This window comes from Pseudonaja textilis, chromosome 5 (genome assembly GCF_049901715.1).
Source record: "Pseudonaja textilis isolate UNSWEBS1 chromosome 5, rPseTex1.2, whole genome shotgun sequence".
In the NCBI taxonomy this organism is placed as follows: Eukaryota; Metazoa; Chordata; class Lepidosauria; order Squamata; family Elapidae; genus Pseudonaja; species Pseudonaja textilis.
The window spans coordinates 19,077,594-19,331,215 of NC_141994.1; the positions used below are offsets into that span (position 1 = coordinate 19,077,594).

General features: G+C 43.8%; 7 protein-coding genes across 21 annotated transcripts; 3 read left to right on the forward strand and 4 right to left on the reverse strand.

Moving 5' to 3' along the window:
• Positions 1-11,892: 11,892 nt before the first annotated feature.
• MANSC1 (MANSC domain containing 1) lies at positions 11,893-27,325 on the reverse strand. The gene is made up of 4 exons (XM_087934227.1): positions 26,972-27,325; positions 21,831-22,149; positions 18,444-18,584; positions 11,893-16,315 (listed from the first exon to the last, which is right to left on the reverse strand). The coding sequence occupies exons 2-4, from the start codon at positions 22,048-22,050 to the stop codon at positions 15,534-15,536; spliced, it is 1,143 nt and encodes a 380-aa protein (XP_087790353.1). The 5' UTR covers positions 22,051-22,149; positions 26,972-27,325; the 3' UTR covers positions 11,893-15,533.
• Positions 27,326-27,363: 38 nt separating this feature from the next.
• On the forward strand, positions 27,364-106,162 carry BORCS5 (BLOC-1 related complex subunit 5). Of its 10 annotated transcripts, none has more exons than XR_015743783.1 (5): positions 27,364-27,496; positions 28,905-29,048; positions 51,643-51,800; positions 61,726-62,020; positions 104,705-105,964. XR_015743783.1 is itself a non-coding variant. In XM_087934228.1 (4 exons), exons 1-4 carry the CDS (start codon positions 27,442-27,444, stop codon positions 61,954-61,956), a joined length of 588 nt encoding a protein of 195 aa, XP_087790354.1. In that variant the 5' UTR covers positions 27,365-27,441; the 3' UTR covers positions 61,957-66,451. The 10 variants fall into 10 exon arrangements, 2 of the variants coding, with proteins under 2 accessions (XP_087790354.1, XP_087790355.1); XR_015743784.1 differs by lacking the exon at positions 104,705-105,964 and adding an exon at positions 101,460-102,677; XR_015743782.1 differs by lacking the exon at positions 104,705-105,964 and adding an exon at positions 98,146-98,601.
• DUSP16 (dual specificity phosphatase 16) lies at positions 68,927-121,795 on the reverse strand. Its single transcript, XM_026702200.2, has 7 exons — positions 121,608-121,795; positions 95,412-96,012; positions 91,740-91,878; positions 74,757-74,920; positions 73,450-73,609; positions 71,305-71,428; positions 68,927-70,402 (listed from the first exon to the last, which is right to left on the reverse strand). Exons 2-7 carry the CDS (start codon positions 95,640-95,642, stop codon positions 69,238-69,240), a joined length of 1,983 nt encoding a protein of 660 aa, XP_026557985.1. The 5' UTR covers positions 95,643-96,012; positions 121,608-121,795; the 3' UTR covers positions 68,927-69,237.
• A 7,865-nt stretch (positions 121,796-129,660) lies between these two features.
• Positions 129,661-135,550, forward strand: CREBL2 (cAMP responsive element binding protein like 2). Its single transcript, XM_026702183.2, has 4 exons — positions 129,661-129,869; positions 131,124-131,321; positions 132,582-132,729; positions 133,592-135,550. Exons 1-4 carry the CDS (start codon positions 129,693-129,695, stop codon positions 133,594-133,596), a joined length of 528 nt encoding a protein of 175 aa, XP_026557968.2. The 5' UTR covers positions 129,661-129,692; the 3' UTR covers positions 133,597-135,550.
• A 3,632-nt stretch (positions 135,551-139,182) lies between these two features.
• On the reverse strand, positions 139,183-145,130 carry GPR19 (G protein-coupled receptor 19). Its single transcript, XM_026705530.2, has 2 exons — positions 144,848-145,130; positions 139,183-140,682 (listed from the first exon to the last, which is right to left on the reverse strand). The coding sequence occupies exons 1-2, from the start codon at positions 144,886-144,888 to the stop codon at positions 139,413-139,415; spliced, it is 1,311 nt and encodes a 436-aa protein (XP_026561315.2). The 5' UTR covers positions 144,889-145,130; the 3' UTR covers positions 139,183-139,412.
• Positions 145,131-162,662: 17,532 nt separating this feature from the next.
• LOC113437248 (cyclin-dependent kinase inhibitor 1-like) lies at positions 162,663-173,282 on the reverse strand. Of its 6 annotated transcripts, none has more exons than XM_087934231.1 (3): positions 172,861-173,282; positions 164,649-165,071; positions 162,663-162,936 (listed from the first exon to the last, which is right to left on the reverse strand). In XM_087934231.1, exons 2-3 carry the CDS (start codon positions 165,019-165,021, stop codon positions 162,869-162,871), a joined length of 441 nt encoding a protein of 146 aa, XP_087790357.1. In that variant the 5' UTR covers positions 165,022-165,071; positions 172,861-173,282; the 3' UTR covers positions 162,663-162,868. The 6 variants fall into 6 exon arrangements, with proteins under 6 accessions (XP_087790357.1, XP_087790359.1, XP_087790360.1 ...); XM_087934233.1 differs by lacking the exon at positions 172,861-173,282 and adding an exon at positions 166,323-166,574; XM_087934234.1 differs by lacking the exon at positions 172,861-173,282 and adding an exon at positions 166,279-166,535.
• A 52,559-nt stretch (positions 173,283-225,841) lies between these two features.
• On the forward strand, positions 225,842-231,332 carry CDKN1B (cyclin dependent kinase inhibitor 1B). Its single transcript, XM_026702158.2, has 3 exons — positions 225,842-226,881; positions 227,778-227,930; positions 229,978-231,332. The coding sequence occupies exons 1-2, from the start codon at positions 226,242-226,244 to the stop codon at positions 227,912-227,914; spliced, it is 777 nt and encodes a 258-aa protein (XP_026557943.1). The 5' UTR covers positions 225,842-226,241; the 3' UTR covers positions 227,915-227,930; positions 229,978-231,332.
• Positions 231,333-253,622: the final 22,290 nt, after the last annotated feature.

Sequence of the window (253,622 nt, forward strand, 5' to 3'; positions counted from 1 at the left end):
GGTTCCCCGCCTAAGCAGGGGGTTAGACTAGAAGACCTCCAAGGTCCCTTCCAACTCTGTTATTCTGTTGTGCTATTCTGCTAGCTCTTATGTCCTTTCCTTAATTAACAGCCTTGGATCAACTATGACTAACATGGACACTTCTGTTATTCCAGACTTCTTTTCTTAACATTTTATGACAAGGTGACCCACAAGGTATCCTTGTATCAAACGCCTGGCCTTTCTTGGGTGAAAATGTACTGGGGTTTACGAATGGGTTAAGTTCTCCAGACCCCGTCATGGGAAACCATCAGCTTCCTAAAAAACAATTGTGATATAATAGGAATGACATCCTGTCCAACCCATTCTGCATACAGTGCAATTTCCAAGCGTTTTTCTCAAGGCAGATTCCTCCAGAGAACTTTGGAATACCTCCCATTCATACAACAACCCAGAATTGCAACAGGCACACCTTAGAATCTACAGAATTGTTGGAGGGCAACTAGACTAAACTCCTTCCTTTTGCAAACAGCCCACAGCCTGGGGCATCTACATGAAGGGATGTCCCAAATTCAAGTGATGGTCAAACATTCCTCTATCTCCACTCCTCTACTCGTTGCAAAATATCTTATGCCACCAGACTTGAAATTCTAGACTTAGAAAACCTAGAACTACGCTGCCTGCGGTCTGATCTAAGTATAGTATATAAAATTATACATTGCAATGTCCTACCTGTCAATGAATACTTCAGCTTCAACCATAACAACACAAGAGCACACAATAGATACAAACTCAAGGTTAATCGCACCAAACTTGATTGCAGGAAATATGACTTCAGCAACAGTGGTCAATGTCTGAAATGCTCTACCTGACTCTGTGTTTTCTTCCCCAAACCCCAAAAACTTTAATCTTAGACTTTCTACTATTGACCTCACCCCTTTCCTAAGAGGCTTGTAGCAGACGTGCATAAGCGCACCAACGGGCCTACCGTTCCTGTCCTATTGATTCTTTTTATTTTTCTTATATGTATCCATTTCATGTATTCAAAACTATGTTTATAATTATACCTATTATCTTGTAAGCGATTGACAAATCAAATCAAATAAATAAACTGTCAGTCTACCAGACGGAAGCACAACCCAGACGGACTAATTCTACAGTATTGCAAAGATCTATTAACAGAAACTTGCAAGTCTGCAAGTATACTTGTCTTTCCTCCCCTGTCACCTTTACAACCCAGGAAACCAGCTGTTCCCTATACTGTTAACAACCATGCACACTCACGAGGGGCAGGATTTCGATTGCACAGTTGAGGATACCCTCTTGACTTTTTTTGACTGCTTTGCCTGCAAAGAGCCCCTACTATAAAATCCCAAACACAGCATAGGTCACCTTGTAAGGGAGATGGGATGAATGGATGGATGGGTGAGTGGGTAGGTAGATAGTTAAGTAGAGAGTGAGGGAGGCACCGGTAGATAGGAATGAATGGTGGGAGAATATACATCAATGGCTGGAAACGATAACTGAACAAAATATTGAGTTTAAATCAGAAACGTGCATTTTAGGTATACTATCAGAGGATTTTGACAAAGCGATTACATATTTAGTGTTACACATATTGACGGCAGCAAGGATTACATATGCTAAATACTGGAAAAACATGAATGTTCCACCAGATGAGGTTATAATTAGGAAAATTTGGGACTGTGCTGAAATGGATAGATTAACTTTATAGGTGATTCAGAATACTTTCGGACATGGAATAAATGCTATGAATGGATAGAGAAAAGAGGTACAAATTAGAAAAAGTAAGACTATGAAGGTTAATATTATATATGTATTGAAAGTAAAGAGGTAGATAAATATAAATGTAGTAATTGATAAAAATGTCATTAAGCTAACGTAAGAAGAAACCTAGATCAACTCTTTTGGTTATACTACTAGTACTGCTGTTATACCATTACTATTGTGGTTAGTTTGTGTGTTGAGATTTATTACAACGTATGTTGGTTGTGTTTTATTTGTGAATAATGCTCTGCCAACGCACTGTTATTCAAAAATGTTTATGAATGAATATTTATAAAAATAAAAATAATAAAAAAGATATGGATGGATAGATGGAGATAGGTTGGTAGGTAGGTATGTGGATGGATGGATGGATAGAGAGGTAGGTAGGTAGAGATAGGTAGGCAGATGGATAGATGATAGGTAGGTAGGTGGATAGATGGATGTTGCTGGCTAGTTAGGTAGGTAGGTAGAGATAGAGATAGATATAGAAAGATGGGGGGTGGGGGAGAAAGAAAGGGATGCCATTTCTGTTTGAAGAGCTTCACTAAGAGGACATTTGGTTATCTTTTCAAAATGCTGTAACCCTTAAGCATTTTTTCCTGGAAGGATCAGGCCTTTCTCAGACCTCCAAGACAACAAATGATGAAACCTGGGTACATTATCTGGTAAACTTGTTTCTAGGGCTCTCTGTTTGTTTTGCTCCTTAGAACATTTGTAAAAAAAAAAAAAGTTGGAATGCCTTTAAAATCTCAAAGAAGTTTGCAGAGCACAAACAAGTTTTGAAACTTGCAGAGCACAAACATGAAAGAGCCTTGAAGGGGGGGGGCAGGCCTCTGAAATCCCTTCCCACCCTATGCTTTTACGAAATTCCCAATTTAATCTCGATTTATTGGAAGATTTTTTTTTCCTTTTCAAACAATGCATCGCTACTCTCTTTTCCAATGCAAATCTCTCAAATAAAGCACTTGTGATTTTAAGTGCTTGGAAGAAACAGGGGAAACATTAACTGTTAATTAGCAATTTGTAATATCCTGTAGTGAAAATTCTTTCTGTCTTTCTAGAAACCAGAAGCACACAAGGATATTTTTTTAAAAAAACAAACAAAAACCTGGAAGGTCTCGTCAGCAGTCACTCAAATTCCTGCCCCATTTTTATGTGCACTTCAAAATGAGCATTGTCTCTGGCAATCAACATGAGTTTGATTCTGTGTGGTTTTGTGTTTTATCTGTTTTTAATGGATTTTCTTTGTACGCCATTGAAATTGGAAGCAGGCTACGACTCTCCCAGAAGACACAATTATTAACAAGATATATCAATGCGCAGAGATGGATAGATAAACAACATTATTGAAGGATAAAGAAGGAGAATACTATAAAACATGGGATGTTTGGTACGAATGGATAAGAATAAGGTGCAAAGGCGTCAAATGATCTATATAATACTATAAAACTATAAAACACTAAGGTTTTCGTGCAAATAAGTGTAAATAAAAATGTACATATGTATAAAATGCCTAGAATGACGAAGAATCAAATACAGAAATGTATAACACGTTAATAGAAGATATTTACAATGTAAACACTGCTATGGTAACATTGTAAAGTGTGGAAATTTGTTTTTAAATGTTAAAACATTGAATAAATAAATTTATTTTTTTAAAAAAGTCCATGGGAGTTGGGCAGCTAAAACATCATTTAAATAAATAATTTATAATCCACTGCAGGAGATGCCTGGAGGATGTTCTTTGGAAAGGCACATGTATACCACCGTATGCGCATTCACAGACACGCATACAAACACACCTTGTGCTGGGGAGGAAGGGGGGGCAAAAAAGAAAGGAGAAATTGTGGGAATGAGCCATCGTGAACTTTCACAAGATACAGTAGATACGATCCTGGCTTTCTTGCATTAATGAACCGGTTAACATCCACAGTGCAATAAACCTCTTTGGTCTCAGCTTTAGTCCTCAACTTACGACAGTTCCCTTTAGTGACCATTCAAAGTTACAACAGCACTGAAAAAAGTGACATGGCCGTTTTTCTCACTTAATCTCCACGGTCTTGTGATCAAAATTCAGATGTTTGGCAACTGACTCATACTTATAACGGTTGCAATATCCCGGGGGGTAGTGTGATCCCTTTTTACAACCTTATAAGAAACAAAGTCAAAAGGGAAGCCAGATATGCTTAACAACCATGTTATTAACAACCACAGAGGTTCACCTAACAATTGTGGCAAGAAAGGTCATAAAATGGGACAAAACTCACTTAACTGCCTCGCTTAGAAATTTTGGGCTCAATGCCGTCGTAAGTTGAGGATTACCTATATGGGTAGATGTGGCCTTTCATAAGTAACCTATAAACTGGAGTTTCCCAAAGGCCTTCAAGTCTTCAATCCCCTTGCTTACTTTTTCTATCGCAATACCAATCTTCCTGTGTCTGGCAACAACGCAGTTTTTATCTCTGTTCTTTCACCATAGGCCTTAGGAAATGCACACATCCCAAGGCCCCTTGTCCCTCTCCCCCTCCTCCCAGAGATGTTGCAAATGTAGGGGAACTCTCACACCCTCCAGGTTTTGTGTGTGTGTGTGTGTGTGTGTGTGTGTGTGTGTGTTCCCCGATGCCTGGCAGGTCTTGGCCAATTCTCCATTATGCAGAGCTCGAAGTGGTTTGGCTTAATGCAATCCGGCATTCTAAGTATTTGCAGCAAAATCTTTTATTTCCATCTGACCAATCAATAGGACAGTTTTTGCCGCCGCTGCCGCCGTTTTGGAGTTATGGTGGCGCTGTGGTTGGAATGCGCTATGGCAGGCTAATACTGCCCACTGCTGACAGTTCGATCCTGACCGGCTCAAGGTCGACTCAGCCTTCCATCCTTCCGAGGTGGGTAAAATGAGGCTCCCAGATTTTGGGGGGGTGCAATAGGCTGACTTTTTAAACCGCTTAGAGAGGGCTATCAAGCCCTGTGAAGTGGTATATAAGTCTTAAGCGTGATTGCTGTCCTGCCACAAGTGCCACCTACATGGTGTACCTTAAAAAGGGGAGGAGCTTCAGTTGCACCTTGAATTTTGTTTAGTGACTGTTGTAAGTTACAACGGCACTGAAAAAAAGTGACTTATGACTCTTTTACACACTTAAACAACTGTTGCAGCATCCTCATGGTCACGTGATCAAAATTCAGGTGTTTGGCAACTGACTCATATTTATGACGGTGGCAGGGGCCCTGGGTTTTGTGATTCCCCCTTTGGCGACCTTCTGAAAAGCAAAGTCAAGTTTCACTGAACAACGGTGTTGGTAACAACTGCAGTGGTTTACTTAACCAGCTGTGACAAGGGAAGTCATAAAATGGAGCAAAACTCAATGAACAATTGTTGGGCTCCCTTGTGGTCCTGCCTCAAGAACTACTTGTACATCCGGCCAGGGTTATCAGCTCAATTGCTTGGTTACAACTTCCCACCCACCCAGAGGTGGTCTTCAGCAGGTTCTGGCCAGTTCTGGAGAACCAGTAGTGGAAATTTTGAATAGTTCAGAGAACTGGCAAATACCACCCCTGACTGGCTCTGCCCAAATCTATTCTCTGCCTCCCATTGAGTCCCAGCTGGGTCTTCTTTGGTTGCCCTGCACAGGAGAATGGAGCTGGAAAGCAGGTTAGTGGGGTGGGGAGGGAATGGGGATTTTACATAATCCTTCCCCTGGAGTGGGGAGGGAAGGGAGATTTTGCAGTATCCTTCCCCTGCCACGCCCACCAAGCCACACCACGCCCACCAAGCCACGCCCACAGAACCAGTCTTAAAAATTTTGAATCCCACCACTGATGGATAGATAGATGGATGGATGGATGGATGGATGGATGGATATTAGAGATAGACAGAGATAGAGATAGAGAGATCACTAGATAGACTAGAGATAGATAGAGATAGATAGTTAGATAGATTAGAGAGAGGAGGTGGATGGATGGATGGATGAATGGATAGATGGACTTGCAAGCAGCAAGCGTATGGGGCCCGTGCACACTGCCAATTCAGTAAAGTTTGAGGTTGACTCAACACAGCTGCCATTTTTGATGGCTACAAACTAGATAGCAACCCAGGCTTATTGTAAGCTACAATTTCTGGTTGGTGAAAGTCATAAATAGCAGCTGCTTAATATTCAGACCACACAGATGGCTCCATCACACCTCTTACAAGTATTTGAGGAAAGGGAAAGAGGGTGAAAGTGTGAGCACCTTCTTTTGTCATTGAACCTTTGGGTGTAACATGTCATGTGAACCAAGGCCCAACTCAATGAATCCAAGAAGAGAAACAAGCATATAGCATTGAGGAGCCATTGGTGCCCTCTATATAAGCACTCCTTTCAAGCTAATCAGGAACCAAGAATTGTGTTTTGTGACATCCTCATAATGTCATAGGAGTTAATGAACAACTAAATGTTGCAGCTTTGCAAAAAGATGTAACATTTAGAAGGCTTTTAGTGGAAAGGCAGGATATCTACGATTTAAATCAGGGGTCCTCCAACCTTAGCAACTTTAAGCCTGGAGCTTTGCTGGCTGGGGAATTCTGGGAATTAGTCCTCCAGCCTTAAAGTTGCCAAGGTTGGAGACCACCTGATTTAAATTACTAGAAAAATGCAATTATTCATTCTTGGAGGTCCTTGTAATGCAGATAAGCATGTACAACAAAAACAGACATACTGATGGGATTACAAGTTATTGTTGTCCTAAGCGTAACAGAGAAAAAGCCCTTCTCTTATCTATTGATTGATTGATTAGATTTTCGATCCCACTTTTATTACTCCATAGTTAGCTCAAAGCGACAAACGTACCTAATTCTCCTTCCTCCTATTTTCCCTACATCCCTGTAAGGTGGGTTGGGCTGAGAGAGAGAGTGGCTGGCCCGAAGTCACCCAGGTGGCTTTCATGACAGGACTAGAAATCACAGCCTCCTGATCAGTGGTGGGATTCAAAATTTTTTTACTACCAGTTCTGTAGGTGTGGCTTGGTGGGCATGGGGTGGATCCCTACTAAATCAGTCACACTTAAATCCCTTTCAGATCAGTGAACTTAGCATTCATTGTGACTAGATGTCCCATGGAATTCAATTTAGCTGCGTTACAGTGAGAAATGGCCTTCCATTTTCTACCCTCTAACTACGGTAGAAGAAAGCTTGAATTCTTAGTACAGAAAAGCAAATGTAACTTAACAAATGTAACTTAACCTGGCCTGTACAGATAAACTCCTCAACTTACAGCCACAAACGGAGTCCAGAAATTCTGTGATTAAGCAAATCGATTGTTAAATGAGTTGCACATGACTTCACGACCATTTTTGACATGGTTGTTAAGTGAATTGCTGCAGTTGTTAAGTGAATCCGGCTTCTCACGTGCAAGCTTTCAAGAAGACGCTGGACTGCCATCTGTCAGAAATGGTATAGGCAGGGTATCCTTGCTTGGGCGGGGGGATTGGACTAGATGACCTACGAGGTCCCTTCCAAGCCTGTTAATCTGTTCTCCCATTGATTGCTGGGAAGGCTGCAAATGGTGGACCCCCATGACTCTGAGACATTGCAAACATCATAAATGATTGCCAAGTGCCCCAATTTTTATCACATGACTGTTCGGATGCTGCAACATTTATAAATGTGATGGCTGGTTGTAAGTTACTTTTTTCAGTGCTGTTGTAACAATACCAACAATAGGTCAACAATACCAGTAATAGGAAGATAGCAATATGCTCTATTGAAAGGAGCAAGACTAGAAAGTGTTCCGTATCTTAAAATTATCTAGTCCTGCTCAGAAATCCAAACCCAATTTGGGATTGCAAAAGAAAACATCTGAATTCATGGAAATGTGGGGATTAAAAGCAGTATTATTGTTTGTGTTTGGTATCACCCTCCCAGCCACAGAGAACATGCCTTCCAAAAGCAGAAAGTTTTTCTTTTAGAAACACAAAACTCTCATGTTGAGGAATTTTGCCAAGCATGGACCTTCCAGGAAATTCCTAGGTTCTGCTGTTCACAACTTTCTCCTTTATGAAGGTGCCGGAAGCTCAGCCGTCCTTGACTTGATAAAACCCTTGGGACATTTAATTCAGGAAGTTGAAATAGCAGGAATGTGGAGAGCAACAGATGTGTAATCTTAGCACTCTTAGTTTTCAGGAAAACTGAAACCGAGCTATCATTCACCGATTTTGAAAGAAAAGGAATAGAATTCTTTATTGGCCAAGTGTGATTGGACACACAAGGAATTTGTCTTTGGTGCATAGGCTCTCAGTGTACATAAAGAAAAACTAAAATACATTCATCAAGAATCATAAGATACAACAGTGATAATAAGCTAACTAATAACCAATAAGATAAGCAATCAAATCATACTAGGAAACAAATAAAACAATATAAATTCTAAAGATACAAGCAGCACAATTATAGTCCTAAGTGGGAAGAGATAGGTAATACGAAGGATGAGATGAAGAATAGTAATACAGTCTTACTAAGTAATTTGACAGTGTTTGTGGGAATTAGTTGTTTAGCAGAGTGATGGCATTTGGGAAAAACTGTCCTCGTGTGTAGTTGTTCTGGTGTGCAGTGCCCTATAGCATTGTCATTTTGAGGGTAGAAGTTGCAAAGGTGAATTTTAATAAAAACAACCAAGAGCAATTGCTAAGTGTCCAAAAAATAAAGACAAAGACATCTGTTGAGTGTAAATAGGATAGATAGATTAGATAGATAGATAGATAGATAGATAGATAGATAGAAGAGAGGTGTGTAGACTTCAACTCTCGGCAAACTGGCTGGGGAATTCTGGGAATTGAAGTCCATTTCTTTTAAAAGTTGTCAAGGTTGAGAGACATGGCTCTAGAAAATAGCCACCATTTCATGTCAAGCTATAAAGTTTTTCCCAACTTCACTATGTTCTTCTAAATATTATAACTGGCAGCCTTCTATTTTGCTTGAGTGAATAGTTCTCAGCCCAGTTTATTTCCACATTAAAATCTCCCAGGTTACTGGCTTAATTAACGTTGTTTTTTAACGGTTTCCAGCACTTCTGTTGCAAACTACATTATGAAGGCAGAATGCATCAGCGAGTGGCCAAGATTAGTTGTTGGTTAAAGACTGCTTGTCAAGAACTAACTGGATATTCCAGGCTGTGGAACAGCTGCAAAAATACAGATGGGCACCTCTGTTTTTGTTTTGTTTTTTACTGCTGCTGAGTCTCCCTGGGAAAAGAACCATGGGAAGGGATAAAGGAAGCCATCATAATGCCCTCAGTTTGAAGTTTAGAATAGCAGCATCTTTTCAATCTTTGCTGCCCTCTAATGATCATTTTATCTTACTTATTTAGTAAAAAAAATAATAATATCGCTGCCCAGTTTAAGACACTGAAACTCCTGGTTCTTACCTTACTACATTAAAAATTCAGTATAAAAGTAAAACCCCTCCATTGTTCTTAGCCTGATGAATTTTCCAACTGCCATCCAGAAATATCTTTGAATGGAATCAAATGCTGAAAAGTTGCTCTTTTCTATGTTGGATGGTGCTTTCCTTTAAATATTCCTACTGGTGATTTTTCCCCCATTCCTGAAACAGCATTCCTATTTTCTCCTCTCCCCCCACCATTTACTGGTACTTCTCAAAGGTGTTAAATTAAGCAGCACATTCGTGGCATTGTAGCAAATTCAATTGACTGCAAAAAATTCTGCATAAACATGTTTTGTTTTTGTTTTTCTAATGAATGGGCCCTGGCTTTTCCTGCCAGATTCCTTAAAATCCTAATCACCAGTAATGCTGCCATTAAAAAGAAAAAAAAACCCTTCCTTGTTGCAGACCAAGGAAAAAGTACACAAGCTTGAAGGCCTAGTTTAATCTCAAAGTCATAGTTAGGAGTTTGAAAACTTCTGTCTCTTGAAGTCCCTTTAAGGAAAGGGACTAGAAGACCTGAGGAATTCTGGGAGTTGAAGTCCACAAATCTTCAAGTTGCTAAGGTTGGATACCCTTGTTCCAGAGTGACCTTAATAGCAATTTGCACTTCAGCCATTAGTGGTTGATCCATTTCTATGCATTGGGACAACCTATTTGTACAAATTAAGCTGTTACCAAACAATCCCTGGGCTATTTTTATTTCAGTTGGTAAGGAGATCGAGGGGAAGGAAAAAAAAAACATTTGTCAATGCAAAGCTGCCACGAGCCCTCTCTTCATCCTCTCAATTAGAGAACATCTTAACATACTGCACCTCTGTATGGTTTGCCAATTGCACAGGGGCAGATAGGACAGCACTCCAGAGGGTTAACGTTTTTTATTGCCCAGAAGATCATGGGTTGCCCTCTCCCCTCTTTGGAAGAGCTTTATAGCTCCCGCTGCCTTAAGAAAGTTCAAAACATTCTCAAAGATCCATCTCATCCAGGGGGACCCCCCCGCTTTTTTTGAACTATTACCATCTGGCAGATGGAGGGTACAGGATAATAAAAACAAGGACAAATAGGCTAAAAACAGCTTCTATCCCAGAGCAGTAACTCTATTGAATTCTACTGTATAGTGCAGTGTCAGGGGTTTCGGTTCAATGTGTGAAGGGTGAAGGATGTGTGTTTGTGTTTATTTTCATGGTCATGATGTGCACTGAAGATGGTGCTTGATTTCCTTGTACAAGGTGCAATGACAATAAAGTAAACTAACCAATTATAGAGTCATAAATTAGCCTGATGTAAGTACAAGCCTTTGCGCATGGGGGGAAAACTTTGACTGGGCACTTCTGCAAGGGAAGATTAACCAAATGCTTGCAAAGCAGTTTCTTGATTCTGTAGGTGAATTAATCTATCACCATCAAAACATCCATTCTCCAGAAATGGACCAGTGAAGGGAGTATAAAGAAATTTGGACAAGGCCTGGAATCAAAGTTTTTCTTTTTTTAATGTACAATATAACGGTAACAGTATAGGGGTAACACTAGAGGGATGTGGTGGCTCAGTGGCTAAGACACTGAGCTTGTTGATCAGAAAGGTCAGCAGTTTGGCGGTTCGAATCCCTAGCGCCGCATAATGGAGTGAGCTCCTGTTACTTGTCCCAGCTTCTGCCAACCTAGCAGTTCGAAAGCACGTAAAAAATGCAAGTAGAAATGTTACCTTTGTTGGGAAGGTAACAGCGTTCTGTGTGCCTTCGGCGTTTAGTCATGCTGGCCACATGACCACGGAGACGTCTTTGGACAGCGCTGGCTCTTTGGCTTTGTACCGGATGTGCGAGGGGAACCTTTACCTATAGGGATAAGGCCACTACCTGGAATTACTTTGCCTCTCTTTCTTCCATCTAGTCACAGAATACATACACAAATTAAAACAGTAATACTGCAGAAAACAGGCTGGTGGTTAAAAGCAAGAAAAGGTAGTTTCCCCTGTCCAGTCAGGGTCCGACTCTAGAGCTTGGTACTCATCTGTTTCTTGGCCGAAAGAGCCAGTGTTGCCCATATAATTACCATGGTCATGTGGCCAGCATAGCTCTATGCCAAAAGCATGCAAAATGCTTATTTTCCCGCCAAAGTGGTACCTATTTATCTATTTGCATTTACATGCTTTTGAACTGCTAGGTGGGCAGGAATTAGGGCAAGTAACGGGAACTCACTCTGTCACGTGGCACTCGGGTCTCAAACCTGGGCTATCAGCTTTCCGGTTGACAAGCTCAACTGCCATCATGCCCCCTTTAGAATAAAAGCAGCAGGCTGGAAATCCAAGTTATCATGAGTTCTAGTCCCACTTTAGGCACAAAAGAATCAGAAGATGCTTTGTAGCCTTTTCCAAATGGCATAATTCATATCTACAAGAGAGGTGAGGTGCCCTAGAGGTGGAGCTCTCGCCTCACAATCAGGAGGCTGTGAGTTTAATCCTAGGTAGAGGCAGATATCTCTCATTGAGCACAATGAGAATATATGAAAACACACTCCACATTGGTAACAGGAAGGGCATCTGGCCAGCAAGCACTCAGCTCCACCCCGATGCAAGGGATTATGGGGTCATGAAGATACTTCATACCTAAAACCTCCTGGAAAGCAACGCTCTGAAAGATGAAAAGATGCCTTTCAAACCGATCACGAAATAACAGCCCAACATTTTTAAAAAAGGAAATAACTGTCCAAACACTGCTTGGATTTATTTTAAACCCTTTAAATCAGCTCAAACTTTATTATTGCTTAAATAATCGGCAGTAGAAATCATTTCCAAGAGAGAGAAAAATAATTAAAAAAAATCTATTACACCTGAGCTACAAGAATTTGTGTAAACGCTAGAGGGCAGCAAGGAGACAGAAATCTTCTTTTGTCACCATCTGGTGGCTATTCCTGATTTTTGTAGCTGCATGCAGTCCTTGACTTACGACCACAACTGGGACCAGAATGTCCACGGCTAAGCAAGGCCGTTGTTAAGTGGATCACAGCCATTTTTTTATTTTTTTGCCAGTGGCGAAACAAATCACATGATTAAGTGAATCCAGCTTCCCCCACGGATTTTTGCTTGTTGGAAGCGGAATGGGAAAGTTGGGAAAAGCGATCACGTGACCCAGAGCATGGCAATCCCCATATAGACTGGTTGCCAAGTAACCCATCTTTTGATCATATGACTCTGGTGATGCTACTGCTGTGGTTCGCCGGCAGCAGTTGGACAGTGGGGAAGAACGGGGACCAGCCCAGGAGCCTGGAGAGGACTCGGACGAAGGTCCTGCATCCAATGCAGAGATGGGGCCAGGACCATCTGGGAGTTGTGTGCTGACTCTGGAGCCTTCGGAGTCTGAAAGCAGCGAGGCAGAGGACCCAGGGGAGCCTGTTCCCAGTGCACGTGTGTGCAGAGCTGCTAGAAGGCAAGAGCAGCTGAGATAAAAGGGGCAACTCGGGAGTAAGACTGGGAGGCGATTGGCCCTCCCGTAAGACATAAAGGACCGGCAAAGGTGAAGAAACCTTTGCAGGAAGCAAAGTCATTCATTCTGTTCATATTAATCATTGAAGCTTTGTGTGGATTTTATACTTTGGTTGTTTTTTTATAATTCATTTGGCACTCTAGTTGTTGGCAGCAATTCAAAGGAAAGAAAGGTAGCTTATCTTGAGGGACTGTTTGGGATTCATTACTGGCTGGGAATGAAAATAATTCTCAGTGCTGAAATAAACCAAGAGTTGTTTTAACTAAGCATGTGCTTAATTATGGTCTTGGGAAGCCTTGGTCAGAACAGCTACAACAGTTGTGTAAAGACCAGCCATGTCACTTTTTTCAGTGCCATTGCAAGTTTGATGGGTTGCTAAGCAAGGGTTGTAAGTTGTACTGTTAGCGCCAATACAAAACAATTCCTTTTTCCATATAATGGAAAATGTGATTGTTAAAAACTGACAGCCTCACATTGGCAGCTTTGTAGGCTGGCCCGATAAAAAGGGAGGAAAAAAGACTGGCCAATTTCATGCCGATTCCCTGGGCCTGGACCCCTTCCACACCAGAAACTGCACACAAAAGCTCCCGTTCCACCCCAGCTGTGTTTTTAAATGGAACCCAGTGTGGTGTGCGTGCATCTGCTCAGCTCAATGCAAAACCATTCCAGCAATTACCCTGCGGGGCAGGTGGGTGGGTGAGCAATGCTGGCTCAGGAATTCTGGGAATTGAAGTCCGCAGGTTGTAAAGAGGCGATCGTAGGCCACCCATGTTGAAGGGGGAAGAGATGCAGCTCCCCAACATGGTCCCTCTTTTAAGGACCTGAAGACAAGAAGGCATCTCCAGTTGAAGTGCTGAAGCCAGGAGATATCGGTGCGGAATCCCTCCTGATCAAAGAGAAGCTTCCGTATTATGATCTGATTTTTGTCGTTGAACGCTACAGCTGAGCTTAAAATGTAAAAAAATTTAAAAAAATTAAAATTAAAACCGGCTCAGCTGCTGAACACAGAAATCAGCTCAGAAGACACAGCCAATTTTGGAGCAAAAAGCTGTGCTTTTTTTTCCCAGGTCCAAATTTTGCACTTACTAGCTTTGTTAGGTAGTGTTAACAACCTATATATTATATATAGGCGGCCTGGAGGAAGGTCTGTGTAAGCCATCAAGGAAACCCCAGTTTAGATCAGAAAATCAGAACAAGTTAAGAATCTGAACATTCCTCCATCTTAATTCTCTTGGGTATAAGCACCAAGGAGAGAGAGAGAGAGAGACTCTTGTCAAGCTATCAAATTCTGTTACTATATGCTTTAAGGTAGTGATTGTTGTGGTATATTTCCTAATAGCAATAGCACTTAGGCTTATATACCGCTTTACAGTCCTTTCTAAATGGATTGCAGAATCAGCCTATTGCTCCCACCTCAGAAGGATGGAAGGCTGAGTCGACCTTGAGCCTGGTGAGATTCGAACTGCCAAATTGCAGTCAGCAGAAGTAGCCCTGCAGTACTGAACTCTAACCGCTGCGCCACTATGGCTCATCTGGCCAATCTGAAGGGCTGGCACCAATGAACACTGTTGCCATGTGTTGTTTGGTCTAAATCAGGGGTGTCCAACCTTGGCAACTTTAAGACTTGTGGACTTCAACTCCCAGAATTCCTCAGCCAGCTTTCCACAAGTCTTAAAGTTGCCAAGGTTGGACACCCCTGGTCTAAATGATTTTTGCACACAGTGTGGCACTCTGCACTCCAGGAACTAAATACCCTATAGGCAGATCAACTCCACATTTTGCCTTTTAAAACTAAAATAAACCTCTTCTTTCTTGGAAGATTTTTTTTTTCATGCCAGGGTTATAACGGACAAAAGAATGAAAGAAACTTGATCGACTCTAGAAGGGCGTGGTAGCCAAAGTGCTCTGATGGACACTCATTTTTCCCATAGTGCCCCAAAGTGAATTAAGGATGAACTCGTCAAATGAATAGGCTTGGGCCCCTATACTTTCTCAGGTGGGAAGGAACAATGGGCTATCCCTATGTGAGACGTATGTATCATCTATGTATCCCTAGGTATCATCAACGAGGAAGGGGATCGTAAGGGAAAGCAAAATATTATGAAACCAGTGGGACATTGTGACCTGGGTGGGTAGAACTGCATTAGACCAAATTCAATCCATCTTTTTTTTTTCCCCTGAAGGCCACAGCCAGCCAAACTCTTCCACGCTCACCACGGAGGTGCCCCCAAGTCCCTCTCATATTGTTACGCCCCCGACAGAGTCTGAATCCAAGGAAGATGAACAGCTGACAGGAAGTGGGAGTGTGGCTCCGTTGCCTGTGGAGGAAACTGGGGAAGGGCAAAAGCTGGCTGGGCAGAGCAGGGGAGAGGTAGAGCAAAGGAGAGGGAGTTCAGAGGAAGACCCAGGCCAACTGCCTCTTCATCCTAGGGCACGCAAGGAAGAACAGAGAAGAGAGCAACGTGGGTTGCATGGCTTACGGGGGGAGGAAACGGCCCTGATTCCCTTCACTAGGCACACCTGTGAATGAGAGTTTAAAGGAGAGGCAGCTGAGAGCTGCATTAGCCGGGACAAACGTGAGTTTATCTTGTGTTGACTGTTATCTGCATTCCTGGCATCCTCCCAACTGGGTTGATTTACTGTCATGCTATTTCCCTTCTGCAACTCCTCATCTTGCTCTGTCGGATTAATTACCTCATCTTGCCTCAATTGGACTTATAAAATTTTCTGTTGACAACTTTTTGAACTTGAATCTCTGCAGCCAAAGGCTGTTCCTGGGAGAGTTTTTCTCTATGCCAGAAGGTAACCAGGACTTTGGAAGCTAATAAAGGGATTCTCGCTATGTTGACTTTGCGCCACGCCCCCGGTCATCACACACCTTCACATATTGGCGTACATGTCATTGATCAAGTAATCCAGCCTGGTGTAGCGCTGTGGCTGGCGTGAGCAGCAGATTTTGCCCCCTATCAGCACCACTGCCAAGAAGAAAAACAGCACCCCGAAAAACAAGGCAGCGAGGAGGATGCTTTGGTCAGTCAGCAGGGAGAAATCGTTCCCGGCTGGGTTGTCGTCAGGGGTGAAGCCTTCCAAACTAAGCCGTCCATCGCTAAGGTGGGAGCCCCGAAGAGAAGCAGTTGGAGTAGACGGGGCGGATGACAATGAACTGAAACCGCGAGGATCGGTTTCGGAAGGAAGCAATGGTTTGGAAACAGGGCCCTCGCTTGGCTGGAGAGTGGCCGCCTCTGTCTTTCCGGCATAAGGTGAAGCAGTAGTGGTGTGGCTTGGAGGATTATGAATGGCTGCAGCATCACCAACAGTCCTGCTGGTCAAAGAGTCAAGGGTGGCAAGGGATAGTTTAACAGGAGTGGATTGTTGGATGGTGCTAGCAGCACTGTTGCTTTCATGCCCGATCGAAGAACCCAAAGTCTCCACTCCATTTGTCCTTCCAGCCTTGGGATGCTGGGGGGATCCATCCACTTCCTCAAAGGAATGGTCTGAAGGGCCAAAGATTTCCTCTTTCGTAGAGGTCTTGGCCAAAGAATCCGGTCCGCCCAGGGGCCTTGCAAGGCCAAACTCAGCTGCTTGTGGGGATGCCAGACTTCCGTTCACTATAGAATGAGGGACTTTGTTTAAGGAAGGAGCTGGTTTGAATAGCTCTTTGCCTAAAGAAGAAAAGAAAAGGTAGACAGATTATTCTCTACACCTCAGCAAAATAAAAATAAAAAAACAATCTCAAGACACATCAAGAAGTCATCATGAATGGGCCTTAAACCATTACAAGATTACTCCCATGAATTTCTTAGGAGTAGGAAATGCGCAGCCTCACTGTTTCTTCATATGAAAGTAAAGCCATTGTCAACCCTGAAATAAACCTGGCCGAGACTATCTTGGAAGGCTTCAGGGTTGCCACACAGCAGTGGGATGGGGGGAAATAGTTAGATGGGGTTTTGTAGCCAAAACACTAAAGTTTTCCTATGGGAACCAAGGACATTCCCACAGGTGGCTGGCCAGAGGAGGAGCAAGTAACCTGGAAACCAGCCAGCATCTGGATTGGACAGCGCGACCGGTGATTTGGAGGGGAAGGGGAACACTTTTACTTTTAATTAGGTGAAAGCCACAGGAAACCCCAGAGTCGACTTTCACCAATTTGTGCCAATATGATGTACCCAATAAACTATTCTTTGAGGACCTCAAGTGCCTCAGAGTTTGTTTTCTATGGGTGGCATTACTTGGAATGCTGACAGCCGTACTGTTGTGGTTAGTCAGCAGCAGGTGCGGACGGCTGAGAAGGGCGAGGACTCAGATGAGGGGCCAGGACCATTAGGGAGTGGACTGCTAGCTTCAGAGATTGGGGGGGCAGGCAGCAGAGATGAGGTGGTTCCCAAGGAGCCTGTGCCAAGTGTGCGTGCACGCAGGATTGCTCTCAGGAAAGAGCAGCTACAACAGCACGGGCGACTCAGGAGTAAGGCTGCAAGGTAATGGCCCCTCCTTCAAGAAGATAAAAGGCAGCTGTGCAGCGAACGTTCTTTGCAGAAAGCAAAGACGTTTTGAAACTCAGCCTCGTGGACATTACAGTTGGTATTTGAAGACTCTTGTGTTGTAAACTATTTCTTATCTGTTGTTTTTTGGCAGCCTTGAAAAAATTTGGCAAGGCTCTTTCTTGTTGGAGCTAATTAGTTGGAAGCAGCCTTTTATCTGTGAATAAACAGAATTCATAGATGAAATATTAAAAGGGAGGGCTGCTGCCTTTGTCTTGTGTTTGCTCTCTTGGAAACAGGTTTGGAAACAGGCTAGGTATGAACACATACCTAGCTCAAAAAATGAATCTGAAAGTGGTTTATCTTGACAGCCATTTTCTCAGAAATCTGAAGGCTGTAGATTTTTGGCAGGTGAGTAGGAAATGCCTGAAACCACAAAATCTCTTAAGAATATTTATTGCTCTTTGCAGAATGCTCCTGCTGGTTGGTTCGTGAATCAAGGATTACAATTGGGAGTCACACAATTTGCTGAAACGTGCTGTTGTAATCATAAAGATTCAGGTAGTTAAGGTAGAAACCTGGCACATTGGTCTTGGGGAGAGAAAGCCCTCCACCCAAATTCAATTTTAGCACTAACGGGTGCTTGACAATCATCAATCAATTTAAGAAGGAATTGTGATAAAGATGAGATCATTTACAATTATGTTTATGGTTTATATTCTATTAAAAGAATCCATCCAGAGACTCTTCGATAACAGATCCCACATTGTGCCTTGAAGTATATGGCTTGCTTTGCAAAAAAAAAAAAAAACCAACAGATCTGGGGATAAAAACTAAATATCCCCATTGAGTAAGAATGGTACCGGCTTATTAAAATAGTCACTTATTCATTACATTGTGTGATGGAATGTAATCTGGAGTCTCAGGAGAGGGGCCCCTTCCTCCTGAGATTTCGGATTACATTCCAACACACACACACACACACACACACACACACACACACAATTAGCAAATGAATAGAATAACAGCTCTGGGAAAAAAACATGATTATTTTCCCATGATATCACCACAGGCTCGATTTTGGGAAAAAACTTATTTTTCTGGAGCGTGAGAAAGAAAAAGATTCAGTTTCTTTATAATAACATTTGCTACTTTCCACTTTTTGAAGGAAGGTCGGCAAAGTTTGACTTACGAAATCCTTTAAAGCTGGTTATACTGCTTGGAGAGTCTAATGGAGCTATTTCAAGTATTTCATGTTACAGTTTCCAGCAAATGACTAATTGAACTGGCTGATCAGTAGATTTCCATTTACCTTCTATTATTCTGTACGTGATCAGTCCTAATGCTGGTTTTACGGGACAGGTTTCTTGGGCAGGGAAATAAAAGTGATAGCAATTTGGAGAACTGCCCTTCATTTTGGTGTTAAAGATGGCATAGTTGCACCTCTTATCACCTAGAAAACAGAGAAACAGAGAGAATGTATTTTAACAGCAAGTTTTGTGTTTGTCGTATGAACATCTAGTTAGTACAAGGGTCTTCAAACTCAGCAAGTTTAAGACTTGTGGACTTCAACTCCCAGAATTCCTGAGCTAACATGACCAGAGGAGGAATTCTGGGAGTTGAAGTCCACAAATCTTAAAGCTGTCAAGTTTGAAGACCCCAGATCTAGTAATTCCATGCAAGGGAAGAGAAGGGAGTTCTCAAAAATAACGTCATCCATAAGATGGCCCCACCGCCATCTCAAAAGCCCCAGATATATTCAACCTGTGCATGATTGTCAGAATTGTCCTTGTGTTTATCAGCAAGTTTGTTGGATGTTCACTCCTGCTTGCCTATACAAGAAGTCCTTGTTTAGTGACTGCCTTATACTGTGACTGTTTGCAGTTACGAGGTGACAAAAAAAGCCAACTTTACCACCAATCTTGGCATTTACATCCTCACCTCCAGAGGTCTATAAAGCAAAGCTGAAGGAAGATTGTAAAAGCACAGGTGGAGTCTCATTTAATGACCGCTTTGCTTTATGTCCGAGTTGTTGGTCCCCACTGTGGTCACTGATTGAGGACTACTTGCAATTCCAACTGTTATACTTATAGGGATGCCAGGAAATAGTCTTTCTTCTTACTGATTTTTTGTTTTGTTTAAAAATAAACATGTTCCCCATCATTATCCCAAGGAGTGCTGAACAGTCTACCTGACCTCTTTTTATTCTCCCAATAATCCTGTGACTTGGCTTCCTCAGAACCCATTTCCAGTGGAGAAATTTACACTGAATAACGAAGAATTTATCCTGGATTCCAAGGGAGCTGCATGAATGAGAAAATTTATGAACCTGTATACTGCATGTCAAAAAGAGGCCTGTGAAATTATCTACAGAACCCTCACATCCCGGACACAAACTGTTTCAACTTCTACTCTCAAAACGACGCTATAGAGCCCTGCACACCAGAACAACTAGACACAAGGACAGTTTTTCCCCCAACGCCATCACTTTGCTAAACAAATAATTCCCTCAACACTGTCCTACTATTTACTAAGTCTGCACTACTATTACTATTAATCTTCTCACCTCTCCTTATCACCAATCCCCTCCCATTTGTGACTGCATGACTGTAACTTTGTCGCTTGTATACTTATGATTTATATTGACTGTTTCCTAGTATGATTTGATTGCTTATTGTACCCTGTGACTATTAAGTGTTGTACCTGATGATTCTTGACGAATGTATCTTTTCTTTTTATGTACACTGAGAGCATATGCACCAAGACAAATTCCTTGTGTGTCTAATCACACTTGACCAATAAATAATTTTCTCTCTCTCTCTCTTTTTCTTTCTTTCTTTCTTTCTTTCTTTCTTTCTTTCTTTCTTTCTTTCTTTCTTTCTTTCTTTCTCTTTCTTTCTTTCTTTTTCTTTCTTTCTTTCTCTCTCTCTCTCTCTCTCTCTCTCTCTCTATCTATCTATCTATCTATCTATCTATCTATCTATCTATCTATCTATCTATCTATCTATCTACCTACCTACCTACCTACCTACCTATTTAAAATGAAATCCAGGAGGTTGACCTCAAGTGTCCGAAGATGAGACCTTGCATTTCTACAAAGGGGGGGGGGGGAATTGAGGCAGAGTGGAGGAGGATGGAAACAACCTGTGCTGAAAGCCTCAGAGAGAGAGAGAGAGAGAGAGAGAGAAGTGGTCAGCCTGGGTCAGTGGCAAAAATCCAGCAGTACAAGAGGCCTAGAATAATGCAAATGACCAGCTGTCCACAAGGAGTATAAATCCTTCCATTCCCCCATCATCCAGTTAGAGCTGAAGAAGCTTCTTGGATGAGAAGTGAAACGTCTTCAAGGAAAAACAAAGAAAGTCTAATTACCTCATGAAAAAGCAACTTTGGGACAACCATGACCTGGACGACTGAGAATCTCCATAGACTTTTAGCTATTCACTTTGGGACGATCCCCCTTTGAATGGTGTGGGAGTATGAACAGATTTCCAGAAAAGTTGCAGAGTACAGGAACCATTTACACTTTAGTTTGACATGCAGACAACACAGACTCATCCCCAACAGCCTGCCCGTCTTCAACTAGTGAAGGGACAATGCTGTGTTTTAACCGTCTCTCTTATATACTATTCTCCCCAGCTGCAACCAATGAAGGGGATCATGGCTGCTTCTTCTCTCGTAAGCCAAGTTGTTTCCTTCTCCGTTCCTCCCTGCATGTCCTAGGATGATGAGGGGATGGGCCTGGTTCTTCCTCTGACTGCCCAGCCAGCCTCTGCCCTTCCTCAGCCTCCTCCACAACCTCTGGAGTCACACCTCCGCTCACTTTCAACTGTTCCTCCTCCCCCTCAGAGTCTGACTCTACCAAGGGCATGACACCCCACCATCCAGTCAGAGCTGAAGAATGGATGAGAAGCGAAACGTCTTCAAAGAAAAAACAAACGACAGTCTAATTGCTTCTTGAAAAAAAAAACACCTTTGGGACAACCATGACCTGGATGACTGAGCATCCCCATAGACAGTACAAGATACATTGACAGTCTTTGTTCTGGGATCACCATTTAGAGCTTTCTTCTTGAATACCTGCAGGGTCTATAAGGGAAGCCACTGAGCCTGGTCTGCATACACCTGTCAATTCATACAACGTTCCTATGCCTGTTTGAGTAGTTGCCATAAAAAAAGGGGAGGGGGAGGAAGGAAATATGGAAGAGCAGTGCAGCAGTTTGAAATCGAAAGTATATTCCAACTCTTCTCTTTAAAAGATTGTAACTAAAATACCAGAGCTTTTGCCCACGAATATATTTAATTGGAGAACGTGATGACACCCAGCCCATGAACGTGCTCAATTGGAGAATCTGATTTATGACCCACCCGGGGGGAAACAGGTGACTGTAAATTATATGTGCCAGAGTTGGCTTCATACAGGACAGTGCCAGTATGTTGCCTTTAATAAATCCTTTGAAGTTTTTTGAAGTTTGGCTCAAGAATCATGATTTAATTAGAGCGATTGCTGGAATCCAGACAACAACAGCAAGATCTCCGTGCAACTCACTATGCAAAACCAAGGCAAACACCATTATTGCAATGTGTGGGCTAGGCCGGTTATCTGGAAATAGACCCGGTGGTACACAATGGTCCATAAAACATCCAGGAGACTCTCTTCCGAGCCTAGCACCTTACTTGGCCTCAAATATGTGGCTGTTACCTGCTATTCTTTCCGAGCAGCAATTCTCCACACAGGCGTTCCAAGATGGTGTATAGATCGGATCCGTCCCCCTGATGCCTTTGGAAAAGGCTGCTGGGATATCGATCGTAGTGTCGTCCACCTCCTCGAAGGAACACCTTTGGGTCTGGGATGGCTTTGCCACGACCAAAACCAGTGCTACTGATACCCAGGCCAAGCGCCGTGTGGTCTGGACAGCCATTTCTTCCTCTCAGGGTAATGGGCTCCAGAAGGATCTTTAGAACTGTTCAAGCTCAGGGTATGGGTTTCCAAGATGGCCACATTCCTTGAAACCCTTCAGCTAAGAAAAAGGAGATTATAACAGGGTTAAAAGCACCGTAGAAGAAATCCCCCCTGGTAAAATAGTCATGTTTTCAAACCATGAGTCAAAAGACCAATTACCTGTCACAAAAATGGTTCAACCAGATATGACTAATTGGGATGTAAAGGAACTTTTAGGTTGATAAGAAATAGCTTTAGGTGGGGAAAGGAAAGCAAGATGACTTCATGAATGTTGTAACAACATACCAAAGAAGTGAGGCAAGTTACGCTTTTCTCAGAGCCCTGGGATATCAAGAGGCTTGCCCTGATCCCAAATCTGAAGAAAGATAAAGCATCGTGGGGATAACAATGGGAAGGCCAAGGGTTATCTCCCAACTTTAAGGCAAAATGTTCTCAAAACTTTGAAGAGAAAACGATTCCCGTGGCTGATAGGAGGAGATATCCTGATAGCAAGGAAAAAAAGGTAGAGAATGCTTGGAGTGAAAAAGGACATTTGATGAACAAAAACAGATTTTCTAACATAAAGCAAGAATTACATACATAGGTTGGTCAATTATGCACATCAACAAAAGGAGGAATAGAGAAACTAAAGGAGTGCCGTATGCCACTCAGAATCACTTTCATGTGGGAGGCTACACCAATATGATAAATACCTAAATTAAAGACATATTTTAAGTAGATCAAAGAACCTCCATAAAAAAGTCCAGCTCTGAAGGAACAAGCAGGAATAACCATTAAAGACACCTGGTTGAGCTTGAGATAAAAGAAACAACAAACTACCCCGAAGCTTTTAATAAACACAATTATTAAAAGTGTAAAAATAAAAATATTTGTGCAAACACGAACATTTGCAAAAAAAACAAACAAAAAACCCTCAATTAGTAAATGAGGCATGGCAGGCAATAAACCAGTTGGTCAATGAGAGAGCTTCAATCCCAAATGAAATAACCATTGTTTAAAACTGCAGGAGAAAGGGCAGTGAAAGCTCTAACAGCAATACCCATGTTTCCCCAAAAATAAGACCCTGTCCTGTATTTTTTTTTTTTGCTACCAAAAAACCCATCAGGTCTTATTTTCGGGGGATGCCATCCACTTACTAACCTCACTTGTATGTGTTGCCTCTAACCTCCTTTTCACTGTCAGAGGCCTTCAGTAACTTGTTTTTCTGTGGCCAGAATGGCTTTCCTGAAGGCCTCAGCAGCTGATAACAGAGCTCTGGATTGATCCAGAGCTTTGTTATCAGCTAGAGGCCTTCCGGAAAGTCTTGCCAGCCTTGCCAGCTGCAGAAGAAATGGGCCAGGAAGGCAGGTGTCGGGGTGTGCGAGGCCTGGCTACAACTATCCAAAGGTAAGTAGTAGGGCAGCTCCACCTCCCATCACTACCCTAGCTTAATTTTTACCAGTGCACTTTGGAGTGGGCAGGATCTTAATTAGGGTTTATTTTGGGGGTAGAGCTTATATTGGGTGCACATGTAAAAAAATCAAGCTAGGACTTACTTTCAGGGTAGGTCCTATTTTCGGGAAAACGATAGATCAACCAATTTGGATAAGTCTGTATGCTCAGAGATTGGAAAATATCTAACAACTAAAATGTGTAAATGTTGAATCACTTGCACAAGTTTATCACACAAATATTTGCTTTAAAACATTACAGGAAAAATGTCAAATGAGCAGGCAGGCAAAAGGCTGAAGGGCAGTTCAGATAACTAGCACAAAATGGTTAACGGAGAGAAGAACATTTGAGGGCGGCTTATCTTTGCTTTGTTGAATACAGCAAAATCACAAAAGGATATGGACCATCCTGTCAGTGTCAAGCAACTGGCTTAGTAAATTCACAATGGGGAGTGTAAATGACTCATACTTTGCGTCTCTGAGGCTCCAACTTAATAAAAGAGAGCCAGGATGTTGTAAAAGTAAACAGGAGACTAAAGAAGAAGGCAATGATAACTTAAACAAAATATAAAGGATAAGAACAAAGACCAGAATATTTAGAGCACTGTTCTTTTTACAGGTGATATACAATTGTGAAGGTTTGACAATGAGAAAGACGACTGACGTATTAAGTCATCTGGAGACTATCATGAAGTACAACAAAGACCCATCAATCAGTTCTGGACCAAATAAAGACTGCTGCTTAGCTGACGTTAACAATCAGTCAACAAAAGATCAAGAAACAAGAACTCACATATTTTGGGCATGTGAGGCAAGTGGACAACAGAGTAGAAAAAAAAAACCCAGGAGGGATTAAAGTTATGGTGAATGGGTGCGATCCAAGAGATTACAGGATTGTTCTTGGAAGAGTTACACATTTTTGCTGCAGGCAAGTCACAGCGAAAAGCTTTTGCCCCGTAACAATCACTAGGAGTCAACTCAACGATGCGTAACTAAGTTGAGGCAGATCACTCTAATGCATAAACAAGGACGCATTTCCTCCTCACTGAAAGACCCACCGGCCTCCAGCTTTGTAATTTATACAGCCTGCCATGCAAAAAGGACTTCTGAAAAAGAAAGGACAAATAGCAGGATGTGCAAAAAAGCTCCGAAGCATTTAGAATCTGTTATATGTTCATTAGATGCAAAAGTGTTTATGCAATGTTTTCTTCTCCAACTATTACAACAAATATATATTATACATAACAGAGGAGCCTCTGTGGCACAGTGGTTAGAGTTCAGTACTGCAGGCTACTTCTGCTGCAGCAGCTGCCTACAATTTGGCAGTTCAAATCCCACCAGGCTCAAGGTTGACTCAGCCTTCCATCCTTCCAAGGTGGGTAAAATGAGGACCCAGATTGTTGGGAGCAATAGGCTGACTCTGTAAACCACTTAGAGAGGACTGTAAAGTATTGTGAAGTGGTATAGAAGTCTAAGTCTGTCAGTCAGTCAGTCCGTCCTTCCTTCCTCCCTCCCTCCGTTTCTCATTCTTCCTGGTGATGCAGTGGTTAGATCCAGCCACCGGCCTTGAGTCTGACACCCCTGCCCTACAGCTTACTCCATGGAAAAACTGGACTGAGAAAGAGGGACAAGCCCAAAGTGATCAACACGGATTCCATTGTTGAGGCTGGACTTAAACCATGATCCACCAGAATCACATCCCATTGATGCCAGTTTGACCCTAAAAGCTTGCACAGTTAAGAGGCAGGGCCTCCTACCATCCGAAGGGAGGCTGAGAAGCAAATCAAAGCCAAAAGACATTCAGACCTTACAATGGGCAGTAGCAACAACCTGGAAGAACAGGAGGAAGAGCTATAACCAAGACAAGGGTCAGATAAAAGAAAGTTGAGTCCAAAGCAGGAATGTTATTTGATAAAAGCGGCTTAGACCTGACATTCCTTAGCTCTCTTGTGGATAGAGAGAGCATACCCCCTTGCACGGTTCTGTAACTAACCATATAAATAAAAGTAATATTAGTTTACGTGTCTTTTGTTTCCTAGTTTGATCTATTTTTGGAGGGCCGACAAGCCTTCCTATGGATGGAGTTTCTCCTCTTGAACCCTCTCCACCATTCCTGGAGTTAGCAAAAAGCAACCTGTCCTCACAGCCAATCTCCTAATTTTCCCCAAGGCCAATCTTAGAGAACAGGCCCACTTTGAGACTCATCTTGGAGGCCCCTTGTAATCAAAGGACGTGATCGAGTGGATGAGGGAAGAATCTCCTTAAGACAAAGGTGGCAAAGAAGGCTGGCCAGAACAACTTATGATGGATGGACTCCCAACTCCCAGAAAATTTCAGCTACTGGCTGTGGAATTCTGGGACCCGAGTCCATCCATGCTAGTTGCCAAGGCTGAAAAACATGGCCATGGTCTGCATTAAAAGGCTACAATGCAGCACACAGCAACAATAATATACTCTCCATTGTCCCCAATCTCAGTCGTTTGCTGATGTTTGGACTTCAACTCTCTGAATTCTCATCTAAGGGCCATGCTGGCTGGGGAATTCTGCGAACTGACTCAACCACCTTAAAGTTGCCAAGGTTGAAAAACACCTGCTCTACCCACTTTTGCCATGCGCACAGACGGATTCTGGAGAGAGCCACAACCCACTTATATCAGGAGTGGTGCAGTGGTTAGAACGCAATACTACAGGTTAATTCTGCTGACTGCTGGCTGCCTGCAGTTCGATTCTCATCAGACTCCAGGTTGACTCAGACTGCCATCCTTCTGAGGTGGGTAAAATGAAGACCCAGATTGCTAGGGGCAGTAGGCTGACTCTCTAAACCGCTTAGGGGTGTAAAGCACTGTGAAGTAGTATATAAGTCTAAGTGCTAGTGTTATTGCTATAGCCCTTCCTTCCTTCCTATTCTCCTTCCGGGTGGCACAGTGGTTAGAATGTAGTATTGCAAGCTGACTCTGCTCACTGCCAAGAGTTCGATCCTGACCGGCTCAAGATTCACTCAGCCTTCCATCTTCAAGGTTGGTAAAATGAGAACCCAGATTTTTTTTGCGGGGGGTGGGTGCAATATGGTGACTCTGTAAAACTGCTCAGAGAGGGCTCTAAAGCATTGTGAAGTGGTATAGAAGTCTAAGGGCTATTGCTATTATGGGCCACTGGCTTTGTGGTGAAGAACACCAACCGGAGCCACCAAGAGAAAATTCCCAATCCGTTGCAAGTGGAGACTCTGTTTGGACAAGTGTGCCTGGTATGACTCACCACCAAGGTAGAGGGGTTGGAGAGGGCAGCAGGGGGGGGCTGCAAAAGGCACCCTTTTGTTGCTGGGGAGAGCCCCCTCCCCATGGCCCAATGACCCCGTTGCCCCCCCGCTTCTCTTGCTCCCCTCTGACCCCTCCCCGCTTCTAATGCTCCCCCCGCCCCCCCCATCTTCCTATCCTTGTGCCCCAGGCTCACCCCAGTGATGGTATCACGGCTCCTTCCTCCGGCCGGGACGGGAACGGGCTGAGGCACACATCCTCTGGCCGGAGGGAAGAGCCCCGTGCACAAGACCGGTGGGTGGATGGGGGGTTTCCCCGGAACGAGCCGTCCAGAACCGGCAGCAGGATGAGATTCAGGGAGGCTGCTTTCCCAGAAAAGCACGCCCGTTTCCCGAACGGAGCCCAAACCGCTACGGAGAGTCGACTCAGCCCCACCCCCCGCCGCCGCCGCCGCCGCCGCCGCCTTCCCCAGCCACGTAACGGGAGCGAACGCTGCCTGCTTCCCTGAAGAAGCGGCCGCTTCCCGATAGGAAGCGGAAGCGCCTGGTGTGAGGGAGGGGGCGTGGTTAGAACTCTCAGGGAAGAACTCTTTCCGGCCGGCCCCGCGCGCGCAGATGCCTTGGTGTCGCGGGGGGATGACGTAGCGGCCCCCGCCGTTGCCTGGTGATGGGGTCCGAGCAGAGCGCCGAGGCTGAGGGCCGCCCTCACGACCCTGCGACAGGTGGGCGCTCCTGAGAGGGACGGATGAGCCCTCCGAAGCCTGGATATCGAGTGGGGAGGGGTGGGGGGGGGGGAGCGCGGGCGAGCGGCGGCATCCGCGTAGCTTCGCCTCCCTGCTTTTCCCCTCGTTGTAGTCCGAAGCGCTCCCTGCCCGCGACGGGGCGTTCCCGGCTGCTCACCAGCGGCCCCAAACCCTCGTTGTGCTGAAGAGCTGCGGGTAGAGAGGGGCTGGATGCCAATCGTCCCTTGGAAGCTAGAAAGCGGGGTAGACTGCAGCTGGGTTGTTCAGTCTCGGCAGCTTTCCGAGGTATGTCCCAAAGGTACTTTTTTTTTTCTTCAAGAGGCAACTGGACTTTCTGGGGTTTTTTGTTTTTTTGAAGACGTTTCGCTTCTCACCCAAGAAGCTTCTTCAGTTCTGACTGGATGGTGGAGGAAGGATTTATACTCCTTGCAGACAGCTGGTCATTTGCATCCTTTTAGAGAGTCACTTGGAGGTTTATCCGTATCCTCAGGGTCACCTGAGTGGTGCAAATGGGTGGAGAGCCTTCTTGAAACTGTTGAAAGGACCATCATCTCTCTCCACTCTACAACCCAGTCCTTTCAACAGTTCCAAGAAGGCTCTCCACACCCATTTGCACCACTCAGGTGACCCTGAGGACACAGATAACCTCCAGGTGGCCTCAAGGATTCTCTAAAAAGAATGCAAATGACCAGCTGCCTCTGCAAGGAGTATAAATCCTTCCATTTCCCCACCATCCAGTCAGAGCTGAAGAAGCTTCTTGGATGAGAAGCGAAATGTCTTTAAAGAAAAACAAAACCCCAGAAAGTCCAGTTGCTTCTTTGGGGGGGGGAAAAAGGCACTTTTGGGACAACCATGAACTGAATGATTGAGAATTTCCATAGACTTTCAGAGGTGTGGACTTCAACTCCCAGAATTCCCTAGCCAGCCATACTAGGAAATTCTAGAATTGAAATGAGAAATGTGTATTACCAGTGAATTATTTTATGCACAGGCATCATTTTGACCCATGGCTGTTTATGCTTTGCCATAGATAGACAGATAGTTAGTTAGATAGATAGATAGATAGATAGATAGATAGATGATAGATAGATAGATAGATAGATAGATAGATAGATAGATAGATAGATAGATAGATAGATAGATAGATAGATAGATAGATGAGATAAAAAGAAAAAGAAAGAAAGAAAGATCTACTTTAGGTTTGGAAGCTAGTGAGAAATAATTCATGCTTTCTCAGCCCCAGGAAGGGCAAACCAATTCTGAAAAACCTTCCCATGAAAACTGCAAATATTAATCCAGGTACTTGCCAAGAGTCAACATTGACTCAGACATCAAAAAGAGATGAGAAGCAATGATGACGGTTTTGGTTTTGTGTCCTTTTTTTCAGCATCTCCTTCACCAGCCAAGCAACGAGCTAAAATGGATGATATTGTGGTGGTGGCCCAAGGGACTCAGGCATCACGGAATGTCAGCAGTGACCCAGATGTCATAAAACTACAAGAAATCCCCACTTTCCAACCTCTGTTGAAAGGTAAAAATATCCAAAGTCCACATAAGTTGGATAATGGTTTCCCCTTCCCCCAACACTGTTGATTCCTTGTGTTTCATAACATTCCTATTTTTCCTCTTATTTAGTCTCCTTTGTTTTGGGCTGTTAAGTTTTGAAAGCACTAAAAAGGAAATGAGCAAAATCAGTAATGGCTTCTCCTCTTCCTGTTCCTCATACAGTCCTTCAACTATTTTGTAATTGAAGTTATAATATTGTTGGCTTTAAGACTTTTGTTCACCAGAACAAAAAATATGTTTGAAAAATTGCCATCAAATTTTATGTTTGTGTAGACTTGAATGTGGGGCAGTCCTTTCTGTGTAGCCCTCTGCCACTTTTTCCATGTAATGTGATGCTGGGGGAAGTATTGCCTAAGGCTACTAAAGTTCTCTCTCCTCCCCAAGTGGGATGTGGTGGCTCAGTGCTTAAATTGCTGACTCTTAGACAGCTTGGCAGTTCTAGACCTGAATGCCACATGACAGAGTTACTGTCACTTGGCCCAGCTCCTCTCTGCCAACCTAGTAGTTCGAAAGCATGCAAAGGCAAGTATAGAAGCATGCCAGAAGGTAACTGCTCTGTGCTTTGCTGTAGGCTCTGTGCTGCAGCATGATGTCATGCTGGTCACATGACCACGGTAATGTCTCAATGCTGTCTTTGTCTTAAGAAACAGAGATGAACGCTGCCCCCTAAAGTGGGTCACAATTAGCAAGGTAAAACCTGTGGGGATGCTTTTGCCTTATGTTCTTCCCAACATCATTAATAACTTTAAATGTTACTCTTGTGACAGATGGCGTGAAGAAACTAGTTACAGTACTGAAAGGTATTCTGGTTTTGCAGTCTTTTTTTGTAGTGTGTGGCTACCTTGTTATAGTTCAAGGTAAAGTTTTTTACACGACAGGAAAACTATCTTTCCATCAAAATTGCCCAGAGTTGATGTATCAGTGAGATGTGCAGCACAGACATTTAATACATAAATAAATAAAGGTACTTCTAGGGGGAAGGCTGCCTAAAACAGTTTTTCCAGGTGCCTTGTTAACATGTATTGTCTTAAGCTCATTGCCAGCTTTATTTTTCATGCTGCTACTATTACAAATAAAGTTAACATTTGAATCCAGTGTGGTCCTGTTTATACTTTAAAGTTTTGAATAAAGACAATTGCTTGACAACCTGATATAGAAAAGTTTGAATAAATATTTTTTGGGACTTAAGTCTTTGGCAGTGATTGGTTGAACTGCCTAAAGGTGGAAAGTGGGGGCAGGGAACAGTTCTCAGTAGCTGTTTTTGGTTGAGCTGTTTTTTAAGTACATGATGCTTTATATGTAGCACCCAGTGCCACCCTTTGAAACAAATGCTACTTTTTCTGAGAATATGTTACAGCTGCAGAATACCAGGAATGGTTGCAAGTTTCTTAAAGGATTGAAGTCTGATGCTGTGTGAGGGATCCCTCATTTATACCCAAAAGGTCAGGTTTCCCATTGTTATGCTGGTGAGGTAGAGCCAGGAGTTGAGGTTCACACGCTATGAAACAGAGCTTCTCTGACCAGACATGATCTGCACTAAATAGGAGCCTCCTAACTTCTAGACTGAAAAGGGGATAGCTAAATTTTGGTCAACTTGAAAAAGCAGCAGGAAAAGATCTAAAATTAAAATAGAAATAGCACTTAGACCTCACAGCCCTCTCTAAAAAGTTGACAGAGTCAGCCTATTGCCCCCAACAATCTGGGTCCTCATTTTACCCACCTTGGAAGGAGGGAAGGCTGAATCAACCTTGAGCCTGGCGAGATTTGAACTACCAAATTGCAGGCAGCCGGCAGGCAGCAGATGTAGCCTGCAGTACTACATTCTAAACACTGCACCACCACGGTTCAGATGAGAGAGCAAGATTTTCATTTGAGTTCTGTGTTCAGCCGTAGGTGCGTGTGTGACTGCTATCTCTTGTCTGCAGTGAAGTATCTGCCCTAGCTGAGCCGTGTCAGTGAACTTCTGTTACAAGCATATACGAATTTGACTATCGGTGAATTAGACATTTAATGATGTCCCTGCTGGTAAGGAAAGGACTATTAAATGCCCAAGTAATGAAATATGAAACTTGAACATTGACTCGAAACAAGAAGCCAGGCATTTAATACAGAGTCAGTATTCATATATCTGTCAAATTTATATGGCTTTATCAACATCCTGACATCAATATCAAGGAACGTGTTTCTGGAAGTTGGGTGAAATCCTTTTACTATTCAAGATTGATCCACGCATGGTGAATTCTGTTCTTCATTCAATGCTGTTGTTAAGCATCTGGGTACCTTTGTTTGATTGTAAAAAGTGAAATGTATCGGAGGCAAATATCCAGTGTTTTTTTTAAGAGCCAACTCTTTGTTGATCATAGTTAAGGTCAGTTGCAACTGAGTGAGGCATCTCAACATCATCTATCCACCCATTCACATGAGCCTTTGGTCAAGTAGTACTGTAGGCAAAACTGAAGTAGCCTAAACTGCACCAATGCCTGCTTTTGTTGTATGCCTATCCTGAGGAAGCCCTGTGACTCTTTCCTGTAGCAAATGATGAAGGGAAGATTAGCTTTTCATCCCCCAGGCCAGGTGTGTCAAACTCACGATCCGTGGGCCAGATGTGTCATGCGCTGGCCACACCCATCCCAGGTTTAGCAAAGGAGAGCAAAGTTGTGATATGTCATGTGACAACAATGTGTTGTGGTGAGTTTGACACCCCTGCCCTAGGCACCGGTTTCATCTTCCAAAGCTGCTGTTGGTTTTAGTGTTTCTCAAATGTTTCCATTACTGTTGGCAGAAGTCTCCCTCAAGAAGCTGATTTGAAGCAAATAATGACTTAACATTACCTTTACCTTGTGGGGTTCCACCCACCCTGATTATTATTTGGGTCACAGAAAACTTCATTTTGAGATATGGTCCCAAAGCAACATTTTAGTACTGTGAGTGGAAGAAGTAATTGGAGGTTCCAAATACTTATTAATATCTTTAAGGGGATGTGTTGCCTTCTGGGGTACCATTCTTATATTACTGATTTTTTTAAAAAAAATAAACAAATAGCTGTTTGCCAACTTTGGTAAAATACTTTTGACAAATATTGTAAAATATTTTGTACATAAAAATTCTAAATCCAACAGGTGGCACTGTTTCCCACCTCTCTGATGCATAGCAGTTCTGTTGGAGAACTTCAAAAATAAAAAACAACCCTACTATTTAAAGTGATCAGAAGTATTTGCTTAAGGCCTGGAAAAGATCCTCAGAGCCCACAGATGAATGGGAAGGAGCCAGATTTGTAACATGGAGGGTACATTCCCTTTTGTCCAAGTTAAAAATTGGCCTCATGGTCCTTTTAATGATGAGTGGAAATGAGGAAGCCATCATGGACTGGATTATTATATTCTGAAGTTCGAAAATATGTCAGAATGGTAAATGCTGTTTAACATTAGGTATGTTGGCACACACAAAAAATCCAAACTTCACATTATACTGTATATTAATGGGTTGAGAACAATCAAGGCCCGATTAGGAAAAGAATATTATCATCCTAGTGATGAGTCGATGAAATTATCAATCTAGCTAACATATTGGAAAAAAAACCCCATCCTGTAATCATCATTTATATGTTTGATTATTTTTTTAAAAAAACTTTTTTGCATTTTTCTAAGTAAAGGAGATTAATGGGCCCCTTTTAACCTCCATTTTACCACCTGTTCCAAAGATTGAAATTATATTTGCTGTTTTATAGACTTTAGGAATAAACCTTGATGTTAAATTACAATCTGGACTCAAGGTTTATTTTTTATTAACCACGTATGTTTACAGTTTTGTCTCTGTCCATCTCATTCTTGTCCTTTAAAAGCCAGCTCCAGCATCATGATCTGTTTTACATCCCCAGTAATGTAAAGAATGAAGTTCTGCTCTTTTTTTCAGGCTAGACAAGGCAACTCAAATTACTCAAGTCATGCAAGGTTGGGAGATAGTTTGATAGGAGGAAAGTGGAATTTTGGCACAGGGACCCCACTGGAGAGAGCGCAAGTATAAATTCGGAGCAGAACAGTCACAAGAATCCTGAGTGCTGTTTAAGGCAGTGTTTTTCAACCATGGCAACATTAAAATGTGTGGACTTCAGTGGAATTCTGGGAGCTGAAGTCTTCACATCTTAAAGTTGCCAAGATTGAGAAACCTTGGTTTAAGAAAACAGGATACCAGAATAGCAAGAGGTCTTTAGGGCAAGCTACATGCCCAGATTCAAGGGCAGTTCCACTCAAGGAGTTCATAAGAACGCTTTGGTTTTGAGACCTGAAGTCAGGATGAATTGCAATAGTGTTTCCCAACCTGGGTATAAGGTATGTGGACTTCACTTCCCATAATTCCACAACCAGCTTGAACATTGCTAAATTTTCTGGGAAGTGAATCCCATGCCTTTCCAAGTTTTTCAGGTTGAGAGACATCGAGCTACAAGAAAGGAATCCGGTTGCTCGTGGAGAATCAATCAAGATATAAGAAAGACTCTTTGTTACTAATTGATTAATGCTACTTATTGATGTAAAATCTATGCTTTTAGGGAGAAAATGCTGACAATAGGCATCACAGGGGATGTTCTGCAGGTACTCAGGTGATTGATAGGAGGGGAATTTTTTGAGATTGGATGGCTAAGGTGCCAACCTGAGGATCAAGTAGGGGTTTCCATGGCACCACTGATCCCCCACCCCTGAAAACCACTTCCTGTGGAGTGTTATGCTTTTATGTTCCAATAAATTGAGGTTGTGTTTGCTTCAATTGGATTATTGCCTCCACTGCTTTCCCCACAACTATATTCCTGCTTACAGTATTGGAGAGTGGTACAGTTTAACTTGGGACATAGTCAATTTTGAGAAAAAGTGGCCTTCAACAAGTTAGTGTGCTGAGGCTCTTGTTGGTTCATTGATTTGCTGTGATCGTTTCTCTCCCTTGGTTGTCATTGTCCCAGTTTAAAAAACTCTGGATAATCATTTAAATTGGGTCATATATTTTGGGTTTTGCTTTTTTGGCCTTGCTATTTTTTGCATCCATCATTGGGAAAAAGAGATCTCAGTATTCAGCTTGCACAGTATTTTGGGCTTTCTATTTTTACTTCAGATTATTATTTAATCATATTGTTACTCAGATTATTGGTGTGGTTGTCATAAAGGGAGTCTTTTAAAACCTTTTATAACAATCTGGATTTTTTTTTTTTTTGGTCTATAGCCATCAAAGATCACAAGAAAACAAGCAACTAGTGCAAACAGCAAAAGGCCGCCAATAACCTTGGGGCTTTGAAACTTTGCAAGTGTTTGTTAGAGTGAAATTCTCCTGTGTATCACCAAATAAGAATGAGCTGAGGTCACTCTTGGCAAGAGCAGGCCTGTTTTTTTCCACACAAACAACACAATATAAGAAGTGGCGTCAAGTAGGAGTAAGGAAGAAGTAAAAGGAAACTCGGGTTGAGTGAAGAGCAGTTTATAAATATATTTTACTTGTGTATGAATGTGTGTATATTATTGTGCGTGCATGTGTATGGCTGTGTGTGTGTGTGTGTGTGTGTGTGTATGTAGCCTTTTTTTTCTTTACAAACTTAGAGGAACGTAGTATAAAGATGCTTTTGATAGTCTCCGACATTTGCAGCAATGCTTGTCCTAGAGTTCCCTGTTTAAGGTTTCATAATTCTTTTTGGAAAGACTATGTCTCCTTGAGCAAGCCATAGTTTAAGCCTCCAGATTTCTGGCCGCTTTGCATTTGGTTTTGCAACCAACAATGATCCTTTTAAAGGTTAGGTGGCTGGCAGATAGATGGAATCCAATCCACAGTAGCTCTGGTCTGCCATAAGTATAGCCACAATTGTCTTTCTTCAGATTATCCATCACAGTTGTTTTCCTCTGCTCCAAATTGGACAAACACTATCCATGGAAACCGGGGTTTCTAGGTCTACCCATCACAAGAGTTATTTGCTTTGCTGGGAGTTTTGTTTGTTGTGATTATTTGATTGATAAAAGGCACTGCTGCAGTGTGTTTTTACTGTAGCACAGCAATGGCCCACCAGTGCTCTATTGGCATAGTTGAGGGACCTTAACGTACCATGATGTTTTCACACAGCCGTTCCCGTTTGTGGCTTGGCTTTACATATGTGTTTTTAGATAGCCGTTCTTTGTGTGAAGCTGAAGATGTTAAAAAAATATAGGTTGAAGTCCCAGAAATACACAGCTAATTTCATGCATGCTAAAGTGATTTGGAATTTCCATTCCTTCTACAGCATACTCATTAACCTCAAAAAAAACTGCATGTTTTTTTAAAGTTTCCATTAGCAATTTTTAATGGTGTACTGCAAAAAAGACTAATCAGTAATATCGTAAGCTTAGACAATTCTAAGATTATGTCTGGAGTAGCTCTCTGAATCCCTGCTGAGAATTACTAACGATTTTGCTTCTTTAAAAAGTATCTGCATTGAAGAGGTACCCCCACTAATGAATTGGGGTGGAATTTAAATCCTTAATGAGTTTTCATTTGATATCAAATCCAGATATATTGCTGTGAAGTATAGAAAGTAGCCTTATGCTGAATAGGTGCAGTGTTTCTCAACCTGGAGAACTTTCAGATGTGTGGATTTCAACTCCCAAAATTCTGGTATCAAATTATCAAACCACTGTTTGTAGAGCTGTCTGAATTGACCAGTATCTTCTACTTCACATTAAAACTTGAATAAAGCTTTCCCCACAAAAACTTGAATAAAAGGACATTTTAGAATAGACTAGACCATCAGTGCCCTGTTGACTCATCGTTTCAGACATACAGTAGTCCTTGACTTATGACCACAATTGAGCCCCAAAATTTCTGTTGCTAAGAGAGACATTTGTTAAATGAATTTTTCTCCATTTTATGACATTTCTTCTCTTAGTGGTTAAGTGAATCACAGCAGTTGATAAGATATAATCCAGTTGTAAAGTGAATCTGGCTTCCCTCCTGACCTGAAGGTTGCAAAAGGTCATTACATGACCCTGGGACACAGCAACCGTCATAAATACATGCCAGTTGCCAAGCATTTGAACTTTGATCATGTGACCATGGGGAATGCTGCATGGTCATAGATGTGAAAAATAGTAATAACTTTTTTCAGTGCCGTTGTAACTCTGAATGGTTAGTAAATGAACTGTTGTAAGTTGAGGACTTACCTGTATTCCCCTATCTAAATAGAGAAGCAGAATGGCCAAGGGCAGGCAAAAAAACAACAACAGTGGGAACAGGAACAACTTCTGACTTCTGTCCAGCTTCCGTTGAGTTTCCTTGTTCCTTTCCTCCCTATCTGGTAGGGAGCATTAGGGTAAGTTGCTACTTCTGGGTTGGAAAGAGCAAGAGATTGTGAGACTGGCTGGGAAACTGTCACGGAATGTTGAAAAAGAAGACCTGAGTGCCAGCAGTTCAACAGCAGCCAGTAAGCACTGAAGCAGCCATAGCTTCCCCAAATGGCATTCCTTCTGGAGTCATGGGTCCCTGGTTTTGGGACACATTCTGTAAGTTAGCCCATTTGAGGTGCCCTGGTTGAAAAATCCATTGCCCTGTGATGCCCTGATTCTTCTAGTCATGACAATGAGAGTTTTAGCAGTATAGAGATTATCAGGTGCCACAGCTCTTGCGTTAAGTTTAAGTTTCTGGGTAGCTGTGCCTTAATCTAAATCAGACTTTGGGGAAGCCGTGGTCCTCCAGATGTTATTAATATGTAATACCCAGTAGGGTGTGAAAATGTTTCCTTTGAACTACTTCAAGCATAAACCTTCTTTAAACTACAAAAATCCCAATTTCAAATACTAAACGGATTATTTGAGTGTGAAACAGATTGTTCTGATTATTTTAGAAATGATTTAAAGCAGCCGTGCAAGCTTAAAACACCCTGGTTAAAGTTCGAAAGAGTCAAAATACTCAAAGTTAGCCATTTTATGCAAGAAACGGGGAGTTTTGTTATATTTCCTGCTTGAAGTGGTTCAACACCAAATAGTTTACACTTAGCACCAAGCATCCATATCTCAATGTTCTTTTGCTATTTCAGCTCTTGGGATTTGAAGTTCAGAAAAATCTACAAAGCTGTAAGACTTGATTTCTCATTATTCCCTGATAGATCTCAAAATGACTCGTTCCAGCCAGTAAATCTGAATCCAAAATAAAGATACATTTTGCATGCATGTATTATTGTTTCTGATGTTCTTTCAAACCCCCAAAGGGATATATCCAAACAAAATATTAGGGATTAGGATAGAAACAGTGGATGAAAAAAGATTTCCTCTAAGCACAAACCAGAAAGAGATAAAAAGTTCTAAATAATATCCGAGAATGAACAGTTTCTTGGGCTGCTTAAGAGAAGGATTTAAATGAGAAACTGTCACAATGAATAATACTCTGGAAAGAACTGAAGAAGCTTCTTGGATGAGAAGCGAAATGTGTTTAAGGAAAAACAAAAGAAGTCCAGTTGCTTTTTGAAAAAATACCTTTGAGACAACCATGACTTGGATGACTGAGAATTTCCACAGACAATATTCTGGAAAAGTTGATCTGCATTCATTGTACAGACAATTTTAAAGAAATTGAAGCCAGAACCTTTTTTATGATTAATGGATAAATAGCTGGAAAAAAAAGCCATGGAAGATTATTTAAATCTAAATAAAAAGCTACATTTATTGTATGCATAGAAATGGAAATGTTTGACACTACATATGGTACTATGGAAGAATGGTTGGTAAAGTTGAAGTTAACCAATTTTGAGGACATGAATAATTTTCTCTTTGATTAGAGAAAAGACATTATCTACATTCATTACTGACTAGAAGCCTCTTATGGATGTTTTGCATAAAAATGAAAAAAAAAATGAACTTGTGACATGTGGTTTTCATTATTAGACAGGACAGATTATAGAAAGAAGAGTAATATATAACTTTAGAGAGGTCAAATATATTTGTCTATTGTGAAGAGTATCACAGTATAAAGAAGCCACTTTATAGTTTTTTCTTTCCTTTTTTTCTATTTTTCTTTTACTTTTTTTTCTCACACTTTTTCTTTTTTATATATATGTATATATTTCTTTTTACTTTTCCTTCCTTACTGTCTGTAATATTCATTTGTGTAACCTTTTACCTTTTTGTTTAAAATTTTTAATAAAAGTTATATGGGGAAAAAGTGTTTTAGCATTTAGATAATGATATGTTTATGTTGTTTTGGCTAACTTACCAAATTCACATTATATCATCTTTGACCCTGTGATCATCTTGAAATTTTATTTATTTACATTTACAATATTTATAACCCACTCCAAACAGACCCAAACAGATAATTAACTCTTGTATCTGTTGTTCCACAATTCCTTCTGAGTGCCTATTCCTCAGTCATACCAAATACCTACAGATATGAATGATTTCATCCCTTTGTTACTTTTAGAGAGGCCTGCATTTTCTTTTATTGTATGTCATCCATACAAATGTTTATTTTCATATGCTTCTGACTCATTCCAAATAGTACATGTTCATCTCCTTTAAATGTAATCAAAAAACCCTTTTCTGTTAAATACCTCACTGACAAAAAATTCTCTTTCTAAATATGGAATATTGCCCAGTGTGTTTTGAATGCCCCAGTTTTTATTACTGCATTTAAAATTACTTTGTCCATTTTATTTTAGCTTTAATATTGCTGATAATGTGATATTAAACACCATGCAATTGGAAGAAATAACAAAGGCTAAATTTACCCTTTCCCCTTCATCAAACGGTGTTTTAACCCCACCAAATTCACAAAGGTGGCGTAGACACTCTAGAACACTACCCCAAGAAACTCTGGCTGCATGTGCCTTTATGTGAAAGTCAGCTGTAAGGACAAGCAGAAACTGCTTATGGTGAACAGCCTCTGATAGCTCCTGAAGACCAATGTTGACATTCTTGAGGCTTTTGATCTTGGATAATTTCAATTCACATACCCCAAGGGACATCCAGATTACCTTGTGGGTTCACAGCCTCTATGTTAAGCCTGGAGTTATGGCAAAAAAACCACAGTCCCAGAACAGGTGGTCCTCAACTTATGATCACAGTTGAGCCCAAAATTTCAGTTGGAAAGTGGAGGCATTCGTTAAGTGAGTTTTGATCAGTTTTATGACCTTTCTTGCCACAGTTGTTAAGTGAATTACTGCAGCTGTTAGTAGCAAGACACTTTTTTTCAGAACCATTGTACCTTTGAATGGTCACTAAATGAACTATTGTAAGTAGAGGACTACCAGACTCTTCATTTGTGTTGGGATTTGGCCTTTATTTTGGAGTGGATGAGATGCTGTATGAATATGGAGGACATCCTTTGCCTAGCCAGATCACTTTGTTGCTAAGATGCTTATAACAGATGTTCCAAAACTCTCTATGGGAGGTTGGACTCATAGGTTGGTCCATCTCAGAGAACTTAGGGGAGATAAGGCTTCTAACAATATATGGCCTTGCATTTCCTAAGAAGTGACTCACTGCAGCTAAGTGTATACTGGGAAAATGTATTTTGAAATAATGAAGTAGCTTTGTTTTGAGCCAAACTGCTTAGGTTGGTCACAGTTTTGCAAGGTGTAACTGATGTAATTGTTTGCATGTACCATAAACTTGGCTGTGTAGCAAAATTGTTTTTCTATTTTAAATATTATCAGCTTCCTTCCAAAGAACCTGTCCCCCAAAAGTAATATGATCATTTAGTTATACTATCACTCTTGTCAAATTGTGTAAAGAATGAAGGTCTTCATTTTAATCAGTATTTATGAAAGCCTTGAACGTCAGTGGCATTGGTTATTTTTTAAAGCTCTTCTGATTTGCTTTGATTTCAAAAGGAAAAAAATAGAAAACGAAGGAAGCATTCCGAATCCCTCCTTCCTGGTTTATTCTTTCATTTATCAGTGAGCAAGGGTTGCTCATTGGGTACCATTCACAAAGTGAGATGATATTTCCTTGTCAGGCTGGTCTTTCTGGTTTGCTGTGTCACCAGGATTAAATCAAAGTGACTGCCTGAGACTAATCACACCAGTATTTGACCGCCTTGAACACAATTCTGGCTGCCATTTTCCAACCTGACTCGAAAATGTTCTTTAAAAAAGACAGGGCTATTTAAACATTATTTTGACTGAATAATTTTCACTACCTCCTTACAAAGTTTGGAAAAGATGATGCAGCTTAGTTTTTAACATTATGTACAAATAAATACGTAGAACATTGGAGCACCTGGATGTAAGAATTGCAGAGAGAACCCATGGCAACTTCTAAGATGGGTGGGCTTCGATTCCCCGAATGCTGGCTGCGGAATTCTGGGAGTTGAAGTTCACCCATTTTAAAATTGCTAAAGTTGAGAACGACTGGCCCAGGATATTGTATGAAGTGAGGGATGTGTGTTTTACATTAAAAAAAAAACAACCCTTTACAGTACTGTTATTCATTGAAGACCTGGCCATTCGACTTAATTGTCACACAGGGAGCAAGTCTTTAATTTATGACAATCTTATTTTTTGTCTGGGTTGTTTACAGAGGGACTGGTTCACCCAGATATCTGGAACATCCTCACAGTATCATCATTGTACTTGCACATTTTAATTTGGAAGGCATTTGGCTACCCTTCCTCCACCCATCCCCCCACTAGTTTGGAGGTAGAGGAAGTAAATGTTACAGGGAAGTTTCAGGGACATTTCAGATTCAAGTTTGAAGCTGCTGATAAGGCAGCCTATAGTTAGAGGCATAAACAGCCAAGCGAAGGAAGTAGCCTGAGATAATTGGGTGTTCCTGCTCTGTCCCACTTAAGCACATCAATAATATTACTTTTATGCTTGGTTAACGTAGATGAGAAGAATATGAAAAGCCGTTCAACTCCAGTCGTGTCTTGACAGGAAATAATGAACGGATATGGCAGCTAAGAATGCAAGAGATTTTCTGCTCATCCAAATAAATGGTATTTTAATCAGAACTGAAGTCTGAATCCACTCTGGTGTCCTTGATCTTGGAGATCACTCCTAAGTTCCTAACATACCCACCTGTGTGAGCAGAATTAAATAGCTGTTTTGCCTGAATGAGCAATGGTTATGAAGTTAAATTGCCCTTGTACAGATTTGCAGTAATTTAATTGGTTTAATTTTTATAGCTGCCTTTGTCAAGCAAATGACTCTGGGCAACGAGGTATTGTAGTCCACTCTATGACCAGAGTGGATTTTTCAAAATACTGGTAAGTCTTGACTTAATGACTGAAATTGAGCCCCCAATTTTGTTGTTAAGTGAGACATTTGTAAAGTGAGTTAAAGGAGTTTTATTACTTTTTTGCCACAGTTGTTAAGTGAATCACTGCAATTGATAAGTTATTAACATGGTTGTTAAATGAATCTGGTTTTCTCATTGATTTTGCTTGTCAGAAGGTTGCAAAAGGTGACTTTTAGACACTGCAGTGGTCATAAGTATGAGTCAGTTGCCAAGCGTCTGAATTTTGATCACATGACCTTGGGGATGAAGCAATAGTTGTAAGTGTGAGAACAGGTCATAAGTCCTTTTTTTCAGTGCCGTTGTAACTTTGAATGGTCACTAAATGAACCGTTGCAACTCAAGCTCTACTAGTACATCGGCAGGACTAAATTACGGTGGGGGGTTTTTTTGGCCACTTTTTTTCAAATTTCTATGCTGCCAGAATCCATATAGACTCTCAGCAGTATCTTTCGCATTTTGGCATTAACATTCCAGAAATGGATTGCTCATTTATTCAGAAGATGGATGGAACGACTTTTCAGTCCGTTGTGAGATCCTAAGAATGAAAGTTGCTGGAGCTTCAATCAACCAGAACCAAGCTAAGTGAGAGGACAGCAAGCACATGTGCAACTGGTGCCAATTTCCACTGAATATAAAGTGGGAAGAAAAATGTAAAGGCAGCTTGGGTAGGCAGGAGCTGCCCTTTAAAAGACTCTTGCTAAATTGAATTCTTTATGGTCATTGTATATACACAGTATACATACAACGAAATTCACATAACACCCAGAGACCAGGCTCAACATGCACACACACACACACACAGGACAACCCCCAAACACCTCCCCACCTGCCAAAATTCCCTGCCCCCTAAAAACACACAAGCACCCACCACAACAGACCAAGTAATATTGTCCAACAGCTCACTGATGGTGATCCTTAAGTTCACTGTTAAGTGCAATTATAGCTCCGGGATAAAAACTGTTCAGAAAACGCGAGGTCTGAGTTTTAACTGTTCTGTATTTTCTCCCAGAAGGCAACAGTTCACAAAGATTGTAAGCAGGATGGGAAGAGTCTCTGAGAATGTTGTGAAACTGCCTCAAACAGCGAGTTGCGAAGATGCCATCCAGGGCTGCTAGCTGGAGCCCAATTGTCGGGCTTTGAGTTCACTCGGAGCCCGTCAACTCCGAATATGACTCGCAGCAAATCAGCTGGCCATGTCACCTTATCTCTGCTGCTGCCGGATCTGTATTTCTGCTTGTGTGCTGGCCGATGGCTTTGGAATGACTCAGCAGAGCTGAGGATGGATTCTGCAACAACTGCGGGGATGGAGGATGGATTCTGAAGCAACTGCAGGGCTGCTGGATAGATTCTGAAACAACTGCGGGGCTGCTGGAAATGGCTCTTTTCATGTTTTGATGTGGTGCGTATTGTTAAAGGGGGGTGGGGCACATATAGGTGGGAATTAAGCCTTAGGTTAAAACATGGTGAAGGTGGCACCAGGTGGGGATCAGTTAGTGAGGGTCAGAATAGGGTAGGGATGTAGACATAGGGGATAATTTATTTAGGGGTAATGGGCTAGGCACGGCCAGAATTAGAACTGCGTGTAGGCCTGGGTGTGGTGGAGTGTTGTGGCTCCGGGCTTGGATTCAGCTCCTGTGACTGATATGAGTTCAAGTGAGGAGGACATGGCAGAAAAATATGAGCCGGCATGGCTCAGTGATTGGACTAGTAACCAGGATGAGGAGATGGACGTGACAAAGGAAGACAGACCTGATGTATTAGAATTGTCCGGACCTTTGACCTCCTCTGGTTCCTTATCTGATCAACAGCCGGGAATGGCTGACAGGGAAGTTTTGAGAGAGTCTTTTAGTGGAGATGAGAACTTGGAAAATTTGTGGTTAAATGTAAGGAACAGAAGATGTTTGAGAAGGCAAACTCAGCTGGAACGAAGGAGGAGGGCGAGTCAGTAAATTAGCACGTTGCCTCAATGAGTATAAAAGGACACAGCTGGGCTGGTAAAATTTGCCAGGAACAAAATGACTATTTGAGTGAGGACGTTACAGCAAGAAGCTCTGAGGCTGAGGATTTATTGCCAGGACTGGTTTGCCGGACAGAGTAAAGATTTATGCTGTGGTTTCTGCCAGCCGTTATCTTGTAAGACTTCTTTCTGTTTGATTTAATTTTGAAATGGCTGCTTTCTGTTTTGTCCGTTTGAATTTTGAAGGGGAGTCATAACAGTGGAGCGTGTCTCATGATAATGGTAATAAAAGGAAAGGGAGCAAACTCAAACCCAACTCTAACCTTGCCTGGCTTTTAGCCTTTCTTGTCAGAGAAGGGTGTTTGTTGTTGGCTGAGCTAATGAATAAACCACCATTGCACTACAAAGGAGCTGGAGTTTGTATCCATTTCAGGACAAATCTTCGATACTCGAGGACTGGCTGAGACCAATGATATTCTGGGCAGTTTTAATGCTAAAGAGTGAATGGGATCCAACAGATCCCAGCTGTCATCTTGCATAGCTGAGCTCTTCTTAAATCAGGGCCAAGAAAGATCTTCGCCTGTGTTCCCTGGAGCTCCCAACATACAACTTGGTCTTCCCCAGCTTATTCTTTCAACAGTTTATTAGAATGCACATATAGTACTTACAGCCATTCAAAGTTACAAAGGCACTGAAAAAAAAGTGAATTAGCGCCATTTCTTCCACCGTTGCAGCATCCCCACAGTCACATGATCAAAATCCAGATGCTTGGCAACTGACTCATACTTACGACAGTTTCAGTGTCATCTTTGGTGATCTTCTGACAAGCAAAGTCAACACGAGGAGGCCAGGTTCACTTAAAAACCGTGTCACTAACTTAACCAAAACGTCTCACTGAGCAGTATACATTTTGGGCTCAATTGTGGCCGTAACTCGGGGACCTCCTGTCTACTGTTTGAAGTAGCCCCCTAATTCTAAGAATGTAGGGGTGAGGTTTGGGGTTTTTTTGTTTTTGAAAAATAGGAAAGCACTGTGCCGTATTCTGATGTTCTCGAAATAAGTTGTATTGAAGGTGGCACCTCTCTGCTTGCTTGCTTTAATCTAGCCTAAATAACAGATAATCAGAGTTGGAAGGGACCTTGTAGGTCATCTAGTCCAACCCCTCTGCCCAAGCGGGAGACCCTACACCATTTCAGGACAAATAGCAGTCTAATCTCTTCTTGAAAGTCTCAAGTGATGGTGCTCCCACAACTTCCGAGGGCAACTTCTGTTCCATTGGCTGGTGGTTCTCACTGTCAGAAAGTTTCTCCTTATTTCCAGGTTAAATCTCTCCTCGATCAGTTTCCATCCAAATATACCGCAAGGAATAATGATTCCTTGTCATGTTTATTGCTTGTCCAATCACCGTGAGGCCTGATCGTTCCATTCTTGTTTTTATCTTTTGGAGTAAGAGCCCGATAGTGTAGAATCAAGTTTTAATGGAATCTGTATTATGTATTCTGTATGCATTTGGTAATGGTTTAATGTGGAAGAAGACAGAAATAGCTTTCCATCTTGGCTGCTCCTGTTCTTGTTGCTTGTTTTGTGCTGCCCAGGATGCTACTTATTCTACATTTTTTTTCAATGATTTTTGTTCATTTGAAGTGACTTATTTTTTCCCCCAAAGCTGCTTTGAGGCTTGGCTTTTGGGTAGAAAAACAGGCTATATATTTTCACATAATCAGACAAGTCTGACAACGTCCTGTCAGCGGAGGCGAGTGGAAAACGTGATAGAGTAGTCTTTGTCTGCTATTGTCTGTAAGTCTTATGACCAGGTAATTGCTCAGAGCAGATGCTAGACATGCCAGTTTTTCTTCTCAGCAGAAGCTACTGATAGTGCCACATTGTAAAAAGTAGTATTTGTTATTGAAGGGCTTCTCTGCATTTTATAGCTTTTAATTTCCTGATACATTTGCAGGGGAATAAAACAGTAGCTCCATGTCTGCACAGGGTAGCATCAAAGCATTCTGAAGATTTAGATCAGGGGTCGCCAACCTTTTGGACCTCAGGGACCACCACACTCATAATTTTGGGACCAGAGCCCCTGGGAAAATCCTCCCAAAAGGCTGAAGGAAAATTCTCCACCTCGTTTTCCTACTGATCGATCATTCTTTATTTGGGATTGCAGGATACCATCTCCAGCTCTGTTCTCAGAGGCAGGGAGGGAGGGAGACTGACTGACTGACTGACTTACTTACTTTTGGCTTCATGCAAGGAAAGCAGCAGAAGTCTTTCTTCCTCTCCCCCAAATTCCACCAGAAATGCTAGACTTGTTGCACTGGCACAGCGTCTTGGAGCAGGTTGCCTTACCATTTATTTCCCAAAGACTCATTTCTGGAGGAGTTTGGGGGAAAGAAAGAAAGACTTTTGCTGTTTTCCTTGCATGCAGCCAAAAGCAGAAGAAGAAAGAAGCCGAAAGAAGCAGCCCGGTGGCCAGACAAGGCATATGGGGGGTGAGTGGGGCAAGTTCTCCCCCTCGGCCCTCTCCCCCCTCCCCTCACTACCTCATGCTGTTTGCGACGCAAGCCTTGTGTTCCCGCGCAGCCTGGATTAATTGCTTTGGGGGTGACATTTCTCTGTGGACCACCAATATTTTCTCATGGACCACCAGTGGTCCCTGGCCTACTAGTTGGCAACCACTGATTTAGATCAGCTGAATTCTGCTATGTAATAGGCAATATTGGCCTCTTGATGGGCTAATCTGGTCAAACCTTCAAAAAAAAAAGACATTGGAACCTAGTTAGGAAGGTGGCGTCTTTCTTACCACCTGAACACCTGTTAATGGAGGTGAACTTTATATAGCACAGAGCTGTATATAGCACAGACCACTCTGTGGTCACATACCCTGACCGGGGGTTTTATTTCTACAGGCGGATGTGAAATACAAAGAGCGCAGGTGTCGCAAATCCTTTGCTGAAAGCAAATCACAGGGAAACCAAGCGATCCTGGCTGAGTAATTTCTGGGAAATTTCAGACTTGACCCACTCTGTAAGGCAACAGTGAAAAACAGAAAACAAATGAGAAGATTAGTTTGTCCTGTTGCTTTTTAAACCAGCTTGGAATGGAATCTGAGATTGAGACCAACTTGAGCAGAGCAGGTATGAATGGGTGGGTTAAAATTGGCAAGCTCCAAAGCCTTATCTGTCAATCCCTCCCTAAAACTGTTTCTTGTAACCTTTCACTGGGCAAAATGGTGCGCCATAGGACAGAATGTTTTGAACGAAGTTGCTTCAAATGGTCCAACTTACAGATTGCATCCAAAATCCAGGACTCATGACTCCCGTGGAATTGAAATTTTTGCAAATTTTAGAAAGGATTTTAATTAATGGCATAAAAATGATCCTGAAACAGTTTACGACACAATACAAAATGTCGTAAAACATTTCCCCTGCTGAAGTTTGACTGTACCGTACAGTTCAACACGGGCTATTTTCAGGGCAGGTCCATCTCTGAATCTATCCCATTTTTTCTAGTATGTTAGAAGTTCTTAATTTTTAAGAACTTTTCAAGTACATCAGAAGCTATGCCATTGTTGAAGTACTGAGAAATATGATAAGAAAATACCTCTGAAACAGGTTATGGGTGTCTTATTAAGAATTAAAACTTAATAAGCCACCTGTTAAGAGGACATTTTAAAAAAGGAAGAATTAAAAAAAACCTGCCCTTTGTTCCGTCTGTTCTCCAAACCGAAGAGCACGGAAAGACATAAGCACAGCTTCAGTTGAAGGGGATGTGGAACTTGTAGGGAGTATCAAGTTTTTCAACTTTCGATTTCCAAACATTAGGGTTGCTCAAAAGTTGTGACATGCCTTGGAGATTGTAAAGATATCTTGGTTACTTTAATATAACATAGATATGCTTGGTAAATAGAACTTTTTAACATTTTGTTTGCATAGTAACAACTAAGAAAAGGAATTACTGGGAAAATAAGCTACCCAAGCGTCACAAAAAACATTGATTGACCTTGGATGTGATAAGGTAGACATCACTGATGAAATAATAAGAACATACTGTACTTGGTTTATAAAATAGCTGAAGTTTCCTAATATTCTTCAATGATATCTCAGGTGGAGCCATCTCCCTTGGAATCAGTCATGAATGATTGTTAGTTGTGGGTACATTATTCATTTTCTTCATTCTGTTATTGTTCTTTTAAAGTTCGTTGGTCATTGACCGAAGAAATACTATAGATTGATTGATCTGAGTGATTGAGGTGAATCAAGATGTCTTGTGCTATGACAGAGTTATTAAAGAATTATATGCGGTTAAAATATTTAAAATTCCTGGAGAGAAAAGCATGGTCAGAGTAGCCTAGAGGTGCAGCTCTCACCTCACAATCAGGAGGCTGTGGGTTTGATCCTAGGTAGAGGCAGATATTTCTCTCTCTGAGTACACTGAGAATATACCTGCTGAAAAAAAAATCTCCGCATTGGTGATAGGAAGGGCATCCGGCCAATAAACATTCAGCTCTGTTCAGTTGCCTAGACTCCACCTCAGCAGGGATTATAGGGTCGTTAAAAGAGGATGATTGATTCACTTAACAACAGTGGCAAGCAAGAACAGTCATAAAATGGGGCAAAACTCACTTAACAAGTTTCTCACTTAGCAACATAAATTTTGGGCTCAGCTGTGGTCATACATGTACAATAGTCATGTTATTTATTGTTGTTCTCTATAGAAAAAGATTTATGAATGGTCCCAGGCTTCATGGAACCAATGTACTTCAGCTGTGTGTTTTCGAAAGGCTTTTTTACAGATCAGTTTGGTTTGGAATATGGTCTCCTGGGGCTTCTCTCGGTTTTCAGAACATTGAAATAGGATCTTTTCAGAGTGTTGATGAATTTGGGGGCTATTCCTTGATTTTCGACCAGAAAGATGAACTCGGAAAAAATTATTTCACTGTAATGCTGTTTCCACTCCATCAGTAAATATCAGAAATGTAAATAAATAAATAGGCACAGAACTGCAAGGGGGGAATGGAAGCAGTCTGTCTGTTAATAGGAATAAAATCTGATGTGGTTTGAATTGATTTTTTTCCCCTTCAGGAGCTTTTATATCTTCAATATGCTGCATAAAGAAACATTGCTACAGCAGTTTTATTTAAGCTTCTGGTACAAATATGCCAGAAACTCTTTGGAGCATCTGTCTTCCTTAACCCCCAGCCCCCAGCCCAGCTCCAAATCTGTATTGCTAAAATGTGCCAAAACAGCTGCTTTGAGGGAGTACTTTTCTCCTCCCCGCAATTAAGGGTGTAAATAAGGATGGGAGGCTTCTGGAGAACATAATTATTCAATTTCTGCCTTTAAACACCTCCAAAAATTTGGGAAAATGTCCTGGAATTGTGACACCAAAATCTATCCATTTTGATACTAAAAGTTATCCTGAGCTGTTTTTCACATGTTGGTGATAGTGATGATTGGTTTAGAGTGGGTCTGGAAACCTGAAACCTCTTGCTCTCATTTTCACCCTCTTATTTTTTTATTTTGTTAAATAATTAACACCCCAAATCCTGACCTTCCATACATATCATAGCTTTCTATAGCTCCCTGGGACTGGGACTGAGGCAGAAGAGGGGCTATCATTCTCTTTACTTTACTTTATTGTCATTGCACCTCATACAACGAAATCAAACACCATCTTCAATGCCTATCATGACCATGACCATGAAAATAAACACACACATCCTTCACCCTCCACACGTTGAATCTAAAAACCCTGACACCGCACCAACACTACGGTGTATAGCAGAATTCAACAGAGCTACTGCCCTGGGACAGAAACTGTTTTTCAGCCTATTTGTCCTTGTTTTTATTATTCTGTACCGTCTGCCAGATGGTAACAGTTCAAAAAAAAGATGCCCAGGATGAGATGGATCTTTGAGAATGTTCTGAACTTTCTTAAGGCAGCGGGAGCTATAAAGCTCTTCCAAAGAGGGGAGAGGGCAACCCATGAACTTCTGGGCAATAAAAACGTTAACCCTCTGGAGTGCTGTCCTATCTGCCCCTGTGCAATTGACAAACCATACAGAGGTGCAGTAAGTTAAGATACTCTCTATGGTGCAGCGGTAGAAGGTCACCAGCAGTTTCTCATTCACTTGTTGTTTTCTGAGAAGCCTCAGGTTGTATAATCTCTGCTGGGCCCTTTTGACCAGGGCTGCAATCTGAGCACCCCAGGTCAGGTCCTCTTTTAGGGTAACACCCAGAAACTTAAAAGTGACCTCTTGCTCCACTCAGTCTCCATGGATAAGCAAGGGTTGGATGTCAGATCTGTTCTTTCCATAGTCCATTATAAGCTCCTTGGTCTTATTGGTGTTGAGGACCAAGTTATTGTCTCCACAGCACGAAAGCAACAGGTCCACCTCATCTCGGTAGGCAGATTCATCCCTCCCCAGAGATGAGTCCCACCACTGTTGTATTATCCCCCTTTTTTCCAGTGCGTTTTCCCCTGTATGTGGCCTATGCAAGAGGTTGCATCCCACTGAATGACCCATTGAGCTCCCTGAACTGTTGATTAAGCACCATGAGTATATAATAACATATGAGCAATGTGGTGGCCTAGTGGTGAAGACGCTCTCCTCCCACTCAGAAGGTTGAGAGTTCACATCTAGGCAGCGGCAGATGCTCTCTTAGGGCGCAAAAGAAAAACAAAATACCTGCTGCAAACTCCACATAGGCATCAGGCAGGGCATCCAGCCAGTGAATAATCGGCTCCATCGAGTTGCCCTGACTCCATCCCAAATTAAAGGATTACAGAGTCATAAAAACAAAAGTGTAGAAAACTAAACAGGTCTGTGACTTACCATCCTTTGTTTTTAGTGACAATTCAAAGTTACAACATGGAAAAAGTGACTCTATGGCCATTTTTTACTCAGGACCCTTGCAAGCATCCTCCTGGGGGTCACATGATCAAAATTCAGATGCTTGGCAACTGACCCATATTTATGACGGTTGCAGTGTGCCGGGGTCATGTGATCAACTTGTACGACCTTCAGACAAGCAAAGTCAATGGGGAAGCCCGATTAGCTCTGTTACTAACTTAACAACTGCACTGATTCACTTAACAACCATGGCAAGAAAGATCGTACAATGGGGGTAAAATTCATTTAACAACTATCTCACTTAGCCACAGAAATTTGGGGCTGAACTGTGGGCTACCTGCATTTGTCTTCCTTTCATTACGAGTGGAAGTGAAGATCCAGAATGCCTTAAAAATTATCAATGCTACTATCCATAAAAGAAGCTCTCGGTCAGCTTTGGAAGCCATATTGAGATTGAGACACGCTGCCAGAAACCTGAGAAAGTGGGAGGGTTGAGTAGCTCTAAGTAGACAAAATAAAATTCTTTTGTTAGTTCAAGGTCACTGAGTATGGCGCAGGATGAAATGAGGACCTTGCTTTAGGACGGATCGTGATTGGGCCATGTGATGTGATGACGGCCAAACAGGGGATGGATTTGTAGTTTTAAATATTGCAAGGAAGCCCAAAAACTTTCAGATTGGTGATTCCACAGATGTGCCGGTTTACTATCCCATTAAAGGTACCTTTGAGATATGTCTGTCTCAGAGTTATTGATTGGAATGGAGGTTGCTGGAACGCCGACACTCACTCACTCTCTCTCTCTCTCTCTCTCTCTCTCTCTCTCTCTCTCTCTCTTTTGCTAAAAATTCAGCTCTTATCTGGCTTACCCTAGCAATGTTTTTAAGTTAACATATCTCAACCTTGGCAGCTTGGAAGACGTGAGATTTCAATGCCTAAAATTCTGAGAGTTGAAATCCACACATCTTAAGGTTGCCAAGGTTGAGAAACACTGTTTTCAGTGACCTTACCCTGTAGGCCTGGGGTGACAAATTAAAGGCCCGGGGGCCAGATCTGACCCACAAGGTACTTAGATCCGGCCCAGGGGGCTGCACTGGAAACTGCGAAGGATAAGACCGCCATGCTTCTGCCAGCGAAAATGGAGCTCCCAGGGTCCGTTTTCAGCTGCCAGAACCATCCCAAGCTCCATTTTCCCTGGCAAAGAGGGTTGCCGTGGCAGGCAAAAACGGAGCCTGGGAGCCCATTTTCACTGGCAGAGCGCTTAGGCCACCACAGGCGCCCTGACACAAATGACATCAAACTGGCCACACCTACCCTAGCCACACCCACTCTAGCCACGCCCCCCTGAGGTCAAACACAACCCTGATGCGGCCCTCAGTGAAATCGAGTTTGACATCCATGATGTAGGCAGATAATATTTGGACATTTTGTGGGTTTTTTTTTTTTTTTTTTGGTCTTTCTAGTTCTTGGCAATGTCTTTAATTACCCTCTCTTTCTCTCCTCCCCTTTCTAGGACTTCTTAGTGGGCAGATGTCTCCTACCAACATTAAACTAGAAAAACTTGATTCTCAGCAAGTACTACAGCTGTGTCTCCGGTACCAGGACCACCTCCACCAGTGTGCAGAAGCTGTGGCCTTTGACCAGAATGCTTTAGTCAAGCGGATCAAAGAGGTGCGACCATGTTGGGTCTGGAAAAGGGGATCTCCAGTAGATGGGGCTATGAAGGACGGAACGATTCGCACACGAACCATTGCATGCACCGAACTGGCTTGCACGCTTCGTGTGTTGTTCGAAATACAAAATGAAAGCATTCGGGGCAGGAGTGCTAGTACTGGGTGGTGGTGGGAATGGAAGGGGGGAAAATCTACGGACAGCAGCAGCAGTAACTCAGGAGAACGAGGACAAGATGGATACTTGAGGACTATCTGCTCCCCTGAAAAATTACTTTAATTAAACGTTTAATGAAAAGAAGGACTAGGGGTGACGCGATAGCAGCGTTCCAGTGTCTCAGGGGCTGCCACAAAGAAGAGAGAGTCAAGTTATTTTCCAAAGCACCTGAGGGTAAAACAAGAAACCACGGATAGAAACTAACTGAGGAGAGAAGCAACTTAGAATTAAGGAGAAATTTCCTAACGGTTGGAACAACAACAACAATAACAATCAGTGGAACAACTTCCCTCCAGAAGTTGTGGTTGCTCCAACACTGAAAGTTTTGAAGAAGAGATTGGATAACCCTTTGTCTGAAATGGTGTAGGGCAGGGGTCTCCAACCTTGGCAACTTTAAGACTTGTGGACTTCAACTCCCAGAATTCCTCAGCCAGCTTTGCTGGCTGAGGAATTCTGGGAGTTGAAGTCCACAAGTCTTAAAGTTGCCAAGGTTGGAGACCCTGGTGTAGGGTTTCCTGCCTAAGCAGGGGGTTGGACTAGAAGACCTCCAAGGTCCCTTCCAACTCTGTTACTCTATTCTATTCTACTCCGAAGCGCCTGGCGGGTCTCAACATGTTCTGGGTTTTGCTTCTCCTGAATCATTTCACAAACTTTCAGAGAGTGATGGATTTGTTTAAGGGCTCCTCGAGGCAGAAAGGAGTCGCTTTTTATGTTTCGGTAACACGAGTAGAAGAAAGGGTATTCACATAAGATCATTGACAGTGAGCTTGGCCACTGAGCATATGCAGAACGCACGTCCCATGGTTGGTGTTTATGCTGAGATGACGTGTTTTCCCTCCAACATGTTGGGCTACAGTTTTATCTTAGCCATGATGATTTTGGGGCACCAGGTGGAGGAAAGCTGACTTTGGCTATCAAACCATTGAGTGAATTACAGGAAGTCCTCGACTTACAACAGATCATTTAGTGATAATTCAAAATTACAACGGCCCTGGAAAAAGTGACTTATGATCATTTTTCACATTTATGACCGTTGAAGCATCCCCATGGCCCACATGATTTACATTCAGTTGCTTGACAACTGATTCACATTTATGACAGTTGGAGTGTGTCCTCTGTGTGTGTGCGTGTGTGTGTGTGTGTGTGATGTGATGTGATTCTCTTTTGCGACCTAACGAGGAAAGTCCATGGAGAAACTGGATTCATTGAACAACCGTATTACTAATTTAACAACTGCAGTGACTCACTTAACAAAGGTAGGAGGAAAAATCGTAAAATGGGGCAAAACTCACATAACAAATTTCTCACTTAGCAACATAAAATTTGGACTCAAGTTGAGAACTATATCTACTGGAAAACGCACATTACTAGAAAGTTGAAATCATAGACATAAACTGAACACCAGTTTAAAAGGCATGTGTTTCCTTTAAAAAGAAGGTGTGAACATTTAAATGCTAATTCCTGCGTCTGATTGCTTAAGCTTTTTGTACTTTTCCACGGGGAACAACTTTAAGTCATTTCTTGTGTCACTGCCTAAACAGTAGGAGTGCCTGTGAGACAGCCATAAGCTATTTTACGGCACAAGTCTAACTGAGAAGAGGCGAACGCTTGCTTTTAGAAAATCCTTAAAAAAATAAAATCAACAGAAAGTGAAACAGCTAATTGTACCTTAGATGCTGGTGATTCAGAGTAGTTGCATCATACTGTCACAACATGCATGGCATTATTGCGGCTTGTAAAAATGTCCACAAAACTCTACAGAACTTCCAGGAGGAACTGGGATCTATACATAGCTTGGAAAAAGTTGCAGTCTTTCTCTATTTTTTCCTTGATGATGAAATCCCAGAATGGCTGCCCCAATCTATTGCTTTACTCATAAAATAATATGCACTGTGTATGTTTGAGTATATTTGGTGGAAGTGGGGAGGGAAGGGGAAAGAATCTGGAAGAGGGAAGAGTTTAAGTCAGTCAGTCCTTCCTTCCTTCCTTCCTTCCTTCCTTCTTCCTTCCTTCCTTCCTTCCTTCCTTCCTTCCTTCCTTCCTTCCTTCCTTCCTTCTTCCTTCCTTCCTTCCTTCCTTCCTTCGTGGGTAAACGTGATTAATGTAAATAAACAAAAAGCCCAAGTCTGCAAAAATAAACAATAAATGCAGTTTATACAAACTTTCTAAGTTTGAAACAAAAGTAATTCACGTCAAGTTAACTTGTATCAATTAAGGTTGATTTCTAAAATACGTCAAGACTCAAGAAGGTACACTGTATGGAAAAAAAAAACAAGAGTAAGAAGAGAAGGAAGACAGTTCTTGATGAATTGCGTACTTGGGAGCAAAACAAGGATTAGTCATCCTGATGTGCTGGAATAAGCCCAGCATTCGCTTTTATGATAAATGATCACTATATATAACAGCTTTCCAGCTGTGTCTGCATCTAGGATTTCTGAGGATGACTAATGTGCTGTTATTATCGGAAGCTGAGGAGCTGGAAAATTATAGGCTTATAATACTAGGGTATAGAAAGTATATAATGTCTCTCTATACTCTATCCAATTTTCTCTTGGAAAATTGCTTCCTATTTTTTTCTCCTAGAGAACGCAGCTCTTCCAGAGTTCATGAAAAGCAACATGTCAGGCTAGACCAGTGGTGGCTAACCTTTTGGGGCTCCTGTGCCAAAAATTGTGCGTGTGCTTGCACGCTCATGTGTCAGCACCCAGAAGGCAATGTGCCCCCCCCCCCACACCCCCTGTGCATATGCACCCAATCCCTCCCTGGCCACCCCCTTACCTGCACTACATTTGAGGCCTTTTTCGGCCTCCCGGAGGCTTGAGGAAAACTTCTGCAGGATTTGCAGGCTGAAAAATGGGCCCGTTTCATCCCTTCCGGTATTTCCGGGAATACAGGAAGTGATGAAATGGGCCTATTTTTCAGCCTGCGAAGGCTTTCCTCAAGACTCTGGGAGGCCGAAAAAGGCCTCAAACAGGCCGAAAATCAGCTGAGAAGCACGCACATGCGCAGTAAGGTAAGTTTGCCTGTGTTTCGCATGCCAGCACAAATGGTTCTGCGTGCCACCTGTGTCATGCATGCCATAGGTTCGCCATCACGGGGCTAGACTGAGTGGGGAGGTTTATCTTTTGGAAGGGGGTTGAGACCGGATTTCGATGTAGCTGCAGACGAAGGGAAACAAATGCATATTTAACGGACCCTAGAGAGATCCTGCATAAAAATCCAGTGAGAACATTGATGGGAAAGATGCAGGGGGAAAAAGGGATTTAAAATAAAAAAGAAAAGGTGAGCAAACACCATTGGGTTGACTTGATTCCAGGGGCAGAGAAGTGGAGTGCATCTCTTTTTTAAAATGGATTTTGGAGGAGGAATTCAGAGTTGAGATGGCGTTAAAATAATGGCCAATGCAGTCTCAGGGCTGTAGCCCAGCCGGAATATGGTCCAGATCATCCCCTAAAAAGTGATGGCGCAATGGTTAGAACGCAGTATTGCGGGCTAACTCTGCCGACTGCCGGCAGTTCGACCCCGACAGGCTGAAGGTTGACTCAGCCTTCCAAAGTTGGTAAAATGAGGACTCAGATTGTTGGGGGCAATGTGCTGAATCTGTCAGCCACTTGGAGAGGGCTGTAAAGCACCGTGAAGCAACACAGAAGTCTTAAGTGCTATTGCTAAAAAGGGGAAGTTGCAGAAAGTTATTCATCGCTGACTAGCGCTGATGATCTTATGTACTTTGGGTACAACCATGCACCAAGAGTCCCTTTTTTCAACTGTGAGCTATAAAAATTCTCCTAAATCACTTACTTAACACTTATGGGTCTAAGGATGGCCTTTTGAGAAAGGGGTGTAACCACCCCTCTTTCAAGACAGGCACCACCATCCTGCAGAGAGGCATTATTTGTGTGAAGAAGACATAACACCTTTTTTGTTTAATAAGTGAACATTTCGTTCGGTTCCACAGTATTTCATTACAGTAATTTTGCTTCACTTCGCATCAAGTGATAAGAAATCGATCGTATCTCCTGTGTGCGTTAGTTTATGAAGGAACTCATGAACCTCTGAGTGTTGTTACCTGTGAAATACACATTCACTCTTTGTTGTTGGACGTCTCCTGGCATGGATATTTGCATTGCAGTGATCCAGGAGACACACCTCGCAGGGAAGATGCATCATAAGACGAGTTCATTTGATTCCTGGGGTTGAAAAAGTGCTTATTGTGAGTTATGCAGAATTTTGTTTGTGAAAGAAGTCGCGAACCGTTCCATGGGTAAGGAACCATGTACAGCACAATGCAAAATCACGCTCACTGTACTGTATCAGGCTTTCTTTATAGAGTTGCTAAATAGTATATAGGGCATCGGGTAGAAGAAATATGATCAAACTTCGCATAGGAGACAGATGGTTTTGCTTGCGATCATAAGCCCTCTGCTCATTGGAGGCTGGGTTGATGGTACATGAACAGCAAGGTATGACTTCATCAGGTTTGGTGGTGAGATTGATTGCTGACTGCCACAATTTTAAATGGGAGGAGGAGGAGGAATTGGGTCTGCTGTGAGTTTGTTATAAGTGTCAAACAGCTGAACCTCTGGATTGGATTTGTATTTTTGAAAGGGCTTCAAGATATACGTTGAGAGACAATAAATCACCAGCTTTTTCTGTTTCCATCTCTTCTGGGAGAATTTGCTTGGGAAATGCTAATGCGGATTAGATCGGATTGTATGTATGTTGAGGACATCGTGAAATTAATTATCGTTAATACTCAGTTTTTTTAAAATAATCCAGGTACGTTAAGATTGTCCTCAAAGGTGCTTTTTCAAGAGGCAACTGGACTTCCTTGTTTTTTCTTTGAAGACATTTCTCTTCTCATCCAAGAAGCTTCTTCAGCTCTGATTGGATGGTGGGGAATAGAAGGAATTTTGCTCCTTGCAGACAGCTGGTCATTTGCATCCTTTTAGAGGGTCGTTGAAGCCACTTGGAGGTTTATCTGCGTCCTCAGGGTCACTTGAGTGGTGCAGATGGGTGTGGAGAGCCTTCTTGGAACTGTTGAAAGGACCGGATTGTAGATTGGAGATAGATGGTGTCATATCCCTCCTGCTCTGTTGAGAGAAGTGTTCAGTTTTGACCTAGATGGCCGCTCTGACTGCTCTTTCAAACCAGAGGCCTTCTCTGTCCAAAATGTGGACTTTGCTGTCTTCAAAAGAGTGGCCTTTGTCTTGTAAATGCAGATGGACTGCTGAATCTTGTCCTGATGGGTTTGTTCTCCTATGTTGTGCCATGTGTTTATGAAGTGGTTGTTTTGTTTTCCCAATGTACAGATCTGCACATGGCTCACTGCATTGTACTGCATATACCACACTACTTAGTTTGTGTTTGAGTGTTTTATTCTTGGGGTGGACAAGTTTCTGCTTTATTCTTGGGTTTAAAATGTGTGTGTTGTGTTGGCTGAAGATCCTCATAAGCTACATTAAGACTGTTGTGAATATTTTTGCCGGCAGGGCATTTACTGAAATATAAAGCAAGTTTATTGAAGAGTTGCAAAGGGAATAATTCCGAAGAATTCAGACCCCAAGGTGGATTTCTTTGTATTGGTTTGCAGTATCATTAATTTTAAGTAGTGTTGAAAAAATAACAAGCAACCCTTTTCCCAAGAGAACACGATGGATATAGCTGGCCACACTGTGAGGTTTGCTAATAAAAAAATAATAAAAATTTGATCACTAATAAATAAGTTACTTAGAGTACTAATGGCAATAGCTAAATACTGGGAAAAATCAAGGTAGGAATATTTATTTATTTATTTACTTACGAGAGTTATCAGCACCCGTAGCACATAACTCTAGGTAGCATGCAAAAAAATAATACAGCCAAGAAAACCAGCCCCCGGACCCACATTCACCAATGTATCATACAATCTAAACTCCCCCTGACGCAGCACTTGGGGGGAATCAACCTTTTATGACTTTCTGTCTGAGGCTAAGGAGTTTGGAGGAAAATATTCTTGTAAAATTAGAATTGATTGCAAGTTGGAAGTGTGGGCTGAGGAAGATTAAACAGGATAGTTGTTCAGAAAACAGTATTTTTTTTATAGCAACGGCTAGAAAATTCTGCTAGTGAAAGGAAGCTTTGATTAATTGGTGGATCATGTGCTATCAAGTCATTTTACACTCATCTATATATGTAAAAACAAAATACCACTCATACATCATCACAAAATCTCCAGAACTGTAAAGCCTACCAACTTGAAATTTGGCACATATGTTCCTCTTGGCTTCTGGGGGCTCACTAAGAAAGGATTTTTCGAAATGACCATCAGAGCATTAATATTTTGTATATTATTATTATTAACATGCTCTGATGCTAAGGAGTTCTACTCCCCCTCCCCACCTGAAAAGAAGACTCTTCCAAGTGCAAAACACAAGCAGAGGAGAGGAGTTTCAGTTTCACAGCACCAAGCAGCTTTAGTACAGAACAGTTGAGCTAAGCCACGCCCAGGCTCCTTGCTGTCTCCTTGCTCACACAGTAACTACTCTTTCAGTTTCCAAACAGCCCTCAACTCTTTCACACACTGACAGGATGCTAGCCAGATGAATACCGATGGAGGATGGTAGGCACAGGCAGAATCCCCCCCCCGCATTTTCCTCCCCCAAAACTAAGCCCAGCCACATAGTTTCGTAGTGAAGCACAGATATCAAGCTAGTATAGATATAGAAAGGAAAGTTAACCACCTTTTATTGAGTAAATTGATGACCTTGGTTCTTCGTTACTCATGCAGTGACATATCCTCTTATTCCTAATTAAAAATAAAGCCCATAATTTTGGTTTGTAATTTTCAAACTCCAAGCAGCGAAGGTTAGAAGATCAGAGGATCTCGGCTCATCTCCGTTCACTGGAAAGATTGGATCTAGTCTTATTTTTATGCTCAAATAAGCCTCTGCAGGGCAGTTGGGCTCTTTGCCTAATGAGGACACATTCAAGTATTTTTGTTGTCAAGAGTTACCTATTTCCGGGAGAGGCTGCCAGTTTCACCTCCCTGGGTTGAGTCCTGCTTTCCAGATAGCTTTACATGGAACGGTTGCAGGGGTGGGATTCAAAATTTTTTACAACTGGTTTTGTGGGTGTGGCTTAGGTGGTAGGCGTGGCTTGGTGGTCATGTGACTGCGTGGACATAGCTTGGTGGTCATGTTATTGGCTGGGTCTGGCCAACTCAATATCACTCACATCGCGGCACGCATCTCCTCGCCTGGCCTCTCATGACTGTGGGGATGCTGCAACAGTCGTAAGTGTGAAAAAGGGTCATAAGTCACTTTTTTCAGTGCCATTGTAACTTTGAATGGTCACTCCACACAAGCAAAGTACCAGCAAAGGGGGAGGGGAAACTCCAGAGATGTTCCTGAGACAGGAAGCTAGTCCTGCCAAGAAGGTAATAAGGGTTAATGGAGAGGCAGTTTCTGTAGGCAACACCAGAATGTTTCCTTCCTGCCTTTCTTACAGGATTAGGCCAGTAATTTCTTCTAACAACAGGTTCTCTGAACTGCTTAGAATGTTAACAACCGGTTCTAGCGAATAGGTGCAAACTGGTAGAATCCCACCCCTGAACTGTTGTATTTTGGCATGCCCCCAAACAATGACTGCTATTGGAATTTCATGCTCTTAAAGCCGTATTTCTGAAGCTTGACACTTTGATGGGTGGACTCCAACTCCCCAAATACCCCTAAAGTCAAACTCGTGGCCTGTGGCCTGGATGCATCACGCAGTGGCCACGCCCACCCCCATTTTAGTGAAGTGGGAAAAAGTCTCGATACGTCACGTGATGATGCAAGTTTGACACCCTTGCCCTAAAGGAATTTGCTCTAGGGGGGCGGTCCCTAAAGAGGATAATTTTGAGGTAGGCCTTTATGGCTCCAATCATAATGTAGTCTCTGGATTCCCAGGATTTCCAGAATATAGGCCTGTATGTATAATAAGGTTACTTGTTACTTAAACCGTCTTTGGAAGCGGGGCTGTTTATTTGGATTTTAGGACAAAATTGTTCTGTCTTGCAGCTGCTTCATAGAAATCCAACTCAACACAATAAGTATTTAAATGCATATTGTTTAAATTCATACAATATGTAATTAAAATACATTCTAGGATCAAGTGAAAGTAAGAAATGGTTTCTTGTGAAGAAAAGACTTTATTTCCCACTTTTAAAAGATTAGGATATAATATTTTTGCCTTTTGTGTTTCATCTTTTTTTTAATAAAAGAAGCATTAAATTATATTTTAAGGCACAAAGGTGAGCAAAACATTTTTTAGGTTGCCTTCTCCTCCATTCTTAAACAACTGAAAAGATCTCTGTTCCAAAGAACTTACCAATGAGAGAAAGGAAGGGGAAAGGTAACAAATTGAGAGCAAATTTATACACATTGATAATCATCCTAATCCAGTGATGCCTAACCTTTTCGGCACCGAGTGTGCACGCATCCCCAAAATGCAATGCGCATGCATCCCCGTGCATGCGCCCTGCCCCCCATGCATGCCCCCCCACCCCTGTGCATGCGTGCATGCCTCCTGCACCATGTGCGTGCATCATCTGTGCATGCGCCCCCCTGTTCATGTGCTCCTTGCATGCTCAGCAGAGAACCAAAGACCAGCTGGCCAGTGGGAAGCACGCATGCGGGACGGACCTGAACTGGGGTGATGGCTCGCGTACCCACAAAGAGGGCTCTGCGTGCCATAGGTTTGCCATCCCCGTCCCCATCCTTATCTGAGTGGGCTTTTTAAAAAGTTACTATTCTTGGATAGCGCATAGACATTCAGCAAGGGAATACACTTGTTTGTTTGTTTAAATGACAAGCATAGCTGCCCCATCTTATGCACTGTAGCCCAGGCTGCTTCAGTCATAAAACAATAAAAAACAAATTATAAACTCTCTACTTCTCCAAACACCTCTCACCTTCAACAAGAGCGTACGGGTCTGCTGGTTCTCAGGGGAGAAGAGTATTTTACAAAGGACCACTGCTGAGAAGGCACACACTGCCTAAGTCCCACAGGATGGCAGCGTTTAAGGGAAGGGACCTGGAGTGTGCCCAGCCTATCTGACCTGGTGGAACAGGCAAATCTCAGGGAGAGGCCACCCCACAGGTAAATTGTCTCCTGCCATTCAGGGCTTTAAAGACGACAGTACCTTGAATTGCACCAGGATTGTAAATAGAAGCCAGTGGAATTCGTGCAGCAGTGATGCTAACCTGGGCAAACACTGCGTGCTTTCAGGACTGGCGGTAATTTCTGGATAGACTTTGTGGCCATCCCCATGTAGACAATTGCAGGGATAGGATCTGTTCATGATGATGGTGATTGCCAACAAGGCCTCCCACAATCCTCCCAGAGTCATGTTGTCAGAGTTAAGAGTTAGGGTTGCCATACAAGTTGTAGGAAGAAAGAAACTCTTTTTCATACCGGGAAGGGAACATTAATAATCCATGTCTGGCCGTGGTGGCGCAGTGGTTAGAGTATAGTAATGCAGGCTAATTCTGCCCACTGCCAGGAGTTCGATCCTGACCGGCTCAGGGTTGACTCAGCCTTCCCTCCTTCCGAGGTCGGCAAAATGGAGGACTCAGATTGTTGGGGGCAAAGAGGCTGACTCTGTAAATCGCTTAGTGAGGGCTGTCAAGCACCGTGAAGCGGTATATATGTCAAAGTTATTAAGTCCCATTTCTGTTGTTTATTTTTACAGATGGATCTTTCAGTAGAAACGCTGTACACTTTAATGCAAGAGCGCCAGAAAAGGTACGCCAAGTACGCCGAGCAGATCCAGAAAGTCAACGAGATGTCCGCCATTCTCCGCCGCGTCCAGATGGGCATTGACCTAACGGTCCCACTGATGGAGAGGCTGAACAGCCTGCTGCCCGAGAACGAGCGGCTGGAACCCTTTTGTATGAAACCGGACAGGGAGCTCAAGTTATAGCTTCCATCCAGCCCTCTCTTCTCAGGCTTGACTGCAGGACCTTGCTTGAAGCTTCAGGCTCAGGGTGAGTAGAAGACCCTCCAGGGACGGACAGAGAGTGCAGCTGCTTAGAAGGACATGCATATTTGGCTACTTTCACAGTTTTTGCCCGCTTGCTTATCGCTGCTGTCCACCGAGCAGAGTGTTTTTAATCAAGCCAAGATCCTCTGCCTTCCTTCCATCTACAGTGGTTTTTAACTTTTTATTTCTAGGGTACCTTATGACCTCCAGGAACAAGCTTAAAACCATTGTTGGGGGCATCTGGTTAGTTCATACAAAATCTGGAGCGAACCAGGGGTGGTCCGACCACCGGTTCGCACCGCTTTGAGCGAACTGGATGTTAATTTTGCATCCGGTTCGTTGAACCGGTAGTTGCAACAACTGGCTGGCCCCATCCTTCCCGCACCTCCCAGGAGTCTCCACATGGCCCATTTTGGATCCCAGATAAGTGCAGGGCCCGCGCGGAGGCCCAGGGGGGGCCAGGGAGCCTCTGGAGCCCGGGGGGCGGAAAAACGCCCCCCCCGCTGTGGTGCAGGAGGCCAACTAGGCCACGCCCACCATGGCCACGCCCACCCAGCAGCCGGGGCAGAGAACCCCTTCCTCAGTTTTTTTGAAGGCCACCCCTGGGGCTTCAAACCTCTTCATTGTCACTGCGGCCTGCCTTGTCAGGGTTCGCCTCCCCAGCATTCCCTGGTCTTTCAAGCCAAGATTGCAGGTTGTGGACAAATGGACTTTCAGGAGTCCTTGTTCATCAGCTGCCGTCCCATCTTGTTGAGTAATTCCTAATAATAAAGATCCATTTTTTAAAAAACCCCACTGGTTTCCCATATGACACTTTGAAAACCCGTTTTCCTTTTTTTAAAAAAAAAATTGGGTTGAAGAGTCTAATTAAACCCATGGGAGGACTTTTAAGAAAAGTAAAAAAAAAAGCCCAATTTGTCTACCAAGGTTTTAGGTTCCTTGTAATGATGCAGTTTATAGTGAAATGTCCAAAGCCCGAAGGAGTCTTTGCTCACCTCACTTGCATAACACAATGCAGCTTGTGTGGGATGAATATCCTTTTTGAGGCCTAGTGGATTTCCCTCCCTGTGCAATTCGGTCGTGTGCTTAAATTACTTCTTAGTTTATAGGGCTGTTAAACGCGTGACTGCTTGAGTTATGGAAATGTCACGGCTAGGCTATGCCATTCAGGCCTCCCCTGCCAGGTCAGGTTGCCTTGTCTTTTGCTCCCGTTTCCTCCAGGAAACTTTCTGAATCCATGTGGTCTCCTCGAGTTGCCAAGATTGCTAATAAAAAAACGGTTTTATAAGAAGCAGGAGCTATGTTAAATTCGTGGCCAAAGGAAGTTGAAAAAGTGCTAAGCCAGGGAATCCTTACTTTATTGACATGATTCTTAATGGCAATTGGAAGGGGTCTCCCCCACCTTCCAAGATAATTCATAGGCAGGAGCCCGCCCGGGGTATCCAATTTCTCTTTCTCCCTCTGCACTTTTATCTGCGTTGCTGACATTTTTTCCAACATTAAAGCTAAAACGGCACGTGCGTGGCAACTTGTGTCAGAATAGCCTATGTCAGGGCCCCCCCAAACTTGGCAACTTTAAGACTTGTGGACTTCAACTCCCAGAATTTGGGAGTTGAAGTCCACAAGTCTTAAAGTTGCCAAGTTTGGAGACCTCTGGCCTCTATTCCAAATCGCCATGTTTTAATCCTACCCGGGTGTCTCTGTCACAAAAGGAGGAGTAGATTCCCCCCATTTTTATATTTGCTGTAACCTGCCCTTCTCAGATATTCATTCCGATCGATGTCCTGCCCTGGCTTGAAAAACGCCGTGCCTGAATCCCCCTCTTATCATCAGTTGGAGGAAGGCTGTCTTCTGTTTCTGTGCTTCGCTTCCTCTGTCGCAAAGATGATGAGGTTTCAGTACTGGCCAAGGAGAACAGCCTCACCTCCCAGTCTCCAGACAAAGATGTAGAATCTCTTTTGCATTTTGTCTGAGGAAAGAAAATTGAATAGTGCGTGTATGTGGCGGTGGGGAACAGTCCTTAGACAAGAGATTAAATCATTGGCAGATTCTATGGAAATTCTCAGTCATCCAGATCAGGGTTATCCCAGCGGTGCTTTTTCAGAAGGCAATTGGACTTCCTTGGTTTTTTTTTCTTCTGAAGAGGTTTCGCTTCTTATCCAAAAAGCCGAGAGCTGGAGAAGCTTCTTGGATACGAAGGGAAACCTCTTCAAAGAAAAACCGGAAAGTCCAGTTGCCTCTCTTTGGGATAACAAGCCCAGGCCATCGAGCGTGTTTCCTGTGCACCCTTTAGTGCAACGATTACTTCAAGAAGATTTTGATACCCAGGTTCTTACGCTCAAAGGATGAAAGTGCCCCTTCTGCGCAGGCGAATGAAACATGCAATCATCGACTCCCTTCATGATTTAATGTGCCCCATTCCCTGCCCAGACTTCCTTCCACTCGGCAACGTGAAAACCCATCACCAGGACGATGCGCCCGAGCCCAGGTCAGGTTTGGCCTGATTCGATGCTGCCTAGAATTCCTGGAGGTTGCCCTGGTTGGGAACCAGATTGGGGGAGGTCAGACCTGGCCACCCATAGCCCTTCGTGGAAAAGACACCGTTCCTTCCACAGGTAGAAACCTTAAGTGCCCTTGACAATAACATGGAGAAGGGAATGCATGGAAATTAAAAATAAAAAAAAAAGGCACAGAACGCCCTCTCAAGGGATTGAATCCAGTGTAAACATTGCTGTTTTCTTCCAAGGTGATTAAAAGAATTACGGTGATTTCCTGCCCAACACAATTCCATATGCAGACTGGAAACTGGTTGGAGGATATCGCCGTGGGGGTCTCGTCTAATTGCTGTCATCCATCTTTGAGCTGATTACCAAGCTTTTCCTTCCACAAGTTTTTGGGGCTGACATTGTTGGACATTTGATAGTGTGCCACTTTCTCCCCCCACTTCTTTTTTGTTTTATGTATATTTAAAAAAACCCGTTTGCTATTCTAGCATGGTGCATTTTTTTTTTCATTTGAAATCGTTTTGATAACTTGTTGTATTGTTATTGGGAACTCCTATGAGTGCCCTGTTTGAAATAGTAGCAGATGCATATTTAATAAACATTACACAACGTTGCTTACAGAAGAGGCATTTCAATTTTTTACTTGGAAAGTCTGTTCTAATCACCAGGAAAAGATTTAGCTGTAATTCCGAAAGTCCCTAACTTTTGGTTGCTCTTCTCTGCGAAATGTTCTATTTCGATGGATTTATTTCCAGAAACTAAACCATCGTTTAAGAAAGGAATACATATTAAATGCAATAAAACTGCATTCATATTTTATTGTATAACAACTCTAGTCAAGAATTAACAGCCAAGGGCATACCTCAAGTTGATTTGCTGGGCTTTAACATGCCAAAGATATATTTAGAAAACCATACTTGTTAGAAGTTCTAACAAAAATGTGTATCACCTAAATTGGTTATATATCTTTTGGCAGCAATATAATAAACAGCTAGTTTTCTTCTAGCAGAACATTGTTACACCCGTTTTCTTATTTTGTAAATTCTGCCTCATTTGTGCAATACAAACTCATTCCATAGTTCTTGTTAATAAAATCCACCATAGCCTTTTTAAAAAATAAAAACAAATTTTTAAATGTTACATTTCCTATTGCAAGCCAAATTTTCACAAAGCTGCAACGTATCTGATTTATGCTAAGATGATGGCTCTTAACTGGGCTTGCTACAGATAAATTTGGGACTGCAAAAGTTTTGGAAAGGCCAATTCAACCCCCTGGAATAATCCTCACGCACAAATGACTCTTTAGGTGCTCAGTGGGTCATCAACCTTGAAATACCGAAACTGTTGGATGTGGCTGAAGCTTTCATTGCTGATTTCCTTTGGCACGTGAGTCAATCCTGAGCCAGAGAGAGAAAGCAACGATGTGCGAACTTCTAGGCAGGAAGAGAAATCCCATATGGTCTTGTGTGCCACTTCCACTTAGTGCAATATGCATCCTCTACCACTGAATCAGTCCGGTATGTTCTCCATCCTGATTAATTATAGCAGCCCTATCTGGATAGAAGCACATCCTGGGTTCCTGAAAGCCTATCTTGCTTTATTCCAAAATGGGCATAAAAAAACGAACCGCTAGATGGATTGGGGTTTTTTTTCCCCCCTCCTGGGGTTCCTTAGGAATATTTTAAGTGCACCGAAAGGGGGTTTATTTGAGGTCTTAAATACAGAATAGGGAAGGTAGGATGGTACTTAAGGAGTTTCTTGAAAACTCTGCAGATGATATTCTGGGTACGATTATGTATTTTCCTTCGTTGAAAATTCAGTGTTTTCGTCGTTTGTTTGTTTTTGCCTTGCACTGAATTTCCTTCTCTGAACGATGTATGATCATGACTTGACATATTTATTAATAAACCTGCAAAATATGGATAACCTGATATAGCACCTGCCTTTTTTCTTCCGGGTGGCCACTGCTTTCGTGCTGCAGGAGAATGGCTTTGCCGAGATGGTCCAGGGCTTGGGAGTCTTCCAGCCTCACTTTCCCACCCCCACCCCCTGCACACACACACACACACAACTTTTCACTCACAAACTAGTGTTCCTCCAGAGCCTCCTATGTCCTCTCTAGAGATGCTATTCCTACTGTTGAGTGATCCTTTATGTATGATAAATGAAGCAAGCACAGATGATTCACCTGTGAAATCATGCTGACAGTTGATACTACAAATGGGAATATTAACAGGGAAAAATAGCCTGAACTGAGAGAAGAGAATCTAACCAACAAATACGTGTAATAGAGAAATCATGGAATGGTAAGCTAAAGAGATAAAAGTTTGCAATTGACCTGTGTCGCTGTTGAGAGAGTAGCTTTTCTTGCATAACATAACGATTTCCTGATTAGGGGAGTAAGCTTGGATTTAAATATTTCCCTGGTCATTGATCACGCCAGTTCTCAAGTTGTCTCCCTGCATCAGCCAACAGAACCAGCAAAGGGTTGGGCTGCGTTGTTGATACGGCTTTTCCTTATGCAGAACACCTTGTTCTCTACGGTTCATTTTAGAGACGAATCCAGCGCCGGTGTCATTAGATACAGGCTACGTTCTCCAGGAAGCTGAATGGTGATTCAGGGAGAATTGCAATATGGAATTGAGAAGGAAGTACGCCTCCACCCCAGAACGGGTAGTCCTCAATTTATGACTGCAGTTGAGCCCAACATTTCCATGGCTAAGCAAGGCAGCTGTTGAAGTGAGTTTTGCCCCATTTTTATGACCTTCCTTGCCACAGTTGCCAAGGGAATCACTGCAGCTGTTAAAGGTGGTCGCGCTTAAGTGAATTTTGATCCTGTGACCAAAAACAGCCATGAGTCGCTTCTTTCTCCCAGTGCCTTTATAACTCCAAACGGCCACTAAATGAACATCGATGACTATCTGTAATGGCATTTCCCCCTCTAGATTTTGGTTATACAAAGTGAAACATTGCAGCAGTACTGGAGTCCCCTAATTTCAGCTCACAACAGCTTGTGTACCATTTGGGATTCTGAGAGGGGGAAAAAAACTTTATACAGTTTCTACATCGGTAGAAAAAAATGGATGCTTAAAATAGGGTGGAGCATAAAAAAATGAGGGCCCTGCTATTGCAGTCCTTTGACGGTATCCTCTTCACCGCTGCGTGTCTGTTTTATTATTTTATTATTGTATTTAAATTCTGCCCTATCCTATTCTCTGTTCCTCTATAAATGTGTCACAGGCCCTCCTGCGTGGATTTTTGGAGGAATAAGCAGTTATCTCCAAGAACAAAAGCCACAAGAGAAACTCTGCATTAGGGTGTTTCATCTGGTTGTGTGTTGTGTGTGTGTGTGTGAAGAACAGCAGAGAACCACTGACAGTATTCCTACTACATTTTGAGTGGCATGTTTTGAAGCTCAAGGTGATAAATGGTAACACCTTTTCGATACAACTTAGTCCTGTTGCTTGTGCTTTACATTCCACCTGTACTGATTGGAAGTATGGAATGGAATCTCTCTGATGCACCCCTAACACACACACACACACACACACACACACACACACCCAAGAGTATCAAAAATGTCCTTTCCTTTTTGCATTCCTGCTTGACCTGTGAGTGCCTGGGGCCTAGATACGGGATCATGCTTTTGTGAGCTTGGATCATGGAAATTGTCGGGCGCTTCCTGGGTAAATGTCCTTGGTAGGTGGGTGCAGAGGATGTCAGTTTCCTTTAGACACAGTTCTGGCATTTGTATAACAGCACATGCAGGGTCTCAATTGCAAGGCGTATTTGTGTACCTTGAATATTAAAGACACAAATTAAGACATAAAACATGAAAATATGCACGTGGGACAACTTGCCGTCTGCAGGGTAATAATCCTCATCAAGAGTTAGCAACACATCCAGAACCTGAAAAAGTCTGCTTGCGTGTCTCATTTTGAGAGGCTGACTAGGCCATTTAATGAAGATTGTCTAAGGTGGCATTCATACAACGGTTGTGCAAATAGCGTGTGTCTTAAAGTCTCTCTCAGCTCCCATTGAGACATGTTTCTTGGGGGGGAACCCAACTTCTTTCTCTTTTGGGGTTTGAAACATTTCGCGGCTTACCCAAGTCGCTTCCGAACTGCGAAACGTTTCATACCAAAAAGAAAAACAAGCCCAGTGCCCACGATTCAATTTCCAGACAGCTCCACCTGGATGACTGAGAATCTTGTTAAGACGTATTTCTCGGGAAATATACAGCAGCAGAGAGCACAAACTTTCAGTCACCTTTCAATCAAAACTTTAGTAGAAACAAACCTCACGTCTGCTTAACAAAGGCCGATTCGTTAAAGACAACAAGGATGCGCAACTTGGCCTGTCACGCCTTCATTTGTTAAGGGAAACTTAGGAAAATAGCTGCATTATTTATTTATTTTTTGCCTTAAGGTGATGAGAACGTGCAAGGCAAGAAAAGAGCTGATTGTCTATATTGCAAAAATTAAATTTTACCATTTAATCCCTCTTGAATACACTCACGAGGCCTCTGTGCGTGCATGCACACACACAAAAAAGCCACACACGCAGGCACGCACACACAATCAGTTTGTGTTAAATTTCGTCCATACCGGAGCTGAACAGTATTCTGAAATTTCAGATTTACAGGGAATTGTTTTATAGAAAATTGGGACAGAAGGAATGGGGGGGGCGGGGGGGGGCAGGAAATCAACGAAGAGAGTCAAGAAACTTCAATAATCTCCATGCTGCCTGAAAAGCTGGATTGGCTTCCCATTTTCCCAAGTTCTTCTCGGGACCTGTTCTCGGACATGATACTTTCCCCAAATTCCATCTGGCAACTCCTCCGCTTGAACTGCTTCTCAAAAGAGCTCTCCTCGTGCCAGCTCCGCCGGGAGTCGCCTCGCTCCCCGTGTTTTTCTCTCCTGCGCACCCCATACGTTTGCTCGCACCCCGTGGGTAGCTGGCTGCAACTGAAGGCCGAATAGGTGGCGCTCCTCCCGTATATGGCTGAAGCGGAATAAATATGGGAAGGATCGGCGGTGAAATACCAGCTGCCGGTCAGGGAAGCCGCAGAGGTCTGAGGAGATAAGATGTCCGAATGCCAGCCTTTGAGGCCCAGCCCAGCTGCAGACTTGGCCAGATGTTGCTGGCTGGCCGAAAGGCCGAAGAGGAAGTTGGTTCTGTAATTATCTTCCATGCTCCCGCTTCGATGCAACGGGTACAAGGATGACCTCTGAGCAGAACAATTGGTCCTTCCCGAATGCTGGCGCTTGCTCTGGCTGTCGGGCTGCCAACCCTGGTGGGACTTCTCCGGCAGCTTGGTGTGTTCCTTATCGGGGCTGCCCTCGGGGGTCTGTTCTGAAACCTCCTGGACTGGAGAGAACTGGCACAATTTGCCGCCCGCTTCCAAAGTAGCCGAATGCTTGTAGAACTCCAACGTGTCTTCCAAGGAAGGATAGCCTGGTCCTGAAGCCGTAAGGCAAGCGTTGCCGGCGGCGCACGAGACGGACTTGATATCCAAGGAAAATGACCGCTTCAATCTGTTGCTGTCTTCAACTTTATCGGAGGGGACGTTTAACCCAGTTCGGCCTTGCACCAAGGAGCCGCCCTCTGCAGACGGTGGGAGAGTCGGAGCTGATGGCTTTCCTGGCTCCGGGGCTTTCGGCTCCACCTTCTCTGAGGTAGAGGAAGCCCAGAGCTGAGAAGAGGCCCGTAGGGTTCCACCCCCTGCTCCGTGGTTGCTGCCGTTTTCCAAATGCAGAAGCTTGAGTTTGCTAACAAGCCCGCCGGTGCCTCCCTGGTTCTTGATCTTCTTTTCAAAGTCCAGAAGCTGGCCGAGAAAGTTGAAGTTAGGAGAAATAGTCGGCCTCTTCTCTTTCACAAACCTAAAATAGGAATTTCAAAATGGAAAAAGGGGAATTCAGCCAATTGACCTTGAACTCAAGGCTTGAATTGTGCGTACACAAGATTCACTGAGGTTGGCTAGGCTGTAAAAGCATTACTTTCCAAGGTAAGTTGAGGTCACCCATTGTGCAAAGTACACACCCTTGGATTAAAGCAAAGTCACCTTTGACCAGCCACGTATGTTCTGCTCCCTTAAAGAATGATCTGGCAGTGCCATGCGTGGCTCTTTATTCTGTTCTCCTTGCAATCCTTTTCTGAAATCGCTCTTTCATGAATCATTTAGCATATACCCAAATCAATCATCTATCTACTATCATCTGTATCTATCCATCAATCTCGATTGTCTGTATCAGGGGTCCCCCAACTTGGCAACTTTCAAACCTGTGGACCTCAACTCCCAGAATTCCTCAGCCAGTGATACTGGCTGAGGAATTCCGGGAGTTGAAGTCCACAAGTCTTAAACTTGCCAAGTTTGGAGACCTCTGGTCTATATCTCTAATCTCTATGAATCTAGATTGTCTATCCCTTCCTCGCTTTTCTTCCCCACTTCCCCTTTCATTCTCCTCTTATTTCCTTTTGTGTGTTGTATTTTGCAATACTTTATAACTTATTAAAAATGAAATTGGAAAAAAAACCCCAATAAATAGTGACTCAGTAGGATAGATTACAAATCTGAGCTGCAACCCACCAGAGGCTCTTTGGAAAGCCAAGATAACGCCACTCTTAATGAATGAGAAACAGGGACCCTTTCTGCCCTCTCCAGTGAAGGACCTCGGCAACTGACCGCACGGAAGCCATTTTTCCAACCATGACTCTGGAAATAGCTAAGTCCCAACCTCCCCGGTTGAGTTTCTTCAGGATGACAAGAGCTCTTCCCCCTTACCTGTAGGCCTCATCTAAGGACATGTCCATCCTTTTCATTATATAGGCAATGGCAATTGTGGCTGAGCGGGATATTCCGGCTAAACAGTGGACTAAGACGCAACCGTTTGAAGCTTTGGCTTTTTCTGCGGCAAGCAAAGAGAAACAAAAATCAGGATACTCTAAAAAGCAGGAAAATCAGAAACCGCCCTGCACCCAAGATAATCAGATAATCATCCTTGTCAGTGGGGGAAGTCGAGAGGCGGACTATTTTATCAATTGAAACCCTGCACTTAAAACAACTGTATTTTAATTGTCAACGGTTAGGGGCAGTTGCATCTCTCATGAAATCGCAGGGTTGTTCTTTTTTTACAGATGTGTTTCAAATGTCTATATTGTTATGAATTATCATCCACTGGGCCGCATAGGCACCCTTGGGCTCCAGATCCAATTTGCAAGATCCAATTTAAGTGCAGAAGGTGTTGTTTTTTTTTCCAGAGCTTTCAGTAAGGAGCAAAACTGGGGAGGTGAAAACGAAGGGGGAAATTAACATAGCAGTGATTAAAGATTATATACAATACCTGTACAGAAAGCTAATCCAGGCCCTTGGGAGTAATGAAAGGTTGGCTAGCCCTTATTCACCCATGTTTCTTCTGTAGCTAATAGCTTTGTAAAACAGAATACAAAGCAACAGAGTCGGAAGGGACTTTGGAGGTTTTCTAGTCCAACCCCCTGGTCAAGCAGAAGACAAATGGCTGTCCAATCCTTAAAAGCCTCCAGCGATGGAGCACCCACAGCTCCTGAAGGCAAGCTATTCATTCCATTGATTGATTGTTCTCCCTCTGAGGAAATCTGTCCTTAGTTCTAAATGGGATCTCTCTTTAATTAACTTTTTGCTTCTTATCGGGTGGGATTCTAGGAGAACTGGCAAATTGTGCCCCTGGCTGGCCCCTCCCCGCCCAGTCACTCTTTATGGTATTTCTTTTTTCCTCCCGACGATCAGCTGTTCCGACAATCAGCTGTGCCTCCAGAATCTCCCTTGCTGCTTCACCCAGGAGGCTTCCCTGAGGCCCAGGAGGCAAAAAAAAACCAAAGCGCAGGGTGTGTGTCTGGGGTGCTGCGAAAAAGCCATGCCCACCCAGTCACGTGGCCATGCCCACCTAGCCATGCCCACAGAAACGGTAGTAAAAATATTTGCAACCCCTGCTTCTTGTCCTGTGCTTTGGAGAATAGGTTGATCCCCTCTTCTCCGTGGAGCCCCTCAAATATTGGAAGACTGCTGTGTCACCCCAGACCTTCTCTTTGTTAAACTAGACGTACCCGATTCCTGCAATCATTTACAAATGACTTGTTTATGTAGATATGGCTACCTGCATACTTTGACTGTGGAGGTTATATAAGGCAACGTACTCATCATTTCAGACAGAAAAGTCATCAAGGACATAGCAGACCGGATGTATTCTTTGTGCTTCACCCCAAATTTAACTGCCTCAAGGCCTCCGCAAGCCTTCCTCCAGGAGGAGGATGGGAACACAGTCTAGACCAGATCTCCTGTTTATCCAGGAATATTTGCAGGATGTGGTCAAAAAAAAAAAAAATCAAGATGGTTGACAGCCCTAGGCTTGCTCTTCTACAACATTTTAACAAATCGGCTATTAAAAAAAACATCCCTGAGGAAAAAAAAATAGCTGAAATTGGAGAAGAAGAAGGAACTTCTCGTGTTCAAAAAGTAATCCGTGGCACTCCTAAAAACCAAGCATGTTTTCCCTATGGTTGCATGTCAACTCAGCATTTATGGAAACCAGGCACATGGGAAAGACACCACGCATTTAAGGAATTGGCAACTAGGTGCCACTCCGCACTCCTGTGTCCTCCAATTTCTAATACTTGTGACACGCTTGCCTTCTCTGCTACACCAGAGGCATCTGCAGGAGGGAATCAGGAAGTCAAGATGGCAGCTACAACTGCCCAATTCGCACACCTTTTGAAAATGAGTTGTGGCTTTGGTTATGCAGTTGCAGTCCTTGACTTCTGACGCTCCCTGAATGTTTCTGTTGCTGCTCGGGTGGGAGCCTTTCTCAATAACCTAGAATCCTACCCGAAAACAAGTGGATGGAAATACATTCCTGGAGTTGTAAAGAGACCCCTGGTTAACTCAAACCTTTACCTATGAAGTCCACGGACTTGTCCAGCCAGGGGAAGATTTTCTCGCAGAAGCTGTCGTTCACCGGCACCCTTAAGAAGTGGGACTCTGGGATGAAGTCAGGTTTGGGACATGTATTGCTGGCGTTTAACACATAGCCGATCTCATTCTGTTGCATGAGCTCCTGTGAAAAGAAGCCGTATTTATCAATGACTTTAATTTTCACGGGGCTCACATCCCTAGTCTCCCGAGATGGGGAATTCCGCATCCAAGCCATAGTGCTTGGAGAAGCTGCCCCCTTCTTAAAGCCTTCCAAAGAGATCACTGAATTGGGGCCAAATGGACCTGGGAAGAGCGGGGGTAGATAACTCCAAAGGGCAGGCACCGCTAAGGATTAGCAGATCCCACCAGATTACACTGTTACAGAGAAAGGATCCAAAGTTTGTCCACCTTCCTCGAGTGAGTGGGACAATCCACCTTACATGGCCCAGTGCTGTATCTTCTTTGAGCTTATCTATAGCAGGTGTGTCAAACTAAAGGCCTGTGGGCTGGATCCAGCCCTTGGGGTACTTAGATCTGGCCCACGGGCAGGGGTGGGATCTGATGGGGTTAACTACCAGTTGGGGATTTATGAGCTTCCCTGCACGCTGTGAGCCGCGCGCCTGTAAAGTGTCATCAGGATGCTGCGGGCAGAGAAGCAGCCTTTGAAAAAGCACTTTTTTCCTGCTTTTTTAACTGCAGCTGTGCCTCGCACAGCAGCTGCAGTTGAAAAACCAGGAAATAAAGGTCAAGTAACAGCCCAGGCGGGCGAGTGCGCACAAACATTAGCAGACATAGGACCGGTTCTATGTCTGCTGCTCTTCAGAGCTACCGGTTCTACAGAGCCGGACAGAACCAGTAGAAACCCACCCCTGCGCACGTGGCCGGCCTGGAAACAGTGAAGGACTGGTCCGCGGTGCCTCTGCCAGTGAAAACAGAGCTTGCAAGGGCTGTGCACGGCCCTCCTGAGTTCAGTTTTCGCAGGCAGAGGGTTGCAGGAGGCCATCACAGCCAAAAACGGAGCTCGGGAGCTTGTTTTCACTGGCAGAGCACTTGGGCCACCACAGGCACCACCACCCCCGACACGAGTGACGTACTGGTCACGCCTCCCCGAGGTCAAACATAACCCTGATGCGGCCCTCAATGAAATGGAATTTGATACCCCTGATCTAGAATCAAAGATGGCCTCAATTTACACAGCGTTTCAAGCGCTTAGGAAACCTTGCCCTGCCCTGCTTGCGATGGGGCTCAAGCGCACCCATGATCTCCCCTCCCTCTCATTTCTAGCCTACCTTGTTGAGGACGTCTCTTTGGCATCCCAGGTACAGGTGGGGGAGAATCCGGGTGGGTCCCGTGTTGGAAACCGGTAAGCAAGGTTGAGAAATGCAGGAAGGCACCAGGATAGATTTTCCTTCGCAAAGGCCAGGGAAGCAATTGGAAAATTCAGCAAATCCACCTGAAAGAAAGAAAAGGCGCAGTCTTCCAATTTTCATTTAAAATAATAACAGCAACACCCACCTCAAATCGTTTCCCTAATTTGCTAATTTGAAGTTCAGGGTGGCTTCAAGTGTTCTCCCAACACATATTTTTTTTGGCTTTTAATCTTCAGCGTAGCTGAAAAAGCGAAACAAACTGTGTTCCCCAGAGAATCACTTCCACATTGAGAAAGCAAAAATTTTCCCAAACACAAATCGAAACCCTTGCTACTTCAACAAGAACTTCTTGAAAAGTCCCTCTAACTACAAAATCCACTTCTTCACACAATTCAAAGAGACTTTGGTTCTCTCCTCCTTTTGACAGTTTTTGTCTCAACAACCAGCTTCACAAATTCTTTACAACTGAGCAACATGTTTTTGGTATGCAATGATGTATATGCACATTGCAAGTTCCATTCATCTACAAGAGAACTAGTGTTCAGTACTGTCAATTCTATTATGATGTCATCAGGCATATGACACACATCATGTACATTTTTGGTGCCCACAATGTTATTATGGCTCATTCCCTGCATCTATGGTATGCATGAATATGTAGCGTTATTTCTGTGTGTCTTAATTTTCGTACATTTAGAAGTCTATTGGTAACCAGCTTAGATTTATATGCAAATATTTATAATATTTATGACCCAGCAGTGTGCAGCAGCAGCCAAAAAAGCTAATACAATCCTAAATTGCATTAACAGAGGGATACAATCAAGATCAAGTGAGGTACTAATACCACTCTATAAAGCATTAGTAAGACCACACCTAGAGTACTGCATCCAGTTTTGGTCACCACACTATAAAAAAGATGCTGAGGCTCTAGAAAAAGTACAGAGAAGAGCAATCGGGATGATGAGGGGACTGGAGGCTAAAATATACGATGAACGGTTGCAGGAACTGGGCCTGGCTAGTCTAGGGAAGAGAAGGACCAGGGGAGACATGATAGCAGTCTTCCAATATTTGAGGGGCTGCCACAGAGAGGAAGAAGGGGTCAAGCTATTGTCTAAAGCACCCAAAGGCCAGACAAGGAATAATGGATGGAAATTGAACAAAGAGAGATTTAACCTGGGAATAAGGAGAAATTTTCTGACAGTGAGAACAATCAACCAATGGAACAGCTTGCCCCTCGGAAGTTGTGGGAGCGCCATCAGTTGCGACTTTCAAGAACAGATTGGACTTCCATATGTCATAAATGGTGTAAGGTCTGCTGCTTGGGCAGGGGGTTGGGCTAGATGACTTACAAGGTCCCTTCCAACTCTGATTATCTGTTATCTGTTATAAAACAAGTATGAGACTGACAGCCTTGAACTGCTATTCAAATGTATGATGTAGAAAATAAAGGAAGAATGATTGAAACGACGGCTTCTTTCTAATATAACAGAATGATCCCTCCTCTTCTTCCCCCTTCCCCCCTCTCAAATCATATTTTAAAATTCACATTCGGTCACTTGTTGGCTGAAATATTATACAAGCATGAATGTAAGAAGCTCGTTATTTCATAGAAATTGTAGGTGCTCTTCGATAGCATCCTCCATACACACGCAGAGAACAAACAGAAAGAAGAAATAAGAGAAGTCTATGCATGCCCAGGGGTTTATCGATGAGGCCCAACCCAACGGCAAAAGATTACTTGATTTTCTTTTCTCTTTGCAAATTTCCGCTCTTGGTGAAGGAAAATCAATGACTCTATCAAACAATTCAAAACCCTCTTCTCAAGGAGAAGCAGGGATCACTCAAACATGGTTTGTTTGCTTAAGGCCTCTGCTCTTACATCCAACGTATTCGTGCTTGAAGCCAGGGTGACAGGAAAAGCCGGTGTCTATCACAGAAGTCTTTGCTCTTAGAGGATTAGATTAGATTTTGTAACAGCCTTGTTCCTTATGCCCTCCATCTTGTAAATTCACAGAATTCTTTTTTCCCTCCCTCCCGCCATGCAAATGTATATACTACCTCGATACCCCTGCTTTGCTACGAAACTATGTGGTCGGCTTAGTTTTGGGGGAGGAAAATAAGGGGGGAAAATTTTGCCTCTGCCTACCAGCATCCATCGCTATTCCTCTGGGTAGCGTCCCGTCAGTGTGTGAGAGAGTTTAGGGCTGCTTGGAAACTGAAAGAGTATTTGATGTGTGAGCAAGAAGGAGACAGCAAGGAGCCTGGGCGTGGCTTAGCTCAACAGTTCTGAACTAAAGCTTCTTGGAGCTCTCAAAGTGAAACTGAAACTCCTCTCTTCTGCTTGTGTTTTGCATTTGGAAGATATTTCTTTTCAGGTGGGGAAGGGGAGTAGAACTCCTTAGCATCAGAGTGTGTTAATAATAATATACAAAATACTAACGCACTGATGGTCATTTAGAAAAATCCTTTCTTAGTGAGCACCTAGAAGCCAAGAGTGCCAAATTTCAAGTCTGTAGGCTTTACGGTTCTGGAGATTTTGTGATGATGTGTGAGTAGCATTTCACTTTTATATAGAGAGAGATTCAAACTACACTGTGATGTTTCATTGTGTCATGTGTGTGTCTATGTGGGTATATGCATAATGGTTATCTTTTAAGAGCTGAATGCAACGATATTTCATTTTAATGTATGCTGATTAGTGTACATTTAAAGTAACAATAATTATTCTATTCTCTATTCTATTCTCTATTCCCTTCCCTTCCATTTTATTCTGAAACAGTGATGTAGGGTGTGATAAGGAGCAATACATACTTATGGGCCAAGCTTGGCTAATATTGCAAAATAGTGAAAAGATGCGACGATGCCCAAGAAATTTGATCTTATGAGAAGCAAAGATTTTTGTTACAAAATGTCTGCTTGCTGCTCTGTGACTTTGACCATAAGGAAAAGAGCTCAAAAATGAGGCTATGGGGAGGAGTAAGGCAGCCATAAAAGGGAAAGGAAACATAGATAGATAGATAGATAGATAGATAGATAGATAGATAGATAGATAGATAGATAGAGATATAGAGATATAGAGATATACAAAAGGACAAAGGCATAGAGATTATTATAGTAAAATAATTTTGTAGATACCTTAAGAACTGGGGAGGAATTTTGTTTATGCACCTTTTTAAAAAGAAACAACTTCACTCCATACAATGTCACTGTGGGAAATGGACAAGTTCACTACACTGTTACTTTAAGAGTCCAGTCTGAGTCCAGCATTGTCATCTACGACACTTATCTAGCCTCGGAGTAAAGCCTCATGTAAGCAATCCCTATGAAACGTCTTATAGTGAATGCAGACTTCTGCTATTACTATTTATGCTTCCAACTTAGACAAAGATCTGATTGATAAAATTGGCCCTCTGAGTCCATGGAAGTAGAATGGAATAGGCCTCCCACTACAACTTCTGAGATACGATGCCACTGGGGTATTTCAAACTTGGCCACTTTAAGGTGTGTAGACATCAACTTCTAGAATTCCTTATTTATGTTAACAGAAAAAAGAAACATTAAAAGAGAGCATACCATCAATCTAAGAGTCAAATGTTGTAATTTTGGGGTGAGGGCAGTGAATAGTTTTAAGGATGCAGCTTAAAAGAAATGATGCTAATGTCTGACCAAATAAACCTCATTCCCTCCCCCGCACACACAAACACACACTATTGTGGTACCTGCTCTGCAAGGCAGAGTAACACAACCTAATTGGCCATGTTATTTCAGGCACTTTAGATTATTTATGAACTCTATCATATCCACCCTCTGTGTTAACATGAGAAGTCAAGTCCAGTCGTAACAACCACTGGATTTGCAAATCACTAAAAACACGTAATTGCATTACAAAAACACCGAGGGTAAAATCAAATGTACCTACATGCATGTATGCAGGGGTGGGCTTCAAAAATTTCAGCAACGGGTTCTCTGCCCGGTTGCAGGGTGGGCGTGGCCATGGTGGGTGTGGCCTAGCTGGCTTCCTGCACCATGGCGGGGAGCCCGTTTTCGCCTTTCCCAGGCTCCGGAGGCTTTCCTCGAGCCTATGGGAGCATCCCGGGGCTCTGGAGGCCAGAAATGGCCCCAATTTCTGGACTTCTGGACTTCCAGAAGGCCTGTTTTTCCCCCTCCCCGAGGCTCGGTGCGGGCCCTGTACTTACTTGGCATCCAAAACAGGCCGTGTGGAGACTCCTGGGAGGAGCGGGAGGGGCCAGCCAGGGATTTGGCAGTTTGCCGAACCAGTCATAACATTAGCTACGGATCTGCCCAACCCAGGCGAGCCTGTAGTAGCCCACCCCTTCACGTATGTGAATGAATGAGTGAGAAAGAGAGAAAGACAGAAAGAGAGAGAAAGTTGGCATTGGGCAGAAAGTTCAAATGATTGTTGAGTTGTATTAACTTCTCTGTCCTTGATCAAAGGTTTATAAGAATAGTAAGAAAGAGATTCACAGCCCATTTAAGCCTCGCACCCTAACCTCAGACTCTTACATCACAACCGAAGAGCCAAGTTGGAACTCATAACTGTAGCCACTGCCTGGCCACACATGCTCTACTCCCTCTCATCTCTTCATAATTGCAGAAATTACTCTGCCTATACCTTATTAAATGACCACAGATGGGAAGGAGTGGCCCAGCACTGTACACTGTGTTCTGCATCGTGAGACATGTTGGACTAGAAGAAAGAAGAATTGAAATTCAAAACGTTGCAAGATATTGTTAACCATCCCAGTGATGCAGAGGAGAGCTCTTTGATGGTTGGAATTGAGGAATCTCTTGTTGACGGTGTGCAGAAACTGGTCTGCTGCTTAACCTTTATCCAAAACAAACTTAAGATTGTATCCATGGTCAATGTCAATCCACAGCAAATAGAGAGGAAGAGTAGAGGCAGCAAACTTTAGCCCAAAATGAAAAGATGTTTTCTCTTTAAGACAAAGACTTTGGCGGATCCAGACAAAATATTGAAGTGCAAAAAACAGCACACTGATAAGCAAAGATCCATCTTATCAAGGTCTTGGTCCTCTCGGCGATAGTGTATGGCCATGAGAAATGAACCATCGGAAGGGCTGAGTGAAGAACAAATGATTGTTAATGGTGATGCTGGAGAACACACATTAGACTGAACAAGGACAAATAACAGATAAAATTAAAACAAAACTCTAAAACAAAACGCAAGCTTAACTATGTTGAACATATGAAGCCAAGGCAAGAGACCTACTCAGTTGGAAAAATCGAAAACAATCTGGGAATGTACTATCGCTGTTGAAACGAACATGACCTTACAAGAACTTAAGTAACACACATTCCTGATGAAATGATGTACGCCAGGTGAAGAAGGGTGGAACAACTGAACAACATTTCCCCCCTTTCAGTTTAGTGATATGGTAGGCATGGATAGATACTACCATCTATCATGGCGTGCTACAAATCCAGGTTCTTGTGGTTTGCCTAATCAAAGCTCTCTGCAAACTCAAGAGTGTGCTCATCACAGCAAACAAAAAGGAAAAAACTGGAAGATGACAGACCATGGATAGTCACTGAAGAAACATCACTCTAAATGCGCCTGACGTTATGACCCACATTTCAAAATATTTTAGCTGGGTTTGCTTACGATGGAAAATCATAGTACTCTAGTTGGCTAGGAGCTATTCCTATCCTCCTCACTAAGTCTACAGAAGGAACTCTGATGATCACAGAAGCCATTCAGATATCCAATGGACACTGGTGGTTTCTGCAACTTCCCCTAATTACTGGATTCATCGTTGGCATAAGAAGCATGTAAGGTAAAGGTAAAGGTTCCCCTCGCACATACGTGCTAGTCGTTTCTGGCTCTAGGGGGTGCTGCTCATCTCCATTACAAAGCTGAAGAGCCAGCGCTGTCCGAAAACGTCTCCGTGGTCATGTGGCCGGCAAGACTAAACGCCGAAGGCGCACGAAACGCTGTTACCTTCCCACCATTTCATTTTTTACATGCTTTCGAACTGCTAGGTTGGCAGAAGCTGGGACAAGTAACGGGAGCTCACTCCGTATGTGGTGCTAGGGATTCGAACCGCTGTACTGCCGACCTTTCTGATTGACAAGCTCAGAATTTTAGCCACTGAGCCAGCTCATCCCTTATAAGAAGCATAGGAATGTCTTAAACAAATAAACCATGTTCAGAATTACAGGCTTAGCATTTGAGATATCACTCATTCACCCATACTTCTACTTTTTCAGAAATCTACCTTGTTTATTGCCTCTCGTCTACCAATTAACCTAGTAATTAAAGTGGGCACCATCGATATTTTTATTTTATTTTAATTGTTACCATATATGGTGAGCATTTGTTGTTTTCTTGCCTTTTTCATATTTTATCCTACAGAAATCGTTAGCAGGCATAGAATAGTAACCAATAGTATGGTCCCATTAGTTCCTGTAGTGATAAGTTTTTTATATAGAAATTAATATTTACTAAACTACGACACAACGAACCATGCAGTTATGATCGTGAAGTTTCAGGATTTGAATTTGACTTATAGGACAGTTGAAATCTGCAGAAGGAAATGCCAAGATTTAAATCTCAGCGGATGTCCTGGCCAGTTGCACTTTATTGCAGATATTTGATTTTCCATCGACATTAGGTTAACAAACATTACCTGCACAGCTGAAAATGTCCATTTTGTCGAACTATTTCCTAGCGTTTTGTTTAGGAGAAGACACCTAAACTTGGGAGGTTCAGGAATATCCTCAGTTCTCGTTATCAGTTTGTAAAAACAGAGATTTTGTTTCTTTCCCCTAATCCGTGGGTCTTTCGTCTGTCACTTCCAGCTGTTTTATTTAGTTGGTGGTTTCTGAATATTTCCCCGTGTTAATACAGCGTTTCCAGGGCTGGCTTTTCTAGTTTATTACTTGTGGCTGCAATTCTCGGAGGGGTGTTTTATGAAACCAACTCAAGGCGCCAAAAGCCATTTGTGGGGAAGAAAACTCCAATGGTTTTTCACAATCTAGGCTTGCGGGCTTTCCAAGTATTTAATGATCTGGCTGTTGAGAATGGGGAGAAAAACAGGGGGGGAGGGTTTCAAAAAAGCCTTTCTCTGATTAACGCCCAAGATTTTTCTCTGACTAGGGGAAGTTGTTCAAGATCCATTGGTTTTCCTTCAAGGAATTCTCAACAGTGCAGAACTGGCAAGAGTTTATTCCCTTAGGAATAGCACGGGGGAATTTTAAAAAAGCGTTCATATTTGCATCCGTTTTCACCTTTTTCTCCTTTTCTGCCCCCTAAACCGCTCACTGAAACCATTACTTAAAGAAAAGGGTTGTTTTTTCCAACCCAACCACAGATAAACACCCAGACCTTCTTCCAGACCTTGATTGTGTAACTATCCCCCATTTGGGGATAAAGGAACAACTCCGCCGAAAATCTTGGCATCCGTTGAGATGTTCTTGGTCCATTCCTCCAACTTGAGGAACTCAGCCAAGCTAAGATCCTGGGATTCTACATCAACGTTTCTCAATCTTGGCAAATTTAGTTCTGGGAGTTGTGTTCCACACAGCTTAAAATTGTCGAGGTTGAGAAACGGAGATCTATATCACGGTTGTGGCTCACCATACCCTTAAGAGATCTGAAATCTAGGTTAGTTGCGTATTCAGCTAAAATAATAATCTCTGGGATTATTCTAGTTCCAGTGATAGGAGCTGTGAATATGGAACAGAAGCTCTATCTTGATGTCATTGAGGGTCGCATCAGGATTGTATTTGACCTCTCGGGGGGAGTGGGTGGCCAGTTCGATGTCACTCGCTTGGGGGGGCGCCTGTGGTGGCCCAAGCGATCTGTCAGCGAAACAGGCTGCCGAGCTCCGTTTTCCGCTGCGATGGCCTCCTGCAACCCTCTACCAGTGAAAACGCAGCTCGGGAGGGGCACGTGCAGCCTTTGCGAGCTCTGTTTTTGCTGGCAGAGGCACCGCAGGCTGTTCCTTCACTGTTTCCATGGTGGCCCCATGGACCAGATCCCATGGGCTGCCTCTGGCCCAGCTCCCGGGCCTTGAGTTTCACACCCCTGCTCTATCCCCTTTCTAATGTGCATTGCATGCATGGTGCACATAATAAAGGGATACGGCTTGTGGTCTCCCTCTTGACTTTTTTGACCTCCCGGCCACGGATGCTCCTGATGTAGCTAAAAATTAAGTTATTATATCCACCAAGAATGTTGACATTTGCAACTTTCCCAGCTGGCTCCCAATGAGCAAAGTCAATGGAGGAGAAATCAGATTCGCTTAACGACCTTATGATTTGCTTAACAACTGCAGTGAGTTGCTTAATATCTGTGGCAGAAAAGGTGATAAAATCGGCATGACTCACTAAGCAACCGTCTTGCTTAGCAACGTAAATTCTGGTCTGAATTATAGTCATAAATCTAGGACTATCTCTACTGAACTAGAGAGAGTCAATTAACCCCAAGTGTGCATTAAAAATGGTTGGAGCTTCAATTCTTATTTATTTAGTTATATTTTTATGACTATACCCCGCGGAGTCTCTCAATGCAAAGTGAGGTCCTTCTAAGAAGATGCTGTTTAGAAAAAAGAAATAAATATACATCCAATAAATGTGCTTCAGAATGAATTTAGGGCAATGCACACACACCTACCCAGGCAGGCACATACATCATATCAGCAGGAAGAATTTATATTTGCACTAACAAATTAAAACCAATCCTTACGTTATTTCTACAGTCACCAACTGGCCAATTTTAAAATAGGCTTTAATTATACTTTCAGATGAATAAGCATTCGAAAATTTGTGGAAACTGGTGTTGGCATGAAATACTCAGCCCAACTATATATTTTTTAAATAAATTTTATTGATTTTACAATTAAAACAAACCAACAACACATACATAAATGAAAGAGAGAAAAAGAAGAAAGGAAGAAAAAAATAGAAAGAAAGGTGGCACCTTCCTCCTTTGAGATTAGTGAAGATGCACCCCAATGTGAGTCCGAATTGCTGGAAATGCAAAAAAAAGAGAGAACTTTTTTCCATATGTGGTGGTCCTGTACAGAAGCTCAAAAATTTTGGCAGAAAATTAGAAATTGGCTGGAAGAAATGACAAGAGAACAGATCGAATTCAAACCAGAGTCCTTTCTGTTAGGGGTCTTTGATAAACAAATATCAAAAAAAGTGAAATATATAATAATACACATTTTGACAGCGGCCAGATTGGCTTTTGCACAATGTTGGAAGCAGCCTCATGTTCCATCAGAGGAGATGATTATTCAAAAAATTTCAAGTTGTGCAGAAATGGACAAATTAACCCTGGCATTAAAAGATAAAGACACTTCAATATACTACAACAGCTGGAACTGCTGGTACAAATGGATAGACCAAAGAAAGACTTCACACTAAAAGGCAAAAGAGGATAGGATAGATCCATAGTAGTGATACACAGATATATGTAAGGATTAGGTGTGTGTATATGGCATAAAATAAGGACAAAAAAGAGGTCTTACAAACTGTTGAAGATGAGAATGTTTTTAATTGTTTTCTACTCAGCCCAACTATTAAGAGTTCATTTCGAAAGTGGATAACTTGATTATTACCCATGAAAGGAATAAACACGTCACAGAGAAATAGATTGAAAGCGTTCAGTGGTAAAGAATAAATAAACCACCGTCTCTTGCTCTGGCTACTATGCCCAGATGTTTTGAATTTTTAGAAGCAATCCCAGTCATGTCCCACCCCAATCAAAACAAAGAATTGTCTCCCTAGATGGAAAACACTGCAATACATCTTGGAGCATTCCATTTCAACTGTCTTTTATTTTTGCAAAACTCATCCAAATTACGCCACAGTCAGATCAAGGATGCCATTCACATAGTTTCCAGATCTTGCTGTCCACGTTTGGTGTGGATCAAAGTGTTTCAAATGGATAACAAAACTAAAAAGAAAGAAGCTCATAGAAGCTGAAATATTTAGGCAGGAGAAGCTCAGGTAACGTGGCTTCCAAAGGCTCCGAACAAGGAGATTATCAATAATCCGAATCTAATCTAATCCTAATCTAATTATTTAGAAGTGAAGGTAGACCAGGCCTTGTTTGAGAGAGAGAGAGAGCCCTGAGCTTTTCCTAAGGAATATTTCTGCTCCTGTAGATTTATTTTTTTAAATTTTGTTACCCCCTCCCCCGCAAGCCTGACTTAGATTGAATGGCGAAATATTTCCCTCTTCTTGCCCAGATTATGGTCTCAATGTATAACCAACCCTTGGCTACTAGTGTACCATAATGGATTGGCTTAAATCTTAAACTGAGATCTCAAGACAGAACAGGGGTTTAGAAACTGTTAAGAGACACAAGTAAAATAGGACCCAATAGGGATAAATTCCTTTGAACTTGGAAGGAATGGAAAGTAACTCAGAGCAAGCCAAGAAGAATTCATATGAAAAGGATATTGAGAATCGCATTTGAAACCATTGCATTCTCCTCAGCCAAGGCAAGTCCCCTGGTGTCAGGCTTAATGCCCAACAGAAGAACCAAAACAGTCATCTTGAAAATAGCAGTGAATAGTATCAACAAAGGGAAATGACATTATAAACAGTAATTAAACCTCGGTTCCCAAGAATGCCAAATTCTATTTGATAGGCTGGAAGAAATCATATGGATGTCCAGATGCAATGAACATAAGAGAATGCTGGCATTTTTCAATCAATGTTTACTCCACATATGATTTTTCAGACGAAGAGTGTTTTTTTGGGGGGGGGATAAACAACTTAAGAAAGGGACATGGTGGCTCAGTGGCTAAGATGCTGAGCTTCGATCAGAAAGGCCGGCAGCTCGGGGGTTCGAATCCCTAACACGGCGTAACAGGGTGAGCTCCTGTTACTTGTCCCAGCTTCTGCAGTTCAAAAGCGCGTAAAAAATGCAAGTAGAAAAATAGGGACCACTTTGGGTGGGAAGGTAAAAGCGTTCTGTGCGCCTTCGGCATTTAGTCATGCCGGCCCCATGACCACGGAGACGTCTTCGGACAGCGCTGGCTCTTTGGCTTTGTAATGGGGATGAGCACCGCCCCCTAGAGCCAGAAACGACTAGCATGTATGTGCGAGGGGAACCTCAACCTTTAAACAACTTATCTCAATGAGCAAGAGCACCAACCGTGTAGTTTCTCAAGACAAGGCAAGACAAACAGATGGAGACACTGTTTCTGAATCAGGCTGAGTTAAGGTTCTTTTCCTAAGGGACAGGAGGGAAATCTGTGCTCATAAAGATTCAGAAGAGAAAAAGATTGAATGTATTAAAAATGTAACAGATGGTATAGAAGGAGATAAACTCAATCCCCTGAAAACTTGGTGTCCCCTCTACCCTACAACAGAAAGTCTTATCACAGAAGGGAAGGAAGTGCTACCAGACAAGAACCTCAAATCTTCTGCCAAGGTCAGGTTTGAGTCTGCAGGCAGAAGTTGACTGAAACACTCAAGACAAACCACAAATGATCAGAGCCACCTAAATGAAAAGAAATGACTTTGAGCGGACAGGTAATTTAGCTGAGGTCCACCTCAACCTGTTCTGATAAAAGACTCTTTGGAGAAAACCCATCAGCTGAGGTGGACAAAAAGCAAGAATGGACATCTGGAAGATCTTCCCCAAGACATATTTTCCATTTGCAATTCCACCTTTGCTCTCTCTTGCCACATACTCCTGAAAGTGAAACAACTACCTCTAACCAACTTGATGGATCTTCAGGGTCATGACTTTTTTTTGTATCTGGTGGGATATTTATTGGTTAAGAACATTGATCTTTCTTTCACAAAACATTTCTCCAAACTTGATGCTTGGTTTATGCTGAACTAATGTGGGAAAATTGGCCGGGACTGGACTTGGGGAACTGGTGATATTCCAGCTATTAGAAGCAATCTAGAACTAAGGAGGAATTTCCTGACAGTTAGAACAATTAATCAGTGGAACGGCGTGTCTTCAGAAGTTGTGGGTTCTCCATTAATGGAGGTTTTTAAGAAGAGACTGGACAGTAATTTGTCCAGAATGATATAGGTTCTCCTGCTTCAACAGGGAGTTGAACTAGATCTAGAAGACCTTCCAACTCTGTTCTGTCCTGTCCTTTCATGTCCACTAGATACTGACAATTCTTCTGAAAGTTAAATCCAACTTTTATTTACAATGACCTCCCCAACCATCACAAATCAAATATTCAGAGAGTGAATTCAACACTGCTAACCATTATACAGGTAATCCTCAATTTACAAGCACAATTAAGGCCAACATTTCTATTGCTAAGTGAGACATGTTAACTGAAGTTTCTCATTTTACGACCTTTCTTGCCCCATATGTTAAGTGAATCACTAGCTGAGGATGCTGGCTGAGGAATTCTGGAAGTTGAAGTCCACAAGTCTTACAGTTGCCAACTTTGAAGGGCCCCTGAGCTACAAGATATGGAAACAAAACCCCCATATATCTCTTTTGAAGGACAAAACAGGCTATTATCCAGAACTTATGGAAGTCATTAGGGGTTTTTTTTGTGGACTGCAGGGATACTGACATGTTTTGGCAATCTAGCTTAGGTCATCTTAGCCCAGTTATACTTCATTTAGCCTGCTAGATCCCTCTCTCAGGAAACGGACAAAGCTTGTTTTGAATCATTCCGGCACAAGCATTACATCTGAGGTTACTCCTGAGTTTCTGAAATAAAAACACAATTCAACCTTGGGATGGTCCTAGCAGAGCTTTTTTAAAAAATCTCAAACGTTAATGCTGATTTGAGAGGACAGCGGCTGAATGCGATGTGCTTTTGAAATATTTTTTGATAAAATTGCCTACTTCTCCAGGGGACTGAGACATGGCTGTTCTTCCTATTCCATATTTTATAAAGCCACAGGGTTTGACCCTGCTAACTCTACGCCTCTTAGTCTCCAGAATATAATTGGCAAGTTATACGCTAGTCAGATCTGGTGGGGGACTTTGGGATTATCTGTCTCAGGAAAAAATATGTCAGGAAAAGAATAAGGTAGACTTTGAATCAATCTCCCCAACTAAACGCCAAGAATTTCTATGATAGCATCTGGTCAAAATATATGTCATACAGCCCAAAACATCAGTTCACTCTGGCTTTGTTGAAAATCAGACCTGATTTTAGTTTGATCTCATGGAGAGAAAAAACCCTAGCAGTCCACCAATTAGCATAAAATTCCAAGGCTTCAATGTCTACATATTCTCATTAGTTAGGGAATTGAAATAGATGCTTTTAATTAGCCAAGAAACACATGCCAATCTCCAATCGCTCTGGATCACGATTCCTCTATTACTCATCTCTCAATCTTTTAATGGCCAAATTCTTGGAATTTAACTGGAATCATGCTAGTTTTGTTTTTTTCTATTGACCCACCAGAGTTTCATTTGGTTTAAACAAATGGCGGATTTTGCACAGACTACACAACTGATTCTTCCTCTTCGAAGGCATCACATTTTCCTGTTACTTTAGATGTTTCATTCCAGCACAGAGATATAATCTGATTCCTTCTGGACTAACTGTTCCATCCTGACCCTTCAAAAGATTTTATTTAAGTTGTGACTGTTGAAGTAATAATAATAATAATAAAAAAGTAAAAATCGGTCAAGATTTTTCTATCAGAAGTCATAAGGGGTGGTGGTGAAATATAACAACTCTCTAATTTTTTTCAAGGTGTTAATATATCACAGAGAAGTTCTGAATTATTAGATTCTCTTTGGTGCTGGTGGTTTAGATGTTGGACTTGATTACAGATGATGCCCAAGTACAAACTAAACATAAATTATGGACAAATAAAATTTAGTATATCATGGGAAAAATCGATTCATCTACATCAGATTTTATACACCATAGCTAGCACATAGCTTCTAACTTCTGAAAGGAATCTGATAAAACAGGCATAAACAGTGGTGGGATTCAAAAAATTTTACTACTGGTTCTGTGGGTATGGCTTGGGCATGGCTTGGTGGGCGTGGCAGGGGAAGAATACTGCAACATCTCCATTCCCTCCCCACCCACTAACCTGCTTTCCAGCTCTGTTCTCCTGTGCAGGGCAACTAAAGAAGACCCAGCCAATCAGCTGGGACTCAGGAGGCGGAGAATAGATGGGGGTGGGGCCAGTCAGAGGTGGTATTGGCTGGTTCTTCGAACTACTCAAAACTTCCGGCACCGATTCTCCAGAACTTGTCAGAACTTGCTGAAGACCACTTCTGGGCATAAGCTCACCAAAAATATGTTTTTTTTTTAATAAACTGGGATAATCAGAAAAGGTGATTCTGGATCCTTCTGATGTTTTGCCATTATAGGCTAACTCAAGTCTTCTGCTACAAAGCTCCCAACTTTGTAATTCAATCTTTCTAACACCGTCAACAACTTCACTATCAAATCTGATGAAATTCAGTCTATATTACCACTCTTATTCCAAGGCCAGACAAACCCATTATCTCCATGCTTCTTTGTTGGAGAAAATCTAGACTAAACAGCAGCCCAGACCAAGCAAACATAAATATTAGGGAAGAGTCATTTAATGAACCCAAAGGTGCTTTTTCAAGAGGCAACTGGACTTTCTGGTTTTTCTTTGAAAGCGTTTCTCTTCTCATCCAAGAAGCTTCTTCAGCTCTGGAGAGCTGAAGAAGCTTCTTGGATGAGAAGCGAAACATCTTCAAAGAAAAAACAGGAAGTCCAGTTGCCTTGCTGAGGTACTGAAGATTTAATAGCTGACCAGCTATAAATGCTGATGCAATGAGAAGGAGTCAGCAGGGTATTGCCATTTTAAGACTCAGGTTGGGACAGCAGGGTATTGCCACTTTAAGAAGTTGTCTATATAAGAGAGACCATGAGAGGGTGTATGTCTCTCTCCTTGTGTTCTAACTCCACTGTAGTTCTTCCTGCAGAGTAATGAAGATAGATTTCTTGCCCGCTATGTGCCTACTACATATATGTATGTATATAGCAGTCTTGTATATAAACCACTGTTAAAAGACAAAGCCTCTGTCTGCTTTGTTGTGCTCCTGGGTTATCTCAAAATAGCAGTCATGCTGCAATCACTCTTGACATGCCTCTTGAAAAAGCACCTTTGGGACAAGCCTGACCTGGATGACTGAGAATCTCCACAGACATTTAATAAACGAGGCTGTTTTCTTGCCTTCCCTGTTTCTTTGTCCTCTGTGCCCCTAAAATACTTCGCCCTGTGTTTTCAACAGCTCAGCCTGGAGAACCCATTGCACCTCCTCTACTCTTTGCCTTTTGTACGGCTCGGTGACCCTTGAACTCAAACATTTAAAGAGTTTGTCATCAACTTGCTGAGATAAGGCTATTCAGGACCTCCAGAGATAAGAGCCAAAGAAAGACTGTACACACGGGACAGGCCACGTGATTGTGTTAATCTGGGCCTTAAAAGCTCTTTAAGGGAAGACTAGAGAGCTGCCATGACGGAACAGGCTTCTGCGTTCAGGGCATTCCAAGGAGGAAATGAAATGTTACTGTGGTTTAATTTCCTCCAGCCTTGTAATCTATACAGTGTTTGGGTAATAGCTGACCCTTTTACATACCAACCTTGGACTGAAAAGATAACAGTTGTTGACACTGCAGTTTGTTTTCTTCTTTTTTCTCATTAATTTAAAAACAGAGGCACTACACCCAACATTTAAAAACAACAGTTTAGCAGTTAGCACAATCTCAAGAGAGGCAAGGAGAGTGTTTCTCCTTTCTTAATCGTTCTCCCAAGAATGTTTTAAAAATTGCTCTTCTCAAATGTGGCTGAAGGTTACATTTTTCCCATCTCTCCCACCATCACATTTTTTCCCCTAGGTCTGTTTTGACAACTTTATACAGAGACCCCAACTTTATTTGGTTCCTAAAGAATGACTCAGGTGTAAGAGGCTGTGGCATATTATACCAAAATGTAAATGGGGTGGGAGAAATAATTTAAAGCCAGGCAAATATGCCAACTGTAAGAGACCAAAGCAGATTTACCAAAGGTAAGAAGAAAGCATGTCTGATGAGCCATTTTCCTGGATTCCACCCTCCCCACCCAAAAATATTTGACAAGTTCAAATTGGATTTGGTGTTTTTCATTTAGGGCAGTATACGGGCTCTTGAGATTGATGTCAGCCCTTTGAGATAGGACAAGTCAAGAAGCAGATGTGACAGGGATTCCAGAAAATGCCGTTTCATTCTTGTAGGCAGGGGTGGGATTCAGCCGGTTCGGGCCGGTTTGAGAGAACCGGATGTTAAATTTTGCTGAACTGTTTTTTGCTGAAGCGACCGGCTGGCCCTGCCCACCCCACCCCAACCTGCCCCTGCCAGGAGTCTCTGTGTGGCCCATTTTGGATGCAGGTCCGTGAGGAGGGTCTGGGAGGGTGAAAAACGGCCCTCCCAGAAGTTCCAGATGTCTGGAAATGGGCCTGTTTCTGGCTTCCGGAAGGCCTCTGGAGCCCAGGGGAGGCAGTTTTCACCCTCCCAGAGGCCCAAGAGAAGCCTCCGGACTCTGAGGAAGGTGAAAAACAGCCCTCCTGGAATTTCAGTAGGCCACGCCCACCATGGCCACACCCACCCAGCAACCGGGCAGAGAACCAGCTGTTGAGATTTTCAAATCCCACCCCTGCTTGTAGGTTAGAATAACAGAATATGAAAAGCCTATCCCTAGTTTTTTATCTGCTGCACCTAATGCCAAGCAGGAGAAAGCCAGATCCATTCCATGTTCTTTCTGAACCGCCATAACAGCCCACTTGGCTAAGATGAGCATTTTCTTCAATTGAAAAGAGAAAGGAAGGACACAGCTCGGCAAAACAAGTTCAGCGCCAGAAGTTACGCGCGCTTATTCTTTGGAGTGACTGGTGCAGTCCCTTGTGTCCTTGCTCAGGTGTTCAGCCGCGAATCCTACCTGCAAGCAGGTGAACAGAGCTGAAGCTTTTCTCCAATTTTCTCAGCAGGAGACTCAAGAAGGAATCGGGAGGGACAGCAGCCAGATCTGTTGAGTTTTGGTCATACACCACGACTTCCTGTTTGCCATCGATTTCAACCTAAGGCAAGCCAGGGAGAAGAGACAAGAAATAGTTTTCAATGTAGTCCAAATTTTACCTTTCTGCTATGGTTTTTCTGGATGACTCTATTACTGTACACATTTCCTGTCTCAAACAGGAATGATTTCAAGCAACAGTAATAGCACTTAGACTTATATATCGCTTCACAGTGCTTTACAGCCTCCTCTAAGCAGTTTACAGAGTCAGCCTATTGCCCCCAACAATCTGGGTCCTCATTTTACCGACCTCGGAAGGATGGAAGGCTGAGTCAAGCTTGAGTCAGTGGGCAGAGTTAGCCTGCAATACTGCATTCCACCCGCTGTACCACCATGGCTCTTAATCCCTCTTGTTTCCCAACTTCTGGCTTCTTTCTCAACACAGAAAAATATGCTAAGGCTGGAATATTAGAAAAAGACCCCAGCATTTTGCCTGGGGCTGTAGCACCAAGAACGATGTATCAAAGATATATGGGCCCCGAACTTTCATTATCTTGCAGAGATTCAACTGGAAAACTGGCCAGTTCTTATCCTTTTGCTTTTGACAGTTGGATTATATAATACCTGAAGCATATAATCATTGCTGGCATCAGCACAAAATTGTTTCATGTTTCCAGGCATTTAAAAGGAAAAAAAACCAACAATATTTCTTATCAACAATGTTTTATTGCTACCTAATGTTGGCAATTTCGTGCTGCACTGATTGTTACTATGAAACCAAGCTGTCTTCAGGGTAAGCTCATAAAACAATGTGATTTATTTGCCTTCTGGTGAAAAGTGGCCAAGGCCACCAGAGCCACTGTTTTGTGAGAGGGCCCAATGATACGTTCCTACAAGTGCAAAAGGGGATACGGATCCTGGATTTACTTCAATGGGCAAATTTAGTCATTGAATTCCTTGGGGAGCAGTAAAAGTGTGGGAGAAGGAAAGGCGGAGGGTGGAATCAAGAGAGGAATTAGCCTGGAATGTTTATGTTGCTACCAACAGTTCAAGTCCAGCCCCTCTTGAATTCTGTTGACTCTTATCTAGCACAATTTATTGCTGGCTTTTATTAGACTGGATTCTTGTATACAGGATTGAACAATAAATCAGTCTGACTGGAATGTAACATGGAGTCCTGATTCTTAACACCTGACAAATGCTTTCTGTATACAGGTAGCCCTTTCTCAATGAAGACTCATTCAGAAACCATTCAAACTAAGATGGTGCTAAACAAGTGGTACTTAGGACCAGTCCTTGTATTACATATGAGCCGTGGTGGCGCAGTGGTTAGAATGCACTACTGCAGGCTACTTCTGCTGACTGCCAGCTGACTGCAATTTGGCAGTTCAAATCTCACCAGGCTCAAGGTTGACTCAACCTTTCATCCTTCTGAGGTGGGTAAAATGAGGACCCAGATTATTGGGGGGCAATAGGCTGACTCTGTAAACCGCCTTGAGAGGGCTGCAAAGTACTGTGAAGTGGTATATAAGTGCTATTGCTCTCCCTTCCTTCCTCCCTCCCTCCTTCCCTTTCTCATTCTCCTTCCTGGTGGCGCAATGGTTAGAATGCAATATTGCAGGCTGACTCTGCCAACTGCCATCAGTTCGACTCTCACTGGCTAGCCTTCCATCCTTCTGAGTTCACTTAAATGAAGACCCAGATTGTTGGGGACAATATGCTGACTTTGTAAACCACTTAGAGAGGGCTGTGAAGCGGTATAGAAGTGTAAATGTTATTGGTATTGCTAGTGCTGTGTTGATCCTCAGTGTCCTGCAGTCATGTGATCACAATTTGCAGCCTTCTTGGTTGGCTTCTTACACGTAAAATCAATGAGAGCACTGGGAGGAGACGACAAGGGGACATTGTGCTTAACAACGGCAATCAGAAATGCTGTAGTTTCTATCACGCAGTTATGTGATGTTGCACTTTATTCGTGCATCATTTAATGATGGAAATTCTAAACTCAATTACCGTTCTTAAGCTATAATTCCAAGAAATATACATTACTCCAATGAGCTTTGGGAACATGTAACAGCATTCAAACAGAAAGCAAGATTATTTAGGAGAATAACGTCTTTCAGAATGAATATTTGGAGACCATAATTTGATCATTCTGAAACACTAAAAACGAAGCAGAATCTTATTTACTGTTTGGCAAATACCGAACAGTGCAGGGATGCAGGATGATTGGGGTTGGCGTTGGTTTTAATATATGCCTTTTATTGTTTTCCTACTGTTTTAAATTTTGCCTTCTACCAAAAGTTAGCTATTTCTAGCGCACAATCCGACAGAGGAATGGGGGATGCAAGTGTAATGAATTAATTAAGTGAAATATAGCCCTGATTTTCACACTGGGCTAAAATCTGCCAATTGTTAAGCTTTGGCTCGGCTGGACGTGTAAACCAAATCGCTGTGGTTGCGCTAGCTGACAGCAAAGCAATGTTATGATCTCACTGCAAATTATGACTCATTCAGACGATCGTGGCCAAAACAAAAACCGGGTTAAAATAAAGCACATTCGTCTTTGAAGGCCTAATATGCTAAGTCTGCCAGAGAGCCTGGAATGGGGATTTCATGCACTCCGAGACAAATTTCTCTGACTCTGTGGAGGACTGGCGTCCACAAGCATCCTCGGGGGAGTGAGGGGGTCAAGTGAGATCAAATGCGTCATCTGTGGCTTCTCTACCGGATGGACGCTCGTGTTTGTATCGGCAGGACCACAAGTTGCGATCCGCTTAACCTGAGGTGAACTGTTTTTTTTTTGTTTTTTTGTTTTACGTGACAAAAGAAAAGGCTAAACCTTACGGCTATTTCAGTTCATAAAACATCAAACTCTTCCTCCCAAGAGTGTTTATTTTACCTTTCCATTGTAGCCACATTTTTTCAGGATTGAGAGCAAATTGTTGTTAGCAATGCTCAGGATAAGGCCGGTATCAAGAAAACTCTTGATTCTACTTAAGAATCATTTGTGCCATCATCGGACAGCATTGCAAAAAAAAAAAAAAAGTTGTTGAGACTTTGGAAAAAGGGCAGAGAAGAGCAACTAAGACGTTTAAAGGCCCGGACACGAAAATGTATGAAGAAGGATGGCAGGAATTGGGTAGGGCCAGTCTAGAGGAAAAAAAGACTGGGGCTGACATGATAACAGTATTCCAGTGTTTGAGGGGCTACCATAAAGAGAAGGGGATCAACTTATTTAAAAAAAACAACAACAGAAGGAAAGACAAGAAAGAATGGATGGAAACTAATCAAGGAGAGAAGCAACCTGGAATTAAGAAGAAACTTCCTAACGGTGAGGACAATTAACCAGTGGAACAAAGTTGTGAGTGCTTCATCAATGGAGGTTTTTAAGAAAAGACTGGACGGCCCACCTGTCTGAAATCGTATAAGTGCTTGGGCTTGGCGTTGGACTAGAAGAGCTCAAAGGTTTCTTCCAGCTCTGTTCCGGTTGGCTGATCTCTTGCCAATTCCCAATTCTGTCCTTCATCTATAAATGTATTTCCCCACCGCCCCTCAAAAAGGAAAACCCCCACTGCCTGCTTCCCAGCGCCTCACCTTCTGTTTTGCCGAATGCTGAATAAGTTCGGTGATCAGCACCTTATCCTGCTGCAACCTGCGCTTCATGAGCTTCGAGCAATGGATGTTGATGGCCTCCAAGATATGGGACATGTTGTATTCCACAAAGGGGCGGCTGTCAATCAGGAGCAATTTCTCCATGCTGCTTTCCAGCCAAGTCACCAGCCTCTCTCCGGGGATGAGCTGAGCACCATTCATTTCATCCGCCATGACAACCACAGGCGCTTGAACTGGAGCAAGGCTTTGCTTTTTAATCTGCGGCCCCCACGAAGACGATGAGGTAATGGCTATGAACTTAAAGGCCCAGACTCTCCATTGTCCTCCAAAGGAATGAGGTCATCTTGGTGGAGACTGGCAAGAGGAAAGGGAGATCCATTTTCTCTTTCGGAGGGTCCTCTAGAGAGAAATGCCCCGTCCAGCCGTGCCATACAAAGACGCCCCTCAGAAGCCATTCATCTTGGGCTACGGAGTCGCCATTTCGCTCTCTCACAAAAGATCCTTCTCAGATGCTCCTGCCATTACCTCATTCTCTATCTTTGTTCCCCCATCGTTGGTTGTCTTCTCCGAGCAGCCTAGGAGCCTGTACAGAAACGAGGCAAACAGAAAGGAAACAAAAACCAACAAGGAGGGAGATGAGACTCTCTAAATCCCAGCCCTGCCTCCCCTTCGTTTGCTCCCACTCTGGTTGTAACAGCAGGGGCCTCGTTCTCTGGCAACCCCCAAAGGTGTGTGCATATGTGTGTGTGCGTGTGTGTGTGTGCGCACGGTGGCACCGCAGCCAAGCCTGGTTAACACTTGCCATGTGTTCCTCAGGGAGGAAAGGTAGAAAGCAAAAAAGGCAACGTCTGGGATGCTTGCTGTATGGAGGAATCTGGTAGCCCCTTTTCAGACTAATCAAAAGAACCACAAGGAAACCAAATCCTAAGTATAACTAAGCAAAATGGAGTAAGAAAGGGGATCTTCTCAATGAGTATAAATGGATTAAATTCCCCTTCTAAACGAAGATATATATATATTTTTACAATTATGAAAATTGGACACAGAAGTAATTGGTTTACAAGAAACACACGTAAAGAAACAGCTATAAATTTTTAGAATACCCCCAAATTGGGGAAACTATATTTTACATCTGTACAGCAAAAGAGAGAGTGAGTAGTAGTCTGATATATAAAAGAATCATTGGATTCTAAACAGATATATTCAGATGAAGAAGGAAGAATTTTGATGGTGGAAATAATAACTAAACAAAAAAAGATTTTGATAATCTATATATATAAAAGCGAAATACCACTCATGCATCATCATAAAATCTCCAGAACCGTAAAGCCTACAAACTTGAAATTTGGCACATATGTCCCTCTTGGCTTCTAGGTGCTCACTAAGAAAGGACTTTTAGAAATGACCATTAAAGCATTAGTATTTCCTATATTATTATTAACACGCTCTGATGCTAAGGAGTTCTACTGCCCCTCCCCACCTGAAAAGAAATCTCTTCCAAATGCCAAACACAAGCAGAGGAGAGGAGTTTCAGTTTTAGTTTCACAGAATAGTTGAGCTAAGTCACGCCCAGGCTCCTTGCTGTCTCCTTGCTCACACAGCAAATATTGTTTCAGTTCCAAACAGCCCTCAACTCTCACACACTGACAGGACGCTAGCCAGATGAATATTGATTTTTTCCCCCTTATTTTCCTCCCCAAAAACTAAGCCCGGCCACATAGTTTTGTAGTGAAGCACAGGTATCAAACTAATAGCAATATATGCACCAAATGATAAACAAGGAAATTTTAACCCAAAATTACATAAGAAAATATTAGGAATGGAATATCAGACTAACCAAGTTTTATTGAAAGGACAGAAGCTTTCGGGAGATCTGGGCACCAGTCTAGCCCCTCCACGGATCTGAAGAATAGACCTGCATTTCACAAAACCTTCAGCCTTTTCATAAAATTGATGAAAATTAATGCTGGATTCGTTCTTCGTCCTGGGCACTGTTGAATAATGCAGCTCTCATCTTACACTGCTGTAAAAGCAAAACCTGATCTTCACCCCTAACGTCCAGAGGGATAATCTCCAGGGACAAAAAATAGCTATCCTAGATATTGATTCTCTAGGAAGAGGATAAATAAGGCCACCGAAAGCTTCCACATACAAGAACAGGCATTTCACCCATTCATGAAACTTGGAGCAGTACTGCAACTTCATTCAGCTGGAACCTCTAAAATTAGCAGAATGGACCGGGGCTTCCCTGAAATGAAGTATTGATTTAATGCAGAGCTCTCCAAACTTGGCAACTTTAAGATTTGTGGACTTCAACTCCTAGAATATCTGTCTTAACAAGTCTTAAAGTTGCCGAGTTTGGGGACTCCTGATTTAAAGGGTTTCTTTCCATACACACTGAAGCATCTGCAGCAAGCGGTTAAAAAGGCACTACGGCGGTCACAACCACGTATCTTAAACCCCACTCCTCTTTACACAATTTTTTAAAACCCTCCACCCCAAAAGCTCCCAGCGTGTAAACGAACAGGGACGAACACAATCTTTTCCTGTGCATTTTAAATAAGAGATTAGAAAGGAACACTTAGGTCGTAAAAGCCAACTCATTTTTCAAACAGACGCAGTTTTAAGAATTAAACTGGACAGTCTCTAAAATGATCGTGTGAAATGTTCCTAATAGATGAGGCTTGACTATCATGGGTGTTTATTTCTTCCCCAGGCACAGCTGGAGGAAGACTAGCTGTCTTCTGTCATTCCTGGCTTCTTTCCAACAATGATGTCGGCGAGAACAGGCCTGAAGCCCCACAAGATTCTTGGCCAATGTCCAGGATTTCATCATTTGGTTGGTTGTTGCAAAAAGGGTGACTTCAGCACAGAATGGTTGAAAAGCACTGATTTAATCACTAACGAGAGCCAGGCTGGGAAGCCAGCTGCCCACCAACCAAAATCCATGCCAGGCATCGTACAAATGACCATCTCTGGCACCTGATTTGGCACCCTTTAAGCATAATGCTGCCATCATATTTATCTCTCTTTAAGCAAAAGGAAAAAAAAAAAATCTCAAAATGCCCCCTTAGAACCTGCGCTATTGATCTGAATCCGTCCCCAAACTGGAAATCCAATGAGGGCCGGGGCCTCAAAAACATTGCCCTGAAGGTGTCCTGTAAAAGTATAGAATTTGCTCCAAATAAATAACCTTTGACTTTATGTTCTGGAATGTGTTGAAACAGCTCGCGAAACTTTCCAACGTTATTTTGAAAGATGTCAAATTGTCATTGTTTGGGGTTTGGGTTTTTTTTTTTTTTTGGCTTTTTTGCAACTGTAGAAAGTTACCACCCATCCCACTCCTAGAAGAATGAAATATTTTGAGAAATATTAAAGAGGCAGAATATTATCTTTCCCTGAATGAAAAATGGAGAAAATTGCTCTTGGAGAGCAGCCCCAACCTTCCTTAATATCCCTCAGCAGATGTCAGCACTTAAGAGATAGCTAGCTCTATTCATAAGCAAATATCCTTACCCGAGATCCAACAACTTTGGAAATGGAAAGAGACAATTTTCAATCTTTATAGCACCAAAGTATCTTCAGAAACACCTTCACTAGGTGAGAACTCTCCTGCACTCTTTATCCCACGGCAGAGGTGGGATTCAGCAGGTTCTGGCCAGTTCTGGAGAACCGGTAGTGGAAATTTTGAGTAGTTCAGAGAACCGGCAAATCCCACCCCTGACTGGCCCCGCCCCCATCTATTCTCCGCCTCCCATTGAGTCCCAGCTGATTGGCTGGGTCTTCTTTGGTTGCTCTGCACAGGTGAACAGAGCTGGAAAGCAGCTTAGTGGGGTGGGCAGGGAATGGGGATTTTTCAGTATCCTTTCCCTGCCATGCCCACCAAGCCACATCTACAGAACCAGTAGTAAAAAAATTTGAATCCCACCATTGTTCCACACGGTACAAAGCATGGGATACCTCACTACCAAGAAATCGAAACCTTAACACGTTTCAGTCTTAGCAGCGAGGATTATTTTTGCACAATGTTGGAAAAATGAAGAAGCACCGCAAGATGGAAGGATAATTAAGAAGATATTAAGGTTGTGCAGAAATGGACAGGCTTACATTGAAAACAAAACAGAAAGAAGACACAGAATATTACCAAATAATGGAAAATGTTTTTCCAGCAGATGGAAAAAAGGGGGTGGAAAGCAATAAGAAGGGAATTTGTATTGTTAAGCAATTTAAATACCCAGACAACACGGTGTTGATCAAGCACTAAGAAATATAATAAATAGAAAATTAATAACATTTATTAAAAACAAGAAATTGAAACCTATTGGGGATCCTGAGGATCTGACAGTATAGGTAGTCCTTGGCTTACAACAATTCATATAGCGACCATTCAAAGTTACAAGTTATGACCCTTTTTCACACTGACAGCCATTGCAGCATCCCCATGGCCTTGTGATCAAAATTCAGACCCTTGGCAGCTGACTCATATTGATGATGGTTGCAGTGTCCTAGGGGTCATGGGATCATACTTCTGACCAGCAGAGTAAATCAGGAAGCCAGATTCACTTAACAACGGGGTTACTAACTTAACCACTGCAGTGATTCAGTTAAACAAGTGTGGCAAGAAAAGTTGCAAAATGGGGAAAATTCACTCATCGACTGTCTTGCTTAGCAACAGAAACATTGGGACTCAATTGTGGCTGTAAGTCGAGGACTACCTGTTTAACTGTTGCTAAAATTGTTGAGAAATGCCTTTAAAAGAAATCATTTGCAACCTAAAGATTCATTCGTTGTCACAACTAATTGTGCATATATGGTAAGGATGGGAGCTACAACATTGTGTTTTTTTTTTACTGTATTCTTTTTTGGTTTGTTAATTTTATGACTGAAAACTGCTGAGAATCAGGTGAAGCAAATTTATTCAACAAATAAATATTTTCTGGTCCAAAAAGGATTAGACATTGTCCTTGGGGGAAAGAAGTTGATATGGGGCTAAAAAATGATTTAACACCAGATTAAACCCAGATTGTTGGGGGCAATAGGCTGACTCTGAAAACTGCTTAGAGAGGGCTGTAAAGCACTATAAAGCAGTATGTAAGTCTAAGTGCTATTGGTATTGCTATCAGTTTGATCAATTTCTAATAGTAACCTCATTTTAAAAGTATCTCTTGCTGCGTGGATGAGGAATAGAACAGAATAGAGTAACAGAGTTGGAAGGGACCTTGGAGGTCTTCTAGTCCAACCCCCTGCCTAGGCAGGAAACCCTACACCACTTCAGACAAAAGGTTGTCCAATCTCTTCTTTAAAACCTCCAGTGTTGGAGCATTTACAACTTCTGGAGGCAAGTTGTTCCACTGGTTAATTGTTCTCACTCTCAGGAAATTCCTCCTTAGTTCTAGGTTGCTTCTCTCCTTAATTAGTTTCCATCCATTGCTTCTTGTCCTGCCTTTAGGTGTTTTGGACAATAGCTTGACTCCCTCTTCTATCTTGTCCTTGTTCTCCTGAGTTACTGCTACTGATGTCCTTAGAGTCCCCCCCATTCCATTCCCACCCACCCACCCAATACCAGTGCTCCTGCCCTGAATGTTTTCGTTTTGTATTTGGAACAATACACGAGAAGTAAAGGTGGACTGGGAAGAATAGAAAGAGATGCATTATAAGAATCCAGGAAAGGCTGGATTCAAAAGAGTTCCTAGTGTATACAATAAATGAAGAAAAACATCCATTTAAAAAAAAAACCCAGTGTATTACCAAAGACACATCGTATCTCGTTTGATGAATAACTTTCCTTCCAAAAGTGAACAAAGAACTATTACAAAGTCTGCGTTACTATCACTATTAATCTTCTCATCACTCCTGATCACCCATCTCCTCCCACTTGTGACTGGATGACTGTAACCTTGTAACTTGTATCATTACGATTTTTATTAACTGTTTCCTAGTATGATTTGATTGCTTATTGTACCCTATGACTATTATTAAATGTTGTACCTTATAATTCTTGACTCTTGAGGAATGTATCTTTTCTTTTAGGTACACTGAGAGCATTTGCACCGAGACAAATTCCTTGTGTGTCCAACTACACCTGGCCAATAAAGAATTATATTCTATTTTGTCAGAAAATGTTGATCCTTAACTGTCAAAAGGATTTGCCAAACTTTTCTCTAAATATCTCTCTGCTGAATGCAACCATTATCTTGCTAAAATCCAAATTCAGCCACACAAATCCTCAAGGCTGAGAAGTTGCTGAAAAGAGGTAGAACAACTTCTTACATTCCAAGTCAACAAGGTCACCAGGGATGGGTCAACAGATACTGATCTCTACCTACCCACCATCCTCTGGTCAACTGAGGCTTTCAACACTACGTTTTCTAATAAAAGAAAGAGAGGGTAAATTCAGGACAGTCATCAAGTGAATCCATCGTCACTAATCAATCTTAATCAAAACTTTGCCACAGGCAGAGTATCTGTCACTATCCTTGGCCCATTTTGGTCAGTACATCCTAAGTACAGGTAGACCTCAACTTACAACTGGACACTTAGCAACTATTCAAAGTTACGAAGGGCCCTCAAAAGGTACTTACATCCTAGTTTTGAGGTTCCAGTGCCACCTCCTGAATTTTTACAGCTCTTTACAATGTCTTGTAGCCCTGGGATTGCAATTTCCATTTTTGCCCAACCCCCCTGGTTTTTAGCAAAAAAATTATGGCTTAATGAGCACCTCAAATAAAGGTAGTAAAATCGGATTGGTCACATAATTGTAGTAGCTACTGAGATCCTGTAGATGGCGCTAGCAGCAAACTGCAGTGTTCAACCTATAGGGGCCACTTTGGTATTGCATGATCTCGTTCTCTATCTTGGGTTGGAAAGTCTGAGACTTTCCGGACTTATAGGTGACCTCATTTTACTAACATCACCACTATTCTTAAGGATTGGTTGGAAGGTTGTACCAATGTGGTTGGGAGGTTTCACCCATGTGGTATCTATTCTCCAATCCAAATGCTGTATCTGTGCTACTCTTCCTTGCTTGTAAAAATGGTATAAAAGAATAAATGCTGCCCAGGCAGTCAGACATCTTGGCACCCTGCACAATGACTGATTTTTGAAATCCATCATATAATGACCTGCTTTATGATCACTGCGACTTACAACTGTGATAGGTTGAGGTACCTTTTCCCCCGAAACCCAATTATGTAACATAGTCAGAGGTGGTATTCAGCAGGTTTTGACCAGTTCTGGAGAACCGGTAGTAGAAATTTTGAGTAGTTCGGAGAACCAGCAAATCCCACCTCTGACTGGCCCCGCCCCCTATCTATTCTCTGCCTCCCATTGAGTCTCAGCTGATTGGCTGGGTTTTCTTTGGTTGCCCTGCACAGGAGAACGGAGCTGGCAAGCAGGTTGGTGGGGTGGGGAGGGAATGGGGATTTACAATATCCTTCCCCTGTCATGCCCACCAAGCCACACCCACAGAACCAGTAGTAAAAAAAAATGAATCCCATCACTGCATATAGCTCTGTCCTGTCTTTCTAGGGATGAAAAAGTATAACAACTAATGAAGAGTGCACCCGCTGGTCTTCTTGTGTTTTGGAGGGTGGGGCCTTATCTAGAGGGATTCAGCCCTTCTTTGCTTTCCTGTGAGAAATCACTCGATCTCACGTGAAATAAATGAAATCAAATGTCGTATAAAAAGGATGGAACAAGACTGGTAAACATTCTTTTCAATACTCAAAAATGGCAACATTCAGTGATAAAGCAGACAGACTGCAAGGTTTTTCAGCAGATTAAAAGAAAACACAGAAAGAAATGCAGATCCAGAAATGGCTCAGCCTTTGCCTCCAAAGCCTCTATAAGAAGAAACCGGTTAGATGTTTCGAATAATTTAATATTGTGGAATACAGGAAAATTCTAGAGAAAGTTCGGTGTGTTCAGGCCCTGAGCCCTATTGATGGATTGAAGGCTGAAGTTTAAAGGCTCAGCTCTGTAAGTTATATAAAGAGGCACAGACAGAGGCAATTAGATTTGACTTGCATAAAGCAAATAAAAATAAATTAAAACATTCATGCAATATCCGGCTGAAATGGTTTACTTATTTCTCCAGAAAAAGGACTCTACGAACAGCATCTGTTCCTCTGCTTTAGTTCTGCTGGGCTTTCAGATTCTTGGGGATTCTCAACTTTAATCAGAGGCTGGTGGGAATATTAAAGCCCCCATGATTTCCCCAGCCTTATGTCACTGATTTCTCTATTCTGCCCTTTGGTCAAGATGACTCAACTAATGAGGGAGGGGCTGGGAAAAGCTAATTTGGACGTGACCTGAAGCATTCATCTCTCCCCCTGAAGGAATGTGGGTTGACTTCTAGTCTTAGAAGCCACACTAACAATAGCCTGTATCAGAATAATAGTGGAAGGAAAACAAGGATTTAAAAATTGGCCACCATCCAGGGAAAGCTAATTTCACTTTCTGAACCGAGCTTAATTTTCTCCCATTACAATAAAGAACTCTGGCTGAACTATATCCATGCTATGCTCGCAAGTTATTATTATTTTTAAATAATACTAGAGCAGAAGAGATTTGTTTCACGTCTAGTTGAGAACTCGTTGTTCTTTCAACGTTGTGTGACGAGGCTCATGTTGAAACGTGTCTCATCTAAAAGGGCTTCATTGCTTGAGAAAGAGAATTTGCCTTGTTGTTTCCTTGTACACTTAACATAGCAGCTTCAAGGAAATGACACCCGTTTCACTTCAAAATTAATTCAGGAGTTGCTCATTGCTTTATGGAATCTAGATTTAAAATCTAGAACTTCATGTAGGCCGAATAATGTACAACAATGTGTAGCTTTAGTTAACTTTGGGTCCGTCAGTAATTAAAATCTGGTGATGGGCCAGTTTGATTCAAGCATCAGTTGGAAAGTAGAATTTTTATTTCTACTTTACTTTTATAAAAAAAATAGAAATTTTATTTCTACCATAGCCAAAAAAGAGATAATTTTGGTGTGAGTTTCTCCCCCTCTCTTCACACACACACACACACACACATATACCACACACTCCATACACCACACACTCCAAAATTAATTCCTTCCTAAACTAAGCTTACTTTTTGCTTGATTTCACGCATAGCTGACTGCACAATTCTGAAAGTTCAAGTCCACACATCTTAGAAGTAGCCAAGGTTGAGGAACACTGTTTACCTGAAATTTACTAATTGAAATACCATGTTTGTTTCCTGTGGAGATCTCCATTGCATTCAACTGAATTTCAATTATATTTCTTCTTCAGCTACACAGTTGGACATGATGACCCAATGAACCTTTCCAGCTCTTATTTTCTTCTTTTACTAGACTTGGAAGTGTAATTAAAAACTGCTATCCTTTGAAATCACAACTCGGGGAGAGGCAAGATTGAAATATCCTTAACCAACATTGAAAGCGAAGTTCTATCAGTCTCACTGAAGACCTATGGATCTGACTTGACTTGTCCTGACCTGTTGCCTTAAGGACATTTGGCTTATCTCCCTACAGGTGAGCTATGACTCAAAAAAAAAAAAACCCTGGGAAATTTCACAACAGCCTTTAAAAAAAAAATCTTTCACTTTCTGTTTATGGATTTGGGAGAAACAAGGAAGAATTACTGACAGTGAAAACGATTCATCAGTGGAACAGGAATGGTGGGTTGCTCCATCACTGGAGGTTTTCAAGAAAAGATTGGACAACCATTTATTTGCCCAGGATAGTGTGAGGACTTGAAGGATCAGATGATGGAATGTATGTAAATAGTTGGCCCTGGGGATCAGATGAAGGGTCATGTGTGGAGATAGGATCCAGGTATGGATGGAATGGACACGAGAAAAAGGAATATGAATTCTGATACATTTTCTATTGTCTTCATATTTCCTATTGTCTTAAGCAGCCTTGCTCCTTCCTGTCCCTCTCTACAGGAGGAGGGTCACGGGGGAGTGGGGGGTGCTTCTCTCAGATAAAGATTTAAAACTGCTTTTACTTTTCGCTGCGAAAGAAGCGGGGTCGCGGGGAGTTACCTTGAGCTGCTCTGCAATAGGAAAGGGGTTGGAACCGCACATTCTTAGCGAGGCAGAAGTTAGCACCTTAAACCACTAGCCAGGATATTAGGCCCAAGAATAGCTTGCTTATATGAAAAACCCCAAAAACCACGTAGATGGCACATGAAACCAGGACACTTTGCAAGATACCCGTGACCTGGGGTGAAAAAAAGATGACGTGACATTTAGCTCTGTAAGGGGCTGAGATCCAAATAACCAGTCAATTTTATCTGTTATGCATGTATTGTTAGGGGAAGGGCAAAGGGCCGAATGAGACCACCCCTTGACTATAAAAATTGCTGTAAAATTCTCATTGAGGCCTTTGGTTATCTTTCGAACCAGGGTCCTTATATCTTGGTACCAAAATAAAAGCATATTGTATCACACTTTGCGTCCGGTGACTTATCAGCTTCGACACCAAGCAAGAGCCCAATTTTGAGGACAACAGACTCATATCTTGGCGCAAATCCTTTCCAGCCCTACGATTCTATTCTATTTCTGACCTGGTTAAAAATAAAAAACCCATTCCTTTAAAGAGCAGATGCAGAAAGGAATTATGCAAGAATCTTAGCGGATTTGAAAAAGGAAGCCGTAGCTGGTGAATGAACATAATTAGAATCGGGAGTGCTAATGCTAGGATTTTCCCCTTTTGCATACAATAAGAAACAGCAGGAATAGGGTGTGGAAAGCCATTGCAAACTGTCTTGGGAATTTTCATTACCATTTACATAGTAATAAATAAAGGCGATGACAGAAGAAACACATGGGATATTTTAGCCCCAATGACAAGACGGAATTAATCACTGCATTACTTCACCTCTTATTTCTAAATCATGTCACAATCGTGTCATTAAATGTGCCATTAGGTCTGATTTCGATCTTTACATGCAATTCCCAGAATTATTACAGAAATCAGAAAGATTACAAAAGAGAAGGCTGATTCATCGGTATCTAGTGAACAGAGATCAAAGATTTAAGACATGTCACAAAATTCCTAATAAAGGAAAACACAAACCTCTAATCCATTAAAAGGAGGCTAAATATTTTAGAAAATTATTTTATTGACTTCCCGCTATTACAGTTTACATAAGAGAACGGGCTGTTCAGGAGAGTCCCTGGGAAATTCCTTCCACGGAATAATAATAATTTACAGGATATCTGCCACATACAATTATATATTTGTCCTTTTCCGTGTAATGTTAGTCATAATTGGCTAATTTTTCCAAGGACCACTGATTCCCCACTGTTCAGTCAGAACTGAAGAAGCCTCCTTGGGTGAGAAGTGAAACATCTTCAAGGGGGAAAAGAACAAAGAAAGTCCAACTGCCTTTTGAAAAGCACCTTTGGGATGACCACTGATTTTGTTGAATTGGTTGTGATCTAGCAACACAAACATAGAAATGGAAGTGGAGAATATTATATTTCAGATAAAAGCTGGGAATATAGCCCTTTGACACATACAAAGGGAATCACCTGTCTTATTTTTGTTTAATGGCTGATTTAAACAACGATTTCCTTAAGATTTTAAGAGGTAAACCCCAACGCTCTTCTACCATGAAAGGTTTAGCACATCCCAGGCGCAAACCACAGATATAGAGTAGAATCTTGTAGGGTTTTTGCAAATCAGCTGCAAATCACTATGAATGCAGACATGTTGAGCACCAGAAGTTCAGTCATATGACTGTAGCCATCGGAAATCTACAACCAGATTGTAAGTCCCCTTTCTTGGGTCGGTCATAACTCTGAATGATTGCTGAACAACCGGTTGTAACTCAAGGACCACTTGTGTGTGGAGAGGATATGATGAGACAACTTCTGAATTGCTATCAAGAAGTTACCTTGGTCTTGATAGGAATGCATCAACACAACTACCTTCTGATTCTTACCAGCAACTATTTTTTGTAAACCACTTCGGTGAGATAGACAGTGTAGAAAATGAATAAAATAAATAGTCTTTGTCACTGAAGCACGTCTTGACTTTGCTAACCATTTTATTCTGTTTACTAACCATGTATCTATTTCATGGGTACCCAGGAAATATTTTAACTATCTTATGATATTTCCCTGATCCCTCACTGAAGAAGAGTTGTAAACATCACTATATCCTAACTTTTTGGAGTAAACAAAGCCCCCTGCCTTTGGGAAATCCTAAAATGGCACAGTACGGGGCTAGTAACATCAGTCTTTTGAAAGCTGCCAATTACGTTAACAACACAATGGCTTCATAACCCATTGCATGCTGTTCGTGAACTGTTAACGTAACTCTGATGTAAGCACTAAGTCCAGGCTTCCTTTAAATAATAATTTAATTACTCATAATAGAACAGATGAAAGAGTCATACAGCATTTCCTCATGCCTAGATCTGACATAGACACATTCTACTGGGGAAAAAAAAAATCCCACCACACCAATACAAATAGGATTATATTTTAAGTATAGCTGGAGGAGGAGGAGATGCTGGGTCAGGGAGGAAGATTATGCTCACGTAATCTGTTTCTGAGGTGACTGTGACGAAGCCCACATTACAAAGCGCATGAGGCAGCACACCGTGTGACGAGTCGCAAAGGCAGGGCCATAAGCATATATATTGCCTGGGATGACTAAGAGTTGAATACGTAAACTGACTCGATGGGGAGGATCCACACCCTACCCACACAATAGGGATGTTAGCTGCATCTTGACAAAGAAGACACTTAATCTGCTGACCTGAACAAATTGGTTAGCTGGCATGCACCTTCTGTCCAAGGTGATCAAAGAAGTGGTAGGACAACCAGGATAGGTGGGATCAAAAAGGGTTAGTAGACAATCTCCACTCTGACATCAAAACACAGATAGGAATGGGCTAAGGATCTGAACTGACTCATAGGTACTTCAAAAGCAGGGGTTCTCGAACCCTCCTTTCCTAAAACTCTCTTTTCCAACAACAAATGTTTCACCAGAATTTTTCTTCACTATGGAGATCCACTAATATTAATCTGGAGAGTGAACCATGCAATGAGCAGAGAAGGAAACTGGGTATGTCTAAGTCTATCAGAGAGAAGGCTAGGGGTGACTACTGGAGGGGTTCTCACAGAGAAGAGGGGGCTGTCTTCATCTCCAAAGCACCTGGGGGCAGGACAAGAAGAAACGGGTGAAAGCTCACCAAAGAGAGAGATCCTACTTGAAATGAAGGAGAAACTTCCTGACAGTGAGAACTAATGAGTGTCTTGGCTTGTCTACAGAACTTGTGGGTACTCCATCACTGGAGGTTTTAAGGAAAAAACAATAAGAAAACCATTTGATTGGGATGGTATAAAGCAGAGGTCCCCAAACTTGGCAACTTTAAGACTTGTGGACTTCCACTCCCAGAAATTCTCCAGCCAGAGAATTTCTGGGAATGGAAGTCCACAAGTCTTAAAGTTGCCAAGTTTGGGGACCTCCAGTATAAGGTCTCCTGCCTTGGCTAGCGGGCAATGAAGATCTCTGAGGTTCCTTTCAGCTCTATGATTCTATGAGATCAAAATGTAATTGTAAAGTATAAATTAAATCACAAACAAAATAAGAAATGTCAGAGACACATGTTGGAAGGCCTTAAACTTTAATCCTCTCTTTCCATCTGAAAAAGGGGAGCAGTGGCTCAGTGGCTAAGATCAGAAAGGTCAGAAGTTCGGTGGTTCGAATCCCTAGCGCCGCATAATGGAGTGAGCTCCCCTTACCTGTCCCAGCTTCTGCCAACCTAGCAGTTCAAAAGCACGTAAAAATGCAAATAGAAAAATACGGACCCCTTTGGTGGGAAGGTAACAGCGTTCCGTGCGCCTTCGGCGTTTAGTCATGCCGGCCACATGACCACAGAGACGTCTTCGGACAGCGCTGGCTCTTCAGCTTTGTAACGGAGATTAACACCGCCCCCTCGAGCCGGAAACGACTAGCATGTAAGTGCGAGGGGAACCTTATCTTTACTTTACTTTCCATCTGAAGTCAGCAGAAGGGCACTAGAGCGGCCCTTCAGCTACACTAGCAATCAGTTTGGCTTGCATTTAATTAGTCCAACTGCCAAGTGGAAAACAATGAACCAGGCCTTTCTCAGTTTTTTTTCCTGGGAGCGATAAATGGTAGGTTAAACACGTGTGTTTGTCTGTGACACACATTGGGGAAAAGTGAGGTGGCCACCAAGTATTTCTCACTGATTATTTGGTTTTTTTAAAAAAATTGAAAATACAGTCTTCTTTAAAATTTTGTTGGCAGGCACTAAGGAAATATTAAAACTTTACAGCATGCCTTCAGAGACACGGATCTTCTATAATTCAGTTTTCATGATAGAAATAACAAGCAAAAGCACCGACCTGTTTTGTTGTATCATTTTCCAAGTTGGTTAAATAGTGTTATTTATATTATGAATTTTTGAATAAAAGTTGTTTGTCAAAGGCAGTTTCTTGTAATATTATTCTTTTTCTTCTAAAATTCTTTCGTTCAAATGCTGGGTATGGGGAATGGAAAACAACACTTGAGCAGGAATTGTGCTTCAGAACCAATGCCCATTTGTAACTGATGTTTTAAAACATGCTTTGGATAGTACTCATGATATATAATTTATGTTCTAAATGCATAGAATTGATGAGGCCTGGTGGCCTGGGCACAAAAGCTAAACCGAGTTTGATCTGGTTAGTACTTGGATGGAGTCCATCCGGAAATCCCAGATTCTAGGTTAGAAAAAGAAGTAAAACAAAAATTCCAAGCCGCTTTGGTAGTCCTTGCCAAGAAATCTCCATGGGCACATCTATGACGTCACCAGGAGTTGAGCTGTGTGAAAGAAACTTTCCCCTTTATAAATCTTCGCTATTGATCGAGGTGGAAAAAAGGACTAAGAATTTAGTTACAGAGATGTTCAGCTGACAGAAGAATTAAATCACTACGGCAAACTCTTTGAAGGAGAAAATTGTTTCATTGAAAATCACTCCATTTTCATCTAGGCGGGGTGTGGGGTGGGGGATAGTAGATTGATAAAACCTGACAGATCAGACACTTTGGGTTGTGTGCAAACTCACAGGTCTGTGACAAGGGGAAGACAAATAGGAAATGCTACAATTAGGTCAATCTGTACACCAAGAAGGGCCACTTAATAACAGGAAAGGAACTTTGCTTCTGACTGTATTTTAACTTAGCTCTTAAATGTTTGCTGGTTGACCTGTCTGGGACTATAGTGTATATGAGGCAGTATACCAACACATCAATAGCACAACATTTTAGGTTATATCAGGGGTGTTAAACTTGATTTCACTGAGGGCCACATCAGGGTTGTGTTTGACCTCGGGGGGTTGTGGTGGGTGTGGCCACCACAGGCACCCCTGACACAAGTGATGTCAAGCTGGGTGGGCGTGGCCAGCTCGACATCATTCGTGTTGAGGGTGCCTATGGCAGCCCAAGCGCTCTGCCAGCGAAAATGGGATCCCGTGCTCCGTTTCTGGCTGCGATGGTCTCCTGCAACCCTCTGCTACTGAAAATGGGATTCTGTCAGGGGTGGGATTCAATTTTTTTAACAACCAAGGTGTGGCTTAGTTGGTGGGCATGGCTTGGTAGTCATGTGACAGGCTGGGCGTGGCCAACTCAATATCACTCACATCGAGGCGCGCATCTCCTCCCCTGGCCTCTTGTGACTGTGGGGGTGTTGCAACAGTCGTAAGTGTGAAAAACGGTCATAAGTCACTTTTTTCAGTGCCATTGTAACTTTGAATGGTCACTCCACACAAACAAAGTACCAGCAAAGGAGGGGGAAAAAACTCCAGAGATATTCCTGAGACAGGAAGCCTAATCCTGCCAAGAATATAATAAGGGTTAACAGAGGCAGTTTCTGTAAGCAACACCAGAATGTTTCCTTCCTGCCTTCCTTACAGGATTAGGCCAGTAATTTCTTCTAACAACCGGTTCTCCAAACTGCTTAGAATGTTAACAACCGGTTCTAGCGAATAGGTGCGAACCTATAGAATCCGACCCCTGGATCCCATGCTCCGTTTCCAGCTGCGATGGCCTCCTGCAACCCTCTGCCAGCAAAAATGGAGCTCGGGAGAGCTGCCCTCATGAGCTCAGTTTTCTCTGGCAGAGGCACCATGGGCTGGTTCCAGGGTTGGCTCCGTGGGCCAGATCTAAGCACTCCATGCGGAAGATCTGGCCTGAGGGCCTTGAGTTTGACATCCCTGGGTTATATTGTAGTAGTTTACTCAGAAATGCTTCAGCTTGCCAAGTATAATATTAGCAAAAATTTACACAGGTACTTCTTGACTTACAACAGTTCATTTAGTGACCCTTCAAAATAACAATGGCACTGAAAAAAATGACTTATGACCACTTTTCACATTTATGGCCATTGCAGCATCCCCGTGCTCACGTGATTTACATTCAGGTGCTTGGCAACTGGCTCACATTTAGGACACATTGCGACCTTCTGACAAGCAAAGTCAACGGAAAAAGCCAGGTTCACTTAACGACAGCCTTTACTAATTTAAGAACTGAGGCGATTCACTTAACAAACGGGGTGAGAAAAGCCGTCGAACTCACTTAACACGTCTCGCTTATCCGCATGGTAAATTGTGGTTGTAAGTTGAGGACTACCTGTATAAAGACGATCTGATCTTTTTTCACCCTGGGGTAGCTCCTTTCAAATGTGCCCTCCTAGTTGGCTTTTTTTGGATAAATCCATAGGACAAGAATCTTGACCGAAGCAATTTGGTTCTTTTTTAATGACTGTGATCGACAGCCCTGTCTTGCCATAAGGAGGAAACAGTGAGGGATAGGAGCATGTCATGCTCACCTCACTTTCTTAATTAACTGCAATTTTCATTCCTCTCCTGCGTTCTCCGCTCCTTCACCTACCACGAAAGAGCCTTTCGCAGAGACTCAAAGTGGACAGCTGCCAGCTCTACCAGAGCCAAATCAGAGTAGGTCACCCTTGGCAAGGCAACAAACCACAAATGGAGCACAAGGAAAACACAGGCTGCCCTCTCCCTCTCCCTCTCCTTCCCTCCCTCCCCCCCCCTCTCTCTCTCTCACACACACACACATACACACACGGCCATTAGCTCCCTTCCTGCTTTCTGCCTCAGATGAGAAACCTGTTACAACCATTCAGGGGAAAAATATATGAAATGCTTTCCCCAAAAAGCCACCGTAAAGGGAGTACGCACAGCTAGCTAGAACAACTAGACACAAGGACAGTTTTCCCCCGAATGCCATCACTCTGCTAAACAAATAATTCCCTCAACACTGTCCAACTATTTACAAAGTCTGCACTACTATTACTGTTAATCTTCTCATCACCCCTCCCACTTGTGACTGTATGACTGTGACTTTGTCGCTTGTATCCTAATGATTTATATTGACTGTTTCCTAGTATGATTTGATTGCTTATTGTACCCTATGACTATCATCAACTGTTGTACTGATGATTCTTGACTCTTGACGAATGTATCTTTTCTTTTATGTACACTGAGAGCATTTGCACCAAGACAAATTCCTTGTGTGTCCAATCACACTTGGCCAATAAAGAATTCTATTCTATTCCTATTCCTATTCCTATTCCTATTCCTGTTCCTATTCTATTCCATTCCATTCCATTCCATTCCATTCCATTCATTTATTCATTCATATCTTTGGAAGAGAAATCAGGAGAAGAGAGTAAAAAGGTGAGATTGTGATAGACGTGGGGCATAAAAGTCAAGAATGAGTCTACAAGCATGAGAAATGCTCTGATCTCCCTTACATGCATCCTGTGTGTGATATGTGAGAAAAAGTATGAACAGAACCTCGTTCCTCTGTGATCAAGGATTAGGGAAATTTGCATACTTTCCTACTCAATCTCTTTTTAAAAATAAACAATAAAGTAAAACAGACTTTTGAATTTAGTCTGGTTGGGATGTGGAAAGGAAAAGCTAAAACATATGATGATGCAGGAACTGGGCCTGGCTAGCCTAGTGAAGAGAAGGACCAGGGGAGACATGATAGCAGTCTTCCAATATTTGAGGGGCTGCCACAGAGAGGAAGAAGGGGTCAAGTTATTTTCTAAGGCACCCAAAGGCAAGGAATAATGGATGGAAACTGATTAAGGAGAGGTTCAACCTGGAAATAAGGAGAAACTTTCTGACAGTGAGAACAGTCAACTAACAGAACAGAAGTTGCCCTTGGAAGTTGTGGGAGCACCATCACTTGAGACTTTCAAGAAGAGATTGGACTCCCATCAGTCAGAAATAGTGTATGGTCTCCTGCTTGGGTGGGGGGTTGGACTAGACCTGTAAGATCCAGTGGTGGGATTCAATTTTTTTTACCACCGGGTCTGTGGGCGTGGCTTGGTGGGTGTGGCAGGGGAAGGATACTGTAACATCTCCAGTCAGAGGTGGGATTTGCCAGTTTTACTGAACTACTCAAAAGTTCCGCTACCGGTTTTCCAGAACTGGTCAGAACCTGCTGAATACGGTAAGACCCCTTCCAACTCTGTTAATCTGTTAACAATATAAGATTGCAATCTAGGTTTGGGAATCTTAGTCATTGTGGACTTTGGCCAGTGAATTAAACTGTGGACAAAAATCTCCGTAACACTTTGAAAAAAGCCAATTCAGTCCAATGTGACAATTCATGCCCTACACAGCAACACTCAGATTTACGGCTGTGGTTTTCTTCCATTTCATCGGGTTATTTCTTGTATCATTTGGAAGAGGGCCCTTCCAGCCTCAAAAGCCCTGCTGGTGCTTGTGAATGGAATACTTCGAACGCTTGAAATATTTTGTTGGAAGGGCCAAGCAATAGCTGACTTGTTGTAACTGTTTGCCTGGCAAAGGGAGGTCTGAGTGCCAGACTTTGGGTCTGTTTGTGGATGTGAGGATCAATGATTTACAGTGATAAGAAGATGGACAACAAACACTGACGGAGAAAGGAATCACCTTGTAGAAATTTGTAGGTTATCAGGGTTGGGCTGCTGGAAGTTCGTAGGGGTCCGGGAGAGCCCCTAGCTAAGAATCTGTGCAGTTTGGAGGACCCCCAAATCCCACTCCTGGCTGGCCCCGCCCACCCCTCTCCCAGGAGTCTCCACGCGGCCCGTTTTGTATGCAGGTAAGTGCAGGGCATGTGCAGAGGCTCAGGGATGGCAAAAAACGGGCCTCCTGGGAGTTTGGGAAGGCCGGAAATGGGCCCAGCTTCCAAAGAGCCTCTGGAGCCCTGGGGAGGCCATCTTTGCCTTCCCGGAGGCTCGAGGAAAGCCTCCGGAACCCGTGGAGAGCAAAAACGCACACACACCCAGCCGTGATGCAGGAGGCTGACGAGGCCACACCCACCATGGCCACGCCCACCCTGCAACCAGGCAGAGAACCAGTCGCTAAAATTTTTGCAGCCCACCCCTGTAGGTCATGCATGTCTGAGCGTAAGCCCAAACAGCCATGACTCCAGATATTATAGGGAGTCCTCAACTTATGACCAGTTGGGACTAGAATTTCCATTTCTAAGAATGGCAAATGATGCACCCTGAATTTGCAACCTTTCGTGTTGTAACTAACCGAGAAAAATTAAGGAAATCACTATAGTTTTTAAGCAAACCGTGAGGTTGTTTAACAAATCCAACTTCCCCCCCATTAACTTGGCTTGTCGGAAGCCGGCTAGGAAGGGAACAAACACAGGGTGTTCCCATCACCGTAGAGGCGTCGTGATGGCTGTAAGGTTGAGGACTATTTCTGTTCTCTTCTTTGATAACGACCAATTTTAAATCACATTTCGTATCCTCTTTAATATGCATTAAATGATTTTTCTTATAGGCAATCTTGAATTCGCAACCATTCATTTTAGTGGTGGTTGGAAGTTACAACCGCACTGAAAAAAAGTGACTTATGACTAGTTTTCACACTTATGACCGTGGCAGCGTTCCCATGGCCATGTGATCAAAATTTGGTTGCCTGGCAACTGGCATCTATTTATGACAATTGTACTGTCTTGGGGTCAAATGTGATCCCCATTTGTAACCTTCTGAGACAGCTTTTGACAAGCAGAGTGAATGAGGGGAAACCAGATTCGCTTAAGTACAACAGGATTCACTTCACAACTATGGCAAAAAGTCATAAAATGAGGCACAATTCACTTGGTAATAGAAATTTTGGGCTCAATTCATAATCTAGAGCCCTCCGTACTTTTGACACAGTTGATCAGTTAAATTTTAAGATTCTTTTGTATAAGCATCTGTCTTTCTGTCTCTCTCTCTCTCCCATCTCTCTCTAATCTATCATCTCTCTCTCTCTCCCCTCACCCATCTCTACCTATAATCTGCCACTTGGTTAGCAAAGCCATGTATTTGAGTTAATACTTATGATCCTGCAGAACAGTCTCTAGCGTCAAAGAACTCTCAAAAGCCAGTCCTGCTGCTACCAGAATACAACCTGCTCCCAATGAGAGCCAGTTGGATCTAACGGTGAAGGCACCAGACTCGAAAGCAGGAGGTCGCGAGTTCAAGTCCTGCCTTAGCCATGAAAACCAGTCACTCTCAGCTCAGCCCAGCTCACAGGCTTGTTGTGGGGAAAACAGGGGGAGGAAGGTGTGTTGGGTATGTTTGCCACCTGATTTTTATTTGTAAAAATAATAACGGTGGGGTGCAAATAAATAACTAAATAAGTTCACAAACTTCACAAAATGAAGCATATCCAATGCTAAGTCATTTATTATCCAACTAAGAAGCAGGAAGGTCATCCTCTAAATTCTCACTTTGCTAACAAGGTCGCCTTCAATCCAGCTTAGTCACCATAAACCACAATATAAAGATAAAAATGCGAGATAGAGATTATATATTAAAGCCCTCCTTCCGTTGAACTCAATGGCCTTGTGACCACCTGAATACAAGCAAGTATTATTTTTTTCCTTGGCAGCAACACAGAAGTGGCTTGTCATCAATTTTCATCATCATGACATTTTCCCAACTTCCAGGGCTATAAACTAGACTGAGAGTATATTAATTACTAGTTTACCAGTCCCATTAATAAACTCCCAAGAGTAACCAAGTTTACCTCAACTTAATATTTGAGGGATCAGCCACATTTAGCTAACTGTTGATATCTACAGTGGCTTAAACATCTTGGAAAAGACTATTTATTAAAAAGCAAGTAAAAAAAGGAGACCTTCAGTTTAGATCAAAACATCTGGAATAAGTACCACATGCTAGTTTTTTTTATCATGCTTATAAAGTTCCAGCGGTCCATTTAATTACCCTTTCCCCCTAAAATACAGTATTGTATAACATCTTGATAATAAACTACATTTAACAGAAATCAGAACAAGTAGAGATTTGTCGATAATAAATTCCTTGAGACCAATCTTTCCTCTCACTCTCTCTTATCTAAAAATCAACTTCCTTTAGTGGAATATGAGAAAGTTGTTGAAATAATTTTAATTTCAAGGGTGCATTTAACAAGGATGCATCTGATATTTATGGCATTTGGGTAGGAAACTGATAAATACTGATGAATTGTAGTAACTTGGGGCCACTGGGAAACCTGCCCTCAAGGATGTATCCCAATGGTTCCTCATTAAAAAAAAAAAACAGGAACATTTTCATGTGTGTGACTTTTCCAAAGATTTAAATAACCAAGAGAATACTTATAAAATTCCAGCTAGCCTAAAACTATTTGCAACTAAGAAGATAAAACATACAGTAGTAATTAGTAAGTGACTTGGATAGAATAAAAAATTGGATGGAAGTTGAACAAGAAAAAGACAAATTTCTCAAATTGTCTTCCTCAAGTTGCAAACTTTGTCTTCCCCAAGTTACACAAAGAATGCCTTGACAGTAAATGGGAATATGAAAAACGTTCCAGGATTTTAGCTGGTTGCTGAACATGAACTTAGGAGGTGATGCTGCTGCAAAACAAGATTATGTAATCTTTGGATAACACTTATAAAAATCGTTTCCAAGCGCAAGAAGTAATTATTCTACTTTATTCTATACTACTCCATTTTTTTTTAGACCTGAAACATCACATCTAATTCCAAGTCTTGCAGATTAAATTTACTAGCAATTTGAAATGCCTCTAAATGAGGGAAAGATACGATAAGAAATCAAACTTCTTTTAAAACAGATCTAAAGAAGAAATAAGTAGGGGAAAGGATGGGTGGGTACGAGATAGTTCATAGAAACTATTGAAAGATATCCAGCCTCCAGAACTGAAAAAATAAATTTTATAGAAGGACAGAGGAAGTTTCCAGAACACATGAAACATTAACAGATTAACAAAGTTGGAAGGGACCTTGTAGGTCATCTAGTCCAACGCCCTCCCCCCCCCCGGCCAAGGAGGAGACCAAACACCATTTCTGACAAATGGCAGTCCAATCTTTTCTTGAAAACCTCCAGTGATGAAGCTCCCACAGCTTCCGAAGGCAAAGCTGTTCCATGGGTTGATTGTTGAAAGCAAATAAAGCATTTTAAAGTTTTTAGAGGATAAGAGGATTCAGATGAATGGCTTCCATTTGGGAACAATTCAGTTCTAAGGGATAACTGGGACTCACCTGAATTGATTTAAGTAGAGGATAATACTCAATAAAACTTTCTCTACTGATGCTCAAGCTTTGAGTTCCTGCATCAGGTGGGAAATGAGAAGAAAGAAGCCTGAGTTATGGCTTGATCAGCGTCTGAGGAAGAAGCCCCTTCAGGGTAAGCAAATGGATCCTTCTGCATCTATGAGCAAATCTCTTCTCTGTGTTCCTTAATCTCCTATTTTCACGTCCTTTCCCGCATTCCACCCCTCTATTAAACAACTAATTCCCACAACATTATCAAGCTACTTACTAAGAGTGTATTACTACTATTCTTCTCACCCTTCCTATTACCTATCTCCTTTTCTACTTATGACTTATAACCAGGTTGCTTGTATCTTTACGATTTATATTGTGTTATTTAGTTTCCTAGTATGATTTTGATTGCTTACATAGTATCGTATGAGTATCACTAAGTGTTGTATCTTATGATCCATGATAAATGTTCTTATGATGACTACGATCATGATTTATCACTTCTATCTTTTATGTACACTGAGAGCCTATGCACCGAAGACAAATTCCTTTGGTGTCAATCACACTTGTCCAACAAAGAATTCTATTCTATTCTATTCTATTCTATTCTATTCTATTCTATTCTATTCTATTCTATTCTATTCTATTCTATCCTATCCTATTCTGTTCTACTCTGTTCTCTTCTCTTCTCTTCTATTTTCTATTCTATTCTACCTTATTCTATTCTCTATTCTCTATTCTATTCCATGCTATTCTCTCTTCTCTCCACTTCTCTCTTCTATTCTCTTTCTGTTCTCTATTCTATTCTATTCTATTCTATTCTATTCTATTCTATTCTATTCTATTCTATTCTGGCCTATCCTATCCTATCCTATTCTATTCTCTCTTCTCTTCTTTTCTCTGTCCGGTGAGATCCTCCTTAGCAGTCACCTGCAGGATCACCTCACCATTTAAGACACCATTAAGGAGCAGGAAGAACCATCAGAGGAAAGCGAATGGCATACACAAGTACCCACAGTCACCAGGATTACACATCTATGTACATTCCCCTCCTTTCTCAGTCATTTTCTTTCTTTCTCAGTCCCTTTGAATTAAGATCTATTGAAACATTCACTATAAACCCATGCTCATTTAAAAAAAATAATGAAGACGTGCTTGCGAAGATTCAATTTGGGATAGTGGTTAGCAATAGCAATAGCACTGAGACTTATATGCCGCTTCACAGTGCTTTTACAGCCCTCTCTAAGAGGTTTACAGAGTCAGCCTATTGCCCCCAACAATCTGGGTCCTCATTTTACCCACCTTGGAAGGAGGGAAGGCTGAGTCAACCTTGAGCTTGGTGAGGATCGAACTCCAGGCTGTGGGCAGAGTTAGCCTGCAATACTGCATTCTAACCACTGGCCACTAGGAAGGAGAATGAGAAAGGAATAAAGGAATGAATGAATGAATGAATGAATGAATGAATGAAGGAAGGAAGGAAGGAAGGAAGGAAGGAAGGAAGGAAGGAAGGAAGGAAGACAATAGCACTTAGACTTATATGCTGCTTCACAGTGCTTTTACAGCCCTCTCTAACCGGTTTATAGAGTCAGCCTATTGCCCCCAACAATCTGGGTCCTCAGGCTAAGGCACCAAGCTAGGGAAACCAGTTCTAGTCCCACTTTAAATTCCATAGTCAACCAGGTAACTGGGCCAATCACTGTCTCTCCCAGCCTTGGGAAGGAGGCAAGGGGAAAGAACTTTTGAAATCTTGCCATGAACCTATAGAGACTAGTAATCAGGAGTCAACACCGACCTAAAGGTGTGTGTGTGTGTGTGTTTGTGTGTGTGTGTGTGTGTAGAGGAATGAACACACACACACACAGAGAGACACACACACACATGCAAAGCACTTTAGAAACCAAGAATGCCCACCATTTTAAAACAAAAAATGATCTTAACAGCATGTCAAACTATTCTACAGCCATCCAGGTAAATTCACCTTGCCACAATTATACAAAAAGTATTTCACTTTCTCTTCCGTCTGATTTGCCAGTTCACAAGGCGTTCATCCAATTGTGTTAAAAAAAAAAAGTAACAGGACTCTTAACACAGCAATTGGACACAGGGGGTAGTCCCCTCATCCCCCCCACCAAAAAAAACCCATACTTAGGCTGAGGAGTGAGGCTTTTATTAGTTGCCACTTTGTCCTTTCTTTGCAAAGGTATCTTATTACGGTTGCAAAACAACATGTTTGTCGGCAGGTCGCGTTTATGCAAGGGAATTGCTACATGCTTCCCATCCACGAAGCCTCGGCAGGCAACAGAAGTCGGTGGAGGGTTTGCACTGCAGCCAACTAACCCATTAACACCGCCTGCCACAACTCAGAAATACGGGGCTTTCAAACGCGACAAAAGCGCGGTCTTCCCAAGCCTCGCTCGGCTTTGCCTTAGCCTAGCCTAGCCCAGACCTCCAGCCTGTCTAACCATCCCCTCATCTGAAAGGACAAAGCCCGTGCAGCGCCCAAATTTAAATCGTCTACAGGACCGACCTGCAAATGAAGGGCAGTCAGCAGAACCAGATGCCCATGTGTGTGTATGTGTGTGTGTGTGTGTGTGTGTGAGAGAGAGAGAGAGAGAGAGAGAGATTCTCTCTCTGTGTGTGTATGTGTGTGTGTGAAAGATGCTTGTTTTCTGAGCCGAGGATACGGAGCGGGGGGTCCTTCCCAAAACCCAGAGGCTGCCCAGGTGGGGGTGGGTGGGATACCAGAAGAGAGCTGCCCCTCCCACCGAGCCCCCCAAATTTAAATGGTGCAAAGGACCGGCCCGTTTTCCAGCAAATGAAGGGCAGCCAGCGGAACCATATACCCTTCTCTCTCTCTCTCTCTCTCTCTCTCTCTCTCTCTTTCTCTGTGTGTAAAAGATGCTCGTTTTCTGACCGAAGGACACGGAACAGGGGGAGTCCTTCCCAAAAACCAGAAGGGCTTCCCAGGTTGAGGGGGGAGGGAGGGCAGAGGGGAGTCCGCCCCGCCTCCGGACCCCCCCAAATAAATGAAAATGATGTAAAGGACCGGCCCGTTTTCCAGCAAATGAAGGGCAGCCAGCGGAACTATATACCCGTGTGTGTGTGTGAAAGATGCGGAACGGGGGGGGGGTCCTCCCCGAAAGCCAGAAGGGCTGCTGCCCAGGTGGGTGGGGGGGGGAGGCAGAAGGGAGCCCCCTCCCGCCTCCTCACCCCCGAAGCCTCCCGCATGAGGGGCTCCTCTATCGCTCCGTCCAGGCCGATTCCTCGAAGTCGGAGAGCGAGCGAGCGAACGAGCCAGCGCGCACCTGGCGGGCATCCCCCTCCCCTCGCCTCCCGGTGCCAACGGCTCCCTCAGGTAAGGGGGTTACCTGTACGCCCCGCCCACCCTCCTCAGCTACCTGAAGGGAAACCCCTCTTCCCACCGGGTCTTCCAAGGCAGAAAAGCAAACCAGGAGGAGGAAGAGGAGGAGGAGGAGGAGGAGGAGGCGGCGAGGAGGCGCTTGAGGAGAAGCAAGACAGTCCCGGCTCCTCGGGGGGGGAGGGGGCGAAGGAAAGAAAAAAAAAAAAAGCCGGCGCGCCGACCCCACCTCGTCCCTCACGCCCCCCACTTCAAAACCTACCGTTCCCCACCGGGCGCGGGAGGCGAGGCCGAGTGAGGGGCTCCTCCGGGCAGCAGGAGGAGGAGGAGGAGGAAGAGGACGGAGCAGGGGAGAGGGTGAGAGAGAGAGGGGGGGCGGGAAAAAGGGCTGCCGGCGAGCTGCTGCCCAGCTGGGAGGCGTCGAGTCCGGGCTGCAGCCTCGGCTGGAAGGCGGGCAGGAAGGAGGCAGCGCGGGGAGAGGGGAGGGAAAGGGGTGGAGGGGGTGGCAGCGGCAGGCGGCGATGAGGTCATCGGGGTAAAAATAAAGCGGTGGCGTCACTCGAAACCAATCCCAGGGATCGAGCGCGCGCGGCCGGGCGGGGAGAGAGGGGCCCCTCCTCCTCCTCCTCCTTAGTCCCCCCTCCCCTCAGGCGAGGTCACGCCCCCTCCGCGCCAAGACCCCTCTTTGTCTCTCCCTCAGCCCGGGACCAGCTGAGGGGGTGGGGAGGGGCGCCTATGGCCAAGGAGTCGGGGGCATGGAAAGAGAAGTGTCCCCTCCCCATCTGCGCCCCCTCCCCCGTCTTTTCCAGCTTGTGTTTTTGGGGGGGCTCGGGGTCACGCCGCCCCCGCCCCCATCTTCTCCTCCCCGCCCCCATTTCAAGGGGTCTTGCTCTTGGATGTCATGCATACAACAAACAGCAGCTAGAATTGTATTTGCTCCGAATCGGAAAAGTGACAAGATACCGAGAGAGGGAAAGGTAATTGGAAAAAAAAAGAAGATTTGAATGGGCAGAAATGAATAGATTAACACTGGGAATTAAAGAAAAAGATATATATAAAAGGAAGGGTCTTGCTCCTGGACTGGAGGCGCAGATCTCCGCCCTCCCCAGAAATGGAGTCCTGCTAACTTCAAACCTCCCGCCCCCTAAAAAAAAAGGGGTGGGACCATGGGGGCTCTATAACTATCTATCATCCATCCTATTCTATCTATCTATCTATCTATCTATCTATCTATCTATCTATCTATCTATCTACCTACCTACCTACCTACCTACCTACCTACCTATCTCCAGGTGGTAATCCCAAGCATGGCTTTGATCCTTGCAATGGTACCATCATCTGAATTTTTTTTTTTGACATGCAACCCACTGGGAGATTTATTAGGCAGTTGTCCCGTAATTTTATAGCCCTCTTCTTGTTGTTAGCTGCGAAGTCATGTCCGACCCATCACAACCCCATAGACAAGGTTCCTCCAGACCTTCTTGTCCTCTACCTTCCTCCAGAGTCCATTTAAGCTCAGAGCGACTGGTTCAGGGACTCCATCCAGCCACCTCATCCTCCACTGTCCCCTTCTTCTATTGCCCTCAATCGTTCCCAGCATTAGGCTCTTCTCCAGGGAGTCCTTCCTTCTCATGAGGTGGCCAAAGTCTTTGGATTTCATCTTTAGGATCTGGTCTTTCCAAGAGCAGTCAGGGTTGGTCTCCTCTAGGACTGTCCGGTTGGATCTCCTTGCAGTCCAAGGGACTCGCAGGAGTCTTTTCCAGCACCAGAGTTCAAAGGCCTCCATTCTTTGGCACTCAGCCTTCCTTGTGGTCCAACTTTCACAGCCATACGTTGCAACTGGGAAAACCATAGCCTTGACTCTACGCACTTTTGTTGGCAGGGGGATGTCTCTGCTTTTTAGGATGCTGTCTAGATTTGCCATAGCTTTCCTCTCCAGGAGCAAGCAGCTTTAGTCCTCTTAAACATAACTAAAGCAGGTCCGATGTCCACAAAAAGGTGGAAGACGCATTTTACACCCCAGTGTTATCCTATGCCAAGAGTTACACACTAATGCTAGTTTCTTAAGGAGAGCTGCCTTAGCCAGAATCCATCCCAGCACAGAGTAAATTGTTTCTTCCCAAAACCCCTAATCATGGAAGAAGATTTGGAGATGGTGCTCCTTTCCTGGACCTTCTGAATTAGGTAGCTGTTTTACGTGCAGTAGAATTAAAATAAGATCAGGCCATTGGCTTCCATTGGTTTCTCCATGAAAATTTCCCTTTCTTTCAGGTCGTCAGTCATCTAAGGCCAACTTAACCTTTCATCTATTTGACTTAAAGACTGCATTGATATGTGCTTGCTTAATCAAGGCTTGTTGAGCTAGCCACAATCTAGACAAGGCAAACTGTACTTGTATTTTGTGGTATGGAATAGGAACATTTTGTCCCCAGAAGTTGTTGGTGCTCCATCACTGGAGGATTTTTAAGAAGATATTGGACAGCCAGTTGTCAGGAATAGTATAGGGTCTCTCGCTTGAGCAGGGGTTGGACTAGATGACCTATAAGATCTCCAAGCTCTGTTATCCTGGAATTTTCCCTTTATCAGCCCACAAAACCCACCTGTTGATAGAAAACAATGAAATCCAGTTCTCTAATTACTAGCTCAAATCTTCATCGTAATCAATCTGCACAATCATTGTTTTGGCATTTTACAGCTTGCTTATGAAGCTCATCAAAGGATCAAAGTATTTAACAATGGGTAGCTCAACTACATCACAGCACCCTCTGTAATGCATAACAAAGATCTACATTTTGCACTGGGGGAGCCCAGCTGAACCCCCCCCCCCCACTGCAACACAAAGGCCACAAAGACGAGAATGTGACATCACAACCATCAACGTTCAACTTTTCATTCGTAAAGCGTTCTGGAACAGCAGCAAATCTACCAGCCATGCAATAGATACTACTTAATTTATTTCTGCTCCTCTCCATTTCTATTCCTGTGCCTCCCCTTTTATGGGCTAGAAGAGAATAGTTCCAGCCTAAATATTTTCAGGGGAAGTTATAAAACCTTTTCTTTGAGGTGTCACGTTCAACAGCAGAGCTGAGCTGCAGTTACCTTCTTGTGCAATGCATTTTTTACTTTGTGCATTTGGATGGGTAGGTGGCAGAGATATGGGATGGAGGTGGCTACCCTGAAAGTCTTCCTAATTAGGCCGTTGGTTTGAGCTCTGGGCTTGGCATTTTGGTTGTAAATGTTTCATCACCGTTCGAGGAGACGTCGTCAGTGCGCTTTGAATTGTGCTCATCTGTGAGAGCGCCGGCCTTTAAGTATCTTCTTATGTGGTGCAGATTTTGTGGCTTAAGCTGGGGAACAGAGAACATGGCAGAAACAGATGGAATTGCAAGGCATTCCAGGCCACCTGCAAAATCTGAGACATCTGCTAGAGCAGTGATTATCAACCTTGGCAACTTGGAAGATGTGTGGGTTTCAATTGAAAGATGAGCCGCTCTGTGTTGGCACAACAGACAGACAACCATTATCTGCCACACTGTTCCATCCGAAAGGTCAAAAGCCGGTGATGTAGTCCACCAGTTTCCCTAGTTAATGTTTATATCCCAGATATTGTAGCAACAATATCTTTGGTTAATGAGTAGCTTTGCTCCAAGGGGAGAGATGTGCCAGAAAAATCTTTTATCTCTTCTCTGGATGCATGAAGCGAGAATACAATTTTGTTGGTCTTTAACAGCCTGGGTTGAAACATCTAAACTTGGGTTTAAGGATTTAGCATCTCTGCTTTCAGAGTTGGACAATCCTGGGGGAGCAAAAGGTAGTTCAATGTGGGATTGGTGCACAGTTCCTCCGAATGCTCATATTGGCTTTTGACCTTATTTGCAAATTTACAAAGGCCATCAGTGATTGATTCTTGGCTTTTTTTAAACATAGGCTATAGCTAACATTGTTAATGTACGTGCAAATTTTTTTACTACTGGTTCTGTGGGCATGGCTTGGTGGGTGTGGTGTGGCTTGGTGGGCGTGGCAGGGGAAGGATACTGCAAAATCCCATTCTCTCCCCACCCCACTAACCTGCTTTCCAGCTCCGTTCTCCTGTGCAGGACAACCAAAGAAGACCCAGCCGATCAGCTGGGACTCAATGGGAGGGAGAGAATGGATGGGGTTGGCGGGGCCAGTCAGAAGTGGCATTTGCTGGTTCTCCGAACAACTCAAGATTTCTCGCTACCGGTTCTCCAGAACTGGCCAGAACCTGCTGAATACCACCTCTGATTCTGACTATTGTTCATGCAATAAACTTGAAATATATTTTCTTATTTAAATACGCCTCTAGTGTTTCACCCTGAAGCAGGTCCCTAATTGCAGTTGGAAGTGGAGGTCATGAAGCTGGCTTGGAAAATGCCTTGTTTGGGGGTTTGGCTTAGCATGTTGTGCCAACCCAGTTCAGCAAACCAATTAACAAAATGACGGTTTAGTAAAACATGTGAGCTTAACCTACCAGAATCATCAGGAGAATGAAACGAGAAAGAGGAGAATTAAGGGAGGCACTGTGAATTCTGTGGAGGATCATCAGATGGGACAAATGTAGAAATTGAAAAGACAGTCTTGGTTCAAGAAATGAATCTGCTGCAAACATAATTGATTGAATAAAATTTTATAGTGAAGTTCGAGGAGACGGATTGTCCCTCCCCCCCCCGGCCCCCCCGCCCAAGAAATATTGTTCAGGTTTTAAATGTTCTTATTGCATGATCAGCTGCTCTGCTTGGCCAAATGAATTTCACTGTCATTCCTTTTGTTCCAAATATTTTTGAATCCTAAAAGGCTAGAAGATTTTGGTCTATTGGGATTGACTGAAGGTGAGCTCCAAATGCAGATTGTACTTGAAAGATTAAGGACCATCTATTCTGTAGCTTGGTTTAGATTTATCTTAACCATGTTTCGGTTTGTTATGGATGATCAAGATCCATTGCTCTACATGGTAAACAGTCAGGTTGCTGAGGGTGCTAAGCCAGTCCAAAGAATTCAAGCAAGAAGACCTCAGGGTTATTCTTTCCAAACTCTGCAGGAACAGGGAAGATTCTATGATAGCGGACTTCCAAGACTTGAGGGAAGATAAGAGGAGAGCTATCTATTCTTCAAAGCAGCTGAGCGGGGAACAAGAAGAAATGGGTGGATGATCATTTAGAGATCCAACCTAGAAATTAGGAGACGTTTCCTGACTGTGAGAACAATTCATCAGTGGAATGGTTTGCCTCCAGAAGTTGTGGGTGCTTTTATCACTGGAGGTTTTTAAGAAAACATTGTGGACAGCCATTTGTCTGAAGTGGTATAGGATCTCCTGCCTGAGGAAGGGGTTGGGCTAGAAGACCCTCCTCAAGATCTGTTCCAACTCTTTTATTCTATGTTATTCTGTGTTATTCCTGGATCGTGAAGAGATGTGAACTGTCTCCTACAGTATCTGTGCAAACATATCCCAACACTCCCCATTTTAAAAGAATGGACAAATAATAATAATAATAATAATAATAATAATAATAATAATAACAACAACAACAACAACAACAACCAAAAGTGTTGAATGATTGGCAGGTTGGTCTCCATCAGCGACGTTCTCCAAAAAGTAAGCCAGGTTGGAACAGGTTCATAATGGCATAGGAGATCCCAAGGCCAAAGGCTAAATCCCTTTTAAGTTTCATAGATGTGGCCAGAGTCAAGCTCAGGTCAGGGTTGATTATTCTTTCATTATACGCACAAAACTTCGTGTATACATACCTAGCCTTTAAGAAATAAGTTTAAGACTATAAGACTGTGTTGGACTGTTTGTAGATCTCAAGGGAAACTAAAAATGAAAAGCATAAGTTACAAAGCACTTTTTAAAAAAATCTCTTTTTCTGACTTTCAGAGAAGAGCACACACACACACACACAGAGAGAGAGAGAGAGAGAGAGAGAGAGAGAGATATCCCAAGTCCTGGGTCTGAAAGGACCATTCATAAGTCACAATGTGTTTTTCTGGTTGTTGTAGGTATGCATATCCAGGCATACTTCTCTGCGTAGGCCAAAGCAGAGGGCATTTTCTCTAGAACACAAGAAAGCCAGACAATCCAACAGCTTTGAGTTACAGCCTGCCTGTCTGCAGAATGAACAATGCCCTAGCAGAAACCCAGCACATAAAGAAGAAGACTGTCATCTTCTCGTGTCTGATTTAAGCTCAAGCATTTAATGAATTTCTCATGACCCACCCACTTTTTTTTCTTTCTCCGCACCTCTGTGATTGCCATTAATTGTTGGGCAATCATTCATAGTTTGCGGTCTGTGGCGCTTACAGGACCACGAAAGCCACAGATAGTTCAGTGCTCAGTTTTACTTTTCAATTCTGCCATAAGCATTGAGTGTTATCAATTGTATAGCCCCTTCATGCTTCCTTAAAGGCAGCGTTCAGCTCCTAGGTTCTTTACTCCCCTGAAATTATCTTTGCAAAGGATCCAGGTTTCTCCTGGGTGAAAATTATTTAATGTATCAACATATCAGACAGTAAAGTCACAAACGCCCCAGACAAGCTGTGGCTGTGCGTCCTTGCATTAAAGCAGTGATGTTCTGGCTGCAGTTTTTAAAGTGGTTTAGGATCATTGCCATCCATTGGCTGCTTTTTCTCACTCTCTCCCCTCTTCTCTCTCTCAAATAAAGTTTAAAACACAACAATATGACCCCAGGAAGATACAAAAAAGCGGACTGAAAACATTGGCTGTACCAACATGTTACCAAACATGGTTTCTCTGCACCACTCAGAGGATCTTAAGCTTTTATTATATTTATACTTAAAATAAATAATGAATAATTATTATTAATTAATAATGTCCACACTAGTTGACAAAAATTGCTTGCCTTTTTGGTTAAGGCGTAAAGTCATGTTAAGATGAGAGAAACTACAATGGTTACTGTTGATGAAAAATCACTGTTGTAAAATTGACTGGACTGCCTGTTTTCATTTTAAACCACCTATTTTAATAACCACTGCAGCATTTAAACAATGGCAGAAAGATATACCTAGGTGTTTGCATGGCGAGGGAAAAAGCCAAGGGTTAAATGTAAAGTCCTCCAAGATGCAACGGAATGAGGAAGATTGGGACTTTGGCCATACCTGACACCAATGCAGAATCTTCAGGAAAAGCCCTGGTTAACACTCTTAAATTAATATGATTGTGGAGGTTTATGGAGATTCTTAGTCATCCAGGTCATGGTTGTCCCAAAGGTGCTTTTTTAGGAGGCAACTGGACTTCCTTGGGGTTTTGGTTTTTTTTGGAAGATGTTTCACTTCTCATCCAAGAAGCTTCTTCAGCTCTGACTGGATGGTGAGGAATGGAAGGATTTATATTCCTTGCAGATATCTGGTCATTTGCATCCTTGAAACACTTGGAGGTTTATCTGTGTCCTCAGGGTCACCTACAGGAACAATTTGTGCTACTCAGGTGACCCTGAGGACACAGATAAACCTCCAAGTGGCCTCAAGGACTCTCTAAAAAGAATGCTGTCTGCAAGAAGTATAAATCCTTCCATTCCCCACCATCCAGTCAGAGCCGAAGAAGCTTCTTGGATGAGAAGTGAAACGTCTTCCAAGAAAAAAACAATAAATTCCACTTGCCTCTGGGAAAAACCCCTCTGGGTTGACTCTGGAGGGTTTGAATTGGCTCCAGAGTCAGCATTTCTGTGATCCAAGCCCTGTTCCTTCTAAATCTCTCCTGCAACACCCATAAAAAGAGGCAAAACTTTGTTTGCAGAATTGCAGCCCCAATCTGGATTTATTTTTGGACACTCCTCAACCTTCTTTACCTATCAACATCAGGCTGGGGTGAAGATTCCGACTCCATGCTACAATAGGTTGACTCTCTTTGAGTTGCAAGCATCCCGACGTCCACTAGAGCGCAGCCCGTGGAACAGCTACGGGAATCTTTTGGCTGCCCTCTAGTGGCCGTCTGTTGGTTGCAGCTCTATAGTGATGTGGGGAGAGACTAGTTTCCACCCCTCTTCCTAGAAGAAATGCATATATCTAATAAACAACTGCTGGGGTCTTTCCACTTTTAGAGCAGCGAGGCGGGATCCGCTTATTCTAGAGCAGATTGCTCTACCGCGAGCGAATGCTTTTCTTGCACCATTCTAAGCAACCTAGATCTATGGTCTTACATTCGTGAGTCTGTGGTCCGTCGCTCTCCTTTTCGTCAGGGAAGCTCGGCGGGGCCTCCAACTTCTACGTCATTCAACGGCTGCTTGCTACTGCTTCTGGGAGTTGTAGTCCGTTTGCGGAAGTGACTTTCTCTTTCTGGCTGAGGGAGGGCAGCGGAACTACACTTCCCGAGATGCTCCGGAGACGCCTGCCGCGCGGGCGGCCGTGTCTTGGAGACGGGAAGCCCCCGGCGGCCTGCCATGGAGGGAGTGCGCGGTTCTCCTCGGAGCCCGGATCCAGATTAGCGGTCGGCGGTGACGACGACGACGGCGGCGGAGACCCTCCCCGAGGCCTGATGGACGAAAGCAAAGTGAATAGCTCGGAAGGGGCTCCCGTCGGGGGGGGAGGGTCGGATTTTGGGCGCCTTCTTCCCGGGTGCTTTGGACCTGGGATTTCTTCGTGGTCTCCCATCCAAATCTTCCCCAAGCGCGCCCTACTTCAGTTTTGACCGGCCCTGGGCCTTCATACAGGAATTTATGGTGTAATTTCCCCGAAATAAATAAAGGAAAGGAAAGGGCCACCTTGCTGCGGCCTCTTGGTCAGAAATCCCTGGGATTTCTTGGTGGTCTCCCATCCAAATCGTCCCCATGTGCACCTGGCCTCAGTTTTGACCTGTCCCGGGCCTTCATACAAGGATTCAGGATGTAATTTTTCCAAAATAAATAAAAGGAAAGGACTAGCTCGCTGCCTCCTTCTTGGTCAGAAATCCCTGGGATTTCTTGGTGGTGCCTTGTCCAAGGATGAAACGGGGTGGCTCTGCTTCGTGAACTGCTAATGGGTTCCTCCCCAATCATCCCTGGGGATTTTCCCCCCAGGAAAGGAGTGATTTTGTGTGCTAATAAGATGCATTTTGGCCCTTTTCCTGTGAATTCCCCCCTGGGAAAAAAAGTTAATTCCCTACTTTTAAAATGCATAAATATTTCCTCCAGGCGAGTCAGGAAATAATTGTGCAGCTTCCTAAAGACCCTTTTGGCCAGTGGTGGGATTCAATTTTTTTTATTATCAGTTCTGTAGGCTTTGAGATGGGTGGATTTAACTCCCAGAATTCCCAACTGTGCCTGCTTTTAAGGGATATGGACTTCAATTTCCAAAATTTTCCAGGTAGCTAGAAAATTCTGGGAATTGACTGGTTGGATTTTTTTGATTTAAATTGGATTAAAAAATTTTTTTTATCAACTTTATTTAAATAAAATGCTTTTGGAGTCAAAATCTATCTAAAGATAGTTTTCTATTTAAGATACATTATAATTTAGTTTATTCAGCATGAAACGGAGCTTAGTTATGTAGAACGAGGCTGTGTATTCTGCAATATTAGGACTGTTGGTGAGTCAATAACAGGACAGAGATGACTGCTGCTCTTTAAAAACTTTTGATTTAAATCGAGTTGATTTAAATCAAGCCTTTTTACTAGTGATTTAAATCGTGATTTAAATCAAATCCACCCTGCTCAAATCTGTTACAGTTGGTTTCTAATGCTTTTTTTTTGTTCCATTGTGGTCATTCCAGAGAAACCTGTCTGCGTGCATCTTTCACAACAGATTTTGTTACCTTTTTTTTCCCCCAGGTAGCTAGTGGCAAAGTGAAGAAACCAGGTAAACGGGGCCGTAAACCAGCTAAAATAGATTTGAAAGCCAAACTCGAGAGGAGCCGGCAGAGTGCAAGGGAATGCAGAGCAAGGAAGAAACTGAGGTACCAATATCTGGAAGAGCTGGTTTCAAGCAGGGAAAGAGCTATCTGTGCTCTTAGAGAAGAACTGGAAATGGTAATTACCTTTCCCCTTTTTCTTTCCCCCTCTTTTCTGTTTTCCCTTTCCCTAACGTTTTCTTTTTTAAAAAAAATTCCTGAGTTTTGTGGCTGAGGTGCAGTTGGTTGCCAAGGAGTTTCATTCCTAGTTGACATTGGGGTAGTTGAAATTTCCCATTATTCCTGCAGTGTCGTCCTGCAGAGCTTGGCTCCCTGGTTACCCACAATTGATTGAGCCACGGTGGCGCAGTGGTTAGAATGCAGTACTGCAGGCTGATTCTGCCGCCTGCCGCCTGCCTTCAATTTGACAGTATGAATCTCACCGGCTCAAGGTTGACTCAGCCTTCCTTCCGAGGTGGGTAAAATGAGGACCCCAATTGTTGGGGGCAAGTTGCTGACTCTAAACCACTTCAAGAGGGCGATAAAGCGATATATAAGTCTTAAGTGCTATTGTTGTCTCCCTAAATAAAGATCTCACCAGGTGTCACACTAGCAAATTTTCACTGCATGTAATCATAGACAACAATCCACATCTTTCCCCCAAAATAAGACCCTGTCTTTTTTTTTTTTTCTTTGCCACCAAAAAAGTCACGAGGCAACTGGGCTTTCTGGTTTTTAGACGTTTTGCTTCTCATCCAAGAAGCTTCTTCAGCTCTGACTGGATGTTAGGGAAGGAAAGGATTTATATCCCTTGCAGACAGCTGGTCATTTGCATCCTTTTAGAAGGTCGTTGAGACCTCCTGGCGGTGTATGGTATATCAGTGTTGTCAAGGTCACCTGAGTTTGCACCACTCGGGTGCAAATGACCAGCTGTCTGCAAGGAGTATAAATCCTTCCCTTCACCACCGTCCTGTCAGGGCTGAAGAAGCTTCTTGGATGAGAAGCGAAATGTCTTCAAAAGAAAAAACCCATAAAGTCCAGTTGCATCTTGGAGGGAAAAAAAGCACCTTTGGGACAACTGCAATGATTCACTTGACAACTGTGGCAAGAAAGATTGTAAAAGGAGGCAAAACTCACTTAACAAATGCCTCACTTTTGACATTTTAGGCTCAATTGTGGTTGTAAGTCAAGGACTACCTGTATTGAATCCTTGCTGGAGTCTTGCTCTTACAGGCTCATGAAGTTGTGCAAAATGTCGAAACCCGGATTTATTTAGCCAGCTTTATAATTCATTCCAAAGCTTATAACACAGGATCAATAAACGTTGGGAACCTCCAGGTTCTAAAACCTTGGAACACGGTTTAACATTCCTTTCTTGCGTTGCATCCTTCTCTTTCAGTACAAGCAGTGGTGCATGGCAGTGGACCAAGGAAAAATCCCCTCCGAAATCAAAGCTCTCCTGAGCGGGGAAGAGCAAAGCAAGCCACAGCAGAGCGTCGGCAAGATGGCCAGAGCCCTAAAGAGCGACGCCAACAGCCACAGTTCCTGTAAGTTCCAGTTTTACGCAATTCTTAACTTCCTTTACGGCCGTGGGCAGAGGCAGGCAGGGCGTCAAAAAAAGAGCGCAGGAGCCTTGCAAGGTCTCCGCGCAGCCTGTTTTTGGCCGGTAGAGGCACAGCGGTCTGGTCCTTTGATATGTTCAGGCCAGTCCCGCGGGCAAGATTTAAGCACCCTGTGGGCCAGATAAGTCCCATCGGCTGTGATGATGCGGGGTGTGGCACAAAAAGTCACCAAAGTAGATAAATTCCCTTTAGTGTCTCCAACTTGGCTCACAATGTCCAATTATCCTCGGCGGGAGATCAAACTCTTCCAAAAACAGTCTACAAAGGGAGGAAATGCAGTCCGAAACCAAAATACAGATAAAGTAGAAATAAAAAAACCAACACAAACCATGCTGAAGTAATTAACACGACAGACCAGGATAATAACTTGCAGACTTCCAAAACATAACAAGGCACACACAGTTGGGAGGACACTAAAACCCAGATAAGCCTCGACAAAGATAATGCACGCTTTGTTTCCAGCAACTTCGCCATGCGCAGTTTGCCCTTTTAAACAGTCTTCCCAGCTGCAGCCCATGAAGGGGATCAGGGCCCTTTCCTCCCCCGTAAACCATGTTGCTCCCTTCGTGCCTCCCTGCGTGCCCTAGGATGAAGACGGGGTGGGCCTGGGTCTTCCTCTGATGCCCAGCTGGCCTGTGCCCTTCCCCAGTTTCTTCCAGAGCCACACTCCCACTCCCTGTCAGCTGTTCCACCTCTCCCTCGGAATCAGATTCCAACTGGGGTATGACATGGACTTTGAATTTGACACCCCTGTTCTAATGAAAAACACGTTTCTTTTCTCTTCCAGGGTGAAGGTCAGTCCAAGCAGACTGAGGCCCATATTTAAAACAAAAAACCCCTGCAAAATGATTTTTTTAAAAAAGCAGTAATCTACTGACTTCGTGTGAAATTGCCCATCCTTGACCATATCAACAGTTCAACAACGTCAACCATTCAGCCGTACTGCAGTTGGAGTTTGAGCCTGGCAAGAAGGCAGAAGGAAATCTTTTTGATCCATTTGATTTAATAAAACAACATCCCTTTGTCTGCAGGAATTTCTGCTTGAAGCAGAGAAGGAAAGGCCCACGATTATGTCAGCCCCAAGTCAATTCCAAAATGTATTAGAAATTCTGGGGTTGATTTTGTGGGTAGAAGTGGCTGAGAAAAAGGGGGAAGGCCTTTTTTCCCCTAGGGATTGGGCCACCAAACTCTCTTTTGTTGTGTTAAAGCCTATAATTATGCTTTTGATTTTGTTTTCATTGTTTACTCTATTTAGTGTTTATTTAAGGAAAATACTATGCCGATAGAGAAGTAGAGTTTATTATTCATGGGATAGCCTGTTTTGCCTTGGACATAGATATATATATATATAGCGGAGTGTTTTTCAAACTGGGCCATTTTAAGACGCTTGGTCTTCAACTCCCAGAATCCCCTAACCAGCAGGGCCATTGATGAGAATTCTGGTAGTTGAAGTCCTTAAGCGGTCAAGTGTGAAAAATACTGGTGTAGCACCTGCTGATATAGCTTGCTGTAGATGGCCAATGTGTCACCTCTTTCTTTTTCCTTCTGATGTTTCTGAACTAGTGAAGTTTAGGCTGTACTTGTGAATTGTGAAATCCTTGACTCCCATGTCATCTCAGTCATAAGTTGATGTACTTAAGCGAGGGTGCAGTTTGGGGTAAGGATAATTGGTTTGGATGGTTAGGAGGTGTGAGGATGCAGCCATGAGATTCTTTGGCTAAGCAACCCCTCTTTAGTTGCAGCTGCATGCACAGATCATCACGTTCGTGCTGTGGTTGTGTCTCAGGGGCCTGTTATGATGCTGCTGTCACTGTCTTAGCACACAACCAGCCCTTGGTGGATTGAGTTGACTAGTTGAATTAAATCTAATGCTAAACTCAAGACTTCATTAACTAGGTGAATTAGTCATTTGATCAGCAGGGAAATAACTCTTCAGCAGCAAAGTGTCGTGGTTAGTTTATATTTTCTAAACTTGCATGATTGCGTCTTTGCGTAGACTGCTTATTAATAGGAGTCGATGAGTCAAAATAATTGTAGTCTTTTTTTCTTCCCCTCAATGCAGTCATGGAGACGTTTGATACGGAAGATGCCCCACCTAGCTGGCTAGAGAAAGAGGGGAACAGAAGCAGGTTGCCCATTTCCTTCACCTTGCCTTCTCTCTCTTGGTTGCAGACCATACTGTCTGCTTTGGACATAAAAGGGCAAGGAGGGCCTGAGATTTTGTGGAGAAAGGCTAGCAAATGAAGGTAGCATCCAGGATGTTTTATATTTTCTGTTCCACAGGATCGGTGCATCTGTAGTGTTGAGTGTTGGAAAGGGAATAATATTGGAAACTTACAACCTCACGCTATGTGTATTTTTGCTGCAGGGAACAAAATAGTTAAATTATCGTGAGACCAAAGTCTGCCCTTTTGTATTAAAATGGATGTAACAAAGCCTATGCTGTCATTTATTAAAAGGTTTATTGACAGAGGGCAGGGTTGAAAGAAGGAATTGATCATCATGTCAGAAACACCCAAACCCAGCAGTGCAGGAAAAAAAAAATGAATGTACTTTGTTTATATATGTATTAAAACAAAACTGTTTTAATGAAAGCTTCCTTTTCTGTATGGAAAGTTGTGATTTTTCAGCCAACTTAATTGGCATGTGGGTAAAATGTGCAATCTTCTTCACACTATGACGCCAAACTGCTATCCAGCTGCTAAAAGGAATAAACAATAAATTGCAGTATTTGTAAAACCTCAAAGAAGCAGTGAATTCTTCTTGCAAATCTGTTTCGGAATCTGAAGTTCTGATATGCTGGCCTTAACTTTTCAAAGCCAGGGTTTAATCCCCCATCTCAATATTTCTTAGCCTTAGTGGTTTTAACTTTCAACTCCCCGAAAGTCCACATGCCTTAAAATTGCTGAGGTTGAAAAACCACGCTCCTAGCATTTCCAGAAGGTCTGGGAGAGATTTCCGTCTCTTGCTGCTCTTCGGGGCCTCTGGGGTAGGCATGTGGGGCTGACAGTTGCACAGGAGGAGAAGGCTGTGGAGGTTCTCTGTCATCCAGGTCATGGTTGTCCCAAAGGTGCCTTTTTTTTTTTTCCAAGAGGCAACGGGACTTTCTGGGTTTTTTTTTCTTTGAAGACGTTTCGCTTCTCATCCAAGAATGAGCTGAAGCAGCTCATTCTTGGATGAGAAGCGAAACGTCTTCAAAAAAAACCCCCTAGAAACGCCAGTTGCCTCTTGAAAAAAAAAGCACCTTTGGGACACGAGAAGAAGATAGAGGACTGACTCGTTTTTAAACTAAGCTGGCCTGCAGCACCAAGAACATAAGGTAAAGATAAAGGTTCTCCTCGTACATACGTGCTAGTCATTTCCAGCTCTAGGGGGCGGTGCTCACCTCCGTTACAAAGCCGAAGAGCCAGCGCTGTCCAAAGACGTCTCCGTGGTCATGTGGCTGGCATGACTAAAGGCCGAAGGCGCACAGAACGCTGTTACCTTCCCACCAAAGTGGCCCCTATTTTCCTACTTGCATTTCTTACGTGCTTTCGAACTGCTAGGTTGGCCAAAGCTGAGACAAATAATGGGAGCTCACTCCGTTATGTGGCGCTAGGGATTCGAACCGCTGACCTGCTGACTTTTCTAATCGACAACCTCAGCGTCTTAGCCACTGAGCCACCGTGTCCCTTACCAAGAACATACAGCAGCCTAGAACTTAACCATTATTTGTGTTACACTGAAGGTCTGATTCACACTGCAGTCTCATGGTAATGGGAGTTTTGATGGCAACCTGGATGGCTTTTCCTTTAACCGGAGACTGACTCCTGGAGACTTTAGAAGCTGGATCTGGGGCTTGTGTAAAGGGGGAAAAATGCTTCTTAATTGCTTTGACTCCCCTTTAAAAATCTTGGGAATGTGGCAAAAATCTTCTGGCCAATCATGTTTCATCGAGTTATGTTACATTTGCAATAATACTGCTGTTTACTGATTTCAAATGCTATTCGGTGGTGGTTCAGATTTGGGTTGCCGAGTAGAATAAGGAGGTCTGAAAATAAATCCAAACTAAATTTGAGGTTTTTTAAAAAACTATCTGACCCTGAACTTAATCTTCCGATTGGACTACACCCCAAATTGGTACATATTGCTGAAGGTATTTGATATTGTCTTCCGTGGATATCTATAGATTGGATGTGTGATATTACTCATATCGTGATGTTGCTGCACAAAATGACACAAGTAATTTGGTGCACGTTGCACAATTCATTTCCTCAATGACATACTGACGTGTGTGGTGTTTGTGTCACAAATCTTCCTGACTCCAAATCGTTTAGTCAACCAGCCACAGGAGTTCCCCAAAAGTGCTCACCGAAGTGTTTAAATGCACAAGATACAGTGATAAAAAATTTGCACACATGGGACTGTGAAGTTCCAGGACCTGGTTTCCACTTCCGATTCTACTTCCTCTATAATTTACACAACGATAATGCGTACCTTGATTATTTGACTAATGAATGAAAAATGTAAAAGAATACATTGATTGCTGTTGCTTCTTGTTAATTGATTAATATGGGCCAGATTGGGTTCTGGCTCAGGATGAGAACAAGACTTTTCACCTGCGAGCACACCTGTACATATAAAAGTTTGCAAGTCTGAGGAGCCACTGGATGGTCCTTGTTTCTATTAGGACAACAATTGTTAATCCATCTATCATCAACAAATATAGTTACAGGGAAAACCAGAATCCATCAACGGGCATTTTCTGCCGCTACTGTTTAATTCCGTATGTGTCATGGCCCCATAGATCCCAGTTTAGAGAAGGGAAGAGGAGTTGGATCCAGGACCATCCAAAGGAATGGCACATCTTTCAGGGAATGTTTGGAGAGGCCAGGGACCGAGGACAATGCTATCCCAGGCCCTTCAGGCATTGGCGGAAGTGATCGACCAGATGGAGACCGGCCTGCCCTCACAGACACACGGGGGAATCAGTGGCTGACAGGAAGTGGTGCTGATAGGCAGCAGATCCCCTCTGATGAGGAACAGCTGCCTCCTCCACTCGATCCCAGGGCATGGAGCGGAGGCAAGCTCAAAGGAGGTCTGCGAGGCTGCTCGGAAGGAGGTCGCCCCAGTCCTCCATACAAGCAACCCTGGCTTGGGTCGACTTATGCAGAGGCCGGGGGTGGGGAGGGGTGTCTTTGTGGGGAAGGGTTGTTGTTCTGGTTTGGCATGCACTTCCCTAGCCTTGGAAAAACTCTTGAGCTCTGAGTCGTATTTCTGCCTGAGGACTTCAACCCTTGCTTGTGGACCTTGAATCTTGTGTATGGCTTTTACCCGTTGTGGACTTGCCCCTTGTTTTTGGACTCCCTCTCTGCCTTTGAGATGTGGCTGTGGTGATTATTGGCTTTTGTTTGTGGGACTGTGGGCGGCTGCCTTTAGGGCTGGAGTTTCCCCGGCTGTTGTACGGCCCTTTGTTGTGGACTTGATCGAAGCCTGTCTCCCTAGGCAACCTGGGTCACCAACAGTACATGATAAAATGATTCTTTTCTCCGTTTAATGTCTACAGATCCAGGGGATGAGAACAAAACCAGCCAGACAAGTATTGGTATGTCTCTCGCAATACTTTATCGGGGGAAGATTTCTGAAAACAGGGACTGTTGGAACACACAAACCCAGTTTTCAGGTGTGAAAAAAAAGCATTGTGTTCCATCACAAAATTCCTATTGGGTCCATTCCTTCTTTTCTACATACTGGCCTCATCTACCCTAATTGGTCAGAAATAATTTCTAATGCAGAAAGCAAGAATGTATTGCCAGTGCCGACTGTAAGGGTTATTCTAAAGAAGACTGTCATGCCCCTGTCCGAGTCTGATTCGGAGGAGGAAGCCAAACAACTGACAGGAAGTGGAAGTGTGGCTCCATTGGCTGTAGAGAAAACTGGGGAAGGGCAAAGTCCGGCTGGGCAGAGCAGGGAAGAGGTAGAACAAGGGAGAGGGAATTCAGAGGAAGACCCAGGCCCATCCCCTCTTCATCCTAGGGCACGGAGGAAAGAACGGAGAAGAGAGCAACGTGGGTTGCATGGCTTACGTGGGAGGAAAGGGCCCTGATTCCCTTCATTAGCCACAGCTGGGAAGAAAGTTTGCTGGGAGAAAATGTGAGTTTATCTTATGTTGACTTTGCTTATCTGTGTTCCTGGTGTCTTCCCAATCGTGTTGAGTGATTGTCGTGCCTTCACATCTGGAATTCTTGCTCCTGCCCTGCCGAACTAATTAACTCAGTTTGGCTTGATTGGATTTAAAGTTACAGTTTTTGTTGATCACATTTTGGACTTGATTCTCTGCAGTCAAAAGCTGTTCCTGGGAGAGTTTTTCTCCAGCCAGAAAGTAACCAGGACATTGGGGGACAAAGTTGGAGCTAATAAAAGGACTCCTACTGATTATCTGACTGTATTGCCTTTGTGCCCCGCCCTGGGTCATCACAAAGTCTGTAGCTTTAAAACAACGCGCCATAGGATAAAATAAACGGACTCAGTAAAACAAAGCATTTATTTTCCCTGCTTAATTGTATGGAAATCCTTCATGTAAGATGGCATCTGCTCAAAGGAAGAGTCTTTGAAAGGACTGGCATTAATTATACAAATGTGTTTGGTGGGTTTGAATTAATAGGCCAGGCAAGTTTTTTCTCTTTTGCTTCTCTGTTGAAAGAATCATATATGTTGTCTTTGGAAATGGTTTTTGGTGCAATGGGGAATTCTGAGATCCCCACGTAATTTTTCTTGGCCATCTTGGAGCTGGTGGTGACGGTGTAGGCATTACTCCTATAACATTTCATGGAGGACATACAGAAAGTCTCCCTTATCCCCCTCCTGAAGTTGGCATTGTAGGCCGAATACAATGTCGGTTTCAAGGCCGAGGAACTAAACGATATCCAAGTAGCCATCAGAAAGACCAAGGCGCTTTTCCTATGATCGGTCTCGAGTGGGCGCCACAGTTGAACCACGTAAAATGGGAGCCACGAGAGGAGAAAGAGAGAGTTTAACATCAGGAACATTTTGATGGTTTTCACCTTTGTCCTAGGGACCACATTCATTGTTCTCCGGACTGCTCTGCCCTCGCTCCCGATTTTCCAAATGTGCTTGACGACTTTCTGGTAAAAGAAAACAATGAGAACCGATGGGATCAGGAAAGCTACTAATACATGGATGATGCTATAAACGGCACCGTCCCAAGAATAGGGAGGGAAAAAACGGCAGTGGTGGTCTCCATTCAATCCCCCCAAAATGAAAACCGGAGACATTAAGGCTGCGTTGAAGATCCAAGACGCCGCAATCATTTTTTTGGCTTTTTCCCTCGTCACCTTGAAACTTAGCGGGTAGACGATCGTGTAGAACCGGTCAACGCAGATGGAAAGCAAGACGTAAATTTGAACCCCGGGGGTGAGATACTGAAAATACCTGATTGTCTTGCACATCATGCTGCCCAATGTCCATCCGTCAGAGACTAACTGGAGCAGGACAAACGGTGTGCACCCCACGCTCATCAGCAAGTCTGCGCAGGCCATGGAGACCACGAAATAATTGGTGGTCGATTGAGTCCTCCTACTCCTGTAGATGATGAGGCAAACCAGGGAGTTTCCGAAGACAGAGAGTAACCATAACACCCCCCAAAGCAAGCTGGCAACGATAATTTCCCCGGGCATCAACTCGTACTGTGAAACTGTACTGTTTTTCTCTAACCCGAGCTCCTTGGACATGGTGGTGGCCTCGTGGCTCCCCAAAGGGTTCGAGGTTGGTGCCTGAGGGTGGTTTTGTTGCAGGAGACCTGAGGTTGGGGTGAGAAGAGGCGTGGTGTGGCGATCCATGTCTCGGGAGTGCAGCATAGTCAGTCTTTCCCTTAGAGGACTGTATGGGGAGAAAGATCCATCAGTTGTTTTAGAAGTAAAGGAACGGTAACAATCATCACTTGGTCTTCGTATAACAGAATAAAGCCTACAAACTTGAAATTTGGCACCTATGTCCCTCTTGCCTTTTAGGTGCTCACTAAGAAAGGACTTTTATAAATGACCATCAAAGCATTAGTATTTCCTATATTATTATTATTATTATTATTATTATTATTATTATTAACACACTCTGATGCTAAGGAGTTCTACTCCCTCTCCCCACCTGAAAAGAAATCTCTTCCAAATGCAAAACACAAGCAGAGGAGAGGAGTTTCAGTTTTAGTTCCACAGCACCAAGCAGCTTCAGTACAGAACAGTTGAGCTAAGCCACGCCCAGGCTCCTTGCTGTCTCCTTGCTCACAGTAAATATTGTTTCAGTTTCCAAACAGCCCTCAACTCTCACACACTTGACAAGATGTTAGCCAGATGAATACTGATGGATGCTGGTAGGCAGAGGCAGAATTTCCCCCCCTTATTTTCCTCCCTCAAAACTAAGCCCGACCACATAGTTTTGTAGCGATGCACGGGTATTGAGCTAGTAATTGTATATAAACAGGGCAGGATTAGTACCTCACTTATGTTTCCAACATTTTCTGGTGGGAGTGTTTCAGGACAGATGAATGTATGCCGCGATTTCTTATATTTTAAAAATTAAATACTAATCCAAAGGATTTGATTCAACTAACTGTTTCCAAGAAAATAGCACAGTATAAACTGTAGATTCTTCATATTTATAAACTACAAGCATATGTCACACTCCAGGTTTTTTATTTCTTGCACTTCTATGTTTTCCAGTGAAATATTTACATAGGGGTCCAAGTGCCATTTTTTTTTGCTGGATTTCACAATAGATATTATCTCAATAACTTGAAGTATTATAACATATAACTGATTTAATCTCTTGGCAGATGAAATTCTATATAAGGGCCCCTACAATTTGGCTTCTTCCAGAGGAGTAAAGACAGCTTTTGCTACTCTCTGTTGTTTACTGCTAGCACTCATTGGGTTGCCAAGGTTAAAGAGCTCCCACTTGAGTTGACATGAAAATTTATTATTATTGTTAACGTTCATAGGGTGCCAAACTCTGAAGATGCTTAGCAATTTACAAGCTAAAACACACAAGAAGTAATATCAGGAAAAGTGCACCTACGGAAGATTCATTAATGGTTAAACTACAAAACTGACCTGCAACCAAACTGAGGTGCAGTCAAGATTCCAAATCCTCCAGAAATCCTCAGTCCATCGATTCTTGCCCTGCCTTCAGGTGCTCTGGAGAATAGCTTGACTCCCTCTTCTTTGTGGCAACCTCTGAGGTATTGGCACACGCTATCATGTCACCCTTAGCCCTCTTTTTTATTAAACTAGGCATGCTCATTTCCTGCAATTTTTCTTCAAACATTTCACAATGGAGCCTACCAAATGTTTGCGGAAAAGCTGTTCCAAAAGATCAACCCAGATACCAAAAGGCACTGCCGCCTCTGAGCCACTTTCCTCAAGTAGGGCATCAGTACAGTTTCACCTGGGTAGATTGAATTGGTTGGACTGAATCCAACAGGAAAACACATGTACAGCAATATGGGTTTCTAATTTCTATTGTAATCCGAATGGAATATGATTTACATACTGATTCCTCAAAATTGTGTTGTTAGGGTTAGCAACGTTTTGTTTCCTTTTAGTGTTGGACATAAATGTGCTCTCTTTTAGAAGAATATCCTTCTTATAAGCCTTATCATATTGATTATTGGATTTGATTGAATGTCTCTTTGGTTATTAGATTTGTCTTCAATGCATTGATTTAGGTGTATGAATCCTGATTCCTAGCACTTGGCTTTCGCTTTCATTAATCGGATATGACTTGTTAAAAGAAAATGCTAATCAGCTTCTTTAAAGCATTATTTTGGCATGAAGAATTGGTTTCTTTTGTTAATATTGGAAAGGGCTTCACAACTCCTTTGTGCGAGGAGGCATTCAAACTGAGTCCCAGCATGTGTCATATAATGAGAAGCTAAGAAGGCATGATTCAGTTCTAACACAAATGAACAAACAGCAGAATGGAACAAGACATTTTGTCCAAAGTATGTACTTTTCCATGCTTGCTATATTTCAATGCATTTAACATTCAGAACCAAAGCAGAGATATCTTTTGGAAAGAAAATAAGGAGAAGAGAGTTTAAAAAAAACCCTCTGTGTTTGACCATTTCTTTCTAGGGAGGCTTCAAAAAGATACCAAGTTACTGACGTTTCATTACCCAACTCGGTAACATCATCCAAGAGCATCAAGGACCCCATAGATACCAAGTTAATGCCTTTTCTTTTGTGAATTATCCTCTGCTCTGGATGCGAAGGGTTCTCTTCTGTGAACTACAGCCAAGGCAGCTGCAGCCTCATTCTGGATCAGACCAAAGTCCCATTCCTGCCCACAAGACTGACCAAGGACCAGCAAGAAAATGATGAGTGGGATATTGGCAAACTAGATCTTCTCCCTCATGCATTAACCACTGATGTTTTTCCCATTCATTAATCTGTTTCTGAGCATCTTTTAAAAATCAAGTAATTCACTATCTTACAGCTGCATACCCCATAAATACATATAGTATCGAATAATTTTTCACCGGGTATTTTCCAGGCATTGAATCCCTATAAAGGAATTTGCTTTGCGTTAATTGTATCCCGCCCACTCATATTGTGAATTAAATGTTATTAATGATGTGCTTGGTGCCAACCCTGAAACAAAGTCTCAGCAAATGTAGGTGCATCCTTGAAGTTGAATCAAATCACTCAAATCATATCAAATCAAGTCAGACCAATAAAGAAGTTATTTTATATGGTCCTTTTGAATAGTGAGATGGGGCAGTGTATTACACGAACAAAAAGACATAATAAATGAATAAATTTGATTCTATGGAATTTAAATGGAAAATGAATTAAATTGGACTGAAATATTCCTATGTCTAAAGTACTTAGGTATATAAACACTCAGAAGAAATGTACGCAGATATTGGTTTTGGAAAGAAGAAAATTGGATGAGTTTCTCAGGGCTGGGATGTCAGTCGTGTGAATAGACATGGCAAGAGTTGCCCTGCTTCAAAGCTTGAATAGCGCAGGGCAAAAAGATGGAAAGGCTAAGAAGGAAGCACCAGAATTAAACTAAAGTGAGTTTAAAAAGGGAATTGTACCCTCATATGGACAGAAGGCAATCAGCTACTACATAGTGGCTTCTTTTTTAGTCCCCTGATGCAACTTTTTATCTGACCAAGCGTTGTGCCATGTGTTGAAGCACAGTACAAAACATCGTGGCTGTTCCCTGATACCACTAGATGACCTCACTAGAGCTCGCTAGAATGTGGCTGGATTCCAGGTCAGTTTGCACCTGCTTCTGCCCTTCTAATTCTACTTTTAAGGGAACTGTCCCCGTGAAACCAACAAAGGGCGGTATATCTTTGAGTCCATTTTTTTGTTTGCATATTTTTAATTCATCAACAGTAGAAAATCTAATCTAGCTCTGATTTCTATCACCCATTGTCTTTTGAGATCTGTGGCATTATTCTTTCCACTTTCTCCTGATCCCAATTCAGTGGGCATACTGCTTAAAAGATACTCCTTTTTTTTGTTTCTGCTTTTACATTTAGGAATAATTGTCTATTGAACGTTCGATGTAAACCATTAGTCCTGCAGATCTCCATGCCATCATCTTCAGTGACATGCAGGTACAGAACTGAACAACAGCATGAATCCAGACTATCGGTTCATTAACATCAATATTGTCAATTTGTGGGGCTAGCATCGATCTTTTTACACAAATCTCCTTTCCAGCCTTGCTACAAAGGATGCCTAATATACTAGTTTTGACCCCGTGCTTGCAAACTGTGTATCCCCAAACCTACAAAACCTCACTTTCTATGCAATGCTAAAAGAACCAGCACCACTGGCTGTTCTAATGACAAGAATAACTGGTATTTAAAGGATGTGAGACAGCTGAACTGATTTCATTTTTTTAAAATTTAAGTGTCTACCATTGATCCAGCAAGGTCCAAAGAAAAAGAACATTAAAATTAAAATTGGGATGTTTCCCCCCCGATCCAATCCCTTGCTTCCCAGAAGGAAGGATGCAGAATGAATCTTACCTGCTTCCAGGCATAATCCCAAATTCAGCAAAGTTGCCCATTGAGAATTTCGGTTGCGAGGGCCAGCTTCATTTTGGAGACCAGTTTTGATATGCACCGTTGCTCCACCTCTGGATGTTGGGCCGCCAAGGGTTGAATGAAAGTCAAACACGTTGCACTTCCTTCTTTCCCTGGGAAATGAAATAAGAGAGGCGGCTTGGAACTCAGTGCTGACGCCCCTTTCAAACTCCTAAAGTGGATCGCATGGAATACGAGTCACGTGGCCTGCTCCCCAAGAGCTAAATTAAAACTCCCCCGTCTCTTTTCTTAAAAAAAAAAAGAGAGCGAGAGAGAGAGAGAGAGAGAGAGAGAGAGAGAGAGAGAGAATTTGCTATTCAAGAACAATCCCGTTGCACCAACCAAACAGGTCTCAAATTTATCTGCATACGTTCGTAACTCTGAGGGGGAACGTGCCTGTAATACGTGAGGGGGGGTGGGAAAATCAACATTTTCCCCCCGCCTTGTTGAAAGTCATTTATGCCGTAGGTAAATGAGGCGCTTCCAGCACCATGGACAGTGGCGGAGTCTCGGAAGGACGACCATAATTCCTAAGTGGCTCCAACTGTTGGTTCTCTTGGGAGGTTTCATTAGCCCCCTTTCCCCGGCAGACATGAGATTCACAGAACCATAGACTCATGGGGCTGAAAGGGACCTGGGAGGTCTTCTAGTCCAGCCCCCTGCCCAAGGCAGGAGACCTTGCTGCATCCCAGACCAATCTTTCAATCTTTTATTGGAAGTCTCCACAACCGAGCACCCACAACTCCCAGAGGCAAGCTGTTCCGTTGCTCAATTGTTTTTATTGCCAGGAAATTGCTCCTTAGTTCCAGGTTGGATCTCTTTTGGGGCGAGCGTCCGCCCACTGCTTCTTCTCCTGCCCTCGTGCACCAAGAACGGCGCCCCCCCCTTCCAACGCACTCCCCCCCCCTTTACCTTTGCCATCCTCTCAAGGGGAAATGCTCCCCGCTGGCCACGGTTCTGCATCTCATCTCCCACGCTGCCCCGCTCCATCCTTTTTCGCCTCAAATGCTTCCGATCCCAAGGAAGGAGAAATTCAGATGGCAATATCCATCTGCCATCTCATGCTGACGTCCTAGTTGCCATGGCACTGAGTGATTGTTGAAGAGGATGGTTTTCTTTTCCAACAATAATCATAAGGGTGGAAGAGGAAAGAAGGGAGAAAACCAGGAATGGCAAAGGAGATGGCATTTCCCTAGATTCAGTAAAGGCTTCCTGGTTAAACTCTTATTTTTCTGCTAATGCCTCGCCTCCTAAAATTTCAGCCTGTGCTCAGTTCAGCCTCTTTCCTGTGTGTTCTGAAAGGGATGACTTCATCTAAACTCATCTTTAAAGGATCAAAGCCTTTTTGGAACCTTTCCGTGGCCAAAATATCTGTGAAATTCTCAGTCATCCAGATCATAGTTGTATCAAAAATAGTTTTCATTTTTTGAAAAGGCAACTGGGCTGACTTTTTTGAGGAAGACGAACACGTTTCGCTTCCTATCCTGGAAGCTGAAAGTGAAATGTCTTTTCTCAAAAAAAACCCTATCCACTTGCCTTTTTAAAAATAAAAATCACTTTTGATATGACCCTTCTATGGCTTCCCACAGTTACCAAGCACACACATCTGGCTGACACTGCAGGTATATTCTCTTTGCCTGGTCTTGAGAAATCTTCCTTTTGCTTTAGTCATGTATGACAGGTAAAAGTTGGACATACCCAGCAATCAAGTTGATAGATAAGACTTGAGGGAATGGAAAAGGGGAAAAAAACATCAGAATTCGAGATGTTGTTACCTGGAATTATGTGTTAAATGTAATGATGGTTAGAGACCTACTCTGAAGATGAAAGTGAAGGTGTAATCCTTTATGATGGTCTCATTATACAGACGCAAAGCATCACTGTGCATCAAACTCAAATGAATTTAGCTTTCATATTAAAAAAATTGAGAAGGAATCTCTTGTATTATGGAAAAAGATAATCTGATATATTTAAAATGAAAATACAAGCAGCAGTGGGGATATTATTAAAAATGGCCTGAAGTTTAAGGTTCTACCCTGTAGATAGGGAAGAATAAATAATCAAATGCTATCATATTTCCTTTCCAATGGTGCCATTAAACCTACATTTAAAAAAGATTTCCCTGTTCAGTTGTGTCTGATTCTAGGGGGCCATTACTGATCGCTGTTTCTTAGCCAATAGAACCAGCATTATCCAAAGACAATTTTCGTGGTCCTGTGGCTAGCATGGCTACACACCCAAGGTTCATGGAATGCTTTCATCTTCCTAGTGAAGTGGTACCTATTAGTCTACTAGCATTTGATTTAAGCTTAAGATTTCTTTCTCAGACTGTCATGCCCTTGGTAGAATCGGACTCTGAGGGAGGGGAGGAACAGCTGACAGGGAGTGGAGGTGTGGCTCCAGAGGTTGTGGAGGAGGCTGGGGTAGGGCAGGGGCCGGCTGGGCAGTCAGAGGAAGAACCAGGCCCATCCCCTCTGCATCCTAGGACACGCAGGGAGGAATGGAGAAGGCAACAACTTGGCTTACACGAGAGAGGAGGCGGCCATGATCCTCTTCATTGGTTGCATCTGGGGAGACTAGTATATAAGAGAGACGATTACAACACAGCATTGTTTTATGTTCTATAATTGGAGGTTGACTATGGTTGTTCCCAGATTCCACATCTATGGAGATGCTCCATCATCCATGTCATGGTTTCCAAAGGGCAATTGGACTTCCTTGATTTTTTTTACCTTGAAAACTGAACGAACTGAAGAAGCTTCTTAGATGAGAAGCAAAATGTTTTCAAAGAAAAAAAAGGAAAGTCCAGTTGCCTTTTGAAAAAGCACCTCCAGATTCCATACACAAAAGAACAATAGGTGAGGCTTGTGGTGAACATCTATTCTGATGTATTTGGGCTCTGGTATTCTAGTTGCTGATTGGAGACACAGTCTTGCCAACAAATGCCGAGGATGGAGTGGAGACCATGCATGAGAAAGTTCGCTAATGGTGTGATGTGCCTTCATTACAGAGTCCAGGATTCACATCCTATACGAAAGAAGAGATTGCTACAGCTGTGTAGACTTTCAGCTTTGTGGAAATACAGGTGATTGAGCACTCAGTGCCTGGCTGGCTTTGCTGTTCTGGAGTCAATTTTCTTTGTCCAAAGACTCGCTTCAGATGATACATCCCAAATATCTGAAGTTTTTTACATTTGTCAGCTGGGTATCATCAACAGTGATTTTTGATTGTGCAGGCTTAGTATTTGGCACATGCTCAGTGGTGGGATGCTACCAGTTTTGCCCGGTTCTATAGGAAATCCTTGGATTTCTTGCTTTCTAGCTAATCTAAAAGCAGAGCCAAACCTTCCTTAGGACTGAAGCTTCTACTTTTCAGTGCAGACTCAGGTTGCAGATAGATAGATCTCTGAATGACTCTGTGATTCTGCGAGTAAATCAATCTGCCTGACTGCTTTGTCTGCTTTTGGGTAAAAGTTGCTCCTTTTTTAAATAAAAAATTCAATATTTACATACTTGGTGAGTTGTGAGTTAATTTTATGAGTTTGCTTGCAAGCAAATTTTATGTGACAGACTCAGGTAGCCGATTGCAGAAAGATAGATATCTACGTGAATTCTGTTAGCTACTCAATCTGCCTGCCTGCTTTGCCTGCTTTTGGGTAAAGGGTGCTCTTTTTTATTAAAAAAAATCAATATTTACATAAATATTTATAATATTTACATATAAGCCATGCCCACCCAGTCACATGACCACAAATTAGGTCACACCCACAGAACCGGTTGTTAAGAAATTTGAATCCCACCCCAGGGTAAATTGCAGTATAAAATACTTTCCGTATCCTAAATGATCATATGGATAACATTGGTGTTCCAGGTTAATTCTCAGTTTGAATCAATCTAATTTCAACGGGTTAACCTACCACCACATATTTCTTGACACTATTATTGTCAGGGATTTGCGCACTCTGTGTCCAAATGGAGTCAGAAACGCTGACACGAACTTGTAGTTTTATACAAATAAATATATTTTACATTTACATTTACAGCAGACGAGACAGTCAGAAACATCATGAGGTAAATCACAAAACAGCATTCAGAGCACCCAGAAGGTAAAAAAAAAAGGCGGGAAAAAGGGAAACTGTCACCAAGAGCATAAAATTCCTGTTTTGTTGCAATATTAAGTAGGAGAAGCTGACAAAAGTTGGTGTTCCTGAATTGAACACATCTAGTAATCTGACTGTAGATATTTCCCCCCCTTTTTTCATTTCCCCGCCAAGCTTACTGAATCTTCCCTGCAGCCTGAGTGAGAACATACTGTTCCGTGCATTGAATGTATAATACCTTCCCAGCAATTCTTGCAATTGATCTTGTAAACAGTCCCAGTTTCACCCTCATGAGTATCTTTAAGGAGCTTAAGCACACAAATGCAAACAGAGTTTCATCACCAAAACTGGAAGAAGAAGAAAATGAATCATAAAAACAAAACTACAAATGTGGCAAAGAAAAAATAAATTGAATTGAAAAGTCAGCATTGCACAATTGTATGTAGATCCACCAGGTGAAGCTGTAGGACTGTTTGTGAAATCCAACAGAAGACAGGAACTCAGTTACGTTTGCTGGCTTACAGGAAACCCTTTTTGTTATTTTTTTTTTTACTATTTCTGGGATATTTTCTTCCTCGATTTTGTTATTTCACTGTAAAACAACCTGAGTTACAAACAGAAAGTTATAAAAAAAGAGCTTCTTATATGTAGTATAAGATATATATATATATATAAAACATTGTAAATTATGTAAATAAATTAATTGTTACTAAATTAATTGTGATCCAGCAAAAACGATAAAAGGACACTCAAAAACCAACAAGGAAAATATTGCCTATAGAAACTCTTATGAACATAGAAACCAAAATCAGATGCAAATATTTTTTAGGTACTCTTTCCTGATAATGCAAAGCTTTGCAACTTTTAACCAAAGTTTTCTTGCATGAGAAAAGCTCAAATTCATTAAACTGAATGTGTGCAGGTAGTCCTTAATTTACAGCCATTAATTTAATGGTCATTCAAAGTTAGAAAGCGCTAAAAAAAGTTAAAAGAGGTTTTTACATGGCCATTACAGCATTGCTCCTGGTCACATGATCAAAATTTGGCTGCTTAGCAACTGGTGTGTATTTATGACCATTGTACTGTCCCGGGATCATGTGATTGCCATGTGTGTCACCTTCCCAGCAAGCTTCCCACAAGTAAAGTCAGTGGTCATCAAGCAAAGCCAGATTTGCTTAGTGACCTTAAGATTCACTTAACAACAGTGGCAGAAAAAATTGTAGAAAGAGGCAAAAACTTGTGTAACAATTGCCTCGCTTGGTAATGAAAATTTTGGGCTCTGTTGTGATTATCGATCAATATTAATGAAGGAAAGATGAAGTTATTTTGTTTGTTCTTATATAAGGAACAAGCAGGACGTTGTGTGTGAGAAAGAGCACCCCCAAAAGGCAGGATAATGATCATGACCACAGAAATCGACCCCATTTATTTAATGAGTCATACAACCCGATATAATCTCTCTATATAAAAGCGAAAACCATGCACGGAGCATCACAAAATCTCCAGAACCGTAAAGCCTACAAACTTGTAATTTGGCAGGTATGTTCCTCTTGGCTTCTAGGTGCTCACTAAGAAAGGATTTTTTGAAATGACCATCAGAGCATTAGTATTTCCTATATTATTATTATTATTATTATTATTATTATTATTATTATTATTATTATTATTATTATTATTAACTCTGATGCTAAAGAGTTCTACTCCCCCTCCCCACCTGAAAAGAAACCTATTCCAACTGCCAGTTGCCTCACATTCCGTTACCGTAGTAACTCCACAGCCATTTGCACCACCAATCAGGTGACTCGAGGACACAGACAAACCTCCACATTGCCTCAACGACTCTCTAAAAGGATGCAAACTACACTTCCAAACAGAAAGCTACTTTGCAGTGTTTTTATTACACTCCATCTAGTCAGAGCTGAAGAAGCTCCTTGGATGAGAAGCAAAACATCTTCAAAGAAAAACCAGGAACTGCAGTTGTCTCCTGAAGAAAACCACCTTTGGAACAACGGTTGGAGGATCATTTTTGACAACACTTTTGCTGGATAGAGATAGATAGATAGATAGATAGATAGATAGATAGATAGATAGATAGATAGATAGATAGATAGATGATGGAGAGATGGAAAGGAATGGAACAGAGAAAAGAAAGGAAGGGAAAGGAAAGGAAGATGGGAAGGGAAAGGAGGAAGGAAGGAAAGGAAAAAAAGAAGAAAAGGAAAGGAGGAAACAATGAAAGGCAAGGCAAGGCAAGGCAAGGCAAGGCAAGGAAAGGAAAGGCAAGGAAAGGAAAGGAAAGGAAAGGAAAGAAGGAAAGGAAAAGAATGGAAAGGAAAGGAAAGGAAAAAAAATGGAAAGGAAAGGAAAGGGGAAAGAAGGAAAGGAAAGGAGGACAGGAAGGGAAAGGAGGAAAGAAGGAAAGCCCAGGCTCCTGCATAGCCCGATCACATACTTTCATTGCAAAGCACGGGTATCCAGCTAGTGTTGTCATACAATGGTAAAGTACAATTTTCTGCGCTGCGTTTGTGCAAATGGGTGTGCATGAAAGCTGGAATATGTGACACCCACTCGGGGCAAGCCACAGTGGCATTTGCAGGAAAGGGTCGAACAGGGAAATGTCAGGGACAACTGTGCAATTGAAGCCTTTTCCTCCTTATATGTGTATGCAGTGCGCCGATGGACAAAGCGGTAGAGATTTCATTGTGCTGACTTTTTAACATTCCAGACCAGCACCAGACATTACTGGCAGCTCCTACGGCTAGAAAGATTTGCTCCAAAAGATTCCAGCTTAGGCCGTGTGTGGAAAATAAAGAGTGTGAAGAAGACAAAAGATGGCTCCACAAACAACCCACAGCCCAGTGGTGGGATTCAAACATTTTTATTACTGGTTCTATGGGCGTGGCTGGGTGGGTGTGGCAGGGGAAAGATACTGCAAAATCCCCAATTCCCTCCCCACCCCACTAACCTGCTTTCCAGCTCCGTTCTCCCGTGCTGGTCAAAAAAAGAAGACCCAGCCGATCAGCTGGGACTCAATGGGAGGCAGAGAATAGAGGGGGGTGGGGCCAATCAGAGGTGGGATTTGCTGGTTCTCCAAACTACCCAAAATTTCCACTACTGGTTCTCCAGAACTGGTCAGAACTGGCTGAATACCACCTCTGAGTTACGTAAGGCTTTGGTTGCTGCATTCTGCAGAAGGCAGATCTGGGCATTCAGAGTTCTTGTCAGCAGTAGAGCAACTTCTTTAGCTGTATGTTACCTATCACTTCCTGTTGTTCTTTCTGCTCGAGGGCGATGAGTATCAGAGGAGGTGAGATTTATTGCTGTGCCTGGTCAGAAGGCTGACAATCATTAACCTTGCCCAACATGACAAAAACAAAATCCTTGATTGGCTAGGCTGGCTAGGGACAAAGACAGAACACACCGTTCAATGATGTCACACCAAGATAGGGAAGTATTGCCATCATAGCACATTAGAGGCATTTATGTTCCCAGCAGGGAATTGCTCGCTGTTCTGCAGAAAACCTTGATAGCTCTTCTTCACAAATAGGCCTACTTCCCTTAAAAGCTATCCTGGTTTGGAGCCACCCTTATACCTTGGTAGGGATTTCCACAGTCTCTTTGTCATGCCCCTGGTGGAGAATGACTCTGAGGGAGAGGAGGAACAGCCAACAGGGAGTAGAAAGGTGGCTCCGGAAATTGTGGAGGAGGCTGGGGAAGGGCAGAGGCCGGTGGAGCAGTCAGAGGACCCAGGCCCATCCCCTCTCCATCCTAGGGCATGCAGGGAGGAGAGGATAAGGGAGAAATGTGGCCTACTCGGGAGGAGAGGGCCTTGATCCTCTTCATGGGCTGCAGCTGTGACAACTGAATAAGAGGATGGACCTGCGTACGGGCAAATGCTGGAAACAAAGCATGGAAATATCTCTAGTTGATGGCTCCTCTCTGAGTTTAGCATCTTTCCCAGTGTGTGTTATCGGTGGACGTCCTCCAGCCCTTATCTTGCCCGGTTTGTGTTGCTTTTTTTCCTTCTTGTAACTGTTTGTGGGGGAGTTTTTTGTCTTCCATCAAGAATATTTGGAGCCTGAAAGCACTCTGAAGGAATAAAAGGGGCTACTCCTGTTTTCTGTGATTGTGTTTGTTTTGTATGCCACCCTGGGTCATCACACTCTTTCTTGGTGAAGCATTAATCCTTTTTATTTATCTTTCCTTTCCTAATATGGAGAGAATGGGAGAAAAAACCGTATCCTTTCCCCTAAAATCCAATCTTTTTTTAAATCCTCTATGTCAGTATTTTTCAGTGTCAGCAATTTTGAGGTGGGTGGACTTAACTCCCAGAATTCCCCACCGAGCATGCTTTTAAAGTGTATGGATTTCCCGGATTTCCCAGATAGCATGCTGGCGAGAGAATGCTGGGAATTGAAATCCACACATCCTAAACTTAATGAAGTTGAGAAATACTGCTAATACTGTTATGTAATATTTATTTTATTTTTTTACAGTTGTTTTATTGTATTATGAGACCCAAGAAATAACATACTGTTTAGATAAAGTTATATTTGTACTGTATTCTCTAGCAATTATTAACGCACTGATATGTAAGATAACTTAAGCATTCAAAGATAGAGAAAAAGAGGCTTACCAATAGTCTCGGCTTAATGACTGGTCACTTATTAACTGTTCCAAGTTATCATGGAACCCCAAAAGATACGTATGACCCAGTGGTGGGATTGAATTTTTTTTTACTACCGGTTCTGTGGGCATGGCTTGGTGGGCGTGGCAGGGGAAAGTTACTGTAAAATTTCCATTCCCTCTCGACTCCTGGGGAAAGGATATACTGCAAAATCCACATTTCCTCCCCATCCCACTAACCTGCTTTCCAGCTCTGTTCTCCTGTGCAGGGCAACCAAAGAAGACCCAGCCAATCAGCTGGGACTCAAAGGGAGGCAGAGAAGAGATGAGGGCGGGGCCAGTCGGGGTGGGATTTGCCGGTTCTCTGAACTCCTCAAAATTTCTGCTACCGGTTCTCCAGAACTGGTCAGAACCTGCTGAAGACCCACCTCTGGTATGACCCGAGTCTGGAATTACAGTGGCAGTAACCTCACCCATTTTTGAGCACTTTGACAGCTAGTTGCAATATTCTGTAGTTACGTGATGAAATCTACATTTTTTTCAAGAAACTTCCCAGCCAGAAAACTACCATTGACTTAACTGAATGCCCATTGAAAAAAAAAGTTATAAAATCAGGTCAGTCACATCGTTGTCTCAGTGTAGGAAGTTATCACCCACCCCTCCCCTAGAAAAATGAAATATCCTAGGAAATATTAAAAAGGCAGAATATTTCCTCTAAAAAGAGTAGAAACTCAGAAGCAGAAACTCACCTCAGAAGCAGAAACTCAGCCCCTGCCCCTCCTTTGCTAATGGGCCATTACTCTGGCCTAGGCCAGCCTATTTTACATAACAAAGATCTCCCGGTAGAGTTATAGGAATTGCCCAAAGCCCTTTCATTACATCATCATCCAGCAAGGCTCAACCAAGCCTGGGATTCAGGACAGCCTACAGAGTTGCCCCTGCATGGCCCCATGGGAGTCTGACAACCAATCAGAATACAAGCTCCAATTCAAATCCCAACAGAGGGTATAAAACTCGGGGACTCTCAGCATCTCCTTCCTTCTTTCTACACCCAAGGCATGTGATCCTGTCTACCATTAAACCATCTTTCCAAGCAGCCACCATGTTTCCAGTGTCTTTCTTCCCCACTTGGAACTGAACCCAGAAGGATAATTCTTCCAACATCAGCATAAGTCTTTCTGACTTATGACAGAAATACTCGACTCCATTACTGTCATAAGTTGAGAACTACCTGTATGTCAGTGTTAACTACGATCTTGAAATGTCAGTGTTCAATAAACATAAGGTCGTTTCGATTTTACATCCAAAACTAAATTACAGCATTGATGAACAACTGTAAATTGCATCAGAATATTTGATGTACAACAGAGGTTTTTGTCTTAAGCTGAAAATTTAATATATGGTCTTCTCTTATTGTTGCTGATTCTTGTTTGTGCGTGTAACAGAAAAAAAATAGAAAAACAAGAAGAAAAAAGGTTTTTAAAACAGAAATTAAAAAAGACTATGGTATTTGATTTTTAACTTTCCTCTTTATGTGCCTCTACTAATTTGGGGTTTTTATAAACAGCTAGATCCCCTTAGAAAGTAAGCTTTATATATTTGTCGCGCTGCATAATAAATTGTACGGAGAGGAACCATTCTTCTTTAAATGACTTGTTATTTTCTTATAACACTTTCCTCCTGCTCCTCATTTATTTGTTATTTTCTTCTCTTATTTTCTAACTTAGAAAGTTTAAATGCTGTCTCCTTACCTAGGAGAGCATTCCACTCCTCTCCCTTGTTCCTTCTCTGCAATTTCCTCCCTGAAATGAGATGTCACTATTGATTAACATTTTAAAAAAGAGATTTATTTTAAAATCTGTGCTCCAAAATTGGAGGCAAATAGGCATAATTATGAACAGATTTCCTTAATCTAAAAGCTCGGGCAGAAACTTGTTCTTTTCCATTTGATGACTCCTTACACTACTGAGGTACCTTCTGGTTTTTCGGGAGCGCTGAACTAGGGGGAAAATGCTTCATTGTCTGTATAAAACGTAAGTCTGGATCAACAGACCTGCCCTCACATCAGAGCGGCTCATACAATCAAGCCATCCTTGGTTGCCCAGCCCAATTTTGAGTGATCCTGCAGAGAAATCCTTAGTTGTATCATTCATTCAAACTCAGTGTTGCTGAATCTCTCCTCAGGATCAGAGACATTGTAAAGTTTTATCTAGCTGGCTTATCAACTTCATATAGAAATCATCCGACCCCATAATCCCTTCCATTGAGGTGGAGTCTGGGCAACTGAACGGAACTGAGTGTGTTTACTGGCCGGATGCCCTTCCTGTCACCAATGTGGAGGTGTCCCCACCCCCGCAGATATATTCTCAGTGGGCCCAGAGAGAAAAATATCTGCCACTACCTAGGATCAAACTTACATCCTCCTGATTGTGAGGCAAGAGCTCCATCTCTAGGCCACCATACCACTCATCAACATCATATAGACATGATGAGAGCTTAATCTTTTAGCTGCTTCAAGCACAGCAAATTTATGCCACTGAATTTAAGAAGGGCCTTTCCCTTCCCTTCCCATCTCTTCCAGCTACACTTCCAAGACAAGTCTAATCGTTCCTGCTATAGCCAACATTTGAAAATTGTGTGAGGCCACAGACAAAAAGGTTAGGAAGACAAACAACATCCTGGTGTTATTTTGCAGAAATCTAATTCTGGTAAGTTCCTGACAGAGGAGGTGTGGAATTTCATATTTTGCGAGGAACATTATGAACAGGGCAGCCAATTCTGAACTTCCTCATCTCTCTGCCACATCTACAGACAAAACAATCCGTTGGCATCCATCGCTGCGGATGTCTGTAGCTTTTGCCAGGACATTTGGAAACCTGCCAAGAACTTGGGTGGAGTCAGAAACCAGTAGGTCATGTGGGGTTACAAATATTTACAACTGCCAAGCTAATTTTCTAAGTTGTTCAGTTAACTGACCTACGGAAGAGGGTTCATAACCCCCCCATCAGAAAGCAAGTGGGAAGCATTAAACAAATATTCAAAGCATTGGCCGGTCGTATTTAAATCTAAAATTAAATATGTGGACTAGTTTATACCGAGGAATCTATCTGTTGAAGTTCACAGTGGAAAAGGAGATGGCTTTGCATTGCAACCTACCTGGATGGTATGATTACTGTAGGTCACCTGGATTTGTAGCTGGGATATGGGATTGAAACTGCTTTGGTCACCTGAGCAAAGGACCTACATACCAGAGGTGGTCTTCAGCAGGTTCTGACCCGTTCTGGAGAACCGGGAGCGGAAATTTTGAGTAGTTCCAAGAATTGGCAAATACCACCTCTGACTGGCCCCACCCCCATCTGTTCTCTGCCTCCCGAGTCCTAGCTGAGGTCTTCTTTGGTTGCCCTGCATAGGAGAACGGAGCTGGAAAGCAGGTTAGTGGGATGGGGAGGGAATGGAGATTTTGCAGTATCCTTCCCCTGCCACGCCCACTAAGCCACGCCCACAGAACCACTAGTAAAAAATGTTGAATGTTAAATGTCAGAATGCTGAGAGGCTCCTCGGTAGACTACAAATCAGCACCAATACAACGTTGGAGAAATCGAAATTTTATTGAAAACCCTGAACACATCCCCACAGGTTGTAGCCTGTTCAGGCAAACCCCTAGCTCTGATAATCAGCTGGCTCCAAATCAGTTTTCTCCGATGATCATGTGGGCCCATCCGCCCGCCTCTGTGCTGTAGACATCTATATCTGCTCAGCTGATTTGCACGGCCGAACGGATTTCCACGCCTCAACTGTGTTACTTCCCCGAAGTAACTTCAGAGCTAAGTAATTTCTAAAGCTGTTGCACGTGCGATTAGCGAACCAGTTGTTACTCCGGCAGCATTTCACGCCTGGTTGTAGCCAAGAGATATCACCCACAAGCATTAACAGAAGTTCCTTACTTCAGTATTAAATACTGCAATCCCCACTCCGGAATACATTTTGGAAACACGGACACTTGTTCTAGTACGATAATCATCTCTTCAAACATTAGGAGAAGCTTTAGTAGTTCCTCAGGATGTGTTTCATAATGGAAATTGAGTGGTGAACTTTGTGAAACAATGAAACTGGATGGACAAATAAAGCCATGTCCTTCCCACAGGCTGAGGTTCATCTCAAGTCACACACTTCGTATACTGGATCATTTAGCCCTCTGCTAGCTATTAGAATTGTTTAAGAAGGTTACGGGATGTGTGGACTTCAGCTCCCAGAATTCTCCATGCTGGTTGGAGAATTCTGGGAGTTGAAGTCCACACATCTTAAAGTTGCCAAGAATAATCCCATCTATTTCTAACGAAAAGAGAAAAGCTTAGAACACATAACTATATGTAGCTATCAGGTTGTAAACAGTGCCTCTAAAAATGCCAATAATCCAAATCCATGTAAAAAAAAAAAATTTAAAAGACTTGGTACAAGCCACAAATGCTACTTGAACAACCCACCTTCCAGCCTCCCTGGACAGTAGTTGCTTTCAACCAGGTTTCTTTTTAAAAAAAAATTATTTACTTATTTTTATTATGCTTTTTCACGTTTACATATCTCATTCTCATCCTTAACAACACTGTGGCATCGTTTTTACATATACAGATCTCCATTCATTTATACTGATTTATATACATTTTTCTTATCTCTACTATTCTCATTCCTACTATTCAACCATTCATACCAATTCTCCCAGACTGCGTAATACTCTGATTCTTCTTTGCCGTTTAGCTCTAGAGTTTGTCCATCTCAGCGCATTCTAATACCTTTCAAAATTACTAATTCCTCCGGCCGTATACTATCTCGCTTCTAACGTTCCGCGAATGCCATCCTCACCACTGTTGTTATGTGTAATATCATGTATTTGGTCTTTTTACTCCATTTCCCCTTAATTATTCCTAAAAGGAACAGTTCAGGTTTGAACTCTATTTGACATTTCGTTATTTCTTGCAACCAACTCCATATTTTGACCCAGTATTTTTTTGGCTTCGAGGCATAGCCACCACATGTGGAAGAAGGCACCCTGGCTCTGTTTACATTTCCAACATCTTGGGTTCATATTGGGAAGGTTTCGTGTTTCTTAACTGACCAAGACCCAAAGAACCTAAAATTATTTGGGTCATCTCCTAACCCTGTCCTAGGTGTGTACAGGAGAGCTGAAGCAGGAGAAGGAAGTCCTTCACAAAGCATCCTAGTGCAAGAGAAGACTCTCTGGGGAACTTTTAAAGCAGCTGCATCCACTGGGAAAGTCCACATGGCTATTGTGATGACCTGGAGTGTATCAAAAATATATCAAAAACCAAAACGTAAATAAAGGTCCTTCAATGCCTTCAACTTGGCTTCACTGTTTAATTGTTCACAGTTGAAGATTAAAACTATTTTCAAAATAACATTCCAAATGAAAGAAACACAGTTCAAATTCAAAAGAGCAGATAATGAAGCGAAAAGCAAAAACAAACCGCACTGAGTAAAATTCCATGGCAGCCCAGGATAAATAATTACAAACTTCAGGAAGATAACCAGGTACAGTCTGTTGGAAGAACGCCAACCAAGATAAACCTCATCTAGGAATAAAACGCTAATTTGTCTCCAGCGTCTGTTAGCACGCAGGTCCAATCTCTTATGCAGATCTCATACCTGCAACCCATGAAGAGGATCATGGCCCTCTCCTCCCGAGTTGACCACATTTCTCCCTTATCCTCTTCTTCCTGCGTGCCCTAGGATGGAGAGGGGATGGGCCTGGGTCCTCCTCTGACTGCTCAGCCGGCCTCTGCCCTTCCCCAGCCTCCTCCACAACCTCCGGAGCCACCCTGTCGGCTGTTCCTCCTCTCCCTCAGAGTCAGTCTCCACCAGGGGCATGACAGCTGTTTTAAAGTCAGCCAGAAATTTTCCTCACCCGCAAACCTTCCTGTTGGGATCAGGAATGAAGCAAAGAAGACGCAATTGCAATATTTTCTGGCCACAGGTAGGTCTGGTGATGACTGTCGCTTCCATGTGGATCAATCACTATTGTGTGTTCCTTTATTTATTTAAATTATAACAATACAACACAGTGCGGCTGGCATTACAATTGTTATACATATATACATTTTACTTCATCATTTACAATCTCCTTGATACATTGTTTACTAATTATTCTAATCATCATAGCTACTTATGTTCCAACCTTGCCTTCTTCTATGCAACCATTGATAGAATTTATTCCATGTTTCATAGTACTCAGGTTCTTCCTTGTTTTTTAATTCTAGGGTTAACTTATCTGATTCTGCAGAGGCCATAAATTTCCTTATTATCTCGGTTTCTGCGGTGTTCTTTCCTTCTTCCAGTATTGCACATATATTATTCTAGCCGCCCTCAACACATGTACTTTTAGATATATTAAATTCTTCCTATATGCTTCTGATACTATTCCTAAGAGAAGAAATTCCGGCTTAAATGGAATACAGTCTCCCACCATTTGTTCCACCCATGTCTGAATCTGTCTCCAAAACTTTTTGGCAGCATTGCAAGTCCACATGTGAAAAAATATGCCTGAAACATCTTTGCACTTCCAACAATTTGGAGATAGACTTTTGAACATTTTGGAGAGCCTTGCTGGCAGAAGATGCCACCTGTAAAACATCTTACAAAGCTTTTCTTTGTATGCCGTGGCCAATGCTATTTTTCTTATTGGTGGTCCAAAGTTTTTGCCATTTAGCCAATTCAATATTATAACTGAATTTTTTTGTCCATGCCACCATTGTTTCTTTAATATGCTCTTCCTCAAGTTTGTATTCTGATAAATATCTATGCAGCACTTTTATTAATTTATCATTGGTCTCTAACAGAAACTTATCCAGAATTGTTAATTCTTTATTAATGCCCCATGTTTTCCTGACCTATATGTATCTTGTTTGTATTTGTAAATAAGACCACCATTCTACATTTGCCCCTTGTGCTACCAGTTCTAATCTAGTTTTCAGTTCTCCCTGTTCATTCAGTATGTCTCTATACGTTACGATTTTCTCCATATTTATCAAATTTGGGTGTATAAATGCTTCTAGTGTGGAAAGCCAAATAAAGCCAAGTTCCTGTCTACAAGCTGCTAATGGGTTGCACCAGCCAGATCACAACTGGATTTCTTGATCACTCCCAAAACTATCCTACAGTTGATTGCTCCCTTCTGCTTCATCCTCTGCTCTCTGGGTCTGTCTATCGGTCATTTGGGCTGTGCCAAAGGTGCTTTTCCCCCAAAAGGCTGGACTTAGTTTTTATCTTTGAAAACGTTTTGCTTCTCATCCAAGAAGCTTCTTCATGAAGATGATTTTGGGCGGATGAGAAGTGAAGCATTGTCAAAGGAAAAAAAACAAACCCCAAGAAACTCCAGTTGCCTTTTGGGAAAAAAAAACACCTTTGGGACAACCATGACTTGGATGATTGAATAATCTCCATAATCTAAGATGATTCAGAACAAGGGTTGGGCACTCTTTTAATAAAACGCTAGACCAGAATTCAAAAATAGCCTGCGTGATGCACATCCCTTCTTCTTCGCCTCTGGTGCTTGTCATTTGTGGTTTGGGTCACTGGAGATGGTGGCTAAACTGATTGTTCTTAGCACATTCCCACGTTTCCATCCTTGCCCAGCCCAACTTAAGAAGAATGACGGGTTTCCTGCCAGCAAATGACACTCAAGAGGGAAGAGTAATAAAGGCAGGAAATCCACCAATAACTTGTTTCGAAATAAATAAGGGCAGCACCATCACTTGCTTTGTTTGGGGGGTGGGGGCAATAGAAATTTGGGGGCCATGGCACTGCCCTAATTTTCACTCAGCCATCTTGAAGAGCCCATTTTGCCCCTACAGGACATTTTAAGGATTTTTTTTTTTTAAAAAAGACTTCTGAAATAACACAGGACACACGAATGACATCTGTTTTAAGAATACATAATCTATACAGTGCCTGTTTACTTACCAATGCTAATTTCCATTTGATTTGTTTTCATATAATATTCTATGGCAACGAATGCCAAAGATTTTCATAAAATTGGAGGTCCTGGAGCTGAATAAGCAGGACATGGCAGGAAAAAGGTTCAAGGTTTCAGGCTCTGTGTTGACATCTAGTGGCCACCCAGATTTTTGTAGAAGACTGTCTGAAGCCTTCTCAATATAAGATCCAACCTTCTATGCACGTTATACATCTAGTAGCCCAAAAGCACACATATTATATCGTACCATCATCCTATTCTTCCAAAAACAGTGCTTTCATGACAAAATGTAACACAGAATATCTGATGTAGGATTTATGGTTTAATCTGAAGGGCATCTGCCATTTTTCCGGAATGCAACTGAATAAAGCCAATTCATAGTTAATATCAATTTAGCAAAATTTGGCCAGGCTTGTATTATTCCACCTTTGTCTGCTTTTAAGCCTAGCTTTACTAAATCTAAAGCACACAACACACATATATGATTAAACACATATTGTCCAGGAATATTTAAACAACCATTTACTGCAATCAAGACATATTGCTATGAAAAGAAATCTGGTCCAAAGGACAGAGGACTTCCAAAAACAGGCTGCAAAACCCATTTTCCTAGGTTTTTCCAGCTCCAAGATACAGCATTTTGTGTTTAAAGAAAAATCAAGCTGTGCTAGCAATTTTGTGATCAAACCCCACCCTTTTTGTGTGTGTACTAAATAGTAAAATAGATAACATCTGAATGGAAATCAAATCTGAATGCGCTTCTTAATAGTAATAGTTGGGTGCAAACTGAGAAATGGATATTCTGATTCTGTTTTCAAAACTTAAATTCACAAAGCTGGCAAACATTTCTGCTTTTCACGCTGAGATGAAATCCTAATATACATGAAAGAAGTAAAAAATACATGGAAAGTGGTAGAATGCTGCTTCTCATTTGTTCGTACGCAGTATTTTAAACGCTTCTGACAATAACATGACAAGCAATTCTTTCTGAAATGTGATTGTTGCTGCAATCGGTCTTTTTCATACTTGACAATCAGTTATTAAAAAAAAAAAAGTTTCCTGAGCCATTCAGTTTTTATTTGGCTGTCATTTCATAAGAATTTGTTCTTTTAATAAATGTTCCCATTTTCACTGTTCTTCTATGCGAAGCTACAAAGGGTTAGTTATCAGTAAAGATCGTTCTGAAATGTTGTATAAGCTTGTATAAGATCTTTTAGGAAAAAAAAATATATCTTGGAAGCGTTCCACCAGTTTAGAAGGCCAATTTCTTGACAGGTGTTTGCATATCTGTTCTTATCTGCTTCTTTGTTGTGTAATAATCTGAAATAAATAAATAAATAGAAAATCCATACCGGCAAGTAATAACAAGAAGAGATACATGAAAAGTTTTCTCCAGTGCGAGCAAGATGGAAATCTTATGAAAAAGGAGATGGTAATTTTTTTGGGGGTGGGGGTGGGGAGGGAACAGGTCAAGATATGCATTGCTATATTTCTGGAAACGCCCCCAAAAGCCAACCCCCAATTATATTTCTGAATTTAAAAAAAAAATCAGCCTGAGAAATGACTGGGTTTCCACCAAGGGGTTTGCACGGGACCGAAGCAAGGTCAAAAGAGTCAAGATGGCCGTTGAGACTGTACAGTTAATACCTTTTCTGCATATGCATCACAGATGCCTATAAAAAAGGGATCATAAGATTTTTTTCTAAAAGAACGGTTCAGGTAAAAAAAGGAGCGGAGATTCAGTGTGCACCTACAGCCGCCATCTTGACTTTTTTGACTTCCCCATGGACACCCGATGTTTACATTGTATATGTCTTGTTTAATAAAGCATCCGGGTAGCACAAGTTGCGTTTTGCTATCTGGCTTTTTAAAAATCTGACCAATGTAATAAGATCGCCTAAATTTCTTTGAAGACAAATCTTACATTGAAGAGAAAGATCCTGAGTAGTATATAAGTAGTTCTTGACTAATGACTACAATAGAGCCAGGAATTATGGCCATAAGTCATGCCGGTCATTAAAAGGTCATAAAACATGTGACTGTACCTGATTCACAACATTTGTTTGTGGCAGATATTAAGCAAGTATAGCAGTCATTAAACAAATGCCACGTTCGCTAAGTGAACCGGCAGTCAGCAGGAATAAGTAGCCTGCAGTACTGCATTCTAACCACTGTGCCACCATGGCTCATTAGATGGGAAACAAAGAGATCAAGAAAACAGAACCTCTTTGCTGTTCTTGTGACTTTTACACCCTTATACTGTATACTGCACGAGTCCAAAAGAGGGCTGTGAAAATATTTACAGACCCCTCACATCCTGGACATAAACTGTTTCAACTCCTTCCCTCAAAACGACGCTATAGAGCCCAACACACCAGAACAACTAGATACCAGGACAGTTTTTCCCCGAACGCCATCACTCTGCTAAATAAATAATTCCCTCAACACTGTCCAATTATTTACTAAGTTTGCATTAATCTTTAATTAATCACTATTAATCTTTTCATCACTCCTTATCACCCATTCCCCCCCCCCCACTTGTGACTGTATGACTGTAACTTTGTCACTTGTATCCTTACGATTTTTATGGACCGTTTCCTAGTATGATTTGATTGGCTGTCGTTAAGTGTTGTACCTTATGATTCTTAAAGAATGTATCTTTTCACTGAGAGCATTTGCATCAAGACAAATTCCTTGTGTGTCCAATCACACTTGGCCAATAAAGAATCCTACAGGTTCTATAAGTTGATGGGGGCGTCCCTGATCCACCTGTCTATTGCAGACTCAGGAATCCTATCCACCCTAAGGACCTCACAGGTGTTAAGGTCTTAATTTTCAGAGTCCCCCTTTTTAAAACGTTAGGCTGTTCCTGCACACGCTTCCCTGTTGTCTATTCTAGGTGTGGCTCCTGCCACTTTCATCTTTTGAGCATTGCCTGACAATGTCCTTGTTTTGCTTTCTCTTTTGCCCTGTGGAATTGCAGCCTGGATCTAAAGAGTCTGAGCTGAAAAATGCCACCTTGACCTCCATACCTGTCAAATACGTCTGTCTTCGCTTCTTCGCGAGCGTCGCCATTTTGATCGGTCTGCCTCTTTCCGCCTCCCTGCCCAGGAGGTGAACATTCTCTTCTCTGTCCACGGCCCTGTTCATGGGCTGCAGAGGCGGGCGAGACTCCCTGGCCACGTGCGTGTGGTAGAAGGCGGGAACTTCGTGGCCCTGCAGCTCTTCCCATTGGAGAAGACCCACGACGGGCATCTCCTGGAAGAAGTCGAAGTTCCACCGCTGCTTCGCCTGTTCCAGGCTGGATCTCATCATGCTCTGGAACTCCTGCAGCAAACTGTCGTGATCCACGGGCCCGAAAAGATTCCTCCTGATGGGGGATGCTTTGGCCGAAATCAGCTCCATCCTCCCCGCCTGCTGCCTGGCGGTTAAACAGAGCGCCTAATACCAAGGCCCTGTTGAGAACAAAGCGAAGTAAATATTGGTTTCTTTGATTCACAAAGGGGTACTGAGAATGAAGCACCGAGGCTCTGTCCCTGAGATTCTCCACTCCTGGTAATAGGGATGAAAACTTAGAGCGGTGTTTTATGACCTGCTGGCTGGGGAATTCTGGGAGTTGAAGTCCACACTTCTTAGAGTTGTCAAAGATGAGAAACACTGACTTAGACTGAGGATTCGATTCCTTTCCTTTCCTTTCTTCCCTCACTCCACGTTCTAATACTCCTCCCTTTTTTCTTTCCTCCCTCCCTTCTTCCCTTTCCATCTTCTTTTCTTTTCCTTCCTTTATCTTCCTTCCTTCCTTCCTTCTTCCCTCCCTCCTTCCCTTCCCTTCCCTTCCATGTCCCTGCCTTCTTTTCTGTCAGAAATGATGTAGGGTTTCCTGCTTTTGGGGGGTGGGGTGGGAGTGGGGGGTTAGACTAGATGACCTACAAGATCCCTTCCAACCTATTCTATTCTATTCTATTCTATTCTATTCTATTCTATTCTATTCTATTCTATTCTATTCTATTCTATTCTACTCTACTCTACTCTACTCTACTCTACTCTACTCTACTCTTATTCCATTCCATTCCATTCCTTATTCTACTCCAGCTATCCAAGTTTCAGCCACATTATCACAACTACCACTTCCACACCTTTGGCCATAACCTGTCCCCCAGCCTTCATTTCCATCCCCTGCTCATCCCTGCCATCCTTTCCCTTCTTCCTCCCCTTTCACACCAGATCAGCCCGCCCGCCCTGGTCAACACCCAATCGGTGTTTGGAAAATCCCTTGAGACCCCAGGGGGAGCCGGTCCCTGCTCAGCAGGGGAACCATAGCCAAGCCTGCCGCCGGCTCCTGGTTTCCCGAAGTCCCCGATCACCTTGTGACGCCTCTTTCCGTTCCAGGACAGCCCAGCCTTTCGTTAAATCTCCCCTCGCCCCCAGGTTCTGCAGCTGAGACTCGAACTTGGCTCTCGCTCCGGGACTGAAGACGCTGGGCGACTCTTCAGCTGTTGAGAACGGCTCTGGTTAAATCCTCTAGGATGTGCCTTGGAAGTCCTTTTGCGGCTTCCCAGCCTAACCTCCCTCGGGCATTTCACGGTGGTCTCCCATCCAAGGAGCAACGTCCAGAGCCAGGCAAGCCCCGCGGGGCCGCCTCCCGCACCCAGCCGGGGCCACCGTGGGTTGAAAGCGCTTCCAGCAGCGCTCGGGCTGAGACAAACCTCTCGCTCTCTGCGCGGCCCGGGGTTGCAGCTAAGGAAAGGAAGGGAGCGGTTGCGCAGCCAGCCAGCCAGCGGCCCTTCAGAGGGCCGGGCTCGGCAGTTGCCTTTTTTTCTTCGCGGTTCTCGCGGCGGGAAAAGTCCCCCCCCCCCGCCGCCGCCTTTCTGGAAGCCCCGGCGGACGAGAAGCGCTGCAAGAGCCGCCCAAGCGCGCAGCCCCGCGAAAGTCGGTATCCCCCGCGGGAGCAAAGAGAGCGCGCACCCCACCCGGCTTTGGATCCCGAGGGAAGGGAGGGAGGGCGGGCCCGGTGGTTCTGGAGGAAAGCAGCGGGATTTGGGATCCGGAGAAAGGAGGTCAAAGGGCGGGGGCGGGGGGCGAGGGGGGGGAGAGAGGGAAACATATATAGAATAGAATGAGCTGGAACCTATACTATTTCAGACAAGTTACTGTCCAGTCTGTTCTTCCAAAATCTCCAGTGATTGGAGTGCCTACGATTTCTGAATGTTAGTTCCTGGCACCCCTTAAAGCAGGGGTCGCCTACCTTTTGGACCTCTGGGACCACCAAACTCATAATTTTAAATCCCGTGGACCAGAGACCCTGGGAAAATGCCCCCCAAAGTCTGGGGAGGCAGGGAGGGAGGGAGGGAAGGAGAAGGAGGGAGGGAGGGAGAGAGAGAGAAAGAGAGAGAGAGAGAAAATGAATGCAACCAAAAGCAGAAGCAGAAAGAAGCAGCCAGGTGGCCTGCCAGGTGCGTGGGGCGAATGGGGCAAGTTCCCCCCCTCTGCCCTTTCCCCCCTCCCCTCACTACCTCGTCTTGTTCACAATACAAGCGACGCAAGCCTTGTGTTCCCGCGGGCCATGTGAACGGCGTAGCCTTGTTTTCCCGTGCAGCGTGGGTTAATTGCTTTGGGGGTGACATTTCTCTGGACCACCAAAATTTTCTTGTGGACCACCAGTGGTCCCTGGCCCACGGGTTGGTGATCACTGCCTTAGAGCAAAGGTCTTCAAACTTGTCAAAGTTTAAGACTTGTGGACTTCAACTCCCAGAATTCCTGAGCTAACATGCCTACAGGAGGAATTCTGCAAGTTGAAGTCCCCAAGTCTTAAAGCTGTCAAGTTTGAAAACCCTTCCCTGCCCTATAGGCAGCTTGAGCAATAGGATCAAGGATGTTTGCCATGGCCTTTTGCAACTTGCCACTCCTGGTGATCTCCCATCCCCCTGTGCCATCCACTCAGGCATCTGGAACAAAACTGAGTCCTACAGAGAAGCTCAGGATGGCTGCCACTCTATGCGGAGCCTCCAGTCACAGCAAAGGAGTCTGTCTCTTGCAGATGTTTCCATGAAGATCCCCTTGAAACCAACACCCCCCCTTTGTGACTTGTATGGAGTAATTCTCCCGAAAACAGTTACTCTCCTTTGGCATAAAACAGGCTGTTCCACCTTATCAAACTTTAAGACTTGTGGACTTCAACTCCCAGAATGCCTCAGCCATTTTGGGAACTGAACCAAAGATGTTTTTCCAAGAGGCAACTGGACTGTCTTGTTTTTCTTTGAAGACGTTTTGCTTCTTTATCTTATCCAGCTATTTAGAGCGGAAGAAGCTTCCTTGGACGAGGAGCGAAAGGCCTTCAAAGGGAAACCAGAAAGTCCAGTTGCCTCTTGGTAAAGCACCTTTGGGTCAACCATGACCTGGATGACTGAGAATCCCCAGAGACATCTGGGAGTTGAAGTCCACCAGTCTTAAAACTGACAAAGTTGGACACCTCTAGCAGAAAGAATCGAATAGAATTCTGTCTTGGCCAAGTGTGATTGGACACACCAGGAATTTGTCTTGGTGCAAATGCTCTCAGTGTACATAAAAAGAAAAGATACATTTGTCAGGAGTCAGAATCATAAGGTACAATACTTAATAATAGTCATAGGTTACAATGAGCAAAAGTGTGGCGTTAAGAGGCCTGAGGCATCCAGGTGGGTTGGAGATTTCTGGGGGTTGTCCTGTTTTACATGAGGTCCACCTAAAACCAATTAAAAAGGTCCACCAGTCTAATCAAGGATCTAATGAACGATAACACCACCAGGGCCCAAAACAGTTTTTGTTCTATCTTGGTGCCCAAAGGCATCAGATCTGTAATGGTTACTGACATTCGCCATTGAATCCTTCTCAGACACCTTCCAGGGTCTTTCTTGGAAATAAGGTAAAGGTTCCCCTCGCACATACGTGCTAGTTGTTTCTGGCTCTAGGGGGCGGTGCTCATCTCTGTTACAAAGCCGAAGAGCCAGCGCTGTCCGAAGACGTCTCCGTGGTAATATGGCCAGCATGACTAAACACCGATGGTGCACGGAACGCTGTTGCCTTCCCACCAAAATGGTCCTAATATTCTACTTGCATTTTTACCTTCTTTCAAACTGCTAGGTTGCCAGAAGCTGGGACAAGTAACGGGAGTTCACTCCGTTATGTGGCACTAGGGATTTGAACCGCCGAACTGCCGACCTTTCTGATCGACAAACTCAGCGTCTTGGCCACTGAGCCACCGCGTCCTGTCAAAAGCCACAGGATTTCTCAAAGTCAAGAAGGTGCAATGTTTAAGCAGGTGTTTTCCTCAAGCTTGGCAATTTTAAGATGGGTGGACATGCTGGCTAGGGAATTCTGGGAGTTGAAGTCCATGGAGCTGCCAAGGCTGAGAAACACCGCAGCCTCTGTAATACTGTTTTTGTTCCAGTATCCAAATGTAAATCCTGAAAAAAAACAGAACAAGGATACCCAGGTCCAAGCCAAATCTAATCATGTTCTCCCAGAAGTAGAAAACCTCAAATTTCCACTCCAACCTTTTCTGGACAAAATTCACCCTGGACATCTCCTTTCAAGCTACCACCTGACCAATTCACTCCTCATGGGCTATTTGATGAAACCCTGGTTTCCAAGGCACAATATTTTCTCATGTGTTCCAAGCAGGTGTGGGCTGCTGGGGGCTCGCAGGGGCGCAGGAGAGCCCCTAGCTAAGACTCTGCGGGGCTCGGAGAGCCCCCAATAACCTCAGAAAGACAAGCAGCAAGGGAAAGCTCTTAATAGGCTTAACTGAACTTCTGGGCATTCAGCCAAGAGCATTTCACACCTCGTAACAGTGTTGCAAGCGAGATGAACAATCCACTCAGCGTTTGCAAGGGAAAGCCATGGAGAACATCAGGTAACCTAGCTACTAGCCTCCGAGGGGATTAATTCCCAAATAATAAGAATCACGTAACTCACCAGAAACTCCACTAAGACTCCAAGATCCCTCTCACAGTCACTGCTATTAAGCCTGGTTTCACCCAGTCTTTTATTTAAGTATTGAATTAAATGTACAAAATAATAAACAACTTTTTGGTATATTATCTTTTTTTTTAGGTCATTAGGGCAAAGAAGCGACATCCGAGTTGGCCACACCCACCCAGTCACATGACCACCCAGCCAGGTCCACCCAGTCACATGACCACCCAGCCACGCCCGCCCACCCACCCAGTCATTAGGGCAGAGAGCCCCCTGCTGAAGTTTTTGAAGCCCACCCCTGGCTTCCAAGCCAAGCCGTGAGCTAACCTCACTGGCTGGGTTTACTGGCTAAGCTAGCCCAGGGTTTGAGATCTTGGCCTTCAACGGGTCGAGCAAACAGGTTGTGTTTTCAGGGATTATGTACGGAAAGGAAGTATGCTGTGGAAGAAGTTGTAGTCTTGCCTTTTTTTCCTGTCTTCTGCTGTTGAGCTTGTGGGTGGCTGTCTAACTAGCAGAGAAGCCCTGCCGGATTTAGCAAGATGCTGCTGCCCCTCCTTTTGTTACTTTGGGTTGCCATGACAACAAGCATAGGGATAATACTTGAGTAGCAACAGTAACTGAACACCTCTGCCCGCCACTTTCTCCTGGGCTATAGAAGGAGCTCCCAAGAGCAGGTAGCCTGATTCCCAAAAACGACAAACCCTCGACTTTTTCATTCAACAAAGTAGTGCCAGGCACAACCCTATCACTTCCTTCAGGTCAAAAAGTTTCCTTCCTTCCTTCCCTCCCTTATTTATACCCCATCTTTGTTATTTTTACAAATAAGTCCAGGTGACAAACATAAACCCTCTCCTATTTTCCCCACCACAACAACCCTGTGATGTTGGGCTGAGAGAGAGAGAGAGAGAGTGACTGGGTCAAACTCACCCAACTGGCTTTCCTGCTAAGGTGGGACTTGAACTCATAATCTCCCACTTTCTAGCCTGGTTCCTCCCCCCCATGAGACCAAACTGTCCTCCTTGCATCACAGGGTGGGTTTCTTCTGGATGAGGAGCGAAAGGTCTTCCAAGGAAAACCAGCAAGTCCAGGTGCCTCTTGAAAAAGCACCTTGACCTGGATCAGGGCTCTCCAACCTTGGCAACTTTAAGATCTGTGGATTTCAACTCTTAGAATTCTGGGAGTTAAAACCCACAAGTCTTAAAGTTGCTAAGGTTGGAGAGCCCTGCTCTAGATGAGCATTCTGGGTGAGGAATTCTGGGAGCTGAAGAGAAACTACTGGAGAAACCAGCTGCATTTACTTACACCTGGCAGGTAATCTCCAGGTGAGGATAATCCAAGTCTAGAAATCCAAGAAAAAGGGCAGTTACAAAACCAGATCGTTTTTGTTTTTTTTTTCATTGTTTGATTTGGAGAAGGAGCTGAGCCCTTTAGGACACCCTTCCCATGCAATTTTTATTTTTTAAAGAAGGGCACTGAACTGAAATTGGAGTTGGTTTGATCTTTTGGTCTAGGAATGGTCCTACACTTGAATCCCCCGTGTTTCCACCACAACGTCATGCCCATCTTGATGTCGTGGTGCGCAGGACTCCACTTGTCTTTCCTGGCTCCATTCTCCTGAAGTGCAACTGCCTGAAAAAGATTTATTTGACCTCTGAACTGCCTTCTCCAATCAGGTGCCTTCCGGGTCTCTTGGCTTTCCCCTCCTACAATTCCCAGTTATTAGGAACTGCACCACTCAAGAAGCAAGATCCGGATGTCAAGGGGATCATCTTCAAGATCACTCATTCGTCCTAAATCGCCCTTCTCAAAGAGAGAGATTGTGTGGTCTCACCAACCGACATCAGCACAAGCTCAACTCATTTTGAAAAGGCTAAGCAAAATCAGGCATGGTTAGTTTTGGGGGGAGATGACCAGGGAGTCTTGAAGTGAGTAGCTAGATTGGAATTTTTTAAAATTTAATTTTTTTTAAAGTCTTAGTGGACAAACGGTTAAGTATGAGCTGGCACTGTGTGGCGGCAGCAACAAAAGCCAACACAATCCTAAGTTGCATTAACAGAGGGATACAATCAAGATCAAGTGAGGTACTAATATCACTCTATACAGACTTAGTAAGACCACACCTAGAGTACTGCATCCAATTTTGGTCACCACACTATAAAAAAGATGTTGGTGCTCTAGAAAAAGTGCAGAGAAAAACAACCAGGATGAATAGGGGAGTGGAGGCTAGAACATACAATGAACGGTTGCAGGAACTGGGCTTGGCTAGTCTAGTGAAGAGAAGGACCAGGGGAGACATGATAGTAGTCTTCCAATATTTGAGGGGCTGCCCCAGAGAGGAGGAAGGGGTCAACCTATTTTCTAAAGCACCTGTAAGCCAGACAAGGAATAATGGATGGAAACTGATCAAGGAGAGATTCAACCTGGAAAGAAGGAGAAACTTTCTGACAGTGAGAAGAATCAACCCATGGAACAGAAGTTGCCTTCAGAAGTTGTAGGAGCTTCATCACTTGGAAGCTTTCAAGAAGAGACTGGACTGCCATTTGTCAGAAATGGTGGAGGGTCTGCTGCTTGGGCAGGGGAGGGGTTGGACTAGATGACCTACAAGGTCCCTTCCAACTCTGTTAATCTGTCTGTTAAAAAACACCTAACGCCCAAGACAGTGGCAAATTGTTTTTGCCAAGATCATGATGAGGCTGGGGTCTATGTGAAGTTGAGGGGAGAAGCACTTCCCTGTTTTTGGTTTTAGTGAAGAATTTGGGAGGAATAAACTAGAGCAGGGGTCCCCAAGCTCCCAGTCCGTGGACTGGCACCGCTAGGCAGCATGCCAGCAACCGGTCCACGCAAATCATCAAACCAATGACGTTTCTGACCAGACAGTACAGTTGTCTGGTTTTTAAGAAGAGTCTAGATAGTCTCTTATCCGAAATGATATAGGATCTCCTGCTTGAGCAGGAGGCTGGACTAGAAGACCTCCAAGGTCCCTTTTCCAGCTCATCCTATCCTACCCTGCCCCTATCTTATTTCCTATCCCTATCCTATCCATTGATCGCACGGGCAAGTGAGGTACTCATACCACTCTATATCCGGAGCTGGCCTTAGGGGGGGACCAAGAGCAGAAGGTTGAACTCGATGGGCATGGGTTCCCCTGGCCCTGGGATCCAGCCACTACCATCCACCCCACTCCCAGCAAACTGTCACCGTGCCTTGCGGCTGACCCGGCGCTGCCACCCAGATCGCCCTTCCTTCCAGCCCGCGGGACCGTGCCAAAAAAAAGGGAGCCCGGTTGCTCACCTCCAAGCCGCCGCACCCCTCAGTCACCACCACCGCCTTGCTCCTCCTCCTCCTCCTCCTGCTGGAACGACGGGATCCGGAGCCGCTGGGGATCCGCGCAGGCAGCGGCGCCCAAACGCCCAGCCACTTTCAAATTTCGCGGGGCGCCGTCGAGCACCTTTCCCCCTCCGCGGTCCTTAAGGCGGGCGGGCGGAGAAGAGAGCGGGGCTCGCTGCCTGGCTCCTTCGCCCTCCTCTCCTCCTCTTCCTTTCTCCTCTCTCGGCTACTCCTCGTCGTTCCTGCCCCCCCTCCACCCCCTTCACAATCCCAGCATGTTATGTGTCGCCCCCACCCTTCTCCAGCCTGGAAGTTTGCAAATCGGATGCTTTGCTCCGCGGTTGATTAAAACTTTCTCATTCCGGGCTCCGGGCCAAGCCCCCGCTGGCACGTGGATTTGCAACGTGACTCGTCCCCACCCTCCAACCTTCCCCCACTCCCCAAATATCTCCACCCTTTCCCTCCCCCCCCCACGCCCTCCCCTCTCCCCACCCGAACTGGGAAACTTTTGCCAACTAAAGCAAACCAAGGGAGCCAAAAACATCCACAGCAACGCGCTCCTGGGAGATTTGCAAAGCGTTGCCCGAGCCTTAAAAAAGGGGGAGGAGGAACTCAAACAAGGTGAGGCGAAGATAACAAGGCTCGGAGTAGGTGGGGGAACACAACATCCCGATCTGGGGCTTGTTGTGGTGGTTGCTGCCAATATCAATCGACATCATAGCTCATCCCGATTGGGAAAAGACAACAAACTCCCGGGAGGCGAACAGGAAATCGTGCAGTTCAGATCAGGACTGTTGCTGGGGGGTTCTGGCCCGGGATTATTTTCCATGCAAAAATTTGGCTATCGAAAGGAAAACAAACAAATTATTTTTTAAAAAAAAGAATGAATTCTCCTTCAGAACAAAAAGGGCTAGATACAGGTAGTCCTGACCTGCAAAGGTTCGTGTAGTGACAGTTCCAACGTTAGGGCGGTCACTGGAAGAAAAAAAGGGGGACTGTTTTTCACACTTAATGACCTGTTGGAAATTTAAAACCCGCCCCTCTCCAAGGAAAATGAAATACTTAAAAAGGCAGAATATTTCCCCTAAAAATAAAAATAGAAACTCAAAAGAGGCAGAAACTCACACACCCTCCACCTTTGCTAATGAGCCATTAAGGCCTGGGCCAGTCTATTTTACATAACAAAGATCTACTCCAGGTAGAGCTATAATAGGAATTGCCCAAAGCCCTTTCATTACTTTGTTGTTAGTTGTGAAGTCTGACTGACACATCATGTACAAATCTATCTATCTATCTATCTATCTATCTATCTATCTATCTATCTATCTACCTACCTACCTACCTACCTATCTACCTATCTACCTATCTCCAGGTGGTAATCCCAAGCATGACTTTGATCCTTGCAATGGTACCATCATCTGGATTTTTTCTGACATGCCCAGACATGCAACCCACTGGGAGATTTATTAGGCAGTTTTCCCATAATTTTATAGCCCTCTTCGTGTTGTTGTTAGTTGTGAAGTCATGTCTGACCCATCACAATCCCATGGACAATGTTCTTCCAGACCTTCCTGTCCTCCACCATCTTCTGGAGTCCATTTAAGCTCACACCGACTGCTTCAGGGACTCCATCCAGCCACCTCCTTCTCTGCCATCCCCTTCTTCTTCTCCTTCTTTGTCCCTCAATCAGCATTAGGCTCTTCTTCAGGGAGTTCCCTTCCTTCTCATGAGGTGGCCAAAGTCTTTGGGTTTCATCTTCAGGATCTGGCCTTCTAAAGAGCAGTCAGGGTTGATCTCCTCTAGGACTGACCGTTGGATGGCCTTGCAGTCCAAGGGACTCGCAGGAGTCTTCTCCAGCACCAGAGTTCTGTAGTTCATCCACTCCCTTCCTAGAAAAATGAAATATGCTAGGAAATATTAAAAAGACAGAATATTTCCCTTAAAAAGAGTAGAAGCTCAAGAGCAGAAACACCTCAGAAGCTCACTCCCACCTTTGTTAATGGGTGGGCCATTAAAGCCTAGGCCAGAGTATTCTACATAACAAAGATCTCCAGGTAAAGCTATAGCAATTGCTCAAAAGCCCTTTCAGGGCATCATCATCCAGCAAGGCTCAACCAAGCCTGGGACTCAGGACAGCCTACAGAGTTGCCCCTGCATGGCCCCATGGGAGTCTGACAACCAATCAGAATACAAGCTCAAATTCAAATGCCAACAGAAGGTATAAAACCCAGGCACACTCAGCATCTTACCCCTTCTTTTCCTCCATCCAACATCTTGAAGCATGTGATCATCCTTTTCACTTTGGAGCTCCAAGCCATGTGGTTCTGTCCACCGTTAAACCATCTTTCCAATCAGCCTCCATGTTTCCAGTGTCTTTCTTCCCCACTTGGAACTGAACCCAGAAGGATAATTCTTCCAACAGACCATTGTTAGCATCCCTCACGGTCATGTGATTTACGTTTGGAGGCTCGATGATAATTGACTCACATCGATAACGGTTGCAATTGTCCCGGGGATTATAGGATCAGTTGCAATTGTCCCAGGATTATGGGATCGCCTTGTACGACCCTCTGACGAGGAAAGTCAATGGGGAAACCAGATTAAGAACCCTGTTGCTAATTTAACAACTGCAGAGATTCAATTAATAAACGTGGCAAGAAAAACCGTGAAATGGGGCAAAACTCCTTTAACTATGCTGAGGTGGGCGGGGTGGGAGAAAGCAAAGGCCCATCAAAGCTTGGGATGGGTGGGTATCGGTGTGTACGTGGTGCAGGAAAGATTTTGGCACAGGTCTCCTGTATGAGCAGGAAAGAGTGAGACGGCCATCGTTTATGACGTAAAACGAGTAAGGCGTCCATTAGCCCTTCCGTTGTCCCGATATTGAGGAATGCCTCGATTATCAACGGAGTTTCACTCTCTGTCATCATGGCTTTGGCATGAAGCATGTGAAGAAAAGGTAGCATCTCTCCCCAACCACCCTTTAGATTCTGAGTCATGCATCGTGACTCTTCATGCTAAATCTCTGTGCTCCGGTTTTCCTGCTCCTTTGATTCTTTGCTTTGGCTCTGAAGTTCTCTTCGGTGTACGGAGGTCATACTGAGGTGAGCCATGCCTTCTATGGGGCCACGAGTGCTGCTGTCCCATCCCAACCCAATCAGAATCAAAATCAGAATATAAAACTTTGGAGGTCTTCTAGTCCAAATATCAACCAACAAATGCTCTGTCCTACATATTGGTACAAAAAAAAAAAAAATCCAGTACACCAAATACAAACTAGGCGGATATGACCTCATTGACGATCCTCACTCTATCAAGGACCTTGGAGTATTCATATCAAATGACCTAAGTGCCAGAGTTCACTGTAACAGCATTGCCAAAAGGCATTAAGAGTTGTAAATCTAATCTTACGAAGCTTCTCCTCCAGAAATATCGAATTGCTAACTAGGGCATACAAAACCTTTGCTAGACCAATACTCGAATACAGCTCATCAGTCTGGAATCCGCACTGTATATCTACACTTAAGTCCACCCGTAGGCGGCGTAGTTCAAGGTTGTCCAAGCCCAAAATTTCAAGCCTGGTGATAGAGGGTATTCTGTTGCAAGCAGAAGAGTGTAGTACTCTTCTTGTGCGGTACTCCTGGATTTGCTCAATTGTATTAATGTCCAGAAGTATTGCACGAGAAGAGTACTACACTCTTCTGCTTGCAACAGAATACCCTCTATCACCAGGCTTGAAATTTTGGAGTTGGACATCCTTGAACTACGCCGCCTACAGTTGGACTTAAGCGTAGTACACAAAATTATCTGCTGTAATGTCCTACCAGTCAATGACTACTTCAGCTTCAACCGCAACAACACAAGAGCACACAACAGATACAAACTCAATGTTAACCACTTCAAACTTGATTGCAGAAAGTACGACTTCAGCAACAGAGTGATCAATGCCTGGAATGCACTACCTGACTGTTGTTACATCCTCTAACCCCCACTCCTTTAACCTCAGACTACCACTATTGACCTCACCGCATTCCTAAGAGGTCTGTAAGGGGCGTGTACAAGTGCACAATCGTGTCTACCATCCCTATTCTATTGTCCCCATTTATTTGTACCTATTTCCTGTATTCTTAGTCCATGTTTATACTTATACCTATTATCTTGTAAACCATTGGCAAATCAAATAAAAAATAAATAAAAAATGAAAGAAGGAAGGAAAGAAGGAAGGAAGGGGGAAGGAAGGAGAACAGGGAAGGGGAAGGAAGGAAGGAAGGAGAAAAAAGAATGGAGGGAGGAGAGAAAGGAAGGGATAGAATACACATTCTAAGAGGTCTGTAAGGGGGGGGCATGCATAAGTGCACCGTCGTGCCTGCCGTCCCTGTCCTATTGTGCCCATGTATTCATACCTATTTCCTGTGTTTTTAGTCATGTTTATACTTATACCTATTATCTTGTAAACCATTGACAAATAAAATAAAAATAAATAAAAAATGAAAGAAGGAAGGAAGGAAGGGGGACGGAAGGAGAACAGGGAAGGGGAAGGAAGGAAGGAAGGAAGGAAGGAAGGAAGGAAGGAGAGAAAAGAATGGAGGGAGGAGAGAAAGGAAGGGATAGAATACACATTCTAAAAGGTCTGTAAGGGGGGGCGTGCATAAGTGCACCGTCGTGCCTGCCGTCCCTGTCCTATTGTCCCCATGTATTCATACCTATTTCCTGTGTTTTTAGTCATGTTTATACTTACACCTATTATCTTGTAAGTGATTGACAAATCAAATCAATAAAAAATAACATAAAAACAAACCCCATGATCAAGCAAGAGAGACTATGCCATTCCAGAGAAATGACTGCCCAGTCTCTTCTTCAAAACCTCACAACTTCTGAAGATTGAATTTTTCTCCGATTAAAACCGTCAGTTGCACCATCTTCTCCAACTCCATCATCTTCACCATCCAACTCTTGCGCTCTTGCATGGGAGATGATTGCCGCTGTCTGCATAGACAATAACAAAATAGAACATAGAACACCAGAGTGGGAAGGGACTTCGGAGGTCTTCTAGTCCAACCCCTGCTCATGCAGGAGGCCCTATACCAGGGGTCTCCAACCTTGGCAACTTTAACACTTGTGGACTTCAACTCCCAGAGTTCCTCAGTCAGCTTTGCTCTCTCTCGTTGCTGGCTGAGAAACTCTGGGAGTTGAAGTCCACAAGCCTTAAAGTTGCCAAGGTTGGAGACCCCTGCCCTAGACCATTTCAGACAAGTGACTGTCCAGTCTCTTCTTAAAAACCTCCAGTGATGAAACACTCACAACGTCTGAAGGTCAAGCTGTTCCACTGGTTAATTGTCCTCATTGTTTGGAAGTTTCTCCTTAATTCCAGATTGATTTGTTTCCGTCCATCATTTCTTATTTTGCTCTCTGGTGCTTTAGAACATAAGTTGACCCCACCCTTCTTTGTGGCACCCCTTCGTGTCTCCCCTAGTCCTTTTCTCACTTTCCCTTCCTTCAACCATCCTGTGCCCCTCTGTTGGATGAAGGGAGAGCGCTGCCCCTCACCTGCCCCCTCTCTTCCTCGTCCTTCCCCCGCTGGGAAAAAGCTCTTCCATGCAGTGTGAAAGCATTGGAGGCAACCTTCCCAGCTCCAGAGGTGGGATTCAAACTGGTACACAACTGGTACACAGACTGTTTTTTTTTCCCGAAGCAGAAGAGCCGAGAGACATCTAAGGGGAGGTCAAAAATGGAAAGATGGTGACCAGGAGGTGTCCCTTTCTAATGAGCATGAAGCTGGTTCATTTTTAGATGTTCCTGGCAGAGGGTGTGCAGATCCTGCCAACTGGGCCACGATGTCCATCTTAGGCCCATCCCAGGCAGCTGCATTTCCCAAATTTAATTTCACACCAAATTCATTGACCAGAGGTGGTCTGCCAGGAGCTTCCTCACGCCAATTGCTTGCCCCAGGTTCATGGGGTGAGAAAGGAGCAATGGTGGGATTCAAAAATGATTACTACTGGTTCTGTGGGCATGGCTTGGTGGGCATGGCAGGGGAGGATACTGTAAAATCTCTATTCCCACCTCACCTCACTAACCTGCTTTCCAGCTCCGTTCTCCTGTGCAGGGCAACAAAAGAAGACCCAGCCAATCAGCTGGGGCTCAATGGGAGGCAGAGAATAGATGGGGGCAGGGCCAGTCAGAGGTGGGATTTGCCGGTTCTCCAAATTACTCAAAATTTACACTACTGGTTTTCCAGAACTGGTCAGAACCTGCTGAATCCCACCTCTGGAAAGGAGGTTTGCAAGGTGAAGCTACCTCTAGTCATGACCATGCCGTCTTATTTTTTTAGGGAAATAAATTAAGAAATTACATTCTTAATCTCCACCCCTTTTCCCTCCAACCATTGGTAAATTAAGTTCCACATTTGATAATATTCTATATCCTCTTTCTTGTTTAATTTTCAGTGTCCATCTATCTATTTCTGCACAATCTAGTATCTTCTTGACTATTTCATCATCTCATGGTATATCTTCCCTTTTTCCAATATTGTGCACAAATAATCCTCGTCTTTTGGTAAGGGGCCATTTGAGGAGAAAAATCATTCCACCAGATCATTGGGTTGGGCCATTGTTGACCTGTTGCGTCATTGATGACTTTCCATGCTCTCTTCTTTAGAGCATCGGCTATAAGGGTGGGATTCTTCCTGTTTGGACCAGTTCTATAGAACTGGTTGTTACAACTCGGAAAACTGGCAAATCATGACACTGACTGCCCCCCCCCCACCCATCCTGCCCAGTCACTCCTTATCTCGCCCTGCGATGCCACCCGACTTGCCTAATTTTTGATAAGTTGCTATTTTCCTTTCCCCCTGATGATTAGCTCTTCCAACTATCAGCTATGCCGCACGAATTAGATTAGCTAGAAAGCAGGACACCGTCGGATTTCTTGCTTTCTAGCTAATCTAAATCGCTGTTGTATTGTTTCACCTTGGCCTAGCAGGCTTCCCTGAGGCCTAGTCAGGGAGGTATTCAGGGGGTTGGTGGGGAGGGAGAAGTGGCCTGAGAGCAGAGCTGAACCTTCCTTAGGACTGAAGTTTCTATTTTTCAGTGCAGACTCAGGCAGCAGATTGCAGAAAAGGTAGATCTGTGAGCGAATCGGTGATTCTGCAAGAAACTCAATCTGCCTGCCTGCTTTGCTAGACTTGGGTAAAAGTTGCTCTTTTTTTAAATAAAACATTCAATATTTACATATATATTTACAATATTTACATACAAGCCATGTCCAGCCAGTCATGTGACCACCAAGTCACGCCCAGCCAGCAATCCACACCCGCCCAGTAACATGACCACCAAGGCACACCCAGAAATTAGACCACAGGCACAGAACCAGTTATTAAGACATTTGAATCCCATCCCTGATCAGCCGTCATTCTTTTCCACAAGCCCCGACAGCTTTCAAGGACTCACCTCCCATCTGGTTGGCATGAGAGTTTGTTGTATACGTATCGGAAGTATGAAACAAAATACAGTCAAGTTGAGCTTACAGTTACAAGTAAATAGCTTCTCTCCTGAAATTCAGATGAGCCTGTTCCTCTAAGGCTGTTAAAACTTGGCTCCCCCCCCCGCCACTAAGCCAGGATGCTAGAGGCGTCTGATGTATGTGTGTTTTATGAGATTGTTATGAAGTGCCTCGGTTATTTATTCTTCCCTTGTATGTTTATAATTGTTTTTGTAAAACTTTTCACTGCTTTGAGAGTTATGTATTTAATATGGGCGGCTGCATAGAATTTCTAAATAAAATAAATAAATACATGTAGTCCTTGCTATGCCCACCCCAACTACCCCAGTCTTGACCTTAAAATGAAAGAGTATTATTTATGTTACACTTCAGGCTTCCACACATACACAAGGCTCTAATACAACCCTGTGAGATCAGATGACAGGTGTTTGCTATCTCTATGATAACAATTTCAAGGTATTATTGGAAACACACTCAGCTAGCTGGTTCTTGAATATAAGATTACATGTAACATTTTATTAACTGCACCAGATCTGTTATTTGCACAGATTTCCTGGCTCTTCTCAAACAGAATCAAGGTTCGAAGTTAAGAGGCCATTTTGACTCTGCTAGAAATCGCCAAACCTTCTTTGATTTATTCAATTTAGATGAACCAAACTCATTTCTTCTTCTTGGTGACATCTTCTTCAGTGGCTCTCTTGGTCACTACTACTATAACTGAAGCTTCAAGAGCTTCTGCTGTTCACCCAGTCCCTTATATTTTAGTAATATACTATTTTTACCACAAGGTGCAATCGTAACAGGATAGTATCACTTCCAAGGCATGGGCCCTAGAACAGAGCTTCTCTGGAAGAATGTCTATGGAGATTCTCAGTCATCCTGATAATAATAACAGATAATCCGAGTTGGAAGGGACCTTGTAGGTCATCTAGTCCAACCCCCCAAGTAAGCAGGAAATCCTTCAACATTTCTGACAGATGGCAGTCCAGTCTCTTCTTGAAAGTTTCCAGGGATGAAGCTCCCACAACTTCCAAAGGCAAGCTGTTCCTGTGGTTGATTGTTTGCACTGTCAGAAAATTTCTCCTTATTTCCAGGTTGAATCTCTCCTTGTTCAGTTTCCATCCATTATTCCTTGTCTGGCCTTCAGGTGCTTTGGAGAATAGCCTGACCCTTTCCTCTCTTTCAAATATTGAAAGACTGATATCATGTCTACTCTGGTCCTTCTCTTTACTAGACTAGCCATGCCCAGTTCCTGCAATTGTTTTAGTCTCCAGTCCCCTAATCATCCCGATTGCTCTTCTCTGCACTTTTTCTAGAGCCTCAACATCTTTTTTATAGCGTGGTGACCAAAACTGGATGCAGTACTCTAGGTGTGGCCTTACTAAGGCTTTATAGAGTGGTGTTAGTCCCTCATTTGATCTCGATTGTATCCCTCTGTTAATGCAACTTAGGATTGTGTTGGCCTTTTTGGGGGGCTGCTGCTCCCCATGGTGCTTTTTTCAGGAGGCAACTGGCCTTACTTCGTTTTTCCTTGAAGACGTTTCACATCTCATCCAAGAAGCTTCTTCGGTTCTCTTTGAGACTTCTCTGGAAGAATTCCAGGCAGTCTCAAACTTCATTCAAGGAAGGACTGGTGGGGATAGCGGTGGTGTGTGATCTCACTGTGACTCATGGGCTGCTCCCAGTGCCAATGGCAGCTTAGCAAGGTATAATAGGTCTAGCCACGTCTCTTAGGTTCTATCAATCGTTTCAGCAGCCCGGAGAGCAGGAATTTCCTTCCTCCAGGGTTCAGGGTTCTTCGTGTCGAAGAAACCCCTAAGGCTTCTGGCAGGCCTTTCCCCTCATTTCTTTGCAACACCTGCCCCCTTTCTCTTCCAGCTAAGTGAGCCCAGGTATGGAACTCGCTCCTTGCCATGTGACCATTCCTTCACGTGTTCAGGTGGGTTGTTTATATTTTGCCCTTCCCTTCCAGCCTTGGTAGGGTTTGATTAGTCATCCCGGTGAAACCCCTGCGTTTCTCTTTGGAGCTGGAGGGAGGAAGGGAGGGTGTGTGGAGGAGGGTTAGAATTTGCATAAACAACGCAGAAGCAGCATACAAAGACAAAAAAACCCCCCTCCCTTTCATGGATAGGACTCTGAGCCTAGAAATGTGTTATTTTAGTTTAGTTTAGTTTACTTTATTGTCATTGCACCTCGTACAATGAAATCAAACACCATCTTCAGTGTGACTACACCTTTACCTGAGCTTCTGGAGAAGGTTGGCTGAGCCACCAGGTGATTTCAGACTGTCTGACTGGAGGGAGTGTTTGGTTCAACTGAGCAAAGCAACAGTTTCCTCAAACCCCCTGGTGTTGACCGTCTGTAAATCTGAGGTCAGCACTTGAGATGGAACACAGGGAAAGAAAGGAAGAAAGAAAGAAAGAAAGAAAGAAAGAAAGAAAGAAAGAAAGAAAGAAAGAAAGAAAGAAAGAAAGAAAGAAAGAGGGAGGGAGGGAGGGGAGAGGGAGGGAAGGAAGGAAGAAAAAAGGTAGGGAAGAAGGAAGGGAAAGGAGGAAGGAAAGAAGGAAGGAAGGAAAGAACGAGAGAAAGAAAGAGAAAGGAAGGATGGAAGGGAAGGAAGGAGGAAAGAAGGAAGGAGGGAAGGAAAGAAAAAGAAAGAAGGAAGGAAGGAAAGGAAGGAAGGAAGAAGGAAGGAAAGAAGGAAGGAAGGATAGAATGAAAGACATCTGATCTGATGTTCTCTAACCAGTATCCTTTTTTTAGTAGGCAACTGGACTTTCTGGTTTTTCTTTGAAGACATTTTGCTTCTCACCCAAGGAGAGAAGTAAATTCTTACTGTAACCAGAAGAAAACAAACATGTGATGCAAGGAAGCCAGTTTGGTCTAGTGGGGGAGGCACCAGGCTAGAAAGTAGGAGATTATGAGTTCAAGTCCCACCTTAGCAGGAAAGCCAGTTGGGTGAGTTTGGCCCAGTCACTCTCTCTCTCTCTCAGCCCAACATCACAGGGTTGTTGTTGTGGTGGAGAAAATAGGAGGAGGGATATATTTGTCACCTTCGGTTATTTGTAAAAATAATAAAGATGGGATATAAATAAGGGAAGGAAGGAAGGAAGGAACATTTTGACTTGAAGGGAGTGGCAGAGTTGTGACTGGATGGTGGGGAATGGAAGGACCATCCAGTCAGAGCTGAAGAAGCATCTTGGATGAGAAGCAAAACATCTTCAAAGAAAAACCAGAAAGTCCAGTTGTCTCATGAAAAAGCACCTTTGGGACAGCCATGACCTGGATGACCAAGAATCTCCACAGATGCTCTAATCGATAGGCATTGATCAGTACAATCAGAGGTGTAACTTTGGTCCATTTCTGCCTTAGCCCAGTTCCATGTGGGAATTTGGTGCTTTCTGGGATCAGCGGCAAAACTATCTGATTTTGTGGCGGATTTCTTTCTTGGTCAGCACAGAACTGGAAATCCAAAAGCTGGAATGGAGGCCCTGACTCTTTTCCTTCAAGCCATCCTTCCGGTTCTGTTTTTCCTCCCCCCGTTGCTAAAATTGGGTCTGCAGCAAAGAAGAGAGAGAGAGCTTTAAATTGCCTATCGCAAAACCCAAGAAAGTGATGGGGTGTGTGTGGGGGGGGAGGGAGATATGGAAAAGGTGAGACAGCAGCTGGATATCAGCTTTTGCACGATTTTGATCAGCATGTCCTGAGTTCTCCCAGCTGCATTGTGCAAACATTTGCAGATTGTTTGCAATTGTGGGAAGGGGTTTTGAGGGTTTGGGAAGGGTAGGATTGGTTGACTCAGAAGCCCTTCCAACGGTCAAAGAGGGTTTTTTTTACCTCCCCCCCCCCCCCAGAAGAATTGTCACCAGAGTTCATTTTCCACACAGAGATTCTGATTGGTCGTTGCCAGCTGGCGGAAAGATGCGTCAGAGTCTGGAAACTCCCCGTGAGGCAATCTTTACTTTCCTCATTCTCACAGATAAACGGAGAGAACGTGCCAATCTCCATTGTTTCGCCACTTGGCTTTCTGACTCAAAGGCATTTTGTGAATGGGCGGAGGCCATCGGAGGTCGTTTTGACCATGCGCAACCCCCTGCCCTGAGCAGGCATTTTGGGCAAGGACCTCATCGCCTTCTCCAAACTTCCATATCTGGGCCATAAAGGTTGCCTTGCCCTGCTCTGAGCCGTACCGGGGAAGTAAAACGTGAGTTGGATCACGACTGGGAGAACCAGGCTCAAGTCAGAATATAACAGAATAGAGCCCATTTCTGGACTTCTGGAACTTCTGGGACGGCCGTTTTTGCACCTTCCCCAGAGCCTCTGCTCAGACCTTACACTTACTTGCCTCCAAAACGGGCCACGTGGAGACTCCTGGGAGGGGAGGGGAGGGCAGGGATGGGAGGGGCCAGCCAGTCAGTTCAAATACCGGTTCGGCGAATCAGATATAAATTTAACCTCCGGTTCGCATGAACCGGCCCAAACCGGCTGAATCCCACCCCTGTCTATAAGTCTAAGTGCTATTGCTATTAGTGACCAACGGCACTGGAAAAAGTGACTGTATGACCATTTTTCACACTTATGACCATTGGAGCATTCCCGTGGTCACGTGATTTACATTCAAATGCTTGACACGCAGTCCACCATTGCTGCGTCCCGAAGTCATAGGATCCCCTTTTGTGACTTTCTGACAGGCCAAGTCAATGGAGAAGCCAGATTCTCTTAACAGCCGTGTTGCTAATTGAAGAACGGCAGCGATGCACTTAGCAAATGTGGCAACAAAAGCCGTAAAACGGGATGGAACCTGACTTAACAAAGTTCTCACTTTACAACACAAATGTTGGGCTCAATTGTGGTCATAAGTTGAGGACTACCTGTACACCCATAAAGGGAGCCTCCTCCCAGCTTTTTTCGACCTCCTGGAGCAAAGGTGAGATGTAACCTAACCACTAAAAGCAAACATCTCAGAGTTGTTTGCTTATGAAGTGTCCCCCCACCAGTGGCAGGATTCAATTTTTTTTTACTACCAGTTCTGTGGGCGTGGCTTGGTGGGCATGGCAGGGGAAGGATACTGTAAAATCTCCATTCCTACCCCACTCCTGGGGGAAGGTTACTGCAAAATCCCCCATTCCCTCCCCACCCCACTAACCTGCTTTCCAGCTCCGTTCTCCTGTGCAAGGCAACAAAAGAAGACCCAGTCGATCAGCTGGGACTCAATGGGAGGCAGAGAATAGATGGGGGCGGGGCCAATGGTGGGATTCAGATTTTTTTTTACTACCGGTTCTGTGGGCGTGGCTTGGTGAGTGTAGCTTGGTGGGTTTGGCAGGGGAAGGTTACTGCAAAATCCCCATTCCCTCCGCACCCCGCTAACCTGCTTTCCAGCTCCGTTCTCCTGTGCAGGGCAACCAAAGAAGACCCAGCTGACCACCTGGGACTCAATGGGAGGCGGAGAATAGATGTGGGTGGGGCCAGTCAGAGGCGGTATTTGCCGGTTCTCTGAACTACTCAAAATTTCCACTACCGGTTCTCCAGAACTGGCCGGCACCTGCTGAAAACCACCTCTGCCCCGCTCCCCTGATTGAAAACAGATTTCCTAATTCTAATGCATGCCTGCCAACTTTTTAGAAGAAATGGGGAATGTGGAATGTCAGGCAGCGTTGACTCTGAGGCTGCGCCGTTTTTTTTGAAAATGTAGGTCAGGCCAGCAGCGGGAAATATTTTACCAATGTTTGGAGCAGTCAGAAAAAAGAAAAGAAAGGGAGAAAAGCGTGAACCTCCCCCCCGAGGGGTTGTGTTTTTGAATGGGTTGTCCTCTTCTGAACCGGCCTGTCCTCGTGAAACATCCAGAATCCCTGAAGCCAAAAATAATGAGAGGATCTCCAAATGGAAAAAATAAAAGGAAGGGAGGATGGGCTATGGCTCTCCTATTTTTGCAACTTTCCTTCTCTTGCAGAGCCCGAAGCCTGTGGCTTTCTCCCCTCTGTTTTCAAAACACACACACACACACACACCCCTCTGATATTCAGCCAGAAGGTGCTGGTTTCTTTTTTGATATTGTGAGTCACTGGTGAGAGCTGCAGCTGGAAAGAAAAAAAAAAAGAAAGAAAGAAAGAAAGAAAGAAAGAGGGAGGAAGAAGCGTTGCACAGCATGAGCCGTTGAAGAGACCCATGAAAGTAGACTGGTACAGACAATGGAGGGATGCTGACGGTGTAACAACCAGTTTGCTAATCGCGTGTGCAACAGCTTTAGAAATTACTGTAGAAATTACTTTAGAAACAGCTTTAGAAATTACTTTAGAAATTACTGTAGAAATTACTTTAGAAACAGCTTTAGAAATTACTTTAGAAATCTAAATTTAGAATTTAGATGTTACTTAGGGGAAGTAACCCAGCTGAGGCGCGGCAATCCGCTCTGCCTTGTGAATCAGCTGAGTAGGTAGAGGTGAGTACAGCGCAGGGGTTGGGCAAGCGGGCCCCCATGATCATCAGAGTGAACTGATTCAGAACCAGCTAATCGTCGGAGCTAGGGGTTCTCCTGAACCAGTCCAAACCGGCAGAATCCCACCCGTGGGTACCGAAGACCAGCAGGCTGTGTCGCTGCGTGAAACAAACCTGTAGTCTTTGTTATGGCACAAGGGTGACCCTCCCCCAAAGCATGAGATTAAGTTGGCCCCATGCTGAGAATCGTGAAGGTTTTGTTTCCCAAACGATTCCATTGGTGCAATGGAAGAAGTGGTGAAACTCAACCTTTATCATCCCACCTGAGCTTCTGGAGAAGGTTGGCCGAGCCACCGGGTGACTTCAGACTGTCTGACTAGAGGGAGTGTTTGGCTCAACGGAGCAAAGCAACAGTTTCCTCAAACCCCCTGGTGTTGATCGCTTGTAAGTCTGAGGTCAGCACTTGATATGGAAACAGGGAAAGAAAGGAAGGAAGGAAGGAAGGAAGGAAGGAAGGAAGGAAGGAAGGAAGAAAGAAAGAAAGAAAGAAAGAAAGAAAGAAAGAAAGAAAGAAAGAGGGGAAGGGGAAGGAAAGAAGGAAGGAAGGAAAGAAAGAGAGAAAAAAGGGAGGAAAGATGGAAGGGAAGGAAGGAGGAAAGCAGGAGGGAAGGAGGGACGGAGGGAAGGAAGGAAGAAAGGAGGAAGGTAGGAAAGAAGGAAAGAAGAAAGAAAAGAGAGAAAGAGAGAAAGAGAAAGAAAGAAAGAAAAAGAAAGAAAGAAAGAAAGAAAGAAAGAAAGAAAGAAAGAAAGAAAGAAAGAAAGAAAGAAAGAAAGAGAAGGAACAAAGAGACTTGCCTATCCATATCCAAACAATTCTGTAGATGTGCCAAGTGCAGGAAAATCAGAAAATCTAAACAGTTCAATTGGGTATAAAGATTGATTGTAAGCTTGAGCTCTCTACAAGAATCTGAACTACTAACAGTCAAAGGAAGAAAGCTGGAGTTCAGAAGGAATTCAAGCTGGGCTGGACTTAGTTCTCTTGTACGTACCTAGGGACTCATGACTGATGACACATTTCACTCCTCCCTCCAGCTCCACCTGGTCATCTCCTACAAGATGTGACAAAACTGAAGGGTTTCAATAAAGGAGAATATTTGTAGCTCAGGGCTGAAAAGATCCTCGGTGCTCTCTGAGCTTGGTTCTTTTCCTCCAGACATTTCATTATCCAACTAGGTAACATCATCACCAGCCCTGGTAATGTTACTTAGTTTGGGTAATGAAATATCTGCAAGAAAACAACCAAGTTCAGAGAGTACCAAGGACCCCTCACTGAAGGGCTTATTCAAGGAGAAAGGGAGTAACTAGATTAGCTTTTGGGGAGAACGGAAGTCAATGTGCTGATTTGATATAGAACGTTGTTTCCCCTATAATTTTCTATACTTCATATAGGACATTTCCTTCATTGGTTTAATTTCTTCCTTTAAACCTTCCCCAGATGCACAGTTGTCTACACAACTGTGGCTTATGTTTGACAGGTTTGTTCTGTATTTTTGGCCTTTTGGATCAGGACTACCCAAAACACAGGTCTTTGGTGGAATGGGACAACTCCCCATACCCAACTCGCCATGACCAACTCGCTGCAGGACAATTCAATAAATGATTATATTCGATCAATAAATAAATTCAATAAATAAAGTTATAACTAGTCACCAGCAATGGCTTTGTTAAAAACAGATCATGCCAAACTAATCTTATTTATTTTTTTGACGGCAGTGACTAATTTAAGCAGACCAGCGAAATGCTGTGGACATAGTATACTTAGTAAGGCATTTGACAAAGTAGATCATAACCTACTTCTGGTAAACTAGAAAAATGTGGGATAGACAGCATCACCACCAGATGGATTTGTAAGTGGCTGACAAACGGAACTCAATGAGTAGTCCTTAATGATACTATGTCTATATGGAGAGAAATAAACAGTGGGGTATCACAAGGTTAGGGCCAGTACTCTTCAAGATCTTCATAGATGATTTAAATAAGGGAATAAAAGGGGGAACTCATCAAACTTCCAGGTGACATTAAGCTGACAGGAATAGCCAACATCCCAGAAGCAGAGGTGGCATTCAGCAGGTTTTGACCAGTTCTGGAGAACTGGTAGCGGAAATTTTGAATAGTTCAGAGAACCAGCAAATATCACCACTGACTGGCCCCGCTCCCATCTCTTGTCTGCCTCCCATTGAGTCCCAGCTGACTGGCTGGGTCTTCCTTGGTTGTCCTTCACAGGAGAATGGAGCTGGAAAGCAGGTTAGTGGGGCGGGGAGGGAGTGGGGATTTTGCAGTAACCTTCCCCCAGGAGTGGGATGGGAATGGAGATTTTACAGTACCTGTCCCTTGCCATGCCCATCAAGCCACGCCCCCAGAACTGGTAGTAAAAAAATTTGAATCCCACCACTGCCCAGAAGACAAGCTCAGGGTCCAAAAAGATCTTGACAGACTTGAACAATGGGTCCTATCCAACAATATAAAATTTAATGTGGAGAAAAGCGAGGTTTTACACCTAGGCAGGAAAAACCAAAGGCACAAGCACAGAGTAGGTGAAACCTGGCTCAAAAGTAGTAACTGTGAGAGGGACCATGGAGTCCTAGTGGATGATCACTTAAACATGAGCCAGCAGTGTGTGGCAGCTGCCAAAAAACCTAATACAATCCTTAGTTATATAGACATGTGGCTAAATTAGAGCATTGGAAATAGAGAAAAAGTAATATTCTATCAATACTAATCACAAGTTAGTTCTTGGCTCATGACCATAATTGAGCCTGACAATTTGCCATAAGTCATGATGGTTATCATGTGGGTTATGACATGACTGGATCCAATTTAACTATCTTGTTTTGCATTGGTTGTTAAGCAAATGTGACAGTCCTAATGAATATCCCAGGAGTTAAGGGATGCAGTGGCTCTGTGGCTAAGACGCTGAGGTTGTTGGCAGTTCGGCGGTTCAAATCCCTAGCGCCGCCTAACGGAGTGAGCTCCTGTTACTTGTCCCAGCTTCTGCCAACCTAGCAGTTCGAAAGGACATAAAAAATGCAAGTAGAAAAATAGGGACGACTATGATGGGAAGATAACAGTGTTCCATGCGCTTTTGGCATTTAGTCATGCCAGCCACATGACCACGGAGACATCTTCGGACAGCGCTGGCTCTTCGGCTTTGTAACAGAGATGAGCAGTGCCCCCTAGAGCCGGAAATGACTAGCACATATGAGTGAAGAGAACCTTTACCTTTACCAGGAGTTAAGCAAAATCAATGCATTTTTTTTTTTAATACCAGAACTGGAAGTAAACACTGGTTTCCAGAAAAAAAACTCACAAATTACGGCCACATGACCACAAGGGCACTTCAGAAAGCCACAAACATGGGCTGGTTGTCAAGGGCCCAAAATATAATTGTGCGATTGCATTGCAAGGTGTGGGAGCATGGGCATTGGAACAAGGGAACCAAATTATAAGTAGCTTTTGAAGGGTCCATTGTAACTTCAAACAGTAACTAAGCAACCGGATGTAAGTCAAGGATTAGGTGTAGAATTTAGGACTTCAGTGTATGTACAGCATGAAATGATTTGACTTCTTCATTCAGTGTTAGTGTCATGCCGCTGTTGGGATCTGATTCCAAGGGAGAGGTGGAACAGCTGACAGGGAGTGTGGCTCCGGTGGCTGTGGAGGAAACTGGGGAAGGGCACAGTCCAGCTGGGCCTTCAGAGGAAAGCCCAGGCCCACCCTCTCTTCATCCTAGGGCACACAGGAACGGATAAGGGAGCAATGTGAGTTGCATGGTCTACGGGGGAGGAAAGGGCCCTGATCCCCTTCATTGGCTACAGCTGGGAAGACTGTTTAAAAGGGCAAACTGTGCATGGCAAAGTTGCTGGAAGCAAAGTGTGAAATTATTCTGGTTTGTCAAGTCTTATCTGAGTTCTGGTGTCCTCCCAACTGTGTATGTTTCATTATCTTTTGATGTCTTCAACGCCTTATCCTGCTTTGTCTCGTTAATTGCTGCAGTATAGTTTGCGTTGGTTTTTATTTATAATTTATATGTACTTTGAGTTCGGAGGGGATTTTTTTATTTTGAAAACTGTTTCGGGGAGAGTTTTTTCTCCAGCCGATGATAACTGGACATTGGGGGCCAAGTTAGAGGTATTTAAGGGATTTTACCTATTTTTGTGACTTTGTTGCTTTTGTGCCATGCCCCGGGTCATCACAGTTGGGTATAAAAAAAATCCAGCTGCAGATTGCATCAAGGTATTCGTGGTATGATAAAGGTTTGGGTCTTGTGTTGATTATTCATATTAAGCTCTGAGATGGTTGCTCTCCCGGTGCAGTCTTTCATATGAACATTCCACCCAAGCTTTAAGTTACCCTGTTTTTGGTTCATAACACAGTCTGAACACACTGGAATAAAATGTCATTTTTTAAAAAGAAATTTCAAGAACTTTTCAGGAAGCTCTTCTGAAGACGTCAGGATGTACTGGCAGGCAATGGTCAACCAACAAAAATATCAGCCAACCAATAAAAACATTGCACCCTTCTGCCCCCCAAAACTTTCCAACATACACGCAGCACCGTCAAAAAAAGAAGTGGACCTCTCTTGTGTAGATATAGTTGATTTGCGTCATGGCCGTCTGGCGTCTTTCGTGTGACCTGCAGTGCTGATCCCAGGAGGGACTTCAGTCCTGCCAGATGGCCTGTGGTATGTGTTCCAACACAACCTTGGGATTAACCAGGAAATGAAGAGCAGTGGCTAAAAGCTATTCATGAAAGGGAACATTTTGATCCATCCTCTTTTATAGAAAATGGTTTTAAACGTCTTGGAGCATTATAAGACACCCAGGCAGGATGCTTAAGGCGAAAAAGAGATCTGATCTGGAGCAAACCCTCTTATCTGTGTTGTCAAATGTAGAACATAGAACATCAGGGGACCTTGGAGGTCTTCTAGTCCAACCCCCTACTCAAGCAGGAGGTCCTATACCAATTTAGACAAATGACTGTCCAGTCTCTTCTTAAAAGCCTCCAGTGATGGAGCACCCACAACTTTTGAAAGCAAAAGTTCCACTGGTTGATTGTTCTGACTATTAGGAATTGTCTCCATAGTTCTAGATTGCTTCTCTTCTTGGTTAGTTTCCATCCATTGCTTCTTGTCCTGCCTTCAGGTGCTTTGGAAAATAAGTTGACCCCCCCTCTTTTTGTGGCAACCCCTCAAATATCTGCCATTATGTCACATCTAGTCCTTTTTACTAGAGTTGTGGTTGATAGTTAGAAAGTTGTGTCCGACCCATTGCGTCCCCATGGACAATGTTCCTCCAGGCCTTCCTGTCCTCCACCATCTTCTGGAGTCCATTTAAGCTCACGCCAACTGCTTCAGGGACTCCATCCAGCCACCTCCTTCTCCGTCATCCCCTTCTTCTTCTTTGTCCCTCAGTCGTTCCCAGCATTAGGCTCTTCTCCGGGGAGTCCTTCCTTCTCATGAGGTGGCCAAAGTCTTTGGGTTTCATCTTCAGCATCTGACCTTCTAAAGAGCAGTCAGGGTTGATCTCTTCTAGGACTGACCGGTTGAATCGCCTTGCAGTTCAAAGGACTCGCAGGAGTCTTCTCCAGCACCAGAGTTCAAAGGCCTCAATTCTTTGGCCCTCAGCCTTTGCAGCAGAAGAGATACAGCAAGCAACTATATCTCTTCTGCACTTAATTTCATTTTCTCTCCATTGTCTGAAGTTTACAGTGACATCTAGTGTTTGTTAGCACAAAATTATTTTCTTTGACCTGTATGCTGAAATGTCAGCTGGGAACTATTCATACTGGGAATTTTTAAATGGATTTTTTGGGGGTATTCTCCCTTGTTGTCTTTGTTTGTTTTTTTTTAAAAAAAAGCACAGTGCAACTAGACAAATTTAACAAATAACAGATAATCAGAGTTAGAAGGGACCTTGTAGGTCATCTAGTCCAACCCCCTGCCCAAGCGGGAGACCCTACACCATTTCTAACAGATGGGAGTCCAGTCTCTTCCTGAAAGTCTCAAGTGATGAAGCTCCCACAACTTCTGAGGACAACTTCTGTTCCATTGGTTGATAGTTCTCACTGCCAGAAAGTTTCTCCTTACTTCTGGGTTAAATCTCTCCTTGTTCAGTTTCCATCCACTATTCCTTGTCTGGCCTTCGGGTGCTTTAGATTTGATGGGGAGAGAGAGTGACTTGGGCCAGTTGCTCTCTCTCTCAGCCCACTCCACCCATAGGATAGTTGTAAAGAATATAGGAAGAGAAAGATTTGTTTGGCTATGTTTGTCACCTTGGTTTATTTGTAAATATAACAAAGATGGGATACCAATAAATAAATAATCTCACGCCAAATTACTTTGAAATAGTAGGGAATGGAGCTGAAAACAAGGGTAAAAGAGTAAAAGAATAAAAAAAATGCAACTTAAAAGCAAAATATGGAAAATCACACAAATTATAATCTGCTGGATATCACAAAGGCGCTAGAAGATCCCAGAATACTTGACAAAATATTCTGGGCAGTTTCCAAATAGCAAATTTTAGAGCTACAAAATCCAGTCATCCGGAGATCCATAATATCCTTGGATGCAAGCTTCATTCTATCAACTCAGATCCAGCCATTCTATAATTATTTATGCAGTCTTTCATATAGAAAGCTTTAATGAAATCATACCCTACACTTCATGTAAAAATTAATATTTAGGTTCAAGAACAGGCCCAATAAAAATAATTTCTACTCAAGGTATATTTTTGGATATAGTATGCTTGATGACGTAACAAAGATGGAATAATACAAAAACCCCTTTGATGTGATGTTATCCCACAATGCATTGTAAACTACAGTAACAATGGCTTTCTCTCAATGGGCCCCAGCTGAAGTTGGGTTTTCATGTTGATTAGAAGTGAGGTTTTTTTATGGGAGTCTTACTACTAAAACGTATTGGCTGTGAAATTCTTGGAGTTGAAATTCACACTTAAGAGCTAGCGGTGTGCAGTGGCAGCCAAAAAAGCTAATGCAATCCTAAATTGCATTCACAGAGGGATACAATCAAGATCAAGCGAGGTACTAATACCACTCTATAAAGCATTAGTAAGACCACACCTAGAGTACTGCATCCAGTTTTGGACAACACAGTATAAAAAAGATGTTGAGATTTTAGAAAAAGTACAGAGAAGAACAACCAAGGTGATTAGGGGACTGGAGGCTAAAACAAATGAACAATGGTTGCAGGAACTGGACATGGCTAGTCTAGGGAAGAGAAGGACCAGGGGAGACATGATAGCAGTCTTCCAATATTTGAGGGGCTGCCACAGAGAGGAGGAAGGGGTCAAGCTATTTTCCAAAGCACCCGAAGGCCAGACAAGGAATAATGGATGGAAACTGAACAAGGAGAGATTAAACCTGGAAACAAGGAAAAAGTTTTTGACAGTGAGAACAATTAATCAGTGAAACAGAAGTTGCCTTCAGAAGTTGTGGGAGCTTCGTCATGGGAGGCTTTCAGGAAGATACTGGACTGCCATCTGTCAGAAATGGTGTAGGGTCTCCTGCTTAGGTGGGGGGTTGGACTAAATGACCTACAAGGTCCCTTCTAACTCTGTTAATCTGTAATACATCTTCTTAAGAGTTGCCAAGGTTGAGAAACACGGCATTAGGGTAATTATGCCAAAAGGGTGAAATAAATATAATGAAATATCCTAGCCCAGTCCATAATCCTCATGTTAAGCACATACAAAACAGGTTTCAATCAGGCTATTGTGGTATTTCTGACTATAATCTGCAGACACCCCTAGATCTGACTTCTTGGACTGCTTACAACTCTGTTCCCTGTCGATTGCCTTCCTTCTTCTTGAAAACTCTAAAAATGAAAAAGGGAAGAAAATGCCCAGACTGGCAAATACAGGTAGCCCTTGATTTACAACAGTTCATTTAGTAACCATTCAAAGTTACAACGGGATTGAAAAAAAGTGATTTATGGCCGTTTTTCATACTTGTGACCGTTGCATGATCCGTGTGGTCATGTGATCAAGATTCGGAGGCTTGGCCCCTGGCTCATATTTATGATGGCTGCAGTGACCTGGGAGTCACGAGATCACCTTCTGCGACCTTCTGACAAGCAGAGACAATGGGGAAGCCAGATTCACTTAACAAACATGCAACTCACTTAACAGCTTCAGTGGTTCACTTAACAACTATAGCAAGACAGGTCAGACAATGGGGGCAAAACACACTTAACGAATGTTTCAACTAATGAAAAAAAATGTGGCACTCAATTGTGGTTGTAAGTCAAGGACTACCTGTAGCCATATGGTTACGTCGGGTTTTTTTTGGGGGGGGGGGTTGGGGAGGGAGGGGAGCTGGTCAATTTCAGAGAGAAGAAAAACTCCTGATATGATGAAATTGGACAAGGAGTACAATTGTCACAGTGTCATTTGACCACTAGGGGGCTCTACTGATCCAGGAAGAACATCACTGAGGAAAAAGCCAATGGGAGTGCTGGTGAAGTTTCCACAAGGAGGACATTAGTAATCCATAAACCATAGAGTGGAAACGGCCCTCTCTTCCTCCTCAACCTCTCTAGAAGTGCATAGAATCATAGAGCTGGAAGGGACCTCGGAGGTCTTCTAGTCCAACTCCCTGCCTAAGGCAGATGACCTTATCAGGGTTGGGCATCAAAATTTTCAGCGAGGGGTTCTCTGCCTCCAGTTGCTGGGTGGGCGTGGCCATGGTGGGCATGGTCTAGCCAGCCTCCTGCACCATGGCGGCGGGAGGGCGTTTTTGCCCTGCACGGGTTCCTGAGGCTTTCATTTCAAAATGGCCTCCCCTGGGCTCCGGAGGCTCTCTGGAAGCTGGAAACGGGCCCATTTCTGGCCTTCCCGAACTTCCAGGGGGCCCATTTTTTGCCGTCTCCGAGCCTCCACACACCTGCATCCAAAAAAGGCCCCATGGGGACTCCTGGGTGGGGCCAGTCAGGAGTGGGATTTGAGGGTTCTCTGAACTGCACAGAATTTTAGCTAGGGGCTCTCTCGAACCCCCGGCAGCTTCACCCCTGGACCTTATTCCACCCAGGATAAATGTGTGTCAAGCCTGAGATTGTTCTTTTCTTTCTAGATGGATTTCATCACTTGGAAACCTGACTAATGGATCTCCCATCTTTGAAGACCTCCAATGATGGACCCCTAACAACACTGGGAAGTCGAGCATTCCACTGCTGAATAGTGAGAACTATTAAGTACCTTTCTCCTTATTTACAGGTTGGATCTCTCTTTAATGAGCCCATTGCTTCTTCTCTTGCCCTCAGTGCTTTGGAGAATAAGTCAACCCCCTCTTCTCAGTGACAGCCCCTCAAGTTCTGGAAGTTATAGTAACAGGTAGTCCACGACTTACAACCATTCATTTAGTGACCATTCAAAGTTACAGCAGCATTGAAAAAAGTAACTTATGGCCATTTTTTTTCACACTTACGGCCATTGCAGCATCCCCATGGTTATGCGATTTACATTCGGATGCTTTGCAGCGGGTTTGTATTTATGATGGTGGCAGTGTCCTGTAATTACCTTTTGTGACCTTCGGACAAGCAACGTCGATGGGGAAGCCAGATTTACTTAACGACCGTGTTACTAATTTAACATCTGTGATTCACGTAACAAAGTTGGCAAGAAAAGTTGTAAAATGGGGCAAAAACTCACTCAACACATTTAGAAATAGAAATAGAATAGAATAACAGAGTTGGAAGGGACCTTGGAGGTCTTCTAGTCCAATCCCCTGCTTAGGCAGGAAACCCTGCACCCGTGATGGCGAACCTATGGCACGCATGCCACAAGTGACACGCAGAGCCATTTGTGCTGGCAGGCAAGCCGCAGGCAAACTTACCTCACTGAGCATGGGTGCTCCTCACAGCTGATTTTTCCCCTGGTTGGTTTGAAGCCTTTTTTGGCCTCCCAGAGGCTTGGAAAAAGCCTCTGCAAGGCTTTTCAGGATGAATTATAGGCCCATTTTGTCACTTCCTATAATACCGGAAGTGTCGAAATGGGCCTATAATTCGGTCTGAAAAGCCTCTGGGAGGCTGAAAAAGGCCTTAAACCAGCCGAAAAATCATGTGGGAGGCACAGTGCAGGTAAGGGGGCGGCGAGGGGGAATTGCATGCACATGCACAGGGACGTTGGGAGGGGCGCGTACATTCATTCTGGGTGCTGGCACGCGAGTGTGTGCACACTGGTGTGCGTGCAATTTTTGGCACAGGAGCCCACCACTGCCCTACACCACTCCAGACAAATGCTTATCCAATCTCTTCTTAAAACCTTCCAGTGTTGGAGCATTTACAACTTTTGGACGCAAGTTGTTCCACTGATTAATTGTTCTCACTTTCTGGAAATTTATCCTTAATTTAAGTTGCTTCTCTCCTTGATCAGTTTCCATCTACTGTTTTTTATCCTACACTCAGGTGCTTTGGGGAATAGCTTGACTCAGAGGTGATATTCAGCAGGTTCTGACCAGTTTGGGAGAACTGGTAGCGGAAATTTTGAGTAGTTTGGAGATTTTACAGTATCCTTCCCCTGCCACGCCCACCAAGCCAGGCCCACAGAACCGGTAGTAAAAACAAATTGAAACCCACCACTGGCTTGATTCCCTCTTCTTTGTGGCAAACTCTGACATATCTGAACACTCCTATCATGTCGCCCCTAGTCCTTCTTTTCATTAAACTAGACATACCCAGTTCCAGCAACCATTCTTTATATGTTTTGGCCTCCAATCCTCCCCTAATCGTCCTGGTTGCTCTTCTATGCACTCTCTCTAGAGTGTCAACATCTTTTTTACATCGTGGCGACCAAAACTGGATGCAGTATTCCAAGTGTGGCCTTAGCAAGGCCTTATAAAGTGGTATTAACAATTCCTCCCTTAGCAACATAAATTTTGGCCTCAATGATAGTCATATTGAGGACTACCTGTATTATGTTATCCCCAGCCTTCTCTCCATTAGGCTAGCTAGACATAACTAGTTCCCTTAAATATTCATCATATGGTTTAGTCTCCAGGCCCCTTATCTTCTTTGTTTCTCTTCCTTATACTCTTTCTTTGTACTTCCTCTGCACTGTTTTGCTTCAAAGTGACTTATCTTTCCCCCATTTCTTTTACCACCAGCCTCCAGATTCAATCCTCTGGATTTGTGGCATAGGTCAGCGCAGTAAGAGACTTCATTTCTTTTCTGTTATGTCTTTGAAACAACTCAGCAAAAAGCCAAAATAATGATCCCACAAGGATAAAGAGAAAGAGACTGCAGGAACGGGGCAGGTTTAGACTCGGAAAAGACAAGGAAGGGTGGACTGGACAGCTATCTTCCAGGACCCAAAGAGATGTCCAATAGATGGTCAAGCCCTGTTTTATCTCTTTCCAGAATAAAGGGAGGACTAAACTGGTTGGTCACTGGTTTCAAAATGTTAGCTGAGACCAAATGTGGAGGCTTTCCCCCTTTTATATGCCTGTAACATGTATAAAACTGGTTAAAAGGTGGCAGGTCTTTGGTTGTCTGGTTGTGTCTGTTGCATTGAAACCATTGTGTGACTGTTACAATGGATTCTGCAGCCAGGATGCAGGACACAGAATAATGAACGAGTCATAGAGCTGCAAATCCTGTCTGAAAGTGAGAAGAGATTCCTAACAGCAAAGAACAGTTTGATAATGGGCAGGAGGTTCAAAAGTCAGAAGATGAGGTGGTCAACCTATTATCCAAAGCACCAGAAGGCAAGACAAGAAACAATGGACGGAGACTAATCAAGGAAAGAAACAATCTGGAATAAAGGAGAAACTCCCTAACAGTGAGAACAATTAACCAGTGGAATAGCTTGGCCTTCAGAAGTTGTGGGGGCTCCATCACTGGAGGCTTTTAAGAAGAGACTGGACAGCCATCTGTCTAAATTGGTATAGGACCTCCTGCTTGAGTAGGGGGTTGGACTAGAAGACCTCCAAGGTCCCTTCCAACTCTGATGTTCTACGTTCTATTTTGTTATTGTATATGTCGACAGTGGCGATAATCTTGTATGCCCAAAGATGAAAAGACACACCATTGAATTGAAGAGTGGAAGGTGAAGAGGATGGAATTGGTAGAGATGGTGTAACTGACCTAAGAATAAATTAGCTAACTTTGTTTTTTCCTTGGAAAACTGCTGCTGGAATGGTTTTGCTTGAAATTGGGGGAAAAAACAACAACCCAAATTTTGATTTCAGGTGATTAGAATGATGTCATTGCAATAGAAATGCCTTGAAATTTTGTGAAATGTGAAGGAAAAGGTTGTTGGTTCCTCCCCCCCCCCTCCCATTTTACTGCACTGGAAAAAGTCAGAAGTCACCACTTTTATTCCTCCTTTTTCACTTTGCTCTTTTTTTCTCTTAGTTCTCCACTTAAGTTTTTCTCTGTCTTTTTATCTTACAATGAAACTTCATACTACACTGTACGTACTCTCTTTATTACATACTGTATGAGAGAGAGAGGGAGGGACGGAGGTAGAGAGGAAGAGAGAGAGAGAGGAAGGAGGGAGGGAGAGGCAGGCTGGTGTCCTCCATCTTGTGATCAAAGATACTGTGATGTACATAAAAAAAGGCGGGACTTTACATCGTGGTTGTGGCCGCCATCATGAGTTCTTTGAGCCTCCCCTGCAGGCTCTCATGACGATGGGTCTAATGATACAGAGAGAAGAGGAGCTTCCTTCATTGGACATCTTCATGCAAAAGATGGACCATCTTCCATCTGGGAAGGTTTAAGTTCTTCCTGCTCTGGATAAGGGGGTTAGACATGCCCCTTCCAACTCTAGGATTTTACGAAACCCAGGCTGCATTTTTGCCCATTTATTCCCCATCGCCAGTTAATATTCACAGCCCCTTTGTTTTGGAGACCAGGAGAAGACTTCAGTTGAGTTCCTTCCCACAAGTTCCACCATGGGATCTCTCTCCATTTGCCTTCCAAGTCAGTAACAGAAGCACATTAAGGTTCAGGGTCCAATGTCAGATGGGTGAAGGAGAAACGTGGTTTTCCTGACACCCAGGAGACCGTGTCCCGTGTTGGCCTCCTCAGAAGAGCAGGTGCACCCAGCAGGTAACAAGGAACAGAACAAGTCCTGCGATCCATCTCGCCATATTTCTTTTCGTCAAAACAAAAACATGCCTGGAGGAATTTAAAACCTGCTGTTTTTGTTCAGCTAATACACACCACTAGCAAACTGGTTTTTCCTGATTATATTTTAAGGAGGGTGAGGAAGGGTGGTGCTGATAGAAAGAAGCAGGCTTGCCCTAAAAGATCCATTCCTGCTCAACTGATGGAGCGGATTGAGAAATGTAAGGAAGAAGCGCCTTCTACAGAATCAAGTCAAGAGATAGTAGCTACGCTGGCGCAGTGGTCGGAATGCGGCATTGCAGGCTAATTCTGCTGACTGCCAGCAGTTCGATCCTGACCGGATCAAGCTTGACTCAGCCTTCCGTCCTTCTGAGGTGGGTAAAATGAGGACCCAGATTGTTGGGGGCAGTAGGCTGACTCTGTAAACGGCTTAGAGAGGGCTGTGAAGCACTATGAAGCGGTATATAAGTCTTAGTGCTATTTCTATTTCAGCCCTGGTCCCAGGGGTGGGATTCTACTGGTTCAGACCAGTTCCATACAACCGGTTATTGTGATTCTGTGCAGTTCGACGAACCAGCAAATCGTGGCCCTGGCTGTCCCTGCCCCTCTCTGCCTGCCCAGTAAGTCCTTATCATGCATGCCCGACATCGCGGACTTCATTCTCCCCTGCCCAGTAACTCTTCGAGGTATTTCTTTTTTCTCCCCAACTATCAGCTGTTCCGATGTTCAGCTGTGCTGGGATCCCCTTCGCTGTCTTACTGCTTCACCCGGGAAGCTTCCCTGAGGCCCAGGAAGGCAAAAAAATGGGGGGGGGGGGTGCTGCAAAAAGAAAAAGAAGCCACGCCCACCCAGTCACATGGCCATGCCCACCTAGCCACGCCCACAGAACCGGTTGTTAAAAAATTTGAATCCCACCCCTGCCTGGTCCTACTGTTTGTTAGATTCGACCTACCTAGTTCCCTCAATTGTTCATCGCATATTTCAGCCTCCAAACTCCTAATTATCTTTGTGGCTCTTCTTTGCACTCTTTCTGAGGTCTCAACAACAACCGAATGCCTTCCTTTTATTCGGAGAAGGCAAAGAAGATTTGTCTTAATGAGGAGGAGGGGACAATGGCTTTTGTCTGGTTTCCAGACCAAGAATATCCTCTGCAAAAATCCCAAATTAAAATAAACATTTTAAAGGAATAAGGAAAATCAGAGCATAGCTCATGTTAATTTGATGGCTCCTTGTCAAATTCCTTCCCAGCCTAAACCAAGCGCTCAGTTTCAGTCTTCATCTCTGCCCATAGCTAAGCTGAACATTTTGGGTCATTGCGGAACCACCTTGACTTTTTCCGTCTGTCTGTGGAGATACAGATTGACAGAGTTGGAAGGGTCCTTTTAGGTCATCTAGCCCAACCCCCACACACAAGCAGGAGACCCTATACCATTTCTGACAGAAGTCCAGTCTCTTCTTGAAAGCTTCCAGTCATGAAGCTCCCACAACTTCCGAAGGCAACTTCTGTTCCATGGATTGATTGTTCTCCCTGTCAGAAAGTCTCCTTATTTCCAGGTTAAACCTATCTTTGTTCAGTTTCCATCCATTATTCCTTGTCTGGCCTTCAGGGGCCTTGGAAAATAGCTTGACCTCCTCCTCTCTATGGCAGCCCCTCAAATGTTGGAAGACTGCTATCATGTCTTCCCTGGTCCTTCTCTTCCCTAGACTAGCCAGGCCCAGTTCCTGTAACCATTCTTCATATGTTTCAGCCTCCAGTCCCCTAGTCATCCTGGTTGCTCTTCTCTGCACTTTTTTCTACAGTCTCAACATGTTTTTTATCGGCAGATTTACTTAACAATGGTGTCACTAATTTAACAACTGCAGTTATTCTCTTAACAACTATGGCAAGAAAGGTAGTAAAATGGAGCAAAACTCACTTAACAAATATCACACTTGTTGTGGCCCCGATTCCTGAGCCTATGCTGTCAGAGGAAGAGGACCTGGAAGATGACGAGGAGGAACTGGGAATGCCTTCCTCCCCAGGACCTTCCTCCCTGATAATGCCTCAGGTTCCATCAGACAACTGAGAGGAACAGCCTGAGATTAATTGGAGCAGCCCCTGACAGGGAGTAAAGAGGAAGAGTGTTGGCTTGATCCTAAGCAGTGTCGTAGGGAGAAACGTGAGTGGCAACGTAGGAGGCGTGGGAGGGTCAGAGAGTGAGCTGAGTCATTGAGCCACACCCCACAGGGGATAAAAGTGGGCGTGTTTTCTCCTGAAACTTTGTACGGGACAAAGTTTAACCTTACTTCAGATTTTCTTCGTGAATGACTATTTTTGTGGACTGCCTTGTGATTTTCTGTGAGTAAAACTTTATCAGTTCGAACTTGGCAGGCAGGACATGTGGGAATGCCAAGAATATTATCAGTTCCAAAGAATTAACTCTGTGAAGTCCAAGCCAGGAAAGGTGAGACAGAACAACACTTAACAACTGAAATTTTGGGATCTGTTGTGGTCCTCAACTTTCTATCTATCTACCAAGAAAAGATGGGGATAATCTTGATGGGTCAGTGAATGAAAAAGAAAACAATCCAGGATGGCAAGTGCCAATCAAATATCCGATTTTGCTCAATATCCTACAAGAGAGATTGTCATTGTATCAGCTTGGTAGAACAGATCTCATAAATATGCCGCTTTCTCTTTTTGGTAGGGCTGGCAGTTGACGTTAAATATTAGCTGTTCTGACTTTGTGTCTGGGTAGGAATTGGTGTATAAATAAAATAAATCAAATAAATAGATTCCTTCTGGAATCTATACCGCATGTTCTTGGAAGGAGAACAGGAGAATGAAAGCTCTGTCTCACAATAAGTCTTCTTTCTACCCCTTAATCTTACATCACGAGAATATTTAAGGTTTTTGTTCCTCTTCAGCTGTAAAGCACAATGCATGGAGAAGAGGAGATTTGCTCTAAAACAGGGGTCGCCGACCTTTTGGATCTCAGGGACCACCAAACTCATCATTTTAAATCCCGCGGACCAGAGACCCTGGGAAAATCCCCCCAAAAGTCTGCAAGAAAATTCCCCACCCTGTTTTCCTATTGATCAATCATTCTTTATTCGGAATCACAGGATATCATATCCAGCTCCGTTCTCAGGGGCAGAGAGAGAGAGAGAGAGAGACTTTTGGCTTCATGCAAGGAAAGCAGCAGAAGCGGCAGAAGTCTTTCTTTCTCTCCCCCAAACACTTCAGAAATGGCAGAGTTTGGGGGAGAGAAAGAAAGTCTTTTGCTGCTTTCCTTGCGTGCAGCCAAAAGCAGAAGAAAAAAGCAGAAAGAAGCAACCTGCTGGCTGGCCAGGGGCGTGGGGCAAATGGGGCAAGTTCCCCACCTTCGTCCTTTCTGCCCTCACTATTTTGTGTTATTCGCAATGCAAGCAACGCAAATTTTGTGTTCCCGCAGGCCATGTGGGCGGCGCAGCCTTGTGTTCCTGCGTAGCCTGGATTAATTGCTTTGGAGGATGCTTTGGGGTGACATTTCTCTGCGGACCACCAAAATTTTCTCATGGACCACCAGTGGTCCCCGGCCCACTAGTTGGGGACCGCTGCTCTAAAAAGCAAGAGGGGGATTTACATAAAGTTCAAGACTTCACCGACAACCCTATGCAGATTTATGCTGGTCTATGTTTGAATCCAGTGGGCCTTATGCTACACAGTTAGTCCTCAGCTTACAACCACAAGTGATCCCAGAATTTCCATTGCTAAGCGAGACAGCTGTTAAGTGAATTTTTCTCCCTTTTACGACCTTTCTTGCCACTGTTATTAAGTCAATAACGGCAGTTCTCAATTTAGTAACACAGTCATTAAGTGAATCTGGCTTCCCCATTGACTTTGCTTGTCAGAAGGTCCCAAAAAGTGATCACGTGACCTTGGGGACTTTGCCACCGTCATAAATATGAGTCAACTGCCAAGGGTCTGAATTTTGACCCCATGATCTTGGGGATGCTGCAATGGACATTAAGTGTGAAAAAAACGGTCGTAAGTCACTTTTTGCAGTGCCGTTGTCACTCCCGACAGTCACTAAAGTATCACACTACTAACTACTATACTACTAACTGGACCATACAAAACTTTTGCTAGACCAATACTTGAATCTAGCTCATCAGTCTGGAACCCGCATTACGTATCTGATATTAATACAATTGAGAAAGTCCAGAAATATTTCACAAGAAGAGTTCTCCACTCCTCTACTCATTGCAGAATACCTTATGCCACCAGACTTGAAATTCTAGACCTAGAAAACCTAGAACTACGCTGCCTTCAGTCCGATCTAAGTATAGTACATAAAATCATGCACTGCAATGTCCTACCGGTCAATGAATACTTCAGCTTCAACCATAACGATACAAGAGCACACAATAGATACAAACTCAAGGTTAACCGCACTAAACTTGATTGCAGGAAATACGACTTCAGCAACAGAGTGGTCAATGTCTGGAATACTCTGCCTGACTCTGTTTTTCCCCAAACCCCAAAAACTTTAACCTTAGACTGTCTACTACTGACCTCACCCCAAGAGGTCATAAGCGCACCAACGTGCCTACTGTCCCTGTCCTATTGTTTCTTTTTATTTTTCTTACATGTATCCATTTCATGTATTCATAACTACGTTTATACCTGTAATCTTATAATCGCTTGACAAAATAAATAAATAAATAAATAAATAAATAAATAAATAAATGAACTGCTGTAAAACCGAGGACTACCTGTATTAAGTTCATTTAGGATTGCAAGCCTTAAAATGTCTGCTGGAAGTAAGCAGCATGTATTTGTTTTAAATTAAAGCGATAAACGTCCTAAAACACAAAGCAACGAGCTAAATCCAAACAGAAGCAAAGACTTTTCTATGCACAAAACCCGGAAGACTCGATTACGAGGAATTAATGCCAAAGAAGCTGATTCAGCAGACTCTTTCCTTTCTCTAGCGGTGAAGGAGGTGGCTTGGACGAGGGGTTTCCCCCACACACCCCCTAACCCCACCCCCAGCATCATCAGAATAGCACAGCCCTTTTGCACAAGGCCTGCAAGATGTTTTGCTTGTGCAAGTGGCTTTCTTTCAGCTACTTCCAAGCAATCAATAGGAGAGCGACATTTAAATTTTTTTTTTTTTTAAAAAAAATAGATGGCCTTCCAGAGCTCTTAAAAACAGCAGTTCCTGGAATAACAAAGTGGGAAGTTTATGAGGCTTCCAAGAGTGGAACCAGGAGCATTCAGGGTGGGGAGTCAAGAGGGCAGTCATGATGGTACCAGAGGTTGGTCTTCAGCAGGTTCTGACCAGTTCTGGAGAACCAGTAGTGGAAATTTTGAGTAACCGGCAAATCCCACCTCTGACTGGCCCCACCCCCCTCTATTCTCTGCCTCCCATTGAGTCCCAGCTGATCGGCTGGCTCTTCTTTTGTTGCCCTGCACAGGAGAACGGAGCTGGAAAGCAGGTTAGTGGGGTGGGGAGGGAACGGGGGATTTTGCAGTCACCTTCCCCCAGGAGTGGGGTAGAAATGGAGATTTTACAGTATCCTTCCCCTGCCATGCCCACCAAGCCAAGCCACGCCCACCAAACCACACCATGCCCACCAAGTCACGTCCGCAGAACTGGTAGTAAAAAAAAAAATTGAATCCCACCACTGACGTGGGAGGATGAACGGATTTCCAGAGGAAAAATTGCAGACTACAGGAACCAGGAGCACCATTCAGGTGACCCTGAGGACACAGACAAACCTCCAAGCGGCCTCAACGACCCTCTAAAAAGGATGCAAATGACCAGCTGCCTGCAAGGAGTATAAATCCTTCTACCCCCCACTATCCTGTCAGAACTGAAGAAGCTTCTTGGATGAGAAGTGAAACTTCTTCAAAAGGAAAAACAAGAAAGTCCAGTTGCCTCTTGAAAAAAAGCACCTTTGGGGTTCTGCTCCATTGTACAATTATATTGTCCCAGCTACTAAATTTAATGCAGGAAGTCCTTGAAGTACAATAGTTCATTTAGTGACCGTTCAAAGTTACAACGGCACTGAAAAAAGTGACCAACGACTGTTTTTTCACACTTATGATGGTTGCAACATCTCATCATGGTCACACGAACAGAATTCCGATGCTTGGCAAGTGGTTCCTCTTTACGACACTTGGAGTCTCCCTGGGGGTCATGTGACCAGCTCTTGAAGACAAGCAAAATCAGTGGGGAATCCAGATTCACTTAACAACCGCGTTACTCACTTAACAAATGCCAGAATTCACTTAACCCTGACGGCAAGAAGAGTCATAAAACGGGCAGGCTCACTTAACAAATGTTTCACTTAGCAACATAAATTTTGAGTTCAGTTGTAGCCATAACTCGATCTTGCATCTTAATAATGTTGATTTTCCTGTATCTTAATAATGTCGATTTTCTGGATGGAACAGCTTCCTCAAAGCAACACTAATAACTCCAGGAAGTGTTTTTAATTAATCAGCAAATTAAAAAATAAACCAGCAGTCTCCTCCAATGGCTTTTCTTAAGCAAAAAAAAAGTAGCTTTTGAGTACTACCACTCACCCCTCCCATCTAACCTCGCCTCTTCTCTTTTTGGGCACTAACAGGTTTTAATCTTTCAGGATAAGGAACTTCTGAGCCCCGGTGTTTTCATTTCAGATCTCAAAAAGGAAAGGCTGAGTCCCTTGCCTGGATGTGTGCCTGGTGCCAAAAAGGCATTGCTTTCAGGCCATCTCATCACTTGGGAACCTCAAGAGTTGTATTTGGAGAAAGGCTGCCAGAAAATAACAACCCCTCCCTGCCAGAAGAGGTCCAAGTTGGAGAACAGGAGAAAAACAACTGCCAAATTATCCCGCCTGGATGTAATTTAAACCTTCTGCGGTCCTTGTTTACCAGCAAACTGGGGCAGGGAAGGACTTACGAATTTAATTGTACTGAGGCAAGATTAGCCTGCCGTTTAAGAGTTCAGCCAACCAGCACAGAAGCAATTTCTCTCCCGGTTTGTTTTTAAAGGTATAGCGGTCGAAACTTGCGAGCCTCAAAGAAGGGTAAACAAAAACTTTAACTAACTTCCTGAAGTGGTTTTAAAAATAAGAGACTTGCAAGGGAAAAGCTCACATTAGGACGGGTCAAAAAGTTACTTCTGGATTACAATTATTTATTATATTTACTTTATTAATAATATTAATAGCAATAATAGAATAGCAATAGCACATAGACTTATATATACCACTTCACAGTGTTTTACAGCCCTCCCTAAGTCGTTTACAGAGTCAGCCTATTGACCTCAACAATCTGGGTCCTCATTTTATCGACCTTGGAAGGAGGGAAAACTGAGTCCACCTTGAACTGCCAAATTGCAGGCAGCCAGCAATCAGCAGAAGTAGCCTGCAGTACTGCACTCTAACCACTGTGCCACCGTGGCTCAGAATAATAGAATAACAGTTGGAAAGGGACCTTGGAGGTCTTCTAGTCCAACCCCTGCAATACTATTTCAGACAAATGGTTGTCCAATCTCTTCTTAAAACCTTCCAGTGTTGGAGCATTCCCAACTTCTGGAGGCAATTTGTTCCACTGATTAATTGTTCTTAACTGTCAGGAAATTTCTCCTTAGTTAGAACTAAGCTGCTTCTCTTCTTGATTAGTTTCCACCCATGGCTTCTTGTCCTGCCCTCAGGTCCTTTGGAGCAGGAGTCTTCAAACTTGACAGCTTTAAGACTTGTGGACTTCAACTCGCAGAATTCCTCCTCCAGTCATGTCAGCTCAGGGATTCTGGGAGTTGAAGTCCACAGGTCTTAAACTTGCCAAGTTTGAAGACTGCTTGCTTTGGAGAATAGCTTGACTCCCTCTTCTTTGTGACAGCCCCTGAGATATGGGAACACTGCTGGTCCTTCTTTTCATTCAATAGGTGCCTTGGTGCAACCCTAAAACAGCTGGAACATCTCTTGAACACCACTGGTATTGATAAAAATCAACACTAGTCAATTACAAAAGGCAGCTCTGCTTGGATATATTTTGTGACCATACCTTTAACACTATTAAAAACATCTCCTTATCCCAGGGCCTTGGGAAGGACTCAATAGGGGGATAAAAATGCCATATCCAGTCTAAACATTAGGCCAGTCATAATATGACATCCAGCAATAAGATGGATGAACTCAGTTATAGGTGCAGTGGGTAAACTGTTGGAAGATGAGGCTGGGAAGAGATAGTTATGGAGAAAATCTATGGATTAGGCCACTAAGACTTGATTCACACATATACAGTGGCACACAGTGAATCAAAATCAATTAAACTCAATGGAATATTTCAGAATAGACATATCTGGAGCTGCCCTTTTATTAGCTACTAATTGGCTATTAAAGCAGCTGTCTTCATTGCAGGGGAGAAGACATTCATTATATTCATCGTTTGGTGAAATAAGAGCATTGATGTCTAACCCATTTCCAGTCAGTGCTGCTGTGAAATAAGAGTGATTGTTATTCATCTCTAAATATAGCACACTAGCTAGTCTCTTGCTTCTTAGGCTGAATATGCATTGTAGAAGACCTGTGCGACGTATTAAAGCAACTGCATCCTGCAGAGATTATGCTGCTGCTTCCAAAGAAGTTCTCAGTTTATGAATGAAGATGGTGCGACTTCTTCTTCTTAGATGACCCAGATGATTTGAAAGCCAGTGTTCATACACTTTGCACAGTCTTTTTGTCGATGGGCACAACATTACACTAATATGCGTTGTAGAAGACCTGTGTGACATATTAAAGTAGCTGCATCCTTCTGCAGTGATTATGCTGCTGCTTCCAAAGAAGTTCTCAGTTTATGAATGAAGATGGTGTGCCTTCTTCTTCTTCTTAGAAGACCCAGATGCTTTGAAAGCCAGCGTTCATACACTTTGCACAGCCTTTTTGTCGATGGGCACAACATTATACTAATACGCATTGTAGAAGACTTGTGCGACGTATTAAAGCAGCTGCATCCTTCTGCAGAGATTATGCTGCTGCTTCCAAAGAAGTTCTCAGTTTATGAATGAAGATGGTGTGCCTTCTTCTTCTTCTTAGAAGACCCAGATGCTTTGAAAGCCTGTGTTCATACACTCTGCACAGTCTTTTTTGTCGACGGGCACAACATTACACTAATGACAGCACCTTACATGGCTGTGGTTCTTCTGGAAAGCTAACTGGGATTGGAAATGGCTGGGAGACCTTGAGGAATTCCATGGGTTGTAACTTAGATAAATAAAAATAATATTTAAGTGCTGGAAAAAGGCAGTGGCAAAATTCTTGCCAAGAACCACTACACGGCCCCGTATCTGTGCAGTCATCTCAAAGGAGTCTTGTCTTTATGCAGACAGACATGGCAATTACCAAGGTTGGCTGGGCAACAATTAATATTATAAATGACGCTGATCATTCGTTAGACTTCCTTGGAAGTAGGACAAACTTCAGAGGGGATTGTGGACAGTGGTAAGGTTCAAATATTTTTACCACTGGTTCGGTGGACGTGGCTTGGTGGGCACGCTCTGCGTGCATGCACACTCTTTGTGTGCGCTTGTATGCATACACTTTGCGTGCGTGCATGTGCACACACTTTGTGTGCATGTGCGTGCCAAACGCACACTTTGCGCAGGCTCAGAAGCATTCTAACTCACCTTCTGCAAGCCTGCATGATCCCAGTTGCTTCAGCAGCTGCTGCGCGACACTTTTCTGTGCCGCGCAAAGCAGCTGCGCTTCAACTTCAGAGGATAAAGGTGAGTATGGGAGCCTGGGCGGGCGGGTGGACCCAACAGCAGAGTGGTGGACAGAACCACTTCAGCCTCTGCTGCTCATCGCTGCTACCGGCTCTGCAGAACCAGGCCGAACCGATAGAATATCACCACTGATTGTGGATTATAAAGGACATCCCATTTTCCAAATAAGGTTACAGAAGGGCATATAAGCACTCTGCTTGGGTTCATCATCTTCCTTGCATTTTTCCCAGACATTCAGGGTCTGCACCATCCAGCATGATTAAACGCAGCATCCAGGTCCAACTAGGTATTTTTCATGTCTGCACTTATTCTATCTTGTCATCTTTGCTTCAGCCTTCCATGTGGACACTTGCGACATCCCCTTTCACTCTATATTAAAGTGGAAGGTTGTTGTGGCCTGTCAGCTGCTGGCCACTCCAGCAGCCGAATCAGATAAGGAGGCGGCGACGTGGGAGTCAGGGTCAGCATCAGGGCAACCTGAGAGCTCCGAGGGGGAAGAGGGAATGGAGCTGTCAGAGAGAGACAGACAGAGGTGGAGCCTGGGCCATCCGTCAGCCCTCAGATGGAGAGTCAACAGCCCCCAGGTCTGGAGGTGGCTGATGAAGAAGAGGAGAAACAGCTGGGTCCAGTGCCTGACACACGGATGTGCAGAAGGCAGAGGAGAGGAGAGCAGTGGAAATCTATGGGCCGATCCCTGGGATGGAAGAGCCACTGCTGCTGGTCAGGCTCCACCCTAGCTCTGGGGATGAAAGGCAGGGGGTGGAGATGAATAGGTGTGGCAGAGAATTATTTATCTTCTGGATCAACAGACTTGTTAGCCTGTGGGAGAAACTTTTTGCCAGGGCTGCTGACACTCGTAATAAAGGAATCTTTTGAGTTCACATCTGTCATGCTCCTGGTGGAGACTGACTCTGAGGGAGAGGAGGAACAGCCGACAGGGAATGGAGGTGTGGCTCCGGAGTTGTGGAGGAGGCTGGGGAAGGGCAGAGGCCGGCTGAGCAGTCAGAGGAGGACCCAGGCCCATCCTAGGACATGCAGGGAGGAGAGGATAAGGGAGAGATGTGGTCTACTCAGGAGGAGTGGGGCCTTGATCCTCTTCCTGGGCTACAGCTGTGACAACTGAATAAGAGGACAAACATGCATACGGGCAAACGCTGGAAACAAAGTGTGGAAATATCTCTAGTTTATAGTTCCTCTCTGAGTTTGGCGTCCTTCCCAGTGTGTGTTATCTGTGGACATCCTCCAGCCCTTATCTTGCCTGGTTTGTGTTGCTTTTTTCCTTCTTCTTGTAAGTGTTTGTGTGGGAGTTTTTTTTGTCTTCCATCAAGAATATTCGGAGCTTGAAAGCAAAGTGAAGGAATAAAAGGGGCTTCACCTGTTTTCTGTGACTGTTTGTTTTGTATCCCACCCTGGGTCATCACACATCACAGGGTTTGTCATGTTTGGGGAGCTGGGTCAGAACAAAGGTGATATAGGCAACGGTGTGGGTGCTGCTTGCAGAACATGACGGTATCACTGAAAGAACGGATGAAAACCAATCAAGGACAGAACCAACTTAGAACTAAGGAGAAATTTCCTAACAGTGAGAACAATCAACCAGTGGAACAGCTTGCTTCCAGAAGTTGTGGGTTCTGGAGGGTTGTTGGGTTTTTTGGAAGAGATTGGACAGTCACTTGTCTGGAATGGCAGAGGGTCTCCTGCGAGAGCAAGGGGTTGGACTAGATGACATCCAAAGGCCCATTCCAACTCTGTTATTCTTACCGTAGGCATTTCTCCTGCATTTTCTCTGATATTGGCACAGTATCCATTTGCTTCTGAATTGTGTCACTGCTGGCATGGTCAAGGAGAAAAACCCCAACATCCAACGAAGGCTTCTATTCATTAGGCTAAACATATGTAGTTCTTTTAGCTGTAATTTAGCCTCCAGACCCCTAATCATCTTTGTTGCTTTTCTCAGCACTGTTTTTAGGGTCTCAGGGTCTTTTTTTGAGTTGTGGTGATCAGAACTGGATGCAGCAATATAGAATTATCTATTGGCCAAGTGTGATTGGACACACAAGGAATTTGTCTTCAGTGCATAAGCTCTCAGTGTACATAAAAAAATACATTCAAGAATATTCTAAGTGTGGTCTCACACCAGTGCAGTATAATGTTCCCATTATCTTGATGCTCTCCCTATGTCGATACAGCACTGAACTCTTTCTCTCTTTCAGGCTCTTACCAATTCTAGCCAAGCCCTGTTTTCTTGGTTTTCCCCTTCTTCTTCACCCATTCTGTCATTCTTCATTCATTACCCTTATTTTGCAGTTCAATCCCACTCATTATTTTTCGGTGGCCACCCCAACCTATTTCTTTTGTACTGGTGATCCCTCTTTTTAAATTCAGTCCCCATTTGTCAGCCATTCCTTCTTGACTCACATTCGCTTCAGAAATCGCCCTAACTTTGTAGGTTGTCTTTTGAGTCCCAGCCTTGGTTGACTCTTGCTGGAGGATGATGTAATGAAAGGGCTTTGGGCAATTCCTATTACGGCTCTGCCTGAGGGAGGTAGATCTTTGTTATGTAGAATAGACTGGCCCAGGCCTTAATGGCCCATTAACAAAGGTGGGGGAGGGGCGCTGAGTTTCTGCCTCTCTGAGTTTCTACTTCTCTTTTAGGGGAAATATTCTGCCTTTTTAATATATCCTAAAATATTTCATTTCTCTAGGAGCGGGGTGAGTTTTAACTTCCAACAACCCAAAAGGCAGACAGCTATCCCTGGCTACAAGTTTTACCTCAGATTCTCCATATGGAGAAAAGATTCCAATTCTCTCCTGGACTTTGATTTTGATCCTGACCATTTCTCCGCTATTGCTGCTTTCAGAAATGCAGAAGTTCCCCTGCATTGCCTGGTTTGTGCTGGCTGAACACAAATGGGCCTATCCAAGCGTGTGAGAAGAGAAAAATTGGTTGCACACGATAGTAGTCTTCCAGTATTTGAGGGGCTGTTCCAAAGAAGAGGGTGTTTTTTTTCACCTATTCTCAAAGTACCTGAGGGCAAGACAAGAAGTAGCACATGGAAGATCATTAAAGAGAGATCCAAGCTAGAACTGAGGAGAAATTTCCTGACAGGGAGAACAATTAACCAGTGGAAAGAGTTACCTCCATCACTGGAGGTTTTCAGCCATTTCCTCAGGGCCTTTTGCTTCAGCAGGGGGTTGGGCTAGAAGTCCTTCTAATACAGGTAGTCCTTGACTTACAACCACAATTGAGCCCAAAATTTACATTGCTAAGGGTGGGCTGGGTGAGTTTTGCTCCGTTTTATAACTTTTCCTATCAGAGCAGTTAAGTCAGGGGTCGATGCCTTGAAGGCCTCAAGTTTGACACCCCTGAGTTAAGTGAATCATTGCAGCTGTTAAGTTAGTAACGTGGTGGTTAAGTGAATCTGGCTTCCCCATTGACTGTGCTTGTCAGAAGATTGCAAAAATTATAATCCCATAACCCTGGGACACCGCGACTATCACAAATGTGATAGTCACATTTGCCAAGCTGGGTTCTGAATTTTGATCACATGATCACCGGGAGGCTGCAACGGTTATAAATGTGGAAAATGGTCATAAGACACTTTTTTCAAGGCCCATGTAATTTTGAACAGGCGCTAAACAAACAGTTGCTAAGTCGAGGACTATCTGCAATTGAATGTGTAAAACAAAAACTACTGGTTCTTCCTGGTTTGGGCGAACCGGTAGTTCCGGCAATCAGTCGGCCCCTGCCCTAGTCTGTTGTATATTTCCACGTTCTGCAGCTCAGCTGATTTGTGGATTACCGCGCGAATCAGCTCATGTACTCACTGGGGCTGCAGTAGGTGAGTTTTAGAGCTGAAAATGGGCGGTTTTCAAGTGCTTAGTGCACGCGTGTGCAAAGTGTGCATCCACATGCAAATTGCGCACTCACAGAACCGGTTGTCACACCGGTTGAATCCCACCCTTGGTTTTGTCCAAAGGGGATTCAAATGCAAGGGCAAGCATTTGGTTTTGCTCTGCATTTTATTTCAGGTGTTTGTTGCAGTTCGCCGGCAGCCGGTGCAGCCGGCAGAGGTATCAGACAGTGAGGACGAAAGGGAACCAATCAGGGAGTCTGAAGAGAACTCGGATGAGGTCCTGTGTCTGATGCAGGGATGGGGCCATGACCATCTGGGAGTGGGGTTCTCACTCTGGAGCCTCTGGAGTCTGGCAGCAGCGAGGCAGAGGACCCAGGGGAGCCTATTCCCAGTGCGCATGCGCTCAGAGCTGCTAGAAGACAAGAGCAGTTGAAGTAGAAGGGGCAACTTGGGAGTAAGGCTGGGAGGTGATTGCCCCTTCCATAAGGGATAAAAGTCAGCCCTCAATGACGAAAGCTTTGCAGGAAGCAAAGCAGTTCAATATATTCAATATACACTTTAGGTGTGTTCTGTTCTAATTACTTTGGAGACTTCTGTTTTTGGTAACATTCCACAGCACTGAAGAGCATGGGCTTATCTTGGGAAACTGTGTATAATTAGTTCTGGCTGGAAAATGAAAGTAATTCCCAGCGTTGCATTTAAATAGGTTTTGCTTTTCAAACAAGCTTGTGTTTCATTACGTTTGATAAAGCCTGGGTCAGAACAGTGTTCATTTTCCTTTATTACCACAGAAAGAAGAGCAAAGGAGGTTAGATCGGTTCACAAATCTGCCAGGGGCAGCTGGCCAAAAGTGATGTTCATTTATGGCTGGCAGAACTTTCCTGATCACGTTTAAATGGTGGTTTGTGCCCACCTGTGTGTGTGTTCCAACAGTTATGCAAATCCTATGGGAGAGTGGCTAGGCCTTTGGACTAGCGGTGCCTTGAGTGAAATATGAGCAGTTTCCCCTTTCCAGCACTTCCTGGTGTGCTCTGCCCTGGGGAGAAAGTCCTACTTTTGGATATACCTGGCCCTGGAAACAACAAACCACTTTCCCTGCAGATCTCAGGGAGGCCAAACTGAATGCACCTTGGCTTTCAAACATCCTGGTATTTGAAGATGGAAAGAGTTTGCTGAATTTCAGCAGGGGCAAAATGGAATTCAATTTAAAAAAAATATAGTCGTTGACTTACAACCACTATGCTGAAAAAAAAAAGACTTCTGACCAATCCTTGCAATTATGAGTGTTGCAGTATTCCCATGGTCACATGATCAGTATTAATAGTCTTGGCAACTGGCATGTACTTAAGTTGTGGCTCATAGGACCATGGTGTGTGTCATCTTTCTCAGCCTGCTTTCAACAAGCAAAGACAACGGGGGTGGGGTGAGAAAGCCAGTTTCGCTTAATGGCCACCTGATTCCCTTAACTGCAGTGATTCGCTTAACAACCACATGGCAAATAAGGTCATAACATTGGGCAATACTTCCTTAACAACCGCTTTGCTTAGCAGTGGAAATACTGGGCTCAGTTGCCATTGTAAGTTGAGGACAACCTGTATGGAGTTGGGCTCCATTGGTGCTGATAGATAAAACAAGCCCGTCAGCATGTTTGCAAGAGTCGCTGCAGCCTGCTGCTATATATTTCTGGGATTGTTTAGCTGCGTCAGATGCAGCGCTGGTGGAGTGGGGCGTTCGAGGGGATCCCTGGTTGTTGGTGATGTGAAGGGGAATCTGGGAAAACCCCTGTCCTGGTTTGATGGCTTGTTGGTATTGGAGGCTAATTTGACGGTTTCACCTGACCGAAGACACTGACGGTGGCTTGTGCGGCTTTTGAATCAGCTGTAGCACTGCAACGAGTGATTGGGGGGGGGGATAACTTGAGTAACTCATTTACTCGTGAGTAGGTAGGGTTCATAGGCGAAGGATAGGTTAGAGAGATAGGAAACATTGGACATAACAATTAACAGATAATCAGAGCTGGAAGGGACCTTATAGGTCAACTAGTCCAGGGATCGCCAACTTTTTGGACCTCAGGGACCACCAAACTCATCATTTTAAATCCCGCGGACCAGAGACCCTGGGAAAATCCCCCAAAAAGTCTGCAGGAAAATTCCCCACCCCATTTTCCTACCAATCGATCATTCTTTATTTGGGATCACAGGATACCATCTCCAGCTCCGTTCTCATGGGGGAAAGAGAGAGACTTTTAGCTTCATGCAAGGAAAGCAGCGGAAGCAGCAGAATTCTTTCTTTCTCTCCCTCAAACTCCGCCAGAAATGAGTCTTTGCCGGTGCAGCCTTTTGGGTCAGGATGCCTTGCAGGGTCCCAAAGACTCATTTCTGGCGGAGTTTGGGGGAGAGAAAGAAAGACTTTTGCTGCTTTCCTTGCTTGCAGCCAGAAGCAGAAGAAGAAAGAAGCAGAAAGAAGCAGCTCAGTGGTAGGCAAAGCATGTGGGGCTAGTGGGGCAAGCTCCCCCCCCCTCCGCCCTTTTCCCCCTTCCCTCATTACCTTGTGTTGTTCACAATGTAAGTGACGCAAGCCTTGTGTTCCCATGGGCCATGTGGGTGGCACAGCCTTGTGTTCCCATGCAGCCTGGATTAATTGCTTGGGGGGGGGGACATTTCTCTGCGGACCATCAAAATTTTCTCATGGACCACCAGCGGTTGGCAACCACTGATCTAGTCCAACCCCCCACCCAAGCAGGAGACCCTACAACCATTTCTGACAAATGGCAGTCCAATCTCTTCTTGAAAGCCTCAAGTGATGAAGCTCCCACAACTTCCGAGGGCAACTTCTATTCCATTGGTTGATTGTTCTCACAGTCAGAAAGTTTCTCCTTATTTCCAGGTTAAATCTCTCCTTGTTCAGTTTCCACCTGTTATTCCTTGTCTGGCCTACAGGCGCTTTAGCAAATAGCTTGACCCCTTTCTTCCTCTCTGGGGCAGTCCCTCAGATAGTGGAAGACTGCTAACATGTCTCCCGGGTCCTTCTCTTCACTAGACTAGCCAGGCCCAGTTCCTGTAACCCTTCTTCATATATTTTAGTCTCCAGTTCCCTACTCATCCTGGTTGCTCTTCTCTATACTTTTTCTAGAGTCTCAACATCTTTTTTATCGTGTGGTGACCATATTAGGGACATATTAGGTATGACCGGATGATAGGCATGGGGGTAACTAAGGGGCTAATTAAGGGCATGTATAGACGGTAGAAGCCTTTAGGTGGGCGTGTCTATACCTTTAAATAGCACTAGAAGGCAGGAGCTTCCAGTGCTAACCCAGACCGGATTGTATGCCATTCTTGCTGGATGGAAAGTTTGTTGTTTGACATTAAACACATTAAAAACTGCTTTCTGTTGTATGGTGGTTTGTGTGCAAATCTGTGAGTTTTCAGAAGACCGGCTGAGATATGGTTTGTTTCCATTTGGTGGTGTTGGCTCTTCGCCTCCTGTCCTAGGGCAGACAGAGGAGTCCACTAAACTGGGAACAAATCCATATTAGTCCGGAAAGCTAGCTGGTTTGGTTAATGGTTAACGTGGACTAGAAAATGGGAGGTTGTAACTTCTAGTCCTGCCTTAGGCCTGAAAGCCATCTGGGTGACTTTGGGGCACTGAACTCTCAGGATTGTTGTTGAGGAAATAGGATTCAGGAGCTTATAGATGCTATCTTGTGATGCACCACATAATGGTGGAAAATAAAAATAACAGTAACCTCTGGGTCATGCCCATGATCCCAGAATGCTCCTTAGTTTCTCTTGCTGAAGCAATTGTCCACACGTATTCTGAGATTTTTGTACTGTGGAACTTCAATTCTTTTTCCGAGTGGTGCGTTTCCACACGCTACCAAGTGATGAGTTCAAATCCTGGAACGCCATACCTCTTGCCAACGGGGGTGCTTTTAAAGCCATACAACCCGTTTTGCAGCATTTCCTCCCCCCAACATGCACACACTTCTCGTCAACCAGGTGAGAAGGAAGTTGGAAGCAGAAAATCCATTTTTTGTTTATTTGCTTTGGAGAGGCCTATTTTTTTTTTGCAATCTGCTCCTGTCCACGCGATCTGTTGTTGTGACACGGAACTTCTGAGCTTATTAAAAAAAAAAAAAACAGGCAAGGTGAGACGGTAAGATGATCTCACCTTGTTTGGAGTGCTTGTGGCATGTGTTTAGAGTATAAACCCAGGATTAAAACCAATGGCCTCTATTTGTTTTTCATTTGTTTTTCCTGTAAACTGCAACCGGGCAACTCTGTATGGGATTTCATCTTGCTAAAAAAAACGGGAAGGCAGCATTTAGCTGCACGTGTGCGTTTTAAAAAAAAAACCCAGGCTATTACATCCTCCAAACCATCTATTTAATTCTATGGACAGGTCGTTGCATTGCTGTCATTGCATCCTTCAAGAAGGCCAGAGATACGAGCTGTTAGGATTGGGCAAAGGTTCAAGGTGGTATTTTGAACTGATTTTGAAGCTGCTTCTGGAAGAAGCAGTCTCTGCTTCCTGCATTTTAAAGAACGAACTACTGTGTTGTTCTGCATCGGACTGCTTGAGTATTGGTAAACTCTTGTTCTCTGGAGGCCGCACAGCAACACAAAATGCTTCGGTGGGATGAAGCAGGGCATTGCTGTATGTCCAGGTGTTGCAAAACGCCTCCTTAATTTTGCCACTGTGCACAAACCAACATACCCGAAGAACCAGTTCCCAGGTCCAAGTCAAGGTGCTGATTATTGCCTTTAAAGCCCTTTATGGGATGAATTGTCTCGCCCCAATGGGATTAGTCCACCCCACTCTTTCTGGAAGAAGAGGCATCCTGTAGACCAGGGGTGTCAAACTTAAGATCCAGCCTGCAGGGCAACCCTGGAAACAGCGAGGGATGCATCTGCCAGTAAAAATGGAGCTTGGGAGAGCTGCGTGCGGCCCTCCTGAGCTATTTCTGCTGGCACAGGGTAGCAGGAGGCCGTCGCAGCTGGAAACAGAGCTGGGAGCCTGTTTTCTCTAGCAGAATACTCGGGCCACCACAGGCACCCCACACAAGGGATATCGAGCTGGCTGCGCCCATCCTGGCCACACCCATCCCAGCCCCCCAAGGTCAAACACTACCCTGATACAGACCTCAATGGAATCAAGTTTGACACCCTTGCTTTAGACCCTGTCAGTCAAGGAATTCCAGCTGGTGGGATCCAGAAGAGATTTCTGCCGTGTCTCCTGCCCTCTGGAACAGGGGTCGGCAACCTTTTGGACCTCAGGGACCACCAAACTCATAATTTTAAATCCCGCAGACCAAAGACCCTGAGAAAAAGTCTGCAGGAAAATTTCCCCAGCCCATTTCCTACAGATCAATTATTCTTCATTTGGGATTACAGGATACTGTCTCCACCTCCATTTTCAGAGGGAGAGAGAGGGAGAGGGAGAGAGAGAGAGTTTTGGCTTCATGCAAGGAAAGCAGCAGAAGCTGCTTTCTTTCTTTCTCTCCCACAAACTCTGCCAGAAATGAGTCTGCGAGACTTGTTGTGCCGGCGCAGCCTCTTGGAGCAGGATGCCTTGTAGGGTCCCAAAGACTAATTTTTGGCAGAGTTTGGGGGAAGAGAAAGAAAGACTTTTTCTATTTTCCTTGCATGCAACCGAAAGCAGAAGCAGAAAGAAGCAGCCCAGTGGCCAGGCGAGGCACGTGGGGCGAGTTCCCCCCCCTCTGCCCTTTCCCTCCTCCCCAACTACCTCGTGCTGTTCACAATGCAATTTGCAAGCCTTGTGTTCCCACAGGCTATGTGGGCTGCGCAGCCTTGTGTTCCCACACAGCCTGGATTAATTGCTTTGGGGGGGGGAGTGCTTTGAGGGGGACATTTCTCTGCAGACCACCAAAATTTTCTAGCGGACCACCAGTGGTCCCCGGCCCACTGGTTGGTGACCACTGCTCTGGAACATTGTTCTTTTCAAGAAGAGATCCAGGTTCTTGATCTTCTAAAAGAGCCTCAAATGGCGATGGTTAGTGGACTAGAAGATCTTACCTCACCCTGTTGTTCTCTGGTTTTTAGCTTACTTATGTTAATGTTTCCACCTCTGCTTTTATATTGTAAGCCACATGATGTTGCCTGACAGTGAGCGGTGGGTGCCATATAAATTTAATTAGGGATAATACATAAGGATACCGCAAAGGGGAAAATTATCCTTAGTATACACATTGCACAGGCTGTATTCCTAACAAGCTGTTCAGGTAAGGCACAATTGGGTGGCATTTACAGACTGATCTTGCAGTGCATTACTTCATCTTTGGTACCGGACTTTGATCTTGCAGGTCCCTCAAGGGGGATTCACTTTAAAATAACCACTGCGCCAGTAGAAACTGTTGTGTTCCATTCGTGACGCTAGCAATATTGAGAATCGGATGTTCTGCGAGTAACGAGTAGCAGAGCTAGGAACTAGGGTATTCCTGTGCCAGAGTCCAGATTACAAGTGTTTCCAACCAGACAGTTTTATCTTTTAATCTAGACTGTGACTGTTGAGCAATAAGGGACTTCCCCTTCAAAGAGGTGACTGGTCTTATTCAAATTGCCCAACAAGGCAAGCAAATCTCTCAGTTACTTCTGATTGTTTTCATTTCCAGGAGCAGTGGAAATGCAGAATGCCCACGAACCTAAATCCTTATCTGGTAAGCCAATGGCACCCAGAGGTCTGAGCCTATTTTGGAGGCAATTATGGCACCGTCCTTATGCTTCTTGTTTCTGATTTTCTGGGCAGTTTGAAAGAAAAAAGGGTGTGAGGTTTGGGAATCCATAGTGTGTTCAACTATCAAACTGGGCAGGTAACAGCAATAGCACTTAGACTTATGTACCGCTTTACAGTGCTTTACAGCCCTCTCTAAGCGTTTTTACAGAGTCAGCCTACTGCCCCCAACAATCTGGGTCCTCATTTTACCCACCTCGGAAGGATGGAAGGCTGAGTCAACCTTGAGCTGGTGAGAATCGAACTACAGGCAGCAGTCAGTCAACAGAAGTAGCCTGCAGTACTGCTTTCTAACCACTGTGCCACCACGGCTGATGATGTGTGACCACATCCAATAGCAATAGTACAGGGATACAGTTAGCACTTTGCAAATGCATCCATTGTGATATAAGCAAGGAAAGCAAAAAGAACATGACAAAGTTTTGCTTTATAATAAACCCATTTTTAAAAAATAATTTTATTAAGTTTCCAAATTTTAAAAAACATAAAACAAAACTTTATACATTGTTATCAACACCGACATCTTTTGCATTTCCTCACATTTTTCCGTATGTGTATTTACTTATTCCTTTACCATTGCATCTTACTCTTTTTATAAATCAATACCTTTTATCCTTACACCTCAATCTTCTCCATGGTATATTTACATATTTACATGTTCCCTCATTCTTTTTCTAATTGCCATTTTATTTTCTTTTTATTTCTAAACCACTCATCCCAGACATCCCAGGCCCTATAATAAATTGAATCTTCTCTGTCTTTTATTTTCATCGTTAGCCTGCCCATCTCTATACAATCTATTTTTTTTTTAATAACCATGTCTTGCGGTGGAACTTTTTTTTCCTTCTAGAGTTGTGCATACGAAATCCTTGCAGCTGTTAATATATGTAACATAATATATCTGTTTTATTGAATTTTTGTGTTATTATACCTAATAAAAAAGTTTCCAGATTAAATTCAATTTTCTGATTCGTGATTTCTTCTATCCATTGTCTAATTGTATTCCGGTATTTTTTCACTTCCTGGCATGTCCACCAGGTATGAAAATAAGTGCCCTTTTCTTTTCCACATTTCCAATAATTTGGATCTGAGTTAAACATTTTTGCCAATCTAGCGGGAGGAAGGTGCCATCTGTAGAACATTTTGTATTGATTTTCCTTGTATGCTGTGGATGTAATTAATTTGTAATTTGATCCCCACATTCTCTCCCAATTTCCCAGGTCTATATTATGCCCAATATTTTTTGCCCATACCACCATCGTTTGACCACCTCCTCTTCCATTTTAAAATCTAGTAGAAAGTTATATATTCTTGAAATCATGTTCTTTTCCATTTCTTGTAGAATTTTATCTAACTGATGCTTTTCCATGCAGAAACCAAATCGTTCTTTGTCCTTCTGATATCTTGCCTGGATTTGCATGTATGGCCACCAATCTATCTTTATATTTTGTTGCTGTAATCGTCTCATTTTTAATCTTCATTGTGTGTCTAATAGGTCTTTGTAACTCCTCTTTTTCCCCAAATCCATAGCATTTGGGTAGATTTGTGCTTCCATAGTTGACAACCAGTTCAGTATTTAGGTGTCAATCATGTTCTTCTCATCCCTGCAGCAACAATAACTAGCTAAAGCTCAGCTTCCTGGACTGCAAGGCGGGGACTGGGTTTTAATTCAAATCTCATGGGGAGCATTAATTTCATGGATCCTCTTATCTGCCTTCAGGACAGGGGGGGAAAAAAAGCACATTTTTGAACAGACCTGGACGGTTAAATATCCACAGATCTCAGAGCCATTTATCACCTTAGACCTTTTCCCTCACTCACATGGTTCTGCAGCTGGAATGAACATGGTTAAGGCCTCCACATTCTGCCAATATCTGTCCAGAAACAAGAATACAATATTTTATGCCAGGCCTTCTGAGGACTTTTACCCCCAGGGCCCTCTTGAAAAGGTTAGAGAACCATCATTACAGGCTCCAGCTGCAGGTAGAATATGGAACTGTTGCAAAATTAAAAATTAAAACAAAAACCATGAGAAGAAAACACAGCATTGTTAATTATTTGAAAATAATCAGCCTCTTGAAAGGGCTGCCCTAAAAGATTGACTGCAAGTACTAGGATGACCTTGAGGGGGCAGTGCAGGGCCACATGAACCCCAATTCTCTTCTGCCCTCTAGCTGTTATCCAAATGTTTGCAAGTCCCAGTAGATAAGTCCTTTAAAGCAGGGGTCTCCAACCTTGGCAACTTTAAGCCTGGCAGACTTCAACTCCCAGAATTCCCCAGCCAGCTGGCTGGGGAATTCTGGGAGTTGAAGTCCGCCAGGCTTAAAGTTGCTAAGGTTGGAGACCCCTGCTTTTAAAAAGCAGCTTTCTCAGGGCCTGACAAGTCTGTGTACATGGCCTCAACTTACAACTGTTGTTGAGCCCAGAATTACAGTCATTAAGTCATGGTGGTTGTAAGTTAAGGCATCACATGATCTGATCCAATTTTGGGGGACAGTCATTAAGCAAATGGGGCAGTCATTAAGCAAATCCATTTTACCCAACGGGCTCTCCCCCCCCCCCAGAAATCAGAAGTAAATGCTGAAAACCAGCAAAATATGTTGACAATCACATGACCATGAGACGCTGAAAATGACTGCAAATGGTTACGTAATTCCCTTAGGTGGCCTTGGGCAGTGGGACAGCAAGACACTAAGGTGACCATATCAGTTATCAAGTTGGGTGCCTCATCCTTTGCATGGCGCTAATCTCCATTCTAAATGCAACGTAGTTTGAATGAGTCATCAGGCACATTAGAAACACAATGGGTTTCCCCACATTTTCCTATTCATTTGAAGGATGTGTTAAGTCAGAGGTCTCCAAACTTGGCAATTTTAATACTTGTGGACTTCAACTTCCAGAATTCCTCAGCCTGGGAGCTGAAGTCCACAAGTTGCCAAGTTTGAGTGTTAAGTTATAGATAGTCCTCAAATTATGACTGAAAGTTATGGCTGATTTCCCCAGAACTACTTAAGACTGAGTTTGGATGGCCCAGCTATCCACCTTCCACAGGTGAATGAATTTAGAGCACTTGGCAACTGGCCCATATTTAGGTCCAGCCACAGTATTCCCTGGCCACAGGATTGTGATTGAGTACAATTTTGGCCAGAAATCAGCATTTACTTTTGGTTTCTATCAAAAAATGCCCATTGAGTTCCCTGAGTTCACATGGTATTTGCTTCACAATCACCACAAAAGAGGTTGTAAAATCAGTCACATAGTGATCCACTTACCTACCAACATGACTTATGACCACAATTCAGGGCTAAATTATGTAATAAGTCAAGGACTATCTGTACATTTCCCCAACACTATAGATTTTGATTTATGCGCTATCACATTTGTGTAGAATCCTAGCAACTGCAGACAGAAGGATCCTTTTCTAACCGGATCCTTTAGATAGCAATAGCACTTATATATCACTTCACAGTGCTTTTACAGCCCTCTCTAAGTGGTTTACAGAGCCAGCATGTTGCCCCCCAACAATCTGGGTCCTCATTTTATCCACCTTGGAAGGATGGAAGGCTGAGGCAACCTTGAACCTGGTGAGATTTGAACTGCCAAATTGCAGGCAACCAGCAGGCAACAGAAGTAGCCTGCAGCACTGCACTCTAACCACTGAACCACCGTGGTTCATCTAATGGTGATCTAATAGATCTTCTAATGGTGCCTCCATCACCTCCGTAACCGACACCATCCACGGCTGGATGTCCTGTTCTTCCTTGCTTCCACCTTTTCAGCACCAAAACCTTCTTCAGATCTTTCCATAATAGGATAATTTGAGGCAGTTGTGCCTCTAGTCTAGTGGGAACTCTGGATCGATCAGTTCAATGACCCATTGGTTTACTTTCTTGGCTGTCCACAATATTTTCCAACACCAACACTCAAAAGCCACAATGTCCTTCTTTTCCTGCTTCTTTAATGTCCGATGTTTGCTTCCATTTAGTGCCAACAGGGAACAGCATTCTCTGCACTATTCTGGCTGTTATACGGTACATAGAGACAAATCTCTCAGCACCCAAATTTCCCCCAAAAATCTACTTACTGCTCTATCAAACACTAGTTTGTGGTATTTCTTACCTGCTGGTTCCTTTAATGTTGATGGCTGATCCTGAAAGGCAGAAGCTGTCCATTACGTGACACCTAGAAGCTGTCATCTAGTGTAGCATTTGTCAAGACTAACTGGGGTCCAACAGATGAAACCCAAAAGCAGGGGTCCCCAAACTTGGCAACTTTAAAGACTTGTGGACTTCAAACTCCCAGAATTCTCCAGCCAGCCAGGAGAATTCTGGGAGTTGAAATCCACCAGTCTTAAAGTTGCCAAGTTTGAAGACCTCCGCCCAAAAGCAACTGAAGGTTGGCTGAACCACACTCCCAAGTCATGCACCTGTCTCTACTTGGGCGTAAAAGGAACACCTGGATCCACACAGAGACTCTCTGATCAGCTTCTTCTCCCAAAGTAACCCTCTTTGGCATCTGTTTGTACAGATTGAAACAAGGTATCCGCATTAAAGAAAGACGGACTTTGTGGCAAGCAATAATGTAACTGGGACTCTCTCTCCTTTCTTCCATCCGCTAGGACTGGATCCAGACATGCAAAAGGAGGGCAGGGGAGGCCCAGGTGACATGTAGTTTCCTTCTGGCTCCCTTGTACTGAGAAGATCTTAGTTTCATCCTGGCTTAGATGAAGGAGAAGCAAGTTAGAAACCGTACTCCCTTGGCATATGCAACTGCAAAAACTTAATGACAGTTTTAGGGCAAGAGAGAGGCTGGCTTTCTGGGTTCACACGATGCTAAGCCACCAATCATAGCTTAAAAAGAAGAAAAAAACCTTAAAAAGAAAAACAAAGAAGCGACACAAAAATCTACCGTTATACAGAGCACATAGGTTACAAACGTCAAGCAATTAAAAACCCGTGCAGAATCGGCAGGGAAACCGAAGCGGGAATCACGCAGAGACGAAGCAGGCAGCCTCCCCTGGAAAGGGCTGTTCTGTGGCCCTTACACAGGCCGGGGCAGGCAGGCAGTAACTGGGTCCAGGGATGAGGGGGATAAGGCTCCAAGGGGGCCGCTCCCGGCTCTGAGACCGGGGCTTCCTCTGTCTCACCCACCTGCTTTCGCCGACCGCAGCGCCGGAAAGGGCGAAGAGCGCCAGAAGCCGCTGCCCGCTCCTCCCCTCCCCGGCTCCTTCGCTTCTGCTTCCCCCGCCACCCCCCAAAAAATGAACAGGCCCCCTCGGGACCGCGGGCTGACCCAGAGCGACCAGCCGAAGGCCGCCGGCTGGCGACGGAAGCCTCCCGACTGGGCCCCGCTGGCTTAAACCCGGCCAGCGGTCAACCCTGGGCGGCTCCGGCGCGCGCGCGCCCCCGCGCCTCCCGCGCCACCTTTAAAGCCGTGTGGGCGGGAGCGAGCGCCGAGCGTTGCGCCGGGGCGGCGCCCACTCGCGGGGCCAATGGCGCGCCGCCTCTATTTAAATAGACGAGCTGTGTCAATCATTCGCCTCTCCGTCAGCCTCCTTTCAATCGCCATATTGGGCAGGGGGGCCGGAGAAGGCGCCCTCCCTCCCTCTTTCCTCGGGGCTCCTTCCTAGCCGCGGGAGCTCCGGCTCAGCTTCTTCCGCCCGCCGCCCGGAGCAAAAACAGGTCCTCCTCCTCCTCCTCCTCCCCCCCCGCCGGGCTCGGGCGTCTGGCCGGCGCTTTTCTCTCCTCCTCCTCCTTCTCCTCGTCGTCGTCTGCGGCGGCAGCGGCGGCTCCCGGACCTGCGGAGAGCGCTCGGGCAGCAGCGGCCGCTCCTCAAGCGCTCCCCGCGCGGCTGGGGTTTTCGGAACCGCGCTCGGTGCTCCGTCGCCAGGCGCCCCGCTGCCCGCCTCCCCGACCTCAGCTTATGCGAGGCTCCGGCCAGCAGGGTTGCTGCGCGCTGTCCGCCCGGGAAACGCTTCCTCGCCTGGGTCCAGCGGAAAGGCCGCCCGCCGCCACCGCCGCCTTCTCGCCGAGCGGGACGCCGAGCACCACCTCACCCGCCGCCTTAGCCCCGCGGCCGGCTGCGCGGCGGGCCATGTCGAAAGTGCGTGTCTCGAATGGGAGCCCGACCCTGGAGCGGATGGAGGGCCGGCCGGCGGACGCCCCCAAGCCCTCGGCGTGCCGCTGCCTCTTCGGCCCCGTCGACCGCCAAGAGCTGGCGCGCGAGTGGCAGGAGCAGAGCCGCCACCTGGAAGAGGCCAGCCGGAGGCGGTGGAACTTCGACTTTCGGCGCGGGCAACCCTTGGAGGGCCGCTTCGAGTGGCAGGCTCTGGACAGGGCGGCGCTGCCCGATTTCTACAGCCGCCCCCCGCGGCTCGGCGGGGCCCGGCCCAAGGCTGACGGCCGGGAGCGGCGCCTGGAGCTCAACGGAGACCGCTCGCCGCCCAGGGGGCTTCGCTGCGCTCAGGCACCGGCAGAGCAAGAGCCCGAATCGGAGCCCCAGCAGGACGGGGCCGCGGCGCTAACCCTGAGCTCCGGCCCGAGGAAGCGACCTGCCGCGGATGGTAATATACTCTTTTTCTGCCCTGGTCCCGCGGAGACCCCTCGGAAGGAGCTCCGCCGCCGCCCCCCGGCTGGGCTGCTTCGCCACACGAAGGCTCCGTTAAGGGAGAGAGAGAGAGAGAGAGAGAGAGAAAGAGAGAAAATAAATCATTTCCCCGGCTTTTCTGATATCTTTCTCTGGCCGCCAGAAGGGCCGATCGCCTTTTGCCCTTTGAAGCGCGAGCCGGGCTTGCTTGGAAGCGAATGCCCGGTCAACATGGGGCTTTTCCCCTCGCCAAGGATTGACCCGGAGCTGTTCCGCCTCCTGTGGATCTCCCTCTCCGGAGAGTGCAGGGAGCCGACCGGGGCCCGTCGATTTCCCAGAGATCGACCGAGAAGCTATGGGAGGGAATTAACTGGCCTGCCCGGCCTGCAGGTTTCACAGACCAGATCTTGATCTCTCTCTCTCTCTCTCTCTCTTTTTTTTTGCGAGGTTTTATTTATTATTTATTTGTTTCTTTATTGCCCGCCGTTATTATTTTTACTGAAAACTCAAGATGGCAAACAACCAACGTATTTTCCTCCTCTTTATTTTCCCCACAACAACAACAACAACCCTTTGAGGCGGCTTGGCTTGGCTGTGGGATTCCCTTAACCGACTGTTTTTTGTTTTCCTTCTCCTGGCTCTCAAAACAGGCCTGGTTTCAGATATTCCTAACCATAAGAAGCTCCTCTTCACAATTCTGATATTCTTTGCCTGGATACACTTGTGTATATTTTATGCCAATGGCAGATGATTCAGGAATTCCCTTCCAAAGTGATGCTATTTTCCTGCCCTCCTTTAGTGCTGATTTGGTATCGATCTTTTTAATATCCTCCTTCCCTATTTCCCCCCCCACCTGAATCCTCCCCTTTATAGATTCCTCTCCTCAAAGCAAAAGAGCCAACACAACTGAAGAAATTTCTGAAGATCCTTCTGAAGATCCACCCATGGCCAGCTCAGCAGAACAAACGCCCAAGAAGAAGACACCCAGTCCGAAGCGGTGTCAAACGTAAATTGGTGGTTGTAGAGGTGGGTTTTCTGTTTAGAAGGAAAAAAAAAATGCTTCATTATTTTGTATAGTTTTGTACCCATTCAGTTTGTTTGGCAAGAAATGGAGTTTTATGTGATTTTTTTAAAGCAAGCTGTCAAATTCAGACTTACTCTACTGAGTAATGAAGTGGCTTTCTGAAGAAAAGGAGCAGTAATTCTATTATAGATGATAAGCTTGTGTTTGCTGACTTAAAAGCTCTCCTTGGACACTATGGGTTTTACTTCTGAATACATTTTACTAGGATATAATGCAGTATAGTTTTTAGTAAAGTGGCAGTGTAGACTTATTTTAAAGTTTTCTTTACTTTTTAAGTAAATAACTTTTACTCTACTTTCTTTGCTTCAAAAAAGTGAAAATACTAAAATTCATGCACAAGAAAGGTTTTTTAAAATAAAATTTTTTCCCCCTTAACTGCTGTGCATTATAAACAATTGGTATGTCAATTGAAATGTCCAGGCTCTGTTTAACTAGAGATATAAAGGTTTTGTGGAGCCTCGGTGGAAATGAATAGCAAACAACATATTTGGACGATATTCTTAGTGGCAGTTAAGGGAATAGCTCAAAGGCGCGCAAATTAATTAAGGACAGGCATTCTGGATAGACTTTTCCATAGCAGCAATGGTGTAAGAATCTTGGCAGACCTGATTTCCAAATTAAAAAATTTGGAAATTAGCTTTCATCTTGGAAGTTGATACTGGGGATGCCGTTGGGAGGAAGGAGGACATGTGTTCAAGTTAACTACTACTAACTGTTTACTTGAACATTTGAAAGGGAAATGAAAGCTTTTGGGTGGACCAATCACAGGAGAGAGAGAGAGAGAGAGAGGCAGGGAGCGCCAAAATGAGGTTGGTATCTATCTCTTGAACACCTCCCAGAAAATAACAAGGTAGCACAAAATTTAGCCTTGTCTCACTACATCTAAGCAGTTTCCTATTTGTGGTTAATTCTGTCAGCTTTCAGTCTGAAATCTGGTTGGGGCAGATTAACTGAATCTCTCCTTTAGTCAAGAAGTACGTTATGAAACCTTTGTTGGTAGGGTTGTCTTGTTTTTGTCTAGTGAGATTATAAAATATCTTATGAGAGAGAGAAAGAGAGAGAAAATCAAAACCAAAACGATTGACTGTTGGCAGAATGCAACATATTTAGAAGAATTCGCGTAGCAGGCTAAGTTTAGTTAATACTAATCTTGGTTAGATTTGTGGCTCAAAAGTGTTGAGTAAACAGATCATTTGGATTATTGTATTTTTGTGTGTGTGCATGCATACATACCATGACTAATTTGGAAAACAAACCAAGCCAGTTGTGTCTGTATATAGTGATGAAAACGGTAGAATCTGCAGGTTTTCTTGAAAAGCCAAAAACATCCTTTTAACTAGAAAACAGGATTGTAAAAAGTTGGCATAATAGAAACTGGACTTGACTGGTGAGGTTGATTCGAATGCTGCCTGTCAGTTGGTGATTAGAGCCAGTTTGGTCTAGTGGTGAGAGCACCAGGCTACAAACGGGGAGGTTGTAAGTTCTAGTCCTGCTTTAGGCATGAAAGCCGGCTGGGTAACTTTGGCCCAATCCCCTGTCTCTCAGCCCAACCCACCTCACAAGGTTGTTGTGAGGAGAATAATATACATTTTGTGTAATTATGTATGCATGTATACAGAAATAATACATTTTAAAAAGGGTAACTGTAGGCCCACAGGATATTTTGGCAGCAGGCTTTGTTTATTTTGTACTTTGTTTATTTTTGTACTTGTTTATTTTTATTTTGTGTATATATGTATGTATGTATGTATGTGTGTGTGTATATATATATATATATATATATATATATATATATATATATATATATATATATATATATATATAAAATCTTAGGGTTACTAAGATGAGATGGATGTTGTAGAAATTAGATAAATAAAAATATCAAACTTAGAAGCTGCCTATCTCGCTCCTACCACAACGCTCTAAAAATAACAAAGCAAGAAATTGGAGCCCTGGGCAATTGATACTTTTTTTCTTCCTTCATTTCAGAATTAAGAATATTTGTTTCCTTGTATCTGGAGGAGGCAAAATGAAGCCAAGAAGATCCAGCGCTCGCATCCATGTACGCACCTGTACATGTATGAATAAATGAAAGAAAGAAAGAAAGAAAGAAAGAAAGAAAGAAAACATATCAACTGATTCTCCATGGGATGGGGAACACCTTAAAGCACTGAAACAACCTGCAGTGGAATAACACTAAACCAGGCTGTCTTAAAAGAGCCTGCCTCCTAAAGCAATGGATGTAGCATTCTGCAATTAGGTTTTCCTCATTTGCTTCTTTGTACTACCTGTGTAAATAGTTTTTACATTATTTAGCACACAAACCTTTTTCCCCTCTTTTTTTTGGGGGGGGGAGGAGTTTTGGGGAGGGATTTTGTTTGTTTTGTGAAAGGGTAGAGCTAAAGGTGATGGGTTCAAAAATCTGCTTCCAAACCCCAGGAAGAAAGCAGATGTGTTTGTTAAAGGAACATTGTCCCCCCCTTTTGTGTGTGTGTGTGTGTGTGGAAGTCCTAGGTAATAAAAAGAAATTGGCTTTTGATCATAGTTTTCCAGCAGGTTAATGAATCCGCTGGTGAAATTTTATGTGTCAAGGACACTATCTGGGAAATGTTTGCCTGCGATGACCTCGCTGGAAGAGACAGGAGCTTTGGGGAAGTACCCGATTTCTAAGGTGGTGTAAGATGCTTTGAAATCACAGGGCAAAGTTTTGTGTAGGAGGCTCAGTTCTCTCTGTGGAGCTACAAAAGAGGAACTCTTTTAAGGGGCATTTTCTCATACAGGCCTTTTTTTTTTTTGCCTCCTTATTTTTTAAAAGTCCTGCCCAACAACATACATAGCATAGAGGAGAAATTAATAAATTCTCTACGTCCAAACTCTTTATTTACTCACTTTTCTGGCCCTTCATTAAGTGGGTAAATGAAACAGTATTTTTTTTTACATTTTCTGGGTGGGTTTTTTTGTTTTTTTGTTTTGAAAAAAAAGTTTTGAAATGTACCTGTGTACATAACTGTAAAGACACTGAGAAATTATACTAACTTATTTATGTTAAAAGATTTTTTTAAATCTAGAAGATATTTTCCCAGAAAGCCAAAGTGGCACGTGGTTTTTGTGCATTTGTAAATGCTCTATTTGGTAGGGGATTTTTGTTGTTGTTGTTAGCCTCTGCGGGTAGTTTTGTTTTTGTTAATTAATATGGCTGTGCTTAAAATGATTGCAGACTGAGCCAGTTCAATTTTTTTCCTTTTGTAATGTGCAAAAAAAATTAAAAAAAACCCCAGTTGCCAAGTGATACTATTTTACATCAAGCAATCAATAAAGACGACTGCCATATATAAACAAATAAACTGTTTTTGTGTGTTTTATAAAACCCGTTGGAACTATTTGCTTGCTTTCCAAATATTTAAAGGTAGTCCTTGCTTTATGAATGCAACAGAGCCCAAATTTTCCTAAGCAAAAAAGTTGAGTTTTGACCCATTTTACAACATTGGTTTTTTTTTGGCCACAGTGGCAAGAATCACTGCAACTGTTAAATTAATAACACGGTTGTTAATAAGTGGAACCTGGTTTCCCCATTGACTTTGGTTGTGAGAATGTCACAAACGTGGATCATATGAGCCCAGAGAGACACTGTGACTATCGTAGGTATGAACCAGTTGCCAAGCATCCGAATTTGGATTACATGACCATGGGGATGCTGCAAAGGTTGTAAGTGTGAAAAATTACTGTCATTATCACTTTGGTTGCTAAATGAATAATTGTAAGTTGAGGACTCTGGCTGTTTTTTCCAAACTGGAGTCTAACATTAATAAAGTTGGAAGGGACTTTATGGGTCTTCTAGTCCAATGGTCGCCCACCATTGGGCCGGGGACCACTGGTGGTCTGCGATAAAATTTTGGTGGTCCACAGAGAAATGTCCCCTGCCCAAGCAGCCCCCAAAGCAATTAATCGAGGCTGCGTGGGAACACAAGGCTGTGCTGCCCACATGGCCTGCAGGAACACAAGGCTTGCATCGCTTGCATTGTGAACACAAGGTAGTGAGGGGAAGCGGGGAAAAGGCAGAGAGGGAGAACTTGCCCCATTCAACCTATGTGCCTGGCCTGGCCACTGGGCTGCTGCTTTCCGCTGCTTCTGCTTATGGTTACACGCAAGGAAAGCAACAAAAGTCTTTCTTTCTCTCCCCCAAACTCCGCCAGAAATTAGTCTTTGGGAGCCTGCAAGGCCTCCTACTCCAAGAGGCTGCGCCGGCGTAATAAATCTCACAAAGACTCATTCCTGGTGGAATTTGGGGGAGAGAAAGAAAGACTTCTGCCGCTACTGCTGCTTTCCTTGCATGAAGCCAAAAGTCTCTCTTTCCCCCATGAGAATGGAGCTGGAGACGGTATCCTGCGATCCCAAATAAACAATGATTGATCAGTAGGAAAATAGGATGGGGAATTTTCCTGCAGAGTTTTTTTTTTCCCCCAGGGTCTCTTGGTCCACGGGATTTAAAAGTATGAGTTTGGTGGTCCTTGAGGTCCAAAAGGTTGGCAACCCCTGTTCTAGTCCAATCCTCCACCCAAGCAGCAGACCCTACACCAGTGGTGGGCTGCAACCAGTTTAACAACTGGGTCTGTTTGCCACCTTTGTAAAAACAATAAAGGAGGGATACAAATAAATACTGAAAACGCACCTTCTGAGGAAAAATGGTCCTGGTTTGCTCATGTCCTTATAACTAAATTTGGGGTGGTAGTAGTTGTGTGAATTAACTCATAATTCATTGACTGCTGTAGAAATCTAATGATATTCTAGAAAGTCAGATTAGAAGGTTCTTTGAAGGGAATGCTAGTAGCCGATAACAACAAGAAACAGTCATAAGGCACTGGTTTTCAGGGCGGTTGTAACTTTAGTCACTAAACGAACTGTTGTATGTCAAGGACTACCTGTAGGGCCCTTGTAAGGAGCGTAAGGCTCGCTCTTTGCGTGCCGAAACAAAGTGGGTAAAAGCATTGTTGTCATTGTTGACTGCCATTGACAGCTCATGCAAAATTGGGATTTGTTAATGCAAGAGAATAGTGGCCCAGCCTGAGGGGAACCCAAACGGGTGCCATTCTGATGTGCTGGACTTCAAATTCCATAATGCACAGCCAGTGTGCCCAGGCTAAAGAAGGCTTGTGGAATACAAGAGGTGTCTAAACCAATTCCATGGCATGTTTGATGCCTAACCATGCTGATTTCCACAAGTGTTCCTTGTTAGCCTTTTTGGTGGGGGGCAGGAGTGCGGGAGAGAGATTTTAATGAGATGTTGTAAATTATAAAAAGACAAACAAACCCCATTCAGCTTACAAACTGGTTTTGCAGTGGAAAGCAGTAGTAATAGAAGCTATTCTCCAAAGGATGAGCATTAGGGAGATGTATTTAAAAAAAACTGAGGCATACACTACTGCACCTTTTAAAAGTTGTTGAAATCATATCAGCTACTATCCCCTTGTGGTTTTTCTGATCCAACTTTCCAGAATACATTAAATTTCTACAGCAGTCAATGAATTATGAGTTTATTCACACAATTACCCTCCCCACCACAAATTTAGTTACAAGGACATGAGGAAACCATTTCTCCTCAGAAGGTGGATTTTCAGTATTTATTTGTATCCCTCCTTTATTGCTTTTACAAACAAAACAAGGTAGCAAACACTCCTCTTTCCTCCTATTTTCCCTACAACAACCCTGTGAGGTGGGTTGGGCTGAGAGAGAGAGAGTGTGTGTGTCTGGCCCAAAGTCACCCATCTGGCTTTCGGGCCTAAGGTGGGACTAGGATTCACAGTCTCCTGGCTTTTAGCCTGGTGCCTCAAAACCACTCCATCAAATTAGATCTCAATAGAGCAAGGACATTCACATCTAGAGTTACTGTTTAAACCTAAATCAGGATTTAGGGCAAAGGGTCTTCAAATTTGGCAAGTTTAAGACCTGTGGACTTCAACTCCCAGAATCCTTGAGCTAACATGACTGGAGGAGGAATTCTGGGAGTTGGAAGTCCACAAGTCTTAAAGCTGTGAAGCTTGAAGAGCCCTGCTTTAGGGAGTTAAAAGTACAGAAACTGCTCTAGTAAACAAAGAAAAAGAAAAGAAAAAAAGAGGCAACTGTAGCAGTTAATTTCCAAATCAGTAGCCCAGAATGTGTATCTTTGGCCAAACATCAATGCTGCATTTTGTGCCTGCTGCAGTTGCCATGTATAAAGACTTCTGAAAGTCTTCTGAAATAATTTCACAGCCTGCGCCACCCCCAAAAGGTTAAACTTGCCACAAAAGCAGGGAGGATCAAGAAAGAAATGTGGATAGAAGGAGCCTTTTTTGCACCTGTAGGTAATACACAATCTTGCTGGCCCCTTTCCCCCTCCCACCTCCTTCAGAGAGGGAGAGAAAAAGAAACTTCCTGTTTTGGAAATACAAACCCGAACAAAAACAAGCAGCAAAGCTACTCTTTATCTTTTGCTTTTATTTTTATTTTTATTTTTTTGAACCCTAAATGAAGGAAACTGCACCTCCTGGTTTATAAAGAGATTTACTGCAGGGGAAAGAAACAAATAGCGTGACACGGAGCGAAAAGTCAAGCTTAGAAGAGAAATGACGTGGGTTCCCCCTCTATAGGCTTCTGGATGGCTTGTGGCCTGCTAAATAACCACAAATTGCAACCTTCACACTCTTCTGTAACCTCTGCCCTACCTCTTGTTAGAGAGGAGAGATTTGGGGGGCCCCAGTTGTAGGTTAACCCGAGAGGTCTTTTCAGCTCTGATAAAATGCCACACCGAGGATCTCCTTGCAGAGTTGTTGTTTTTTGTTTTAAGGGCCCAGCTAAGCCAGTTGCCTTTTCCCATTTCTCCAAACTCTTTGCTGTTTTTCTCTATTCCAAAGTGGGGAAAAAAGGCCAGGTTTTGGGGACACGTTTGGCTTGGGCCGGCAGGTTGAAATCTTGGGGTGGGAGGAAGGCAGCGCTACGAAACTCCCCTTTCGAAGCCTGCAGGGAAGGCGGCAGCCCAACCGCAGAGCAGAGCGGTTCTGCAAGTGATGTAATCGTGGACTTTTCTGCTTGCAGGGGGTGTTGGGAGAGAGTGCGCGCGCGCATGCGTACTTGCACAGGCGCGGATACACCTTTAATTGTTGCGTTATGTAAAATGCAAAAAAAAACACCCAACAACCTACAAACCAACGCTTGGAAAGGTTTCACCGGGCAGGCTGGCCTTCCGAGCGATGGCATTACCCCCTTCTCGAAAGGCTGAAATGGTTCAGTCCACCCTAGCCTCCCCACCCCCTTCGGATCTCCTGTGTTATTCACCTGCGTGCGTACATATGAGTGTGTGTGCAGTTGTGCAGGGAAAAGGGGAGCCTGATTCTTGTGCACAATTCCCCTCTCCCCAGGCCTTGCCTTGGAGAGAGACGTTTCTGCTTCCTGGTCACCAAATACGAATAACACCCAGAGCAGAATTCCGAGTGAGAAAATTTCCCCCTTGGGGAAAAACCAGAAAAAAAATCGCATGCCCAAATCTTGCCACAGGGCGAAGAAAGAATGGTGTTGGAGTGGGCACAATAAGTTCACAAGAATACTTGAAATCTCTTCCCGGGTTTTCTTCCTACATGGGTGGAAGGTACTGAAGGATGAATAAATTTGAGACTCATCCTCCAGGAACAGCATAGAACAAGCCTGTCTATGGAGTTGCAAACATTTTTTTCATGTTTTAAAACGTTTTTATTTAATATAAAAACTTCCATTTTTATATAAACTGTGTGTTGTCTGAGTACAATTAATTTTGAGAAATAGCAATCATAATCATAGCATTAATATTGATTGCATATTTGCTTATCCATTTTAATAAATCTTCCTTACCGCTTAGACTTATATACCGCTTTATAGTGCTTTACAGCCCTCTCTAAGTGGTTTACAGGGTCAGCATATTGCCCCCCCAAATTTGGCTCCTCATTTTACCCACCTCAGAAGGATGGAAGGATGAGTCAACCTTGAGCCTAGTGGGATTTGAACTGCCAAATTGTAGGCAGCTGGCTGCAGAAGTAGCTTACAGTACTGCACTCTAACCACTACACCACAGAAACTTTTATTATGCTTGTGCCTTCTTCCAAGTTTCTAACTTCTGTTGCTACTAGTTAGCCATTGATAAAATCAGTTTCTCCCTTCTCAATTTTCATTTCTGCAAAAGTGGAGGGTCCTTGAGATCCTATAACTAAACCCCAGCTCCTGAGCTGCTTTTGGGCACCATGGCTGAAAAAAAAATAGCATCAAAATTTTTCACCAGCCCAAGATGGGAAACATGCGATGGTGATGTTGGCCCAATGAAACAAGCCATGGTTTACAGAATTAATTCAACTCTACACATTGGTCTCTTGTCTTTATGACACTGAGAGATGCCATCCAATATAAGCAACTTATGCTGGGTGTGTTCACCAACAGAGGGAACCAGACTTAATACATTGCCTGGCCCCGTGTTCAGGCCAATATTGTGGTGATAGGGAAGCAAACTGCACCAACTTCTCCATATCTTCTCTCTTTGTTGTGTTGGTGGACTGTCATCTGGCAACTTTGCTTTAAAGTGACTTGTGATCTTGCACTTGGCTGGTGTGGCCAGTTGGCCTACCCTTTTGCCAGTCAAGTCACTCAGACCCAGTGCAGTCTTGCCTCCACATGGCAGTGTCTTGATGGCAACTTGGGTCTCACTTTATTGCATTATCTGGGACTTTTTTGGCCCGTGTTTTTTTTTCTTTTTGAGGGAAAACAATGGGATAACATCTTGTTTCTCCTATTACTTGTTCTTTGGACCTCGGCCTGGCCTGGTTCTTGAGCGAGCACCCAGGGAGCGGGAGGAAGATTCAGCCATTGTGGTTTTTCCTTGCCATGATTGTGAAAATTAAACTGTGAAAAGAGGACTGTGAAAATAGCTACAGGCACAGGGATGGGCTGCTGGGGGTTTGCAGGGGTTTGGGAGAGCCCCTAGCTAAGATTCTGCGCAGTTTGGAGAACTCCCAAATCCCGCTCCTGGCTGGGCCCGCCCACCTCTCCCCTCCCCTCCCAGGAGTCTCCATGTGGCCTGTTATGGGTGTAAGTAAGTGCAGGGCGTGCACAGAGGCACAGGGAGGGTTAAAAATGGGCCTCCCAGAAGCTCGGGAAGGCCGGAAATGGGCCTATTTCTGGCTTCCACAGAGCCTCAGGAAGGAGGCCAGCTGAGCCACGCCCACCATGGCCACACCCACCCAGCAACCAGGCAGAGAACCCATTGCTAAAATTTTTGAAGCCCACCCCTTGTACACACTCCTCACATCCTAGACATAAATTGTTTCAACTTCTGCCCTCAAAACGACACCCTGCACGCCAGAACAACTAGACACGAGGAGAGTTTTCCCTCCCATGCCATCACTCTGCTAAACAACTAACTCCCACAACACTGTCAAATTATTTACTAAGACTGTATTACTATCCTTCTTCTCATCCTTCCTATTACCAATCTGCAAAGACAAATTCCTTGGGTGTCCAATCACACTTGGCCAACAAAGAAGTCTATAAGGTTAAGTGGGGAAGTTGTCCACAGGTGTCCCTGGGCTATTATCATGCCACTATTGTGCATTATACTTGTGCTGTTGGTTTTAATCCTCGGTTGGCATGGCTTGATGGCCGCTTGGATTTGGTTGGACATCATCATTACTTCATGGGAAAGTAATCAACCAGCAGCCTTAAAAATAGGTGTGGTGTGTCCCCTTCAGAAGAGAGGTTCAACAGTGTTGGCTAACCATCCAAACTTCCCTTTCAGCCCCCAGAAGAAGTGGATTATTGGACCATTTCTAGTCTGGGTTCAGGACAGGTCAGGCGCTCTCCTGGCTGAACAATGTTTGCTTGTTTGTTATTTTATCGATGTATTGCAGCCGCTCATCTTACAACCATGACTCGGGGCGGTGCACGCAGGATTAAAACCAACCAAACAAGCATAATAAACAATAGTGACACAATAATAGCACAGGGGCACCCGAGGACAACCTATCGCATATCACATAGCCACACTTGCGCCAAGAAAAAGCCACAAGGATAAGCTCACCTAACCTGCAGGTCCACGTCAGAGGGAGCAGCCAGGTTTCCAAGGACTTATGAAATGCCATCGGCTTAAGGACAAATGTCCTTGGGGTGTGTGTGTGTGTGTGCGTGCGTGCGCGTGCGTGCGTGCGTGCCAGGTTCAAGTGACGTGACTGAGAAAGCCCGCTTCGGGGATCTTGGCAGATGGGATCTGGAGTAGGCCCACCCTGCCAAAATCACACAAGTGGAAAAAAACAGTTCTGCCAATAATTCGGCCCTGTGCCATCGATGAGCTTTTATAGGAGATGGCCACTACCTTGAATGGCACTCAGCAGCTGCAGGTAACCCAACATAAGCTTGTGGAGCAAAGGTGCAATAGGGGTTACTGAGATGCAACCCTAACTATCCCCACTGTCAAACTCCAGACCAGTGCTTTACGGAGTCAGCCTATTGCCCCCAATAATCTGTCTCCTCATTTTACCCACCTCGGAAGGATGGAAGGCTTGAGTCAACCTGGAGCCTGCTGAGCTTTGAACTGCCAAATTGTCGGCAGCTGGCAATCAGCAGAAGTAGCCTGCAGTACTGCACTCTAACCACTGCACCACCGTGGCTCATACTGGTCCTAAGTCCCTGTTTTCAGTGCCGTAACTTCATAGGGTCACTAAATAAATTGGTTGTAAGTGGAGAACAACCTGTGGGATAGCTGGGGAATTCTGGGAGTTAAAATTCCACACGTCTTAAAATGGCCAAGTTGAGGATCTCTGCTCAACTCTTGGGGCATGGTCCCTGTAGCAGCTGCTTTGATGACATGGATGTTGACCATCATGACATCTCGCAAACTTTGCATCCTGTAACATTTAACCTTGGCTTTTTTTTCCATCCGGCTCACCAGCCCGCCTTTCCTTCCACCCAGGGTAATGAATGGGAGGATGCAGGATCTCCTTGGTGACAGGGGAGTGGCAGGAGGAGGTCAGAAAAGTCAAGATGGAAGCCTCAATTGTCCCCCTCTCCACCCCTACCTTGTGACTGGCAGGAAGGCCAGAATTGAATCAAGAGCCTTCAAGAGTCTTCCTTTGGAAAAGATCAGGTCTTCTCCAAAAGTCCCAAAGGTGCTGTTTTTCAGGAGGCAACTGGACTGGTTTTTCCCCTCCCTTTGAAGACATTTCGCTTCTGATCCAAGAAGCTTCTTCAGCTCTGACTGGATAGTGGGGAATGGAGGTTTTATATTCCAAGGTTTTATATTCCTGGCAGACAGCTTGGTCATTTGCACTCTTTTAGAGGGTCTTTGAAGCACAGGTGATCCTGAGCAGTGGTCGCCAACCAGTGGGCCGGGGACCACTGGTGGTCTGCGAGAAAATTCTGGTGGTCCGCAGAGAAATGTCACCCCCAAAGCAATTAATCCAGGCCGCATGGGAACACAAGGCTTGCCGCCCACATGGCCCGTGGGAACACAAGGCTTGCGTCGCTTGCATTGCAAACAACACGAGGAAAGGGCGGAGGGGGAACTTCCCCACTTGCCCCACGCACCTGGTCTGGCCATCGGGCTGCTTCTTTCCGCTTCTTTCTTCTTCTGCTTTTGGCTGCATGCAAGGAAAGCAGCAAAAGTCTTTCTTTCTCTCCCCCAATCTCCGCCAGAAATCTTTGGGATCCTGCAAGGCCTCCTGCTCCAAGAGGTAGCACCAGCGTGACAAGTCTCACCAAGACTCTGGCAGAGTTTGGGACAGAGAAAGAAAGATTTCTGCTGCTTCTGCTGCTTTCCTTGCATGAAGCCAAAAGTCTCTCTCTCTCTTTCTCCCCCTGAGAACGGAGCTGGAGATGGTATCCTGCAATCCCAAATAAAGAATGATGGATTGGTAGGAAAACAGGATGGGGAATTTTCCTGAAGACATTTTTTTGGAATTTTCCCAGGGTCTCTGGTCCGCAGGATTTAAAATTATGAGTTTGGTGGCCCCTGTGGTCCAACAGGTTGGTGACCCCTGATCCCGAGGACACAGATAAACTTCCAAGTGCTTCAACGACCTTCTTAAAAGGATGCAGATGACCAGCTATCTGCATAAATATAAATCCTTCCATTCCCCCACCATCCTCTGTGGTGCAATGTTTAGAATACAGTGCTGCAGGCTACTTCTGCAACCAACTGCCTACAATTTGGCAGTTCAAATCCCACCAGGCTCAAGGTTGACTCAGCCTTCCATCCTTCCGAGGTCAGTAAAATGAGGACCCAGATTGTTGGGGGGGCAATAGGCTGGGTCTGTAAATCGCTTAGAGTGGGCTGTAAAGCACTATAAAGTGGTATATAAGTCTAAGTGCTATTGCTATCCGGTCAGAGCTGAAGAAGCTTCTTGAATCAGAAGCAAAACATCTTAAAAAAAAACCCAAGAAAGTCCAGTTGCCTCTTGAAAAAAGCACCTTTGAGGGTCTGCCCCATTGTAAAATTTTATTGTTCCAGCTGCTAAATTTAATACAGGTAGTCCTCAAAGTACAATAGTTCATTTAGTGACCATTCAAAGTTAGAACAGCACTGAAAAAAGTGACTAATGGCCATTTTCCCACACTTACGACAGTTGCAGCATCCCATCATGGTCCTGGAAAAAAAGCACCTTTGGGACAACCCTAACCTGGATGGCTGAGAATCTCTGCAGTTCTTCCCTAAAACCAGGTAAATCAACCAAAAACAAAAAGAAACCAGACCTACATTTAAAACCGGGTTTAAAGCAGCAGCACCAAAGAAGGCAGCTCCAACTCAAGAGTTGTGGAGTCCTGGAGCCCAGCTCAGCCTCTTAACTGGGGAGGAGAGGCTGGGGCCGAAGTCCTGCGAGGGGCTTCTTGCAAAGGAACCAGGGGAGGAGAAGATCCGAGTCTGGCAGGCACCCCCGCCCAGGTCCCTGGAACGCCCCCCCCCCCATCACTGCAAGGAATAAAGACAAGGAATAACGGATGGAAACTGACCAAGGAGAAATTCAACCTGGAAATAAAGAGATACTTTCTGACAGCGAGAACATATTTTTTAAAATTTTTCTTATATGTATCCATGTACTCATGACTATGTTTTTACTTATACCTATTATCTTATAAGCAATTGACAAACCAAATAAATGAATGAATGAATGAATAAATGAATGAATAAATCAACCAATGGAACAGAAGTTGCCTTCAGAAGTTGTGGGAGCGCCATCACTTGAGACTTTCAAGAAGAGATTGGACTGCCATCTGTCAGAAATGGTGTAGGGTCTCCCGCTTGGAAGGGGGGGGGGTTGGACTAGATGACCTACAAGGTCCCTTCCAACTCGGATTGCCTGTTATCTTGTTATCTTTCCCGGAGCTTGGGCCGGCTATGGTTTTGGCAAGCCCGCCGGGGCTGAGGATCATCCCGCCTGGGCCATGGGTGGGTGGGGGGTATCGATCCGTTCCGCCAACAGGAGCGCCGTCGAGTGGGTTTCTCGCCCACCCGCACCCACCCACCCCCGGGAGAGAAAGCCGCTTCGCCTTCCTCGGTCTCGCTGCACGGAGACCTCGCGGCTCTCCCCTTCTCTCCGATGGCCAGGCGTTTGCAGCCGCCCCGGGGATCGGCAAGGCGACTCAACCATTAGGGGACTCTGGGAAGCGGCGAGGCTTTCCGACGCCCCTTCCAGCCCCCGTCGGGCCGGGGCAGCAGAACCCTCCGGCCGCAGCGCGGGAGAACCAAGGGCCGGGCCAGGACAACTGGCCGGGGCGATGCCTCTGAGGCAGGAGCGGAAAACCCGTCCCACTGCCCTGGTCTCTCTCTCTCTCTCTGTGTGTGTGTTAGACAACCAGCCGGGGCTGCGTTTGAATCCGGACTCTTGGCCGGGGCGGAAAGCCCGTGCCACTGCCCTGGTGTGTGTTTGTGTGGGTATGTGTCCTGTGTGTGCGTGTGCGTCCTGTGTGTATGTCCAGTGTGTGCGCGTGCGTCCTGTAGGTATATGTGTGTGCGTGTGTGTGTGTATGTATGTATGTATGTATGTATGTGTGTGTGTGTGTGTGTGTGTGTGTGTGACAACTGGCGATGTCTTTGATGCCGGAGCCTTGGCCGGAGAGGAAGCCCGTGCCACTGCCTTGTGTGTGTCTGTGTCCTGTGTGTATGACCAGTGTGTGTCTCCGTCCGTCCGTACTCTCTCTCTGTGTGTGTGTGTGTGTGTGTGTGTGTGTGTGTGTGTGTGTGTGTGTGTGTGTGTTTGTCCAGTGTATGTGTGTGTGAGACAACTATCCGGGGCGATGCCTCTGAGGCCGGAGCGCTTGGCTGGCGCGCGCGCGCGTGTGTGTGTGTGTGTGTGTGAGAGAGAGAGAGAGAGAGAGAGTTTGTGTGTGAAACAATTATCCGGGGCAACGTCTTTGAGGCCGGAGCGCTTGGCCGGAGAGGAACTGCCGCGCGCGCGCGCGCGCGTGCGTGTGTGTGTATGTAAGTGTTGGGAGAGCGGGGCGCCATCGGCTTCTGCTCCCGCTTAAGGTGGCTCCGGGTGTGTTTCTCTCTCTCTCTCTCTCTCTCCCCTGCCCCCGTGGTGGGGTGGGGGCGTCATCGCCTCTCGCTCCCGCTTAAGGTGGCTCCAGATCTTCTGCAGCCCGCCCGCGGTGGGGGGGGGGGAAGCCTCACCAGCCGAGGGGGAGGCCTCCAATCACCTCCCTTCTCTCCACTTCCCCCCGTCAACGCCTCTCTCCTGCGCTGATTGGCCGAGCCCTGCAGTTTGAATCTTGCCCCGCCCTCCTTGAGAGAGAGAGGCTGACCCCCGCCTTTGGGTGTCTTGGCGGAGGGGGTGCGCGGGGGGAGACGCGGGTGGAACACAGTGGGGGCTTCGCTTCTGCGACCGGCCACCTCGCCCCGCTTTTCCGCCTCCCAGCCAGGCTAAGCAAGAAGGGGGGGGGCGGCTTTCTGGGTTCTCGCCCCGCTCAGGTCGGCTGCGCTCACGAAAGAGGCGCCGACGGTGAGCGGATCTCCGCCTTTGCCGCCTGTGCGGTCGCGCTCGGGGTGTGAGGTGCTCCGCTGTGACGGGACGGCGGTGCCGCTGGAAGGGGCGGCCCGCTCCGGAATGATTTTTTGGGGGTGGGGAGTGGGCTCTAGCAGAGCCGCCTTCAAAGCATTATGGGGCCCCGCCGGGCAAAGCAGTGTACTGTGGCCCCTACGACAACTACTCCCAGGAATAAAAATGTAAATAGTTGATAAAATTCAACATTTATTTTATTTTTATTTATTTATTTATTTGTTTTATCTTATTTGTTTGTCAAGCATGTCTGAGAAAACAAGTATAAGCATGAACATAACAAACATAAGTATAAACAGGTATAAGTGTGTGTGTGTGTGTGTGTGTGTATATATACATACACATATTCATACACACACACACACACACACACACACACACACACACACACATATATATTCTTAAGTTTTCACGCGTACTTACATGAATGGTATTCAGCTTTGTTTGGGTATTTTCCCACATCATTATAGTTGTGCTGTTAAAGTTGACTGACTCACAGACTGACTCGCAGACAAAAACAATACAGAAGCCTGATGATGACAGATGAGATTCTCCCAAAACGTTGCTACAACTTTAAAAGCACAACTCTAATGACGTGGGAAAATACCCGAACAAGGCTAAATAGCATTCATATATATATATGTGGATAAATGGGAACAGTAGGACAGGGATCATCTATCGTACATGTCAGAGGTGGTCATATTCAGCAAGTTCTGACCAGTTCTGCAGAACCGGTAGTGGAAATTTTGAGTAGTTCGGAGAACCAGCAAATGCCACCTTTGACGGGAGATTTTACAGTGTCCTTCCCCTGCCACGCCCACCAAGCCATGCCCACAGAACAGGTAGCAAAAAAATTTGAATTACATCACTGGTACGTGTGTTCAGTGTTGTGAATGAGCCTCAGATTTAATCACTAATAATCTCTGCATACAGTAGCTGTGTTCATATACAATTTACTAGCTGGATCCCTGTGCTTCGCTACAAAACTATGTGGTCAGGTTTAGTTTTGGGGGAGGAAAATAAGGGGGAAAAATCTGCCTCTGTACGGGCTAACTACAGACTATCTGTATATGCACTGTCCTTCCGCTGACTCTTTCTACATGTTCTTCTCATGGGCAAAAGATCTCACAGTTGGGGATTGGCTGAAGTTTGCTCCCCTCTTCCCGCCCCCCCCCCCCAGGAAAGGAGGCAGAGAGAACCCCTTTCCCCAAAAATTATAGAAAAGGAAGGGAGGGCTGGTCTGCGTCCAGATGTTGCAAAACTACAAAGGCCCATCAGAAATGGTGTAGGGCAGGGGCGTCAAACTCGATTTCATTGAGGGCTGCATCAGGATTGTGTTTGACCTTGGGGGGGGAGGCGTGGCCAGGATGGGTGTGGCCAGCTCAATGTCACTTGTATGGGGGGGCACCTGTGGTGGCCAAGTGCTTAGCAGGACTTCCCTCAGACCCTCCCTCCCTCCCTCTCATGATAACCTACCTACCTTCCTTCCTTCCTTCCTTCCTTCCTTCCTTCCTTCCTTCCTTCCTTCCTTCCTTCCTGCGTGCCTTCCTTCCTTGCTTCCTTCCTTGCTTCCTTCCTTCCTTCCTTCCTTCCTTCCTTCCTTCCTGCGTGCCTTTCTTCCTGCCTTCCTTCCTTCCTTCCTTCCTTCCTTCCTTCCTTCCTGCCTTCCTGCCTTCCTGCCTTCCTGCTTTTTCCTTCCCTCTTCCTTCTTCTTCCTTCTTCTTCCTCTTTCCTCTTTCCTTCTTGTTCCTTCCTTGCTCTCTCCCCATCTTTCCTTCTTTTCCTTTGTCTTTCTTCTTTCCCTTTCTCCTTTCCTGTCCTTCCTTGGGGAAACGTTTGTTTTGCTAGCCCTCTGCCAGCGAAAAGCGAAGGACCAGCCCGCGGTGCAGTGGTGGTATTCCACTGGTTTGGCCTGGTTCTGCTGAGAGTCGGTAGCAGCGATGAGCAACGGAGACCAAACCAGTTCTCTCCGCCGTTCTGCTGTTGGGCCCACCTGCCAGCCGGGTTCCCATACTCACCTCTATCCTCTGAATTTGAAGCACAGCTGCTTTGCGTGGCACAGAAGAGCGATGCATGGCAGCTGCTGAAGTGACCAGGATCGTGCAGGATTGCAGGAGGTGAGTAAGAATACCTCTGTGCCTGCGCAAAGTGCGCGTGCACATGCAAAGTGCGTGCATGCACGCAAAGCGTGCCCACCAAGCCACACCCACTGAACGGGTGGTAAAAATATTTGAATCCCACCACTGGCACAATGCCTCTGCCAGCGAAAACGGAGCCCGAGAGGTGTACCATGGGCCAGTCCTTCGCTGTTTCCAGGGAGGCCCCACAAGCCAGATCTAAACACCCCGTGGGCCATTTCTGGCCTGCGGGCCTTGAGTTTGACACCTCTGGTGTAGGGTCTCCTGCTTGGGTGGCGGGTTGGACTAGATGACCTAACAAGGTCCTTTCCAACTCTGGTAATCTGTTAAAGCCTGGCCAGTGGTGCCTACGGTAAGGAATTCTGGGAGTTTTGGTTCAGAAGAGTCTGCTAGGAGATACAGAAGCTGCCTCACTTTCTAAGCAAATGGCCACATTTTTGGTTCTAAAGGCAGGACTTTTAATCAAACAACCTACGTCGGGGAAAATGTAGCTTCTCCATGGATGCTTTCTCTTCTAACTTCCTGACTACAAGAGGCTCCAAGCAACACCACTCTTCCTGTTCACTAACTCCATCACAACTTCTGGGTTTCTTTCCCCAGGGTCTCGACTGCTGTGGTTTTCTTATAAATTCAAGAACTTTAGCAGGTAATATTAAAAAAAAATGTTTTAGGGACAAGAGGATGTAGAAGAGGAGCCAGACCAGGTAAGGAAAACTGCTTTCTCGGAGGTACTGTGGTTTTCTCTTAAAAAGCATGAACAAGAGAAGTAGAAATCGTGTGTAAACTCGAGCCTTCCTTCCCAGAATAGGTGGAAAATTAAAAGAAACCCATCTTATTCCAAGGACAGATTCTTTCCAGAACGGGCGATGGTCTTGGAAGTCGGATGGAGGGAGGAATAACCACTGGAAATAACAAAGGGCTTTTCTTTGATCTTAAACATGATTGTCAAGGCCCCGGAGTAATGATAAGTAGCAGTGGCATTTATTCTGGATCGGTGCAGAAGAAAACAGAGATAGTGCTTCCAAGGCTGAAATATAAAGCAGGGAGTTTCTACTCTAATATATTCCCCCCCACACCCCCGTGTCCATTTGGTTCTTGTTATTCCGCCTGCTCAGATCTGCATGATCAGAGGCCTCCCCTAATTTTCTCCCAGCAATGACAAAACAGCATGTAACAATGTAGGATTTGTTAAGACTTAGCTGAGCTCTTTAAAACCTCACTCCATGGCAAAGGTATTTCTCAAACATTATCATGAAATGAACAGTTTCTGTATGAACCTCCTATGTGTTCTCTGCTATTATGGTTGATTGCACAGTCAGCCAGATGTTCAGACTGAATTTTTATCCACCTATCGAGTCCTTCCCAAGGACCTTTGGGTTTCCTTTGGTTCACCACCCTGGCAAGGTTTTAAATTAGAATAGAATAGAATGGGATGGGATGGGATGGGATGGGATGGGATGGGATAGGATAGGATAGGATAGGATAGGATAGGATAGGATAGGATAAGATAGAATAGAATAGAGAAAAATAATGGGATGGGAATAGAATAGAATAGAATTTTTTATTGGCACAATATATACACACAAGAATTTTGTCTTTGGTGCATAAGCTCTCAGTGTACATAAGGAAAAATAAAATACATTCACCAAGAACCATAAGATACAACAGTAATAGTCATAGGTTACTAATAAGCAATCAAATCATACTAGGAAAACAAACAAAACAATATAAATTGTAAAGATACAAGCAACACGGTTATAGTCATAAGTGGGAAGAGATAGGTAATAGGAAGGATGAGGGGAATAATAGTAATACAGTCTTACTAAGTAATTTGACAGTGTTGTGGGAGTTAGTTGTTTAGCAGAGTGATGGCATTCGGGGGAAAACAGTCCTTGTGTCCAGTTGTTCTGGTATGCAGTGCCCTATAGCATCGTTTTGAGAGTAGAAGTTGAAACAATTTATATCCAGGATGTGAGGGGTCTGTAGATATTTTCACAGTCCTCTTTTTGACTCATGCTGTATATTGGTACTACCTTTGCTGGTCTTTGCATTTTGTGATTTTTCTCCAGTGTTTTCTCTTCTGGTTGCTGTTGCTGTTATATTCTTCCTTCGGGTCTCAGAAAACTCCAGTCTATCAAGGGAGGCTTCCCCTAATTTTATTCCAGCAATATGAGGCTATTAGCACTAATGACACATTTTCTGAAAACTTACTATAAGTGGGATCCCTCTGAGCTCCATCTCTTACTGAAATTGTGCCCTTGGAAGTAAGGTTCTGTAAGATTCTGCAGGACTTGGTTCTGTGCAAATCTGCCTAGGATCAAGTTAAGAAAAGAAAGAAAGAAAGAAAGAAAGATGAGAAAGAAAGGAAAGAAAGAAGAGAAAGAAGAAGAGAAAGAAAGGAAAGAAAGAAAGAGAGAAAGAACCAAAAGAGAAAAAGAAAGAGAAAAAAGAAAGAGAAAGAAAGAAGAAAAAGGAGGGAGGGGCAAAGGACAGAAAGAAGAAAGGCAGGAAGAAAAGGAAGGAAGGAAAGAGAAGAAAGGAGGGAGGGAGGGTGGGCAAAAGGAAAAGAAAGGGAGGAAAGAAGGAAAACAAGGAGACGGGAAAGAAAAAAGGAAGAAAGGAAGGAAAGAAAAGGAAGGAGGAGGGGAAGGAAGAAAAGACAGAAGACAGAAAGAGAAAGGAAGAAAAGACAGAAGACAGAAAGAGAAGAGTTGCATCTCTCCCCAGATGCCTCCCTCTTCCAGTATTCCCTTGCAATTAACCTTCGCTCGCTCGGTCGGTGTGGGAGTTCCTCTCCGGCCAAGGAAGACCTTCCTAAGGGCAAGGAGTGGCAGGCAAAGGATAGACTAGGGTTCCTCTCTGGGTCGTAATTAAAGAAGCCTCTTTGTCTGCTTCCCTTTTTTCCCCCCCTGCCTTCCTTTGAAACTGCCTTCTTTAATCTCGCTCTGATCTATTTCTGGATGAAAACCATGGTCATGGCGCCCCGGCCTGCGAAAAAAGCAGAAGGCAAAACCCGTTTCCCTTGTAGTTCAGACTTGCAGTCTGGGCCTCGGGGCATCTCCTTTGGAGTTCTGGACGGTGCCCTACTTTCTTCTCAGGGTGTATCTCCACGTGGAGCCAAGAGCAGCCTCAGGAGGTTGCTCCCACGGAGAGGGAAACAAACAGGGCTTAGTCCAGGCAATTAATTTTCCCAAGGGGATCACAATGAGAAATTGGGTGTTGTTGTAGAGGGCCGGATCCATAGGGCCATGAACGGAGGTGCCATTCAGCCGGTTCTGACCGGTTCTGCTGTACCGGTATCGAAAATTTTGACTGGTTTGGAGAAGTGGCCAATCTAACCTCTGGCTGGCCCTTCCCACCTCTCCTAAATTTATTTGCTCAGCTGATTTGCGTGCAAAGTGCATTGCTGTGCCTCAGCTGCAGAGGTCGTATTCAGCAGGTTCTGACCAGTTCTGGAGAACTGGTAGCGGAAATTTTGAGTAGTTCGGAGAACCGGCCAATACCACCTCTGACTGGCCCCGCCCATAACTATTCTCTGCCTCCCATTGAGTCCCAGCTGATCGGCCGGGTCTTCTTTTGTTGCCCTGAGCAGGAGAACAGAGCTGGAAAGCAGGTTAGTGGGGTGGGGAAAGAATGGAGATTTTATAGTATCCTTCCCCTGCCACACTCACCAAGCCATGCCCACCAAGCTAAGCCGTGCTCACAGAACTGGTAGTAAAATTTTTGAATCCCACCGCTGAGGCCACCCAGGCCAAAAATTGGGCACAGGGGGCCGTGTGCAGTCCTCCCTTGCCTCGTTTTGGCTGCAAGGGGCACAGTGGGCCAGTCCTCTGCTATTTCTAGGGTGGCCCTGTGGGTCAGATTTAAGTACCCCGTAGGCCAGATCAGATCTGGCCTGTGAGCCTTGAGTTTGTTCTATTGTGTCATATGCTTGTTGTTCAACAGCTTCATGCATATTTTGAATTCATGACTGTTTTGAAGAATATGAATTATCAGCCATTTCTCCAAAGACAAAAATACTGTGACTATTCCCAGCCCTGGTCCTCACCCCCTGGCCTCCCAAGATGTTCTCTACCCCGTCAGTTTACCTTTGTGCTTTGTTTTCTCCTTGGACAGATGGGCATCTGTGATGACCTGGGGCATGGCACAAAGGCAACATGGTCAAATAATCAGTAGGAGTCCCTTTAATAGCTCCAACTTTGCCTCCAGTGTCCTGGTTACCTTCTGTTTGGAGAAAAACTCTCTCAGGAACAGCCTTTAACTGCAGAGAATCAAGTCCAAAACATGGTCAACAAAAACTGTAACTATAAGTTCAATCAAGGCAAAATGAGGTAATTAGTCCAGAGGGCAGGGGCAAGAATTCCAGACGTGAAGGCACGGCAATAACTCAACATGGTTGAGAAGACATCAGGAACATGGATAACTAAAGTCAACACAAGCTCATGCTTGCTCCTAGCAGCTGCCACACTCGGCATGCATCTCTTTTAAACTCTCTTCCCAGCGTGGCTAATCAAGGGAATCAGGGCTCTGTCTTCCCCCATAAGCCACACAACCCACATTGCTCCCTTCTCTGTTCCTTCCTGCATGCCCTAGGATGAAGAGGGGATGGGCTTGGGTCTTTCTCTGAATTCCCTCTCCCTTGTTCTACCTCTTTCCTGCTCTGCCCAGCTGGACTTTGCCCTTCCCCAATTTCCTCCATAGCCAACGGAGCCACACTCCCACTCCCTGTCAGCTGCTCGTCATCCTCCTCTGATTCAGACTCCGACAGGGGCATGACAGGCATCCTTCCAAACCAAGCATTGCGTGGCGGCCACCCATTGCTTAATTTTCTTAGAAAGCTTGTGAGGCATTTGGTGGGAAAATGATGCCAGAGTTGGAACAGGCTGGGAGCATTTCCTTCCCTTGTCTTGCATCACAGCAACTTCCTGCTTCACCCCAAAAGTAAAAGGCAGGGAGTCCTCAACTTACAACCACCACCGAGCCCAAATTTTCTGCTGCTGGGTGAGTTTTGCCCCATTTTACAACCTTTCCTGCCCTGGTTGTTAAGTAAAAACTCATTGATAAATTAGTAACATTGATGTTAAGTCAAATCTGGCTTCCCCCTTGCCTGTCAGACGGTCACAAGAAGGGATCACATGACCACAGCTGTCATAAATAGGAGTCAGTGGCCAAACATCTGAATTTTGGTCACGGATGCTGCAACAGTCATAACTGTGAAGAACGGTCATCCGTCACTTTTTTCAGTGTCGTCATAATTTTGAAGGGTCGCTAAATTGAACTGTCATAAGTTAAGAACTACCTGCAAAAAGAAGCTTTAAAAAGCAATATCCATGCAGGCCACTTTGACCCACCAGCAGCCCATTGCCTTGCTCCAATTCCCACCCCAGTCTTATTTGAGTGATCCTGTGGGAAGCATTTTACAGCTTCTACTGTCGTTGCAGATTTGCTGAGGCTATTTCTCAGTAGATGCAATCTCCCTTCTGGCTATTACCCGACCTAGAGAGAAAAAAACAGAAAAGGGGCTTAATTAGGCCATTAGAGCATTGGGAAAGGAAAACAACTGGAGCAAATAAATTTCAATGCAGTTATAGCCATGGAGATATGAATCGCCCCAATGGATTTCTACTTCCTTCAACGAATGGGCAGATTTTGGTTGGCTAAAGACCAACTCCTGAGAATTGTACCGAGTGTTACGGGGACCTCCTTTGGGGGTGGCTGAGTTATTAAAACTAAGATGGGGAGTCACAACCATACAATTATTATTTTTTATTTAAATTTTTTTTATTGAACAAAACAATTAAAAACATTGAACGTGGTGAAACTGGTTTGACATAACTTTTGGTCAATATAATATAGATATATACCTTCCTATATACATCTGTTCATATATATATATATGCATTTATTCATTCATATATTACATTTTCCAATATTTTTGGTCCTACTTTCATCTCATACTCTCATTTACTGTCTCAAGAACTCTTTTCCAATTTAAAACCTTCCTTTCTGCCCCCCCGTGGTAAAATCTATTCTAAATTGCGTAATATTCCGACTCGTCTTTATTTTTCATCTCTAAAGTCAGCTTGTCCATTTCAGCTCATATCAGAATTTTGTTTATTAGTTCACGCTCACTTGGTACTGTATGTCTTTCTCCTTCCAGTTCTGGGCAAATGTTATTCTTGACACAGTGATAACATGTATAATCAAATATAGCTCATCCTTATTATATTTTTTTGATATGATTCCTAATTAAAAAAAACGCTTCTGGTACATGATCTAATTTGAAACCCAACATTTCCTCCAACCACTTCCCCGTTCTATGCCAAAATTCTTGTGCTTTTTTGCAGCTCCACTAAGCACCACAACCATACAATTCAAGCCATGTTTCTTTTTATGTGTCTTGCAGCCGCCATTTTGATTTTCTGTACATAAAAAAAAAGAAAGAACACTGTCATGGCCGCCATCTTTGAGCTGCTTTACCATACATACCTTGTATGGACATCTTTCCAGATCTAGATAGAGCCCAACATCTGATGCTTTTTCTCCTTCTTGTGCCATATCCGTCATTGGACGTTGGTGATCATCTTGGCAATCTTATTTTTATCAACAGCCACACAAAAAAGTGCTGCTGAGTTTTGTCCAAACCAGTCCCTTAGATTTTGAAGCCACTATGTTCTTATTCTTCCTGGACTTCATTTGTCTTCAGTCTTTCCCTGGAGGATTAATTAGATTTAATCCTGTTTATTTAATCCAAAAAAAGAAGAGGAAATTTCTTGGTTCCAATGCAACAACCTCCAGGAAGCCCTGCTATTTCCCTGGAGCTGTTCCCTATTGTAAAAGATAGGGCATGCTGGAAAAGTGAGAAGAAAAAGGAGCTTTCCCTGTATGGACTAGTCTTCAAAATGGTTGTTTGAGGACTTTAGCATCCAGAATTCCTCAACCAGGAGGGGTTCTCCTGGGAATTTTGGAGTCAGCATCTACAAAACAGTAGTGCATTTCCAACTTGGCAATTTGAAGGTGCATGGATTTCAACGCCCACATCTACCGCTGGGGAATTCAGGGGACTGAAGTCCATACATCTTCAAATTGCTAAGTTGGAAAAAAACACTAATAATAGAAGGACCACCTCTGGTCTGGGAAGGCTGGATTGTAGAAAAAGACTCTGAAAGGAAGGAATTGGACCTTGGATTTTCTTACTCAATCTGCCTTTAGATTATGGATTTCTTGTCTGGCCACTTACAGAGGGTCAGATTAGGTAATCGTACCTCTTCAGCCCTTGTTCTTAACACTGGTACACCACAGGGTTGCATATTGAGCCCCTTACTCTATACTCTTTATGTGCATGACTGCATTCCCACTCATGCTGGTAATACTACCCTGTTTTTCCAACAATATGGCCTCCCCCAATAGGAAGTCCCAGCATGTTTTATAGGCATGAAATGAAATTAAGCCCCTCGCCCCAAATTAAGGCCTAGATTAAAACATGCGAAATGGGGGGGAATGGTGGGGGGGCTTGCCGTTAGGAAGTACTTTCGTTGCACACCCGGATATGGTGCTGCCTGCGTTGACCCCAATATGAAGTGCCCCACCAATGCCGAGGTCAACATCCAAGCCATCGCTGCCTGCCCGAAGATGGGGGGGGGGAATTAAGTCACCCCTGAAAAGACAGCCTAGCCATTTTTTCAGGGCTCAAAAAAAAAAATAAGACCTGGCCTTATTATATGAGAAACACGGTATTGCTAAATTTGCAGATGATACAACAGTGGTGGGACTCATCTCTGGGAAGGGATGAGTCTGCCTATCGAGATGAGGTGGACCTGTTGCTTTCGTGGTGTGGAGACAATAACTTGGTCCTCAACACCAATAAGACCAAGGAGCTTATAGTGGACTATAGAAGGAACAGATCAGACATCCAGCCCTTGCTTATCCATGGAGACGGAGTGGAGCAAGTGGTCAGTTTTAAGTTTCTGGGTGTTACCCTAAAAGAGGACCTGACCTGGGGTGCTCACATTGCAGCCCTGGTCAAAAGGCCCAGCAGAGATTTTTCTACCTGAGGTTTCTTAGAAAATAACAACTGAATGAAAAACTGCTGGTGACCTTCTACCGCTGCACCATAGAGACTATCTTAACTCACTGCACCTCTGTTTGGTTTGCCAATTGCACAGGGGCAGATAGGACAGCACTCCAGAGGGTTAATGTCATTGCCCAGAGTATCATGGGTTGCCCTCTCCCCTCTTTGGAAGAGCTTTATAGCTCCCACTGCCTTAAGAAAGTTCAAAACATTCTCAAAGATCCATCTCATCCTGGGAACCCTTTTTTTGAACTATTACCATTTGGCAGACGGTACAGGATAATAAAAACAAGGACAAATAGGCTGAAAAACAGCGTCTATCCCAGGACAGTAGCTCTGTTGAATTCTACTGCATAGCGCAGTGTTGGTGCAGTGTCGGGGGTTTTC

Bases quoted from the DNA above. Each gene is read 5' to 3' on its own strand.
- CREBL2 (XM_026702183.2), top strand. From the start codon at position 129,693: ATGCTCCGGAGACGCCTGCCGCGCGGGCGGCCGTGTCTTGGAGACGGG. The intron at 129,870-131,123 runs GTGAATAGCTCG...TTTTTCCCCCAG, and splicing joins GCCTGATGGACGAAAGCAAA to GTAGCTAGTGGCAAAGTGAA. The intron at 131,322-132,581 runs GTAATTACCTTT...CTTCTCTTTCAG, and splicing joins TTAGAGAAGAACTGGAAATG to TACAAGCAGTGGTGCATGGC.
- BORCS5 (XM_087934228.1), top strand. From the start codon at position 27,442: ATGGGGTCCGAGCAGAGCGCCGAGGCTGAGGGCCGCCCTCACGACCCT. The intron at 29,049-51,642 runs GTAAAAATATCC...TCCCCTTTCTAG, and splicing joins TTTCCAACCTCTGTTGAAAG to GACTTCTTAGTGGGCAGATG. The intron at 51,801-61,725 runs GTGCGACCATGT...TTATTTTTACAG, and splicing joins TAGTCAAGCGGATCAAAGAG to ATGGATCTTTCAGTAGAAAC.
- LOC113437248 (XM_087934231.1), bottom strand. From the start codon at position 165,021: ATGGAGCTGATTTCGGCCAAAGCATCCCCCATCAGGAGGAATCTTTTC. The intron at 162,937-164,648 runs GTATGGAGGTCA...TATTTATTTCAG, and splicing joins AAGACAGACGTATTTGACAG to ATTATTACACAACAAAGAAG.
- CDKN1B (XM_026702158.2), top strand. From the start codon at position 226,242: ATGCGAGGCTCCGGCCAGCAGGGTTGCTGCGCGCTGTCCGCCCGGGAA. The intron at 226,882-227,777 runs GTAATATACTCT...TCCCCTTTATAG, and splicing joins GAAGCGACCTGCCGCGGATG to ATTCCTCTCCTCAAAGCAAA.
- MANSC1 (XM_087934227.1), bottom strand. From the start codon at position 22,050: ATGGCTGTCCAGACCACACGGCGCTTGGCCTGGGTATCAGTAGCACTG. The intron at 18,585-21,830 runs GTAACAGCCACA...TCTGTTTTCTAG, and splicing joins CTGCTCGGAAAGAATAGCAG to GTGATAAGAGGTGCAACTAT. The intron at 16,316-18,443 runs GTAAATGGAAAT...TTTCTTCTTTAG, and splicing joins CACGTACAGAATAATAGAAG to GCAAAGAGCTATTCAAACCA.
- GPR19 (XM_026705530.2), bottom strand. From the start codon at position 144,888: ATGGGCAACTTTGCTGAATTTGGGATTATGCCTGGAAGCAG. The intron at 140,683-144,847 runs GTAAGATTCATT...CTCCCCATACAG, and splicing joins GGGATTATGCCTGGAAGCAG to TCCTCTAAGGGAAAGACTGA.
- DUSP16 (XM_026702200.2), bottom strand. From the start codon at position 95,642: ATGGCGGATGAAATGAATGGTGCTCAGCTCATCCCCGGAGAGAGGCTG. The intron at 71,429-73,449 runs GTAAAGGTTTGA...TGCTTGCCGCAG, and splicing joins CAAGTCCGTGGACTTCATAG to AAAAAGCCAAAGCTTCAAAC. The intron at 70,403-71,304 runs GTAAGGGGGAAG...TTCCTATTTTAG, and splicing joins TCCTTAGATGAGGCCTACAG to GTTTGTGAAAGAGAAGAGGC.